Below are 251,728 nucleotides of genomic sequence, written 5' to 3'. Positions count from 1 at the left end.
ATTGTCGAGTAGCAGTACTGAGAGTTCCGCTACTCGATGCTAGATGTCGACTATGACAATAATAAGCGTTTTGGTACCAAAACTGATGTATGGAGTGAGCACTCTGTGTAATTCTTATTTCTCTATGCTAGAATACATGTCAACGTTAGAGTTTGTGAGGATAATAAAGAAATTTTGTATTTGTATTGTATTTGCTTTGGAAACTAATCAAATTTATAATTGTAAACGAAAACTTGAACACTTTTCAATGGTTAAATATAATAAATTACCGATTTCAAATTTTGTTTTTCAAGTGATATTGACATTGTGACACTTTTTACTATCAAGTTCTATTTTATTGTTAAGAAGTTATTTATTAACTTCAAATTATAGATTTAGGAATACGTATTACGTAAAAAACTAGAAAAATATGTCATTTAATTAACTTTTATATCCCTATACCAAACCGGATCCGGCCGGACTACGGCCAAAATCCGGTTTGCAATCCCTATATCGAGCTGAGGGAGGTGTTACTCATATGCGCAAAAGGACGAAAAGAAAAGAGGAAGGTATATTATATGAGTTATTCGACGTGTGCAAAATTGTGTATTTTCTTTTTACTGACAGAACATAAGTGCATAATTTTTCGATATAAATATCGACACACATGTACAACCCTAGTAATTAATTCAACTTGTGACATCCTACAAAACTGACCAAGAGCATGTCGGACCATGCTCAGAGTAGGGTTCCGTAGTTACTCTTCCGTCACAATAAGCTAAACTGGAGCTTAAAGTATGGTAGATTGTTAACCAAGGGATGAACTGTGGGTGTACGTCTTTTTACTATGAAGGGGAAACTTTTTGCGATAACTCAAAAACAGCTAAACTGATCATATCCGCTATACTTTTCATTTAATGTTTTTCTTAAGCTCTACTTCCAAGATCTTTTCCATATTTTTTGGACCTATGGTTCAAAAGTTAGAGGGGGGGGACATATTTTTTTCTTTCGGAGCAATTATCTCCGAATATATTCACATTATCAAGAAATGTTTGTTGAAGACCCCTATTAGTTTTGAAAGACCTTTCCAACGATATCCCACACTGTAGGGTGGAAACAAAAAAAAAATGTTCACCCCCACTTTACGTGTAGGGGAGGTACCCTAAAAAAAATTAAATTTTTAGATTTTATTGTACGACTTTGTCGGCTTTACTGATTTTGTGTGAATCTGATGGAATGATGTTTTTGGTTAATAAATGAATTACTGCTGTATAAATATATACGTTGCATTTCTATGACAAAATTATCGCACGACAAAAAATCGTAGTGCGCGCTTGGTCTAACGGTGGTTAGTATAGGACCTAAGAAATGTAATTGGATAATTTTTACTTAAAATTGCAATTAAAATTTTATCGATACAAAATAATTCGGCCCGCAATGTAATGCAGACACACTCGCGTTAAATGCTCGTTGACTGTTACTTTCAAAAGCTCATATCGCGTATGTAATGTCACTTTTTATCTGATAAACGTAATACCTAGCTTCAAAAATAAAGTTAGATACTCGTACACGTAAAAAAAAACCACAGACTAAAGGTACGACCAGACCGCAGCTTAAAAAACGGTCACGATACGGAATCGCAGTGACGCGTCGTATGCGTACCGTTTTTGACGCATGCTCCCCACACCGCTGCTTAAAAAACGGTGACGGTACGGAATCGCAGTGACGTGCTTCACGCGAATATCTTTGCGTAAAAAATGCTGCATTTACAAAACAGTTGCGTCTTTTACGTCACCGGTGTGGTGTCTGTCATAAGATCTCCGTGTAATATTTTTTGCGATTTTTACGCAGATCAATTTACGGTGCGTCAGCGTATTTTAAGCAGCGGTCAACGTACGATGCGATGACGACGATGCGTACCGTTTTTGACGCATGCTCCCCACATGCGTCAAAAACGGTACGCATACGACGCGTCACTGCGATTCCGTATCGTGACCGTTTTTTAAGCTGCGGTCTGGTCGCACCTTTAAAAAAGCAATTTATTTTAATACCTGCTGTAGCGTGTCGCTACATCTATCGTCGTTCTATAGAACTACTTCCGTGTCTAGTTAGCCAGTTCGAGTTTGTGCTTGAACAGTTCGCTTAGTTGTTTGGTAGTTTTTCGCTGTTGCTGATTCACGCGAGTACCCTTAGATGGCGCTTATATCAAAACCTGTCTTTTGTCTTACCGGGATATGTAACCTTTAACTTTTGAATATTTTTTATGGCTGGTAGCAATTGAATAAAGAGAGTATTTGCGCTAATTTTGAATTTAAGTTTTGGAGGATTCGATATTGTCAAGATGGAGAATTTTGTTTAGGGAAATAATAATAATAATGCACCTTGGTAAAAAAAACCCTATGCTCCACTACACGATAGGAAGCTCTCCAATTGCAGCGGTGACGTCTCGAAAGGATCTCGGTGTGACAGTTACAAATAACCTGAAGTGGGGTGAGCACATAAATAATATAGTCAAAAAGGTAAATTCGTTCTTGTATGTTATAAAACGCTCCTTCCAATGCATATCTGTTGAATTTTTTTATCAAAATTTATAAAACATATGTCCGCCCTTTGCTCGAATATGCTTTCCAAGTATGGAATCCCTATTTTGTCAAAGACATTGACCTTTTAGAGAGTGCGCAGCGAAGAGCCACCAAGATTCCATTTAAGCTCAAACGCCTACCTTATGAAGAAAGGCTAAAGGTACTGAAGCTGCCCACACTCAAAGCCAGGAGAGCCTCGGGTGTCTTGGCTGAAGGTCTATGCTGGGTGACGTTTGGGCTACCTCCCAGGAGGTGACCCTTATGACGCCCAGCATTGGAACTTCTACCGAGAAAACACGCTGTCTCCAAAGCGACCGAGCGGGTGGGCAGGTTGCGGATAGCCCCTTAGTCCTAATAAGGACCCGGACAATGGAGGTTGAACCCGACCAAATCCCAACTCGTGGTACAACTCCTCATGAACCATTCCCAAATCCTTAAAAATGGGTCTTAGCAAGGCACTCTTTAAGCCGCCGCCTCGCGTGGACACACTTCCGACGCATCGACCGGGGAACCAGACGTTACTCTCCTAAAATCCGGTAAGAGACTTGTTCTTAGACCGGATGAAGGGAGACAACGTCAAGGGGCCAAGGTCGATACAGCGGAAAGGTGTCCTGCACGGGGAGGCTCGGAGATTGAGGGCCATGAAAACGACCCATTTATCCCTTCCTATAAACCCCCAATTTACCCATAAAACCTTACCCAGACCAACCCTCCTGTCCCCCCTTCCCATCTTAATCCATTTATCCACATCCCCCCTTCCTGGAGGAGAAAACCTCGACTCCAAAAACCCTAATCCAAGGTGTAACTGATCGTGCCGATGGATGCGTGGCTGAGAGGGAGCTCAGTCGCGAACGATAGGCCTCGGGTACCGGGCGAAACCCGTTGTAATATAGCCTTGTCTACGCAAGCGGGGCTCTGCGTAGTACTGACCCTTTATATCCCTAACTACTCGTGGGAACCATATGTATAGCAATAAATCAAAAAAAATAATCAATAAAAACCAACAAAACCAAACGACCTCCTTAGATGAGACGGTACATGCTGAAGCACTAAGGGGGGCGAAACAAATAGAGAGCGGGAAGGCTAAGGAGGAGCCATCGAAGCTGGAGAGGCCGCTGAAAGCCGGGGTACCTATAGGAACCCCAGCCCAGGTGACTAAGCCAGAGACGATGGAGCTTTCAACAGCTGGACCCTCGACTGACAAAACGATGGCGGCTGAGAGTGGGACGACACCTGTTGAACCCTCGAAGCAGGTCATAGATCCCGGCTGGGAGATCAGGTGCAAACCAAGAGGGAAGCCTGCCCAGACCGAAGAAGACGCACCTATGCGGAAAAAACTTTCGCAGAGGAAGAGGCAGCGGCTCCAAAAGCGAAGAGAAGCAGAGAACAAATCTGCAGAGGACGCGCCTGAAAAGAACACCCCCTCTGCAATGGACACCGACTGCGCGGAACCACACACCTCAGACATCGAGGAAGGCATTTTGCTGGACTCTGAGGACGAGGATGGTCTACCAAAGGGGATCAGTCTCCTGGACCTAAAGGGAAAGGCAGCGGAAGGGATATCCCCAGATGGCGCCTTCTCACTGTAAGGTCCTCCAGGTTAACCTCCAGCACAGCGAATCTGCAACGGCACGAAGATGGCTGGAGGTTAACCCAACATCCATAGCCCTGATTCAAGAGCCGTGGATCAGGAACACACGCATAAACGGCCTTGGTAATACCGGAGGTAATTTATTTTACAATACACATTTCAAACCAAGATCTTGCATATACATATCTCGTAACATAATGGCACAACCACTAACTCAATTCTGTTCCAGAGACGTGTGTGCCATAAAACTCCTCAGAACACAAAACTCAAGTCTACCGGAGATAGTCCTGGCGTCCACCTACATGGCGGCGGAGGACGAACCACCTCCAGTGGAGATGAACAACCTCATACGCTACTGCGAACGAGAAAGGCTCGAGCTGGTCATATCTGCAGACTGCAACGGCCATCACAACCTATGGGGAATGGAAACCAACAAAAAAAGAGGTAACGATATTGTTGAATACCTTATGTCAACTAATCTAGATATATTAAACACAGGATCCAAACCAACTTTTGTCACTCGTAGGTGTAATACTATAATTGACATTACTCTAAGCACAGGACTGGCAGCTCAACACATATCCAACTGGCACGTGTCGGACGAGCTATCCTGCTCCGACCACAGATGGATTCGGTATGACCTGACAGCTGACATCCAAACACCCACACCTAGAAGAAACCCGAGACGCACGGACATAGCGGCGTACAAGGAACTTCTGGAAGGTAAACTACACAATAACACACACACTAACAGACCTAGCAACACAAAGGAATTGGAGGAACAGGTAAACTTAATTATTAAAAACATAACTGAAAGCTACGAAAACACATGTCCGCTATCGACTCCATCAGCTGGAGGAAAAGGCAATAACAATAACAATAACAGCTGGTGGGGACCGGAGTTGGAACGAATGAGAACAAAAATGAGAAGGTTACTTAACAGAGCAATGAACACAAGAGCTGAAGAGGACTGGGACAGGTACAAAACAGCTAAAACAGACTACAAGAAAAGACTAAGATACAGAAAATCAGCCACATGGAGAAACTTCTGCGACAACATATCCACAGTAACTCAAGCAAACAGAACAAGGAAAATCCTTGCAGACCAACCAAGACAACTACTGGGCACCCTGAGGAGACCAGATAATAGTACCACTAGCAGCCCAGCTGAGACAGAAAGGCTACTGGTGGAGACTCACTTCCCAGGATGCAAAGTAGTTGTTCGGTACTTTTGTATATGTACGCACAAATACTACGTATTTTCGTTTATTATTTTAAAATCAATTAATACTTCATGGACTAGCATATTCCAAACGGGATAAGCCTGAAACGGAACGCTTTTCTCAAAGCGCGCAACACCGAAGCTCGAGTGTTGCCATTCTCTCTTACCAACGATCTCCAAATCGAAACGCGCGATATCTGCTCGCTCCGTCGAAGCTTGAGTCGAAAAACCCAAAATCAAATTGACACAGTGTACAGCATAAATAGAAATCGTCTCCCGACGCCAGCCTGTGAGATTACGACATTTCACCATCGAAGGAACCAAACCAGGGGCCCCTGAGGAAGTTGCAGACCACGTCACAGGTGAGTCCCCACGGTTTATGCTAATCATTTATCCGACATAATTGTGTTCGAGCCGGATATTACTATCTGGTATCGGTTTATGCGTATTATTTGTGCTGTACAAAAGTAATTTCAAGTAAATTCCTTTCCCTTTGTTCGTAAGTTAGCGAGAACCTACCTCCGCTTACAATTAAAAATATCGAGTTTCCGACAACGTCGTGCAATATTTCTCAAAAATACTGATACGTACAGTTAGATCTCAACGAGATCATTCTAATTATATATAGTTTTATATGGTTTTGAGCACTTTTGGCGAAATTACATTCGTCTATAATTTCCGAGAACCGGGCGGTAGATATTACAGCGGCGCGCGTGGAGTAATTTGCCTAGTACTAATTAATACCTAGGTCTAAATATATTTTGTCGCAAATTATTTATTTATTTTGTACAACGTACATTACATTACATTTAGTATTTACGTACTTAAGTGTATTTTTTAAGGTTCTGGTATAACGTACCGAAAACCACAATATCGTTTAATGTCGCGATAACAGTATCGAGTAAACTGTCGCTCGTATTGCGTACGGCACAGAGTTCAAATTTCTTTAGCTCGGGTTCTACCGACGGGAAATATTATCTTTGTATTTAACATTGCATGTTAAATTACAACTTACTTTTAATTTGCGACAAATTATATAACTATTTTACAAACAAACTAACATTTTTGCTAGTACCTAGCCATTTTATAAATCTTATAGCTTAACATAACGTATATACCTACTATACAGATTCACAAGTTTAATCATCTCTTATCTCGTGATAACGTTATTATTTTCCACAGTATAATAACTCAATTTCTTACAAAATGACCGCGATGGAGATTGAACAATTGACATTCGAACGTGATTTAGCTATTAACAATATTCAAAAAATTGTAGATTGTTCGAATAATGCAGCCGAATTTCGAGTTCGCGTTAAAGAGTTAGCCTCAATTAAAAAATCATTTTTCCAAGTTCAAGCGAAAATTGAAAAATTATCGGCAAAGAATGAGTCATTCAACCGCGATGATAATTTAGCTGTGAGAAATCAATTCGACTCTTTGTACTTTAAGGTCCAAGTTGCCTTAGATACGCTTAAGGAGGAGCGTAAACAAAGCATTACGTCCGTCTGCGGCGGATTTAATGGGGTGTCACATGCGAGTTGCTGCGCTCAGCAATCAAATCAATCGCATATTCGTTTACCGCGCTTATCGCTTCAAACATTCACAGGTGTTCTAACTGAATGGAATGCTTTCTATGATTTATTTAAATCACTTGTACATGACAACGTCACTTTAACAAATGTCGAACGCTTCCGGTATTTGTTATTGTTTTTAAAAGATGAACCGTATAATCTTATTAAATCGATTCCTGTTACGGATTCTAATTACGAAAATGCCTTACAGGTATTAATTTCGCGTTATGAAAACAAACGAATTATTTCAACAAAACACTTTGACAACATTTTTGACTGTGAGTCAGTTAACGAGAAAAATGTTGAATCAAGTTTACGTAACTTGATGAATTGTTATCACGAGAATATTACTGCTTTGAAATCATTAGGTTTACCAGTTGACGACTGGAGTTTCGTACTTTTAAATATTTTGCTACGCAAAATCACACCTCATATTCGTAGACGTTTTGAATTATCATTAAAAACTTCATGTGAAATTCCTGACGTTACCGAACTACTCGATTTCCTCGATAAGGAACTAGCGGCATCCGAAGTGATGACCGCGTCCGCGCGTACTTCAAGTGCATCCGCGGGGCCTGCGCAGCGCGCGGCGCCCGCGCTCGCTGCTGCTGGCGGAGCGGCCGGCTCGGCCCGGTCAGCGGCGGTGACGTCATCGCGCCATGCTGCGGCGGGAAAGCGTGCGATGTCTCTTACTCGCGCGCACTCCGACGTGCAATATAATGCACCGCGCAATAATAACTCTTCGTTTGCGCGTAACTCGCGTACTATGAGTGTACATGCTACAACTGCGGTGGATTATTTAACTAAAATTAAATGCGCGTATTGTAAGGACAATTCACATCCTTTATATAAATGTGAGAAGTTTAATACGCTCACTTTAAAGGAACGAAAACATTTCGTGGAACAAAATAAACTTTGTACCAATTGTTTATTTATTGGCCATGATGCTAAAGACTGCAAGTCGCGCCATACTTGCCGCGTCTGCACTCAAAGGCATCACTCTTCATTACATGAAGATGCGCCCACTCCAAACGTCTTACTGACTACGGAGTCTTCGTCTTCCCCTGAGTTGCGCTCAGTAGCGGAAACCTACACGCCCACTCCATTACATGGAGCTACGGAGCACCTTTCGAGTAAGAACTGTACGGTCTTACTCACGACTGCGCTTGTAAATTTACGACCCCTGAACCAGGGGCCTTACTCGCCGCGGTCCGTCCGCGCCCTTGTTGACCAAGGAGCGCAGACCACGCTCATTTCTGAGTCGTGCGTCCAACGTCTCGGCCTGCCGCGGTACTCCGCGCAGACGAGTACCACTCTCACCGGCATTGGTGGCGAAGTCCAACCACGTGGTTACGTGTTGTGCGAGGTCACGCCTCACAACAAACCCGAGCCGAAGCTTCACATCGAAGCTCTTATCTTACCTAACCTTACAAGCTACACTGCTAATATTCCTAGATCAATTGGGGATATTCAGAAGTTCCCACACCTACAAAATCTTGATTTAGCGGACCCAGAACTGCGCTCGACGCGGCCCGTTGAACTGCTACTGGGATCTGACTATCTGGATAGCATACTACTACTGGATAATATCAAGGGTCCACCGGGCACACCCGTGGCCATCAACAGCATGTTTGGTTATATGTTAGGTGGTAGAATTTCATATGACAGTATGAAACGACTTAGTGTCAACTTGAGTACTTGCCAACTTGACATGAAACTTCAAAAGTTCTGGGAATTGGAATCCATACCAGAACATCCACATCTTACAAAAGAGGAATTGCGCTGTGAGTCGATCTTCGTCGATACTCACACACGAGATGCAAATGGGAAATATACAGTTTCCCTACCCTTCAAGGAGAACGCTCCGCCATTGGGCGATTCTCGTGCTATAGCTCTCTCACGTTTAACTAAACTAGAGGCACGCCTGTCTCGCGACCCTGCCTTACGTGAGAACTATAATAAATGTATCCAAGAATATTTAGACTTGGGACATATGGAGCCAGTCATTGACTCAGCGAGTCCTGGCACTCCCCCCTACTACCTACCCCACCACATTGTGGTGAAGGGTTCCGCATCCACTACGAAGTATCGCATTGTGTACGACGCTTCATGTAAAACTACATCAGGTCGTTCTCTTAACGATAATCTTGTCACTGGTCAGAAATTGCATCAGGACATTTCTGAAATTTTACTGAAGTATAGACTTCATAAAATCGTCTTTACGGCTGATCTCAAAATGATGTATCGCTACATTGGTCTTTGTAAGGAACACCGTGACTTTCATCGGATTCTTTGGAGATTCTCTCCCCATGATCCCGTCAAGGAATATCGTATGTGCTCTGTCACATTCGGCGTCGCTTCCGCGCCTTTTCTAGCCTTGCGCACACTTCGTCAATTAGCAATTGATGAAGCTGCTAACTTTCCACTTGCCTCGCACGTACTTCTTAACGAAGTATTCGTTGATGATGTCGTTACTGGAGTTGATACGGTTGAAGATGCTGTCACTCTTCAACATCAGCTACTTTCCATTTGTAAAGCAGGAACGTTCGAACTCCGCAAATGGACCAGTAATAGTGCTGAGTTCTTATCGCATTTAAATGATGAGGCTTCCAATCATGATGACGCTCTTGTTCTGTCAGCACTTGACACTGACACTTCTGTCAAGGTCTTAGGGCTTAAGTGGAACCCTAAATCTGATATTTTCACCTACCAAACGGATGGAGTGGCTAAGTCGCGCAAATGTACGAAACGTATAATGCTAGCAGAAATCGCTAAAATTTACGATCCCCTCGGATTCCTAAGTCCAGTGACGGTATTTGTAAAGCATTTAATCCAACTTTTATGGGTATCAGGCTCAGGTTGGGATTCTGCCCCTCCACAGGGTATCTGTGACTTGTGGTTTCGGTTCATCGACGAATTGCCGTTATTGCAAGACATCGCGTTACCTCGTCACGTGCTTCCGAGTACACATCAAGTGTCACTTCATGGCTTTTCAGACGCCTCTGAAAAGGCCTACGCCGCCTGTGTCTATATTCGTGTCGTTGACTCGAATGCTGCTATCAGCACCCACCTTCTCATAGGCAAAACAAAAATTGCGCCTTTGAAACGGCTTACTATCCCGAGATTGGAACTATGCGCTGCTCATCTACTGTCAAAATTGATAAAAAAGGTCCTCACTGCTTACAGCAGTAGATTGTCTTTCGACCAAGTTTACGCTTGGTCCGATTCCACTATAACTCTTGCCTGGTTACGTTCATCTCCAGACAAGTGGCGGACATACGTGTCTAACCGCATAGCGGAGACAACAAGCAACGTGCCTGCCTCACAGTGGCACCACGTTCAATCCGCAGACAACCCCGCAGACCCTGCGTCTCGTGGTGTTCTCCCATCTCAGTTGAACCATCAACTATGGTTCACGGGACCAGCTTGGCTCAGTAAAAATGAGTCTGAGTGGCCTAAGACTAACGTCGTATGTCACACCGACGAAGAACGTCGTAAGCATGTTCTTGTCACACAAACCAAAGAACCTAATAATTTAGAGTTCATTGAGCGATTTTCTTCGCTTCCAAGGATGCTACGCGTCATTTCGTATATGTTACGATTCATAAATAAATGTCGTAAGGCTAACAGTCCGACGACTAAACATATCACGGTTCCTGAGACAAAACAAGCTCTCAGTCGAATTATATCACTTGTTCAAAGTGACTATTTCTCCGAAGACATCTCGCGTCTCAAGGACGATGATAGATGTACAAAACGTCTTCAGAAACTGAAACCTTTCTTGGACGATGCCGGACTTCTCAGGGTCGGCGGCAGAATAAATCGGGCCAATGTTCCGTATGATGCCAAGCATCAGATTTTGTTACCCAAGAAACATCACTTCACGAATCTTCTCATTGATTACTATCATAAAACACATTTACATGTGGGACCTCAAACTTTGCAGTTTGCCCTCGCACAGACCTACTGGATCCTGTGTGCTCGCGATGCTGTACGTATGCGTACACGACGCTGCGTATCTTGTGTTCGTGCACGACCTGTTGCACCGCAGCCATCCATGGCTCAGTTACCTACTACTAGGGTTCGATCACTTCGTCCCTTCTTAAATACTTCCGTTGACTTTGCAGGACACTTCTTCCTTAAATCAAGTAAACTTCGTAACGCGAAACTTTATAAATCATACGTATGCGTGTTCGTTTGCCAATCAACGAAAGCAATCCATTTGGAATTAGTTCCCGATCTTTCAACCGAGTCTTTTCTAAATGCATTGCGTAGGTTCATATCCCGACGCGGGTATTGCCAAATAATCCGTTCTGACTGCGGACGGAATTTCATAGGTTGTGACAGGTATCTTTCCGAACTTTACACGTTTCTGCGAAACGAGTCAAATCAGACTGCCATAAACAACCAGCTGACAAACATGCAAATCACCTGGCAGTTTAATCCTCCATATGCTTCGCATTTTGCCGGTCTCGTCGAACGAGCCGTAGGTAGTCTGAAACGACACTTACATCGTGTCATAGGTACACTAAAACTAACTCAGGACGAATTTAACACTTTGATTTGTCAAATTGAAGCGGTATGTAATTCAAGACCTCTGTGTCTACTTAGTAATGATCCTACTGATCCATTACCCCTGACTCCTGGACATTTCCTCATCGGGGAACCATTAACGTCTTTACCTGAATTTGACTTGTCTAACGACAACCCAAACCGCCTCGCTAGATGGCAGGTTATTCAACAAGCTGTTCAACATTTTTGGAAACGCTGGAGCGTAGAATATTTACACCAGCTACAACCCAGAGGTAAATGGTTTCACGACAATACTAACACACCCCTTCGGGAGGGTTCTGTAGTAGTGTTGATAGACAACACACTGCCACCACTGCAATGGCGTCTCGCGCGCGTGCATCAACTGCATCCCGGCGCTGACGGTATTACCAGAGTCGTAACTGTACGCATCGGTAATACTCTTACCAAGCGACCTGTAGTTAAGGTCTGCCCCCTGCCTGTTGAATAGGCATCACTTAGGTATAGCATTACATGTTTTAGTCCTAAGTTAGCATAGTAGTTCTTAAATAAAATAAGTATTATTTTATGGTCGGCGGCATGTTCGGTACTTTTGTATATGTACGCACAAATACTACGTATTTTCGTTTATTATTTTAAAATCAATTAATACTTCATGGACTAGCATATTCCAAACGGGATAAGCCTGAAACGGAACGCTTTTCTCAAAGCGCGCAACACCGAAGCTCGAGTGTTGCCATTCTCTCTTACCAACGATCTCCAAATCGAAACGCGCGATATCTGCTCGCTCCGTCGAAGCTTGAGTCGAAAAACCCAAAATCAAATTGACACAGTGTACAGCATAAATAGAAATCGTCTCCCGACGCCAGCCTGTGAGATTACGACATTTCACCATCGAAGGAACCAAACCAGGGGCCCCTGAGGAAGTTGCAGACCACGTCACAGGTGAGTCCCCACGGTTTATGCTAATCATTTATCCGACAGTAGTAAATGAGCAAGACCCAGAACAGGATACAATGAACTATAATCCAACTGAAAGCGAATGGAGAACAGCAGAATGTATAACAGAATATAACAAAACGACCTGGGCGGTAAATAGTTTTGATAACTTTAAATCGCCGGGAACAGACGGAATTTACCCAGCCCTACTAAAATGGGGTGGACATACATTAATCAAACACCTATCCAATCTACTGTGCAGCTGTATAGCCTTTAGATATATACCACATAAATGGAGGGAAGTGAAAGTGATTTTCCTCCCAAAGCCAGGCAAAACCGATTACTCGGACCCCAAGTCTTTCAGACCAATCAGCCTTACATCCTTCATGCTAAAAACACTAGAAAGACTATGTGACAGAGAACTGAAGGACACGGCCCTAAAAAACATAGAAATCCATCCAAACCAACACGCCTACAGTCAAGGGAAATCAACTGACTCAGCTCTCCATGCTGTAGTAAGCAACATAGAGAATGCGCTAGCAAGGAAGAATTCATGCCTAGGCATCTTCATCGACATAGAAGGAGCCTTTGACAAGACAAACTTTAGCAGCATTCAGCAAGCATTACAAAGACATAGAACCAATCCACTCGTAACCGAATGGATAATGAATATGTTAAGACAGAGAATAATAAGACTATCCGAAAACCAAACTCATCAAGCACTAGTCATGAGAGGATGCCCCCAGGGAGGAGTACTCTCACCACTGCTATGGAACCTGGTGGTGAACGAATTGATAACAAAATTAAACAACGAACATTTTATGACTATAGGGTACGCAGATGACTTAGTAATACTAATCAGCGGCCTAGTAATAAACACACTGTGTGATCTCACACAGACAGCACTGAAAATAGTAGAGAAATGGTGCAAGGAGAATGACCTATCGGTAAACCCAAAAAAGACCGACACAATTCTCTTCACACACAAACGAAAACTGGGTACATACGAACTGCCAACCCTTTTTGGCACAAGATTGACACTTTCAAAGGATGTAAAATACCTAGGCATAATCCTGGATGATAGACAGAACTGGAACAAACACCTGGACAATAAACTAAACAAAGCAACAGTAGCCTTTTGGCAATGCCGGAGGATGGTGGGCAAGAGATGGGGACTTGCTCCTCACATCATACTGTGGCTATACAAAATGGTAATAATGCCAATGATCAGCTATGGCTCGGTCGTATGGTGGCCCCGCACCCAGCTAACCACGGTAATAGACAAACTAAATAAAACACAAAGACTAGCATGTGTGGCTGCGACGGGCTGTATGAGAACTACTCCGACTGCGGCGCTAGAAATAATGCTAGGACTCCTCTACCATTACACATATATATACAAAAAGAAGCGGCTGCCACGGCTCTTCGGTTGAAAAAGCTAAACCTATGGACATCCTTCAGCTCATCGCACAAGAAGATCTATGAAAATATGATCTCAAAACTACCCATGCTGGCGGCGCCCATCGACAAAACACCAAAAACTATGATCTTCTGGAAAGAATACGCCATATCATTAACAGAGGATCCTAAAGAAGGACTAGACCAAACAAACCTAAGAATATTCACAGACGGCTCAAAAACATTTGAAGGGACAGGATGTGGTGTCTTCTCGGAAGACCTGAACATACACATCTCAAAACCCCTGGGAGAACATAACACGGTATTCCAAGCTGAATGTGTGGGAATAATAGAAGCTTGCAATGCTATAACAAGACGACAGGTGAAACACGTAAATATACTAATACTGTCAGACAGTAAATCAATACTACAAGCGCTATGCAGCGACAAAATTAACTCAGAGCTCATACTCGAATGTCATCGAAGCCTCACGGAAGTGAGCAAAGAAGGCAACAAAGTAACAATTCAATGGATAAAGGGGCATAGTGGATCAAGAGGAAACGATGCAGCGGACGAACTGGCCAGGAAAGGCTCAGAAACGACGGCATATGGACCCGAGCCCATCATACCCCTACCAATATCCTATATACACAACCAGCTAGACCTACATCACAGACAACTGCACAATAAATACTGGAATGAAATGGACACATGCAGGCAGACCAAGGATTTTCTACCGGAACTGAACCACAAACTCACCAAAATACTACTGAAAACACCTCGACGCCAACTACGTAAAATAGTAGGATTAATTACAGGACATAACACACTTAACAAACACCTACACAATATGGGTAAAACAGACAGCCCCATGTGCAGAGCGTGCATGGAAGAAGAAGAAACAACAAAACATATTCTCCTAGACTGCAAACAGGTAGAAGTATACAGGAACAAATACCTAGGGAATCCGTGCACACTAGGAGAGGCAATTAGCAGCCTGAAAACTTTGCTAGGCTTCGTGGAGGAGCTGGGGTGGTTAGAGTAGCGCTACCTCGTTTCACGCAAAACAGGCACAATGGTTGTCGAGTTGCGGAAAATGCCCAGAAGCACTAACTAACTAACTAAGCCAGGAGAGCGAGAGGAGACCTTATCGAGTGTTTTAAGATTGTTACCCACTGTTACAACCTCCCCGACATTCACGCAGGGCCGGATTTAGGGGAGGGCAACCGGGGCTACTGCCCCGGGCCTCCACAAAAGAGGGGCCCCCCACAATAGAGAATTCGGTAAAAATACCATTTTATTTGGAAAAAAATTGGGGCCATGGGGGCCTCCACTCCTTTATTGCCCGAGGCCTCCACTCCTTTATTGCCCGAGGCCTCCATACCTCTAAATCCGGCATTGCATTCACGATATAATCAACAAGAGAACTATCAGCCGCGAGACCCTAGGTCACAGCCTAAGAATTGTTCGCACTCCCACTACTACTAATTCAATTCTTTGTCCAACCATGTCGTGGCGGCTTGGAACCGTTTACCGGATATTGTAACTGCTCCCTCGGTCAATGTTTTTAGGAACAGATTGGACAAGTGGCTTTTAAATAATAAGTTAGACTGATGTTACTTAGTGATGTGATACGACTTTACAAACTTTGAACTGTATAATACAGGACACTGTGTGACATAGGCTCATCAGCTAAATAGCTGCTCGCCTATAATTATATAATAATAAATAAAAGGCAGATCGATTGTGATTCTTGGATTAAGAAGTCCATTTTGTTCCTGGGTGTTTGACCGGATTGATTTTATTTCTTGTTTATGTTGTTTAAGTATACTTATAGTACAAAGTTTCCTATAACCCATTTCAATATTCTGACACCAGTGCGTTGTATTTTACCGAACTTGGAAGTGCGCGGCAGATCCAATCGGGCCGTGGTATTGGTGATCATGATCGCCAGTGTAGGGGAAAGCTATCAGGCCCTCTGTCGAGTGGACGATCCGATCGGGCCGTGGTATTTTTTATCGTGATCGCCAGTGCAAAAGGAAGCTTTTGAACCCTTCCGTTGAGGGGACTCCGGAATAGGGCTGCCATCTCGAATTTCGCCAAACCCGGACAAAGATTTAAAAAAACCCGGACATTTGGCGTAAATCACACTTTTTCCCCGGACGAGTCCGAAAATAATATTTTTAAAATACAAGACCTTTAATTTTACATGTAGTTTTAATGTGCTTCCTTACATGAAAAGTGTCCGTGTTTTCCCCGGACACTTCTTGACGGCCTCCAAACTAGGACAAATCCGGGAAAACCCGGACGGATGGCAGCCCTACTCCAGAAGGTGTTCCTGAATACCGATCCTTTTTAATATAGAATATATCCTTTTTAGAAATACGTGCCATATGTCACGTATTATTCAGTTTACTACTGTAGTAAAGTAAACCGAATTTACTTTGGCAGCTCATGGTAGTGGTACGGTTAATGTAAGACTTGGCAGGTGATTATGACTTCTGACTCGATCCATATACATATTTACAAAACCTTTCAGTCTATATATGACCGTTTTCTGTATCATTATATCGTCAGCTCGTGCAGGCTGTCTGGATGTTCAGAAACAGGAAATGCAGGATGATTTTGGACTCTTTTGCTTTAATATATTTGCTATAATATATTTCCATAGCCTTCTTGTAGGCAAAACCGAAATTTACACGCACTAGACTAGTGCGGAGCCCATACTAATGGCTCTTTCTCACTGAACATCCCGTTTTTGCGGGTACGGTTTTCTGCAGGATCCCGTTTTAGTAGTATAACCGCAGAAAACGGGATGTTTAGTGGAAAAGAGCCCTAACACTTCACGGTGGGGAACATTGCTCTTTCCTTTGAAGAAGATTGATAATACTCAGACTCCATTGGTTATGTTATGAACTGTACTAGAGAGGAGTATGTGGTTGAATGGGATTGTTTAAATGCCCACATTACTAGGCCTCGGCTTCAAGGTTTTGAAAACTCCGCTAGCTGCAAGAGCCCTGTTTCTACAATTTGTATGTGTGGCGACGAGCTGAGCGGACTTCCACAGGTATTATCAATGATATTAGAACCTGTTTCGGAGATGATTAGGATGGCTCCTGAAGGTCCACGAGGACCTGGCATTAAAGGGTATCGAATGCAGCCTCTCTCTCTCCCTTAATACCAAGACTTTTACTTCGTTAATCCTAACCCTAACATATTCGTGGTTAATTTTTGTGACAGCACTACAGCAGTGAAACGGCCAAGCTGAACTGTTTGACCAAGATGATGGCTTTATAGAGTTAGAACTTGCAAAGTTAGGATTTATAGAGTTAAAGGGTTAAGATTAACGGAGTAAAAGTCTTGGTAGGTATTAAGAGATCTGATGACTCTTTAGTGTGAAAACTATAGGTGATGTTAATCTTGGCAACACTTTACATGATTGACTTTACTTTTTTGGTGGGATTTTCTTTTTCCTTGTTCTTTTATTGATTTAAGAAAAAATCTGACATCACAGCAGAAACAGAACAAGGACAGACTGAAAATTTTATAAATCATGATGTGCATCTAAACAAAAGTGAACAGCAAAGATTTTGGAATATAACGTCCACACTTGTTTGTAGCACATTTTTATCATTAATCATAAAGTTTTTCTTCGTAGTTGGCACGCTCTCATAAAATGGAAAGGAATGTGATGTGTAAGCTCCACAGATATTAAGAAAGAAACATTAAAATATACAAAAAAAACAAAGAGGGCAAGGTTGCCATATGTTTGACTTTAATAAGTACCTGATTGAGAGTGTTTTGTTTTATTAAGAGGGAAGTATTCCTCGTACTCGTCCATACAAAAAGAGAAAATGTTTGTCCATTTCTAAATATTCTCCATTCTCCATGTTTTTGAGTATATTATGGACACAATGTAAGCTAGGTTTATAGGTGTTCCTTATTTTCATAATTTGCAATACAATTTTTTAAAGCCAAACCCATCAACCTAGAGTATATTATGCTGAGCGATCAAAATCAAAGTGATTTGTTAAGATTTAGTTAGTAGAAACCGTTTTCTCCTGAAATGGAAATGTCATAGAAGACGTACCGTTATTTCGTTAGCAGCTACGCAAAATTGCGTTACCCAACACGCAGGACACGTGCAAACGTGTCAGCTTCATCACAACTCGTCGTTTTCGTAAAACAGGGTGCGGTGCGCGAGATGAGGCCGTGTGGCAATCGGTCTGTTCCCAAGGTCGAGACTCTTTGGGTCTCCGGATCGCCACTCATACGACGCAGCAACATTGAGCTGAACGTACGCGATGAAGACTCTAGTGTGTTTTTTAAGCGTTTGCGCATTTGGTAAGTGCATTGCTTATTTTTATTCGTATAAAGAATTATACAGGCACTGAAGGTGCAGTTTTTTAAATAACTGTTTAAATATTAATGGTAATTACTTAGTTATTAATAGTAATACATCTGTATACACCGTGTTTTTTTATTTTATTTCGAGGGTGCATTACTGAGCTTAAATTAAGTAACTTTCTCAAAGACACCGATATTCTAATTAACTCCATTTCGGAGATAATCAATCATTAATTTTTATATTATAAGGCCCTTACGAGCGTGTACACGTGTGCTAAGGCAAGCTTAGGGCCTGTTTACTTATTGATTAGTGTTTACTGCGAGTTCATTCAAATTTATAATAAATTACCAAAACACATATTGGAAACTGAACCGAGGCTATTTAAAAATGCCCTCTGTAAATGGTTATTATTAAAGTGTTACTATTCAATTCAAGAATTCATGTCCGATGAAAATCAATAAATAAATTATTTTATTATTATGTTGACCTATTGAAATTTTGTAAATTTTTCCATGATTTTATTATTTAATTGCTTTATATTACATGCCTTACATAGGGTAGAACATAAGGACTTTTTATTCTAAGACCACCAATTGTATCAAAATACTATGTTCTTGCAATAAATATATTTCTATTTCTATTTCATACATTTGCTACTAAACGAACGTACTATCTCGGACGATCGATGTTAGAAATGACATTGATAGGTCACAGTTTTCAATTGTTTGGTTGAGTTAAATGTAATGCCCGTGTTACAACGTGAGAGTCAGAATGGCGGGTGTACCTAAATAAAATCAAATGAAAAGCATACCATATTTTTGTACCTAATTTGTACTATTTAGTACCTCGTTTAAAAAAAATTTTACCTCACGGTACGTAAAGTTATCATCAAAAAACAGGTCACCCGCCATCCTGACAGTCAGAATGGCGGGTGTACTTTATTACGCTATGTTCCCGTGGTTATTGATAAATTCTATAAAAGCCAAATATTTGTACCTTTTTTGTATCTTCATATTCAATTATAATATGCGTCATTTTATTTGTGATTTCCAAGTTTTACTCATTTTATATTTTGCTTGCTATTACAATTTTGCAGGCGTTATAATTTTTCAAGTTATCGATTTAATTTTTAAGAAAAAACGCTAAGGTACAAATATTTTTATTACGCCAGGATTTAGTACATTTAATGTTTAATCTGTTAAGTTCTAATAGCTCAGAAAATCATGTCTTAAAATGATTTTTCTTAGGAAGATTTCTTTGAATTGGCGCCTAGCCTTTTTTACAACGTTCTCACGTTACAACAACGCTATATGCAACATTTAGTTACTTAAAAAAAAAAAATAGTAAAAAAAAAAACATTTTTTTTTTAATTAACTATGTCATTTAGATTCCTTAAACGTACTTACCGAAACCCCGGAGTTAACGGAATTCAATAAAAACACGGTGTATCTCATCTAAAAAAATAAGTTTGGTGGGACTGATGGGTGTCTGATATCGCGCAAAATTTCGAATTTTTTGCATTTGCCTTGCTTTGCCTAAAAAATATGATTATTCTTATTTTTATACAATTTATAAGTATATGTATTAGGTATATTTTTAATTAAAGGAACGGAAAGCATAGTTTTATGACGAAACGTACGAACAAAATTAAAAACCACGCGCACATAATTCTGTACGAAAACGGACATATTTTGTAATGAAACCTTTTCTACAAATTATTGTTTAGCCTGCCAATCATAAGCAAGAGTAAATTTCTAATCAGATTTTATCTTCATGAATGGACAATTATTTTTTTAAGAGTCTGACCAAGATAATTTGGCTCTTTATTATTTGTCACCATGTCTGTCTCGTTCTAACAAGTATGTAAGCGCTAAAGTGACGGAAAATGGAACCATGAGGCCACCTCTGTTCTTAATGTGAGATAGCGTTACAAAGACAATGATTCATTAAAATTAATAAATTCACTGGATCTAATGAATCTCTGCCATTAACGAGTTTGTTAACAATGACCGTAATTAAAGATCTCTGAATGCCCCTTGGGATCCAACATCTTACACGTAGAATTGTGGCATGTAATTTAACACTTGGCGGTTTAACGCATAAACATTTATAAGAATAGGTAAACATTACGTTACGTATCATTATGTACAGGCCTAGCCTAGTGTGGGACCACTGAGCTAGTTATGTAATTTTATCTTCTTTTTAACGATTCGAATCGATAAACGATTTTTTTTATGTGTTCATGGTTGATGCACAATTATCGTGAAGTTTTTCTTTGTAACTTGTAGACGTGACGGGGTGTTGTAGTGTAGGTAGGGTATGAAACACATTGCATGCCATTGGTACAGAAGCCCCAGAAATTCAACTTTTAATTTTTAATCGCGATGAATTTATTCAGAGTTCTTTATACTGTTATATATTTGTTACAGCGCATGCTCAATTCGGCAGTTTTAACAGCGGACGGAGTTCAAATGCTTTCGGTAACTCGCGCTCCCAGACACAGTCAAGCGGTTTTGGAAACTTTGGGAACACACGCACTCAAACTCAGGCCAGCGCGTTTAGCAGTTTCGGAGGTCAAAGCCAGTCGACCTTTGGCCGCCAATCTGGGTTCCAACAGACCACCGCAAGCCCTCGGATCAGTCAATATCAGCAGCAACCAGCTAGGACTAGTGCTGGCTCCTGCAGAGAGTTGAATGAACGTTATCCTGTGTCTGGGAGCTGTGATCGATACATTGAGTGCGTAGTAAGTTGACTCATAAATCTCATAAAACAATACTATCTATTACCTATTAATAAAATGGCTGACCTAATAGTTATCGGCCTATATTATACCTAACGAGGGAACGGCCGCTTCTCCATACGAACGTAGTCTCCATTTTCCTCTTTGGATATTGACGTTATGGAAAATATTTTTACATTATTTGATGGATACTAATCATAGCTATGCCCCTACGACTTCTTACATTATTGTAAAAAAGAGGTGCGAAAGACAGATTTAATAAAAAATGCTACCTACTAACTCTTATCTTATACCTTTAAACAAGCAATTCTTGTATATATATATATGTATATATATTTCTGTGATCTCGGAAACGGCTCTAACGATTTCGCTGAAATTTGGTATATGGGGGTTTTTGGGGGTATACAATCGATCTAGATTAGTCTTATGTTTGGGAAAACGCGTGTTTTCGAGTTTTTATGCGTTTTTCTTTCGACGGAGAATATGGTCGCTAATTTCGTATTACCGGCCACTGTCCGTCTGGTCCAGCGGGTTAAGACGCGGACGGCTAAAACGAATGTTACGGGTTCGAATCTCGCCTGGTGATTAACTTTTGTTTTTTTTATATGTTTAAGTTTATATATAATTTTTTAATTTTTATTGTTTTAGACAAGTTTAATTTTGTAAAAAAATGTATTTAAGATTATCACCTATACACCACCATATTACAATAAATAGTTATAACCGAGCAAAGCTCGGTCGCCCAGGTACTAATAATTTAAAAAATGTGTCAAAATATTTTCAATAATATTAATATCCAGAGAGTAAAATGAGGACTACGTTTGTATGAAAAGGTGATTTCTGAAGTTGCTAAAATTGTGAAAGTGTGTAAATAATTTCGACAACGTACCATAATGGGATACAAAATTTCCCGTTTCTGTAATGGAGACATTTTTCATAGCTTGTTAAAACTTCCTGAAATTACAATTTTCAAAACTTTTCATTATGGGCATATTTTTAATACTGTTGAATGGCTTTATCATCGTAAAAACAACTTTCAGAATGGAACAGCTGAAGAAAAGAGCTGTCCAGACGGTTTGCTGTTCAACGCTAACGTGCTCTTCACAACGTATCCCTGTCAATACCCCAATGAGGTTCAATGCCTAGAACGTTCAGCTTTGCGTGAGTACAGACAGATTATTATTATAAGTATATGATAAATTCTCAGCGTGCGTATGTGTAAGACGTCTACTCAATATTAAATTAAGTTGCATGTGAGAGGAATAATAAATGCTGTTCGCGCGTCTTAAACTTTGGTTTCCTCGTCGCATGACTAATACTTTGCAGAAGTTTTGCAACCATTTTAACTTTGTTATATTGCCATGGCGTAATCGAGATTTTTTTTTTAATGTTATCATTATAACTGCTGTATGAGTGTTAAAATAATTACACTCGTCGAGTTGCATAATTCAATATGCCTTTTCAGCAATGCGATTGATAAAAGTAATATCATAGGTATGTACGTCTCAGTTACAAGTAGAAATTTTTATGTGTTTACAGAGCCTGCTCAACCGACGGAAGACTGTCCCCATCAGTTTGGATACTTCAAGTTGGGTGATGCGAGGAACTGCAGTGCTTTCAGGAACTGTGTGAATGGTGTGGGCTACGACTTCGCGTGCCCCGAGGGTCTGGCCTTCAGCTCGGAGAGCTACCGCTGCGAATGGCCTGACGAAGTCGCCGATTGTGACGCAGAAGGTAATTTACAACGTGAAAATTGTATCACAAATTACTTAAGAGCTTTAATCGTGACAATCGTCATCACCAACATCTGTCTCATTCATAAAATACAGCGAGTATTTTTGATACGAACACATAATCAAAGGGCAGTTAGTTTAGGCTGTAATGAACACACTTTCATAGGTTTAAAAAAAAAAACCGGGAAAAGCATGTCGGGCCACGCTCAGTGTAGGGTTCCGTAGTTACTCTTCCGTCACAATAAGCTAAACTGGAGCTTAAAGTATAGTAGATTGTTAACCAAGGGATGAAACGGTACCTTTCACGCGAGTTAAACAAATATGCAAATTTGCATAATCAGTACCTAATTAAAGTAAGTGTTTTTACTATGGGAGAAACTTTTTGCGATAACTCAAAAACAGCTAAACTGATCATGTCCGATCATGTGTTTCATTTAATGTCTTTCTTAAGCTCTACTTCCACGATTTTTTTCATATTTTTTGGACCTATGGTTCAAAAGTTAGGGGGGGGGACACATTTTTTTTCTCTTTCGGAGCGATAATCTCCGAATATATTCACTTTATCAAAAAATGTTTGTTGAAGACCCCTATTAGTTTTGAAAGACCTTTCCAACGATACCCCACACTGTAGGGTTGAAGCAAAAAAAAAAATTCACCCCCACTTTACGTGTAGGGGAGTTACCCTCAAAAAAATTAAATTTTTATATTTTATTGTGCGACTTTGTCGGTTTTATTATTTTATTTTATTTTATTTATTAGGAGAACAAACAGAGTAAAATGTACATAAGGTTCTATTAAAACTAACTTACACGTAAAACATGCATTTTCCTCCACGACAGTCCTCACCGAGATACACAGTCCAGTTCAGTTTACTTATTCTAATTATGATATGAATATCTATTTTCTATTGGCACAAAATATTGCATGTTAGTAAACAAAAACAAACAAATTATAGCATCTTATGTGTAAAGGCTATATATTCGGCATGGATATATTGATTTATATATCCATGCCGAATTTCAGCTTTCTAGCACTAACGACCACGGAGCAAAGCCTCGGACAGACAGACAGACAGACGGACATGGCGAAACTATAAGGGTTCCTAGTTGACTACGGAACCCTAAAAATGGACGATTTTTATTTTTCCATATTAAATAATTCAGCAAGGAATGTATCACTACATTGTTTTAACTCAAAACGTCGCACTTAATGACGCGACGTCAGAACTGTCACAAGTGACCATGATGTACGAGTTACATTGCCGCTCGAAAAAAATTTAAAAATAATTATGCTCTGATGGTTAAGACTAAATTAAAAACATCATTCAGAATTGTTTTATAGCACTAAAACCTACGTCTAGTTTAAGTTTGTGGTTATATCAGAAATACACACTGTGTATGGTAGTTACAGATATTTATTTATCATAGGTTTATATCGTTGCCTAACCTTGATTTAACATTAAAAAAACACTAAATAGCTGCAAATGTATTGTATAGACAATTGTCTGTAAACGACAAATGTGTTTAACATTGTTTTTACCAAAAACAAATAAGGACTTTCTGCTCATTTGAATTTAATTTATATATCTTTCGCTACAGAATGGAACCAATAATTGTACCGTAATCCGTCACAACATCCCTAAATGTGTACCCTACTTTCATAAATTCGTCTTATTATCATATTATCATGTACTACTATCTGCATTAACGCCTTCATATACCGGGTGTGATCTGTAACACGAGCAAATAAACTGTAGGCTGTACTCCTTAAACTAAACATTTATATGTTATATTGAGGAGTACAGCCTACATTTAATTTTTTTGCTCGTGTTACAGGCCACACCTGGTATAATACATGGAAATCATACCAAAAAAGAGGTGTTGCCTTACATCAAATGAGATAGTTTTTTTATACATATTGGTACTGATGAAATAGTAATGACAAATCCAAGTTTTCGACCTCGAAAGCCCTTCTCGTATCTTTTGTATATCTTTGATGAATCAGGCTAGTCCTCTGAATCCACAGCACTCCTTTTGGGGCCAGCGTTTGTGGTAGCATTGCTTCATCAACCTGATCAGGCCGGTCGAAATTGTCATTCGACGGTGGATTATCGGTCGGCACACATCTCCGGTCCTGTATATTCTCGCATGACTGACCATTGCTGTAGTTGCAAACAGCTGAGCATTTAAGTCCGGCTTTCCTGCAACCACAGCTGCTGGTACAACCTTTTTAGGGTTCCGTAGCCAAATGGCAAAAAACGGGACCCTTATAGATTCGTCATGTCCGTTTGTCTGTCCGATTATGTCACCGCCACTTTTTTCCGAAACTATAAGAGCTATACTGTTCAAACTTGGTAAGTAGATGTATTCTATGAACCGCATTAGGATGTTTACACAAAAATAGAAAAAAAACAATAAAATTTGGGGGTTCCCCATACTTAGAACTGAAACTCAAAAAATCTTTTTTCATCAAACCCATACGTGTGGGGTATCTATGGATAGGTCTTCAAAAATGATATTTAGGTTTCTAATATCATTTTTTTCTAAACTGAATAGTTTGCGCGAGAGACACTTCCAAAGTGAAAAAAATTGTGCCCCCCCCCCCCCCCTGTAACTTCTAAAATAACAGAATGAAAAATCTAAAAAAAATATATGATATACATTACCATGCAAACTTCCACCGAAAATTGGTTTGAACGAGATCTAGTGAGTAGTTTTTTAGTTTTTTTTAATACGTCATAAATGGTACGGAACCCTTCATGGGCGAGTCCGACTCGCACTTGGCCGCTTTTTTGAGTTACAGTTAGTTCAAAATTTTACAAACCTTTGAGAAGTCGTATCTTATGTACTATTTGGCTTACTAAGAAAAAATTGGCGTCAATTAATTGCAAATTTCTTCTTCTTAAAAGTGTGCATAGTGACTTTTGCCGTAACTCCAGATTTTGGTGGAAAAAAAATTCAACTGAAAAAAGTCCTAAAATTTAATCGATTTTCATGTACTTTTCAATGATCCCAAGGGCTTTTGATGTCGAAAACTTTGTATTTGTTAATACCTACTCATTTGATGTTAGGTAAAATGTACCAATTCCATGGGCGTTGATGTAGCGTCTCCAACTTAAGGACTGGCTTTGCAATTGTAACATATATGAATATTTTATTTCAGCTTTCCTTGGCTTCCGCTGCCCTGAGGTGCCAATATCTAAAGAACTTGGCCCACCCGCTGGCTACAGATACTACAGGTAACAGTTATAACGTTTTGAGGATAAAATAATTTTCATAAGATTGTAATCACTTAAGTACATATCCCTACTAATTATTATAAATTCGAAAGTAGCTCAATCCGACTGTCTGTCTGAACCGATTTAAATGAAATTGGTATGGAGATAGTTTGAGAGTAGTTTTTATCAATTATCATCATCATCACACACGTCTCGGGCATATTTTTAATTTGTTAAAGTTGCTTTTTCTGCTTGTCTGTTGGTTCCGTTGAACGCTTGCAGTATGCCTTTATACACGCCATGCCTGTATAATAGATATATATTAGGTACGAACTTAGTCGTAGAATGGCTTGCTGCAGACAAGATCGAGGTGGCAAGCTATATGTAGTAAAAAAATAAAAGTAGGTATGTATGATTTGTAGTTCATAAAACATCGTAACAGGTTGGCATTTGTTAATGTTAACCGGTCAGTCCGTGTCAGGTAGCCGCTAAATGTCAGCAGACGAGCGCGACCTTGGTGACGTAACTCTTCATTAGAAATACCAACCTTGCATAAGCTGGCATGTGTGAGCATTTTACGGATTGTCGTGTTTTCTCAACGCATTGCCAATAACTTTCAAAACAACATAGTTGTGACCTCCCGAAACCCTGAATTTGTCCCTGTTTATATTGCCCAGTTGTTAACGGACTTCAATTTCACGAAGGAGGAGGTAAGGCACTTACTGTACTGTATTAGGCAAATTTTTAGGGCTCTGTACCTTAAAAAAAGGAACTCTTACAGAATTATTCACTCGTATGTCTCTATCTAGTTAGTTGTCCATCCATTGCTCCGAAACTAGTGAAAAGGTCGGGTTGAAGGTACATATTTTTACATAAGTAAGTAACCCGAAAAACCTATTCGACGACACCGACATATATCATACATCAAATGAAAGATCTTGTTGTGGGAATATACATATATGCTTACATTTTTATTTAAGTATAATTTTAGGTAGATAATTTTTGAGAAAAAAGCTCAAGATTTACCAACTGTAGCCACAGAGTTATTGTATCTTACAAATCGAATTATAATATGTAGGAAGTCTTACAACCTGATAGCTACGGGACCCTAAAAGCCGTTTTACATTAAAGGAAATTAAGAGTAAACAAGTCAAAGTCAGCGTGTTAGACTCGTAAACGTCCATCTCGATGCGCTGACCCAAACGTTAATGGTGTTTATACCCTTGACATTCTGATTCTGACGTGTAGGAATATCTATTAATAAGTTCAAATAAAATATTCAGTCTTACAAAGATTATGCGCAATTAACAACTGAGGTACCTGTGTAATTATAATTTTGGCTTTTGTTAATCATATTTTATTATTATTACTACAACTACGTGTATTAGACCTTATTATATAATTTGTGGTAGTATTAGCCAATACCTATGGAAACAGTGGTTTCAAAATATGCAATAAGTGCATCATTCTTCTTGATGAACAAATATAAAAGCAATAAAGCCTTAGCTAGAGATGGGTAGTGAGACTAGTGAGTAAACTCAGTATTTACTCAATATACCCGTATTTACTCAAATTGGTGGGTATAAACTATTTATGCCTTAGATCTATTAGATGGCGTCCACTGGTCTGTGGCGCGCTTTGGCGAAACAGAAATTTTTTGGATAAATTAAATATTTTTGAAAAAAAAACGTTTTAAAAGGTCGAAATTATAATATCCCTCTAACTTACGAACCAAGTTCAAAAAAATATGAAAAAATATCGGTTGATTAGCCATAGAATAGAGTACTTACTAAAAAAACAATTGGTTTAATTGAAAATAAATGAAACATGATCTTTAGAGCCATTTTTAGGTTTTCTTAAAAAAAAAAACCTTAATAAAAGGTCGTAAGTGTCTTACCTGAGCGAATAACTCGCGAACGCGAAGCGGCGCGGCTAAGGCTTGCATTAAGATATTAGAATAACCGTTTTTCCGGATATCCGTTCACTTTTACTATCCGGATAATTATTAAGTTGATATCCGGATAAAACGAGTAATTCCAATACAATTTATGACAAAAAGTATCGTTCAATTTTTAATCGATTTAATACAATGTAAGTTTACAGTATAATATACTAACTTATTAAAACGCATAAAATACAAAAAAGAATATAACCAAGGTAAAGAAACGTTACGAAGTAAAAAGGCTCCGGGTCCCCAGGGTCCGAGGGTCTCCACCCCAAACGGCTCAAACATGCAACAAGAATCAATGGATGCATATTTGCGCCGTTTGAGGCGCTCGGCTGCTTCGGCGGCCGTTCCGGCCTTGGTCGAGGTCCCTGGAAGGTGGGACGGCGCAAAGGTATCCACACATGTGGCGTCCCAAACTAAAGGCCTTCCCAGCTTCCAAGGAACCAGAGTCATGCCGTCCGGCCGCTTGCCATCGTCCCTCTCTAAGCCTGTGGGCTCTAGGACGGCTGGTGCCCAGGCACTGGGCAAAGGCCCGGCGCAGAATGTCATTGATACTGGCATGGCGTGGGATGCGGTCTGCGCTCCTGCTGCAGGACAGACCATGAAGGCCCCTACCAGTAACATTGGCACCACAGTGACATTTGTGCGGGGCAACACAAAAGTATCGTTACATTTTTTAAGAAAACAATTTGAAAAACGACGACGTTGTCGGTTGAGTTTTTCTATTTGAATACTTACATTTTAAACTTATAAAAACTGTTTAATTAAATTTTACTCCTTTATTGTCGACTGCTCCCTAATTTTTTCAAATATTCGAGGATAATCTTATCATATCGCCTTACATTAGCTCCATAAAAGTAACTTTCATTATTGGTAGCGTACGATTTTTTTTTTTATAAAATGCGAACAAAACTAAAACTGTATGCAAAAACAGAATTCTTGTATGGATCCAGCGGAGGAGAACTTCGATAACTATTGAACTGCCGAACTAGATGAAGTAGTTTAGAAAAGCTGGTTGAGCCACCCAATACAATTGGCGAGATTAAAGCAACACAACCTCGCCTCGGTCAACTGGAGAAAATGGGAGGGGATCGAACTGTGAGAAGAGCATATGTAGGGCACCCGGGTGGAGAACGTCTATCTGGACCTCCCAGGTACTGCTGGAGTGACGAAGCCCGAATAGACCTGTTCGCTCTCGGATTGGTCACCTAGCGGAAAGTGGCACAGAACAGGGCTGAGTGGTGTTTGTCAGAGGCCAAGATCCTTTTTGGGTCACTGAACCAGTTAATTAGTATTGAATCATTTTGCTTTTGAATAAATCTGCGATGAAAAGCTTGATTGACCTTAAATGCAACGTAATATCTCAACAAGAAGAGACTGTTTTAACAGTTATAAGAGAATATTTGATTCTCTAAATATTATCAAAACCTTACGTCAATAAGACGTCAATTTATATAAGGTATTGACTTGCATTAAAATCCATAGCAGTCAAATCTACATGAAATAAAGGCAACAATAACTTTTTTATGAACAACTGTAATCATTTATTAAAAATAAATTCGCAGCGCAGATAACCAATATTAATAAACTGTTACAAATACAGTTTGTGTCATCAGTTCGGAAAACCATCTAATCAAGTAAAACCTGACCAGTAATATATGATCACGCGCCATATTGCGGAATTTCATTGGAACTAAAATGTTCCTAATAAACTGAACTGTCACCCTATACATGAGAATAACAGCGCCCTCTTTACAATGATCATATATTTCTGGTCGGGCTTTAATTAAAGCTTGTGTTATATCATTGCCATTTTTTTATTTAATTTAAACGTCGCATCTCAACACAATAATTCATAACAACATAACTCTAACCTAACCTAATGGTTACCAATTTTATGTTTGCACATAATCTTCCAAGGACATTTTACAACGTTTATTTTACGTGCGTCGTCGTTGCGCCTAAGGAGTCAAATGTAATGTAATAAGAATAACCTACGTAGACAAAATTTAATCCAAGTAAAACGTTGTCATAAAGATTAATTCTCGAAGGTTGATTTTCACAGTAAAGCATCGGCAAAAATTATTACCAAGTGAAATTTCGGAAAAAAAATCGGTGAAATGGTAGGACGCATAAAAATATCTTAACACTTGCTGTTACACAGACTTATATACGTTAAATTTGATTACATTACACTTTTCATAAATACCTATGGAAGTAATCTCCGAATGCCGTTGGGCCGCCGCGCCGCGCCGCGTCGCATTCGCGAGTCATCGCCCACGTAAGCCGCTGCGTAAGCACGAACTTTTGCGCGACATGCAGTTATCTAGACTAGAACATCGACGTACATTAAGTCCCATATTTTTAAAATAAATACCTTCTTATTTAAACCAAATTTGTTTTCTACACATTATTATCACAAATTGCCTCTCTTATTGTTATGTAAATATTGTTAATACAAGTTAACACTCTTCAATAATATAAAAACGATTTAGTTCTTAAATCTCACGTTTATATTAATTTATTAGATATCAATTTTACCCAACTAAATGAGTAAATACGGGTATTTATCGGGTACTGTGAGTAAACACTCAGTATTTACTAACCCCTACCCATGTCTAGGTATAGCTGTTTGCTACTTTTTGTGTTTCTGGATACATACGACCGGTTTTGACGATCGGTCTGGCCTAGTGGGTAGTGACAATGCCTGTGAAGCCGATGGTCCTGGGTTCGAATCCTGGTAAGGGCTTTTATTTATCTGATGAGCACAGGTATTTGTTCCTGATTGGATTGGTTCCTGTTTGGTTTGATTGTTTGATGGAAGTTTTCTATTTATGTATTTAAGTATTTGTATATTATATATATCGTTGTCTGAGTAACCACAATACAAGCCTTCTTGGCTTACCGTGGACTTAGTCAATTTGTGTAAGAATGTCCCTATAATATTTATTTATTTATTTACATAAGTAGCAGCCCTCGTACTATATAAATTATAAACCGAAATAAATGACAAGGTAAACAATTTGCAAAACTAAACGGGTTACTACTTTGATTTGAACGTTGAGTAGGTATACATATTTTATAAGCTAACTTGGCTTTCATTTCTTCATGAGCCATAAACTATCTACTCTTCAACTACCTACTTACTTTAAAAATTAGGCAAGCCCGTGGATTTAAGTTCTATGGACTCTCTGCAGATTTACAGCAATTTATACTTACGTTTCACGTTTAATGAGATTTTTCACTTTGGAACCTTCAGAATTTTAATAATAATAAACGACACCAAATCATACGCTTTTATGTACCTACCTCACGTTTGACAGGTCCGACACGAACTGCCAGAAATATTTCATTTGCATCGAAGGCCGTCCTCGCGCGCTGAGCTGCGGCGGCGAATCCGCCTTCGACGACCTGACCTCCACCTGTGTCTCGGCCGACGAGGTGGCGGCTTGTCCCCAGGACCTCCGCACCGCCGCCGCCAGGGCTAGGGAAGAGGAAAAACAGCGACTCGCCAAAGAAGTCTCTTTCAACGCACGCCCGCTACAACAAAAAAGACGATTCTAATACACAAACGAATATACAGTCAAGGTACAAGATATTAAATTTACGTATGTTAAGGCCTTAATTGGAACTACCGATTATTTTGTGTTGCAGTAATTAATCATATTTCTTATGGATATCTTCTTTACACACACACAGACACAGTAACACTAAAGTCCTTAATTAATGTACCTGTTTCTTAATTAATCCAAATATCTACCCGACGAATTTAGTGTAGGTACCTACCGAAATATATAATTACAACTTAAAGTCGTTTGTAGGTAGGTACATATTTTTGGCCAATGATAACATATCAATATCTTAGACCTTGATTGTAAGTACATATAATTTACTTTCAGCTAGTCCTTTTCAATCATTTGAGTTACCTATGTCAGTTTGTGCATATAAAACAATGTATATAATTGTACAGTAATTTTAATAAACACAGTGATATACCCACAGCCTGAGCACGGTATCCGAGGGATGGCTAGGCCTTAATAGCCTTCTGCCCTTTAGACAGGCAGAGTGACGCGGGCAGAGTAAATTTTGTAAACTATATGAAACGTTCTTGCTCCGCAGCGTGCGTAGCTAAAGGACATTCCATACTTTACAAAAACAAAATCTTCTCTGCCCTGCGCTCCGTGGAACTGGGTCTAAGCATACGCTTAGCTTTACCCAGATCGAAAATCTTCAGAACTAAGAAGTGTACAGACTGTTGTGTGATACTGATATTCACAAAAATATAAACAAGTATATTTTGCCTTTTATTTTTTTTACAATTTACACGGTTGTTTCAAAACCTCCTAAATCAGAGGATAGTACTAATCAACATACAGGGTTTTGGTAGCTAGATGAAAGCCGATTGATTGTATGTTTCAAACCACGTAGCAAGTCTCGGAACCGGTTTTAAAAAGAGCGGTAAATACCGGTATATTTCGGTTTGACTCCGAAACTTTTATAAGAACGCTAACGTTTAAAGAACTTTATTGTAACCTAAATAAACCGGTTTATTCGACTAGCGACGAGACGGCCGGGCCGGTCGGCGTTGTGGTGTTCCGCAAAAGTAAAGATGGGGACATAAGAAGAAACCGGTTTTTATGGTTCTAAACCAGTTAAGCTGACAAGAACTTTATGGAAATGTTCTCCTAAAAACCGGTTTTAAAAATAACGGTTTTACAACGAAACCGAAATAAAAAGGTTTTGCGCCAAGTACATGATAACGGTTTGGAAATGTATCAAATTTAACCGGTTTCCGAGCCTTCCCACGTAGATTAGCTATATTTGTCTCTTACTTCATGGTACATTGGCAAAATTAGTTATTCAAATTCTTACTGAATCCCTACTAATTTTAATATTATAAACGCGCAAAGTAAATAAAAGGCCCTTATTCATGTCCATACCATTTGACATTCGGGGACCTCGAGAAATCGGAGCCATCTTGGAAAATGTGTACCATCCTGGAGAAATTCGTGTTTTACTCAAAATCTACGTTATCCAGGAAAGCATGGTGTAAGTCAATATTAAAGCTTACGCAGCGGCTTACGTGAGCGATGACTCGCGAATGCGTCGCGACGCGGCGCGGCGCGGTGGCTAACGGCATTCGGAGATCGCCCACGTACGACACTTCCATAGGTATCAAAGGATTGAACTTACCGCGCCGCGTCGCTTCGCGTTCGCGAGTTATTCTCTCACGTAAGACACTGCATTATTAAATTCTACATAAAAAAAATCTAGATATCTCTGCGAAAAAAATACATCTTGTTATAGAAAATACTTGCTGAATCTAGGTTTAGCGCTTATACAATTCCAGGGGATATTATTTTAATAGGAAACTCGGAGGAATATTAAATCCACTTTTGTACATGATCTGACCCCAATATCAATATTTTACTTGACTGCGACTTCTCCAGAAAGTAGGGTTATGGGTTTAAGTACTGATGATTCAGTACATCCTGTAGCTTATGATACTGGCCGGATTTTTAAAAATTACATATCGGTAGATTCTTCTTGCCCTTCACAACCTGTTTACACTTGTATTATTAAAGAAAAATCAGTAGAGCCGCCTTGAGAGGACGCAGAATATTAAATCATATTTTTTAGGGTTCTTGTAGACAAATGGCAAAAAACGGAACCCTTATAGATTCGTCATGTTTTCTTCTAGCGCCTAAATTATTGAGCGAATTCCAATATAATAGACATCAGAAGATCCATAATTGGTACATGCAATACAAAATTACCAAAATGAACAGACGAAAAATGTTTAGGGCTAAAAGGGTTCAAACAATAGTGACAGTAATCAAAATTGACTCACAATCTTTGGGTGCGTAGACAAGATGCCAATCGTTCACGTTGTTCACGCTCCGTAGCGTAGCGTAGTTATCTCTCTCTATCACGCTTCCACATTACTGCGATAGAGACAGTTGCGTTCCGTTCGCCACGGAGCGGAGCGTTAACGATTGGCATCTTGTCTACGCGCCCTGGGATCCATGTTGACGTTCCTTCAAAATTCGAGCTTTGGGGCGGACCTAGGATCAGGCACCATCATGAGAAGTATACGTCTTTTTTGTTTTTTCTATTTTTCTCATGATCTATGAGTTTTATTATATTGTGTATGGCGAAACGGGGGCTTATTACTTTCCACACTTTGCTCTGAATTTCAACACACATAAGTAGGTATAAGTACTTTTTTTTTTACTTTAAAAAGCATTTGATCAATTTAACTGGAAAAAAAAGTAAAACCGACTCCAAAAAGTTTGTATGTAATAAAATATCATTCAGTTTTATATGCACTAACAACTGATACGTTTGAAGTCGATGCCAAGCCAAATCTTTAAAATGTCAACACGTGGTCAACCCGAATGTCAGAGTGTAGTTCGACAAGTAAGAAAGAACTATTGTAACCTGTATTGTAAGATTGTAACTATTTGGTTACATTAATATTATTTTTCAAATTTTAGTTTTTTTTTACTAGTGATGCGCGCATCATTCTGCAAGACTCTTTCCTGTCTGGCTAAATTGTCATGTCACAAAAAATGTTTGCGCTTAGGATTAGTTTAAAAAAATTAACCCGAATATGGACAATCAGGGAATATAATTTGTGTAGTTTTGAAAATTGGTATACTTATACCTTGTGGTCTCCAGATAAACATACTAAAAGTCCTCGACGGTGGGGGTTGTGCTGAGGGTGTAAGGGGGGGGGGGGGGGGGGGTTGAAGGTACCTTTAAGGTACTTCGGACAAAAGTTTTACCATAAAAGTTCCTACAAATTTGGTTATAATTATTTTTACTCTACGATCAATACTTTCGGAGCTGTAGGAGTGTTTAACTTAACAAAGAGACAAAAAATAGACAATTTAAGAAAACGTCGTTTTTTCCTAATTGTTCATTATAACTCATTTTTTTGTTTAGTATAAGCAAGCTTAGTCACCTGCTGACCAAATATAATAAAAAACCGGCCAAGAGCATGTCGGGCCATGCTCAGCGTATGATTCCGTAGTTACCCGTCCGTCAACATAGACTTTGCAAAAACTCAACAACGGCTAAACCGATCAGATTTGCTATAGTTTTCCTTGAAAGTCTTTACTAAGCTTTACTTTCACGATTTTTTTCTAATTTTTTTGAGCCACGGTTCAGAAGTAAGGGGAAGTAGAAGGGGAAACATATTCTTTTTTCTTTTAGAGCGATTATTTCCGAAAATATAACGTTTATCAAAAAATGGTAAATGGTTTTAAATAAAAGATCCGCATTTGTTTTGAAAGACCTAGGTACGAGTATCCAACGACACCCCACACTATAGGGTTGAACCCAAAAAAAATCATCCCCACTAAAACCTTCTAGTTTTTATTTACGTTTTAAGTTGCAAGTTCGAGACCTGGAGCCATCAAGATTTGAGGAGTTGAACCTCATGGAACCAGAGGCGGTGCTAGTCGTGGGCGACGTGGGAGACCTACGGCCTACTGCCTCGCGCCCGTGGTAACTAGGGATAATACAGGGGACATGTGCCGCAGGCGCCGTCCATAGGCTTGCCAAAGATTCCGAGAAAAACTTTTGTCAGTCGTTTTACCACCACTGTGAAATGCTGATCAAAAGAGGTGCTTTTTTGCCTCGTACTCGACCTTGAACGACGACCGCCCACCATCCCGCGGTGCGCATACTTTATGCCAAAAATCTCTATCACGCAGAGATATAGTCAGTGAATTGTATATACTCGTATCTTGAACGTTCATAAGTCGAGCGGGCCAGATGGTATACCAGCGGTTGTGCTCAAGCAGTGTGCTCCTGAGTTGTGTCCCGTGTTAGCGTTTCTTTTCACGCTCTCTAGCAACAAATTGCATACTCCATCTTCGTGCAAGACGGCCCTTGTGCACTCTGTGCCTAAAAAGAGCGATAGATCAGACCCAACGTATTATATCCCTTATTTGGAAGGGCATGGAGCGTATAAATGCTCCTGAGATACTTAGAAGAACACGATTTGATCATGGACCGCCAGTGTGGATTTCGCCATGGATGCTCAACTAGTGGTCTTCTAGACTCTGACCGCTAGACCTAACAATTTCATCTCAGCATTAAAGACCAGGGAAGGTGTATCGTGTATCCCTATATAGACATTATGGGTCAAAACACCTGGTAAACCTTTGTGCAGTGATAGGATTTTCCTGCAGGGGGCCTACCGAGAAAACCGAACTTCGCAAATTGCGGGGATGTTTCTCTTTTACTCTCAGTGAGACGTAATTAGAGTGGCAGAGAAAAATGCCCGCAATTGACGAACTTCGATTTTCGCGGTTATAGCCCAGTTATAATGAGGCATTGCGTGTCGAAAATTCTGCTATCCTTAGACAAGAATAGACCCAATAAAATGAAATGAGAGCATTTATGTAATTCGTTTGGGACAATGCGTAACTATGAACGTAAGTAAATAATAAATAATCATTAAGCCATGTATTTCCAATAGATTACATTCCACGCATCGATATATTAATTACATTAAAATCATATCATAATAGACTAGTATTTAGATTGCTAGTTTACAAGGTATACGTTACGTATGAACGTAAGTAACGACCTGCTAATAGGCTAGTGCATTTAAAAAATGATTCATCTCTAACAGCGCTCTGTTAATATCGGGGAAGGCCGGTAAAAGCTAATCGTAGATTACGCTATCGACAATGATCGGTACTGCTTTTGTAGGGACTTTGACAATGCCTTATTAAATTATTATCAAAATTGCTTCCTTGAGGTTAGATATGAGGATATCCCGTATCATTTACATTTACATACACAAAAAAAAAATCAGTCATATCGTATCTTGGGGAGTCCAAACTTGGTATGTTGTTAAAATTATTTTTGTTTAAATTTAAAATTAAATAGCTGAAATGTAATGATCTTGCATATTTTTAGAATCGCCTGAAAATCCCTTTCATATGATACCACTCCCGATAAATTAAAAAAAAAATAAACTAAGCACTCCCCTTCTAAGGCAATTTTTTGTAGAAACTGTAGGTCAAATATTTATTTTCACCTCTAGTATACGTGTGCCAAACTCCTAAACTGTACATCGATTTTCGGTTTCTTTATGCGTACACCTTACACTAGCAATTTCCTTACGATCGGCCATGGTGGCGGTCCGGTACACCTATTAGTAACAGCTTTTATAACGACTAAATTAAGAAAGATTTTGTGAAGCTTTTTACAGAATAGAAAAAAACTATTTTCATCCCTTTTCAGGGGCCATAATGCTAGCACAGCGAAAAGATTATCTTTATCTATGCACGAATAAGAAAAAGATCCTGGCCAAACTATATATTCCATGTTATCCTAATATTACACACACATATGACTTATGGTCACCCTAATTAGAAAGAGATGCAACGGCCCACTTTGACTTCTCATGTGGATACACTGGTCAATGTACACTATCCGGTTTGTTTTCTAGGTCCGTGCAAATAACCCGACCAAATTACGTAAGTTGTTTGTGGTATGTTGTCAGGAATGTTAAAACGTGTTTCCAATTTTGTCGCGTTGCGTATGTTCTGTCCCTCACGGGCGCACGCGGTATAACACTATAGGATCCAGTGTTGCCAGGCGTACGATAATTTGTGCTTCCGTACGGTGTACGTTCCAAAGAGCATTTTCGTACGCAAAAGTACGATAATTTCAGGCCTTGGACGATGCCACCCAAAAAGCCTAGTATTTGAAGCAAATTATGATACTTTCACTCAAAAATAAGCTATAATTAGCACCTTTTGGGTGATCGACTGCTTGGTTTAAGTCAAAAAGTCGAAATTTCCTGTAAACTGGATCTATCACAGAAGCTCAAAATTAATTTCTGCGCTAATTAAATTAAAATTGCGTTTTCTTTGATTAAACATTGGACATTTAAGCTTATATTGTAAGGAATTTTAGGGATAGTGCCTATTTAATAGGCGTACGATAATTTTGACACTGACGATAATTCTCTTTCGCTCACCTGGCAACACTACTAGGATCCTACCCATGAAGGTATATATTAAAGCGGAGAGCGCAATGACTTTTTTGCCATACCAGATTGAACCTTATCACCTAGTTAGAAAGGTGTTCGTACGAGCCTAGAGAAAACGGTCCACTTGAGATAGCAAAACCAGAGCCCTGTGTCTCACTTGCACATGTTGCCAATGTTAAAAAGATACCATGTGGTAGTAATAATAATAATAATATCAATATAATACTAAAAATAATTACCTTATTATACTATTTTTGGGCTATATTCAAATTATGGTTCTGAAATCTTTTAAGTAATTTGCAATTAATTATGATGTTAATATTAAGCATGTGCACAATAAAAAAAGCATTAAATGTAATATGGTAGAAATTTTAGTAACTTTGAATATTAATTGGTATCCCCAACTTGCTGACATATTTTCGTGTATTTTCAAAATACGTTAATAGTGCCGCTCAGCATTGACACGTATAATATTGCAATAAAAGGGTTAAAAATGTTGTGTAACGGGTTGCAAGGTGAAAGCTATGCTGATTGTGGAATATCTTTTCACAGGTAAGTGACAATTATTGAATTTTACGATAAAAATGCAATACTATATTGTCAAACTTATTAGGGTGATATTAATCGGTCTTACTTCTTATTACGTACTTAATTTAACACATTCACTGCCGAGAACCCACCTGGTTCAGATGCCGGACAACCCGCTGGGCGGGTTGTTTTGTACGCAGCTATAGACTACCGGTTTCTAGGGTAGTGCGCCGTTTTTTGTCTAGCAGTGAATGTGTTAAAGTAACTTTATCTAAATAGGTATGTCTTTATTTCGGGATGTTTAATGTGGTCGACGTAATGAGAGCTATTATATAATAAATAATTGACAAAATTTAAATCCAAAGTCCTTAAAACATTACAGACCCACATTTATACATAATATTTTATTACTGAAACGTTGCTTCAAAATATTTATGTATATGTAATCGATTCTACATAGGTTCAACACACATATCCGTCCGTAGGACTCGGCTGCAAATTTTCGGTAAAATTTAGCTGCAATCACAGATCTACGATGATGCTTACGCTTAAAGCTAACTGAAGTGTGCAAAAGGGAAGCCATCATGTATGTATATGAACATCCCATGAGTGCGAAAGAGGCAGACTACAAATGAAAAAACCTGACCATTTTGGAGTTCGACAGTAGTCGCCAACGGCCGATGTTTATGATTTATTCATTCACAAACACATGGAATCGTAACACCTTTATTTTTAAATTAAGTAGAAAATATAAATCAATCGGGGAGGAAACTATTAAAAACGTATTGCAGTCAAAATAGTGTCACGTTGTTTAACAGGTAATTATGATATTTCAGGCGCATAAGAAGCATGAATAAAAGTATAATAGCGTAAGAAGCCGGTTTACATAGTTAAGTAAAAGTTTTTATTTCGTTTTGTCCTAATATTTTATCATTTTATTCAAATACCAAGACTATTTTGTGTAAAAATCTTTATTGTTTCGCTACGCTAGGGCTTGACGGACCCACTTTCCGATTTCCAATTGAGCTGAAATTTTTCAGTCTACCGACCGGGATCAGTCTATAAACATTTTTATTTATTTTTTTATTTAAACTTTATTGCACAGTAAAAATATACAGTTACAAAAAGCGGACTTAATTCCCTAAGGCATTCTCTACCAGTCAACCTTTGGGCCAAACAGAGAAGCAAAGTTGGTGCGGGGTATGTAAATAACACTCGCTAACATCGCTAGCTCGAAGAAGTTTTTCTATGAAAAATGCATTATTGTTGTGTCAAATTGTGTGGCAAGAACAGTAAAAACTCTGGTGTACAAAAAAAAAATGGCATTTAAATTCACACATATGCCGACTTTTTAGATTTTGAAAAAATTATGAGTTAAATTAGCTCGCTCGCTCGCTCGAAACTCATTGGCGTCTTATAAGAAAGTCTCTTTTTATCACTGCATCTGCATGTGACATTCCTAAGTGCGAATATAAGATAATATGTATGTGCACCAAAGGGACAAGCGCACTAGTTAAAAACTGTATTGATTGGCGTACCGGTCCACGACCCTGGATATTTGTCTCGCTCTTACTTATAGCTGGGATTTTGAAGGACGTACGGCGGACCACCTTCCTTACAATCGACCATGATTGCGATTCCAATACACCGATCTCTACAATATACATATATATATAGTCCTTCTCATCGTTTTCGATGACGGTGACCTTAAATAAACATTATTGATGTAGTCTAGCGTGAGCCCTAATGTGCCTGGCCAGGCCGAACTTGCTCTTAAATACTCTATAGCACGCGTGACAATAAAGTTGACCAGCTGCGTGCGTGTGGAGTATGATTATCTCTTACTATGCACGAAAGAGAAAAAGATCGTGGCCTAACTATACGTTCCAAATTTCCAACTTATCCCACATAAATATGACTTATGGTCACCCTAATTAGAACGAGATGCGAGGCTCTGGTTTGACTTCTCACGTGGACACACTTTTTGGCCAGTGTACTCTATCCAGCGTATTATGTACGTCCGTGATCCTACCATTTATGTAACAGAAAGGCAGCCAGACAGATAACGATATTTCAATTTTCGCGGTAGGTCCTCTGTATGTGTTACATTGGATTGGTCCGTGTCTATAGAATCTTAATAGGTTTTTAACTCATTAATTCTCCTATGATGGAAACAATAACTTCATTATCATTGGCTAATATTGTGACGCAACACTTCAAAATGGCACATACGGCCAATAAAAATGTTGCCTGAAGTGTTGTGTATAAGTCAAACGTGTAACGAAAACTCATTTATAAGGAATTCATGTCATTTTTCTGCGAGAGTAGCGCGGTTTTCCACCTTCCTAGATTCAAATTTGAATTATTACTTGCTGAAAAAACTATTTCTTGAAGATTATTATTCGCGTCGTTATTTAATACTTGATAATAAGAACAAACTTAAGATACCAGTGACGGATATCATGCGGCGCTGCGAATATCGCGTGGAGGGTTAAAAGCGAGGCGCCGCTCGACATCCGCTGGCGCAGCCCTGACGGGCGGGCATCGCCCTAGTTGCCCCTTCGCATCGAACGGTTGCGTAGTAGCGATCGCGAGCCCTAGCCACAGAACCCTGTTATTATTTTAACTCTGTGTCTAAATTTGTTTCTAATCGATATTTTCTTTGTCTGGCTGTGATTCGTGCGAGTGATTGGTTTGGATTTAGATAGTGCAAAACAATATTCTACGGACTTGAAAATGGAAGATTCCTATATAATAGCTAATTTCCACACGCTGTGTCGCTTGTGTTTGAACAAGAGCTCTCTGATGGTGTCGATTTTCGGAGCCGCGCCTGATGATGAAACCAATTCGGCACTAACCTCGAAAATCGCTGAATTTGTCGAACTTCAGGTTGGTATACATCGAATAATTTGCCTATAAACTACTAGTCTGGGCAGAGGTTTATATATATGTCTATAAATATATTTCTCTTTGTTTATAGATGGACCCTAATGATGGCCTTCCTGGAAGAATTTGCTACAAATGCTTGTTCAAAGTAGACAAATGTTCCAAATTTCGCCTTCAATGTATCCAGAATGAGACAAGATTGAGACAGATCACAAATAGAGTTAATGAACAAGAGAATTCTAATTCCTCTGAGATGTCCAATTTCTACACCACCACTCAAGATATCAACAAACAAGATTACATTGTAGAAGACAGTGTTGTTATGGTGGTAGATCCAAGCCTAGACTATGATTCCTCAGAGGAGTCTGACAATGCAGATCAAACCAATGCAGATCCCACAGAGCGAAACAACACCCCTGATGGAGACCATATGCCAGATTCATTCTTCAAAAATGTTGCCATGTGCCAGTATTGTGATCAAGCTTTTATTTCTCAAGATAAGTGTAAAGAACATGAGGTTACTTGCCATGATCCTAATCTGCCATTTAAATGTATAGAATGCAGCTTAGTCTTTTCTGAGCGAAACCAATATGTCCAGCATATTAAGCAAGTACATGGCAATGACAAGCCTTATCACTGCCCGGAGTGTGACAAGTCCTTTGGCCGCAGATCAGATTTGAGGAAGCATTCAATAGTTCACACTGGCATCAGGCCATTTCAGTGTCAGTACTGTCTCAAAAGCTTTTCACGTAACACTAATCTAAGCAAACATCTCAGGATACATGCAGGCCACAAGCCACATGTATGCCCTTTATGTCCAAGAAGCTTTGTGTGCCGTAATGACTTAGAGCGCCATGTCCTAGTCCACTCTGGTATGAAACCATATGCATGCCGAAAATGCCCTTTGACATTTGGTAGAAGAGATAAACTAATCAAACATGAAGTCAGGCATGGTCCTCCGAGTCCCAACCAAGTGCATCAAATAGACAATGAGCAGGAGACACATGATATGGTAATCAATGTCAACCCTTACAGCAACTTACTGACTTCTCCCACCCATCCTGGTGCTGATTATGATCTCCCTCGAGTACCAGACCACATTTCCGGTGTTAGTAGTTTTATTAATCAAATACATAAAAACCCTTCCACTCCCGGAAAGCTAGCAACATCTCCACCTAAACCAAAACCAGTATCAAATAAAAACAAGCCTAAAAATATAAAATGTCATCAATGTCCAAAAAAGCTATCCTCGTTAGATGCATATAAGACTCATGTTTCAATAGCACACATTGGAAATAGAGGATTTCAATGCAAAATATGTTTTAAGAAATTTTCCCGCAAGAGAGAGCTGGACCGTCATGTGACCCTTCACTCTGGTATGAAGCCTTTCTCGTGCGGTCAATGTGATAAGAAATTCAACAGAAAAGACAATCTGAATAAACATGAGGAAACTCATGAATGCCTGGTTGTGAACATGCCTTGTATTGAATGTGGGCTCACTTTTGAGAAGAAAGCCGAGTTAGTGGCCCACATTAAATCTCACTTCACTGACAATTTTGATGACAAGCCTGAGATAAAGAAGGAGGATGAGCCGGAGTTCCCAATAGATGATAACTATTATGACTTGGAAACCTGAGACCAGGATTTTAACATTGATAACTTTTCATTGATTATTTAAACTGTGGCACATTCTATAAACACCTTTTAGATAAAAATATTTCAATCCATGTAATTCCGAAGCATATATTGGATAATTGACTGTAAGATGAACAATATAGATAGACCTATTGTTGTCACTGTTAAATTTTAAAGAGTTCTAAATGTGATTATTATAAATAGCATTCAATTTAATTAGGTCAATCTATTTTAACTTGTATGGAAGTACCACAATACAGAGCCAATACATAATGTGGATCTAGGATACTTCATCATCATCAACATATTAATACGAGTAGGTAGTAAAACTAAATGTGGTAACCACGGAATAAGGAGTGATTCAGAAAAAAGTAGCAGTACAGTCAGCGTCAAATACTTCGTAGCAGTCAAAGTAGCCAAATAGTTCGGTACACCATATATTGTGTATGGTGTACCGAACTATTTGGACATTTTACTGCTACGAAGTATTTGACGCTGACTGTACATGATGTGGATTTTAAATTTTATTTTGTTATATTTTTAAGCAGCGCATTTTTATAGTAATCTATGGATACTATTCCATAAAATTAAATACAATCGTATTTAAAATAAAAGGGCGAATTGAAGTTTTCGCCTTTTATATTACATCTCTCTTAACACTTTGGAGAGCTTCTTCTGGGAGAATTTATGAGATGTTTCTTATAAACATATTTTTTTTCTTTAAGTTTCATGAGCTACTTTATATCTTATAAAATTGTAAATTTTTTGAAATTGCACTTTTTTGATTTGACTTCTACTTCTCCGTTTAACTCCATTTTTACAGAAATTTGTCTCCCGTAGAAAAACCTCTGTCAGAGTTTCGATTGAAGAGACTTCCTGACTACCCAAGATAAACTCCAGTTTATTGGTATAACTTATTCGTAAGATGATATTCCTAAAAGCATAAAACAAGTTGTGAAAATTTAAATTCAATTGTGGCATAGTGGGAAATGGGAAGTGAAGATTGACAAATTGTGTTGTACAAAATGTTACGAAGTAAGTACATACATTGCAATAAAAATGAGGAAACTCAAACAATCTGATATTTCTCAATATGGTGTAATTTTTATTATTTAGTATTTTATCTACAGATTACTGAAAAAAAAATTGCTTCATAATTAACAAAAAAATACACCAGACAATTCACTGCCACTTTTTTACTGATCCACTCCTTATATTTATTGAGACTTCAGAACAATCTCCATTTTAAACAATCAGAAATAATGAATGTTGGTATTATATCTTTAAGAAATAAATTATTAACGTCGTATTAGTATTTAGATACATGTGTGGAGTTACTGCTCCCTAAAACTTATTCTGTTACTACATATACATGTTATTACAAATTCTATGCACCAATTACAATTATGCAAATAAAAATCAAGCCATTAATTTGATTTTAGTTGTGAATTAATGAAAATTACACTTTAATATTGTTAACAAGTACTTAACAAAATACACTAATGCGTTATGAGATGGAACGTAGGTAATGCATAACGTCATTAAATCATGCACATTTTTACAACACTAATATAAAAATCTACGATTACGTCATTATTCATCAAATCGTCACAAGAAAAGGTGTAGCAAGAGTACGGAACAAACAGTACATTATGATACAAACGCGAAACTCAACACTGGAAACAATATACTCCTTTTTTTGGGCAGACGTGTAAAAATAGGAAATTCGCAACAACTGGCTATAAATTCGATACGAGTTGCGAATTACCTATTCCCACATGTATAATACAACGTTTTACAGTGCATACGGCTCGTTAAATTTTCGACATAGTTACGTAATGTGCTTATTATCGCACTAGTGCGGTAAAGTAGCGCCACATGTACTGTAACATTACGATACAAGTGCGAAAAATAGGAAATTCGAAACGAGTGGCGATAAATTAAAACACGACCGAAGGGAGTGTTTTAAATCGACACGAGTTGTGAATTACCTATTCGCACATGTATCGTACAACGTTTTACAGTACATATGGCCCTTTAAATGGTCAACACAGTAACGTAATAAGCTAATTTTCGCACTAGTGCGGTAAAGTAGCACCATATGTACTGTAAAATATATTATGAACCCTACATTGCAACGTTATTAATAATAATAACCGTTCTATGCCTATTTACTTATTCTGAAAAGATGATTCATATTGGCAGATTACAGTCCAATATTGTTTGATTTTTTATTATTATTGTTCTATTTAAAACCAATGTATTGTTACCGTTAGTAAAAGATGAGATAAACCCATAATCTTGTTCAAACTGAGATTTCGTTCCTGGAACAGCAGGAAGCATTTTGTTATAACATTTTAGTTGTATTTTTTTAAATCTTATTTTTTGTTTTTCTAATTTGTAATCCTATTATTGTTAACTACCAGCTGAGAATAATTTTTCCCATTTTTTTCTCTGCGGTAACAAAGAAGTGAAAATTCACGCCGAAAAATGAAAAATTCTCTGTCACTCGAATATGCAAGAGGCAAATAACGATTTTTCAATATTGGCGGAAGGCCCTCAAGAGCTAAACGGCGGGTTATTCCCACTAGTTACCACCAAGTTGTTACCAGTGGTAACTACTGGGAATTTATTTCCCACCTTTTACCACTTCGTCACAATTATGCGATTGAACAAACAAATCAGTCAAAGACCGATTTTTTTATCACTTTTAAGGCAGTTTACTGAAACAGTACTTAATCGACTTATAATTAAACGAATAACGAATTAATTTATAATTAATTCGACTTTTAATTAATTATTGATTAAAGCACTCTATATTTATACTATTTTTATTAGTATTGAACGCTAACCAAATTTTGGTGGTAACTACTGGGAACAAAAATTCCCACCTTTTCCCAGTAGTTACCACTGGTAACAACTTGGTGGTAAATAGTGGGAATGACCCTAAATGACTAGGCCGCCTGATATAACCGATTGGCCTCTGCAATGCAGAAGATGCAGTTTTGTTTTTATTATCATTGTTTACATATTTCTTTTTGCGCAATAAATGCTGTCGCATAGTAATTTCATGTGTTTCCTATTTATGTGTATTTTTATACATAATCCCTACTAATATTATAAATGCGAAAATATCTCTTTCTATGTCTGTTGCTTGATGCTTCTCCACGCCTCTGTTACGTTTGCCGCCCGGGACCCAGGACATACAACGCAAAGTCGCGGGGAGAAGAAAAGTCTTAGGAGTAGAGGGCCTACCGCGAACCACGATCGTGTTGCCTCCCTGTCATACTTACGTACGAATTTACAAGTGCGACAGAGAGACAACACGTCGAACGTGGTTCGCTGTAGGCGCTCAGAAACTTGACTGAAACATTCTACGCCTTCGCCGTGGTTTATGACATGAATTATTAAATTTGAATAGGTCACTTTGTTTTTTTTCGATAGGTACTTTAAAATGATATTTGAATCAAACGAAGTTGATGCACCACAACTCACAAAAATGTTGACCTTAATTTTCAAAAACGCTCTCCTTAAGGCATCATAATTAAGAAATGCAATTTCGAACTAATATTAGCGGCGGGAAAATTCTGAATCGAAATTGGGTGTTTCGAGATCGAGATTTCCTGCCAACCAGATTAAATCTCGTGATATACTCGAGATCGTGATTGCATTCCCTAATCATAATATAACCTTTTGGCACCCGGGCTTTTTAACGTAATTTGACTTTACTGAATCCGAATTTGCCGGTTGCCAAGTCGAAATATTTAAAGGAAGTGTGATACTCAAGATAGGTATTGCCCTGCCCTACATAGCGACTTAAATTATTTGTATGGAGACCCATTTTTTAGGGTTCCGTAGCCAAATGGCAAAAAACGGAACCCTTATAGATTCGTCATGTCCGTCTGTCTGTCCGATTATGTCTACACTACGAAACTATAAGAGTTATACTGTTCAAACTTGGTAAGTAGATGTATTCTATGAACCGCATTAAGATTTTTACACAAAAATAGAAAAAAAAAACAATAAATTTTAGGGGTCCCCATACTTAGAACTAAAAATCAAAAATTCTTTTTTCATCAAACCCATACGTGTGGGGTATCTATGGATAGGTCTTTAAAAATGATATTGAGGTTTCTAATATCATTTTTTTCTAAACTGAATAGTTTGCGCAAGAGACACTTCCAAAGTGAAAAAAATATGTGTCCCCCCCCCTGTAACTTCTAAAATAACAGAATGAAAAAAAAAAAAAATATGATATACATTGCCGTGCAAACTTCCACCGAAAATTGGTTTGAACGAGAGCTAGTAAGTAGTTTTTTTAATACGTCATAAAATTAAAAAAAAAAATTCATTAAACCCATACGTGTGGGGTATCTATAGATAGGTCTTCAAAAATGATATTTAGGTTTCTAATATCATTTTTTTCTAAACTGAATAGTTTGCGCGAGAGACACTTCCAAAGTGAAAAAAATGTGTCCCCCCCCCCTGTAACTTCTAAAATAGCAGAATGAAAAATCTTAAAAAATATATATGATATACATTACCATGCAAACTTCCACCGAAAATTGGTTTGAACGAGATCTAGTAACTAGTTTTTTTTTATACGTCATAAATGGTACGGAACCCTTCATGGGCGAGTCCGACTCGCACTTGGCCGCTTTTTTAATATAACAATTGTACCTAATGCCACGTATTTTCTGAACGTTTGCAAGAAATCGTATCATTATCTGCCATGGTTCAAAATATAGTCCTTTGAATTGATTATCTCACTTCCGGTCAAGTTTTGAGTGGGTAACAGGCAGTTTTGGATTCAACAGGACCAAATTAGGTTAAAAAAACTTCAAGAGACGACTTAATGCTGAACACAAAATAGTTTCTAGTGTCTTTACATGTTGGATAAATGTAAAGAAAGAAATTATCATAATTATAATGTAGGTAATTGCTGAGTAGTACCTACATAATATATACTATGACAGTAAGTAACTATTTAATGTATTTTTATTACTTATTTATTTATTATATTTTAGAAACGTACAGTCGTTTACAAACAGTACTTATACAATATTGCTTAAGTTTAGACCTAGTTTAATTTTTTACATAAAATCAGTCTGTTTTTTTACCCAAAACTAAACATTTGAGAGCGTAAAGAAAAGAAAACATGCATAATTACATGTATTACCTAAAGAAAAGCACTTATAAATAATTGAATGTGCTAAAATTGCAAAAACATTTTACGTGTAAAAATAAACTGTCGTACGGAGGCACGAGGCACCTCCAAGGTACTAAAACTTTCATAACACGACGCGTAGGACGTTCAGGCGGCGTCCGATAGTTGCGGCTTCTGGCGTGTACCCACTGACATAAATGTATTATACCTCAATGGCGTGTACCTACTTTAGATCCAAAAATACACGCCGATCGAGATCATAAAATATAGTCAGCCAAGCCAAGCCATTTCCGTCTGTAGAAAAAACGTCAAATTTAGAAAAAGTAGGCTCAAAGGCTAAACGGCAAAAAAAAAAAATTGTCACGCCTTTTTCTACTGAAAAAGTTCTTTGACTGGCTATGTTTTTATATGACGTCAATCCATAAATTTCTAATCTGTTAAAAACAATTTTGGGTAGAATTAAAATTACTTAAATTAGTAAGTATTAATTTTAATGTAGAAAAAATTTAAATTACATGTCAATTCATATCGTTTAACCAGCCAAAGGATTTGCGTGTATTGTAACTGATGTGATTTTGGCATCGTTAAGTGGCTTGTATGTTTTCGGATTTACTGCCATCTTCTCTAAGTCATCAAGAGCTTCAAAACCATCTAAGACCCTGTAAATGAGAAAAGGATGTACAGTCAGCGTCAAATACTTTGTAGCAGTCAAAGTGGTCAAATAGTTCGGTACACCATACTAAATATATGGTGTACCGAACTATTTGGCTACTTTGTAGCAGTCAAAGTGGCCATACTAAATATATGGTGTACCGAACTATTTGGCCACTTTGGTTGCTACAAAGTATTTGACGCTGACTGTACCTACATATATGAAAATTACTTTTAACAAAAAAATAACCAACAACGCCCTCCTCAACGTCCTCTGGGGTTACAGGCGTACATAGGCTACGGAAACTGCTTACCATCAGGCGGGCCGTATGCTTGTTTGCCACCGACGTAGTATACCTATATAAAAAAACTTGAAAGCTGTGCTAAGGGTACCTTAAGACGAAAGTGGACGACCGTCCCGAAACCGCTTTTCCATACAAACGTATTCCCCATTTTCCTCACTGGATATTAAAATTATTGAAAATATTTTGACACAGTTTGATGAACGTCTATCAACCACATCTATTTCCATCATCCTCATTTTTTTTTTCAAATTTTTAATAAAGTATCATAAGAGTTAGGAGCATTTAAACATTTGTATGGAATTAGTTTTTCGCTCGATTTTTTGTAATAATAATAAAATCGAAAATTGTCAAACGACCCCTTAGTTACCTTTGACATATGTAGCTATGGTTAATATACATCATCTCATACTCTCATAGCAATATAGTAATTTCATAATAATATTTTCCGTTATGTTAATATTTAGGGAGGAAAATGGGAACTACGTTTGTATGGAGAGGCGGCCGACTCCTTTCCTCTCAAAATATTAATATATTTATGATAGGTGGTTTCATTCAAGTACTTCAAGTAAAATGTAAGTAGGTAATTGAGAATATACCTAAGTTGTATTATGTCCTATAATAATAAGGGCAGCTTGTGGCGAGCTGAATGGGAAGTGACGTCCCTTGGGTCCCATACCCCCGAGAGTCGGTCAGGCTCCTCTCTCCGGCTTGCCTTGATTGGCCGGCTGGAGTGAACACTGAGCAGGCGCCGCAGGACTCTCACCTCTGACTTGCCTTTACCTGCCATCCAGAGTGGGGTGTCAGAGCTATATGCTCGCAGGGTGGAAGTGTATAAATTTGCATAAGACGCGAGTTGGCACAGTGGCTGCTTACAGCCACTGGGTAGAAAGCGGCGCACATCTCTCCACACCCTGAGCCACTCACGGAATGTTGTCCCCTTGTCGACCCATATTGTGAGTAGACGAGTCACCACCTGCCCATTTTGTCGTGTTTTTAAAAACATATGATCAGGACAGGTGCCATAGTATCCTTCATAGTCCCGGTTGCCAGTCCACTTGCAACTCAACCCAATAGCCCGGGTCATTTTTGTACCCTTTTTTTACAATAGTCCTACCGGGGCTTGTCCTTGGGTGCACTGCTATAGTGTGAACAGGGATAATAATCGTCAGTTGGTGTCACGTGTTGGCTTCGGCTCCACGCACGCCTTCCAAATGTCCGGGACCCCATGGTCCCGAGAATTTGTAAAAGACAGACAATAATAATTCAGCCTATATACGTCCCACTGCTGGGCACAGGCCTCCTCTCATGTGCGAGAGGGTTCGGGCTATAGTCCCCACGCTAGCCCAATGCGGATTGGGGATGTCATATAGTCCACTCAAAATTTAGGCTTATTTTCATCCATTACAAAGTTATGCTTTTAGAGCATTGAACCAACCGGAGTCGCCTTTAAGAGCTTACCCCTCTGTCGAAAACCTCGGCCTTATGGACTGACGCTTATCTGATACGTACAAATAGCCATTTGACGTGCCCCTCCCCCACAAAAATAGGCAGACTGTTTTGCACAGAAAATTATAGGTAAGGCTTCTCCGGTTGGTTAAATTCTTTAAGAGGGAAGAATAGCTTTGCAATCCTAACCGACCATACGTACATCAAAAGATGAAATTTCCATTTAGGGAGAAAACGGTTTCCATTTCCACTAACTAAATCATAAACCACTTTGATTTTGATGTCGATCGCTTCGCATAGGTTTCGCATTTAAACTTTAGGGTTAAGTCATTGACATATATATTTAAGGACGGCCTTTACGGGCACTAAGGAATTGCGCTAATTCAGTGGTGTCAATCTCGAATTCGAGCCAATCGTGCAGTCTAACGGAACTAATTGCGACCAATCGAGCGCGTGGTGCGAACTCATCAACCAATCGCGTTGCGGCGTTAGACTGCACGATTGGCTCGACTTCGTGTGCGTGAATCCTCTGTACTGGCCCCATTCTTATTGTCCGTAAGATATATATGTCAATGGGTTAAAAGGTGGTATAAATCGTCTAATTTCTTATCAATAATAAATGTTGGTTGCCATAGAAGACAAGCGGCTACCTACACACCTACACAATATGGGTAAAACAGACAGCCCCATGTGCAGAGCGTGCATGGAAGAAGAAGAAACAACAAAACATATTCTCCTAGACTGCAAACAGGTAGAAGTATACAGGAACAAATACCTAGGGACTCCGTGCACACTAGGAGAAGCAATTAGCAACCTGAAAACTTTGCTAGGCTTCGTGGAGGAGCTGGGGTGGTTAGAGTAGCGCTACCTCGTTTCACGCAAAATAGACACAATCAATCAATTCTTTATTTCAAGATAACAGTGATCCCATTTTTTGTTAGTATTACATAAGATAAGACTTAAAAACTAATGTTAATACTTAAAAGTTATATTAGACAATGGTTGTCGATTTGCGGAAAATGCCCAGAAGCACTAACTAACTAACTAACTAAAGACAAGCGGCTTTGAGCTTTGATGGCCTCGTTAGGTCAATCTGTGTAAGATTGCCCGCTAAATATTTATTTTATAGGGGGTCGAGTGGGTCGACAATGCCCTGAATAGATTCCCAAAAAGGTACCAGCTGTGTGTTTGTTGTGCAACTTGTCTGGTTATTCCCACTAGTTAACACTAAGTTGTTACCAATAGTTACCACCGCCTCACTTTGGTGATAACTGGTGGGATTTTTTTTCTCAGTGGTAAAGGGTGAGAAAAAATACACAGTTGTTACCATTCAAAGCAACTTGGTGGTAACCAGTGGGAATAACCTAACTTGTCAGAAGCAATACAATGCCCCCAGAAACATGCATATAAAAGATATAATATTAATATCTACCTTCCAAACAATGTGTATTTCAAGTCCAAATGTGGTTGCTCCCCATAGGTAATGAAAAACTGACTGCCATTGGTGTTTGGACCATTGTTTGCCATGCTCACCATCCCTCTTGCATTGTGCTGAAAGCAAACATATCGATTTTTTGTACCTTCAATTGAGTTTAATTATTTATATTTTTATACCTTGGATTTTTATGCTAGTCATACAGGAGATATATAATCAATATAATCATATATCTGAATGAGCTCTAAGAATGATCTTCGTGGTTCAGGTAAAATCGGACATACTCATGTATAGATCGTGTCATTCGTGAAGATGCGGGCCTTGACTCGTATTGTCATTTTATTAAAGGTTAGATTTGACCAATCTTCGCGTCATCGTAGATGTCACGAATTATAATAGAATAATACGAATCATAATGTCTTTTCGATTTACTTGAAACTTGGGAGTTCAAAACGCAAAGAGAGCAGTCACCTTTTTAGCCTTGCATTATACCTACATATAGATTACAGAGCAGTTAACAACCCCAACACATAATTTATTTTTCATCACACTTGGTCGTAAACGGTGTTATTGTATTGCCTTATGTTACTGAGATGGGATGAGCTATATTATGCCCACGGGCAGTAATAGTTTTTTTTTATTTCATTATGCCCATGGGCATATTTTTTTATTATGTCACGAATTCATATGAACCGAATAGATTTATATGAGTTTTACTTTTTTTAATGACGAATTTAATATTTTTGTTTTTGTTTAAAAAACTTTAATTTTTACACAATTTTCAGTCGCGGCTGAATGCCGGATGGATTTGTGCCTTCGATATCTAACCTGACAAACGCGGCCAAGTGCGAGTCGGACTCGCCCATGAAGGGTTCCGTACCATTTATAAAGTATAAAAAAAACTACTTACATGGTAATGCATGGGTACATCATATAATTTTTTTGTTTTATCATTCTGTTATTTTAGAAGTTACAAGGGGGGGGGGGGGACGCACAATTTACCACTTTGGAAGTGTCTCTCGCGCAAACTATTCAGTTTAGAAAAAAATTATATTAGAAACCTCAACATCATTTTTGAAGACCTATCCATAGATACCCCACACGTATGGGTTTGATCAAAAAAGAATTTTTGATTTTCAGTTCTAAGTACCCCTAAAATTTATTGTTTTTTTTTTTCTATTTTTGTGTAAAAATCTTAATGCGGTTCATAGAATACATCTACTTACCAAGTTTCGTAGTGTAGACATAATCGGACAGACAGACGGACATGACGAATCTATAAGGGGCACATTTTACCTCCATAGATACCCCACACGTAAGGGTTTGATGAAAAAAATGTTTTTGAGTTTCATATCGTATGGGGAACCCCCAAAATTTATTGTTTTTTTTATCTATTTTTGTGTGAAAATCTTAATGCGGTTCACAGAATACATCTACTTACCAAGTTTCAACAGTATAGTTCTTATACTTTCGCTAAAAAGTGACTGTGATATACGGACGGACAGACAGACAGACATGACGAATCCATTTTTTGCCATTTGGCTACGGAACCCTAAAAATGACAAGATGGCGGACGAATGTTTGAAATGTCACCGTATTTAATAATAATTTGGCTTGAATTGTTTTTAACTAGTCTGATGAAATCATTGTGTGTGCCACGAGCGGTACAAGAATTACGAAATCGTGTTAATTAAGCCCTGGCCTTCGGCTTCGGGCTTAATTAACACTTGTTCGTCAATTCTTGTTTACCGCCCTTAATACGCAATGTGCAAATAAATATTATAGACAATTACAATTACCAATTTATAATGATTACAAATGACTCTGATGTTGCGACTTCGTACGCGTGGATTTTTATGGTGGTTGTTGATAACTCTATATTTATGAATATTGTGCCGCAAAAGATATTTGTATAGGAGCATCGTTGATAATGGCGTAAGCGCCTTTTAAATAAATAACGTCACAATTCTACGAACAAACAAACAAATCAGTCAAAGACAAACAATTTATGATCACTTAAGGCACATACTGAAACAGTGATAAGTTATAATAATTCTACTTTTAATTAATCATTGATTAAAGCACTCTATATTTATACTAATTTGATTAGTATTGAACTATAACCAATTTTGGTGGTAACTACTGGGAAAAAAATCCCAGTAGTTACCACCAAACCAAGTTGGTGTCGTTGGTGGTAACTAGTGGGATTTTTTTCCCCAGTAGTTACCAGACGTAAAATGTGGGAAAAAAATTCCCAGTTTACGACTGATAACAACTTGGGGGTAATTAGTGGGAATAACCCAATTTTTCCCAGTACAGCGGGAGTGGTGTCACGCACACAAATTCAAGCCAATCGTGCAGTCTAACGCCACAACGCGATTGGTTGATGAGTTCCCATGACGTGCGCGATTGGTCGCAACTAGTTGCGTTGGACTGCACGATGAGCGCGATTTCGTGAGTGACAACACTGAACTAACACCATTCTTAGTGGCCGTAACGCCCGTCCTTAAGATTTTAGAGTGACACTCGCTAAACAGTACTAGGTACATCTAAAATAATGCAAAAGTGAACCTTCATTTTACCTTTAAATCTTCTCTAAATTCATCTTCAAATTTTTTACCCCAGATAGAGGTCCCTCCTTTGCCTGTTCCTGAAGGATCACCTGTTTGAACTATAAATCCCTGTCAAGTAAAAGAAAAAAGAATCATTTATTAGTTGCCATTTTAGTGCCCTAATGTTAAGTCTGTGGGTCAAGGCAGCGGGCAACGCGCTGCGTATACAGTATAACAACGCATTTAGGGTACTACTACGGCTTCCACGATACTACAGCGTTTGCTGAGATACAGACAGATAGCTTCCACGCTATCTGGCGTAAGAAAACGACCTCGCTTCTAAGCAGGTTACGTGGGAGTAGTCCTTTGCTGTGGAAACTTTGGCAAATGACAAAATCTATTTTTATTATTAAGTACTAGGTACATAGGATGGGATCAACTAACACTGATTGGACCATTTGTTGTCTTTAAAGGTGCCGATAGACATGAACATTCACTTGTACTGAGCGAATAGAAGAATCTACCAGCGTTCGTCGAACAATTCGCCGAATCTCCTTAAAAACTGCGAATGCTCGATGCTCTGCTCAAGTGAATGCTCAAGTCTATCAGCATCTTAATAGATATATAAATAATCAGTAGTGTACCAGCATATGAAGCTTTGGTTTTGATACTACGAGTATGTATACTATATTTACAAGTTTAAATAACGTTCAGTAAATCATTGCATTGCCTGTATATTATCCATAGTACCACCAAAGTTGATCTTAATCAAAATCAAACTGGTTACCTAGCTGTTACAATTACTTTTTTGATAGAACCAGGTGAATATCTGTATGCTAATTTGGTTCAAAATAGTTTATTTACTAGAAATTCGATTATCGTATGCGTTAATCTCTTTTGGAACTCTGATGGGAAATAAAGGTATTTATAGTTAGGGTGAGTGTTCATTAACTATGTACAGTCACGTCAGAAAATATCGATACGAAAAATAAGCCAAAAATATGTATACACTACCTTAATATATGGGCAACAAAGTCGTGTATACATATTTTTGGCTTTTTTAGTGTCTGTAAGGCCCTCCTTAGATATATGTCAAAATCAGAATCATATTTTTGAATGCGTAATGTAGAGATATATTTGTAAAACTATTACAGATCTACAATTGGGACAAACACATGGATACTATCCCTACATGTATCCCACGCCGTTTGTATTAGGAATGGTCTCATATCAAAGCCTTGAAGTACGTAGGCAGCTCACAACGGTAAAATACTTTTTTAGGTTAATATGTGGACTAATATTTAATCCATTGCTACTGCAATATATGCATTTTAAGGTACCATCACCATTTGTTAGAGCTACTCTCCGGCCACGAATTACACCTCTGTTCGTAATTCCCAATACCAGCACAATGACATTAGTCACTAGTCCTCTATATGTTGCACTCAACCATATTAATAATATTGATTTCCATAATCCCACTCTTGACATATTCTCACAAACAGAACCGAAATTCTTCATACTATCCCTTTCGGCTATATAAAGTTTTCAAACAATTTAAAACTCTATATAGCCAAAAGGGATAGTACCATACATTAGAAAATACAAATAAATTGGTTTTGTAGGTAGTTTCCTAGTAAAACTTGTTTCAGTCCTAAAACTCGCCTGTATAATAAACCATTTCATTATGAAAGTTGTAAACTAGTTTTTTTTTTTTTTATTGGGAATGTTTATGTTATTTCTACTCTGAAACACTATCTCCATTTCCATTGACATATATCTAAGGACGGACCTTACGGGCAATAAGTATGGGGCCGGTACAGTGGTGTCACACACACGAATTTGAGCCAATCATGCAGTCTAATGCCACAATGCAATTGGTTGATGAGTTAGCATCATGCGCGCGATTGATCACAACTAGTTGCGTTGGACTGCATGATTGGCTCGAATTTGTGAGTGATACCACTGAACTAGTACCATTCAATGCCCGTAGAGCCCGTCCCGTCAATGACTATCTCAATCCGGACAGGAGAAAGTGTCCCAAGATATTTATTTATTTCCATTCCACAACCATTGTTTGGTAACTTGTATAGGAAACAAAATGTATGGAAATACTGGTACACTTATTTTATCCTGTTAGAAAGGGCTCATGATTCTAAGTAGACATAACATAATAATTTAACTTTATTAAAAATAAATTTATTTTTAAGGATATTAAATCTTGTACGACCTTATAGTAAAAAAAAATGTTTAAAAAAAACCCACTCACAACCTGTCAGACGTAACGCTTAACCTGTTTACACATATATCTGTAATGTAACTTACTTTTATGTTTCGATGAAATAAACAGCCGTTGTAATAATCGCTTGCACAAAGTGCCAGAAAATTTTCACATGTTCTTGGACACTGCTCGCAGAATAATTCGATTTTTATATCACCAACATCTGTATGCAACGTAACAGACATGCTTACCAATTAATACTAACATTTAAGTTATTGAAATTGGGTAAATGCAAATTTTGTTTGAACACAATCTTTGAGGTTAGAGGTTACTTTTCAATAATGTCAAAATTGACGTTCAGGTTCACTGGTAAAAATAGGATGCATCGCCAGGAGGATAAATATCAAATTATGCAAAGAGTAGTATAATATAGTCTATCAAGCCATTTCCGTCAGTAGAAAAAAGCAGTAAATTTAAAAAATATAGGTGAGAAGGGTTATCATCACATAGAAAATTTTAAATTCTAGCCTGGAGTTATTTGAGTCTTGCAACAAATAACCCAACCGACCAAATTACGTAGGTTGTTTTTGGTATGTTGTTAAGAATGTTAAAACGTGTTTTTAATTTTGTCGCATTGCGTATATTTAGGCTCCTACGTGCGCACGGGAATATAGCGCATCTATATAAAATACTTGGTTTATGATATTTTATTTGGATGTATTGTAGTGAGTATTATATTCTTTGATGTATTGTGACGCCACCTATTTAATGTTTATTGATGGACACTTTTCTAGGGTTCCGTACCCAAAGGGTAAAACGGGTCCTTATTACTAAGATTCCGCTGTCCGTCCGTCTGACTGTCTGTCGGTCTGTCACCAGGCTGTATCTCTTGAACCGCCATAGCAACAAATACTAAAAAGTACTACTGTGGGACGATATAAGATCGTGGTGATCAGGCCACGATTTTATGTCACGACACAGGCTGATACGAGGAATAAATTCGGATTATTCATTACAATACATAAATAACTACTAAAATATGTTTTACGCAAGAATTAAGTTAATTTGTTATATCATAAAATATTTATTATCCATTAGCATTTCTATGATGATTATTTTTGGTAAAGATATCCAAGCTTCAATCAATCACTATTCCGTGGCGCGGTGTAGCGCTTATCGATATATAACATGATTAAAATCGACCAGTCCACATCCCTAAAAAACAATTTACGCACACATAGGTAGGTATATACACAGCACTGTAACCACCAAAATGGCTACGACTTAAGAATTCAATTCTGTATTGAGAACATACAACAGCACATGCTGGGCCTGTATAATAATAAGTACCTGGGCGACCGAGCTATGCTCGGTTATAACTATTTATTGTAATATGGTGGTCTATAGGTGATAATCTTAACTACATTTTTTTACTAAATTAAACTTGTCTAAAACAATAAAAATTAAAAAATTATATATAAACTTGAACATGTAAAAAAAAACAAAAGGTAGTCACCGGGCGAGATTCGAACCCGTAACACTCGTTTAGCAGTCCGCGTGTTAACCCGCTGGACCAGACGGACAGTGGCCGGCTTTACAAAATTAGCAACCATATTCTGCGTAGAAAGAAAAACGCATGAAAACTCGAAAACACGCGTTTTCCCAAACATAAGACTAATCTAGATAGATTGTATACCCCCAAAAACCCCCATATACCAAATTTCAGCGAAATCGTTAGAGCCGTTTCCGAGAGCACAGAAATATATATACATATATATATACAAGAATTGCTCGTTTAAAGGTATAAGATTAATATTCAATTAAGTTATGATTAAATATAGGTCGTTAACAATGCTTAGCTACGTAGATATTTATTGCAATTTACTAATTAACATCGCACGTGCAGATAAAGATATGTAGGTAATAAACTAATAAAATAAGCGTGAAAAATTGTACTGATAATAGGTACCTATGTATTTAGCTTTGATACTGATTTTTCCTGGCATACTCGTACCTTTTTTTCGTGAAGCTTGTTTTTCGTTAAAAACGGTTAAACATGAAAAGATTTCGGGTGTGGAATTATCTCGTATGCTAGTTATGTGTTTGAGTCTAGTTGCTTAATTGTAAATAAATTATATTTGCCTTAATTGGTTCCAGATGGTACTTCCTAAGCGATGGTGCCGTTCCCGTCGCATCGCGGCTTTGGCGCTCTTTGCCGCGTCTCTGTTCGCCGTGTACTACATGTACTCAACGACTGATAATACTGAACAGAACCTGGATATTAGCAGAAGGTAACTGAAAAGTGTAATTTAGGAGTCGTATTGAGTTGAAAAAAGATTCCCATGGGACCGATATGCAAATCGGGGAAAATTATATCTACCCCTGCTGGGCCCATACATTTCATCTACGCCTACTTCGGGCCCTCAAGGTGTTCTTTTTAGCGATATTGTGGTTAGTCCCATGGGTTTACAGATTTAGACGACCGAGTGGGTAGTGACCCTGCCTATGAAGCCGATGGTCCTGGGGTAAGGCTAAGGGCATTTATCTGTGTGATGAGTACCATGTATGAGCACAGATATTTGTTCCTGTGCCATGGATGTTTTCTATGTATATAAGTATTTGTAGTAGTAGTAGTAAAACACTTTATTGTACAAAAAGAAACATAAAACAGGACAGAACATACATCATTTGTACAAAGGCGAACTTATCCCTTTCAGTGATCTCTTCCAGTTAACCCTTGAGCAATTGAGGAAGAATTGGAGAACGGTAGACATCAAAACTGTTCTAAACGGCATGTAAAAAAGGAATATTTAATTTCCTAAAATATAAGAAAACCTATAAATCCTATAACCTACGAGTACAATATAATGGGATATGAAATAAAACAAATATGTAAATAAATAGTCATATATAGTTATAATATATAATACATTCTATACTATGTAATACATATTATATACAAAAATACTTAATCGCACACATTTTTTTGATTTTTTTGAGTATTTGTATATTATATGTACAATATATATCGTTGTCTGCGTACCCACAACACAAGGCTTCTTGAGATAACCGTGGGACTTAGTCAATTAATGAAGAGTGTCCCTATAATATTTATTATTAAAAAGCGACCAAGTGCGAGTCGGACTCGCTCATGAAGGGTTCTGTTTATGACGTATTACCCAGTCTTCTTTGCACAAATTGTTCAGATGTTTTTTAAAACCAATGGGACCCGCACAAAAGTATTCGTGGAAGTGTGTTGAATGCAAAAGTTCCGAACCTTGGTTAGACAATACTAAACACCGGTGCGCGGCGACAGCCACAATGTTACTATGCACAGGGGGCCGTCCACCCTCGAGGAGCTGGGACCCGCGAGCTCGACAGCTCGGTCATGGAAGTATCCTATACTCACAGCCAAGGTTTAAACGATACCACCAGGTATGGAGCTTTGTTGGACACTACCAGTGGAAACGATATTCAGCAGTTAGTGATGGAATTTCGTCTTTTTCGCGAAGAAATGCGTGCAATGAGTTACGAAATTAAGGCTCTTCGTACGACTATGACAGACCTGACTTCAAAGATCAAGGAATGTGATGGGCGTATTGATAATTTATGTACTCGCGTAGAAAAGCTCGAAAACAACACCTCAAACAGTAATGAAGGTCATAACACGGACAAGTCACTTCTAGACACCATTGTCCAATTGAGGATGGACATAAATAATAGAGATCAGAATCTGTTGCTGAACGATCTAGAAATATCTATCGTACCTGAACAAAACGGAGAGAACACGGTGCACATAGTCACTACCCTGGGTCAGAAACTCGGGGTCACGCTCTCGGAGCACGACATCGTCGACGCGACTCGCGTGAGTCGTGCCACGCAGTTGTCCAGGGTCAGCCGTCCCGGCCGCGTCCGCTGGTGGTGCGGCTGGCGCGCCGCCCCGTGCGCGACCAGCTGCTGCACGCGGCACGGGTACGTCGCGGAGCCACCACGGAGGGCACCGGCCTGCCGGGTCATAACTGCCGCTTTTATGTCAACGAGCGGCTGACTCCCTTCAATCGAAAACTATTCCAGAAAGCAAGGCAGCTCAAGGAACACTACGGCTGGCGCTATGTATGGACTCGCGATGGAAGGATTTACGTGCGTCTACGTCCAGGTTCGGAATCTCCGCGACATCGCATACAAACAGAACTGGATTTGAGCCGTGTTTTTGGAACACTCGATATTTGATCTCATGTATAAAATATTTGATTTATCATTAGAATTTTTAGAACTTGATATAACACTTTTGCAGAATGGCAAAGGATAGAAATAAGTTCCGAGAGATGGCCGCACAACAAGAATAAGATAACACTTCATAGGCACTTATTCACTACTGCTTTTCTATTTGATACTCACTTTTTGTTATTTTTATTGAATGTACACAGACTTCATATTTTTGAAAGTTGTAAATGTTATATTAACTTGTATTACAGCTGTTCTGTTTTGAATTTGTTTTTTGAGTGCATTGCAGTAATATCAATTGCTAATGCAATGCAGCTGCATTGCAGTAGTAGCTATCTATCTATGGGTCACCAAATACGCTCCAACGGGTTGTTCACTATATTTTGCCGTTATACCAACACATGTAATGCACTACATAACACTTCTAAACACATATATCACCACAATAACTCGCTTACAAACACATTACTATCTATTCAGATTTATATTGAATCGGTATTTGAGGTTACACTATCGCGTTGTAAGCTATCGAATTACTTTTCTAGCCTAGCATATAAACTTTTATAGTATTTCTTGAGGGTAGGTTAGGTACTTTCAATTAACAATTCAGATAAAAGTATCGATTATGGAATGGGAAGTTAAATATTAGAATGAAAATTGTACAACAAATCCATTTATACTATTATTTATTAAAATAACAATATACATATATTTTAAGAAAAAATAAACCGACTTCAATGAGGGAGACTGGTGAAAGAACGATTATTGTTGATTTTGGATTTCATACAATGCAATTAAAAAGACAGCGTCCTACGCCTAATTATGTAGAAAAGGAGGTAACATGTTTTTTTTTTGTAACTACTGCACCCACCTTGACACATTTCAGATTTGCCCTATGGTTGACTGGTAAGATACTGTGAAGAAGTCCCTTGATTCCTCATGGATCCCATCATCAGAACTGAGTTTTAACAAAAACGGGACCGAATTGTTAAACTCCTCCTTTTGAAATCTTGAAGTCGTTTAAAAATGGATATACTTATACAGATGATTACTATAACTAGGTAGCTTATTATATCTAAAATAAAAATCCCTTTAATATCAAATTTTAATTGCTTATCGTAATACAAACGTAAAAAATGTACTGGGAAAGTAAAATACTCTTATTATATTCTTTTTAGAACAACAACTAACCACCTCTACCTTAAGAGCCCTTATATAATCCTTGGAGCGTTCTCCGATTTCACGAAATAACGCTCGATAGATGGCGTTGGCGCTCGGTACGCGAGCGCCGGCAACGCGACGCGCGTTTCAATGCAGACTAGAATAATCTTGATAGTTTTCAATATAATTTCAAGCAACATTAATTTTAGTGTCATATGATATCATATGGGCACTCTTTATTTTATTGTTTATGCACAGTAGTTTTTTTTTTATGTACACTACTACTAAGTGTACAGACTACAGAGTGTACTATAACCCTTGCTCTTTATTCTGTCTCTTTCACACCAATGGAAAATGAAGAAGTTACTAAATGACTGCAGGTATAAATAAAGTATATTAGTGCGATAGAGAGACAGATAGTGTTTCGTTGTCGTATCGTAAACGATTGGCATGTTGGCCACACACTTGCTTAGTGCCTAGCCAAAATACCAATCGTTTGCGTATATTAGTGCGATAGATAGAGAGTAGTGTTTCGTTGTCGTATCGTAAACGATTGGCATGTTGGCTACGCACCCATGATACCTAGCCAAGAAGCCAATCGATTGCGCATATTAGTGCGATAGAGAGACAGATAGTGTTTCCTTGTCGTATCGTAAACGTTTGGCATGTTGGCTACGCACCCATGCTGCCCAGCCAAGATGCCAATCGTTTGTGCATATTAGTACGAGAGAGAGACAGATAGTGTTTCGTTGTCGTATCGATTGGCATGGTGGCTACGCACCCATGCTGCGTAGTCAAGATGCCAATCGTTTGCGCACATTAGTGCCATAGAGTTTCAGAGTTATTTGAAATCACGTTAGGGTTTGTATTATTATTTTTGACCCGAATGAAGTCCATCCAGGTTCTTATGATGGAGTCAGGAGTTGGTCACCAGAACTCCTAATCTACTCATTATAATTCCATCGTGCTTGGGCTCAAAAGATTTGCCCTGACGAACACCATCGATCTAGATGAGGTCCAGGGTCTCATGACGGAGTCAGGAGTTGGTCACCAGAACTCCCCAGAACTCCTAATCTACTCATCATAACTCCATCGAGTTTGGGCTCAATAGATTTACCCTGATGAGCACCATCAATCTAGATGAAGTCCAGGGTCTCATGATGGAGTCAGGAGTAGGTCACTAGAACTCCTAATCTACTCATTATAATTCCATCGTATTCGAGCTCAATAGATTTGCCCTGACGAGTACCATCGATCTAAATGAAGTCCAGGGTCTCATGATGGAGTCAGGAGTTGGTCACCAGAACTCCTAATCTACTCATTATAATTCCATCGTGTTTGGGCTCAAAAGATTTGCCCTGACGAGTACCATCGATCTAGATGAAGTCCAGGGTCTCATGATGGAGTCAGGAGTTGGTCACCATAATTCCTAATCTACTCATCATAACTCCATCGTGTTTGGGCTCAATAGATTTGCCCTCACGAGCACCATCAATCTAGATGATGTTCAGGGTCTCATGATGGAGTCAGGAGTTGGTCACTAGAACTCCTAATCTACTCATTATAATTACATCGTGTTTGGGCTCAAAAGATTTGCCCTGACGAGTACCATCGATCTAGATGAAGTCCAGGGTCTCATGATGGAGTCAGGAGTTGGTCACCAGAACTCCTAATCTACTCATTATAATTCCATCGTGTTTGGGCTCAAAAGATTTGCCCTGACGAGTACCATCGATCTAGATGAAGTCCAGGGTCTCATGATGGAGTCAGGAGTTGGTCACCATAATTCCTAATCTACTCATCATAACTCCATCGTGTTTGGGCTCAATAGATTTGCCCTCACGAGCACCATCAATCTAGATGATGTTCAGGGTCTCATGATGGAGTCAGGAGTTGGTCACTAGAACTCCTAATCTACTCATTATAATTCCATCGTGTTTGGGCTCAAAAGATTTGCCCTGACGAGTACCATCGATCTAGATGAAGTACAGGGTCTCATGATGGAGTCAGGAGTTGGTCACCATAATTCCTAATCTACTCATCATAACTCCATCGTGTTTGGGCTCAATAGATTTGCCCTCACGAGCACCATCAATCTAGATGATGTTCAGGGTCTCATGATGGAGTCAGGAGTTGGTCACTAGAACTCCTAATCTACTCATTATAATTCCATCGTGTTTGGGCTCAATAGATTTGCCCTCACGAGCACCATCAATCTAGATGATGTTCAGGGTCTCATGATGGAGTCAGGAGTTGGTCACTAGAACTCCTAATCTACTCATTATAATTACATCGTGTTTGGGTTCAAAAGATTTGCCCTGACGAGTACCATCGATCTAGATGAAGTCCAGGGTCTCATGATGGAGTCAGGAGTTGGTCACCAGAACTCCTAATCTACTCATTATAATTCCATCGTGTTTGGGCTCAAAAGATTTACCCTGACGAGTACCATCGATCTAGATGAAGTCCAGGGTCTCATGATGGAGTCAGGAGTTGGTCACCATAATTCCTAATCTACTCATCATAACTCCATCGTGTTTGGGCTCAATAGATTTGCCCTCACGAGCACCATCAATCTAGATGATGTTCAGGGTCTCATGATGGAGTCAGGAGTTGGTCACTAGAACTCCTAATCTACTCATTATAATTCCATCGTGTTTGGGCTCAAAAGATTTGCCCTGACGAGTACCATCGATCTAGATGAAGTCCAGGGTCTCATGATGGAGTCAGGAGTTGGTCACCATAATTCCTAATCTACTCATCATAACTCCATCGTGTTTGGGCTCAATAGATTTGCCCTCACGAGCACCATCAATCTAGATGATGTTCAGGGTCTCATGATGGAGTCAGGAGTTGGTCACTAGAACTCCTAATCTACTCATTATAATTCCATCGTGTTTGGGCTCAAAAGATTTGCCCTGACGAGTACCATCGATCTAGATGTAGTCCAGGGTCTCATGATGGAGTCAGGAGTTGGTCACCAGAACTCGTAATCTATTTATCATAACTCCATCGTGTTTGGGCTCAATAGATTTACTCCGACAAGCACCATCAAATTACCATTATGATGAATAGATTAGGAGTTCTGGTGACCAACTACTGAGTCCATTATGAGACCCTCGACTTAATCTAGATCGATGGAACTCGTCAGGGCAAATCTTTTGAGCCCAAACACGATGGAGTTATGATGAATAGACTAGGAGTTCTGGTGATCAACTCCTGAGTCCATCATGAGACCCTGGACCTGATCTAGATTGATGGTGCTCGTCAGGGCAACTCTATTGAGCCCATACACGATGGAGTTATGATGAGTAGATTAGGAGTTCTGGTGATCAACTCCTGACTCCATCATGAGACGCTGTACCTCATCTAGATCGATGGTGCTCGTCAGGGCAAATCTATTGAGCCCAAACACGATGGAGTTATGATGAGTAGATTAGGAGTTCTGGTAACCAGCTCCTGACTCCATCATGAGACCCTGGACCTCATCTAAATTGATGGTGCTCGTCAGGGCAACTCTATTGAACCCAAACACGATGGAGTTATGATGAGTAGATTAGGAGTTCTGGTGACCAGCTCCTGACTCCATCATGAGACCCTGGACCTCATCTAGATCGATGGTGTTCATCAGGGCAAATCTATTGAGCCCAAACACGATGGAGTTATGATGAGTAGATTAGGAGTTCTGGTGACCAACTCCTGACTCCATCATGAGACCCTGGACCTCATCTAGATCGATGGTGCTCATCAGGGCAAATCTTTTGAGCCCAAACACGTTGCAATTATAATGAGTAGATTAGGCGTTCTAGTGACCAACTCCTGACTCCATCATGAGACCCTGGACTTTATCTAGATTGATGATGCTCGTCAGCGCAAATCTATTGAGCCCGAACACGATGGGGTTATGATGAGTAGTTTAGGAGTTCTGGTGACCAACTCCTGACTCCATCATGAGACCCTGGGCCTCATCTAGATCGATGGTGTTCATCAGGGCAAATCTATTGAGCCCAAACACGATGGAGTTATGATGAGTAGATTAGGAGTTCTGGTGACCAGCTCCTGACTCCATCATGAGACCCTGGACCTCATCTAGATTGAAGGTGCTCGTCAGGGCAAATCTATTGAGCCCAAACACGATGGAGTTATGATGAGTAGAGTAGGAGTTCTGGTGACCAACTCCTGACTCCATCATGAGACCCTGGACCTCATCTAGATCGATGGTGCTCATCAGGGCAAATCTTTTGAGCCCAAACACGTTGGAATTATAATGAGTAGATTAGGAGTTCTAGTGACCAACTCCTGACTCCATCATGAGACCCTGGACTTTATCTAGATTGATGATGCTCGTCAGGGCAAATCTATTGAGCCCGAACACGATGAGGTTATGATGAGTAGTTTAGGAGTTCTGGTGACCAACTCCTGACTCCATCATGAGACCCTGGGCCTCATCTAGATCGATGGTGTTCATCAGGGCAAATCTATTGAGCCCAAACACGATGGAGTTATGATGAGTAGATTAGGAGTTCTGGTGACCAGCTCCTGACTCCATCATGAGACCCTGGACCTCATCTAGATTGATGGTGCTCGTCAGGGCAACTCTATTGAACCCAAACACGATGGAGTTATGATGAGTAGATTAGGAGTTCTGGTGACCAGCTCCTGACTCCATCATGAGACCCTGGACCTCATTTAGATTGAAGGTGCTCATCAGGGCAACTCTGTTGAGCCCAAACACGATGGAATTATAATGAGTAGATTAGGAGTTCTAGTGACCAACTCCTGACTCCATCATGAGACCCTGGACCTCATCTAGATCGATGGTGTTCGTCAGGGCAAATCTTTTGAGCCCAAACACGATGGGATTATAATTAGTAGATTAGGAGTTCTGGTGACCAACTCCTGACTCCATCATGAGAACTTGGACTTCATCCGGGTCAAAAATAATAATGCAAACCCTAACGTAATTTCAAGTGAAAATGCGTTTTTCAGAAAATCGCAGCCAAATAACACTAGACCTTACTCATAGTGTTGTGTTCCTGCCGGTGAGTAAGGTTGCCAGAGCTCAACGAGGGGCGGGAGGGGGTTAGGGTCGGCAACGCGCATGTAACTCCTCTGGAGTTGCAGGCGTACATATGCGGGCCGTATGCTTGTTTGCCACCGACTTAGTATTAAAAATAAGTAACACTGAAAATCCATCAATAAGCGAGTAAGGCATACTGTAAAAAATGAACTTTTGTTAAGATTTTCTAATCGCAGTATATAGCACTTCTCGGAACTCCGTAGCTGATTACGATCGCAACGAATGCCTGACAATCGAGCACAGGTCCGTCCTCTAACCGCGCTCCGTGATTTATACGTGTTTTAAAAAAATATAAATTTACGGCAATGTAGGTCCCATAGTTACGATTTTTTTTTTATAGGTTAACATAAAGTTACAGTTTGCTATAATATTATTTTTAAAGCAAAATATGCGTACAATTTGCGGAAATAAAATATAATGAAACCCTGTTTTCACCAAAAAAATGAAGAAAACTCGGAAGGTATTTTATCAGTTTTTTCAAATGAATCTTCGATTGTTAATCATTCCAGCCCCTCGTACGAGATATGTTGAATCAAATTGTAGCCATTCATGTACCAAATGATTCTTGTTTATAGCAAAATTGAGAACCGAAACGCCACATCTCACTGCAAAATTTGGAAAAGACTCCCAAAAAACCTCATTAAAAAAGAGGTTTAAAAGAGAAAATGAAAATTTGAACTGTTGGAGCCCCTAGTTTAGGAAACGATTATTTAAGTACGTTATCAGTTTTTGAATAAATACTAATAGTTACGTCGTAATCTTGAATGAAAAAGGAAGCATTTTACAAAATACGCTCGTCTGTAGGAATAAGGACTCTACATGTTTTTACACTACATATAGTGCTACTTATATAAACCTAGTACGGTAACAGCGACATTTTAAAGGGCCATCATATCCTCTGTAAAACGTTGTACCTACAATACACGTGCGAAAAGGTAATTCGCAACTCTTGTCGATTTAAAGCACGTCCGTCGTGTTTTAATTGATCGCCACTCGTTGCGATTTTTTTTACTTTTCGCACTTGTATCGTAATGTACTATTTCGTATAAAGTGGTCACCTATTTGGATTGGACGACCTGATCCTTGTTTTATTTTGCGCGTAAAAAAAACTTTGCTACTTTTTTCAGTTCCTACTTATTTTTCCTAATATTTCGCTTGTTTTAATAATTTTTTCCTACTTAGTCGATTTTTTGTAGCATTAGAAAAAAGGTAAACAATCTGGACGTGTCATTTATTGAAAATTATTGAAAAACGCTTTATAAAAATAGTTATTACTAATTATAATTGTTGCATATTTGCTGTGAGCCTGTGACTCATTTTTCAAAAGTGATTTTTATTAAAAAGATACGTCAAGATTGTTTACTTTTTTTTTCTAATGCTATAAAAATGAACTATAAGTACACGATATCAATTATGCCCTTAATCAGTATTTTTGAAACAGTGAAGTAATTAATAGTTTTTTTTTGTCCTTTACAGGACCGCCATAATAAAGTAAGTATTTTTATTTATTTTGTGGAATCTGGGGGCACGGTAGTACCCTCGCCAAGACGATCAGCGGCGATCATCAAAATTCTCAGGGTATCCTTCCTGAAGTCCGAGAAAGCTGAAATTTGGTATTTGGTTGTTAGTAGACAAACAAGAAAAAATCTAAAACTTGGTACTTTTACCCCTCAACCCCTTAAACTAGCAAAGACTTCCGCAAATTTTGATGCTAATTGATATAGTGACTCTTTGTTATTAATAATAAAACAAGTACATATTTCAGGAATTTTAGTAAATCACTACCCACCCTTTAAAGTAGGGCATGGAAGTTGTCATAAGCAGCCTTTCAGCAGCTTAAAAAAGAAGTGAAATTCTAACAATGACATTTTCATGGATAATGTTCCCAAGACGAGACCATATGGCCTACACTATCAAAAAGTTATTAGAACTCATGTAGAGCTAGCTATAAGCTTCTAACTCTTCAAGCCCTAACTTCATAAACAATTCATCTAGTCAAAATAAGTGGCTTGGCCGTTTCGTCACGTTTCGTATCGTCACATGGGCGTAAGGGAGAAGGAGGAGGTATGGAGTATTTGAGCGCTTTGATTAGATTACTACTTATCTAGAAAATATTTCTTTTTCAAGATTCTTTCTATACTGTTTGGCGCAGCCGTGTAGTTTGTAACGGCACAGGCCGTGCGCGTTTGGAATTTGGATTACCTATTGCTGGGGGCCTTCCGCGAATCACGTGGTGCCTCTCTGTCGTACGTAAGTGTGACAGGGAGGCAACACGTCGAACGTGGCTCGCGGTAGGCCCTCAGAGACTTCGACCAAACACGTGCTTCGGAACGCTATGGCAGTTGTTCGAATTCATAATTATATACATTAATTTAATATTACAGTTGAGGTAGATGAGTAAAAAAAATATATTTGCCTTTTTACGAAAAATTCTTACCACATCTGTTTAATTCAATTTACTTCGTTTAAATTTTATTGCAAAATACAATAATGTACAATGGCGATCTGAATGCCTCAAGGTATTCTCTAACTGTCAACCATTGGGTCAAAAAAAACATATGTACTTCTTAAGTGAGACTCATTTATCGTTTTATATTTCCAGGTACATAGATAACAAGTTGCAAGAGGCCTTAAAATTGGATAAGGGGTCGGGGTGTGAGCTACCGGAGCTGGATCCTTTTTCCAAGGAGGTCACACAGTTTGACAAGACGTACCCGAAGATCACGTGCCAAGGGCAAGACTGGGTCAAATGCTACGTAAGATTCTTTCCGCTCTGTGAAATGCTCTATTGCAGAAACGTATCACTTTCTGTGCTCTTTTTAGAACAACAATTGACCCTCGTTCAGCGCATGAGATATGAAAAAAAAAATTTTTTTTTCAGCACTCAAAATGCCGAGTAATAGACGTCATAAAATACCACCATAAAGACATAGCATGCACATTCAGAGACATACTGTACCAAAGCGACCAGAAATATACCATTGGACCCCCTTCGCAAGTAGGGAGAGACGAGGTATATTATATGAGTTGAAGAAAAGCGACCACGTTAAAGTGTCATGTGTTGCGTGGAGTAAATCCGAGTGAGAATCTTTTGTAAACGTTTTATACACAATCGACTTCGTCAGTATTAATGCTCTTGTCCGAGACTCAAATTAATACCATACCAAAATTCATAAAAATCGATTTAGTGCCTTACGCCCTTTATGTCTACATTTGCCGACCAAAAACGAATCAATTTTAGTTTGTCTAGCATCGGCAGACAAAGTTAAAGTAGGGGTTGACAACCACGGCAATGAGCCTTTTGAAGGTACAGCTGTGGTTCTTGGATTGAAGCCAGTGGCAGCCACCTAAAAGACAAACACTTGAGTGGCCTTAGACCATTGAGTATTTGGAGCTCTTTCAGGTACTAAACACGGGTCATATTTCGATTAACGCTTCTCGGAAGTTTGCTGATTCTAGAGTTAAAGGATTGTTTGCTGTTTCAGTAACAAGAATATCCACTGGTCTGGCAACACACTAGGCTTCCGTCCCGTCCCACCCCTCCCCTCGCCCCCGGGCCGGGAGAATTCTATCAACGTCCTCATATTTGGCTACGACTCGACGGCCAGAAATGGCTTCATCAGACGGATGCCGAAAAGCTGGCAGATGCTGAAGGATATTGGAGCTACTGTTATGGAAGGGTAAGAACACGTCGATTCACAAGAGCTGGCACGAATTAGGGGTGTTCTTGGGTTTTCATAATTTAAGCTCTTTGTAAATACTTTGTATTCGTACTGCAATGAATGTGCGGTCTGTATAAGTAGTTGTATTGTATCCCTATCAATATGTAAGTTAATTAGGGCAGTTGATTTCAAATATGTTAGAGTAACCATGGCAAGGTAATACAACAAACGTTTATATTTACTGAAATTTCTGAGTATCTGGAGGCACGGTAGTGCCCCGACAAAACGAGCCAAGCTAAGCGCAGGAGCTACCTAGCTTTTCTAAATCGTTTGTTTTTTGAACCCACATAACTTGGGTTTGGATTATACCAGATAAACAAAATTCTCGGGATATTATAGTAGACTTATTAAATATAAAAGGTCTCAATTTCATAAAACCCGATTTCGTCACTTACTAACTCAAGTCATGCACAATGAGATGATCATCAAAATTCTTAGGTTACTCCCTGAATGAAGTCATAGAAAGCTGAAAGCAAGCTATGTAAGCTAGTACCTATTAGTCCAACAGAATATGTGGCTTGGCCGTTTCGCTACCGTTACATGTTTCACGTCAAATTTATTCAGTACTGTTCATTTATTTTCTTTTATACAATACAATACTTAGTTCTTGTAGTAATGAAACGGCTAAGCCACACATGTGTACTAAAGTGTAGAGTTTGTGAAGTTAGGGCTTGTTTTAGAGTTACGGCGTGTAGAAGAGTTGCATGCTTTAGAAGCTTGGCTCTACATGAGATCTTATAATTTTTTACAGTACATATGGTGCTACTTTACCGCACTAGTGCGAAAATTAGCATATTACGTTACTGTGTCGAACATTTAAAGGGCCATATGTACTGTAAAACGTTGTACGATACATGTGCGAATAGGTAATTCGCAACTCGTGTCGATTTAAAACACTCCCTTCGGTCGTGTTTTAATTTATCGCCACTCGTTTTGAATTTCCTATTTTTTGCACTTGTATCGTAATTTACTATAGACAGTGCGATACACATCAATTAAACCACCTGATAAGTAAATAAAAAACAAAGTATAAATACGGTATAAATATAATTTAGCATGTCGAGTTCATTCCAATGACAATACATAACCAACTATGATATGTTTGTATACATAATTATGATATTAGTAAAGAATTAACAATGTTTTTTTAGTTCATTATCCTATTGTTATGATTTATATTTCATTAAAACTTATTAATTAATGTACTAACATAGAGCTTTTGACATTTTGAAATGCTGCATAACAAAAGTCTTTATTGGATGCAAAAAACTTCCCCAGCATCATCGCATCGGTTCTAGGCAAATTGACTCTAAATATTGTGCCTTGATGAATCCTTGTTCCATGACTTACACTAAGGAGTAAAACTGTCCCAATAGTAGCACATTTGTAGAATGTGGAGAAGTTGATGTCGATCAAATCTCGCCTTGGCAACATTTTACAGGAAAATGTTTTTGGGGGATTACTTATTCTGTGCTAAGTTTTTTAACTAAGTATATTTCGTGATTTTCATTTTCTAGTTACAACATCGTAGGAGACGGAACACCTGCAGCTCTCTTCCCTATTCTCACGGGCCAGACAGAGCTTGAACTGCCCGATGTTAGAAGAAGCAAACACAACAATGCCAGCCTGGACTCCTTCCCTTTCATATTCTACAAGATGAAGCTGGACGGGTGAGTTCATGTCAAAACAAATCAAATGTCGATTAAATAACTAGGTACTTTTATTTACTTTTCCTACTCCTCTACTGTTATCTGTCATTTATACATTCATTATCACGAATTTATGAACATACATAAAAGGTTTCAAGAAAAGTCTATATTGTCTATTCCTAATAACAGCACTCGTGCTTTAAATCGCTATAACGTTACTGAGTTTAATGGCTACCAACCTAACAAAATCAAAACTAATACAGTTTTAAACTAAGTGAATTGCTGCCAACTTACAAAATATTCATTTGGTTGCATAGTAAAAACAATTACTTCATAAGTCAGAAGCACGCATGTGACACCCGTAATATAGCAACACCCATAGACTACGAAGACCGCTTAGCGTTGCTTATTAGTCTCCGTAGGCTACTGTGGCCAAAATCGAGAAAAAACTGTCCAAAAATTGAATTTAGTAACGAGCAAGTACCAAGGGCCTCATGAGTTACGACTACGAGAAGGTGACGCCGACTGGCCGGGCCGCGGCGGGCCGGGCGCGTAACAAGGGATGCTCGCGTATCTTAGTCATATACTTTTGCTTTGTTTACCTAAATTAAGATTTATTTTTGTTGACTCGTAGGAAAAGTATTGTATGCAACGTTATATAAGTAGTTCAAAAAATGCTCGTGGCGTATTCCCTTACAATGTCTATAATAGATATATACAGAGGTATTACTATTAATAACTAGCTTAAATCTAAAATAGGCCCTTGAGGTATTGTACCGAGGATTCATGGTGGAATTTCCGGGTTATTATGGTAACTACTGGGATTTTTTTCCCACCTTTTACCACTAGTAACTACTGGGAAATAGAAACCCCACTAGTTACCACAAACTTGGTTTGGTGGTAACTAGTGGGATTTTTTTCCCATTTGTTACCACTGGTAAAAGGTGGGATTTTATTTCCCAGTAGTTACCACCAAAATTTGGTTAGCGTTCAATACTAATAAAAATATTAATTTTGGGAAAAAAAATCCCAGTGGTTACGACTGGTAACAACTTGGTGGTAACTAGTGGGAATAACCCGAATTTCCTCATTATTTATGCATCGGACATTTACTTGCTATGTGTCATATTTTGCAAGTTATTTACAAAAAAACCAAAGAAAAGGAACCTTAAAATTGATTTTAATTAACTTTCCCTCCTTAATATCTTTTTAAATCTTAATCCTCGCAAGAAGTGTATTTAATATTTGTAGAAAATTTTTAATCAGACCTCTATTTTGGTAACTTTATTTTTATTAACAAAACACTGTTCCGAATTCAGTTTGCAATTTAACCAATTTACGTGTGTTTATTACACCTGAAATTTCTATGAGATTACATTTAATAGGTATACCTTTTTAGGGTTCCGTAGCCAAATGGCATAAAACGGAACCCTTATAGTTTCGCCATGTCCGTCTGTCTGTCTGTCTGTCTGTCTGTCTGTCTGTCTGTCTGTCTGTCCGAGGCTTTGCTCCGTGGTCGTTAGTGTTAGAAAGCTGAAATTTGGCATGGATATATAAATCAATAAAGCCGACAAAGTCGTACAATAAAATCTAACAATTTAATTTTTTTAGGGTACCTCCCCTACACGTAAAGTGGGGGTGTAATTTTTTTTTCGCTTCAACCCTAAAGTGTGGGGTATCGTTGGAAAGGTCTTTCAAAACTAATAGGGGTTTTCAAGAAACATTTTTTGATAAAGTGAATATATTCGGAGATAATCGCTCCGAAAGAAAAAAAAAAATGTGTGTCCCCCCCCTCTAACTTTTGAACCATAGGTCCAAAAAATATGAAAAAAATCGTGGAAGTAGAGCTTAAGAAAGAGATTAAATGAAAACTATAGCAGACATGATCAGTTTAGCTGTTTTTGAGTTATCGCAAAAAGTTTTCCCTTCATAGTCAAAAGACTTATTTTAATTAGGTACTGATTATGCAAATTTGCCTATTTGTTTAACTCAGGTGAAAGGTACCGTTTCATCCCTTGGTTAACAATTTACTATACTTTAAGCTCCAGTTTAGCTTATTGTGACGGAAGAGTAACTACGGAACCCTACACTGAGCGTGGCCCGACATGCTCTTGGCCGGTTATTTCAAATAAAAGATCAATTTCTGAAATCGGTACATATATAGAATTATCCTCGAAAAACCAACATACGTGCATAACATCGCGCAAATTAGTTAGACAATTTGCCGTTAGATGGCGTTGTACACAAATATACTTAGTATAGGTGCTTCTGTTCAAAAGTCTTTTGCAGGCTGACGCAACTAGGAACAAAAAAGTTTTGTATGCAGTTTGTTTCGCAAATCTTTGCCGACGAAGAAAAATAAAACGTCAGTGCTTCTGTCAAGTTTACATGAAGTCAATTGTCAGCCTAATTGTTTTGTTTGTTATGAAGGCTTCAATGTTTTATTTGGGTATTTCGTGCAATTTATTTTTTATTTAGTTCAATCGTGATCAGAGTAAAGAGCGAGTTTGTTACAATACCACCTAGAAAACGGTTTACTAAGTGTGAAATATGTGGCAAGCGAGCCACTCGAGAAAATCACGAATAAAGGGATTTTATGGCGAAATTTCCCTTAGATGAAGACCGGCAAGTATTGCTTTAGATACTTCTGACCTTATTTTGGTGCAGCAGGCTTTAAACACATCTAAAATTTGATATTTTATATTATTTTTAGTTGTGAACTAGGGACGTACTAAAACTATCGATAACTGTGTGTTTATGTGTATATCAGTATAAATAATTAAATATAATACCCGGTTTTTACCCGGGTGTGTCCCTAAACTACGTCCAAAAGAGAGGTATGGGCACAGTGAATGTCATCCCCTTTTGTGTGGTAGGGCACAGTCAGCGGATGTCATTTACATTTCAGAGCTGAGCCCGACTGGGGAGCACCTCCCCCTTACAGAAAACCACAGCCAAATAACACTAGACCCTACTCATAGTGTTGTGTTCCTGCCGGTGAGTAAGGCTGCCAGAGCTCAACGAGGATACGGTGTGTTGACGACGGGAGACCTACGGAGCTCCTAATACTGTTTCTGGTCTGTGTGGACGCGGAGTGCAGGTGCGGCTATCAGGGAGACCCGGTGAAACGGCTGTCCGCTGGCCGCCCGCAGGTCAGTAGGGTTCCCGAACCCAGGGATCACTTAATCTCCGCCCTGGGAGGCTGAACCACCAACCTCGCGAAAAATCCCTGTTGTAGTAGTCGTGCCGGAGAAGGAGACCGGAGTGGACCCGGCTACTGCACCGGGGGGGGGGGGGACCGGGGGCCCTTCCGTACGCCGCGCCTGTAAACCGCACTACCATTCAGCCCTTTAGCAGATCTGTTCTGTTTTATTTGTCCCTTCAGCCGTCAACACACTGAATCCTCTTCGTACACTCAAGAAATACATAGATGGCAATTAAAAAAGTAAGAAATAGTTTTTCGGCGGCATCCTCTTCCACGCAAGTGGACTTCTGCAATATCAGGGGACTGCATTCTAATTTGAGCGCAGTCCATTACCATCTTGAATCTGCTCAGCCGACCATACTATTTCTAACGGAGACGCAGATATCCTGTCCGGCAGACATTTCATACCTTTTATATCCCGGCTACAATCTTGAACAGAAGTTTATGAGACGCGCCGGTGTATGTATGTATGCCCGACAGGATGTCTGCTGTCGCCGCCTCCATGCCTATGAAGACAGGGACCTGTCAGTTTTGTGGGTGCGTGTAGACTACAGCGGCCACACTCGCGTCTATGCGTGCCTGTACAGGTCTCATAGCGGAAACACGGAGACGACCCGACTCTTTGAGCACCTTCAATCGACGGCTGACAGACTTCTGGAGCAGTACCCTTCCGCAGAGCTGGTGATTTTGGGGGATTTTAATGCTCACCACATTGAGTGGCTTGGTTCCCGGTCCACCGACTATGCAGGAAGGGCTGCTCACGAATTTACTTTGGCCTATGGTCTCTCACAACTGGTACTTTCTCCCACGAGAATACCAGACATCGAGGACCATACAAGCTCTCTACTGGACCTCCTGCTGACCACACGCCCGGATGGATATTCCGTAACAGTGAACGCGCCCCTCGGTTCATCCGATCACTTCCTCGTCCGGACACAGGTACCATGCGCGCGGCCCGATCCACCTCGGCCAACTAGCTCACGACGCGTGTGGCAGTATAAGTCAGCAGATTGGGACGGACTGCGTGAATTCTACGCAGCGTACCCGTGGAAGCAGCTCTGTTTCACATCAGAAGATCCTGACTCCTGCGCAGCTAAGGTCGCCGAGACAATATTGATGGGAATGGATTGTTTCATTCCCAACTCGGTAATAGCTGCGGGAGCAAAGAGGCGTCCTTGGTTTAATCGGCCCTGTAAAGAAGCTTCAGTACGCAGGCAGGCCGCTTACAGGGCTTGGATCAAGGCCGTCGCTAATAAGGATCCGAACGTTTCTGATGTGAAACGTAAACTAAACGCTGCCTCGAGGTCCAGTAAAAAAGCCATTGCCAGGGCTAAATACGAATTCGTCGGCAGAATTGGTGAGAAACTAGCGGGCTACCCTACTGGGAGTCACGCGTTCTGGTCTCTTGCCAAAGCTGCCGAGGGGAATTTCTGTCAGTCGTCTTTACCACCGCTGGGTAAAACTGATGGTGATCTGGCCCACAGTGCAAAAGAGAAAGCCGATCTTCTTGGTACTCTTTTTGCCTCGAACTCGACTATGAACGACGACGGTAGCGCCCGTGCCGCCCACCATCCCGCGGTGCGCATACTCTATGCCAGAAATCTCTATCACGCAGAGGGATATTCGGCGGGAGTTGCTATCCCTGAACGTCCATAAGTCGAGCGGGCCAGACGGTATACCTGCAGTTGTGCTAAAGCGGTGTGCTCCTGAGTTGTGTCCCGTGTTAGCGCGTCTTTTCACGCTCTCCAGCAACAAACGGCATGTTCCATCTTCGTGGAAGACGGCCCTTGTGCATCCCGTGCCAAAAAAGGGCGATAGATCGGACCCATCGAATTACAGGCCTATCGCTATCACCTCCCTTCTCTCTAAGGTCATGGAGCGTATAATTAACGCGAAGCTCCTGAGATACCTAGAGGAACACGATCTGATCAGCTACCGCCAATATGGCTTTCGCCATGGTCGCTCGACTGGTGATCTTCTAGTGTATCTCACACACCGCTGGGCCTCGGCCATTGAGAGTCAAGGTGAGGCATTGGCAGTTAGCCTGGATATAGCGAAGGCGTTCGATCGGGTCTGGCATCGGGGGTCTCTTGTCGAAGTTACCATCATATGGACTGCCGGAGGGTCTATGCGAGTGGATCGCTAGCTTTTTGTCCGGCAGACGCATACGAGCCGTAGTAGACGGAAGCTGCTCTGATAGCATGGACATTAACGCTGGCGTTCCGCAAGGTTCTGTGCTATCCCCAACGCTGTTTCTGCTGCACATCAATGACATGTTGTCTATCGGCGATATTCATTGCTATGCGGACGATAGCACTGGGGATGCCTTTTACACAGGCCGCGCTAACATCCCTCGTTCTGAGTTGCTGGAGAGCCGTGAAAACCTTGTGTCGGATATTGAGAGCACTCTATCCAGAGTTTCGGTGTGGGGTCGGGATAATTTAGTCCGGTTCAACCCCACAAAGACACAAGTTTGCGCGTTTACCGCTAAGAAAACCCCATTTACTGTGGTCCCACAGTTCCAAGGCACAGCCCTTACCATGTCAGGGAGCATTGGGATCCTCGGTGTCGACATCTCCAGTGACGTCCAATTCCGTAGTCATCTGGCAGGGAAGCCTGCGCTGGCATCTAAAAAACTCGGTGTGCTAAATAAAGCAAAGCGATACTTTACTCCAGGGCAAAGACTGCTACTTTATAAATCGCAAGTCAGACCCCATATGGAGTATTGCTGTCACCTTTGGGCAGGAGCACCTGGATGCCAGCTTGGGCCCTTCGACTCAGTTCAAAGACGTGCTGTACGAATCGTCAACGATCCCAAACTCACAAGCGGTATTGAACCTTTAAGTCTAAGGAGAGACTTTGCCTCCTTATGTGTGTTCTACCGCTTGTACAATGGGCTGTGCTCTGAAGAATTGTTTGACATGATGCCCACGGCTACTTTCTATCACCGCACCGCCCGCCGTCGGCAGGGTGTTCATCCTCACACCCTAGAACCTAAATGGTCACGCACTGTGCGGTTTAAGAGGAACTTCCTCCCGCGCACGCTCCGGTTGTGGAATGAGCTACCTGCCGAGGTTTTCCCGAGGATTTACAGTATGAGGTTCTTCAAAAAGGGAGTGTACAGATTTTTAAAGGGTCGGCAACGCGCATGTAACACCTCTGGAGTTGCAGGCGTCCATAGGCTACGGTGACTGCTTACCATCAGGCGGGCCGTATGCTTGCTTGCCACCGTCGTGGTATAAAAAAAAATGTGAAATTTCCTGAGAACTTGCATGCAATATGACACAATTAATTTGTCGAAGATTTTCAGTGGAAAATTATCTATCATCTATGCATTAATGGTAATTATTTAACTTTTTTTATCTAGTAATTATTTCATATATTAACCTGAAATGTAAGTAAATTAATCTCTGTTCTTACGATGAATAAAAAATATTATAGGACATTATTACACAAATTCACTTAGTCCCATAGTAAGCTCAATAAGACATGTGTTGTGTGTACTTAGATAACGATATATACATTTTATTTTATTTTATTTTATTTATTTAGGATTACCAACAGATAATACATCTTACATGCTCTTAAATCTATATGACAATCAGGACTGATGCTTATCTAATTATAGGTAACCACATCTTATATAAATACATAGAAAACACCCATGACTCAGGAACAAAATATTCATGATTATCACACAAATAAATGCCCGTACCAGGATTTGAACTTGGGACCATCGGCTTCATAGGCAGGATTACTGCCCACTAGGCCAGACCGGTTCTCATGATTAACAGACCTATAAATACATAAAAAGTTAGAGCATTGATAAAGGATTTTTGATAACGGGATGCCAGAAAACATGATTTATAGATGCATATTAGCGCTAAGTAAATAATCAGATGATCATCTCATTAAGTCATGCTTATCCAAGGCTGTATGTTTTCAGATGCAGGCAGTGGGTCTAATTTGTTGGGAACGAAGACCTAATACATCTTCCCATAGAAACGCCCCTTTCCAACAAGGTGTTGTAAAAATACGTCGTGTCGTATAAATAGGTCCACATTAAGCCCGACCACGTATTAATCCACTCATAGAACTATCCACTATATAACATACAACTTAAACGTGGACTCGATTCTAACCTGATTTCGAGTACAAAATTTGTAGACAGGAGTCTATGTTTCAACCCTCCCCATTTTATCGATATCGATAAGAAACGCAAGCGTGTAGCGTAATACACTATTTAAATTGGTTATGTTGGTACTATGGTTCTTTGACAGTTCTTTGTCGTTCATTTTGGTAATGATTTGCGAAACAAACTGATTCCACTCGCTAGTATGGGAGTCTCTTCTCTTAAAACGTAGTGATTATATGCTCTTTGGTCTTTCGCCTTTATAGTTACACCAGCTAATTCAAAGTTTGTACGGAACCCTCGGTGCGCGAGTAAAATGAGCTCCCACTTGACCGGTTTTTTTGCTATTGGCCACCGTTTACGAGTTATTTACGAAAATTTATAAAAATGGACCATGCAATTTATTTATTAATTAACTTTCCGCTTCAATATCTTTTTAAATGATGGTCCTAGCAAAAAAGTATAGAAACTTTCTTGTAGGCAATTTTATATAGATTATTCGCGTATTAGAACATTTTTTACTATGGGCCACCGTTTACGAGTTATTTACGAAAAACTAAAAAAAGGGACCTTAGTGGGATTCGAACCCACGACCATTGGCTTAATAGGCAGGGTCACTACACTACCGACTAGGTAACTGGGCTAGAACTGCGAAAATCGAAGTTCGTCAATTGCGGCGTTTTTTCTATCACTATAATTACGTCTCAGTGAGAGTAAAAGAGAAAGATCCCCGCAATATGTGAATTTCGATTTTCGCGGTAGGCTTGCTTGTGATGTTGATTTGGTTTACAGGTATCGCACAGCCTTCTTCGAAGACATGCCAAACATTGGCACCTTTCAATACCGCTTCAACGGCTTCCGCCATCAGCCAGCCGACCATTACCTCCGCTCCTTCTTTTTGGAGGACCTCACCGCAAGGAGGAAGAAGGGAATGCCCTACTACTGTCTCGGCGACACGCCGCAGTTTAAAGTCATGATGAATATTACTGAACAGGTACGCTTTATATCCCAGATGCTATATAAAGATAGTCGACACCAGTTGTGCCAGTTCACAGCACAATCGTCATCGTCACCATCGAACTTGAACGCTGGTCATTGACTGCTACAGACCACCTTAGGTACAGTCAGCGTCAAATACTTTGTAGCAATCAAAGTAGCCAAATAGTTCGGTACACCATATATTTAGTATGGTGTACCGAACTATTTGACCACTTTGACTGCTATAAAGTATTTGACGCTGACTGTACTATGTAGATGGAAAACAAGACAGTCGAGGTCACCACACATAAGCGATCCCGGATAAATGTTGTATGGGAGCGCGACCGCTAATTTCAGTTGCGCCCACAATAATGACCAGTAAAGTCTGTGCGGAAAGAGAAGAATCTTGGAATGTATAGATAGGGACCAATACATTCCACGACTCTTCTCTTTCCGAACAGCCGGCCTAGCCAAGGTGACAATCGCTATCGCTTCGACAACGAATCGCTTTGTATCTCTCTATCCGTCTTCCATATTAGTGCGACAGTGACAGTTGCGTTTCGATCGCTACAGAGCGTAAGCGATTTGCACGTTGGCTACGCGGCCAGACTCTACTCGTGTAAATTAAATAAATAAATATTTAGGGACAATATTACATCGACCTGGATCATGTTCACTTATAATTTTTATTTCATGAGAAGTTCATGAGCATTAAAATGTGATGATACGATTGTTGAAAAAATTGTGTACATAATGTATTCAAGGTTTTTTGGTAAACTGTACACAACTACACGCCAAAGAGGCTAAAACCTTTAGTATGTGTGTGGTGGTCAGAACTCGTGTTTACAAACCTCCAGAAATAAAGGATGTTTATTTAGTCACCTGCAATAATTTACAGGCTGGATTGGGAGCGTGCACGACTGTCACGCAACCTAGTGTCCGCAAGTCTAGGGGAAAACGTCAATTCACTACATCTTATAAAACGACTCCAAAACTAAAAACTACTGAACAGATTTTCATACGACTTTCATCTATCAATAGAGTGATTCTTGAGGAAGGCTTAAGTATATAACTTGTTAAGATTTTGTGTAAATTGTTTGAAATATAACGATGTTGTCGGAAAAAATCACGCTGGCTAGGAGCTTTAATCGAAAACGCTGCCTAATCCGTTTGAGCTATAATATAACAACACAATGTATGGTGGGGTTGTTTCTCATTCATAGGCCTACAAAAAAGTCCGCGATGTTAAATGTCTATCTTTTAAGGATAACTTACTACCTATACATATTCGTAACTTCTAGAAAAAGATCACGTAATATGTGGCATTTGCAAAGCTATTTACATGGATACATTATTAACAATTATCAAAATAAATACGTTAGTTATATTAAGCATTTCATACAGCTTACAATGGTCCCTTACACCATACAATTTAAATGAATATTTCAGGAGTAATCGTAAATCAAAGTTTCATTTCAAGCCATATAATTGTACGAAATGTTAAAGACGCTATCCGCAGTTAGTTCAAATTTTTACCACCTTATGCGCTGGAATCGCTTAACTTACCCCCACCATGCACTTCGCACAGTCCCACTTTTACTATGGAATCGACCCCGAACTTGCGAAAAAAAATTACTCTTCCATAGAAAATGTCAAGGTCAGACAGCTAAAATGTATAAAACAGACAATTTTATTTTCGCATTACGGGGTTGGTTCCATATTAAAAGTTGCTCATTATGGCCTATAAAATTCATCCCGTCAATTATTGCAGGTGATCAAAACCAAATAAGCACCCTGTATTCAAAAAATCGTTCGGTGTAGGGATTGCAATCCGGTCCGGCGCATCCGGTAATCCGGCCGGATCCGTCACTTTCCAGGAGCTACCAGATCGGGTAAAACAAAAAAAAAACGCCTAAATACAGCACGCGCTGTGCGTTTCAGATGAGCAAAAGGCGACGGATGCGAGGTATGAATTTGAACAGAACAAAAACCGAATGAAAAAGTTTAAATTTAGTAAGATCAAAATATATTTATTATGACGATGACTGGGAACAGAAGAGGATTTCTACTTCTTTCATATTGGTGGCACGATATGACGATTACATAAATACTGTAATAGAAGGAAAAACTTATGGATGGAGATGGCATGGAAGGCATTTGTAATTTATGCTAAAGAGAAGGTTAATTTAATGTCGTGTCATAATGTTGTGATAGGAGATTAAAAGTAAACAATTAAGCAGGATTAAGTCGGCGGTACTCAATCGACTACAATTGGGCTCATCAATATGTGTGAATGAATATATGATAATATGTATTGATAATATTTAGTTTTCTCCGATATATGTATATATATGATAAAATATAGATTCTTATCTATTCAAATTTAAGAGAGAATCTTTTGTCTTTACAATTTCACCCAATCTTATGCAATTTCCTTCATCTCCTAGTACATGCTACTCTACGTCTAGCCAATTCTTTATTCGATCTATGTAACTTTTCTTAGGGAGTCCCTTTCCGCAATGGTTTTCAATCCTACATTCTATTATTTATTCTTTTATTTTTCGCATGAGATGCCGTGTCGCGTGTTGTTCCCTATAATTTGACCAATGTACTTTTCTATGAATTAAGTACAATTTGTTTAAGTCATACAGTCTACTATTTTTTTTATACTACGTCGGTGGCATACAAGCATACGGCCCGCCTGATGGTAAGCAGTCTCCGTAGCCTATGTGCGCCTGCAACTCCAGAGGAGTTACATGCGCGTTGCCGACCCTTAACCCGCCCCCCCTAGTTGAGCTCTGGCAACCTTACTCACCGGCAGGAACACAACATTATGAGTAGGGTCTAGTGTTATTTGGCTGCTGTTTTTTGTAAGGTGGAGGTACTTCCCCAATTGGGCTCTGCTCTAGATCTGGAATGACATCCACTGGCTGTGCCCTACCACACAAAGCGAGATGAAATTCACAATGCCCATACCTCTCTTTTGGACGTAGTTTAAGGACGTACCCGGGTCTACTACTTTCTCGGACAAAAAAAATAGAGCAAGATAATACTAGAGCGCATTTAATATCATAATTGGTTAAAAGTAAAATATCTTCTTCTGTTACTAGAATCAAAGAGAATTACGAAGACCAAGCCCTACTCCATACAACGGTTTTGTTACCAATTATTTTCGTAGTCTACATCTAGCGTCAAGTAGCGGAACTCTCAGTACTGCTACTCACCAATAGCTGTCGACTACGAAAATAATAAGCGTTTTGGTACCAAAACTGATGTATGGAGTAAGCACTATACAGGGTGATTTCTGGGTCGTGATCTAGAACCACTTTTTCTGAATCTATAAATGATTTACATTATCATACGGCAGTATTTGATTGAAAGATAATTATTTTGATTTTTATTATTTTTCAAGTAAAATTAATCTTATACGAAGTAATCATGGTCACCCTATGACTTTTGACATACGCTGTATGGAAAGCGACAAGACGTCACATTGAGTAGGGTGACCAAACTGTATGCAAACATGTTTTTTTCTACTTGTCATCTGAAAAATAATCATAATTATTGGTGATGATAAATAATGAGCAACATCATTATACTCATCTTTGAATTCTGTGTGATGTCTTGTTCTCTTGCTCCACGACCCCGAAATCATCCTGTATGTACTTCTTATTTTTCTATGGTAGAATGGATGTCAACGTTAGAGTCTGTGTGGAAAGAGAAGAGTCGTGGAATTGGAATGTATGGGGCCCAATACATTCCACGACTCTTCTCTTTCCGAATAAACTCTACAAAGAATTCAATCAAAGAACAATTACGAAAACTTGTCCTTTCAAGAAACTCCGATTCCCACCCCACATCCCATCATCAGGCTTTGGAAACTAATCAAATTTATAATTTTAAACGAAAATTTGAGCATATGAGAATGGTTAAATATAATAAATTACCGATTTCAAGTTTTGTTTTTAAAGTGATATTGACATTGTGACACTTTTTACTACCAAGTTCTACTTTATTGTTAAGAAGTTATTTATTTATTAACATCAAATTATAGATTTAGGAATACGTATTACGCAAAAAACTAGAAAAATATGTCATTTAATTAACGTTAATTATCCCTATACCAAACCGGATCCGGTCCGGCCGGCCGGATTATGGCCAAAATCCGACCGGATCCGGCAGGATTGAAAATCAATCCGGTTTGCAATCCCTAGTTCGGTGGCAGCATGGGTTGCATTTTTATCGCATCTCACTATACCTCTCACTTTCGCACTTACATATGTACCTACTTGTTAGAACGTGACAGGCATGGTGATAGGCAATAAAAATGCGACCGTGCTACCCCTGCAGCATCCGCAGGAATCAGGATCCTTATCATACTCAAACAAGAGGTTAAGCTATCTTTTTAGGGTTCCGTAGCCAAATGGCATAAAGCGGAACCCTTATAGTTTCGCCATGTCCGTCTGTCTGTCTCTCTGTCTGTCTCTCTGTCTGTCTGTCTGTCTGTCTGTCCGAGGCTTTGCTCCGTGGTCGTTAGTGCTAGAAAGCTGAAATTTGGCATGGATATATAAATCAATAAAGCCGACAAAGTCGTACAAAAAAATCTAAAAATTAAATTTTTTTTAGGGTACCTGCCCTACCGTTAAGTGGGGGTGAAATTTTTTTTTCGCTTCAACCCTAGAGTGTGGGGTATCGTTGGAAAGGTCTTTCAAAACTAATAGGGGTTTTCAAGAAACATTTTTTGATAAAGTGAATATATTCGGAGATAATCGCTCCGAAAGAAAAGAAAATGTGTCCCCCCCCTCTAACTTTTGAACCATAGGTCCAAAAAATATGAAAAAAATCGTGGAAGTAGAGCTTAACAAAGACATTAAATGAAAACTATAGCAGACATGATCAGTTTAGCTGTTTTTGAGTTATCGCAAAAAGGTTTCCCTTCATAGTAAAAAGACTTACTTTAATTAGGTACTGATTATGCAAATTTGCCTATTTGTTTAACTCGGGTGAAAGGTACCGTTTCATCCCTTGGTTAACAATTTACTATACTTTAAGTTCCAGTTTAGCTTATTGTGACGGAAGAGTAACTACGGAACCCTACACTGAGCGTGGCCCGACATGCTCTTGGCCGGTTATTTACCTTTAGTTTGACATGTCTTGTCAGTGGAGCACAGGCAAGGAGCATCGTGCTGTATTTTTCTTATGCTATTATTATTAACATTTCTAACCACAAAAGGAGAGATGGAAAGTATAGTTTTTAACTTTATGTTGTTTAATACTTTTTTGCCGGACGGAAAATAATTTTAGGCGCTAACCTACACATTAAAATACATACGTTATTCCGTCTAGTTCTTGGACTTGGGCGGCAAGCGTTTCATATTCACTTTCGTCGTGGACATCACTCACGACGACTTCAACCATATTCCCAGCGCCGACGACGACACCGCTGCGTTGCTGCGTAGCCTTCTGTCTAGGCACGCTGAAGATACGCTTATAGTCGTTATGGGGGACCATGGACCTAGGTACGGATTATTTAAAAATTCCAGTATCGCTTTAACATACAATTGTTTCTTTCGGTACCTATTGATTAAGTTTATCAAGATAATCTACCTACAGGGGCCCATTTCTGGAACGGTATTAGACTAATATTATTAATCCACGAACTGTCAAGTCGTATGGGTTACCATTGCATCACACTAATTATACCTATAAGACTAATAATGTTGATTTTATAGCCAGGGGAGCGATTTTTTATTTTCGAGCGCTCGATTTCGTCACTCGAAAATCTGTGAGAAATGGCGAAATGCTATTTTTTAAATACGAGCGGTAGAAATTGGGAATCGAGTGGTATTGACCAATCGTTTTCAATTTCATTAGGAGAATTTAAATGCCTAGTAGTGGAGATATTATTGAACAAAATACACGAAACCGAGTGGTCGAAATTCAAAAATCGGCCCCCAGGGGCCCATTTCTCGAACGGTATTAGACTAATAGGTTTTTGGCAAAAATTTAATTTTTGGTACAAGCTTTTATCGCTGACTGTACTTTTCTTTCCACAGGCAATTAATACTCATCGAGCAAATTCTAAAAACCCCAAACACAATTAGGTTGCGTTTTATTATCACAGAGTTCCTATGTCCACCTCTTGTTTCCATCATCAGATCAGTTCGATGGTACCATAATATTGCATTGTCACCCGACTTACATATGTATGCAAATTTTCAGCTCAATCGGAAACCGGGATGTGGATCAAATTTAACTTGCAAGATTTAATTACAAACAGACAACGGTCAGGTGAAAATAAATAAAAGCTTGTAATATTATTAGTACACGAAATGTCAAGTCGTATGGGTTACCATGGCAACACACTAATAATATTAGACTAATATCTTTCGAGAAATGGGCCCCTGGTTAGATCTAACTAAATATAATAGTTTCGTAACAAATGTACACATTAAAATAAACTTAATAAGCTTACAGCCAAATTCTTTTAAATATATTTCTTTGCATTACATAATACATAGATGGCGCCCGAATATACGAAAACGAGTTTTTAATTCCCGACGCAATAAGAGGGGTTATATGTTGACGCCAATGTATGTCTGTCTGTGGCATCGTAGTTCTCCAACGGATGGACCTATTTCGATGCTGTTTTTTTTACGTGAAAGCGAGTTTCCTTGCAGTGGTTTTTAGCTATACACATATTTGATACAAATCGATCTAGCAGTTTGAAGAATATAAGCTCTTTTCTAAAATGAATGAAGTCATTTTGGCATAAAATGTTTTTTTGGAATATAGCGTAGGAGGTTTTTAATTATTACGAATAATATAAACAACTCAATCATTGTAGGCGTAATCTATCTTTCTAAAGCTATGTACTTATTAAGTTCGATGAAATTTAATGGTTTTAAATTGGAACAGAGTTGCATTGGCTCTGTTTCATAACATTTTCAAACAAAAAAATAACTCTGTTCCCTACGGTATAGGTTCGAATTTCACTATCAAATTTTGATTGTTTCTTGTATGGCAGGTCCTTAGGCTCCAGTGGCGGGGCAAGACCAAAATGTTATACGGGCGAGGTACATTTAGTGCGGCCTTTTTTAGTGGCGCAAGAAATAACGAACATTTTTACGTCGTGTCCAAGATATACTTATTTGAGGCGCGAGGCCCACGTCGCCCCCGCCTAACGCCGCCTCTGTTAGGCTCTATTTCGTGAAGTTATTTTTTTTATCTTACCCAGATTCGCGAACGTCCGCAACACCCTCCAAGGCAAACTCGAGGAGCGTCTCCCCCTCCTCGGAATTCGGCTGCCCGACCGCCTCACGCGCGCGAGGCCGCACGCCCAGCGCGCGCTCGAAGCTAACGCGCGCGCACTCACCACACCACACGACTTGCACGCTACCATACTGGACGTGTTGGATATGAGGCAACATTGGAACCCATATAAAGTGCGAGGGGCGGATTATACTAGAGCATTAACCATGCTGGAACCAGTAAGTCTACCTACTAATATTGAAGACCGTCAAAATAGTTCGTTGATTCGTCTTATTTGGTCGGACTTCGGCTTAGCATCGTCCGACAACATCGGTCATCTACGAAGTCTAAAATGTTCACAATTTTTTTTTGTATGAGATTTTTCATAGTTACTTTCCTTTCCGGTTTGTGCAACGGGCCCTAACTCTATGAATTCGCAAATACATTTATTTACTGTCTTTTCCTACTCCTCTACTGTTATCTGTCATTTATGCATTCATTAACACGAATATAAGAACATACATAAGTAAAAGGTTTCAAGAAAAGTCTATATTGTCTATTCCTCATAAAAGCTCTTGTGCTTTTAATCGCTATAACGTTACTGCGATTAATGGCTACCAACCTAACAAAACCAAAACGAATACAGTTTTAAACTAAGTGCATTGCTGCCAACTTACAAAATATTCATTTGGTTGCATAGTAAAAATAATTACTTCATAAGTCAGAAACACGCATGTGACACCCGTAATATAGCAACACCCATAGACTACGAAGACCGCTTAGCGTTGCTTGTTAGTCTCCGTAGGCTACGGTGGCCAAAATTGAGAAAAAACTCTCCAAAAATTAAATTTAGCAAGTAGCAAGTACCAGGGCCTCATGAGTTACGAGGTGTCGCCGACCGGCCGGCCGCGGCCCGGGGCGGGCCGGGCGCGTAACAAGGTATGCTCGCGCGTCTTGGCTATATACTTTTGCTGTAATTTGTTTACCTAAATTAAGATTTATTTTTGTTGACTCGTAGGAAAAATATTGTATGCAACGTTGTATAAGTAGGTCAAAAAATGCTCGTGGCGTATTCCTTTACAATGTTCGCCTACGCCTTCGGCTCCGGCTCACATTGTAACTCACGCCACTCGCCTTTTTTGACCCTTCTTATACAACTGTTGCATAAAATACTATTATGAAGACCTAATCTTATGCGAAATCAGCCTTAAGTATGACAGAATTTGTATAAAAGTACCAGGAGCATATAAGGTTGGAGATAAACGCCACCGTCGCCACCGCCGAATAAAAAGCGAGGGGCGGATTATAAGTACCTACTAGATTCTAGAGCATTAACTATGTTGGATGGAACCGGCAAGTCTAAGGCGGTCTTCACATTGGATACGAATTCGCACTTCGCTCCGGTGTGCGCGAGAGGCTATATAAGTATATATACGATAAGCACGTATACCACGCTCATACACCAGAGCTATGTGGGAATTCGCATCAGTGTGATAACCTCGTTATTATTTAGATACCTATACTTAGTTGTAGTTTATTGTTGAAGAGAGAGCGGCCCTCAAAGTACCTCGCCACTATTTGGCCTCTTAAAGACCCTTAAACGGCCTTCTAGCCTAGTAGGTTATGATATTGTCTACGAAGCTGGAGGTTCCCGGTCTGAATCCTGGTAAGGGCATTTGGATATAATTTACGAGTCGTCGCCTAACGCTATGGGGGTTGAAATTTAGGGAGGGTGCAATTTAACGACTCTTATACGCGAACGAAGATGCGGGCAGAGCAGTGAAAGTTATTGAATACTTATTTCTTTTAGATCCCGCGCAACCGCTCCTGTAGCGAGGCCGGCATCGAGCCGCATTGGTGCGCTTGCGTCGCGTGGCAAAACGTGTCCACCGACGATCCCTTCTACGAGAAGACTGCACACGCCCTCCTCAACTACATCAACTCGCTCGTTGCTGCTGTCGGGTAAGTGCGGCCATAGAATAGCCAATAGTAGGTACTTATAGAATTCCCGCTTTCTAACAAACGATTTGAGCGTTATCAATTTAGGCTTATATGTCTTAGATGAATCTTGTTATTTAATCGTATGTTTTTTAGAAACACATCAAATAAAATTTAAATATCTGTGAATACTTTAACAGTACACCAATAATTTTAATGTAACTTAATTTATTTATTTTATAATTTATGTACTTGACTAATATAATTTTTAAGTGCAATATGGGCCGACAGACCTGAAATAAAGACTTTCAATTTCAATAACTGTTATATTTTCCAAATCAATAACATTTTAAGTAGGAACTCATTTAGTGCATATTATCTTTATTTGTCGGGACGTTTGGTAATAGGGATCATTATGCGCTCTAACCATCTAACCTAACTTCAGGCTGTTTGAACAATATCTAATACCATAAATACTTCAAAGAATGCTAATTGAATTGCTCCAGTGAGCTCTGCAAACCCCGAACCCTGTCCTCGACGGCCTGGGTGCTCCGCCAGCGTGCCAACAGCCGGCTCCTGGCGTTCAAAAAGGCCCGTGATGCTGATGGCTATGTCGGACACTTCAACGCCAACACTAAAGTAGTCAACGAGAACTATCAAATTAAGGTATACAATCAGTTTCTTACACTGTCGAACTACGCAACTCAGCCAACACACGCTTATCAAACAAAAACCATAAGATCAAGTTATACCTAACACTATATTACACTGTTTTGATGGCACCAACGTTGTAAAAAATGTTTCATGATCATCAAAGATCAATATCGTCAAAGAATTGCAACTTTAAATAAAAATATAATTTATGATCTTGTTTTCTCAAATTATAAGTATACTTACATAACTTCCCTCTAAAGCCTAAGACTCTAACCTGTTTTGCAAATACTTGAGATGTTAAAAAGTGATGTATGGGTTTACAGATAGTAGTAGGCCCAGGACACGGTATCTACGAGGCGTCGATGACGTATCTAGTCAACGAGGACAAGTTTATGATCCATACGAGGGACATATCGAGGACAAACGCGTAAGTGAAACTATGATAAGGAAATAAGTCCGTCATTCATATAATAACAATTCATGCAAGCTACAATAATATTGTAAATAATTGAAAACAAAATGGTCGCAAAATAGGAAAGTTAAATCGGTCAGTAATTCCAACTTAATTTTATAAATGAAACTTTTTTATTCATTTATATCCTATCTTTACTCAAGATCGGACCACTGACCAGATTCTTGAATTTCGAGAGTTCGATTCCGTGTGGGGTCCTTCAATATTATCTCCACTACTAGGCATTTAAATTATACTTATAGAATTGAAAACGAAAATACCACTATATTCACAATTTCTATCGCTCGTATTTCAAGAATAGCATTTAGCTGCTTTCCTCAGATTTTCTAGTGATGAAATCGAGCTATCGAATTTATCGTGCCTCAGTATTAAGGATGACTAACGCTAAACCGGGCCAAGGCATCCGACGTCCGACGCGTCACTTTCTAATGGCGGCTGATCGGTGATCACGTGGTGCTTTCCATAGAAAACGAAGCGCCCATAGACATACAAAGCGCCGAAAGCTCCGGCCCGGTCTATTAATCTCACGTCAGTGTTCTTTATTTCTCATATTATTATCAGTTACTTACCAGCGAGTTCACTGACGTAGTCCTTTGCCAACAGGTACAGCACCGAGCCAGACTGCATCAGCAAACTGCATCCGCACTTAAATCCGTACTGCTACTGCCGCTGACATCCACCAATAATAGTATTACCCTACAGAAATAACACTTCCTACAAAACCGAAGTTTGATAGCGATTCAGGGACGAATATTGATGTCCCTTTCTAATGCAGGGATCTATCCCTTTCGGCTATTTAGGGTTGTCAAAATTCAAGTAATTATCTTATCTGTGGTCGTGCACGCAAAGGGACGTCAAGTTGTGCCAACCCTAATAATTACTCGGAGCAATACTGAACCGAATGGAGCCGAGAATACCCGAAAGAAGGAGTGTCGCCCCACTATCAATAGGGCGAAATTTACATGAGCGGCATAGCACACTGCGACCGAGCGGGATGTCGCTATAATGCGCGCATAGCGATGTCTCGCCCAAACTTCGGAGCGACGCGCGAATCGGACGCAGTGTGCTATGCCCCTTAGGCCCATTTCGTAACCTCTCCTAAGTTACGAATCGAGAACAATCCCAGTGATGGTGTTCAAAAGTACCGCGTAAACAGATACCTTCAAACATATCAATAGTTACAATAATTGACTTTTCCAAACCTTTCTAAATTTTTTTAAAACTTTCTGTGACTTGACTGTGATTTATAGATTTAAGCATTATTAATGTTAAAGTACCTAAAACGGATTGTTTTAACCAATGAATGAATCTTTGTTCTGTATAATAAATATTTAATATTTTTATCATTTTGAAGGTTTGTGTCCTATCAGTTCGCTTTATACTCAGACGGCTAAACCCTCGGTAAATACTAAATAATACCAAAGAGCATTTGAAATAGAGGTGGATTGTCATATAAAATTTTGTAACCACAGTAAATTTACTGCCATTTATTTACGCATGATTAAAACTTTTAGAACGCCATTTGACTTTGATCCTTATTCTTTCACTGATATGTGTTAAATTTGTTAAATATCAAAAAGTGACGCCATCTAATAGATCAAAGGCCAAAGGTATCATCGTTTCGAGCGATGGCGCCATAACCTTTAGGTAGTGCCCGGTAAGATGGCGCCACTTTTTGATATTTAACAAATTGAACACATATCAGTGAAAGTATAAGGATCAAAGTCAAATGGCGTTCTAAATGTTTTACTTATGTAGCCGAAACAGCGATAAACGAAAATATTCGGGCTAGTTTTGAAATATAAAGAGCTAGATTTAATTTTTTAATTATTATTGAAATTCCTGAGATTTAGGCTCACAATCAGAAGTACAATCAAAGGTACAATTTGTTGAAAGATATCTAGTCATAAAAAATAAGATAACAAACATCAAGTCTATAATCTTTTACTTTTTTAATGTATTATACCTAAATCATCACATGCCAAAAAGCAAAAAAGTCAACCACTGTATTAATTTTTATATACCTAACATTTATACTACTATAAAAATTAGAATTATTTGGACGTGAAAGGGATGGGTGTGTCATTCGTGCTTGCTCCGAATACCGGATGCGGATACGAATGGGAAAGATAATTTAAACTAAGTTTTTATATATTGTCTTGAAAATAACTCGCAATATGAATCTGTATTTGTTTGTAAATATCTATACCTATTAATAAATATATAGTAAAGAAAACGTTATTTTTTATCCACATGATTTAAATATATCAAAATAAATGATATAAATGAAATATATGATAGTCGTATAGTTGATATGGTGTATCAATCAGCATTCGATTCTGATTAATTTTACCATAATAGATATCATCGCCACTCATATTATAAATTGTAACGCTGTCTCTCTGTTACCTCTTCACGCTTAAACCACTGAATTATTTCGTATGGCCATAGTTTGAGTTCTGGGAAAGAACATAGGTTTTTTTTTTTGTATTTTACTGCGGAAGTATTATATAGGAGTACAAATTGGCCTATCACTTCACGCGAAAGCAAGTGCTATAGGTTATGCCATCTTGTGGGCTATATTGGAAGCATAAACTTCACATTTACACCTTCAGTTTATGCACGCTTCCTATACTTAAAAAAAAAGCAATCATGCCCATTTGCACATGATTGTAAAAAAATAAAACTACGACACTGAACTATGCTAAAAAGTTTATTGAGATCAGTTTATTCTACACCGCCAGCCTTTTCATTTTGCCCCGCATGAGGATCATGCGAATTCTCTTCCACGCATCCATAGTTGCCAAGGATCCTTTGACCAGAAGGGTCGAATGGAGACCTGGTGTGTAACGTGGCCTTGTATTTTTTGCCCAACACTTCGATTTCGTAATCACCGCTTTCAAGGTAGTCTTTAGTGAGTACGGATCCCTTGTTGTTGACGTAGCCGATGCCGATGGGTTTGTCGAGATAGTAACCATAGTCACCGCGCCGGAGGTAGCCTACCGGTTCGCCGTTTCTGAATATAGCTTCTTGGCCAAATAGCGCAACCTGCCGAGAAGATTTTCAAAATTATTGGACGTGTTATGAGGGCTACCATTTTTGTGCTCACCAGATGGCGCTACTTGACTGTAGATGGCGGTCCAAAAAAATCAATACGTTCTAATATAACGTTCTAACAAAATTATTATAACGTCAAAATTTGCCGTTTTTTTTTAACTGTTTAATTTTGCATATATTATAATTGGCACTTTTTTAAACCTCTAACATTTATTGAACTAAGTTTACCTAATGTTTACCATGAATAATCAAAAATAGAAAAAAGGTTTACCACAATTATGATCAAGGAGCGAAAATTCGCCATAAATAAGCTTGTAACGTTACTATTTCCGCGTGGAAGTCGCTAAAAATTTCAGTCCCATCTTAGTGGAACTGTACATTTGAAGAATTTTGCAAGGTCATCATCGCGAACCTTATCGTGATGCGCGAAGGCTGATATTGAGCTGTAGCCGAGCGCGTCAGTTGACGTCGTTGGCGACCAAAGGGTAAACGGTTTAGGCTGTACGCTGTTTGTCAGTATAGCAGAACTGTTATCTGTTATACTTATGAATAGATGAAAGGCTTTTTACGATATCGCCGAGGATAGTGCGCGCAACTAACAAAGCCTAAAGAGTTCGAAATTCAAACAATGTACTAAAGCACTGAAGGTAATTGGACCTTATTGCATTTGTTACCTACGCGGTATTGTACTATCCCCGACGATATGGAACATCAATTAATATTAAGTCGTCCGTTTAAAATTTATACTCAAGTCGGGAAATGTGTTCATTACCCACCTCGACTATAATGTATAGTAAGCATCAAAAGTAGAGTATGGAACAACGCACCAAAAGTATCTGACACCCTCAAATACTTTTCCAAAAAAAGATATATCTGGACAGTTTCCGATCAAAAGCAGGCTTTTATTTAACTTGACATGTTCATACATATATGACTAACTGTTTTTTCAAATCATGCAAAGCATTTTTCAACCACTTCCTGATATCCGATTGACTGAAAATTTGCATTCATTTGTAAGTTGGGTGACAATGCAATATTATGGTACCAACAAACAACGCAACCTAATTGTATTTGGGGTTTTTAGAATTGTCTCGATTAGTTGCCCGTGGTAAGAAAAGTACAATCAGCGACCAAAGCTTGTACCAAAAATGAAATTTTGGCCAAAAACATTATTATGCCTACAGAGAATCGACACTTTTAGCGCATAGTCTGAGACGCTATATCTGATGCTAACTGTACTATTATTAATATTATTTATATTATTTGATTGACCTTGTCGTCCAGTGTGAAGAAAGCGTATTTCTTAGTGACCCCCTGCTGCCTCGCGCGGGCGACGTGCTCGTTGCCGACGTAGTTGCCGTCCCTGCGGCACGCGAACCCGAGGTTGGCCTCCACCGGATTGTCATCCGACCTCACGTCAGCGTTCCACAGGTGGTAGCCTGCAGGACCAATGTCGTACTGATGCAAGGGCGTTCAATAGAGTTGACAACTGTCTAAGGTGGATAGATGGCGACAGCATAGGTTTTACCTGTCTCTAGTTTTGTTCTATCAAAGATTCATTCATTGAGTAAGATGCTTAAGATTCAAGAAAAAATCGTGCTTTGAATTAGACAGGTAAACGAGATGGCGCTGTAGAGCTCCATACATTTTGCGGTAACTCTGATTGTCAAAAGTTGACAATTCAGTGACCGCAAAACATATGGCGCAGTACAGCGCCATCTGTTATGGATGTCAAACTAAGGGGCACCTTTTTTTTTTGACTTTACAATTAATTCTCTTTGGTTCTATAGAAAACCATTACAGGCCATAAAATTAAACAAAAAAAAACAAGACTTCGTAGGATTGACAGGTAAAACCTATGCTGCCGCCATCTATAAAATACTACGACCCGCCAACCCCATTGTCTAACGCGTTAAATACTACAGGCAACATATATACCCAAAGAGCCTATACTTAAAGAAATTTTATATTTATTACTAAATTTATCACTTTAAAAATCTATCCCCATCTGAAGTTTCTAGAGAAAAATGATTTTACGGTGGTTGAAAACGTCGTTAATGTATGCCGAAACATTAAATTTGACAACGCCTTTACCTTTCTCAGCACTGAGCGAAGTCAAAGCCCTCCATCCAGCATTCTTCAAACCATGCGCACGGCTCAACGCCTTATAAACGGAGACAGCATTCGCGGAAGGTATGTGCAGCTCCCAGCCGAGCTCGCCCGACCACCCGATGCGCAGCGCTCGGCACGTGTACGTCTTGTTGTCCGGGGAGTGCGGCGCCTTCGAGAAGTGGATGCTGCGGTGGGTGCTCACGGGGAACGCGTCGTTGGAAAGACCTGCGTCGGTGAAGCGTTGAAGGATTCTCTGGCTGCAAATTAAAATCTAAAATTACGGCGCTTGCTTCGAAACGAAACCCGCGTTCATCTCAAAGCTGCGCGCGTAGTGGATTTGCTTTTGCGCTAGCTTATTCTATAAGGTCGTATACATCAAGACGGGTTCTACCGTTTAAAGTGAAAAATCAAGAATTAATCGAAAAAACACGACTACAGAATTGAAGTGTTTGTTTAGACTGATATACATGAAAACTTTAAACGCTTGAATCGGTCCCATTTGTCTGTACATAATAATAATAATAAATAAATATTATACGACATTATTACAAAAATTGACTAAGTCCCACAGTAAGCTCAATAAGGCTTGTGTTGAGGGTACTTAGACAACGATATATATAATATATAAATATTTATAAATACTTAAATACATAGAAAACACCCATGACTCAGGAACAAATATCCATGCTCATCACACGAATAAATGCCCTTACCAGGATTTGAACCCGGGACCATCAGCTTTGTAGGCAGGGCAGGGCTTCGTACCCACTAGGCCAAACCGGTCGTCAAACCATCTGAATATTGAAAATGTTTGTTTAAAAAAGGGTCATTTTGTTAAGATTTTCTCTGCTGTAAACGTGTAACGGCCACTACAGATATAAAGTCAATGACTGCGGTATTGGATCGGTCGGCTGATTTTTTTTTGTTATACCACGTCGGTGGCAAACAAGCATACGGCCCGCCTGATGGTAAGCAGTCACCGTAGCCTATGGACGCCTGCAACTCCAGAGGTGTTACATTGCCGACACTTTAAAAACCTGTACACTCCTTTTTTGAAGAACCCCATACTGTATACCCTCGGGAAAACCTCGGCAGGGCAGCCGGAGCGTCCGCGGGAGGAAATTCCTCTTAAACCGCACAGTGCGCGACCATTTAGGGTATAAGGGGGGGGGAACACCCTGCCGACGGCGAGCGGTGCGGTGATAGAAAGCGGCCGTTGGCATCATGTCAAACAATCCTTAAGAGCACAGCCCTTGAATTGGATGTAGCCTCAATAGTCCCTCTAAATGAGCCCTTAAGATGGTGGTACCTGTGTGGGCCTTGCACGCTGAGGATGCACAGCTGCTTGGTGACGTCGGTGATGGTGGCGCGCAGCTTGTGGGTGTTGATGATCCTTCGTAAATGCGCGAGGCTGTGGGACGCATTGAACCCGCTCGTCACCACGTAGTAGCCGCGACCCTAGGTCATTTACACTCTACAGTTTTGAGCTGAAAAGTGTGCGCTGCGCCATGCTCGGATAAAATAAGGTAAAGACTCAATAAAAATAATATTTAGGATTTATGACAGCCATATGCAACTCCATATTGTACGGCCAGTCAGTAGGTAATAGGTACAGTCAGCAATAAGATTAGCTAGTTAGGTAGGTAAGATATTCAAATTATTAGGAGGTAAAGCTCGCTTAGTCAGTCATGCTACCGAATGTACGCACCACAGAACAGTACCTAGTAGTTATAGGTAGAATTAGTAGAAACACGAAATCTGGCTCGAATTTTATATCAGAATTATGACAGTTCTTATACATGAACGTCACGTCACGTCAGTCCTTATAAATTAACTACAATATAGTTTTCTCATTTAAGTGCAGTTTTCTGTACGCACGGTTATTAATTAATGCATCTCCTTGTGTGTGTCGACTCGCTCAAGTGACACTAACAAAAATCTTTGAGACTAGCTGTTAAGTTATGGACGCACGATTTCAGCAATGATGCTTGGGACAGAAAAGGCTTGTTTGGGTTAATACCTTGAACACCGGTTCGTGCAGCTGCCCGCTGCCGCCGTCCAGGATGCTGACGGTCACATCGGCCTCCACGCCGCCCTTGTCGTTCAACATCAGCGTGTATACGACCCTGTCAACATTTAAGCGTTTGCTTAGTAAGGTTAGGTTAGTACTAGCTACGCACACAACACCACTTCGTTTATAGAAATTAAACTGTCGTCGACATTTTAAATTCTTTCTAGATACTGTTTTTTAATCATGTGTGTGATTGTTTGTGTCCTATATCTGCTTATTAGCAGAGTTAGCATCGTCAGCAGCAAATCTGCATGAGTTTGCCGCCCAATAGAAACACGTGTATTATACATGTTTGTTCTGTGAGATGAAAAGGATCGACAGTAGAAAAAACTTACATAAACATATAACCGCAAAGGAATAGTAAATATATATAATGCTGATGTACACATTTAGGTGTAATCTGGTAGGCGTTTGTTTAAAATTTGAAGTTCCTCCAAACATTACAAATACGACGACGCGTGCCTATTGCGCTATTGCTATTGCCTATGCGCGTACGTGTCGTATTGTCATGTTATTAACCTTTTGAACGCTTTATGTCATAAACACAAACATCACTCAAACGCCAAGCTCCCGGGCGCAAGCGAGCTAATGTAAACCTTACTCGAAAGTGTGAAGGTTACTTTGACAGCGCACGTCATGACACGTGCGTTATTCATTTTTGTGTTGTCTGTATTATTTACAGTGAATTTTAGTTTACCTAAAAGATACTAAAGTTACGTCTCTTACTTATCGTCTTTCTTAGACAAATCAGCCGTGAACGCGAGCTCGGCCGTCCTCTGCGCGTCGGGCCCGGTGATGTAGAACTTGCCGTAGTACGACATGTTGAACAGCGCGGCGCCGTTCCTACACGTCAGGGCTTCATCTTGGATCTGAAGATCAATTGTTTTATTACGTAATCTGTAGCATAAACAAGGTAGACGCTGGAGAAAAGGGCGGCAGTTTGACAACTGAATTACTGAATATCTTAACGTATGCCATTCAGTGAAATTTACTTTCGCTATCAAAACTGCGTCCGCAATCTTGCACAAGAAAAGTCAATTCAAGGGTGAGATTAAGTAAAATCGTGTGACAGTAAATACTCTTACCCAGAGCACCGAAGCTGTGCTCAACTGAGCATGCCACTGGTATAAATGCTAAGGTGAGAGAGACTGAGAGAGACAAAAATTCTTAGATCAAAAAAGGCCAATTTGAATTCCTTGTGGTCCCTTTTTTTATCTGACTATCATATTTTGTGAAGTGTTTATTGGATTGATAAAAGCCCATAAGGCCTATTGTAAAAGTAGAACAAACACCTACGCATATACTATATTGTATGGGAGAATAACTTACTATAGGGAAGTGCTTGGAGAAATCGAAGGAGTAATCCCCTTTGACTATCTCTTCGTATCGTGTGTCTGTGTTCTTCGGGTAGTTGTTGCTTCCATACCAATCGTACTGTTGCACGCGAATCTGCAAATATCATTCTTTTAAAATATTTTATACGGCTATAAGCGAAACAGGTGAGATATTAAATTGAAACCAAAATTATTAATAATGCCAAAATTCACAACATTTAACAACATTAACAGTTGACGTTTAAAAATCCAATTAAGGTTAGATAGGGTAACAGAAACACTGGGGCAATGGAAGCACTTGTAGCTTGTAGGGAATTCTAACAATATTCTCATCTTGCCCTGAGCAAAATAAACTATGTCTTTCTTACCCTGGACTGGAACTGGGGACTTTACATACAACTCTTTCAAGATCACTATATTATTGTATTAAAACTAAGCGTATAATCTATATCACGTAGGTATCCAGAAAGACTACAGCATGCCAAAAGCGCGTGCTTGTCTGACCACCAGCCCGCGGGCCTTAAATCATTATTAAATGGATCCGAGTTGCGTTTGTATTGTTCGATTTTAAAACGATACCAATTTAAGTCTTTTTTAGGGTTCCGTAGTCAACTAGGAACCCTTATAGTTTCGCCATGTCCGTCTGTCTGTCTGTCTGTCTGTCTGTCTGTCCGAGGCTTTGCTCCGTGGTCGTTAGTGCTAGAAAGCTGAAATTTGGCATGAATATATAAATCAATAAAGCCGACAAAGTCGTACAGTAAAATCTAAAAATTTAATTTTTTTTAGGGTACCTCCCCTACACGTAAAGTGGGGGTGAATTTTTTTTTCGCTTCAACCCTAGAGTGTGGGGTATCGTTAGAAAGGTCTTTCAAAACTAATAGGGGTTTTCAAGAAACATTTTTTGATAAAGGGAATATATTCGGAGATAATCGCTCCGAAAGAAAAAAAAATGTGTCCCCCCCCCCCCCTCTAACTTTTGAACCATAGGTCCAAAAAATATGAAAAAAATCGTGAAAATAGAGCTTAAGAAAGACATTAAATGAAAACTATAGCGAACATGATCAGTTTAGCTGTTTTTGAGTTATCGCAAAAAGTTTTCCCTTCATAGTAAAAAGACTTACTTTAATTAGGTACTGATTATACAAATTTGCCTATTTGTTTAACTCTGGTGAAAAGTACCGTTTCATCCCTTGGTTAACAATTTACTATACTTTAAGCTCCAGTTTAGCTTATTGTGACGGAAGAGTAACTACGGAACCCTACACTGAGCGTGGCCCGACATGCTCTTGGCCGGTTTTTTGAATACCATTTATTCAAATTTGACTACCAATTATTTTTGTATGGTGGGTCGCTAGAGGTGGAACCTATAACGTCAAAACGTGTTACAATTTGGGTGCCATAACGCTCAAAGTGCACCTGCGTGCGAATAGCTACTCATGAAGAAACGGCAGTTTACGATCTGTCCGGGCAGGAAGAACCCGGGGCGCTCCCAGCAGCCCCTGCTCGTGCTCCACCAGCTCCTGGTACAGCACGTCGTGGTTGGTGCCCTGCCTGCTAGCTACTCATGAACGGTAGTTACAATCTGTCCGGGCAGGAAGAACCCGGGGCGCTCCCAGCCGCCCCTGCTCTGCATGACAGCGCCATCCTCCACCAGCTCCTGGTGCAGCGCGTCGTGACTGGTATCCCTGCCTGCTAACTTCTCGTCGTTTGGGAACACTACGCTGTAGTTCTTGGCGTAGGCCTCGTGACTGCTCTCGCGGACCCAGTGCGAGCGCGACATCTGGGCGGGCGAGAAGCGGCGAATGTCGAATGTGAACATGTTGTATTGGGGCCTGGAAGTGAGGTGGGAAATTACACATTTGAGAGTTAAGAACAATAACTAAGCGTGTTCGAGTCCTTTGTATACAGGTATTTTAGTCTGAATATGATATGAAATCACAGGGCCATTAGAAACGCTACTCTTAAAAGAGAGCTTACTTCTGAAAATGCAGGAAAACACGTTGTTTCTGGAAAGTTTTTTTAAGAGTACCAAGCTAGCCTTGTGCAGCGATAACTACTCTGCTAAAATGTTGGGTATCACAGTTCATTATGTACAATTACATTTACCTAAATATAAATATTGTTGTTGAAGACATAATCATATTACTACTAATATACATAATAAATGTAAATAGATAATACTAATTTTATCGAATTTTTTTACGCCAAAAAATTTTCGAATTTAGGTTACAAGATATGAACCTAATTAAGATAATTTAAACACTAATAAGTAAATATCTACAATGACTATTACGTCAACGATGTGGTGATTGTTAGTGACCAAGGTCAAGTGGTCGTTATACCCGTTACAAGACGATATGCGTCAATGATCCAATTATAGTTGTCAGAGTAAACAAAACGATAAGAAAAATGCTTATTTAATAGATTTAAATGTTGTTTTGTGCGTTGTGAGGCAACCCTCCAAGGGGTCCTCTGCAGAGGTCCGTGGGAACAAATAAATTTATAATAAAATATCTATTGGTGTTGTAATATTAGAACATGTTTACAGTACCTACTAAGGGTAAAATCTCATAGTAGCGTAAAGTGGAGTTCAATAGAAATTACATAATACTGTAAACAAACCAATTTACCTTCATTTCGTCGTAATCTCGCACTTTTTGTGAACAACCATTCATGTTATCAACAGTTTATATACTTATATCTTACTTATATTTATTACTAGTTAAAATATACGTTAATACCAATATATCAATGACGCACAAAATCTGGCATATTTGTTTACATTATTTGCCTTTTCTATTGAACTCCACTTTAGGCGATCTACACCAAGGGTTACTAATACTTAGTATATTTAAAAAAGACGTTTCTACTAAATTCTCCCGATTGCAGAGTCTGCAGATGCATGAGTCATCAGTGAGTGAATTCGGACAGAAGTTCATAGATTGACTGCGTATTGATTTGTATTAGTATAAGTAAATAAAAACATAATTATCCAACTATATATAGTGCAAAAACTTCTAAAAGGCCAGGCATTATTACCTGCCAGTGAGAATCCACTCCGCCATCTGAATGCCGCATCCAGCCGAGAACATCATACCAGCGGAGTTGTAGCCGCAGTTGTGATACAGACCTGAAATGTCATACAAATTAGTTCCTGATCTACCATCTTATTGTACTTGTCTCTATTGCGCTGTTTATAAATGGAGTAGTATTGGTCTCTCTTAGGGTTGGTTGCATCAAACTGACTGTCACCTTTACCTGTATAATGTTGATCAGTCCGTCAATCATGGTTGGTGCAACTGACCCTTAATGGATTTCCCTTACTAGCAGCAATACGTGACCATTGTAGCACTGAAAGCGCGACGCCATATGAACGAGTATTAGTTAACATCTTTAAGGAATTCTCTACTCACCGAACACATCAGGGTCCACCCCGAGCAGCGCCTTGTAGTCGGGCGTGAAGGACTCCGGGCCGTACACCATGCTTTTAACGCCAACGCCGCCCTTTCTGAGGCACAGCGACGCCGCGCTCTCCATGTGTGCGCCGAACACGTCCCAGTCCAAGTCGTATATACACAACTATAACACTCACCGAACACATTAGGGTCCTCCCCGAGCAGCGGCTTGTGGTCGGGCGTGAAGGACTCCGGGCCGCATACCGTGCTCTTTACGCCGACGCCGGCCATTCTGGGGCACAGCGATGCCGCGCTCTCCATATGCACGCCGAACACGTCCCAGTCCAAGTCGTATAGATGGAATTGTTGGTGGTCCGAAAGCTAGTAGATGAAAAAATATTAAAAGTACTTTCTTGATCTTATTCACCTATCTTTAGTATTCTTCAATAATAAAATTACACAACACAAAAATCCCAATGCATGTTTGTAGAGGTAGAGGCTAATCTAAAGCTAGTCACACGAATGTCTTGTTTTTTACCTTTCCCTCCTTCCTAATTGTCTCACGAGGTCAAATTTGCCAACTTCTTAAAACTTTTCTTCTATTTCTAAGTATTGTATAGTTTGCAGGCGTGTTTAATGCAAAATTAAGTTGTCCTCTATAATTTCATAAATCTTATTTTTTATTTACAAATTGGCAATAAACATGCAGTGGCCAACTTTCAACTGTTCACCTATTAAGGTTCCTAATACAAGCCATCTTATAGACGGATACACGGACAGCAAAGCAAACGATTGTCACTCTTGGGGTAAAAGCCTAAATATAATCATAAATAAATAAACACAAACCTCGTCAAGCACAATCGGGTTATTCTCGTATCCACCAATATTACAACTCTCGCCCTGTATCTTGAAGTACAGATTGACATCATGGTCCCTGATGTTGGGGCAGTTGCGCACTTCCGGTAGGGCTTCGCTCACGACGTAAGCGTGCTTGAAGGGGATGAGCGGCAGCGCGGGCACGCCGGCGAAACGGGCCACTCGCGGACCCCAGGCGCCTGACCATAGAGGTCGAGTTGTTACATTATTTTTATTGTGGCATATCAGTACGAATATCGGTTGCCTGGCAACCTCATACTAAGATTATGCGACCGCATTAGGTGAACAGCTCACTGTGATTTCACCTTTACTTCTGATTGCGCGTTGTTGTTACGAATCTCGTGCACCTTAGGCTTACTCGGAACGAATAGTAATTTAAATCGAGACAGGATTATCATAGTCGAATATATGGGCTCATTAGTGCTGTTTCCAATGGAAACATGAGGTGATTAATCGAGCGAGTAAAAATCTTTCGTATGTCCGGCTGTAATCTATACGTGTCGCATTTCTACACCGCTTCTCGCGAAATATTATGAGCAGGTATAATAATAGGGGGTATTACTGTAATGTTCTGCCGCCAGAATGCAGCACTAGCACCAATCGTAAACCATAGAGTAACTTATACAAACTGCTGCTGCCTTAAACTGCTTTTTGACAAGTTTTCACAGATAATAGAATATGACATTGATACGTTAAGGCAGTTTGTTTACAAAGACGGCCTACCGGGAAACTCGAAAAATCGAATTTTTGTTATATAATATGCAAGAGTGATAGAGAGGTTAGATAACGCAGTTTCGATATTCTTGTTTCGTGTTAGACCCTCAGATTGTGATGGATTGAGGTAGTGGCGCCCCCTACGCAGAGTTTCCCGTAAAGTTCCCTATTATATGGCATTTTTAGCCAACTAAGTTTAGGATTTTTTTCTAAATTGGGGAACCTTGGGAATTCACTTGGTCTACAGCTTACAGAGTCACTAGTAGTAGATAGCCAGTACCTACTGGCAGAGACAATGAATGTATACCTCCGCAGTTGACGACGCACTTTGTCCTGATGAAGCCTTGATCCGTGTGCACCCCAGTAACTTCCTTGTTGCCGAGTATGTTGTGAGAGTAGTGTATGTCGTGCACCGGGCAGTTTTCATACACCTGCAAAGTTAAAACTGCTATTATGCTTTTTATGAACCACAGATACCTAGATGATTAACGTATACTTTCACACCTATCATATTTGCATTTGTAACTATTATGCCCGTCATTGACAGTCGCGCAAATGTCCGAACCCGCATGGTCGAATGCTGTATGACTTGAACTTCCGCGTAGTACCTAAACATCTGTGCACCCATCCATCTGACAACCCACTGGCGCTCTATATTCGCAAATGGATATCTGACAGCCTTTCACACGCGTGCAAACCTTCGCACAATTTACGAATCTTCGTAATCATATCAGTACCTTGAGTTATGCTTGCACACTGTGTGTTACGTTACCTTCCCACCATTCTGAGTTGCTACTTTGATCAGCGCTCGGCACGCCATGGCAGGGTCGATGGTCCCGTCCAGCGGGGAGTAGAGCGCCATCTTGAAGACCTTCGGATCCAAGAGGGGGAACAGCTTCTGTGCTTCATTAGGGTCCAACACGTCGCTAGGGATGCCCAGCGCCTTGCCCAGAGTGTGCAGTCTCATGTATTCTTGAGTTCGCACCTGCATTAGTAAACGGAATTAAAGGTCAATGTGATATAGTGACGATTAAGGAAGTCATCTATTTGCATACCTAAGGATTTGGTATGAGTAATATAGTAGGTCTACAGAAAAGATCTGTCATACTACCCTTTGCGGCTCAAGATACGCAAAGCTAACCACAGACGCTTTCTGTAACCGTTGCTCTCCGAAGAGATAGATAGATAAAAATCTTAATTCTTCTCATTATTACATGGCTCTAATGGCCGACATTATTAGTTTAAAACATCATTTTAAATTTAAAAGAAAATAGAAACATGTACGAATAACTGGAACAAACATGCATTGTTTTAAATTAGGAACGAACACAAAAATAACGAAGTATGAAAATGGGCGAGCCATGTGAAGAACAGGCGCTGGCTCAGCATAAAGCTGCGGAGAGCCACAGCGCTGGTATTCTGACAGAACCTCAAAGAGTAGTGACGCTAGAGATAGAATGAACTACATGCTGATTTAGACTGCTAGGTAGACAAAAGGCCGATATTGTCACTCAAATTTAAAACAATAGAGCAAATGAAATACGTACGATTATTAAATTTTATTTTATTTAGAGGGGTCAAATTGCGGTGGTTAGATCAAAGAAAATTTGAAAAGAATCTTACCGGGCATCGGCTAAAGGTTGTGGCGCCATCGCTCGAAACGATGCCGCCATACTTTTGGCCTTTGATCTTTTAGATGGCGCCAGTTTTTGATAATTAAAACATATCAGTGAAAGAATAAGTCATATCATTCATATCAGTAAAAGTTTTAATCATGTGTCGATAGATGGCAGTAAATTTACCGTGGCTACAAAGTGTTCTTTGACAATCCACCTCTATTTCAAATTCTCTTTGGTTATATATAGCTTTATATTATTCATTATGGACTTTATTTAGGTGGTTTTAATTGTTGTGTGAGGAATTTATGAAGAAAATAATTAAAAATGAATATATTTATTTCAGACACCAGCGGGGGCAGCATGGCTCCAATTTTATCACTTGTCACTATGCCCGTCACTTTCGCGCTTACATACTTGTTAGAACGTAACGGGTATGGTGACAAATGCCGACCATCTTAGCCCTACTGGTATCCATATTTTTGTGTACAAGAACTATATTATTTAATTTTTATTTAGAATGTTCAAATAGTGCGTCCCGAGAGCAACGGGAGAGAATTTTTCAAAGGAACTCGGGCTGTTGGAAGTCAATCTTTATTTTCGTATCGTCGGGTAACAAGCAAAACTCACTAATTACCACCACAAGCTCATAACCATAATGAACCATATTACTACTACAATAAGGTGGATTTTTGTTTAATTATTTTTTTAGTAATTAGTGCTTTTTGCTTGTCACCTAACGAATTATGATCCTTACAGCTAGCAGTCGCCAGTATCCCGCTACAGACTCACACGCAGCATGGGACTAACCTCGAGGTCACAAGAATGCAACGATCATATCAGAGTCAATTGAATTTTGTTATCAGCCTGCCAGAGGCAAATGACCTCGTGAACAACAACGTACAACTTTTCACCTCAGCAGCGAGAACACTTAAGCCCTATTTAGACGATTTAAGAACTTGCATGCAATACATTGCTTACTACAGAGGGTAGAGAATTCAGTCGATCGTTCAAATATCGGAATTTAAGAAATGAAAAAATACAGCCTTAAAGAAATTAAATCTTATCTTATATTATATCTTATATTTTCTTTGAAATGTACCTTGCTGCGCGAGATGAACATGCCGCCATTGTTAATCCAACCGGCGTAGTCGCCGCTTTCCTTTTCCAGACTCTCATATACTCGGCGAGAGTCCTGCAGCAACTTTACCTCGAGGTCGCAAGGGCGCAACGACCACACTAGGCCTGTGAACGAATGTCATTATATAATTTTCTCGACGAATGAGTACATAAGTCCTTTTGTGGAACATGACGTTTAGAGTCTATACTACTGGTAAATCAGTGTATTATATAAATATTCATGCAAAGCTAATTTACAATACAAGAAAGAAATCAAGACACAAATCAAATGTTTGATCTTCATCTTCGCGATAAGTAATTCAAATAGCCACCTGTGACACTCCTGATGTTTATCGGCCACCGTATGCGCTTATTATCAACCGGGTCGCATACGGTTTGAGCAATTTTGTACACAAAGTTAAATGAAAATCAAAGGGTCTCCAAACTATCCAAAGTTCATCTTTTACTTTTGGCCCGCGAAAAGGCAGCGGGAGAGCCGAAGGCCTGGCCGTGACCCGCGAATGAAAAGATTTAATGAAAGGAAACAATAATTACCTGCTGTGTGCCAGGTCGTCCCGCTGGTGATTTTGGCTCGCTCGAGAAGGACAGCATTCACGCCTCGCTTAGTAAGTTGGTACAGCGTATTGCATCCCGCGATGCCTCCACCTAAACACCACAAACTTCTTAAGTGTTTTTATTTTTATTTTTAATAAAGTTCCTTTCGTGCCACGACGGCGGTCCATTTCTAAATTTGTCAGTGGTTTCAGTTACCTACGTCGATTTCAAATAGGTAACTACTAGTAGTCGTCTTTGAGGAACAATACTAAGTAAAACATTTCACAAGATATAGGTATAATAAGTAGTTGGTTTCTTTTGAATTGACAATAATGCTATAAATAAAAATGTATGACTGTATATACCTAAGGAATTGAATTATATTCGAATACAACTCCATGAGCATATTACGATGACGTTCGTCTGATAATATTATCATAAGTTATAATGTTTACAGTAAGATACTGTACTAATTTTATAAGCTTCTAAGTTCGAGCGGTGAACAACTAGAATATTGACATAGATATTTACGAACTACGTGAGCACTTGATATATTTATACTTATTTTTTTCCAGATGTACATTATATAAATTCGATTTGTACTCAAGGGCTGTATACATATGTAAGTTCAGCGTAATTATTAACTACTTCGGGTTCATTAAAAGTGGGTAGGTATTCAAATTCGCAAATAGCGCTTAATTAGTACGAGATTAATTTAGAAATGGCAGTAATCGTGGTCGGCATTTATAAAAAAAATTAATGGTGTAACGAGTAAACAAACTTACCAATGATCACAACATCCGCCGAGGAAACAACATCTTGACTCGGATTCGTCGCCAATTGCCTCTCATTGCTTAAACGTTTCAAATAATTAGCAGTATAACGCGATACACCTCCTTTTTTAAACAATTTATACATATTGAATACTTAACTAATACGGGGGTAGCGTCAGTTTCCTACAAAGCTGAACGCGTGAATAAACAAGCCGGCCTATCGACTTGTTTTTAAGTAACGGCCAAGAAAACGGTGATAATGACAGACGTTTGCAGTTAACAATCTTCTCGCCTATCAGTCAAAGTTCAATTTTTATCGAGTATAATAGATGTTTGTTTTATTTCTGCTGTTTCACGAGAACCTATCTATCCCGACAAAATTGGCATATCGGCCTGCAAATATATTCAAATATATTTGCATGTATTTTTTTTTTTCATAAATATCTATGTATTATTTCTCCAAAAAAGCCTTTAGCAGAACGCTCCTTTACATTTTACCTAAGTGTATGTGATCGTTAAAAAAACAGATAAAAGTAGGACTGCTATAATCAAGTCCTTACATTCTATCAAATATTGCCAAACTCGAGTTAGGCAATGTTTTGCTGACGAGAAGTTTCGGGAAAAGTACATGTCCCGTATTTTACGAAAATTTTGTGGAGATAAAATTTTAAACGGATGTTTGATATACAAGGACTTTAATGGTCGATAGCACATCAAACTAAACTGTTTTTAAATTTGGGGTAAATACTAAAAATAAGACTTATGTTTATTGACAACAATTCAATAAAACCGTGAAAAAATTAATAATTAAACAGGCGGAGAATGAAACTACAATTTATACAATAACTTGGGTACAAGTTTAATATTTATTTACTTAAACGAAATTTATTTACAATATTTTTTTTTGCGTCAATTAACAGATAACATTTACACAGTTAAGAATTATCTGTAAGCGACGATTCTTAATGAAGAGATATAACGCCACATGAAAATTACGATTAATGCATAAATTAAGGTAAACGGGCTGTTATTGAATGAATATACATCAATGAACGAAAGAAAGACATTGTACTTATTCAACGTAATACTTAGTAATTATAATAGTCGTTTACTATGAAATGTTATGCCTACCAGGTACTGTGATTTCCTCCCTACAATGTTTGGAAACCCATACACGTTGCGATTTTAAAATATACGCCATATCAAAAGTACTGTCAACACGGCCACTGAGCAGTGTTTGTAGCACTAGCTGTAGTCAATGACTTTAAATATATAATTATAATATAATTCTTAGTGTAAGATCTGAGTGGACGCTCGAAGCGGAGTGTTCGGCCCGGGCGTGTAGCGTGGCGTCGAGCTCCCGTCGTCGTCGAGCGAGTGATTTGAGCAGCGTGCACTAAGGCCGCACCTATACATTTGCGTTTGTTTAATTTGCACGCCATGACGCCACACGCCGCGCCCCGCTGCACGCCCAAGTCGCCCAACTCGAGCGTCCACTCAGGCCTTACACTGAGTCCGCAACTCAACTCTGTAGAGATTTTGACAGAACAAAGTGCACAAGTGTCATTACAAACTTCAATAGAAATTTGACGTTTATGATGACATTTCCACACTCTGCCAAAGCCCGTGCAGCTTTATATCCCATACTATTTGTTCATTCGTTCCATTCGCCAAAAATGCGAGCATTTATAAATAATTTGAAGAAAACTGCAGATAATATATTCAACAAATGCTTCAGCATATCCATCGGGAATATAACGATATGTTTGGCACTACACGAGTAACCTATGTTTCTACTCATAATCAATTAAAACAATACAATAAATGTTTACAGGTACCATAATACATATAATAATAACACAGTGTAAAAATAAATTACATATATGAGGTTTTACAACAGTATGTACCACGAAGAGTCAAGAAAATTAAACAAACATGGCCGACATAACTATTATCATTTTAACAAAGTCTTATATTTTTCTCTGATTACGTTTCTATGGCCAAGCAAAATAAACTCTCTTTTTCAAATGTGTGACTAAGCCAAAATTCACATACTGATCATCTCCTTTGTATTCGAAAATGAATGCCTACAAAAGTATGCAAAAATCAACAACAATATTCAATCACATCACATCAATAGTATTAATCCAGTGACCGGTACCAGAAGAAAAACTAGTTTACCATAATGAGACATTTAGACATATAAAATAAATAAAATAAATAAATAAAAATGTTATTTATTCAGGTATTAACCCATTAAATTACAATAAAGCAACAATACAATAAAATAAAATATACAATTAAAATATACAATTAAAATTAAGACTAATTATATAGGTGCAGCGGGGAAACCTTGCTCATACAGTAGCAGGTTGTATACACTACTTTAACAATACTGTTCGCCGTTTCGCTCACTCTCCCGACAAACGACCAGTGCCTTTTACGCATTATAGCGTAAAAGTCATCTACTCTGTTCTCGGCGAACATACCAGACGCACTACACCGCCACGGTAGCCGTAACATTGCACGAAACGCGTTGTTGTACTGTACTCGAAGTCTATTGAACGATCGTTTCGTGAAATGGTACCACAGCTGGCTAGTGTAGAACGCCTGACAGTACGCCTTGAACAAAGTTATTTTGGCATATACACACACAGTACAGAAAATGAATGATTTGGCAGTGAAAAGCCTCGTGACGACTTGTGGTACAATAGGTTTGATGAAAAGGCGGATAAAGTTACAGGGAGGGTGTGCGAAAGTTTCAACCCACATCACGGTCGTATGTACATGTAAACTTTTTACCTAACCGTGGGTCAAAGGAGTTTTGGCCACGATGGGACACTCTGACAACACCGATTGTCGCATGTCTGGCGAAGACGAAGATACAGTAAAACACATAATGTGTGAATGTCACGCCCTCGCCAGACAAAGAATGAAGGACTTTGGAGCAGGCTACCTGGAACCAAAGGAATTCAAAACTGTGGCCCTTATCCAGTACATGGAGATGGTCAAAAACGCTCTTGAGTAGTTGACGAATTATTTTTAAGGGCGTAATTGCGCAAAGGATCCCTATGGGGCGAAGTGCATTCGCTAGGCCCCCGAAATTATATGATAAGATAATTGTGGGGTAGCTAAACAATATCGTAAGGTGACAACCGAAAATCACTAATTACAAAAATAAGTAAACAAAAATCAATCTTGTTTTGTTAGAAGTTCACTATGGTTCTGAACTTGTGGTAGTAATTAGTGAGTTTTGGCTATTTTTTATAGTTCATTTTCTTAGCATTAGAAAGAAGGTAAGTGATTTAGACGTGTCTTTTTATTGATTAACACTTTTGAAAAATAAGTCACGGCAAATATGTAACAATTGTAAATCATACACGATCATTTACATTCTTTTACTTCATAAGTACTGTTTACTGTTTTTTTAAGCGTTTTTGAATAAAATGATGTGTCCAGATTGTTTACCTTTTTTCTAATGCTAAAAAAATCGAATTGTAATGATCGTCCCTCTCAACAGTAATTGTAGAATTTGAAATAGAGGTGGACTGTCAAAAAAACTTTGTAGCCATAGTAAATTTACTGCCATCTTTCGATACATGACTAAAACTTTTAGAACGCTATTTGACTTTGATCCTTATCCTTTCACTGATAAAATAATAAGGATCAAACACAAATGGCGTTCTAAAAGTTTTAAACATGTGTTTAAACATGGCAGTAAATTTACAGTGGCTACAAAATTTTCCTTGATAATCCACCTCTATTTCGAATTCTCTTTGATCCCAATCCCAATGTTCAGATGAAAATCACGTTGCGTTTCGGATCCAGTAAAACATATGCACTCCGTGAGACGAACGAGACGAACCGAGAGAAGGTGCAGAGTGGATTTTATACTGGGCTGATTAACAAATAGGAAGGCAAATTATAACTAGAGCTAAGAGAACATATGCATAAGTACATTATTAACTACACTATAACTTCAGTCCGTTTCACAATGTGCCGTTTTCAAGAAAAAGTAACCTTAGGTAACATATTGACGGTTCGAAATAAGATGCTACTGTTATACAGATGCTTATAGAATAATAATTAAAGCAAACTATGTGGTTTCTTTAGCCTGAAAATGTCACATTTAAAAAGTACCGTAAACTCAAACAACTTTACTGCAACAGTTCACCTACGATGCCAGAGTTGTAGTTTTTTTTATTTATTAAATATAACCTTCTTAAATTATAAGACTTAATGTTATTTATGTAAATGTACGCTCGTGTTACAAGCGTTAGACATATAAATTTAGACCACAGTTGCCCGAGTTTTCGGTAAAATTTCGGTACAACTAAAGTTTAACTCATATACACTAAGTAAGCCTTTTATGTAAGTAGAGATATAGTGCATAATTATTTTCCATCTTATTTTCACAGAAACGTACAAACGTGTCTTGCTATTTCAGACAGTTTCGATACAAAAAGTACTGAGGTTGACTGAAATACAAATACGAACGTTACCGAGAAAATAAGATGGAAAACAATTATGTTCTACATCTGTAAAGGGGCCCACTGATTAACAGTCCGCCGGACGGTTTCGGTCTGTCAGTTGTTCGGAACTGTCACATTTTGTTCTGACAGGCCGATACCGTCACTACCGTCAATGAGCAACTTAATAGTGAATATAACGGGTAAATGCATTAATATAAAATACAGACATCTTTTAATTATTTTTGGTTGAGTCTAAATATAATGTTAGAGTACAAATATTTAATCACATAATATACTAGCGAAAAATAACATTTGATTTGCCATTGCCAAGCATCTTGTAACTATGTGTCTCTCGACTGTAAATATAAAACTTCGGTCAAAATTCTGAAACTAGAAAGGAAAATATATGTTTTAATAAAATATTTAAATATAACAGGAATATTGCATAATATACGAGCCAGTTACAAATAGAACGTCCCTCACTGAAGTAGGTCCCTCACTAACCTCGATATCGGTCATAGATCTCAAGGAAAATCTCAAAAAGTTTGTGTTTCTGTCTTATGGAGGGTACCATTATGTACCAAAATGTGGATAATTTCACCACCAACATGGTATACACGTAACGAGATCTGAAGATTTTGAGGCGAGGGGCAGCGAGGTATTGCAAAGCCTCAGTAAGTTACTGAAGGGGCTATATCATGATGAACGTTGAAAAACTGCTCTAAAATGATAGTCGAAGAGCGTCTAGATAGATTTCAAAGGCTTTGATCTCTTACACAGCAGTTATATTCTAAAGCGCAGTGAATCACGCGACCCGACGATACAATGCTCAACAAAATTGCATGTACATATAATGAATCCACTTATTAAAGCTTTCGCGATTTAAACTCATTATTATTTAACAAAAGTAATAAGTTTATAAATTTACCTCCGAAACACTGATTATACACGATTAAGTACCGTTTTGTTAAATAATAATACAACGTGTTACATCAGCCACTGAAAGTTGGATGGGTACACGTTGTATAGTGAATTCATTCATAAAATGGATATTTTGCTGCTGGGTGTACATAATGACATGATTGACCGACTCGCTTCTGACGTAGCCGTTATTAAATGTTAAGTAAGACCTCATGCAGGTTAGACGTGGTGTGTGTTATCCTACGTGGCGGCGTGAGCTGGGCTCGGCTTGGTTAATACAAAGTTTGATCAGTCTCTGGCAGCAATAATTGTACACACAACAACCATTATGATATAATGACGTGGCAGTCTGACGTAGCCGTTCTCGAATACATACGACCCGACGTGGCATGTTAGACGTGGTGCGGGCTGGCGACGCGCGGCGGCGTGAGCGCGAGGCGGTGCTGGCGCGCCGCGTGGTCGCCCGCGGCCGCCGCCACCGCGGCCTCCAGCTGCGCTCGGAGCGCTACCAGCTCGCGGCTCCGTTGGAATACTGGGTCCTGTTGCAAAAAGATCTTATTTCATGCAGGTGTACTGAAGGACAAAGGGCTATATTGTTCCCACGGGAGTTATGGATTGTGAAAAAAAGCTATAGCTCCCTAGGGAGCCATGTAAGTTTACTTTTAAAATAATGTAGTTTATTATTTAATTTTTCTTATATTTAAAATTATTTAATTCGATTAATTTAACAGCCTTTTAAAATATTTCTACATAATTTCCAGTGGCTGACATAGTGGCTGAATGCCGAAATGGTCAATGCCTTCGATACCTAACCTGTCAAGAAAATACAAAATGGCGGACGAATGTTTTATATGTCACCGTATTTAAGAATTATTTCGCTTAAAATCTAGTTTTTTCTTCAGAAATGTGATGAAAAACATTTTTATGTAACTCCGGAGGTAAGAATATTGCAAACTCGGGTCTTTAATTCCCTCCAGCCTGCAGCTGACGGGAATTACCAAAATTTCACTTACCCCCATCGTTGCATAATGTACTATAAATTATACGCTTTTAATGACAGTTTTGAATGATTCACGGTTAGTTTCACTACACTTAACACGCACGAATGAGGGTAGACCGAGCGCGGTCTACACAACTTTGACACCCACCCGCTATCTCCAGTTACCCGTGAACAAGATGCATGTAACTGCGTCGAAATATCGGGAGCTCAAAAAAAACAATATAAAAGGTTATCACGGTTTATATCCCGGTCGATTTAAGTCTAGTTATACGCTTTTAAGTTATCATCAGGGCCCGTACATGTCATGCCGTTGACGGAAAAATTACGGCACGCTGAATATAGTATGATTCCAATTAGTATTTTCGTAATAATTAATTAGTTGACAACATCTTTAGTCAACTGATACAGATAGTTGACAGTCAGTAGAGAAACGTCTAACTGACTTTCATAATTATTGCCAATCAAATCAACTAAATAATAGATTATTAGTTTATGAAATAATACATATTTTTGAGTTTTAACAGTTTATTTTACGTTACAAATATTTATACGCTACGCGTCAATATGTTAGTTATCTAAATTGTGTAATGTTATAAATAAAACTCCCTGTATGTTAAATTACGTCATTTTTGCGTCAACGGCATGAAATGTACGGGCTCTGGTTATCATTATGGAGAATAATCGGACAAGCACCCGTACACAAGCCGCGCAAAAGGCATTGGATTGGGCATATCCCCAGAAAGCCTGACACCCACCAGGAAGATGCCTGGAAAACGGTAACATGGTCGCCCTAAATCTACTTGACGCCGTTCCGTGGAGCGAGAGTTGGGTGTATTGGGGATGGGGTGGGAGGAGGTTACCCAAGCTGCTCAGGACCGGAGTCATTGGAAGAAAATGGTTCAAGCCCTACACCCCAGCAGGAGGTAACAGGAGGAAAAGAAGAAAGTTATAATTTCACCCATTCAAAAATATTGTACATGTGTAATGCAAAGGTACTAGAGTCTATGCGGAAAGAGAAGAGTCGTGGAATGTATGGGGCCTAATACATTTCACGACTCTTCTCTTTCCGAGCAGACTCTAGAACTGACTGCAACATACTATTGTATTTCAGTTTTTCGACAGCAACAATTAGATAAGAATATTGAAAGAGAAATATACGAGTAAATGAAACAATAAAATCCTTATCGAAGCATGGTATCTGGATTAAATCGGTTATAAGTCAAACTTGATATAGGTACCAATAATAACACTATGATAACTATTTCAACATTTGTATCTTTGACTACAGTTATAAACGTGAAATAGTTATATAATAATTAATAAATATCACACAAACCTGCTGTCTCATTGTAGGGTTCCATCGGCAATATAACGCCTTCCACGGCTTGATGACCCTAAGCGATGCCACCGGCACAAGTACCACCTGAATAAAATACATGTGTATCAAATCTTACACACAATTACACATCGTGTCATTCACGAAGACGCGTGTCTTGACACGTAATGTCATGTTATTAAAGGCTAGATTTGACAAATTTGCGCGTCATCGTGGATGACATGAACTATACATATAATGCTATGAAAAATTGCACTCGGTATGAGCCAATATTTGTAAGCAAACCCAGATGCTTTCAACGTCACTTTAGGAGAAATGTGTGTAACACAAATACAGTTTCCCGTTTATGTAGTGATTACGGAGCTCCAAATTACCTGAATATGTCAAGCATAATGGCTCTCAGTAACGTTTGAGCGCCAGTGACCTATCCTGAAGGCGTGCGGCTTCCTCACTAGTGACCGCTATTACGGAACTTATGTACGTAATATCATTTTCCATTTACAAGCTGCCTCTTGGAAAAAGGTAAACATCGTGAAAAATCCGGTAAGGAGGAACCACAATAAATCCTATTTTCCACTCTGGCCAAAGGCTTGCCACTTGCCAGCCTTGGTTTGATAACCCTGGAGCGAAGAAGACAGCGTGGTGACCTCATTGAAACTTTCAAGATCATACATAATTATTACGACTAATCTGAACTTAAGGACCTGTTTGTAATGAGCAAGAATCATCGTCTAAGAGGCCACCGCTTAAAGATTACTCGCGTTCCCAGCACAAGCAATCCCGCGTCGTGCGCGAGGGGAATAAATTACCAGAAGCAGTGAGAAATGCTCCTTCAGTGAACAGTTTTAAAAACAGACTTGACAAACATTAAAAATTACCAAAATGAATATTAATCGTATAAAAAACCAAGTGCAGTTCACGCATTAGCTTTCAACTGTTGTATTAAACAATATCCCAGTCCAGTGTAACAATAGCCCAGTCTTGCCGCTCTTCTCAAACAGAGACGCTTGGGGTGGCTGGGTCATGTGCACCGGATGGAAACCTCTAGAATACCTCGACGTGTCTTGCTTGGTGCAGTTGCGTATGCTAAAAGGAACTTTGGAAGACCGATGCTGCGCTTTAAAGACTGTTTTATGCGAGACATGTCAGCATTTGAAATCGACCACCATGCCTGGGAAACCTTAACTGAAGACCGTGATGGATGAGGCAAGCGAGTTGTGGAGGGGAGAAGGCTACCAAGCCTGGTTTAATGAGATAGAGCAAACCGGGACTGGAACCTCAGGTGGTATAAGCTTTCTCTGCCACAGTCACCAAACCCTGTAATGATGATGATTGATGATAATAATATAATATATACCTGCGGCCGCGAGTAGGGTCCGGGCGGGGACGCGGGCGCTGAAGACGCCGGGCCCCAGTACAGCGGGTTCAGGTACAAGTCCTGCCGGCTGTTGATGTACGACCACAGGGACACCGTCTTGGTTCTCACCTCTATAACAGACGAATACAGTTATATTATTGATACATTTTGGCTAAAAATCAAAGTCAATAAATGTAAACTCTCGTCATGAACCTAATATAACAAGATCTCTATCCCTTCACTATGAACAGAACAATTCATACTTGCAAAGTAAATAGGAATGTTATCTGGCTGCGGGTTTTTGCGGTACATAACGTAATTTGGGTGCCATTTGTTCCCAGTTGTTTCCAGAATTGAGCGACACAGATCTTCCGTTACGTCTTTACTTGTAGTATTTGTTGTAAACTGACCGATTTCCTAAACATGTGTTAATTTAGTAACAGCGTCCGAGTGAACAGAAACGTGCCGAATCTACACAAGTAGAGATGGCCCAGTATGGTAATACGGAGTCGCTTGCTGAACTGTTACTGTAGCTGCCACACGCAGTCAGCCCACTGCACAATTGTTATTGTGGCATATTTGCTGGAAGTTTATCAACCTGTGAATGAGACAGCTAACTTTCTTTGACTCGTTCCCTCTCGGTGTTGAACTGGAACGTGCCGAATCTGCACGAGTAGAGGTGATCCAGTATGGTGATGAGCAGTCGCTCGCTGAACTCGAACGCTGTAGGGAACTGCTACTGTAGCTGCCACACAAAGTCCACCCAGTGCACAATTTTTATTGTGGCATATTAGCTGGAAGCTTAACAACCTGTGAAGGAGACAGCTAACCTTCTTTGACTCGTTCCCTCTCAGTGTTGAACAGGAACGTGCCGAATCTGCACGAGTAGAGGTGATCCAGTATGGTGATGAGCAGTCGCTCGCTAAACTCGAACGCTGTAGGGAACTGCTGCTGTAGCTGCCACACGCAGTCCACCCACTGCACGAATACTGGAGAGCGGTCGGCGTCAGAGTGGCGTTCGTCGCCGTGTCCTATACGCTGTGGGCAACATTTATATTATACTTCTTTGTTTTTATCACAAAGGCTAATATATTCATCCAGACTTCTACATATAAATCGAATTAATAAAATAAATGTAAAAAAAAAAAAAAGATTTTCATATGATGGAAAATGGAAAAATCATTCTTATCAGTTTCACTAGGTTGATAGATCGTGTCATTTACGAAGACGCGTGCACGGACTCGTATTGTCATGTTATTAAAGGATAGATTTAGATTTAGATCGGCACTCTGGCGGCAGAAGAATGCAGTAATGCCCCCTATTGTGTTTGGGGTTTTAAAACTAATGAGTATTAGTTGACTGTGGGAATAAAAGCACAGTCAGCCATAAAAGCTCACACCAAAGATGATATATATATTTTATTGATAGAAAGCGCTGGTGGCCTAGCAGTAAGTTAGAGCCTGCGACTTGCAATCCGGAGGTCGCGGAATCAAACCCCGGCTCGTAGCGCCTACTTACTTATGTGCCTAATTTTCTGTAAAGAAATTGTTTTATGTACCAACCTAATTTTGACATGTAAAATACTATGTTTTATGAATAAAAATCTGAAATCTGTACCAATGAGTTTTTCGGAAATTATGTACGAAATATCATTTGACATTTACCAGTCGCTTTTCGGGGAAGGAAAACATCGTGAGGAAACTGGACTAATCTCAACCAGGCCTAGTTTACCCTCTGGGTTAGAAGGTCAGATGGCAGCCGCTTTCGTAAAAACTAGTGCCTATGCCAAATCTTGGGATAAGTTGTCAAGCGGACCCCAGGCTCCCATGAGCCGTGGCAATATGCCGGGACAACGCGAGGAAGAAGGAAAGATAGAAAACGTTCGGATACAACGAAATAACTCAAAAGGAATTTTTTAACATCGGACTTGCAACCTTACCAGCTGAAACTTGTGTCCAAACGAGAGCCACTCCTTCTCTATGAGGACCTCGAAGCCCCGGAGCGTGCGGTAGTAAGGGTCCAGCATGAGCATCGCGAGGGCCGTGAGCTGCGCCGTGCGGTCCCAGCCGTCCGAGCAGTGGACCAACACTGACGTCTTGTGGTTCTCAACCTATCAACAGATGTTGTTGGTGTTAAAATTGTTTAAAAAAACATAAGGGGTATAATATTTGTGTCCGCGGCCGACAAAACATCCCACTTTGTCGCTTGCCATAAGCAAAGAGAATTTGTAATAGAGGTGTATTGTCAAAGAAAACTTTGTAGCGACGTAAATTTACTGCCATTTTTCGATACATATTAAAGCTTTTAGAACGCCATTTGACTTCGATCCTTATTCTTTTACTGATATGAGTTAAATTTGTTAAATATCAAAAAGTGGCGCCATCTAATAGATCAAAGATCAAAGGCAGCATTGTTTCAAGCGATAGCGCCATAACCATTAGGTAGTGCCCGGTAAGATGTCGCCACTTTTTGATATTTAACAAATTGAACGCATATCAGTGAACGAATAAGGATCGAAGTCAAATGGCGTTCTAAAAGTTTTAATTATGCGTCGAAAGAGGGCAGTAAATTTACTTAGCAACAAAGTTTTCTTTGTCAATAAACCTCTATTTCAAATTCTCTTTGTCATAAGGACGCCTTGACAGGTTACCAGCAAATCTGTCATCATTGTTATGGTAAGCGACAAAGACCTTTAACTAGACTTCGACACATATGCTGATTTAAAACATAAAACGACAGTAGGTAAATAAAATTATCACAATCTTATTTTTAAATGTTTATTTATAATTACTCGTACTAGTATTAAGTATACCTTGTCAACAATCCGCACAGCGCCGGCCAAGATGCATTTGATGTGTTTCAGCCAACAACTAGCCTCTATACCGCTGAACCATCTGAAATGAGAATTTTACATACAAGTGAAGGATACTCTAGAGAGAATTAAAGGGTCTAGCCGCAATCCTATAGTGAAACTGCCCCTGGCTGAAATGTATACCTTTCTTAGAAGCGTTAATTGGCCTTATTATAAGATATCATTTTACAATATTTCAAGCCTGGAATCCCCTTGGTTTGGATAAAAAAACAAAAATATATAAAATCTTTTTTTATTTTTCTAAGCTAAAGTAATGGTTAGATTTTTTTGAAATTCGGATTATACATGGCACTAATAGCAATACATTTTCAAAAAAAAAATCAAGGTTCTAACTTATTTACAAAGGCCTAAAAAAATATTTTTTTTTGTTAAAATTTTTTTTTTAATTATTTACAAGAGGGCGACAACCTCAATTTTTAGGTATTTAATGCGCAATACAATATTGTATGAAATATTTTTTTTTCATAAAAATCCATTTGTGGCAACAAGGTAAAAATGCCCCTCTTTTCGCCATCATACTTTATGAAGCATCTATATACCTTCTTAGACATATGTCGAGAATGTATCTATATTTTATGATTAATGGTCGTAAGACGAATGGCCTGCATTAGTAAGACATTTTTATCTTGTTGCCACAGATGGATTTTTATGAAAAAAATATATTACAGTACATATGGGGCTACTTTATAGCACTAGTGCGAGAAGTAGCATATTACGTTACTGTGTCGAACATTTAAAGGGCCATATGTACTGTAAAACGTTGTACGATACACGTGCGAATAGGTAATTCGCAACTCGTGTCGATTTAAAACACTCCCTTCGGTCGTGTTTTAATTTATCGCCACTCGTTTCGAATTTCCTATTTTTCGCACTTGTATCGTAATGTACTATTTCATACAATATTGTATTGTGCATTAAATACCTAAAAATTGGGGTTGTCGCCCTCTTGTAAATAATTAAAAAAAAATTAAACAAAAAAAAAATATTTTTTTAGGCCTTTGTAAATAAGTTAGAACCTTGATTTATTTTTAGGGTTCCGTAGCCAAATGGCAAAAAACGGAACCCTTATAGATTCGTCATGTCCGTCTGTCTGTCCGATTATGTCACAGCCACTTTTTTCCGAAACTTTAAGAGCTATACTGTTCAAACTTGGTAAGTAGATGTATTCTATGAACCGCATTAAGATTTTCACACAATAGAAAAAAAAAACAATAAATTTTGGGGGTTCCCCATACTTAGAACTGAAACTCAAAAAATATTTTTTCATCAAACCCATACGTGTGGGGTATCTATGGATAGGTCTTCAAAAATGATATTTAGGTTTCTAATATAATTTTTTTCTAAACTGAATAGTTTGCCCGAGAGACACTTCCAAAGTGAAAAAAAATGTGTGTCCCCCCCCCCCTGTAACTTCTAAAATAACAGAATGAAAAACCTAAAAAAATATATGATATACATTACCATGCAAACTTCCACCGAAAATTGGTTTGAACGAGATCTAGTAAGTAGTTTTTTTCATACGTCATAAAATAAAAATATTATCTATGGATAGGTCTTCAAAAATGATATTGAGGTTTCTAATATCATTTTTTTCTAAACTGAATAGTTTGTGCGAGAGACACTTCCAAAGTGGTAAAATGTGTGTCCAAAGTGGTAAAATGTTGAACGAGATCTAGTAAGTAGTTTTTTTTAATACGTCATAAATGGTAGGGAACCCTTCATGGGCGAGTCCGATGTGTTCTGAGACATTTCTTATTTTATTGGCCTCGGTATGTAATCTACCATTGCTGTACGTAACTACGTAAACATTCCTATTATGAAATACGCAATACTGCATTAAAAAATATATACTTAGTGTAAACAATTTTTCTGCTCGACTAGCTGCTGCTCGTTAATACCTACTAAATGGTTGTAAAGGCGGAAGTACACAATGAGCCAAGTACGTTGGCCCAATGTGTAACCTACAGACGCCTTAAGTCGAATGGCCTGCATTAGTAAGACATTTTTACCTTGTTGCCACAAATGGATTTTTATGAAAAAAATATATTTCATACAATATTGTATTGTGCAGTAAATACCTAAAAATTGAGGTTGTCGCCCTCTTGTAAATAATAAAAAAAAAAATTAAACAAAAAAAAATATTTTTTTAGGCTTTTGTAAATAAGTTAGAACCTTGATTTTTTTTTTGAAAATGTATTGCTATTAGTGCCATGTATAATCCGAATTTCAAAGAAATCTAACCATTAGTTAAGCTTAGAAAAATTAAAAAAGATTTTATATATTTTCGTTTTTTTATCCAAACCAAGGGAATTCCAGGCTTGAAATATTGTAAAATGATATCTTATAATAAGACCAATTAACGCTTCTAAGAAAGGTATACATTTCAGCCAGGGGCAGTTTCACTATAGGATTGCGGCTAGACCCTTTAACCTCATAATGTAAAAATGCCACGAAAAGTGCTTCTTCTTTGTCGTTGTACTCTTTGCAGAGCGTCGTGGTCAACTGCTGACATCAGGCGCCGATGTTGCTTGCCGTACGATTTTTCGCCATTTTTCATGGTTGGGATTCATAGTAGATTTGATTTGGTCAGTCCATCGCATAGGTGCTTGATGAATAGTACTTAGGAGCTTAAGAAACCTTTTTTCACCAATAGCTGTTTAGTTTAAATTATGAGTTTTGGTCATCTGCTCCGTGTAAAGGGATCAAGATCTTAAAACTAAATGTTTGTCTGCCGATGCTTTGCCACTGATTTTAGTCTAAGAGTAGGAGATACGTTATAAGGAATATCTACCCTCATTTGTTATTTATTTGTGATAAGAAATAAATGATAGATAATATTCACATTGTCACATTGAAAATAGGTTGCTTAGTAAAATTGCGTAGGGACAGACAAAAAAAAAAATGTTTACTTTTTTATTGTTATTTAATCGTTTATTATATCCTATGAAGGCTTATTTTATATATAATCTAACTGTAATAGGTTTCCTTATTAAAAAGTTGGGCCAGTCCATGGTTGCCTACATTAACCGATTTTTGTCTAAAATTTAGGCAACCATGGACTGGACGACAACCGTACGCAAATATCAAATATTTATTCAGCAAATAGGACACAGGGGCACTTTTACATGTCCATTTTTACAAACAATATAAAAATACAATTACAAATATGGAATCTATGAAATAAATGTATAATGTCTCTAAATGTCAAATTACACAAAAAAAAAACTATGATAAAAAAATAAAACCAACAAATACTAAAATTCTTTAGAGATGTTTAAGTCTCTAAGAGTCAGAGTTTAAAAAAAAAACATTAAATTATTCTTAGAGGGTCTACAAGACTTGAATTCTTATATAAATAATTAAAAGACAAGAAATTAAATCAGACAAGAACCGAAACCTATTTGCAATGTTTCAATGTGAAAATTATCTATCATTTATTTCTTATCACAAATAGATAACAGATGAGGATAGATATTCCTTAAAACGTATCTTAGACCATAAAAACGAAATCGTGAGGCCTTGGCTAAGCTTAAGCATTCTTGACAAACTTGATCCCAATAAGGACAAGTTCTATTATTTATTCTCGAAGTTGGAATCTGAATTCACGAAGTCATTTGGGTCCGACTCTATTGCAGTTAAGTTGCGTTCAGCTTTGCGTGTTTAACCTCAACCTGTGATGAGTTTGCCATGCGAACCCCGTTTCTAATTCAGGATGCAACTAGAAATTGACTGGTGAGGACGAGTGTGACAATGGTCCCGCACTTACCTCGTCTGATCGATCTGTGGGAAGCATAATTCCTTTAGTTTCCTCAAGCTTTCCCTCATCACGTGAATGTTGTGTATGTCCAGAAACACCAACTCCGCGTTCTGATACGCGTCCTCAGATTCGTACCTGTTTACGAACAGTACATATTAATACTTTGAACTCAATAACGACAATAATGAAGAAATAAAATTGGATATCGTTTTATATATTTGGCAGCCGTCCGGTTTTTTATCCCATAGTCCAGTATTCAGGCCATTGCTTTCACCCAATAGCCCAGTTCATTTCAGATTCCATCAACTCTCAAATAGTCCTTACACCCTGGCGGGTGCTGCCTCTGCGTGCGTCCCATGACAGGGCAAGGGCAGCATCCGCTCGGCGCACCCCTTACATGAGGGTAGATGAAAACATTACGTGATCAAATAATGTAGGTTAAAGTCAGGTCGCTCAGCAACACATCCAAGCGGTTTTAAAAGTATTTGGTTGGTTAACCAGTCAATGTTATAGGGAGCGTGCATGAACTGTAGGAGGCAGCACAGGAGCTGTCAGATTTATGGCGCGAAGCGTAATTGTGAGGTTTATTGTTCCGATGTAGCCCACAAGATGGCAGAACCTACTATGCACAAGAAAACACTTGACGTGTAAATGTGCCTGTTTATGGTTCCGATGCAGACCACACGATGGCAGACCCTCCAACGCGCACGGTCCCTATATAATAATTCAGCCTATATAAGTACCACTGCTGGGCACAGGCCTCCTCTCATGTGCGAGAGGACTCGGGCTATAGTCCCCACGCTAGCCCAATGCGGATTGGGGACTTCACATACACCTTTGAATTTCTTCGCAGATGTATGCAGGTTTCTTCACGATGTTTCCCTTCACCGAAAAGCTAGTGGTAAATATCAAATGATATTTCGTACATAAGTTCCGAAAAACTCATTGGTACGAGGCAGGATTTGAACACGCGACCTCCGGATTGAAAGTCGAACGTCATATTCACTCGGCCACCACCTCTTAAATGCAGTAAATGTTATATCTAACCGAAAATTTACGAATTGTTTGTTTACCTTTATTTAATTACCTAAAGAAACAGTTTACGTATTGACCGATCTGATTGGATGAAACCTTCCTTCGGATCGGCAGTTGGCACTTACCCGCCGCCCTTGGCCTTGTTAGCGATGGCGTTGGCGCTCGGCCGCGCGTCCATGATGAACAGCTTGTGCGCCTGAGCGTTCGCGTCCATGATCGTCTGGATGTACCGCTCGTCGTCACGGCTGCGCTTGCCGCTGACCTGTGGAAAGGTTAAAAATGTTGAGAAAAGACAATTAACTTCACTTATGATGGTATTATAAAATTATCAATAGTAGATCAGTCTGTAGCGTGTTGCACAGAGAGAAGATGTATCCGGCATTCGACAGCGAAATTGCTCGCACCTATTCGCAAGTGTGGTCAGTGTTAAAAGCGTTGCGTATAGAGATTTGAGCAGCGTGCACTGAGGTAGTGGCCTCATGTGTTTGCATTTATTTAATATGAACTCTTATCCGCTACGTAACGGATTCCGAGGTTGCCATGCTAACGGTATGAAATATCAAATGTAAAGTAAACCCTAAATGGCTCAACAATTAAAGTCCGTGACTGTACAGTCAAGGTATTAAATATATGATACGGACCAAGTGCCAAAAATATTTATGCCTATACATATATTAAGGTACTGTGTACAGTCAGCGTCAAATACTCTGTAGCAGTCAAAGTGGCCAAATAGTTCGGTACACCATACTAAATATATGGTGTACCGAACTATTTGACTACTTTGGTTGCTACAAAGTATTTGACGCTGACTGTACAGTCACGTCTGAAAATATCGATACGAAAAAGTGCCATTAATATGTATACACTACCTTAATATATGGGCAATAAAGTCGTGTATACATATTTTTGGCACTTTTTTGTATCGATATTTTCAGACGTGACCGTACATGTTTTTGTCAGTTTGTCCGTATCGATATTTAATACCCTGACTGTACTAGCCAACCAAGTGGTCTGTCTGCAGTACTCACCCCGACCAGGGGCTGGCTGCACCTCGTGATGGTGGCCTGAGAGCTCGGGTGTATCCAGGCGAGCACCGGGATCCGGCCGCGCGACCGGAACGCCGCGACGGAGCGAAGCTGCTCGTCGTTGGCCGCCGCCGGCACCGCCCATACTGCGGGATAGCTGTCGCACACTTCGTACTTGTCGTTTATGCGAGTTATACGCCACATGTCGTTGTTAACGCCCTAGAAAATAAAAAGGGCAAAAGTTTGTTATGAAAATAATGTTGGCTGCAACTCAAAAACGGACAGATTTACAGAATCTGCACAAAAACATAGGTTACTATAATACCTATATCCAGCTCTTACAAGCAGGCAGCTGATTCTTTCTCCGTCCGTTTCTTCTTCTGGGACACTTTTTTTCCAGAAATTATAATCAAAAGGGCTCATGATTATGAGTAAAATCTGAAAAGATTTTTAGAACGCTTCTTCGGGTAAATTTTAATAGGTCACTTAACATAGAAGTGTCCGTTGAAGATTTTTAGAACGCTTTATCGGGTAAATTTGAAAAGGTCACTTAACATAGAAGTGGCCGTTGAAGATTTTTAGAAAGCTTCATCGGGTAAATTTCAGTAGGTCACTTAACATAGAAGTGGCCGTTGACTTAGAGCCCCGATTTCAAAAGACCGTGAAATTGTTAATAATCCCTTTACGTATTTCAAAAATAGTATAGTAATAGTATAGGAGCACCTGCATGCCAGCTTGGACCATTCGACTCAGTCCAAAGGCGCGCTGTACGAATCGTCGACGATCCCAAACTCACAAGCAGTATTGAACCTTTAAGTCTAAGGAGAGACTTTGCCTCCTTGTGTGTGTTCTACCGCTTGTATAATGGACTGTGCTCTGAAGAATTGTTTGACATGATGCCAACGACCGCTTTCTATCACCGCACCGCTCGCCGTCGTTCATCCTCACACCCTAGAATCTAAATGATCGCGTACTGTGCGGTTTAAAAGGAATTTCCTCCCGCGAACGCTTCGGCTGTGGAATGAGCTTCCTGCCGAGGTTTTCCCGAGGGGCTACAGTATGGGGTTCTTCAAAAAAGGAGTGTACAGGTTTTTAAAGGGTCGGCAACGCGCATGTAATACCTCTGGTGTTGCAGGCGTCTATAGGCTACGGTGACTGCTTACCATCAGGCGGGCCGTATACTAGTTTGCCACCGTCGTGGTATTAAAAAAAAATAGTATACGCACCATCCTCCTCAACTCGGCGATAGGCTCGTACACGTGCCAGCCGTCCTCCGAGAAGCTCTCCGTGTAGCTGAACGCGAACAGCGGCTGCCGGTGCGACAGCGGGAACGCGAGCTGCTGCAACTTCTCGAAAATGCCGCGCCGCGAGTGATTCTCTTGCTTGTGCGCGAAACGCAGGTTCCGCATGTCCTGAGAACATTTTTTTGTATATTTGGCTAATTGTGATCGTGAGGTCTGATATGGGTCTTGAGCACTTGGTAGCATATAATGCAGTGAAGTATCCAAAATTTATTGTAGGTGTAAATGTAGTGTCAAAATTGAAATATGTGCCGCCTAAATTCAGGGTAGATTTCAATTTGAAGCTCACTATTAGATGTATATCGAAAGTTATCTTTTCATTAAGATTTATTTTCTTTACAGAATGGTATCTATTTCTTAACGCTCAAGGCCTACTTTAATTCTTATACTTGTATTACTGTTTTCTTTTTTTTCATCTAGTGCAGATGTTCCTCTGCCCATATTAATAAAACATAGTAAGTAAAAACAAAACAAATATATTCAAAGTTTTAATGAAGTTCAATATGAAACGAAGATACTTAACTCCTAAACACATAATACACAAACAATATATTATTATTATTATAATAATAACAAATAAACAAATGGTAAATTGAGTCAAATAAACAATCAAATCAACCAATGAATCGAAGTTAATAGTAATTAATGACATTCTCTGGTAAATAGTGTTTTCCTTAAAAAAAAAATACTTTTTCCCATATTAGTTACAAGTTCAGTTATGGACATTGTTTTATCATGCCGATTCATGCCTCAACACACTTATGAAGTTTTTTCCTTATACAGTTATCCTGCATATTTCCTTTAGTATTACCCAAGGGAAAAGATAAGCAATGCATGTATGTTTAATATTATTTTTATTTTACATTATGAACCATATGTAATTACAAATTTCTATTTTATAATTATTGCAATGAATTTATCCGGATTATCATGTTACTATTTGAATTTATTTATGATGATAACAATATAAATTCTTACGAATTGACATGAATGTATTTGCACTGCATTTGTATGTTGTGTAATAAATAAATCTCAATCTTAAAAATAACTTTACCTTGCAAAATACTTCAATTCCATAAGAATTTTCGCCTTTAGAAGAAGCTCCACCCACTTTTTCAATTCGGGATACCTATAAAATTAAGTTATTTTAATGTGTTCCATACAACAAATCAAAGAGTAAAGTAAGTATATAACAAACACATTCAGTCATCCATCATCCCTACTCAGTGGCGGGACAAGACCAATATGTGGGCAAGGTGTATTTAGTGAGGTCCTCTGGTGGCGCAAGTTATACTTATTTGAGGCGCGAGGCCTCTTGGACCGCGAGGCCGTAGGCGGTGGCCCATGTCTACTACTAATACTATAAATGCGAAAGTAACTGTCTGCCTGTTACATATTTAATGAAATTTGGAAGGGGAAGGACATGACAGTTTAACCACTGAAATTATTATTCTACGCAAACAAAGCCAAGACATTTGCTCAAAACATATAGGCGTCATAGGTCCTAAATGAACCTCCAGGGTGCCCTAAGACCAACAACAAATGAAGTCATAGGCAAATACGTTGTAGGCTTGTCTGTACTAGTGAAGGGTTTAGATAGATGCTCCATATTTGAAGTTTACTCCGTTAAGAAAATTTAATGATACCCCCCACTTAATTGTCATAAAAATTGAGTATAAATAATTTCAGTATCAATTAGTTAATGCATTATATGCCGCTTGTCACACACATGCAAGAGAATGTGGCTTATAAATAAATGAAAACTCATAAGAGCTTAAAGACAGAAATGTGGGTAGAGGTATAATGCTTCACTATTTATTTGAAACTGTGACACACTTTTTAGTTATTACTTCAGGCAAACCCTGTGTCTCTTCTATGCGTAATCCTTCCACACTATGAAATGTAACTGACACAACAAATGTCATAGTTTAAACAATAGTTAACAATACAATAATATAAGTTCAATAGAAACATTAGAACTAAGCCAATTAAAAATCCTAGTGCATGGCCTTGTAAAAATTATAAAAAAATCGCAATGCTTATATGATTCATATTGGCAGTGTTTTTTTTAGCAAATAGGGCTCAAGGGCACTTTAGTGGTCAAATTTATACAGTCTCTAAAAGTACAAATACTAAAATTCTGCAGAGATGTAATAGTCTCTTAGTGGCAAAGATACATTGATTGAGTAAGATGTGTAAAATCCAAGACAATTTTATGCTTCGAATTTGACAGGTAAACAAGATTAGCACTGAACAGCTCCATACATTTCGTGGTAACTCTTGACTGTTAGAAGTTGACATTTGACAATTCAGTGACTGCAAAATCCACCATTTGTATTGGATGTCAAACTAAGGGTCTCAGAGACTGTACCTATATTACAATCAATTCTCTTTGCTTAGTGGTAAACCTAAAATATATGAATGTATAATAAACAACAATCATCAAAATAATGCTTAGAGATGTAAAGGGTCTCCAAGACTTGAATTATTATATAAGTAATAAAAAGACAAGACCTGAAATCAGACAAGAATTGAATGAAGTGTCTAAGGTTAATGCCACACAAAAGTAAAGTTACATACTTATACTGTAACATGTTTAGTTCCAATATCCTCTGTACAAATCATAGATTTAGTATATCAAAGATGAAACACAAGTATAGTTGTACTTTCTCGAGAATGTTCTCCGTTTTGTATGGGGTAGTAAACAGAGAATGTTCCAAGCAACTAGATAATAACACACTTTTGGACCAATTACAAGCAAGATGTTGCTATATGATAATAAGATGAGTAAGCTTTATTGAGTTTTACAAGATGGAGCCTTGAGGAGATGAAATGCAATAAAATATTAGACTGACTTTCATGATGTCATTGAAAGAGAAAAGAAGTATTACTTTGGTAATGCTACTACCAACACTATGATTCACAATTTTTTTACCATACACTAATTTTTCATATAAATCTTTTGTATAAAAAATTAAAAGACAGTGTATTTAAATGTTACTTACAACACCCAGCGGCACATTTAATGTACTGTGAATAGCTGCAGCATCCATAGGTCTGAAGTGTAGCTGATAGTTTGTAACTTTTAGGACCCCTCTTGAAGGCCCGTTGTATGGACACAAGTATGCCACATCTCGAGCCACTCCCATCACCTTCTCACCTTCCAGTAACTGAATGTCACCCAGTACATGAGGCTGTAAAAACAAATGCTGTTAGCAAAGTTGATTCATGTGGAGATTGCAATGAATTTAGTACTGAATAGCTGTTAGCAAAGTTGATTCATGTGGAGATTGCAATGAATATAGTATTGAATAAAGTATAATAGTGTTTTATACAGGCCTGGAACAATTTGCTGTGCTGTTTCTGACTGTGAATTCGATTAACAAACAAACAAACATGCATCGTTTTTGCTTTGCTCATGGTTACTTATATTTTATTTATTTCCAACACAACGTAAAGCACCCACAACAGCTGACAGTAAACTAATCACAGGTAAGCCGGGTTAAAGCCAGAGGAAGCGAACTGTTATAATATACATTGAATAAGAATAAATTAATCCTTTTAGGAAACTTACGGAGTCCTGTCCGTGTTTAGAATTCAATGAACTTGATTTTGAATCCGAATCCAAGGAATCAGAACTAGCGTTTTTGGACAACGAAAAGTCCGAATTGATTAGTTCTGTACTATTATGTTTATCCATTGCTAATATTCGACACGATTAGTGGATAAGTAAGTAGGAGTAAAGTGAATATCCTGATTACAACATTAACAAGACTACAATGTGAAAATCACTTTATGTAAGCAAAACGCGCCCATGTTGATGACAAAATATATTTCAGCACAATTAAAAATATACTTTAACATATCTTCATACAGCTTATAATTGAAAAATGCCAATTCGATTAGTGCGCATAGACAGTATAACTAAGTATAACCATCATAACCAGATTTTATATGCTATGACAGTTGACAGTAGCTAAAAGGAGTATTGTGAGATACAGATAGAGGCAATAATTTCCAAATTAAAATTATAGTTCAAATGAATATAACTTATATAAATAATTTGAAATCTTTGTAACCCTTTTTATTTATAGCATGTTACGGCCTTTCTTACTAACTACTCATATTCTCTCAGAAAATACTTTTGGGTGTGTTACCAGCGCGCATTTGTTTTACCCCAACTCATAAATAAAATGTACAGTAGTCCAATATAAATAAACGCTTGAACAAAGTTGAAACTGTATTTAAAACCTGGTATATGAATAAGACAATGTAAATAACATACAACATATACACTACTTTATATAAACAAACATAAACACTGTAGTAGGTAATGATAATAACCCTTAGTAACCAAACTAAAGATACAGTACATGTAAGCTTCACTCGCGTCGTATTGTTGTTTGATCATTACAACGTTAACGAATATAATTTCTGTTAATTATTATGAAGTTGCAAGAAAGTATTAATTTTAATACTTATTTGGCATACAAACCACCAAAAAATATTGAACCAGATAGAAAATTAATATCGGAATCTTTCGATTGGGACGTTAATCACCCGAAATCACTTGCAGTAATCTGTATTGAAAAATTAAGTGAAAACTGGATGGGTATGTAACTAAGGTTTTTTTGCAACAGACTGCACAGTATTAATATTGTAACTTTGTGGCTAATTTTCAGGATATCCAAAATTAGAGCATTTTACTGCGAAAGATAAGGACTCATTCTTACAAATATTGGATACGCAGGTACCTCTGCAAATCCTAGTGGATAACATTAAAAACGATATATTTTGGAAAAGATGTTATAAATCTCGATGGACTGATTCACCACTAATTACAAATGAAAAAAGATGGATAAATGTTTTTATGGAAAAACATTATGCAGATATTTTAGAAAATATGAACCCCCGTCAGTACGATCCAGAAAAGGTACAGTCGTTTCCACTTTTCCAGTACGACTAAAATGACTTAACATTACACTATAACGATTTTATTTTTACAGGTTACTCTTCTGGTAAAGCTGTGTGGGCCGTTTATCCAGTCGTTAAGCATTCGTAGTTTGGTTCCGACGGATATTCCAGTACAGAGAACGGTTTCACCTGAAATGGCCGATCTAATTACTAGCCAACAGCAGTCTGACACCAAGCCCCCGAAAAAGAACGAAATTATTACCAGAGGTAACTTTTGACCTACCGGAGCAAAGGTCTTCGTTTTTGGGCAAAAATATACCAACGTTTTTTGTTGATTCCATTTTGAATTTGTTTCAACTTGTCATAGTTTGTCAGATGCCACTGTGATCGCCCACCACTACTTTACTATTCAATCTATTCATAATATATATATAATGGTGAATTAAGCAGGTAAAAGCCCACATATTTTAATGGTTCCCAACACCTTAGAACTAAATAAAGATCTTATGTATTATTGGTTATGTACTTATGTCTTTAGAGTCAGACCAAGATGCATGTGTCAAGTACTCGTCATAATTTTATAGAAGTTTGGCGTTTAAAATAAACCGCGCACTGTCGAGGATATCAAAATCGCTGCCAACTTATCTTGGTTTGACTCTATTTTTCTTTAATGGTAACAGTGCCATCTGCGTAAAACTTTATAGATTTGTAGTCATTAATGTATTAATTAATTATTAGGCAGTAAAGAGCATTAATTTTATATTTGTTTATCAACTTTTAGACCACATATCTCTACACGCTGCTTTAGGAAGTTTATCAAATTTGGTCGAGTTGCATGTTACATATCAACTTCGACATATAGACACAGAATATCGCAAAGATCAATTCCAATTTACAAACAACGATGCAAAGAATTTAGCTCGTGGATTAGAGAAGTGTTCTCAACTTAAAATAGTAAGGTAAGTAAAGCTTACTTTATTCAGCTAAGAATTATGTTTTGTTTCATTACGTACGAAACGTACATATTTTGCATAAATTAAACCAATTTTGTGTTATTACCTTATCTATATGTATTCTCATGTTACAGGATTACTAGAAGTGATATGAATTGTCAAAGGGTTAAGTATATTTTACGAGGACTTTCTGATAGTCAATATTTGGAAACATTGGATTTTAGCCATTGCAAAATAGCAGACGAAGGGGCTGCTTCAGTAGCTAAGTTTATATTACGACATGAAAATTTACGAAGCCTTATTTTAGCAGATAATGTATTTGGTAAGTTATAAATACTGAACTTGTAAACTCAATGAATGTGAAGTCTAGGTACTTATAACTCATTCGTGTATTGTCACTTACACTTACTGCCAAGCTTGCCAAACAAATGATATTCTAATACGTCTAGTCATACGAGCCCAAGATTAAAACAATTACTGGTGTTATTACTTAGTATTCCGGGTTAACTATGTTAAGTTCCATATAACAGAATGAGTCTTAGAGCTGGTAAAAACATCTTAGGCATCTCAGCTTAGGATATTTCTACTGTAGGTATACTTAAGCTACGTTTATTTATTTCTAAAACTTGTTTTGCTTTAGGTCCTCCAGGGATTGAAAGTATAGCACATGCGCTGAACCATGTTAACTGTTGTATTCGCAATTTGGATTTGAGATTAAACAGCAGACTTGGATCGGAGGGCATAGCTCACATCGCAGTAACAATAGCCAGAGGGTGTAATTTGACATCGTAAATTATTTTCACTATGTTATACCTATTCCTTAAAAATATCTAAACCTTAAAATAAAGATAGGCAATTACAGTAATATTAATGTGAACACTTTTTTTTCAAGCTTGAATATATCGGGATGTGGCATTAACGCCATGCCCCTAACCAAAGCACCAGCAGGTGTATGGTCAACAACGAGTGCTGATAGTCCTCCGACTTGCGGCGACCTTTTAGCTAGAGCTATTGGCTTAGCTAAAACACCTTTACGAGCTTTGGATATAAGTGTGAACGATATTGGATCTGTAAGACTGAGTTACAAATATGTACATCCATGTATACATTGTGGCTATTGTTGTAACTTAATTTGTGGTTTATATTTTCAGCCAAGTGATAACAGTTTGTCGAATGCCATTTGTCTTAGTTACTTGATAGATGTCAACCTCAAAAGATCTGGAATGTCGTCAATGGCAATGGCTATAGGTGAATCTGCTGCTGCAGCACAAAGGTTACGAAGAGAAGCAGAAAAGGGTATTCGATTTAGGAGAAGTGCTGGGAGAGTATTGCAAGCCCGAAGAGTTGCTAAAGGAATGAATATAGGTATTAAATCACTTTCTTTGAAATATTCCATTTGTGAAGGAATTGTAAGGAGAAATATTTTTATAAACTATTAAATTACAGATGCAGATCCAGTATTGTTAGCACAGCAACTCTCAGCTCGTGCTTCTATAGTATCGGTTACGTCAGAAGATGGCATTTACTGTATGCAAACGCAGCCACTACCAGGAGAATTTAGCTTTGTTCCTATGATGAAGGTAAATAAAGTCTGTTAAATGTTGTCGGCTGAGATTAAACTCCAATCTGTAAATTATCAGAACTAACAGTAAAATCACTCTTTCTCTCTCTCTCAAAGTGTCATTAGTTTTTTGACAACATGTAATCAATTACTTATTTGTTGCAGAGTCCATTACCATCGTCAAGAACTTCGTCCATTACTGGTCCTCCGACGTCAAGACGATCCAGTCATCATATGATTATAGAACCAGTAAAAGTATTTTTTTTCGATAAATACAACGTTATCATAATAATAGTTCGTGAAAATACACAGCGAGATAACTTAATATTTATTTTTTAGGAAATACGACGTAGTGCATTAGTTCGTCGAGGTTCAGATGGATCATTGTTGCAATCACGCGGTGAAAGTGGCCCACGACACATAAAAATATTTGTTTCCAATGAGCTTGTTAGATCTGAACATTACTAGTCTTTAAGTCTTTAAGCTTATCTATCGTTTTTATGAAACAAATAAACCACTAAAAATGTATATCTTATTTATTACCCTATAGTGTCCGTAATATTATTTAACTGGCAACACTATCCATAGACAAGTTGGTCCTCTTTCGTTTTGTTTGATTTGCTTTTCACTTCACGGTAGTCAGCGGCGCAGCCAGTTTCTGTGTCACATTCGTCAGCCATGTTTTTCTTTGGAATGTGTTGAAATGGTGGTAGTGATAAAATTAAATTAATACCGTGAACTTACTTGAAATACTGGAACCTGTGAGTGTAGTTTCAATGTGTTATTTGTTTGAGTGAGTTGATATCACTGCTGTGAAAATGAATTGGGGCACGGAGCTTTGGGTAAGTTAAAATGTTCGCCAGTTCAGTTGGCTACTGTATTTGAATTTACATTGTTTTACCTAATGTTTACTGCCTTCTAAATATGAGTTTCCATTTGTATTATAGCTTATAAATCAAACAAATAATTTAAATAAAAAATGCAGGCTCTGTTATGTGAATAATCAAGTTTTTATTGTGAGAATCCAGAATGCGGCTGCTTATAGAAAGTAATATTTAGGAGACTGTCAGTACATTTGCCCTAACATGGTATTTTCGTGGGAAGTTGTAGGTGGTACTTATTCGTCAATCCTTTTCGTAAATTAATTTACTTGCTCGTTATTTATGTGGTTTTATATATTTAAATAAAATAATACATTACTGTGCATACAAGTCACGTTATGGAAATAAATGACCGTAGAATTAGGTTCATGTTAATGGATTGTCACAATGCACCTAATTGCTTAAGTTATTTAGCTAATTATTATGGTCTTTGTGATATACCATTAATCTATGTTAACAAAAACATGCATTAAGTCTTTGCAAGACAGTTGCACATAATACTTTATACCATTTTTGGGTTTAATGAACAGAGTCTACCTTAAAAATTCGTTATCTGGCTCTCTATTGCTAGAATATGCAAGAGTGATAGGTATGTTACAACATTTCATGGTAGACCTTATAATTTTTAGATTATTTCAAGATGTAACAAGACTTGAAAACCAAATACAAGGTCACTAACTTTGGTGCATAAGCAACACCACCTTCAATAAATATATATTAAAGATTAGAGTGTGTTTCTTAATTGCAGGCACTACAGATCACTCTTCCTCACTTTCTACAATAACTTGTGGAAGAGGGACAGTCACTGTGTGCATGTGTTTGTAATGTTAATGTACTAGTACCTCATGTTACAATGGTGTTTTGTTGCATGTATTTAGCTGTTATATGTATGTCATATATCTTTGTTTCTATACATATATTGTAACTATTCAGTATTGACTATGTGAAAATCTAGTGCTTGCATGGGCAACATTAGTTATATCACATGTGAAATATTTCATGCAGTAATTTGAGTGTTCAGTCATGGGGTTTTAGTTTTCAAATTTAACCCTTTAAAGTGCATAACTAGCTGGGGTAGTGGGTTCAAGCCTTGTTGAACCATGATTGTCCTAATCCTTCTGTTTAGGGTAGTAAAACAGGGTCAAAAATTAAACTATGTATTGATAATTAAAGTGTTAAAGAATATGAATGACATTGTATTATAAGTGGCAATATGTCTATAGTTGCCATTTTTTTTTCTATTATAATGTGTTGTGGTAATATTGTTCAAATATGACTGTTAGTGACTTAGCAGTAAAGTATGGCATCCAAACCTGAGGTTTTGGTGACTTGGGTATAAAATATGCTTTTCTGTAAAGGAAAACTTTGTGAGGAAACCAGACTAATCCGAATAAGGTTTCCCTTTGCCAATAAAATGTTAATAAAAGGCTAAGATGAATTGATGAGTTTGTTTGCCATTAGGCGGGTCCACACAGAGCGAGCATGTATGTGCAAGGCAATTTCCTCATGCACAAACCGGTCAGTGTAGACGGGCCTCGGCTGAGGCGGCACGTGCGTTTATCTCGCCTGAGCGTGCTGCCTGGGCTGAGGCTTGTCTGCACTGGCCGGTTTGTGCGTGAGGAAATGCCTCGCGCGTATGCTCGTTCTGTGTGGACCCGGCTATTAATGGATAAACTAATATCCACCCTTTTCAAAATACTTTATTTGTTGGTGTTCTTTAATACTTTCACAGTGGCAATTAGTCACATGTTATATTGGACCAAATAGACCCGACAATGCAATGTTACAAATTACCCTACTAAAAAATCCTTGGTGGCATTTGCACCAAAAAAATACTATATACAGTAACAAATTCAGGTATCATCTTTGATAAGAAAACCAATGCTCTGTTGAAGTAGTAAGGTGGTTTTTTTTTTTAATTGGGGGTTTGTAAGCATATTTTAAATGTCCAGGAACAAAGATTAATGAAATTATGCATTGAGGATGAAAAAACGAAGAACAAAATCTATAAATTAGCTATTCCATTAAAAAGCTTTGATATGATTCATTTGAGTGGTAGCATAGAGAAGTAAGAAGTAAGCAGCAGAGTGCTTACTCCGGACATTAATTTTGGTACCAAAACGCTTATTATTTTTGTGGTCGACATCTAGCATTGAGTAGTGGAGTTTTCAGTACTGCCACTTGACAATAGATGTTGTGACAAATGGAAAGTCTAATGATCAATGTTTTTCACTTAATATTATAACCTTATTATCAGAAACTCTTATTTTCAACTCCTGCTTGTAATATTATTTGTAAATTGATGTGAAATGAAATTTTCGTCAGTTGCAACACCTGAGACATATAGTACCAATTAGTGGTACTGATAATGCCACTAATCAATGCTAAATGTCGACTACGACAATAATAAGTGTTTTGGTACCAAAACTGATGTATGAAGTGAGCACTCTATGCTTACTTCTTATTTCTCTATGGTTCTACATGGGGCGGTGCAGACTCTGTATGGAGGCAGAGGAGACGCCTTTGCACATCCTCGCAGAGTGCCTATGCCAAATGCGCACTTGTGACTCAATCCTGGGCATATTACGTCTGGAGGAGTTAAAGTCCCTCGAGATCAAGAAGATCCTGCAGCTGTTTGAAGTTGCAGGTTTGGATCGAGAGTTGTAGTAGGCGGCAATCACAATAGATGAGGAATGGTCACAGTGATATTTAAGGAGATGGTTGTAAGCTGTGTCATCAAAAGATGTTATTATGATGAATCCACCTTCATTATAGATATGGTCTAGGGAATTTAAATTCAGTACTATTTTATACCTTGGTATTGGTACAAAATGGCACTGAGATTAAATGTTTTAACTGTATGTGTTTTCATTTACCAAAACTAACTTCATTGAATTTACTGAAACTAGCTTACCTTAATTTCCCAATGAATTTCAATGAATATGATTTTTTTTTATGTTACATAACAACAGACAAGAACTTTGTTTACAATTATTCTAATTTTAACTAAGAAGTTGTTTCTTTTTACATTGGCAGCAATACAATAGAGAGGTAAAAATTACACTTCTTTTTATTACCTACCAAATGCAATATTAATATCTTTGTACACTAAAATAGTTCGTGTCATCCACGATGACGCGCAGATTTGTCAAATAACAACATGATGATGATGATATGAACTTTAATAACATGATATTACGAGTCAAGGCACCCGAGAGTGCTGTAAAATTATCAGTTGCATGCAAAGTAACTTTTCTCAATGCATTAATCAGCAACATGCGGATTGGGTTCACTGTTTGCTGGCAGCAATATTTATGTGTGATTGAATTTGTGAGGTAAATTTCGGGGTTCCGTAGTCAACTAGAAACCTTTATAGTTTCGCCATGTCTGCCTGTCTGGACGTCCGCGAGAGAAAGCTGAATTTGGCATGGATACGGATTACAAAAAAAATTTTTAGGTTATCTCCCATACAAAAAAAAAAGTTTTTCGCGTAATCCTATGATGTGGGGTGTCATTAGATAGGTATTTCAAAAAGAATAGGGGTCTTCAAAAACCATTTTTTGATAAAGATATAGTTTCGGAAATGTGTCCCCCCCACTAAGTTTTGAACTATGGTTCCAAAAATTATGGAAAAAATCAAGCAAGAAAAGCTTAGTAAATAATTTCAATGAAAACTGTAGCGAACATGATCGGTTGAGCCGTTTTAGAGTTTTTACCAAAAAAAAATCCTTTCCAAGTAAAAGTTCTGCAAAAAGGTACTCCCTTTTGCTTGTTATACACAGGATACCACCTAATAGCCCCCGTTCAAGGTAGCCTATTTTGACAAGCGGGTAACTATGGAACCCTACACTGAGCATGGCCCAACATGCTCTTGGCCGGTTTTTCTTTTACGTATTGTTTGGCTTCGATCCTCCTGCAGTTATTCTTCCGAATAGGCGCTCTGTTCCCAGATCATGATCGCGTGTTCGTGACTGGGCCGCAGCGTGACAGCACCATAGTGTCATGTTTCGAATTGAATAATACGTTGATTCTCCAAGGATTTGCGCCATATCTTTGATTTTCAAGTTTGTTTAGCTTTGAATTTAACTATCAACTGGTTGATGAAATCTTCATAAAAGTTAATGTCTTCAGCATTTCCGTATTAGTTTCACGTAAAAATTTAAACTCAGCGTTAACTTACATTTACGGACACTCCAATTTTCGGTCCGACTAAAAAAAATCTCTATTTTCTATTTTTTGGTTTAGGATAGTTACTACTCCGAATTACAAGATCGTTCGATCCTTGTGGCTTTTTTCTTATTACATTTCAGTATCTATAAATCTTGGCGGCACAAAAACTGTCTGGTAGGTACTAGATAATGTAAGCTAGGTTCTGTTAAAGGCCTGTGCACACCAGATGCGTGTGCGTAGACGTGCACGTGCGCGTTGTGTTATACAGATCCTTATAAGAGACGGCACACCGCTTGCGTGGCGTGTGCATGGCTCAAACATTTAAATAATATGGTTATTTCATATGACAATAGGAAACAGTTTATCGATAGTGAATATTTTATACATCGTAAGGAGTATCATACAAATTACAGTACGATTTCTTAACAACAATTATATAGTTCGATTGTCGATAAGTTTTATAAGAACCTTCGTAATTAGGTAATTCCAACACAGTAAGTTTGTCTAGTCATTGGTATCATCATCTTACAGGTTAATTAGTTGGTTCAACATGACTACATTATGTATCATCAACAAAACGAGGTCTCGCATACCAGGTTAACTATTCAGAAATAATGTTTTTTTCCTTCCAAAGTTCAGAGTAATTTTCTAGTCTGAGAATTAGTTAGGTACTTGTGATTTGACGTCAGAGAATTGCCATCAGCTCAACGTGTTCTAAACTGCTTTTTTGTCTTTTTGGGTTACTACGGCTGAGCAAAAATGACAGTTTTGATTAATAAGGCTTCTAAGGAAGAGGTTTTATTCGAAAGAGAAAATCTTGTTTTATAATGTGATATTGCAATTTTTTGTGCTACTAGTTTTGAATTCATACAGACTAGACAAGTCTACTCGTCAGTCTATTTATCTTTTCAGTCTTATGGTTCATATTTATCTATCTCTATTAGAAAAATATTATTTCTGTTTCAATTGTAATTTTTTCCTATTCGTATTTAAATGAAGTGGCTACACGTATGTAATTATAGACTACGTATGTATAATGAATTAATTATATCAACTCTGATTCATGACGGTTCCGAACAGAGTTAACAATGGTTCGTGGTTTGAATAATATCTGTTGTATATTGTGTGCTAATACACGTACCGACTGCTTTCAATTAGGTATTGTAATAAATTCTTACCTATTATCTGTAAATTACAGTAAGAGGAGTTAAAAAAGCTTGGTATGTTACATATTTCTAGCAATGGCTTATTCTGATTTTTTACTCGTACGTTACATGTATAGGTGGGTTCCTAAGAACGGGCGTGAAATTTGTATGTAAAATCTGCCCCAGCTTTCGTGTATAATAATTAAGTAGCTTTGCTCGGTTATAACTATAAAAAATAAAAAATAAACTTGAACATATAAAAAAAAAAACAAAAGTTAGTCACCGGGCGAGATTCGAAACCGTAACACTCGTTTAGCAGTCCGCGTTATAACCCGCTGGACCAGACGGACAGTGGCCGGCAGCACGAAATTAGCGACCATATTCTGCGTCGAAAGAAAAACGCATGAAAACTCGAAAACACGCGTTTTCCCAAACATAAGACTAATCTAGATAGATTGTATACCCCCAAAAACCCCCATATACCAAATTTCAACGAAATCGTTAGACCCGTTTCCGAGATCACAGAAAATATATATATATATATATATATATATATATATATATATATATATATATATATACAAGAATTGCTCGTTTAAAGGTATAAGATATATATAAATTATATTTATGTGAGCACTAACAACCTACCTTTTGACTCAGTTGTTTGAATCTTATTTTAATTCATTCACTTGTCAATATTATTGAGACTCATTCAAGTCAACTAAAAATATACTTTTAATAAGACAAAGCAGTAAACAATAATGTTAACCATGCATGGTACACATATATTATGTGTTGCAAAATAGACGGGACGTCCTTGGCGGAGGAGCGGAACGGAAAAGTTACGACCGTAGAGGATCCTCTACGTCGATTGTATAGAGATATAGGTACTCTCATATTGCTTGCCAGAGATACGGCCCGCAGATACGTGCATGACCGGAACCTTAAGCGATGCGTTTTGTATACACAATGCTGATTTAAGATCACGAGGACTCGACAGACAGATACCCTTTGTCAAATAATCCTGCAACACACTGATGTTGGGGTTATATATGTTACTGTAAAAGCCCGAAGTACGGTAAAACCTAGGATATACCGGTAAGACCTAGGTTTTACCGATGCCTATCGGTAAAAGCCCGAAATGTGAAATAATTATTGTTCACTTCGGGCTTTTACCGACATGGATTTGGTAAATCCTAGGTCTTACCACGGCGACCGGTAAAGGTTGTATCATGCACTGGTTCTCGACATTATTAGATGAAAATCTTGTATCAGTGTAAGGGGCGTTATATGTAGCGCCATTTAGAGTGATGCTTTGTATTGTTTCGGCTATTTTACTAGTCCTATAGATCTAGGTCTTTCGGTTTTGCTGAAGGTGAGAGTGAACTCTACTCACTGCAAATTCGAACGCCGTGAGTAGGGATGAAGAAGTCCTGAGAGCAGAGTAATGTACAGTGTGTCACATACCCTCTGTAAGCAATATGCCCAGTTGGTGGGAATTTTCGGACTGTAGCTAGCCGCTGTAATGGGTAACAAACGCGTTCCGTATGTGCTTCGCTTTCCAGATGACTACGGTGCACTGCAGAATGCACAGATTATCGTATTGCGAACGATTGCCATCTTAACTAGGTACCAAGGTTTAGGTATAGTTTACAGTAAAAACAAATTAGGTATCTATTAATAGTTCTCGCTAGTTGAAGCGATCAAATGACACCCAGACGCTTTCAATTAATCAATCTTGAGGATGCTGTTGCGGCTGCCGAAGCACTGCAGCGCGTCCGGCATGTTCGCTGAGGCGTGAGTTGGTTTTTTTTGACGCAGGGGTAAATGCATTTACGCATCTCACCCCGGGCTGGGGAAGCCCATTGTGGGACTCGCTCCCCCCGTTACTCCCTCTGATAGCCAGAGGAAGGGGAGGAGAATACCCACTAACATCCCCTGCGGTGTCATCCTCTTTGCCGTTAGGGAGCGTCATGGGATCGCTTGCGGCATTCTATCCGCGACGCCCCTCGGCAGCCCGACCAACCTGTGTTGCACACCCGCGTCACTGAGGAAGAGCACCAGGACGCTTGGCTCTCGTCCCACACGTGCAGAGCCGTTCCGTGTGGGCCCCCAATCCACTGGCTCTACGAGGGGGAACAACTAGCTGCTTCGCGCAACCGCTCCGCTGCTTCCTTTTGGGAAATCACGGTTTCGCAAAAGGCTTTAACTTCCTTCCATGCCCTCTTGCTGCGCAACGTGGCCGACACGACGTCGTGCAGCGAGAGGTCCCCTCGTGATTTCCGCTGCCACCACCATGTTTTGGCGTACCTTAATTTCATGCAGGTAATGACCGAAGCAACCGTGTCCGGTTGTTTCCTGTGTCAATCTGTAGCTGGGCACCCCGTGTTCTCTATCGAGCCACTGGTTGAATGACGGGGGGAGAGCCCCTATACTGCGGGCTCCATAGGAGGAATCCTCCAGGTCGCTCTTCCAGCGGTCCCTCAGTCTCTTGACAGCCTGTCGTTGCTCTCTCTTCGCCTCCTCTGGGTCGAGGCGTTCTCCACGCGCTCTGGCCTCTGCTCTCATACGGTAATTTCCAGCTATCATATTAGCTTCCAGCTCCCAGGGTGGAGTGCCTGCCAGGGCTCATGCCACCGCGAAATACACCGTATGGTATGCCTTTATTATGCGCAAGGCCACCACCCTCAGCGGACGCCTTAGGAGAGGCTTGGCTTTAGCCAAGAGCCTGTCTGCCCAAATTCATGCCCCGTATAAGGCCATGCTCCGAACAACGCCCACGTACAGGCGCCGACAAGGGGCTTTCGGCTTACTCACGTTTGGTAATAGCCAGCTAAGAGCTGAGGCAGCACCCACGATTCGGGGCGCTAACCTGAGGAAATACTGTTCAAAATTCCACCTCCGGTCAAGAATAAGACCCAGGTACTTCATGTGTGAATTGACCGGAACCCTCTCACCTGCAACAGCTATAGTTAAGTTCTCAGGTAGCGCCCTTCCAGGTCCCCCGAAGACAATTGCTTCAGTCTTCAGGAGGGACACATTCAATCCTAGGCGTTCGATGCGACCCACTGACATCTCTGCCGCTACCGCCGCTCTGAAAAAGTTATCTTCCATGTGCCTTCCCCACACAGCCACCATGGTGTCGCCACACTAAGATGTGTCGTCAGCATAGCAGATGGTGATCATGCAGGGAAGCTGGGCCCCCCCTTATGGCCCAGTCATACCATATATTCCACAGCCGGGGGGTGTTCTCCCCGTTGCTTGTTGTTGAAAAATTGTAATTAAACCTACAGCAAAACCAGAACATTAACAGTCAGCACTATGACTATTTTTATGAAATACGAGTGTTAAATATATTATCAGTGGGAGCGGGACAGCAATATACAGTGTAACGATGCACGTTATTCTAATCAAAGTAAGATTAGGTTGTACTAGGCGCGACTGTACAATCGCGAGAGTAGTCTCAGCGTAGTGTGGGCGTAAGCCGAATGTTTTATGTATTTCTTAATGATTTTATGTTTATACTCTTTTATATACATTTAGCAATTTTATGTTTTTACAATTTTACAGTCAAATTAATTTTCCAAATTATTTATATCAGATCATTCTAATGTTGTATCCAATGAATTTATTAATTAGCCTAATTAAGTCAGATACTTAATTGCTATCTATAGTCATTTTAATTGTTAATTATTATATCACGCATTTTACCTTTTAACCTATTTACATAAACTGATTTAACTTATTACAATTAATTAATTTATATAAACGATGAACTATGTACAATTAAATCAAAGATCAAATGTTAATGTTACATATTTTGTATGTTGAAGCGGACAAACAAATCCCTTCTTATTAGTAGATAATCTTAACAGCGAGCGCGCGCAACGACTGCATAACTGGGCTCACGGCCGACCGGTTCTCAGCCGGCCGCCCCTGCGCCCGCGCAGTGCCCCGCGAGCCACGCTCGACAGTCCATCAGCCGCCTTGACGCGAAGTGCATGTCGCTGCGTCGCGCAATTGCACTGCAATCGCGTTTCCGTGCATTTAGCTCGCGCTTTATAGTTTTAAGTGCCTATCGCTTGCTATTTCTCCTTCTGTATACTACGTAGTCGGATCTATTGCTTACGCATGTGTGTGCTCAAGATTAAAGCTGCAAAACTCATCTAGCTTGTTTGCTTTCTACACCCAGAGCTAGTACCTATCTCAAGTAAGTGAATAAAGTGGTGAAGTACTGCATTACTACGCATCCCACATTGGTGACACCCTGTTAAACACCTCAAAATGGCAGGCGGTAGTGGCACTGAGCCGGACAAAGAGGTACCGTTACAAAATGGCGCCGAGCAGTTAACGGCCGAATCATTTCGGGTTGGCGTCAAGGTGCCACCGTTTTATCCTGACAAACCTGCGCTATGGTTTGCGCAGCTGGAAGGGCAATTTCGTTTATCTCGAGTAACGACCGACGAGACAAAATTTTATTATGCCATGGCGCAGCTTGAACCTCAATATGCGGCGGAGGTCGAAGATATCATTACATCGCCGCCGGAGGAGGACAAATATGGAAAGCTGAAGACTGAGCTGATTAAGCGGCTTTCTGCGTCGCGCGAGAGGAAGGTTCAGCAGGTCCTGAATCTTGAAGAGCTAGGAGACAGGAAACCTTCACAGTTTCTTCGACACCTTCAGCACCTGGCAGGACCTGGACTTCCTGAGGACTTCCTACGTTCCATCTGGGTCAACCGGCTACCACAACGGACGCAGGATATTGTCGCGTCGCAACTAAAATCATCCCTGGAGGACTTGGCGGAGCTCGCCGATCGCCTTCATGACGTTGTCGCGCCCGCCCCGCAGGTGGCAGCAGCAGCGCTACCCTCCACGTCGTCGGAACCCCTGATGCTGCAGATTGCGGAACTGAGCAGGCGGATGCAGGCGCTGGATGCTAAGGTCGGTCGAATGTCCCGGCCCAGAGGAAGGTCATCGAGTCACACCAGGCAGCGTTCAGCGTCCAAGAGGTCCAACTCCAACTACCGGAAGTTCCCTACCTGCTGGTACCATCACAAGTTTGGGGAGCAGGCTAAGAAATGCATCAAGCCTTGTGATTACCAGTCGGGAAATGCATCGGGCAGTCGGTGATGGCGGCGAGCGGCTGCCCTAGCAAAGGTCGCTTATTCATCGTGGACTCTAGGTCAAAGATCACATTCCTCGTGGACACAGGTAGTGATTTGTGTGTTTTTCCGCGTAATTTATTAAAAGAACGCAGACAGCCGACGAACTACAATTTGTGCGCCGCTAACGGCACAGTGATAAACACGTACGGTTACGTGCATCTAGTGCTTAGTATAGGTTTGCGCCGCGACTTTGTCTGGCGATTTGTTGTTGCGGATGTAACAAGGGCGATAATAGGTGTTGACTTTTTAATTCATTACAATCTTATTGTCAATTGCAGGGAACATCGGCTCATGGATGGCAATACACTACTTTCGACCGCGGGTTTGCCTGCCCGGCCGTCTGACGACATTGCCTCAATCAAAGTTGTAACTGGTGAGTCTGTTTACCACACTATACTACGTGAATTTCCCGACATCACACGCCCATCTGGCATACACCGCATAATTAAACACAGTACACTACACCATATCCGGACTACACCTGGACCCCCAGTTTTCAGTGCACCTCGTAGGTTGGCTCCTGACAAACTGAAAATCGCCAAGGAGGAGTTCTCTTCTATGCTCGCTAGTGGCATAGCCAGACCCTCCGAGTCCCCTTGGGCTTCTCCACTACACTTGGCCCCTAAAAAGGACAATGGTTGGAGACCCTGCGGCGATTATAGGATGCTGAATGCGCGAACTGTACCTGATAGGTATCCTATTCGCCATATCCAGGATTTTACACAAAGCATCACAGGCTGCCGCGTGTTTTCAACCATTGACCTTGTTAAGGCCTATAACCAGATTCCCGTCAACCCTGAAGACATCCCGAAGACCGCCATAACAACGCCGTTCGGTCTTTTCGAATTTCCGTTCATGACGTTCGGGCTTCGAAATGCCGGGCAGACGTTCCAGCGCTTCGTTGATGAGATGTTGCGGGGACTTGACTTTTGTTACAGCTATCTGGACGACTTCTTAGTCTTCTCGAAGGATGAGAAGACCCATGAAGCCCATCTTCGTCAGCTGTTCACCCGGTTGCAGGAGTATGGCATGGTCATTAACACTGCCAAGTGCGTCTTCGGTGCTGCAGAGGTAACATTCTTAGGGTACCGTATCTCTGCTGAGGGCACCAAGCCCCTCCCTGCCAAGGTCGACGCAATCAAGGACTTCCCTGCACCCAAGAACGTGCGAGAGCTTAGGCGTTTTCTGGGTATGTTGAACTTTTATCGCAGGTTCGTACCCAGTGCTGCTCAGAGTCAGGCTCCTCTGAACGCTCTTTTAGCGGGTTCGGTAAAGGCTTCGCACCCGGTTCACTTTACATCAGCAGAGCACGAGGCGTTCGATCGCTGTAAGCAGGACTTGAGCCAGGCTGCTCTTTTGGCTCATCCAGATGCACAGGCGAAGCTCTGCATAGTTACAGATGCATCAGATGTGGCTATGGGCGCGGTTTTACAACAGTTCAACGAGGAGAAGGGCTGGGAGCCGCTAGCATTCTTCTCGCGTAAGCTGAGTCCTGCCCAGCAGAAATACTCGCCGTATGATCGCGAACTCCTTGCAATTTATGAGGCGATCAAGTATTTCCGGCACATGGTCGAAGTCCGCGACTTCACCATCTACACAGACCATAAGCCGTTATGTTTTGCGTTCCATTCTCGTAAGGAGAATTGCTCGCCCAGGCAATTCCGTCACCTGGACTTCATATCGCAGTTCAGCACAGACATCAGGCACATCTCGGGTAAGGACAATGTCGTGGCTGACACTCTCTCTAGGGTCGAGGAGATCACGCCACCGGTAGACGTGAGCAGGCTGGCTGCAGCCCAAGGCAACGACCCGGAGTTGGAGCAGCTGCTGAGCGGTGATAACTCGTTACGCCTCGCTAAGGTCCAAGTACCTGGGACAAGTGCTGAGCTGTACTGCGATGAAAGTGGGAGTCCCTCAACTGCTAGACCGTACGTTCCAGCAGAATTAAGGCGTCAGGTCTTCGAAAGCCTCCATTCGTTTAGCCATCCAGGTGCGAATGCATCTGCGAAGCTCGTGGCTGACAGGTATGTTTGGCCTGGGGTCAGGAGAGATTGTCGAGAATGGACTCGGAACTGTTTGGCTTGCCAGCGTTCGAAGGTCACTCGACACGTCTCCACACCACTGTCATCATTTGACGTTCCCAAAGGCAGGTTTCTGAACATTCATATCGACCTGATCGGACCGCTTCCACTTTGTCAGGGTTTCAAGTACTGCCTCACCGCCATTGACCGATTTACGCGGTGGCCTGAAGCAATCCCAATACAGGACATGACCGCCGATACCGTTGCACATGCTCTGCTGCATGGCTGGATAGCTCGCTTCGGATGCCCGGTGGATATTGTGACTGACAGAGGTCGACAATTCGAGTCTGCACTTTTTAAGAAGCTGTCCGAGCTGGCAGGGTTTGTACATAAGCGTACCACTGCTTACCACGCTAAGTGTAATGGTATGGTGGAACGGTTCCATCGCCAGCTCAAGGCCGCCATTACGTGTCACGCCGGCACCACCTGGGTTGAATCACTCCCACTGGTGTTATTAGGCGTAAGGAACGCCTTCAAGGAAGACCTCCAAGCCTCTTCTGCGGAGCTCGTCTACGGACAGCCCTTACGTATGCCTGGTGAATTTTTCAACCCAGGGGCTGACCCATTTCCTGATGTGACGGACTACTTGTCTCGGCTTCGCACGTTTACGAAGAACTTGCACCCGACACCAGCTTCCCGTCACGTAAGTCAGCGTCGTACATTCATTTTCAACGACCTAGCAACGTCTTCGCATGTATTTCTGAGAGACGATACTCTTTGCAAGTCGTTGAAGCCAGCTTACACGGGTCCCTATAAGGTCCTTCAGAGAGGTCCAAAAGTGTTCACTCTACTCATTAATGGTAAGTCTGTGACAGTATCTGTAGACCGGATAAAGCCAGCCTACATACTTCACGACACACATACCAATCATACAACACATAAAACACAAACACATAACAACTCCCACAATACAACCACCACTGGTTCAACTTTGAATGGGGAAAATGTCGTCAAACGTACACGTTCAGGACGTGTAGTTCATTTTCCTGACTATTATCGCCCTTAGCCGGTCTCTGGAGGGGGGTGATGTGGGCGTAAGCCGAATGTTTTATGTATTTCTTAATGATTTTATGTTTATACTCTTTTATATACATTTAGCAATTTTATGTTTTTACAATTTTACAGTCAAATTAATTTTCCAAATTATTTATATCAGATCATTCTAATGTTGTATCCAATGAATTTATTAATTAGCCTAATTAAGTCAGATACTTAATTGCTATCTATAGTCATTTTAATTGTTAATTATTATATCACGCATTTTACCTTTTAACCTATTTACATAAACTGATTTAACTTATTACAATTAATTAATTTATATAAACGATGAACTATGTACAATTAAATCAAAGATCAAATGTTAATGTTACATATTTTGTATGTTGAAGCGGACAAACAAATCCCTTCTTATTAGTAGATAATCTTAACAGCGAGCGCGCGCAACGACTGCATAACTGGGCTCACGGCCGACCGGTTCTCAGCCGGCCGCCCCTGCGCCCGCGCAGTGCCCCGCGAGCCACGCTCGACAGTCCATCAGCCGCCTTGACGCGAAGTGCATGTCGCTGCGTCGCGCAATTGCACTGCAATCGCGTTTCCGTGCATTTAGCTCGCGCTTTATAGTTTTAAGTGCCTATCGCTTGCTATTTCTCCTTCTGTATACTACGTAGTCGGATCTATTGCTTACGCATGTGTGTGCTCAAGATTAAAGCTGCAAAACTCATCTAGCTTGTTTGCTTTCTACACCCAGAGCTAGTACCTATCTCAAGTAAGTGAATAAAGTGGTGAAGTACTGCATTACTACGCATCCCACAGTAGCAACAACGTTAGCAGTTTTGACCGCGCGGTACGTTCAGAGTACTCTGGCGCTAATGCACTGCTGCCTTTAGGGTCCAGTACTGTGCGGTCGCGTTCATGAGCTTCGCGCCGTGGCATCACACGCGACGCGTCGGACAGGTCAAGTGTCTCCTTTTCTTACAGAATAAAATGTTAGGTATAAAAGTAAATATTTTAGCACAACCTTTAATATGTAAAAAAGGACGTATTTAAGTTTCGTCTCGTACCCTAGGTATAAATTATAAAAAAATAAAAAAAACCGTTTATTTCAGATCACTGATCCATAACGACTATTAGTATAAACTTAAAACTTTGCTAATTAGGTTCTAAGAGAAAAATAAAAACAAGAACTTATAACCAAACACTAAGATGTGTGGAAAATAGGGGCGCAGGTTGCCATACTCTATTTCGCTCTCCCAATTGCCACCTCCACCCAAAACTTTATAACGGGGCAGTCGAGGTGCTCGGCCAACACCTTGAGTAGACTGTTGCTGCTGCCGCGCATCCGTCTCAGCATGGAGGCGATTCTTTTCCGCCTGATGGCAAAAAAATCATCTACTCGCGCCTCAGCGAACATGCCGGACGCGCTGCAGTGCTTCGGCAGTCGCAACAGAATACTCAAGATGTTATTATATTGAACGCACAATGCGATATAGGCTCGTTGTGTAAATTTCACCCACAAGCTGCACGTGTAGAAAGTCTGACAGTAAGCTCTAAAGAGCGTCAATTTAACTGATGTATTACACCGTGCGAACCTGCGGGCAAGCATATTGCTTCTCACTGCCGTCGCTCTTTTCTCCCTATCCAGATCCAGATCGTCATTCAATTCAGTTGTAAGCATATGCCCCAGATACTTAAAGCGATCTACAACTTTTAGAGGTACGCCACACAACATGATCCTCGGCTCCGTAGACGGGTTATACTTACGAGCTTTGAATATGACAAGCTGGCAAACCGACATGGGCCCTGCTGAGTGCCTCGATCAACTCGTTTACGTAGACGTTGAAAAGGAGAAGGGATGTTAGCCCTCCCTGTCTCGGTCCACATTGTAGTTTGTACTCGTCAGACTCCTCTCCCGCCCATCTCACTCGGTTGACCTGGCTGTTGTACCAATGTTTAAGCAACGCGACATATTCAATCGAATCTCCCGTTTTTGTAAGCTTGTACTATAGCTTGTCGTACACAACCAGGTCAAACGCCTTTGACAAGTCCAGAAAGCACGTACTTATAGATCGGCGTGTTCCTGTCCTTGTAGTACCTGACAGCTTGCTTAAGACACAAAATCGCACTTTCGGTCGACAGCATTCTCACAGAATAGAGCTGTAAGATTCCGGTTCAAATAACCCTTTAGCGGCGCGGTTAGGTTCCTAGGGACGCAGAGGCCTCCTTTCGCATCCACATCAGCTGTCCACGGCGCTTAAAACCGCGACCGCGACCAACTAGCATGACAGGGGAGTACCAACATACAACGGAACCAGACAGGCTTATTTCTCTCCCTTACGAACCACTACCATGACTCACGCTTGGCAAAAGGTTTTTTTACTTAAAATAAAATGATTTAATTGAAAGCATCTAGGTGTCATTTGATTACCCAGCCATAGTCGCTTCAACAGGCGAGAACTATAAATAGATACCTAATTTGTTTTTACTGTAAACTATACCTAAACCTTGGTACCTAGTCAAGATGCCAATCGTTCGCGATATGATAATCTCTGCATTATGCAGTGCACCCTAGTCATCTGAAAAACGAAGCACACACGGAATGCGTTTCTGTTACCCATTACAGCGGCTAGCTACAGCCCGAAAATTCCCACCAACTGGGCATATTGCTTACAAAGGGTATGTGACACACTGTACATTACTCTGCTCTCAGGACTTCTACATCCCTACTCACGGCGTTCGAATTTGCAGTGAGTAGAGTTCACTCTCACCTTCAGCAAAACCGAAAGACCGTCTATATGACTAGTAAAATTGCCGAAACAATACGAAGCATCACTCTAAATGGCGCTACATGTAACGCCCCTTACACTGATACAAGATTTTCATCTAATAATGTCAAGAACCAGTGGATGATTCAATCTTTACCGGTCGACGTGGTAAGACCTAGGATTTACCAAATCCATGTCGGTAAAAGCCCGAAGTGAACAATAATTATTTCACATTTCGGGCTTTTACCGATCGGCATCGGTAAAACCTAGGTCTTACCGGTATATCCTAGGTTTTACCGTACTTCGGGCTTTTACAGTAACATATACGTGGTTCAAATTTTATCTACTCAAAGATCAGTCTTATGTACAGACTCGAGCGAGTTCTTCCTAGAGATTACTTAATTTTTGTTAACTACAAATTTAGTCAGGTAACAGACCTTTCAGGGCGCGTTGCTTTTTCATAGATGTCATCATGCTTTAGAGATTATAACCTACGCAAAATCTTAAAGCATCGATTTTCTCTAGCGTTTGTTTAATATATAATTTTGGAAATGAATGACGGAGGCGGTGTCGTATTATAGGACTTAGGTCTTTTTATGTCAAAACTACAGTTTCAAGTTTTTAAAATTCGAATCGTGAAACTGTACTAATTCCAAACTATATAAACTCCCTGTGCGTATTCATAAATTGGATTAATGCCTTGATATGTAAGAGAATACTCGTACTCTCTCGCTCTTACGTGTCCAAACCTCAGTGGTAACGCTGTTTCGAATTACACTTGTGCGTGGAAATGGCTGGAAAGTTTCACCTTAAAAGGCCTTGGATGCGCCTGCTCGTGCGCGAATATAGTTTCAAAGAAATAAAAGGCCATTATTGTTTCAAAATTCGAGTAATTTTACACCTTCATTAAGTTATTACGTTTGCTCAATGAAATGTAAAACTGATCGCGTTTCGATATAAAAGGGGAATAACTTTACGTGGAGGTGCTGGAGGTCATAATATTTATACGTCTTAGGGATTGAGTAGGTTATACAAAGGTCATTGATCTTTCTACGCACATAACCGGCCAGTATTGATATTGCAGTATCCGTTTTGTAATGTATGCGAGAGTGGTCAACGCCGGCGAGGCTGGCCGCTACAAGCCGCTGCTGGTTGGCGACCCGCATTCCACTCAGACTAAAGTACTTACCAGTTGACTAGTTGTGAAATTTAGAACATTTGTAACTTACCACCTCCTCTGTACTCATAGATAATTCATGATGAGTTCTCGCTTAAACTAGCAATGATTTTAACAGTTTTTAGTGTGCTTAAAAATTACTAATCAGTCTTATCTTTGTGCCGCGAATTACTATGATTAAGACTTTAATAGCGTCGTATTTGATAGTACATCTAAAATAAGATAACGTCAAAGATAAGACTGACATTGCGAAGTAGGTATTATCACTATCCGGCAAAATGGGTTTTGTTTGTAAACATTCGTTAGCCGCAAATTCTCTTCAATATTTTCGCTACCTATGTTTTTTATAAATTGAGTATTAAGATCAGGTGTTACACAATCGAATTGGGTGCGATGTCCCTGAACCAGTTCGCTTATGTTTCGTAACGCGACCTGGATACTGGCTGCAGTGGCTACAGTCTGATAGACGTTGTATATGATCAGCTTTTTTCAAACTAGATGCTCTGCGGTCTTAATATCGATATTTATTACAGAAACCCGGCTGTAAATCTATCCGAAATATTTCAAATAAGGTGTTTTTAGGGTTCTGTACCTAGAAAGTAAAAAGAAACCCTCAGGGTGCGACTCTGTCTGTATGCCACATCGCTAAATATCCCGGGAACTAGTTACGCTATCGGTTTGGAACTTGGAACAATTACAATCAATTATCCACAGTTGAAAGTGTTTCTTTTTATCACTGTGGAAAATCCCCATAATGGGGGAGCAAAATTTCAAAGTCTACTTACGAGGTCAAGTGGGGTATCATATGAAAGAGCTGGCATTGCATATTCTAAAACATTCTTGTTACATTTTTTACTGTGAAAGAGATGTGATGAATTTATGAAAAATGACAAAACATACTATTTATAAAAAAAAATACAAAACCTGCTTGTGGTGTATATTTCAACAGCTCACTTTATTGAAGTTTTTCGAAGTTCGTGCTTCTAGTGAATTTAAACTCTTGAAACGAATTAGTAGGTAACACCTAGTACTATTAAAGCGTGTCCATAATAGTACATTGTGCAACGAGGGGGGTAAGTGAAATTTTGGACACGAGGGTGGTAATTCCCGGCAGCCGCAGGCTGGAGGGAATTTAAAGACCCGAGTTTGCAATATTCTTACCCCCGTAGTTACACACAATGTTTTTCATCACACATCACACACATGCGAAGAAAAAACTAAATTGTAAGCGAAATAATTCTTAAATACGGTGACATCAGTGACATGTCAAACGCTTCGCTTGACAGACAGATGAAGTGTGCGAAAGGGAAGCCATTACGTATATATACAAGCCATGAGTGCGAAAGAGGCAGACTACATATGAGAAAACGTAACCATTTTTTGAGTTCGAAGTCGGCCGAAGCGGCCAAGATCATATTGCCGTATTTTTTGACGTGAAAAATATAAGAGAATCAAAAAGAAATATATATATTAAGTAATTTAGTGAAAATGGTATCATGTTGTGCGCCGGGTTGTAGTGTTTCAGGGCCAAAAAACCCAGGAAAATACTCATTTCACAGGTAATTATGATATTCCTAGCGAAATTTTCGTAACGATATTTTATCAAATTAACAGCATAAAAAGTGTAAAAAACCAATTTATACAGTTCATTATAAGTTTTTCTTCAATTGTGTGTTAATATTTCATCATATTAGTCAATAATTTAGAATATTTTGTGTAAAAACTACTTGTACTTACTAATTATTAAAGATTTAACTAATCTATCAAATAAGTCTGCATGCTTGCTTACTGCTAATATATTATATGTATAGTTAATTGTTGTCTTATAAGTGAAATTTTGTAATTTCTTCAGACAATAAATACTCTTTAAACCGAAAAACCTAAACTGTTACTTTACGCTAGGGCTTGACAAATTGTTCATATGACTGTATCGATAACTTGTCGGTATATATTAGTAGGTATGGAATTAGTTGTTCACAAGACATCATTAAGATATTACCTTTATAACCGACTTAAAATAATAACGATTGTTATAATACCTTTTTTGAAGGTGCACATGTTTAGCGATAAATTTAAACTTCACTTTCCAACACAGTACTTACATTTTAACCACTTTGCCGCCAACACAAGACAGCGTATACACACCCAACCCAACTTGTCAGTAGGAAAAGACGCGAAATTCAATTTTTTTTGGTAAGTCAACTCTTTGCGAACACATTTTCAAACAACTTCAACTTTTTCAAACACATTTGAAAAAGTAGTCGATAAAGCAGTTAAACATCGATAGATTATTAATATGTTGTAACAAGTCATCACTATTTTTGTTCGCACATAGACAATTTACGCACACACTTGCATTTCATTTTTGGTCACACTTTCGAAGTTTAACAGTCGTTCTATACTATCCTATTTCTATGGGTGACATATCAAACTTTTGTCCGCCATTTTGTAATTTCTCGATAGGTTAGGCATCGAAGGCACAGACCTATTTGGCATTCAGCCATGATTGAAAATTATGTAAAAATATTTTAAACTGTTGTTAAATTAATAAAATTAAATAATTTTAAACATAAACAAAAATATTAAATTACAAACGTCAGTATTTTAAAAGTAAAACTCGTTTATGCTACTTGGTTTGTATGAATAAGTGACATAATTTAAGAAAAACAATCACAATCCATAACTCCCGCGGGAACAAAATAGGCCTTTGTCCTTCAGTATACCTGCAATGAAATAAATTCTTTTTCGAGCAAGTGTGATGAAAAATATATTTAAAAATGCAACGTCAACGTCATAATAACAGCTTCAATATGCTGCAATATCAAGGCTGATATTTAAGAGGAGAAATAAAGCTAAAGGTATTTCCACACAGCAGTTCTTTATTATTAAATAGGTTTATTATTTATTAAAGTGGTATGTTTATTAAACACTATTTCATTTACTTAGCAATAGCAATTTAATAGTAAATGAAATGAAAAGCTTTAATATAATTGAATGGTATATCGAATTAAACAGTAATAAACTGCCTGTGGGTTCTCTATCAGTATCACTATACCTTTTTTAATACTAACTAGAGGTGTGTAAGTAAATTGATTTACCGTACCAGCAACGCCCAATTCTTACATACCTTGCGTTTTTCTCATCTAACATCTTAATTTTACCTCCGATGTTATTAAAACGGAATCCCAAAACATCACAAAACATGCCCTTGTCTACAATTAACTTCATTTTTAAAATATTGTACAGTTAGGTACGTTGATTACTTTTTCAATCTCGGCTGTGGCACCGCCTTTTATTACCGATGATTAGGCGAATTCACATATCTGCGGCGAGTACTGTTATTCTAACAAAAAGTATTTATTGCCTGTTATTTTTTTGTGGTTTTAATCGTCAAGATGTCTGACATGTCTGTGTTCAATACATATGATTTGTATCCTAATATCGTCAGGTGACAAGCAAAACTCACTAATTACCATCATGAGTTCATACCATTTTACTACTGAAATAAGGTTGATTTTTGTTTAATTAATTTTAGTAATTCACTAATTACTAAAAAATAAATTTTGCTTGTCACCTGACGATACGCAAGTACGAAAACACGGGACAGTAAAAGTTATTGTTACCTACATATCTCTTATGTAAACATTAATCATTTATTGAGTCACTCTACTAATTCATAAATTTTAGAATTGTTACTAAAGGAAGCTCTTTGCAGTGCTCTATTCTAATATATACTATACTATACTATACTATACTATACTACACACTACCACACTACACTACTACTATAGTAGACTGATTATGTGTATTGTATTGAGATCCGATCATAAACATTAACGCTGCAGTTGTCGATAGTAAAGTTGTTGTTTTCATAACAACGTGATGTACGTACAACTGGTGGTGATTCCTATCGTGGCAAAATATGTGAGTGTAGTGGTATAGTTTTCCACCTTAAAATTTCTGTTGCTTACGTCTACATTAAAACTTGTGTTATGGAATTGCTCTATATAATCATACTTTAAAAAACATGACAGAAGCCATAACAGATCGTTTGAATCAATTCTGCAAGTACCGCACTGACTAAGAGGAAGAATAAACGTCGCCATAATGTGTGCCACTAGTATGTGGATTTCGTTGTGGATGACATATTAGTAATTGAGTACTGTGTGTACAGCCAGCATTAAATATATAGTGGCCAAATGTCTCATAACATATCTTTGTTACCACATAAATAAGGAATACCGATGTGTTCCCATATATTTGGGTCACTTGTTGGCATCAATTATGTATTTAAATTAAAATTGTTACGTAATAAACAATTTTAATTGCTTGGACGGACATGATCTAAACAATTAAATCAATTTAAGAAAAACGTCATGATAATGACCTGTAAAAAGTTGGTATGTATATCAAATATCATAGGCTACCAAAATAATCGTGTGTACACCTACATTCACTCCTATAGCTTATAAAATCGATTCTGACAAACTATTCTACGAAAAGCCCCCGCGTCTCGCCTTCTTTGGACAAATGACATTATTTAGTAGAAAACTACTCTCAGTTAAGCCATTCTGTGTACGGAATTCAGCAATGTGGATCGCTTGTGGGCCGCCAGAAAAAAGGTCTCTGCCTATTATGGGTACTTGGCGAGCGGATGATCTCATCATCAAAACGCGCTCTTAATGTATTTTATACCAATTGTCATATTCGCCAAAAATATGCAAAACGAAAAGAGATTTCTTATCTTACATTCAATACTTGTATAATTTTATTATTTACCTATGTTTTTGTTCCTATATCCTACTGTTTTTTGTAAATAGGTCGACGTTCAATTCCGCCAAACAAAGAGCTATTTACAGTAAACGGGCGGGGCCCCCGAGTGTTCCCTACTTAATTGGACTAGTATCGGATTACCAACACAGACGTGACCTTTGCGCTACCCTGAAAAATATCTAGATGGGTGCCACACCTGCCTGCTTCGTAATTTATACTCGCATAGTGACTGCGCAGGGTTGTCTTCCTGACTCTACTAACAACATACGCAATGATAGTTTGAAATTTATGTTGGTTTCATTTATCGTGTGGCAGAAAACGAGTCCTCCTTTAGATACTATCTGGTAGAAAGAGGAGATTGCTATATCATGTCACTATCATGCAATCGTGGTATGCGTTCCGGTTAGCTGCCTCGGAATTTATGCATGCATTATTTTAGCTGGTAACGTTTAAAAAATGCTTGATAAAGATTTAGGTAGGCTGGCGTACGTCCAGCATCAACTGTTGTTAGTTGCAATGCAGGCGCGCGCCTCATTTGGCGAGTGGTAGCGGCAGGTCCAGTCGGACTCAGGCACAAAACCGGTTCGACAAGAATACGCAAGGCTGGTCTCAAGATATCGCGCACTTGGTAGAACAACGTCGCATGTGGATAAAGACGTTATAGTCAGTTCCTGCCTATTCGACTAAACCTGCGATATTAAGCCGAGTGAGCAATATTCAGTTCTATAGCGCATATCTTAAAGGTTTGGCTAATTCCAAGGTTGGCTTATGGTCCAGTTGGGCGATATTTTTGCATGCTAATCACTGTATTTTCAGCCTGCGTTCTGCCACCATACTACACCATCACCTTAACTGGCCCGAGACTGGCTTTGTTAAACATGCAGGGTTTTAATCAATGTCAGTAGATATTTTCGCTCTTTTTATTACAAATATAATGTCTCAGACAAGCCAGTCTATTTTAATGGTTAAACAGCTTTGTGTTAATTTTATTAATCAATTGTGTTGTTTCGAATCTGTAGCGGCTCATAAAATTAATTGATGTTTATTAACTGAAACTTTCGTCTAATAAGAACATCGACTCTTTGGCACACAAACTGCTTCCAGAAATTCTATGATGCACTCGAAAGTTTAGTTATTTTTTTTCCGTTTAGGCGAAATTTTTTGAAAATATTATGTTTATCAAAAAATGGTTCGTGAAGACACATATATGTTTTGAAAGGCCTATCTAACGACACCCCACACTATAGGATTGAAGCGAAGAAAAAAATTGAGTTAAAAAAGTCTTTTTATTTAGTCTTATTTTACGACTTACTCAGCTTAACTGATTTATATATCCATGCCAAATTTCAGCTTTATAGCACTAACGATCACGGAGCAAACCCGCGGGCGGATAGACGGACAGACAGATAAACGGACATGATGAAACTATAAGTTGACTACGGAACCCTAAAAACAAAACAAATAATGTCATAATTTCTCATCAACAAACAGTTCCACTTCACTGTATGTCGCTTGCTAGAATATTTTTTAAGAAAAAAAAAACCGACTTCATTGAGGGACACCGGTGAAAGAACGATTATTGTTGATTTTAGATTTCATACAATGAAATGAAAAAGACAGCGTCCTACGCCTAATTATGCAGAAAACGAGGTAAAGGAGGTTTTTTTTTGCCACTGCACCCACCTTGACACATTTCAGATTTGCCCTATGGTTGACTGGTAAGATACCCGCAATAGGGTATTCGACTGTATTTAAGATAAATTATTTCACACCATGCATGAAATAAACCACCGGATAATTATTAAAAAAACTAAATAGGATAGAAATATAAAAATGTGCCTTGAAAACCTAACTGTTTGCCAAAGAGAACAAATTGCCAAACGTGAACTATGCATCATCGAAGAGTTCCGTTCTGTTCATCATCAGCAGTTCCACTTCATCAAATGTCACTTCTACAAATGTAAATACTTGACTTGTTAATGAAAATACTAAGATCACTATATATATGCCTTTAACATTTGAGAAGTTCCCTCGAGTCCTCATGGATCCCATCGTCGGAACTCGAACTTGAAAAAAAATTTGTCTTGAAAATATAATTTGCTTAACAAACACAGCGAAGAGGACAAATCGCCAAACGTGTACTATGCGTCGTTGAAGAGTACCATTCTGATCATCATCAGCAGTTCCACTTCATCAAATGTCACTTTTTAAAATGTAAATGCTTGATTTGTTAAAGAAAATACAAAAATCACTATATGCATGCCTTTTCTTCATGGACCTCATCGGCAGAACTCGAACTTGACAAAAGTTTATCTTGAAAATCTAATTTACTTAACAAACACAGCGAAGAGGAGAAATCGCTAAACGTGTACTATGCGTCGTTGAAGAGCTCCATTCTGATCATCATCAGCAGTTCCACTTCATCAAATGTCACTTATTTAAAAGTAAATGCTTGATTTGTCAAAGAAAATACAAAAATCACTATATGTATGCCTTTCATATTTGAAGAGTTCCTTCGATTCCTCATGGACCCCATCGTCAGAACTCGAACTTGACAAAAAATTGTTTTGAAAATGTAATTTACTTAACAAACACAGCGAAGAGGAGAAATCGCCAAATGTGTACTATGCGTCGTTGAAGAGTTCCATTCTGATCATCATCAGCAGTTCCACTTCATCAAATGTCACTTTTTTAAATGTAAATGCTTGATTTGTTACAGAATATACAAAAATCATTATATGTATGCCTTTCACATTTCAAGAGTTCCCTCGATTCCTCATGGATCCCATCATTAGAACTGAGTTTTGACAAAAACGGGACCAATCTGTATATATATATAAATTCAAACAAAAAAAAATAATTCAAAATTTGTTCAGAAATGACGGGAGATATGGAGTAACATTAAATAAATAAAAAAACATACAACCGAATTGATAACCTCTACTTATGAAATCTTGAAGTCGGTTAAAAAAGGACCCAATCATTAGGGATGTTGTGTTAGTTGAAGAGTTTCCTAGATTTCTTTAGGATTCCATCATCTCCGTTGTCATAAAGTCACGCTTTATGACAACGGAGACTCGTAAAAAATATTTTATGAGTCCGTCTTACATGCATCGGAGAATATGCATAAATATCCCTATGAATGTTTTAAGTTGTTAAAATCAAGCTAATATTGAGTGGCTAATTAATGGCTTGCTACCACAAAGAAGATTTGTGTTACAATAGTTATAGTACTTATAGTTGAATATTTCCGACCAACTTGGCCGCGATATTTTCCTTTTGGGTCGCAGATATGTCTAGCTAATACAAAAGTTACACAAAATAACAAAAAATAATTTACACCAATAAATCCCTATTATTTTCAGTGTCACTCACTACATATCTAGCAGATATGTATAAATCGTGTCATTCACGAAGACGCGTCCCTGACTCGTATTGTTATGTTATTAATGGTTAGATTTGACTAAACTGCGCGTCATCGTGGTTGACACTAACTATTCTATTTATTACGACCGGTTTATGACGACCGGTCTGGCCTAGTGGGTAGTGACGCTGCCTATGAAGCCGATGGTCCTGGGTTCGAATCCCGGTAAGGGCATTTATTTGTGTAATGAGCACAGATCCAGATTGTTCCTGAGTCATGTATGTTTTCTATGTATTTAAGTATATGTATATTATGTCTGAGTACCCACAACACAAGCCTTCTCGGCTTGCCGTGGGACTTAGTCAATTTGTGTTTGGCATTCGCCCCAATATTTATTATTTATTTATTTATTACATGTTTTGTGCTTGTGGGATAATTCTAGCCCTACGTGTAAGGCTTACACAGTAAGCAGAAGGCAGCGATACACTTTACGCTGTAGACAATAACACTTCAGTATAGTTCTCGAGCCTATTACCTGGTTGGCGAGACCCTGAGAAAAAATGCGCATGAGCTCGATGGAGGTGAGGCGCGCAGGCAATTAGAAGGCAATGGTGCAATTAGTTGATCCGGTGTACGCTTGCTACATTCTGTTCCGAAACTTGCCTACATATACACGCAACGCAACATTGCGGTAAAACAACATAACTTAATACTAAAAATCTTTGCAATTTAGGGTAGATATTATTAGAGGTAGCATATAACGTTCTTTGATGTAGTGTAAGTCTTGTCGGTGAGTACTGACGAGTTTTTCAGGCACGCCGGTAAACAAAGGTTATTGAACTACTTCTAAAATGAACTTATTTTTAGGGTTCCATAGCCAAATGGCAAAAAACGGAACCCTTATAGATTCGTCATGTCCGTCTGTCTGTCCGATTATGTCACAGCCACTTTTTTCCGAAACTATAAGAGCTATACTGTTCAAACTTGGTAAGTAGATGTATTCTATGAACCGCATTAAGGTGTTTACACAAAAATAGAAAAAAAAACTATAAATTTTGGGGGTTCCCCATACTTAGAACTGAAACTCAAAAAATCTTTTTTCATCAAACCCATACGTGTGGGGTATCTATGGATAGGTCTTTAAAAATGATATTGAGGTTTCTAATATCATTTTTTTCTAAACTGAATAGTTTGCGCGAGAGACACTTCCAAAGTGGAAAAATGTGTGTCCCCCCCCCCCCCCCCCGTAACTTCTAAAATAACAGAATGAAAAATCTGAAAAAAATATATGATATACATTGCCATGCAAACTTCCACCGAAAATTGGTTTGAACGAGATCTAGTAAGTAGTTTTTTTTTAATACGTCATAAAAATTAAAAAAAAAATTTTTTTTTCATCAGATCCATTCGTGTGGGGTATCTATGGATAGGTCTTCAAAAATGATATTTAAGTTTCTAATATCATTTTTTTCTAAACTGAATAGTTTGCGCGAGAGACACTTCCAAAGTGAAAAAAAGTGTGTCCCCCCCCCTGTAACTTCTAAAATAACGGAATGAAAAATCTAAAAAAAATATATGATATACATTACTATGCAAACTTCCAACGAAAATTGGTTTGAACCAGATCTAGTAAGTAGTTTTTTTAATACGTCATAAATGGTACGGAACCCTTCATGGGCGAGTCCGACTCGCACTTGGCCGCTTTTTAATAAGGGTACAAAGAAAGAACGACAATTAGTCGTATTATGTAAGCCCATTGTATTTGCTCCTTCGAGTAATAAAGTCCAGTACGTGTAACTTTCTCAAGTACATAGATATGTAGTGATGGCTATCTTACAACGAGGACTTGAGAACGTTGCGACATATATTTGTGCTGTTGAAGTTTTTAGTTAAACTGAATATTGTGAAGTTTTTAGCTAGCTCAAAACTTCAATTTTCAAATACAGCGAATACTACTCGTTTAACTGAGGTACCTACTGATTTGAAAAGGGCTGTTTTTGCGGTAACGGAGCGTCCATATAATTCGATACCAACTGGTATGGATCATGGAGAAAACTAATGGTCCTTTATTGTAATTATTATAAAAAGTAAACCTAGTTCAATCCGGCTTACCTTAGGATAGGTGAGACCCTTTCTGTTTCGATTTGACTTCTGGAGGAAAGAATCAACAAGCTTTTAGTTTATATATATTATTGACCGCTGTTTTTTTAGTTAGAGTAGGTAGTATAGTTAAAGTTGATAAACACATTATATTTACAATTGTACCAACACATTTTCGACAGTGTTATATCAGTTAAGAGTACGAGTGTCTTCGTTATTATTCGGAGGAGGATTTCGCATTATTACGTAATCAATGAATGTATACGCGACTTTTAAGTGTCATGTGAAAGTTCCACGTTTTCACCGCTGCATGGTTATGTTATGATGACAGATATATATATATATATATAACAGTATAATTAATAGAGAGTAAAAATACCTCTACAATAGTTCTATATAACTATGTGCCGAAATACATAGCCTTCTTTATACTATTATCTTAAATCTGGTAAAACTTTACTTGAAAATTAGTATATATACTTATATAAATAAGCATTAGGAGCAACGCTATCGTGTTTCTTATTAAATCCTAACATTATTAACATACATCGGGGTTTTTGGTGCGGGAATATTTTACACTAGCCAAAAAATGGGTAAAAACTGTAGAAACCGAGACTATGTTAACATTTCTAAATACATTTGGAGCTGCCTATTTTTAATTCATAGTTTGGTGTTTTTTTAAAATACCACGATGGTGGCAAACAAGCATACGGCCCGCCTGATGGTAAGCAGTCACCGTAGCCTATGGATGCCTGCAACACCAGAGGCACTACATGCGCGTTGCCGACCCTTTAAAAACCTGTACACTCCTTTTTTGAAGAACCCCATACTGTAGCCCCTCGGGAAAACCTCGGCAGGAAGCTCATTCCACAGCTGAAGCGTTCGCGGGAGGAAATTCCTCTTAAACCGCACAGTACGCGACCATTTAGGTTCTAGGGTGTGAGGATGAACACCCTGCCGACGGCGAGCGGTGCGGTGATAGAAAGCGGCCGTTGGCATCATGTCAAACAATTCTTCAGAGCACAACCCATTGTACAAGCGGTAGAACACACACAAGGAGGCAAAGTCTCTCCTTAGACTTAAAGGTTCAATACCGCTTGTGAGTTTGCTTTTACAATAAGCAAAGTTATAAATACACGAAAACATTCTCGCACCAAAAACCCCGATGTATAATTATTAATGCAAGGTAATAGAAAATAAAGTAATGTTATGAAAAATAACACTCTCTCACAGGAATTCTTAACGACAAATCGAAGGTCAATGTCTGTTACTCAATCAAACCAGTCACCGGAATTTATTCAAACGAATTAAAAGCGAAACTACCTACTGCTCAGTATTTTCGGAACTAGATTTCGCGCACTCTCGCTTATGATAATTATGTCATCGACCAATAAAATGCAAATTAACCTTTCGAAAGCGGATATACGAATATTTAATCCATATTAAAGAAATTTTGTCATAATAATATTACGGGTATATTATGCAATTAAACTTACCATTTCTTCCTTAACGCGTAAAAGATGCGTAATGAAAGAAATTAATGACAAACTTATATTCTTTCGATAACATTGATACACGATACGATATATTTGATAGTCATTCAAATTGGTTATAAGTTATGTCGTTGCGCGATTAAGTAGGTATTTTTACTTATAGATCTTCACGAGTATAAAAGTAATTCAAATGAAGATTCCAGTATTATTATGACTCGCTGGTTTACCATGCCTTGCAATAATTATGAAAATGGTTAAACTTAACTCGAAAAGGCTAACAAAAAAAAAAAAAAACTGCATTTTGTACATAGACATACAATATAACCCTACGTATAGCCGTCGGTCTCCGCCTTGGAATCGAGGTATGCACAGACCACGCCTGTGCTTCTTGTGGGGCCCAAGTGGACCGGCTTGGCCACCACGGCCTTTCCTGCTTCTCGGGCGCCGGCCGCCTGTCTCGCCACGCCTCCCTCAACGACATCCTTAGAAGGGCTCTCGTCAGTGCCAACGTCCCCGCAGCTCTGGAGCCCCAGATCGTGCGGGACGATGGCAAGCGCCCGGACGGGATGTCGTTGATCCCCTGGAGAATGGGCCGCGCGCTGGTGTGGGATGCTACCTGCGCCGATACGTTGGCAGCATCCTACATTCAAGCGACCAGCAGAAATGCCGGGGCAGCGGCTGACGCCCGAGAGCGGTTTAAGGCCTACAAATACAGCTGTCTCGGCGCCAACTACGAGTTCGTAGCATTTGGCGTCGAGACACTTGGGCCGTGGGGTAGGGGAGCGCGTGGGCTCCTTAAGGAGCTTGGGAAGCGGTTGAGGGAGGCAACAGGGGATTCTCGCGCCGGCAGCTTTCTCGCGCAGAGGATTGCTATCGCAATACAGCGCGGGAACGCTGCCTGCGTGATGGGCACCTTGCCGAGGGGCCTAGGTTTAGAAGGTAGTTTTTAGGGGTTTTTTTTTTAGTTAGGTTTAGTTTTAGTTGTGTTATCATAATTTTATATTTATAATATATTGTTTCCTTGTACAAAAGGCTAACTGGTTTTGTTCATACTTTGAAAGAACGAACAAAAGTCAGACGGTACTGGACGGTCTCATGAGTCATACATAACATAAGGCTACCTAGCCTAATCGAACTACGGACCTTAACGGCTCACATTAAATATGTGGTAACTCGGCCAACGTACAGTAAAGCCGTTTACTTGCCGACCGTTACTATCGTAAGACTTCAGTCGTTTGACTCGGGAAGCTGCAAGTATATGACACGTGAACTTGTTGCCAATGCGTGCCGTACACTGGCGATCGTTCGTTACAAGCGCACCAATATAAATTTATTTTATGTGAAATAATTGTGTTGTGGTCCTTGCGGTTTCACTAACATTGGTTCCCCTGAGATATTCGATGGGCACGGATACGAGTATAGGGGCCTGACGAAGCTGTGCGGCTCGCTTACATCGCACAGCGCTCATCTTGATTGCCAGATACACACACAGTTGCTCAAGACTTGTTTGTCAGATGGTATCACTGCACGATACCGATCATTTCACGTCGAGTAGTGTTTGTCCTAGTAACACTTGGCATTGCTAATAGGTACGCTAATGCTTTGACTCACGTAGTAAATATTTTTTAACTAATCGCCGTACCTCCATAACAATGCGCATATAACAACGCTTTCGATTGATTCCAACCATATTATAATTCGAATTTATTTGTAGAGAAACAATAACGTGTTACTTAGATAATTTTTGTCTGCCTTGACGTGTTAGATAAGTTTAATTAGTGCACGGATTATTTCATATTTTTCCTACTCCTCTACTGTTATCTGTCATTTATGCATTCATTAACACGAATATAAGAACATACATAAAAGATTTCAAGAAAAGTCTATATTGTCTATTCCTCATAAAAGCTCTTGTGCTTTTATAAGCTATAACGTTACCGCGATTAATGGCTACCAACCTAACAAAACCAAAACGAATACAGTTTTAAACTAAGTGCATTGCTGTCAACTTACAAAATATTCATTTGGTTGCATAGTAAAAATAATTACTTCATAAGTCTGAAACACGCATGTGACACCCGTAATATAGCAACACCCATAGACTACGAAGACCGCTTAGCGTTGCTTGTTAGTCTCCGTAGGCTACGGTGACCAAAATTGAGAAAAAACTGTCCAAAAAATTAATTTTGCAAGTAGCAAGTACCAGGGCCTCATGAGTTACAAGGAGGTGTCGCCGACCGGCCGGCCGCGGCCCGGGGCGGGCTGGGCGCGTAACAAGGTATGCTCGCGCGTCTTGGCTATATACTTTTGCTGTAATTTGTTTACCTAAATTAAGATTTATTTTTGTTGACTCGTAGGAAAAATATTGTATGCAACGTTGTATAAGTAGGTCAAAAAATTCTCGTGGCGTATTCCTTTACAATGTTCGCCTACGCCTTCGGCTCCGGCTCACATTGTAACTCACGCCACTCGCCTTTTTTGACCCTTCTTATACAACTGTTGCATAAAATACTATTGCGTGACCTAGTGAGTAATTGAGTATCAACATAAACAACTAAATACTTAACTGTTAATTAATTATTTATGTATGGATAAACCTTTCCGGTTAAAAAAAAACTGTCACGATTTGATACGTCCTATAATAAAATGTAAGATTACACGGCAAAATTTTTCCACTGCAGTCTGAGTGTAATGTAAAGAAGGACCTGCGCCTAAGTTGGGTACTAAAAGTCATTAGTGATAATCTGTTCGGGGGGGGGGGGGGGGGGGGATCAAATTATGGAATATTTATGATATTATCATTTTATTTTATATTAAATAACTGTCCATAATGTGGCCCATAGACGCATACAAACGCCGTCACAGTCGTGCCAATTGGGTAATTATATACCCGATTAAAAGAATTTAGTTAGACAGAGTAGTCGAGTATGAGTACGTTGCGTCGGTGTTATTATATTGCCGTACGGTGCGGCCAGATTTCTCCGGCCGGCACGTGTGCTCCACGCTCCATGCGGAAGCGCGCCTTTCCTCGATAGGAATTTCATTTACCAGAGCGCTTCTGTTTACACATTACACACGCTAGTTATCTGCACTGCTCAAGTTCGAGGTCATTCACTTGCGATACACTTTACGTTAAATATACATTTATAAACCTCCTACGCGACGTCTACACATGGCGATGATTAATGTTTTTATTGTGTACCCTTCATTCGTCAGTAGAAAAAATGCCAATTAAACTTGCAAAATATACGCTAACATGTACATGTTTGTTTTTGTTTCAGGTGAGTAACGTAGTCACGTGTAGTGACTGTCCGGTGTCCGAGTAAGCCGCCGGGTAATGTTCCACTTATTACATCATTTTTCATTTGCATGCTTTATCACCGAAAGAGGTTTGTAAGTTTCCTTTCCTGCACGATTTTCTATTGCCCCTCCGCTGTAAATTTTAAAGCTACCCGGTTTCATATACCATAACTTCTTTCGTGTCACACGGATCGGATAGTTTAATCTTCCTTGAGATGGCCTATTAAGGATCTGCTCATACCAGACGATTATGCGATAAAATGGAACGTACAGTCGTGTGATAGTAATCGAGATAGTAGAATCGGGAAGTTATCTATCCTGAACTAACAGACGCATCATCGATATAATCGTTAAACGCAAAGTTTAAGATGCATGCTCTCTGTTCGTTCATTTAAATGTTTACACAGCGATAGATAAGTCGGGAATATATTTAATGCATTCATCGCCTGGTTGCTCTCATTGTGGCTGCGCCTTCATGAAACTTTATAAATGTGGACGTATAAAAGTTCTTCTAAATATATCAATTGCTTTATCGCATCTGTTTTATTATTGAACATCATCTATCATTTATAAGTAATCTGTGATGATACAATAGGTATAAGATAAAATAAACAGTCGATGTCACACGTCTCGTTGAAATAATCGTTCTTGTTGCGAAGGACTACTTTAAATTTAATGAAATATTTCGGCTGACTATACTTGGAAAACGGTAACATAATATAATCCATGTGTATTCAATTGTTCGGTGGTCTCGATGACGTCGCGATTAGACCGGTTACATGCGTGCAGTTCCCATGGCATTATATTTTGCGGTTTCTTCACATGTGATGTCGCAACCTATTACATTAAGATGGCCTGCCGGGCCGGGGCCCGGTTATACTCCTGTGCCTCTAAGTTAGGCAACGCGATGCGCTTGGATATCGATCGGACTTTGTAGATTATCTCGATATACATATTGTTTTTTTTTCTATTATGCCTCTGTTTAATATACACTATATTCTAATCATCGACCTATCACAAATATGGATATAACAATGTCATCAACATATTTTCATATGAAGTATGAATATTGCAGTTAATTTGAGATAGCTGTGAACATACAACAGATGCCTGCGAGTGCATTGATCTTATCCGAGAGTCTTATTGCGTAGGCTTCTACAACTGGCTTTCTGCGATACGATGGCGCTCGTTACACGCGTGATTTCTATTGTCGGTTGACACACTTAACTACTTTATTCTATCTTTGGATCATGCTCCTAATTTAAGACATTTAGGGATCATAAAACAGTTGGTATAGTTTCGTTAAAATAATGTGCGAAAATCGTAAAGGAACTTATTGCGTACAAAAAAAAAAACTCTAATTCAATTGTTAAATTCAAATTGTTAAATGAGTAGAATAGCACAACGCTGGTATTTCTGCTACGGGCGTTCCGGTGCCTTGGCGTCATAGTTATTCGCGACATTCCTATGTTTGTTTCCTGTCGAACGGTTTGCCGCATTGTTCCCGTTTGGCCAGTGGCCGGTGACGAACAGCGAAAGTGTTGGAGTATGCCGTGGTGTTGCGCGGCAGCCAGCGAGACGTCGCCGCTTGCGCCGCGCTGCTCCTTGATTCGATCCCCAAGTGGGTGATCCGCTTCAGTCGTTCTTACCTCACTAACGATACCTATAGTAACGCTTTCTTCCAATCAGTCAATGGTGCTAGTTTACTACGCTTTGTTAGTTTTAATAATATATCAAAATTTATAGTCTGTTCATTACGTCACACGTGATGGCAGAGTGAAAGGTTCCGGCTAAAGATGTTTTCACGACTGGTAAAGACGGTTATATTAATAAAGCGCATCGCTTCGCCCATCGCATTAGTCGTCAAATTTAATTTAATAATCGTATTAGATTTGAAATATTATGCACCATACCAATTGGCAATTACCTACATAATTCCAAAGCATATTTCAGGAGAAGATAGGCTATTTACCGTTGCTTGCACATGCTTGAATAATGACGTGTTTAAAGGTAAAAATATGCGAAACTTTTTAGATTTAGGGTTTAACGTTAGTGTAACTGACAAGGACAGGCAATGCCAATAATGCTAGTGGTATCTTTGGATTTGTACATAATTGTAAATCTTTATGCAATAAAGTTAAAATAAATATATGCAAAGGTTTAATAATTATACCTGCGTTCATTGCCAATTAGGTTTTATTTATTTTTAATTAAAGTATTTAAAATTGAATATGTGCATCGCTGGAGTAATGATTCATTCGTTTTCGTAAACAATGCGCGTATGTTGTTGTACGAGCGAGTGGGAATTCCTTCATAAGATTTTGATTGTGCGCATTCCGTGAGAATTTGCCTCGGACGATGTTCGATGGACGATTCATGTGAGCTGCGCAGCTGCTTAACGTGATTAAACTTCAAGGTTCTTTGCTAACGTGAAAGGAACGCAGAGCAAATCCAATCGACGCCGCTGTCGACTAAATATGCTGTGTTACAAACAGTCTATAAAGCTACCCATAGTCAAGAAGGTACTAACGTTGCCTGATCGTTCGTTCTGTGTCATATTTTGTCTGATACTAGATCTATCACACGTAGTTAATAATATAAATCGTAATGTATCTTACACTTATAAGATTGACCTAATAATAATAACCCGGTAAGTATATAACAAAACATATATGGAATCAATAAAAATTGTCAACAAATGGTCTTTGTTTAGCCTTTTTGCCGTTTCTACTGTACGCCAGTATATTTATAGGATTTATATAGAGGACTATACCTAATAATACTTATGCACATTATTTTGAAAATACATATTGTACAAACGTATCTTATGGAAACGTTTAGAAAAAAACACAATGTATTTAACGCAAGTTTCGTTTTTTTTAAATAGGTAACTGAGGACCTATTATGTATACAACAGCCAGCAGCGAGCGCACACGGGTGCAGCCAGTGAATGCGTCACCTGTTGTTGCATTGGGGCAATGAGCTTCGTTTTGTGATTCAACGAGTGATTAGAGGTTGAAGCATTGAATTGGCTCCTTTTTTGAAAAGTTATGCATACCTTCATTCGCAAATGTCTGCGTACACAGTATAAGCTTGAAACACCATTTATGGCGTGTTCGGCCAATTTAGAATTTATAAATGCGTTGCGGCCAAGGGCTTATTAGATTGACCTGAAATTCTAGATTATGCAAATTTTATAATTCACGTATTTCTTCAAAACAAACCGATGTGATTTAAAAACGGGACTAAATACGGCGGCAGAAATACGTTAGTTTTGTTGACACGCTCGTACGTAGTCGCGTGCTCATATTAAAACATGTACCGTGTTTGTCCCCCTGTCATACCACATGTCGTCGACGACCTCAGGTTATGTCGAGGGTGAAAATGCGACATCATTCAAGAAATAAACATCGAATTAAAGTAGTGACTGTGAATGGTCACAGTCACTACTTTAATTCGATGTTTATTTCCGTCTACCTATCAAATACCATGATGATGTTTTTTTTTTGAGTAGTTTGGAATATGTGACTTTGTACTATTTTCCGTTTTGTACACACGCGCGAGAGTGCGTAGATACTTTTAACGTGTTTAAATTAGTTTGTTTACTCGCGTTCTTTCAATGGCAGGCAATTCGGGAACCTGCGCGCACATTTAGGCAGTCTAATTGTGAGCAACGTCCGCTACTGGGTTAATGCACTCGTGCTCATACGATTCTCTCATATTCCTCCCGGTTGTTTCGCTTTCATTCGTATTGATGCGCGACCGTATTTTATTAATTTACACCTAAATGACTAATCTTCCACTTTCTTTAATGTTATACAGTCGAATTTATTTTGTTTTTCAAGTTTACATATACATAAGTACGTATAGTATAAAAGGCAATTCGTAGTTTTTAATATATTCGTTTTCTTGGCCCATATTATATGGATATGCTCCAACTTTGGCTGGACAAAGAGCATCTTGTTGTAAGCAATCACTGTTAATGTGTTTGCTTTTAGTTGCATCTACTCAGTCAACCCTGGACTGATGTCTCGTGAGAACTCTTGAGTCCCAGATTTGACAGACTTGAGCAAAGCGCATAATAATGACAAACATTCAGTTGGTTCTTAGTCTAATCTAAAGGAATCTTATGATTGGTAACTCATTCCAGACCACTTGAAAATTCCAAACATGCCAGCCCACTCATCGTGTTATGGACGCTGCTGGAAACCAAAATAGCTTGTGAGCGAGATTTCGGCAAATGCTGACGTCAACCCAGGGCCATTTGGATAATGTTAATGTATTGAATGAATACCACTAGCGTCTAATTGATGATGCCGTCCGCATTTGTGTTAATAATCAACCATATTGGTACTGTAGTTTGTACTTATTAAGTGATTTATCATTGTTTTTTATCGTTGTGTCAACGGAGAGCCGGCAGGCGTTCCTGTGCGAATCCCAAGGCAAGACAGTTTAATCTGCACAAAAAACGAGTATGGGAGCTTAGTACGTTGCCCTCGTTAGCGGCGTGAAACCGCGTCGCCTCCTACCGAGACTACACTCGTCGTATGCTGGAGGCGGCTCCTTCAATCCGTATAACTTGTATTAGTGCTCGAACTTTTTCGCTTACTGGTTTTGGGATTAAACTATATAACAAATGAATATTAAAGAAGCTTACTAAATAGGTTTCTATTACTCATTGGTATTGGTACTTGTTTATTTTTTGTCATGAAACACGACAAAATATTCGAAACGGTTCGTTAGTTTTGCGATATATGTATATTAGGTATCTTAATATGGGATTTGGTGAGTTTAACTATTCTAGTTTTAATTATTGCGCGTAAGTAAAACCCTTCGCAAACAACTTAATAACATACAACAATATCTTAGGCCATGACAATAACTTCTCACGAGTTTGAGTTAAGCGGTGGGGTTATACATTTACAGGATGACTGATTGCAGGATGTTTAATAAGAAAACAATTTTTTCATTTGTTTATTAACAATGTGTACGTATAGTGGACATATGATAGTTTATTGTTTTCAAGTTATTGTTAATATTAATGCGTTGCGAATGTTTATGTTTTACTCAGCGAACGTATTGGTATGTAATTATAATTAGCTATTAAGTTACACATCATTTATTCGTCGACTGGGACACTCTTCCAATAAGTCGCTGTCAATATTATATCAGCAACATAGTGCTTCAGAATGGTAAAGTATTTCAAGTACTTGATCAACTTTGAATGTTAATAAAGTTTTAACACTGTCAACTTTAAATTGAATGCAATTATTGCGAATTTTGATTTAAGTAGAAGCATGATTTGACCATGTGACAAAAAACTTACACGGTCTTACTAAGGTTTAACTGAATATTTATAAAATCTTGATTATATATAGACACTATAGAACAAAGATGGATCACTGTTGAAATTATTTGAGATGATTGAATAAAAAAAAATACAAATAAGGACAATTCGATTATTTGACCGTGTCTGGTACTGTAACTAAACTATAATACTGATTGTAGTCTATGTACCGCTACTTAGACTAAAAAGTATACAATACGAAAAAAACTGATCATCTCAGATATTTTTCAACACAGAGGACAAATCATAGTTTTGGTTTGACTATGCAATGCGCAGCAAGCGATTTAAATTTACGATCATTGTGATTCACAATTATTGGGTGTAAGCTTACTTTATTGTTATTTACTAAATCATGTACGGCTAGATTATAATAATTATGTCATCTATTTAATTTTGTGTCATGGCTGACCCATTCATATTTATAACTTATATTCAGTAAGAATGTTAGATAGACATTTTATATGATAAAGTAATTACTACGATATCTCAGAAGAAAACAAAACAAAACATTTATATTATGTTTTATTTTGTAGCTAGTTTAGTGCAAATCATTAAATAAAATATTTGCGTATTTGTAGGTGGTCATAAGACAATGAAAGCTGGGTAGGTTGGACTGAACCATCTAACTAATCGTAATCATCATCAGTTGTTAACATTTTTTTGTACCGAATGTTTGACAGTCCTTCATCGGATAGCAGTTGCTGAAATCAGTTCGGATATTAAATAATACGGATTTTATTGGCCAGACTAGGTCGTTGTATTGTTCTAAAAGTATGTTGAAGTGGTCTTGTGAGCGTCGCGCCGGCGGCGGTGCCCGCGACTACACCTGCTGCGGTCAGACCCCTCTGACCGGTCCCGCGTCCACTCAACTGTGAAATTATGCACTTCTACCGTTCACAAACTTACCTTCTATCATTCCTATTATTTCCCTTATAAAAATAAGTAACCCAAACGATCTCTTGTGATCGCGATGTGTCCAGTGACTTCCAACACGCCACACCACAGATAAAAAAGGCTTAAAAGAATAAAAGATCGAGTTCGTTTCGTGTAAGTGAGCATTTGTGGGTACTTTATTACCTATTGTTATAATTATTACTATTCATCAAAGTCACTTACTCGTAAGTGATATTGAACCAAAATTATACGAAGTTGACTCCTCATATGTGCATACCCTACTCTTTTTTAGTTTGCTATGTATCCCCTTCCAAATGATTGCCTTATTTTAATTGTCGCAGTACTTTGAGTTATAATGGCTGATATAAGCTCGCATCAGTGTTGCTAGCTGTATAAAGCGATACACGTAGAAAGTTAAAAATGTCCATACTTCGTGCTTTCGTGTCGTATGGCTCGTCATGAGCAGGACTACATACTCGTAGATAGACAGAGGAGGCGTCAACGAATAAAATACTACTAAGATACTCTAGTCTAATTACATCGCGACCAGGAAATGCGATTCCATCGCAAAATCATCCCGTTGAGTTGCGTGCTGCTTGCTGCTCGGTTAGGCTAATTACTCAAGCCGGTAAATTATATCTTGTATCGTTTAATTAGTAAAATGTCGTCCTCACACCTCTTCTGGAGGCCAGTAGCCAAAGAACAGAGGGTGGTGTCATTCGAGTAAATATGTTTGTGTACATTTCTTTCTAAGTTCGTGTCAGCTGTTAGATTGGTCTCGGGTGTGATAGTGTAAGAACAATATTTTTAGATCAGTTCCGGTTTTTAGAAAATATTGTTGCTTACTATTAGAATTAATTAATTGTATGATTAAAATCAGGTGACATAGTGGTACCTATAAAGTGTCATTAATTTCATTGTCATCATCTTTACGTCCAACCGTATCATAACGTGGGCATTTAGCATTTGGGTCAAAATTATTATTTTATAAGAATTCTTCTAAGTGTTACCTACAAATAGTCATGTGCTCGTAAAACGAGAAACTAATAAAGATATTAGTCTTACGCAATTGTATCTAGTTCTAGATATTTTTTTGTAACGTTGTCGTTTCTTCTCCACTGTGGCCATCTAGGGAAAGTGCTCTGGCAAAACATACTAACTTATGTTTCAATTCCAATGCATTCACGCCAGCTTCCGTGAATCGACTCGTACTAAGATTAAATAAACGCTGCGGACACCTGATATAAAATAAATAAGTAGCAGGGGACATCTTACACAGATAAACCTAGCCCCAAACTAAGCAAAGCTTGTACTATGGGTATTAGGCGTCGATAAACAAATACTTATATTAAAAGAAAACGCCCATGTCACAGGAACAAGTATCTGTCACGCAAATAAATGCCCTTACCGGGATTCCATCGGCTTAAGTTTAAATCTATTCATATAAAAATGCTCATGTCCTGACTGACTGACTGACTGACTCATCAACGCAGAGCCGAAACTACAAAAGTTAGACAGTTGAAATGTATTCATCCATATTGTATACAAGAAATAAGAAGCGATTTTGATAAATGTAACACCTAAGGGGTTAAAAGGGGATTTGTATGGGGATCAAGTTTTATTTTAAACTATTTCTAGAAACTTCGTAAAACACATTAAAATAAAATACAAGAAAAGTGATTTTAGCGTTTTTGAAAAGGGGTTGAAAGTTTGTATCCGGAATGCATTTTTTGTCAGGGAGGAACCTGAACTTCGTAGGAAGGTACATTAATACAACAGAAGAAAAGTAACTTTTCGTTAAAAGGGGGTTGAAAGAGTGTAAGAAGGACAAGAGGAACTATTTGAGTAAGTAAAGCTTGTGCCAAAAAGAACATAAATTTCAAACGGCCGTTATTTTGTTTCTAAGCAAGATGACTACCGCGACACATCGCGATGAAAAGTCTTATTATTATGTTATATATTCCAATATAAATAAAATAATTCTGGTTTTACGCTGTGAGACTTTACACCGGTAAATAGAAAAAAAAAAAAACACTGAAAATTGGTCTTTTCCAAATAGCAAGAAAATGTGCAACATCCTACATGCTTGATTTCGAAACACTTAAACTACCTCGCTTTGTGAATTTCAACTCCGTAAAAAGCTGCCCCTGAATGTGCTAGGAAGAAGCTGCCTATCACTCCTACAGTAAAAATAATGATTAAACTAAAATTCTAAATTAAAGGAAGCTTTTATTGTAGATATTCTAAAAACATAGTTTCTTATCAATTGCATATTTAATTCTTTCATTTGGAATTTCCTTTTTTTTTTCTCGGTACACCGCTTAGGTAAGGGACATGAAATGCGTAAGAGAACAAAATTCTGTGCTTTTGAAAATAGAGTTAAAAAGGGGTGGAAAGCTTAAATCGAGAATGAAAATATCTGAGTGAGCTTTAAAAAAATCTTCCTGTAAGGGGGTTGAGAGGAGATTGACCGTTTGTTTCGCGGCCAAACATTTTTTGCGATTGAGGGAGAAGACATTGTGACACAAATGTCACGTATTTTAAACTGCTTAGCACAACCAATTAGGCACAATGCCTCAAGGGTCTATTTTAGATATAAGCTAGTTATACATAATGGATATATACAGATGATTACTATCTGTATATATCCATTATGTATATTGTTATAGGCACAGTAAGTTCGTGTTCTTCTCTCACTATCCCTGAGCGTAAGCGTGAGCGAGATGGATGTTTGTGTCCGGGGGAGCGCGGATATCATGTTTTTGAACAATTTGAAATTTCTTGTACGTTTAACTAAATAAAATATAAATCGATAAGTTCCTTCAAATATGATATGATATTGCCGATTTTTAGAAGCAATTTTCATATTTTTAACTTTTGTGCAAAATATGTATGTTACAAATATTTATAGTGTTTTAGACCTATTTTCGTGATATTGTTGTATAGAACGAAAGTCAAAAACTCAGGATTCGAACCCATACAGTCCCTGGAGAAAGGCCTCAAGATTGCTAATTCAATATATGGCAGTCGTATTGTGATCCAAAAAGCGGTACGACTTTTTAATAACTTCGTATTCTGAACCTACTGCACCTTAAAAATCCATGCGAACGAAGTTGTGGGCAACAGCTAACTATAACATACGTGTTTAATACATAGTAGTAATTAGGTACCTTACCTACTGCGCAAAAAAACACACTCCGCTTGCACAGCATGGTTGCCTAGTACATACTGACCATGTAAATAGTCTTTCGCTTGAGACGCATTCAGTATATTTGACTCCGATTGCGGATATTTGTTACGTATTTAGAGGTCAAGGCTGTACCTACTAGCTGTCAGAGTCCAATGATTGGTATATATGATGCTCATAAAACTAACTTACGCCCTCTGGATGGACGCTCTACGTAAGTAATTGCGCTGTTCACAACGAGACGTCCTGAACAGGGGGCTCTTGTTACAGCACCCCGCAGTTGGCGCCTGTCTGCCGATCAGCTCCGTTAGGACAAGTACTTGTTTGTTTATACCTATGATGCAGAATCGTAACAAAAAGTGTCTCTCATTACTAGTGGGTAGTGACCCTGCCTATGAAGCCGTTGGTCCCGGATTCGAATATCTGTCAGGGCCTTTGTGTAATGAGCACGGATATTTGTTTCTGTTTGTATTTATCAACTTAAGTATGTATATCGTCACCTAGTTATAGTTACGTACAAGCTTTGCTTAGTTAGGGGCTAGGTCGATGTAATATTGTCCCCAATTAATTATTCATTTTATTTATTACAGTAAACCTATAATCGAAAAAAAAAAAAAAAAACGGGTGGACAGGGCTGTTTATACATATATATATTTTAGGTGAAACGATTTGGGAAGGATAGGTAGGCTGTGATATTCTTTGAAATATGTCTTTATAAGGTCAAGCCTAGACAATATGTACAAGGCATTTAGCTTAATATTAGACAACTTTAAACGTTAGGTTAACTCAAATAAAATACAACTTTTCCGCCACAAGCCACAGCCCAACTGAACTCATTTAACATACCGGTTCCATTTTTAACTTTTACTTAAGCGAGTGTTCACTGTTCATATTTGCGTTCATAAAATTTGCTTACACATTTACTTTCCAACAACGCGTGCATTTTTCCTCGAGAAAGCGGAAACGCGCGTTTCAACAATGCAATGGCTCGAGGCTCGTGCTGAGCCACATTATGCGCAGCCATTGTATTTTATTCAAGGAATCGCCAATAGGTTCCTAGGACGAATGTCCTCAAATAACGAATGTACCTCTTAGTACAGAAGACCTGCATACAGGAAAATATATTTTTCACCACACCAGCTGGCTCTCTTGATTGTTCAAAAACTGATGAGAACATTGCATTTTATCTACATGTGGGGCAAAATAATCAGATACAAATTATGAGTTATTTCATTATGTTAGCTGGTAGAATTGACTTTTAAGTGATTATTTTGAATGATAAATATTTCATGACGGTCATTTGGAATTGATTTGGTTTTATTTTGTTTGATATCTTACATTTACTATTTCCTTCGGGTTGGTGTGGTGAAAATTTTTGTGTTTCACGGGGGCAAAAAAAATTCTCGCCTTTAAGTTTGTGCCTTGTGCTTTGAAACCCTCGTAACGCTTAAGATTCCACTTTTCGAGCCACTCGCTACGCTTGTAGTTCAATTTTGGAAACTTTCGCTTGCTCGGGTATCAATATTAGCATGAGTAGTGGCCAAACAACAACATTGCCCCCTTGTAACTACGCTGTTTGTAGTATTGTTTGATATTTGAGGATATGTTTATTTTTACAACAATTATGAATCACTGTGGTTTAGTATTTCAAGGCTCGTTTAACGTAAACTGACTTGATAGTACGCGGCTGGCCTATTTTTTCGCATCTCAACCGCTACCCCCTGCTCGGCAGTTTGTCTTGGGGCCTACTAATCCAATCACGAATCCCTTCAGAAGGGTGAGGGACGTATTGACTTTCCTACTCTTATACGATATTCATCTGATACTAAGGCCTTTTAAAGTCCTTAATGACCGCTTTTCCGTGTGATATCTGATAGGGGATGTTTACTAGGTCCTTGATCTTTAATGGAACTTGCCAATGTGCTCATTTAAAACTGGCGTCATTCTTTCTTTGTAATGCATAATTAATAAAGAAGAGTACATATCCGCCAGTGTTTATTATATCCGAATGATCGCACGGTGCGCGAGTCCGACTCACTTAGTCGAATTAATATAAAATATTTGACTAATTGTGTCGGACTCGCGCACCGAGCGATCATTCGGATCGGTACTATTGTACTGTTTTATAATAAGTTGATATATTTTCTTAACAAACTCACGATAAGGAAACAACAACATTACAAAAAGATAACAGGTACCTTCTTGTATGGGCATCTGTCTTATTATCCGCCATAACGATGTCTTATGTTATGTCATAACCGCTTATATGACGCATATGTAGATTAATCAGTATACGTAGAAGTACAGTCTAATTGACATCCTTTGGCTTCTCCACCCTATATTAAAACTTTGATAAAATTTAAAACATGTCAGGGTCAACGCACCCGTTAGCGCAATTGAAAAATATTTTTACGAGGAAAGTTCCTGCTCAGACGGGATACGCGGCCAGTGGTGGCGACTCGTTAGGCCCCCGCCGCTGTGTAACTTTAACGAGTCTGCTTTTAAATCCTGCGGAGCCTTTGTCTGTGGAGGCCTGCGGACTCGACCGCGAAGCTGAAACTTGTAGACCGATGAGGGAACATAGTTCATATTCGTAAGTTGTTCATTAGTATATTAGGATCCTTCTCCCTCTCCAGCGGTTTGTTACAGTTATCAGGTAATCTCTTGTTTATATAAAACTCTGGTTAATTTATCGACGGGACACAAAAAATCTAAACCTTTCTTTTATAAAAACATTTTATAAATGTATGAGTACCTATTCAACTTTCGTGTCTATCGAATGACGTTAGTCACCGTGTCGAGAATACGTCTCACAGGGTCTATTTGACGAGCTGGCCATTAGGAATCGTAGATAAGATAATATGTCTACAGAAACTGACTCACAACGCCACACGTGTCAGGTCTCCAAAATCGTTTCTTAGATGTTACTTATGAGAGTCATGACATTGACAGAGATTGTGACATATTGAGAGATACGCCGTCGCCGCGCTTATGAAGAGCGCGTTTCAAGAACAGTCAAAAGGTTTAATTTGTGACCCATTTCGTACCTTTGTCACAGGGACAAACAACATGAAAGTCGCTAGAGACCTCACACTATTGACACTGTGACAAGGTACGAAATGGGTCACAAATTAAACCTTTTGACTGTACATACATAAATTAAATTATTTTATGATAACACATATTGTACGCATTTCCAAAGTCAATATGTCTTATATTTAATACTATTTTCATGACACGTTTTACAGAGAACTAGTTATTCGTCAATTCATTCATTCAAAAGAGATGAGGGACAGACGGAATAATGTGTTTATGGATATCAACACTTTATATTAAATTTTACAAAAAAGCAATGGAGACCACTTTGACAACACGCAATAAAGAAAGTATTGAATTGTTTTGTTGTTTTTAGTTCAATATTCTAAAATGTAATAAGTAACCCTATACCTAATTACTTGAATATTATAGTTGTACTGTAATTTATACAGGTAGTAACGACGCATACCAGTATTTCACATTGGTACCGCAACAGTTCTCAAGTTGCTGACATTGCGATCATGCTTTCTGATGAAATTGGTCAGGAATTAAAGAGACGCTCTTTGCTGTCGATCCACTTCTCCTTTATATTTCTGTGCTATTTATCATCTTCATACCTACTCGTGGAATTTGGATATTGGCAAATGCAGGTAGCCCAGGCAGGTATTTATGTGATTACGCGGAATGTACGTAGTCCGTCCACTTTGAATGGTATTTACATTGTCGAGTCCCGCATTCAAGCAAGGGCAATTTACCTAGTTGATTATCGTGCCGAGCAAAATAAATTATATGCAATCGGTGCAATGATAGCCGACAGCATACTTACACTGATTTAAAAGCCACGGGCAGTAGAATTTTTACTGTTATTGGAATACCGACCTTTATCAAACGATGATTTGTCGGTAATACTCACACACTCCCGCCACAAACTCGACGAGTGGCATGGGAGGTAGTGTGGCCGCGCTACTCGTCGTGAAGCTCGTTATGCTCCTCGTCATGCCCACCGCTCCCTATTTTGTTGGTTTTTTGGCGCGAGTCTAAAGACCGAAATAAAGAAGTATGGAGCGTGTGGCCGGAGCGGCCAACATCGCGGTAGCGCGAGGAGCAGAGCCAGCAGCAAAGTATATATACATATACATGGGGCGGTTATCACACTAGAGTCGATTAGCACGTCGCTCCGATGTATGAGCGAGACAACGGTATGTGCGTATAACATCGGAGCGACGTGCGAATCGCATCCAATTCTGTTAACATGGTTATAGTGTCCTCACACAGCTTTCGTTAAATGCTAAAAGTGACTTTCCTCATTTAATTAGTGTAAAAGAGTAAAAACAAAAGGATAATAATTAAACGACTTAATATCAATCAATTCGTCGAGACCTTTCAAATGACCCCAAACTCGATTTGATTGTTTTTTTCGTCGAGAACCTCCTTTGGCCACCTTTAGACTGCATCATCAGAGATTTTCAGCTCTTTGTTATTAGCATATTATTGTATTGTCGTTAAAATAGTACTTAAATAGTTTAAATTTAACTTACAAGATTTTATTTTATTAGGCAAATAGAGTCTGACCAAGCTGACTTTGCATGGCATTTGCAATGACAAAGTGTGGAATGTCATCATAAAAGTCAAATTTCAATAAAATGGGGCGTTTACTATGACACTGACACACTTTGTTCTTTTAAAGTCGGTTCCGAGTTATCTTATTTATCTTAGACGGACTCTAGGCACGATGGAGTAGTAAAACTGTTGTTTCATTTGTTATTGTTAGATCGGTAGATGATAATGATAATTACAAAACACGGCTTAGCAATTTTTCTGTCACGAAAAAAACACTTGATAACAGCATTTTAAATTTTATTGTTTAAACGTGAGGCATACAAAGACAACAGTCTATAGAAAGTGCCAAAAGTTATAAAAGTTTGTACGTGACTGATGAATTTGAATTGCTTGCCGGATATGCCGTCAAATTATCGATGCAGAAGGCAGATTCGAACTTCCAACTTAATCCGTTAATCCCATGTTTATATCTGTACATCTCGCTTGTACCAATATACGCGCGAGGGTGAGATGAGATGCGTAGATGTCAATAACAAATTAAGATGTTAAACCTAATACACCTAATTAACATTTTTAAAACAGCTTGGACCTAAAAATGTTACGTTACAATGTAATGGCTTGCTAAAATTAGTCCATTTTATGCAAAGTTGTTGTTAATCGCTCGCAGTAAAACCATAAATAGTGAACCATTTAAGTAAGATATTCGCCTATACGAACGTGTAAATGTCCCTATTAAAATCTTCACGAGTAAACTTCATAAACGTTTTGGGAGTTTAAAACAGAATAACGATGCCTACCACCTATTGATTATGCATTAAAAACAAAACAAGAAAGTTGATCAGTTACGTGTTGTTAAAGACGCGCGCTGCATTGATTGTTGAAAGTTTGCATAATAATAAAAAGGAAAGTGTAAGCATGTTTGCGATCTGAATAAATTTGTTTTTTTTTTTCGATATGTTTTATTGTATTGAAAACGTAAATCCCTAAATATTTGTATTAGACAAAATATTTATCCGGGTTCAAATAAAAACAGATACCCAAGTTGCCTAAGGTACAGGTATAAGTATACAAAAAACGCTACAAAAAATATGTGTTGAGATTATAAACCCGCGTGCTGTAATCAAAGAACTTCAACCAAGTTCCTTTAGTGCCAAAAACACGATTAGTGACGAAACAGGCATGCATCCTAAATGCTGTTTCATAAGTATTATATTTTATTATATGTTTTTTTACTTTATTTAATGTTCACTTTAATGTCACGGAATGGTGTGTGTGTGTAAAATTAAGTCAAAATTCATAAAGGTTTTAGAATTACTAGGGCCTAACGTCGAAGTGTCATCTATAAAATTCATTTACAGTACATATGGTGCTACTTTATAGCACTAGTGCGTAAATTAGCATATTACGTTACTGTGTCGAACATTTAAAGGGCCATATGTACTGTAAAACGTTGTACTATACATGTGCGAATAGGTAATTCGCAACTCGTGTCGATTTAAAACACTCCCTTCGGTCGTGTTTTAATTTATCGCCACTCGTTTCGAATTTCCTATTTTTCGCACTTGTATCGTAATGTACTATAGCGTTGGTCATTTTTGCTGTTAATAAGGCGCTATTGTCATAACCACAACAATTAGAAGTCAGCCTTATGTACAATCGATACATTAGTCAACACAGCATTACATTTAGTTTAGCTGCAACCTAAATATTCCAAATGTGTTCGTTTTGGACTTTTTTAAAGCAGATTACACCGAAGGTCAATTGCATTTATTGTAAGTTGCGCTCGAATGCAAACCCCACCCATCTGGAACGTATTTTGCAAAACGATGACTTTTTATTACTTACGATTCAAATTAGCATTTAGCTAAACGTAAAAAATTAAATTGTGACACGAAGTAAGTTAATGACCTAGTTGCATTAAGTGCATACAATTTATACTGGTACATTTTATTTTTTATATTCATTGGTTAAGTAAATAATGCAAAATAGCAGCTGCAGCTAAAGAGTTAAGGTATACCAAGCCGCTAAATTGCATGTCCGCTTTATGAATGAATCCATTCAAAATGTGTCCATGCAATTTTGCAGCTCACTGTACATCGAATATAAATTACGTGACACGTTTTATCGAACTATAACAAACTAACGCCTTGTGAGTATCAGTATACATTTCTATTTATTTTAGTCGAAATGAGCCGTCTCGGCGGAGGTGGGCGATGACTCACCGGTCGAGTCGGGGCGACGCTGACGCAGGGGTGCGTATCACCCCGGCACCCCGTGACGTCACTACCCCTGACTCACGCCTACCGATTTAGAAATCTGTTTAAGAGCGTCTGATGCACTTCTCAACGAAAATATTTGGCTAAAAAGAGACATGTTCTTTTTACAATCAGTGACATTCTGGAGACGTTCTGAAGTATGACGAAAATATAATCATTGAGGTCGGTTGTGTATAGGGTCCAGTAGCTTTACTATAACTAAGGTAGTATCAAATTGACATATTTTCTAACATCTGCGTAACAAACATCAAACATTTATTCAGCAAATAGGCCGGCAACAGGGGCACTTTTACATGTAATTTTTTTACAAACAATAAATATTGCAAAATACAATTACAAATATGGAATCGATGAATAACTTACTTTCTATACATCTCGGTCGCACTAATATGCGAGTACGAGCGAGATGCATACAAAGTAAGTAAAGCACACGCTAGCGAATATGTCAGTGTCCATCTGGTGGTAGGACTGTACAATAAATATTATAGGACATTATTACCCAAATTGGCTAAGTCTCACAGTAAGCTCAATAAGGCCCGTGCCGTGAGCACTCGGACAACGACATTTACGATATCTAAATACATAGTAAAAAGTAGTATGTATTGTAAAAAGGTTTGAAACATGGAAATGTGGACATTTACACATTCGATATTATCTTATATAACAGTTTTATTTAAATAAAATACTAATCAGGACTACCAAAAAACTCTGTGCCTAAATATAGTTATGTTTATTTTCCTTGTAACATATATCAACAGTCGCCAGATGAAACACACATTACTTTGCATATCGTTAAGTATTAAGAGATTATTAGTAAGCATGTATAAATTTGTAAAACTTACAACAAAATGAACTATAGTCCAAATATACATAATTTTGAAAATCACATTACAGTTACTTTATGAGTATGAATATATTCATTAGTTATCAATCTCAGTATCAGTAAACATAATCCAAATTTGAAATCCAGTACCATTTATAGGTCTGACACTATTGAATATGCTGTAAGATAACATTAAATTTAGTGTGTATTTACGCGATGTTTTTGTGCTCGTAGTTATCTACGTCCAATTTGTAGTTACACGTTGCATATATATCGTTCGTGTTCGGTATAAGGTAGGTAGGTAGGTAGGTTCTTCAACATTTTAATCTTGCTAATGTCATACCGGCGATTGGCATTAAAAGAATTTCAGCAGTTTTGTAAGCTTCGTGTAGCTTAAATCAATACTTGGCCACGCAGACATACTAACTAGCCGTACTAGATGTACATGTATTCGCTTTGACCTTATTTTCGTCTGTAGGACGTATCAATTCCTAAAGCTAGCTGTAGTCGAGTGCATGTTGTTGTCATTGTCAATTATTTGTAAAATAATAGGCTTTCACGAAATATCATTTGTAGTCAGATACTTTGTATGATCTAAATGTATTGTGAAACGTGTTTATACATACAAACTAATAATACGTATTCAAAAGGATATTATTTAAGACCTCTACTTTCTCTTATTTGAAATTTCAGTTTCTACCTTGGTTGTCGAGTACGGTCAAGGAATTTAATTTCAGTACCATTTGGTACCTTGTCACAGTGACAATAGTATGAGGTCTCTAGCGACTCATATTGATGTGACAAGGTACGAAGTGGTACGAAAATTAAATTCTTTGACTGTACAAGCCATAGATTAGTCTGTCTCACAAAAACGAAACCAGTACTTAGCAAGCAAAGACAGATTGTCTACAAACAAACTCATAGACGTCACACTTCAAGGTTCTATTTAGCTTTATTTAGCGAACATTCATGTCATGATGCAAGTTGTAAGCATCGCCCAATATGGATATTTTTCTAATGCATTACATTACATCTGAAAATCTAAATTCTGAATAAAAATTGGAAGAAATTACTGTCCTTGATGAGACTTAACTGACTAACTTTGGTGGGTTTTGGTAGCTCAAATGGCAGAGCACTAAACTAGCGTACCAATGGTCGTGAGTTCAAGTCTCATACAAGACAGTATTTCTTCCACTTTTAATTTATTTGTAAGCTATTAAGCCAGAATTTAATTAATTTTGTACCAATCATAAACTATTAATTTCGCAGACATTTCTGCTTGATACAAAATTTAATTCTGGCTCAAATCAGATGATTATATTATTTACTTCATTAATATATGAAAGTAACGTGGCCACTGCACTTTGGGTGTCGTTACTTATACGTAAACTATGTCACATGGTGTGTTGTGCAAGCAATTACATAAAGTGAGAGCAAAACTTGTCCGTCCTCCCTTGCCGGTGTTGGCTGGTCGTGCTGCGAAACGTCAAAGTGACACTCAAACGTAAGAGCGAACGGTTGTGCAAGTAGAGTTCGCCAAGTACCCACGCACTTCATTATTAAATGTACTTTTGAATGCGCCACTGCACGCACGCAACGCATGAGGAGGCATGAGCGTAGCACGTAGAAACAAGTAATTCAAAATGGCCTTTTAAAACTGCGAGGTCGTTTCTAGAAATAATTTCTCGCGCTCAAAGTTTTTAATGTGCAGTTGTGTGCGTGTTCCCTCGGCGTTAAGGGCCGCACCCATTTCGTCTAGTTTTGAGAAAGCATCGTTCTATTCCTGTGTCGTGTCTTTTGCGTTAATTTCAGTATATTTTGTTTTTAAAAATTATTTCTTAATCTTTCATTATATGAGTACTGTTTTCTCCCTATAAATCACTGCATTGTTATATTATTTGTTATTGAGTAATTATTAGTATCATTAATCATGAAAGAAAAACATATTATGGTTATGATTTAGCCTATTTCATAAACTTCATTAATATAAATATTATTCAACAATCATACACAAATCTACCTAGAGGTTTTATTGAGGCTTGTGTTGTGGGCACTAGACGACGAAATGTATAATAGACCAATGGAGATAAATACTTAAATACGTAGAAAATAGAAATTACAGAAACTTTTTAATTGTGATAGATACCTCGAGGCCCTACTTGAAGAAAATATAAACCATTTTCATTTAATTTAATTGTATTATGTAGTAGTTAATTAACAACACAAGCTACATCAGTCTGCTTTACAACATGACGTTAAACGGACTGACAATAATTTGTAGTTACTATTAATTATTAAAACAGCTGTCAACACTATCGATTCTATCAACGTAATCTTATCGTGGCGGGATGGGTATTGTTGTCTGATTAACTAACGATGAGTACCGAGTACTAATCAGCTAAGGCCGCCAGGGCGTTCCTCCACCGTGAGTCACTGTCCGATCAAATCGATTGCAAAGTCGCGACCGAGTTCCGCCATGACTCGCATTGATACCGGACCGGAGACAACGGATATGATGCATCCATCAGTGTGTGGAACACATCTGCCACCTAATTACGTACTTACTTACTTACTATTGCGTACTTACCTATTAATTAACTAGGCAATAAGCTAACCCATCTGTATTTAAGGGAGTTCCCTCTGCCAATAAACTGTCTTACAGTTTGGCAGAAAAAAACAAAATTGTAAAATCAGGGTTTTTTTTTACCAGAATAAATATATATTTTTTTTTTATTCACTTCGTGTCGAGACTTTAAGCTTCTCTCTAATATAACTTGAGGTTCTTAGTATCTCGGACACCTGAAGCGATGCGCTCGTTAAGACTTGAATAACAACTTTGCACATCTTTAAGATGCGACAACTACTCTTTTAGTTCCTATACCTAGTTGGTTACTAAATTCTGTTACTGCAACGCAAAAATTCTACGAACGAAAGTAGAATAAACTATATATTAAAATGAAGTACACAAAATCAGGGATTACACAGGCCAGGCATAGCGGCACGCACGATTGTCACGTCTAATTCCGTCACTGTCTTAACTATGGCCCGCTTGAGGGAGTCAAGATTTGAGTGGGGTTTAGCACAGGCTTTCTCCTTGATAACCTGCCATATGGCATAATCCAGGGGGTTAAGGTCCGGGCTGAAGGACGGCCAGTCTTCCTGGGCAATAAAGGCAATTTTGTTCCTTCGAAACCAGGCTTGAGTTGTTTTTGCCTTATGTGCAGGAGCTGAGTGTGGCTTAAGCGCTTTGACTATTGGTTCGAGAACGGTTTCCTGGTAAACTTTGGCCCCAGTTTTCACACCCTTTTCACAGAAATTAACCTGTGTTAGCCCTGAGTATGACACACCCAGCCAAATCATCACATAAGAGGGATGATGGCCTCGTTGCACTCTCGGAACAGTCACAATCGCCTCTTGACTGCTTTTTTGTATACACTCTGTCAATCTGGCGGTTACAGCATTCTTCAATGGTAATTTTTTTTCATCTGTAAATAGTATTTTCGGTGGCTATTTTGTGCGTACCGCTTCAATAGTACGCGACTTCTCTCTAGCCTCATAGTCTAATCGTCCATTAAGCAAATTTCTTTTTTGTCTGCGGTAAGCGTGTAGTCCAAGGTCTTCATTGATAACTTTTTTTAGGGAGCTTCTCTTCACAGACATCTGTATTGCCAACAACTTGCTTCCGGACGGGCTTTCTTGCAATCCTCGCCTTCACTGCCTTTATTAGAGCTGGGGTCCGAACGGTGCGTGGTCTTCCAGACCTCTTGCGGTCATTGAAGCTCTGAGTACTATTGTATCTATTAATTGTGCGATAAACAAATTGTTTGTTGATTTTTAGGTTTTCAAGCAACTTCCAAATCATGTTTGGCGGGTGCCCACATTTGTGCAACGCAATTACTGCGATATGATTCTCTTTTAGGCCCCAATTCATTATAGATACAACGAGTTAAGCGTTATGTGTGGTACATAATTATAGCTCACAAATCCACCACATTGTCATTTTTTATTTTTTCGGTAGCATTTGTTTTAACGGAAATAAAGAGGTTGCAAATCGAGTAACAGAACTTAGTAACCAACTAGGTACATGTTTCTATTTTCATCGAGTCCTATAACATGGTAAAAGGACAATAGCTGTAAGTAACATAACATTATTTACGTAGCTTCCTATACTTACTTGCTATCATCACTTGTTTTATCCAAACGGTTCCCTTTTGTTTGTGATGGTCTACTCTTATAAATAAATTTACTCTGATTGTGGTCTTGACGTACTTTAACAACCCGGCAGTTGCATTCAAGTGAGACGTGTAGATACCGAGATTACAAGGTCGTCGGCGATAGAATATATTACTATATACGGCGATACAGTACAATAACAGCACGAACTATATTGGTACCTAGGAGATTAGTGTGATGCTGTCGTAACACTAAAAACTTAAGTAAAAGTTTGATGATCCTCAAATGTGTACGGTTGTTGCATTATTATATTCCCACCTTGAAATAAAACTATTTTTTTTTGTAATATTTATTTATTGAAACAATCAATCGACAATATAATCACCATCATTATCTAGAATATATATGCTAGGCAAAATTCCAGAATGAAAGTGGCTGAGAGGCAAAGAAGTTAGCAAGGTAATGTTTCGCCAGAATTTTCGATCTTTTTTTACGAAGATGCTGTTTCAAAGCCCGAAAAAGATGATAGTCGGAAGTTGCTAGATCAGGGCCATAAGGTGGGTGAGGTATTGTTCAACCGAGCTCCTCTAGAAATTTACAGGTTATTTTCGCCATATGTGGTCGTGCATTATCATGAAGTAATGATACTTCAAGACGTTTTGGCCTTTTTTCCCTAACAGCGTTCGCCAACTTTTGTAGTTGATTCATGTAGGCTTCGACATTGATAGTCTGATGGTCCTCCAGTAACTCCCACAGCAACATTCCTTGCGAATCCCAGAAAACTGACAGGAGAAATTTCTGGCCATGCAGACTGGTTTTCGGCTGTGCTAGTGGCCGTTTATCGGAAGGCATCCAAAAGGCTTTTCGTGTAACGTTCTAGTACAAGACCCAGGACTCATCTCCAGTGATGATTGACTCCAGGAAGCTCTTTCTTTGGGGGCGCAGCAGCAGACTTTCACAAATGTTGACACGCAATGCACGTTGAGCATCGGTCAAAGCATGAGGCGTCCACCTTGACAAAACTTTACGGTAACCCATCGACTGCAGATGGCGATCTATGATACTGTAGTGATAGTTCAGAGTTTTCTCTAAATCCCTGGTGGTGGAATCCGGCTGCAACTTAAGCTCGCGCCGCAATGCTTCTTCGTCAAAAGTGACGAGGCGACAAGTATGAGGAATGTCTTTTAAACTTGTGTCTCCTTCATTAAAGCGCTGGAACCAATTTCATACTGTGCGATCGGTAGTAGTGTTTGGGCCAAAAGCAGTGTTAATCTTATTTGCAGTTTCCCTCGAACTGGTTCCCAATTTGTGTTCATTTAAGTAAATAGCTCGAAGATGTTGTTGGTCCATTTTTTCTAATTTAACTAAATCTCTGTAATAAGCCCGCTGTTATATACCCCCTACGTGAAAGATTCGAGAACATTCTACTACATCTATATTATTCTAGAATATTCTCGAGACTACTAAAAATATCAATTAAAAATGTTTGGGAGAGGACACTGACTTCTGTAACACAGGTTCTTACCTAGCTCAGAAGTCAGGGACATGACAAGGGAAAATGTAGTTCCCTTAATGCCAATAAAAAAATTATTTTTATTTATTTTTTTATTTTTATTGCCAACACTACTACGAGTCTGATCAAAATAACCTAACCATTAAGAATCGTCCTCTAGTTTTTGGGCAATCCGAGAAAATGTATATGCCATGGGATTAAACTCTTATGTATACTTATTTGATGATCATGAATTTACGGTAAAGTTAACTGTAGGTATGTGGGATTTTATGGATTATATTATATGTATACATTTGAAATGCTTATCATGATAATCAATATACTATTCTTATAACAATGTTGATATTGCATACAGTTATTTAGCGAATAATTATTTAGGTTAACTTGAGTGAAAAGTCTTTGATTTATCGAATTTGATGATAATGATGAGTTGATGACACATTAGGTACATTATTATGTTTTTATCTGTTAGTTAAAGACGGAATTTGGGTTGCTATGCTATGTCACATCACAGTTTTTAATAAGGTGTTTCTTCTGTACAATATAACGATTATTTGAACTAATCCTCGACTTTAGGTAACAGGAAAGTCAAATAACTTCCTATATTTGTGTATAATCTCGATTCGGACCAAACTAACTCAGCACCGACTTTACAGTCACACAGAGTGTGTAAGTGGCACCAAAAACGACAATATACTTCGAAAACATCACCTTTACAATGGCACACACTTTGTCACTTCAAAGTCTGTGTAAAGCTAAATAAAACTGTTGTATTTTTGGTTGTGTGACGGAATTGCCCCGGAAGAATGAAATCGGAGTGACCCAGCCATTCTAAATCATGGAGACTTGGTCGCGGATGATTCCTCTAAACTCCACTATCGCACTGTTGCCGACCGGTCGCTGTAAAGCTCTACAGGCGCAAACCCTTAATTAACGCCTAGCCTACCCTAACCAAAATCGATAGCACTTTGGCTGATAAACAAGCGATAAAGAACTATCACTATCTCCTCAAAATTGCCGTTGGACATATCGGCACATATCACTAGCACTAATGTTTGGTTATCGCGTGCCGCGACATGTAGCAATTACCGCTGACGGCCTTCCATCGTCGTCGATGCTTTGACAGGTTCAACGACACACGTGACGCGTGTGCCAAATATGAACGGATTGCGAGCTGTCGTAGTCGCATACACTTTTGTTTAAACACGAACTTGTTATAAGGAGTGGTTCAGTAAGAAAGTGGCAGTGAATTAGCTAGTATATTTTTTTTTTTTACTAATTATGAAGTAGTTTATTTTTTTCAGTTATCCATAGATAAAATACTATATAATAACAATAAAATCATATTGAGAAATATCATATTGTTTGAGTTTTCTCATTTTTATTGCAATGTACTTCGTAACTTTTTGTACAACACAATTTGACAATCTTCACCTGCCGTTTTCCACAATGCCACACTTGAATTTTAATTTTCACAACTAGTTGTATGCTTTGTAACCTGTAAATCTATGAAATGTACCCGGCTGGTTACATAATACCTAGGGATGTACTAAAGGAAAGAAAAACAAGAGAGTTCACTTGATATATGTTTTATTTCTTCTTTCAAAACTCCTACATACCCTAAAAATTCAACTTCTAGCTCAGTCTGCTAACGGTAGAGCTGTTGGTTCATTAATATCTGTATTCTTACACTATAGGATAAATCACCAACAAACTAGTTGTTTAATTAAATTTTATTCTGGTAAATATTATATGAAAAGTTACACCTAAGCATTAAATTTGGCGAGCAACACTGTCCATCAGACCTTAGTAAACCTTGATTATGATATTAAAATTATTCATTATAAATGTGACAAAAGCAAAAGGTTACCGATCTATGACAATGACAAAACTTGTTCTACAAGTAAACTATGTGCTTCTTAAGAACTTCCTAAGGGATTTCTAAGGGTTTCCAAAGGATTTCCTAAGGTTTTCAAAGGACCAACACATACCTGCTGCCACAGACGATGTTTATTCCTCCGAATTAACTCCTCTGCATTCCGCCTGACGAACAAGACAGACGACAGAAAAAGTCTGCTGCAGTCAAAATTAGCATTTGGGTTGGAACTCGTAACAATGGCCGTGAAGACGTCCCGAACTGGACGAAGAGAAGACCCGTCTCTTACATCAGCCTGCCACGCTCAAGGGCACGCTCCTCTTTCCTCAGCAACTTGACAAAGGAAAGCAACATTTGCCTCCACCTATTAAAATCTGGAAAGAATAAATTACTTAGTCTTCCGAATTTGGATTAAGCTGTTTTGCAATGAAAACACTTTGTGGGAATTGCTTACCCAGAAACCAAAATCTGAATCTCCGGAACTATATACTCGTATGGCGACAGTAAATTTCCACGCTGAGTTTTATAAATATCTATTTTAATTTTTGTAACAATCAGTATTCTGACACAAACCAATGCCGTCTTTTCTTCTCCTTCTTTTTTTCCCTACATTTCAAATTTAGTGCTCTTTTCAGCCAGAACTGAGTGTTGTCAGTCAAATTGTGCTACCTTTTAAAACATGTAGGTTTCATTACCTAACGACACAATATCCAGAAAGAAATGCTGAAATACAACTATTTATATTTGTAACTAAACTAATTAAATTAAATCATGTTTCATATTTCTAAAAAAATATAACACTAAGAGAAATAAAAAGAAACAACGAAGTTATTACGCTAACACCACTAGATGGCGCTATGTGACAATACCCCCCTTCCAACAAGAAGGTTCACTAGTTTCAAACACCATATAATAGTGAACTTGCCTGTCCTCAGGCACGATTAACCTTAAAACTAACAATAAATCTACCAAACTAACCATGTATATTCACAAATGACTACCTTGAAATAAATTCAAAACTTGCAACGACAAAATCAAGCAAAACCATCAACCAACAAAGTCAACAAAATCAACCCTACTTGATCACAAAACAACCTGCCGCGCGAAACTCTTCATCAAAGTAAATATGAAATAAACGACTTACCAAACTGTACAACTTGACAGTTGTTAATGCATACCTAACCATTAACAAAACTACTACCAACTACCAAATGAAATTTTATATAAACCTAAACTTAAATGCAACCAACGGTTGACGATAACCAAATCTCTGTCTCTTACCCAAAGTAAGATAAACAATTGACATAAAAGTACATTGTTGTAAAACTTGGCAGTTTTATCAATTCTCCAATCAGAACAAAATATCTAACCAACAACCTGATAAAAAAAAATGTTAGATTAACCCCAAACCAGACTGTCTCAACACAACTTCTATATAAATTCCGCCAATACATAAATCCTTTCATACAATACCCACTTCATACAATCATCATACTTACTACCAGTAATATTTCCTTTTAAATATTACTGTTGCAACTTTCACTTTTGTGTTTGCATATTAAAACTATGAAAACGCAACGAGAGAATTAAATTGTTTGTGACAGTTCAAGCTTTAAAATCTTTGACATGCCAAGAGCCAAGTGGATGACCATCCATGGCCTCCAGCTCGTAAACCAATGGTGATAAAACTTTGGTGATCTTACACTGCACAAACTTTGGAGCTAACTTCGCCATTTTAAACTTTTGTGCGTCACTTTGTGTATAATTCGTTTTCCAAACAATATCACCCACCTTAAAACTAGCATGTCTACGTCTTAAGTTATAATGTGAAGCATTCTTTGCATGAGCATTTAATAAATGCTTTCTAACCTCCTCAAATATATCTTTTAAACACCCAAATTCACCAGCATACTCCTCTCTTGGTATATCAAGAGAATAATTGGCTTGAGTATCCTTGTAAAAATTACCGTTAATGACAGGTTCTCTAGCGTGGACCAGAAAAAATGGTGAAAATCCAGTTGACTCATTCACTGCACTGTTTATGGCAAATTGTATTTCAAACAAGTGCTTATCCCAAGACCGATGATTATCTTGAACATAAGAAGCCACTGCTGTCATTATCGTTTTATTGTATCTCTCAACTAGGTTAACTTGTGGTGTATACCTAGGAGTATAATGATGTTTTGGAATATTGTAACGTTCTAGCAGCTTCCGGAACTCAGTTCCCGTAAATTGTGTACCATTATCAACAATTACGGTCTCTGGGACTCCATGTGCCAAAATAACGAAATTTTCAAAGTTCTTAGCGACAATTGCACTCGTAGCACGTCTCAAAGGAAACAAGAGTGTGAACTTTGAAAAACAACAAGTTACTACCAGTAAAAACGTAAATCCAGATTGAGACCGTGGCAAAGGTCCAACTAAATCAACCGAAACCGCCTGAAAAGGTCTACCACAAACTTTAGGTTTTCCCATTAACCCCAAAGTTCGCTTGGTGGAGTGTTTATAAGCAGAACAAGTATTACAGTCCTTGATGTAATTTTTAATCTCATCGAACATTCCTGGCCAATAAAACCGTAAACATATTCTCCTATGCGTTTTAAATACGCCTAAGTGTCCTGCAGTTGGCATCGAATGATATTCCTCGACTATTTTCCGTCTGTGTTCTTTCCTTACCACTTCCTTCCAATCAAACTCTGATGTTAAACTATATTTACCTTTACTGTAGCGGTACAGTTTTTGGTCTATGATTTGAAAATTTGGTACATTCGCAGGATGTTCTTGACATGTTTTGAAAATTTTATCATACCATACATCTTCTACTGTATCTTGTTGAGTCGTGTTAATAACATTTACCGTCAAGAGTCTTGACAATGCATCAGGAACCACATTGTCAGTGCCCTTCCTATGTTCTATCTCGAAGTTAAACTGAGACAATCTACACCCCCAACGTGCTAACCTGCCTGACGGATTTTCTAATTTTAAAAACCACTTTAATGATGCATGATCCGTGATAACCTTAAATTTGCTTGTGCCTAAATAAGCCTGAAATTTTTCCACTGCAAATATCACTGCTAACGCCTCTCTTTCTGTAGCGCTATAGTTCATCTCAGCTTTGTTTAGCGACCTGCTGACATAAGCTATAGGGTGATCTTTACCCTCTATTTCTTGTGATAGCATACCACCAAGGCCATAAGCAGATGCGTCACAGTGAACAGCAAAAGGCTTCTCAAAGTCCGGCACAGCTAATATTGGTGCTGACACAAGTGCTTCCTTCAACTTAATGAACGATTGCTCCGCTTCATCTGACCAACTAAATTTAAGCTCATGTTTTCCCCTTTTAACTGTTAATCTGTTCAATGGGGCAGCAATTGTCGAAAAATTACGAATAAACCGTCTGTACCACGAGCAAGTGCCGAGAAATACTTTAACATCACGAGCTGATGACGGAGTACGAAAGTTCAAGATAGAAGACACCTTATCAGGATCGGTCCGCAACCCATTTTCGTCGACCACATAACCTAAATACTTCAATGAGCTTCGGAAAAAATTACATTTTTTACGATTTATAGTTAAATTTGCTAACTTTAATTTTTCAAGAACTCGATTCAAAAGTAACAAATGTGTATCGAAATCTGATGAACAAATAACAATATCATCAATATAACAAAATACCTTACCATTCTCTACATCTGAACAAAAATTTTGATGAAAAAGCATATCCATTAACCGTTGTTGCCTCGCAGGTGCCCCGCAAATGCCAAAAGGCATAACCTTAAATTTAAAGGCCCCCCTGCCAACAACATTGAAGGTGGTTTTATCTTGAGAATCTTTATTCAATGGTATTTGCCAAAAACTTGATGATAAATCCAAAGATGATAAAAATCTTGCCTCCTTAAGGCTATCTAAAATTTGTGGTATATATGGAATAGCATATGAATCAGCCTTAGTAACAGAGTTTAATCTCCGACAATCCAAACAAAACCGCCAGTCACCGTTTGATTTCTTAACTAAAATGACCGGATTATTCCAAGGACTTTCAGTAGCAGTTACCACATCAAGCTCAAGCATTCTATCCAATTCTTTATTTAAAGCAACTCTTTTTTCTGGCGAAAGAGGATACTGCTTAGCCTTGATTGGTAAGGCATCGCCTGTGTCTATCACGTGTTCAATTAAAGTCGTCCTACCCAAACCTTTGTTTTCCGCTGAAATGTCTTCAAATCTCTTAATTACTGACAATGCTAATTCCCTTTCAAACGGCATTAAATTATCAAATGATGTTAGCGTGTGAATTTGTTTTTCATCAATTTGATAACTATAAAATGTTTTTGGAGCTTTCCTGTAATCAATATTACTAAAAATTTCAGGCGCTAGCCTATACGCTTTCCAAAAATCACAACCGAAAATTACATCTGAAACTATTGATGGTACGACATGAAACTTAATTATATGAGTTACATTATTAAAAGTGACCGGTAAATAAATTACCCCTAACGAATCTACTTTAAATCCGTCAGCAACTGTGCAAGAAACTTGATTTTTCTTAACCAAATTAAATCCGAGCTTTTCAAAGTAAGTGTGAGATGAATTTCCTAACAAAGAAACACAAGCTCCAGAATCTAACAATCCTATAACCTGTTGTTTCCCTACACTTACTTGAAGATAAGGCCTAATATCGTCCTCATTAGTAGCAAATAAGACTGTGGCAATTGATCCGTAGCTGTAATATTTTTCAATCGCCGCCAAAACCTGCATGTTTTGCGTGCTATTGTCACAGTCGTCCACTAGTTTTTTTGGTCCTTGTTCTTCATTTGAGGACAATCCGCTTTAAAATGATCGTCTTTACCGCACTTAAAACAACCACGTTGAATGCATTTTTTAAAATTATGATTTGATTTCCCGCACTTAAAACAAACCTTCCTAGTATTCGAACGTACCTCGCCTCCGTTTGACTTTGACATATCTGACGTAGACGTCTGTGAACTCTGTGGTAAATCATTGGATGCGTTATTTGACATTTGTTTTCCTTCAAATTTGTACTTATTATTACTGAAAGAATGACTAATGCAATTAGATGGATCTGATTGATTAAAAGAAGAAACAGCCGAAACTCCTGGCTGTGTTTTCTTTTGTGGTTTATACAAGAATTCAGGTGAGATAACTGCATAATTATTCTTCTGTGGTTCTTTAAAGTTTAAACAACGCTGCCTAGTAACTTCAATAATCCTACATTTTTCCTGCAATTCCTTTATTGAACTGATATCCACCAAGGCTAACTGTTGAGTGTAAAACGGACGTATATTCCTTTGTAAAATATCCAATTTTTCTTTTTCAGATAAAGGCGTACTCAGTCTATTAAACATTCCTAACATTAATGCAAAATAAAGATGAAGTGGCTCATCTTCTCCTTGCGTACGAACACGAATTTCATTTGCTAACTTATAATCATACTCTGGATCCTGAAAATCACTTAACAACAATACTGCAAGTTCTTGCCAAGATGACACCTTATTCCTGTTTGCACGGAACCATATAAGAGCCTGATCCGAGAACAACCTGGCTGCAGAGTACAAAAGTTTGGAATCTGTAACTCCATCAGCCTGCTGAAGATCTTGAACATTTTCCAAAAAAGTCTTCGGATCTGTGTGTCCATTGAACTTGAGATTCCATTTCAAAATACTTTTATGACCACGATCCAACTCTGACACAACTTGTTCTTCCACAAAATTACCAGAAGAACCTTCACCTGTCGTTAACAAAGAAGTCACCTTACCGACGTTATCAAACTTATTCAAAAAACCGTCAAGTGTTTGTTTACTTGCCTTTATTTGTGTTTGTGTACCTGTGTCCTCTGGTCGAACCCTAGAAATTCTGTGAAATAAGTGATAAGCCAATGCTTTTGCCTTAATAAAAGTGTAATTTTCTCTTGATTGTTCATACTTTTTCCATAAATTATCCAAATCTAATAATTTAGCCGCTATTATTTTAGATTCAGTGGCCGGGTCAAGTTCTGTTTCCACTATAGAATCAGATGGACAGTCTTTTAATAAACTTTTAAGTTGTTTTTTAAGCAAGTCTACTGTAGAAGCCGGAGATTCTGACCTAATTTCAACTTCATAAATAAGATCCTCCTTGCACAATGGATTAACTGAAATCTCTCTCTTCTCCATTATAAAAAGTTAACCAACAAGCTGTACACTGCTAAATGTGTATATTATCAAATGCTAAAAAAACAATAATTCCAAATGTCAATATTTACCTACTGAATTATTTTGCTTCAAACAACCCTACTATTTTCAACGGAGAAAATTATCAATTTGAATTATTTGTAAAATTAGTGGTTTAAACTTCACAAAATATGTTAATTGAATGTATCACTTAATTTCAATTAAATTTCACAGTATTTTTTTTTTACACACAGATTAAATTCATATTTTGCACATACACACAAATTATGTTTAGTATTTTATATTGCCTACCATACAAGGTGAACCGTTTTACTGATCAGAATATTATAGAATCACTTCAACAATTACACATAAAGAAATAAAAACATTGATTGGCAACAATTGGTTCTATTTATAAATATACTCAAATACTACTGTGTTGGCCCTGTCTACAACTATAGAATATAGTAGATACTTTGAAAAATGTCTTGTTTGCCACTTTAATACTCAAAATTGATGGTTTATCCTTATAAATTGAATTTTAAAATACAGATTCCTTGTGGGCGCCAATTATGTAACCTGTAAATCTATGAAATGTACCCGGCTGGTTACATAATACCTAGGGATGTACTAAAGGAAAGAAAAACAAGAGAGTTCACTTGATATATGTTTTATTTCTTCTTTCAAAACTCCTACATACCCTAAAAATTCAACTTCTAGCTCAGTCTGCTAACGGTAGAGCTGTTGGTTCATTAATATCTGTATTCTTACACTATAGGATAAATCACCAACAAACTAGTTGTTTAATTAAATTTTATTCTGGTAAATATTATATGAAAAGTTACACCTAAGCATTAAATTTGGCGAGCAACACTGTCCATCAGACCTTAGTAAACCTTGATTATGATATTAAAATTATTCATTATAAATGTGACAAAAGCAAAAGGTTACCGATCTATGACAATGACAAAACTTGTTCTACAAGTAAACTATGTGCTTCTTAAGAACTTCCTAAGGGATTTCTAAGGGTTTCCAAAGGATTTCCTAAGGTTTTCAAAGGACCAACACATACCTGCTGCCACAGACGATGTTTATTCCTCCGAATTAACTCCTCTGCATTCCGCCTGACGAACAAGACAGACGACAGAAAAAGTCTGCTGCAGTCAAAATTAGCATTTGGGTTGGAACTCGTAACAATGGCCGTGAAGACGTCCCGAACTGGACGAAGAGAAGACCCGTCTCTTACATCAGCCTGCCACGCTCAAGGGCACGCTCCTCTTTCCTCAGCAACTTGACAAAGGAAAGCAACATTTGCCTCCACCTATTAAAATCTGGAAAGAATAAATTACTTAGTCTTCCGAATTTGGATTAAGCTGTTTTGCAATGAAAACACTTTGTGGGAATTGCTTACCCAGAAACCAAAATCTGAGTCTCCGGAACTATATACTCGTATGGCGACAGTAAATTTCCACGCTGAGTTTTATAAATATCTATTTTAATTTTTGTAACAATCAGTATTCTGACACAAACCAATGCCGTCTTTTCTTCTCCTTCTTTTTTTCCCTACATTTCAAATTTAGTGCTCTTTTCAGCCAGAACTGAGTGTTGTCAGTCAAATTGTGCTACCTTTTAAAACATGTAGGTTTCATTACCTAACGACACAATATCCAGAAAGAAATGCTGAAATACAACTATTTATATTTGTAACTAAACTAATTAAATTAAATCATGTTTCATATTTCTAAAAAAATATAACACTAAGAGAAATAAAAAGAAACAACGAAGTTATTACGCTAACACCACTAGATGGCGCTATGTGACAGCTTTTAGGAATATCACCTTATGAGTAAATTATATCAATAAACTGGAGTTCATCTTCGGTAGTCAGGAAGTCTCTCCAATCTAACCTTTGACAGAGGTTTTTTCTATGAGAGACAAATTTCTGTAAAAATCGCAAATACACAAAAACGAAAATTCCATGTAACTACTTCAAAGTGAAGTCAAATCAAAAATGTGCAATATCGAACATAAGACAATTTAATAGTGTATTAAAGAGCTTATCAAATTTAAGGAAACAGCTATATTTATGAGAAACACCTCATAAATTCTCTCAGAAGACGCTGTTCAAAAAGTCTTAGGAGACATGTAATATAAAAGGCGAACAATTCAATTCACCCTTTAACCTTTTATTTTAAATACGATTTTATTTAATTGTATAGAATAGTATGTACTGATTACTACAAAAATGCGCCACTTAATAATTATCACTAAATAAAATGAAAAATCCACATAATGTGCTGCTACTTTTTTCTGAACCACTCCTTATATATACAGTACTAACGAACCTTTATGAATTTGTGACTAAAAGATCTCAAATTTCTGTGATAATTAGGCTACATCTTCTTGTTGGTGTAACAATAATATAAACAGGCTCTACAAATGAGCTAATTAATTGCAAAAGTTTTGTACATAGAGTGCCCCTTAAATTTTCAGCTTTACTACGCTAATTATTTACTTACAATTGTATGTTCTTATAATATGTGGAATATAATTAAGAAAAAAAAAAACACTTTACTGTTATTCATTAGTACATTACGATACAAGTGCGAAAAATAGGAAATTCGAAACGAGTGGTGATAAATTAAAACACGACCGAAGGGAGTGTTTTATATCGACACGAGTTGCGAATTACCTATTCGCACATGTATCGTACAACGTTTTACAGTACATATGGCCCTTTAAATGTTCGGCACAGTAACGTAATATGCTAATTTTCGCACTAGTGCGATAAAGTAGCACCATATGTACTGTAAAATAAATATTAGTATTACTATGTGTACGTATACACAATAAACATGCATATTTTCTGCTGTATTTATATTAAAAAAAGATTAGATTTTTTAATTAGCGTACACTAGTAATTTACTGACTCTTTTGAGTTAATAATGTTACATAATTAGACAAAATAACACTACAATTATTTTATCGTCGAATACAGGCTCTGAGGCAAAGTAAACAAAAAGTGCCCCTTTATGTTTCAGCTTTACTCTAACTTCTTACTTACAATTACATATACATATATGCGATGACATGTGCTTAGTAACATGCGCGTTCAGGTTTGCTCCATTCGTAAAAATTCCCAACACTTCAAAAGAATATTCGCTTAGGCAATTTGGGCAATAGCACTGTCAATGCTGTGCCATTTGTAGCCTACCTAACGTTCGAGGTCGTAAGTATTTTTGAAGTTTTTTGACCACTCGCTTACTACCGTAATACTCGTAGAAGGGCAACTTGCAAAAACTTTGATCAAACTATGCTCCGCATCCGTACCGACTTTCGTTTATTGTTTCTTTTGCTTGAGGACATTGAATTGACAGGTAACTTAACACAGTCGAGGCTGCTCTTTTACATTTAGCGTGTATATCGTCTTGCCAAAACCGACGATGATTACATACGCACGGACATTTCTAAGTACATATTGTCACGTAATTGAAATAATTAGCCAAGGTAACTGGTAAACGTACACGTGTCGGCAACCAGGCGAACTGTGCTCTGCATTCTGATGGGTCCCGCAAAGCGAGTGCGCATTCCAGCGGCGCTGCTCGCCCACCAACCGCCTCTAACCGACGTCGCAGATTACATGCGACTATGGCGTTTATTATTGTTATGATAACTAATTATTTTAGTTATTTATATCCTGCCTGGTCATTGCTAACATTTAAAAAATAAGGCCTAAATTACAAAAGCGCAGCAGCAGGACTATAGCGCTTTTTATTTAGTATATTTTTTACATAAATGGCATGGCAGTATTGGCTGCACATACTATTTACATTTAAAAAAAAAATACTCATATGCCGTAATGGCATTGCTGACGCGCGTAGGAAAAAAATCGTTTTTAAAACAGGGCATTAGATCGTGGACGAGGCGGGACGTGGGGCGTGGGAGTAATAAAGTGTAATAGCAATACAGGGATCATGGAGAGTGACGTATCTACTGCAGTGTTTTGCAATCTGTGCCGACGGTGACGTGACGGCGCACACTTAACACTAGCACCGAGCGTATTTTATTTAATTTATGCCACGTTTCTCAATGCTGCTGTATTTGGCTTTGTTCCCCACAACATCACACACCTTAACAACGCAATGACCAGCCATGTATCTTTCGTCATGTGAGAAATATCACTCACTTGGACGCAACCTGAGTATAGTGTCAATATAATGTGTTAAATTTGTAACAGAACCACTACCGTTTCATAGCGAAGTGAAGTAAATAATATTGGCGTGCATTTTATTGCATAAACCAAAGAGGCGTCCTGGTGAAATTATTTAGTGTCATTCGATTAATTTTCGTTTATCGTTCATATCACTTGAGACCTAAAATGGAAATTGTGACTGTTGCGAGTGAAATTATACATATGTTTGGGACCGACTACAATCATATTTATTCCATTCTTAATAGTGCCAATTAAAACATATTCTGAAAAATTTAATCATGTAGTGTTAAAAAAAGTCCCCCGCCGCGTCTGGTTGTATGTATGTTCGTGATAAATTCGAAAACTACTGAACGGTTTCATGTAGTTTTCACCTATCGATAGAGTGATTCTTGAGGAAGGTTTTGTGTAACGCGTGCGAAGCCAGGGCGGTTCGCTATTAATGAATAAATTTACTGAAGCAATAAGATCAAATTATTGTTAGAACTCTTTTGTACAGGTCTGCTGTTTATTTTTATGCATATACAAAACTAGGTTTCAACTAAAAGCTGCGGTCACACCAGTCTCCCCTAGTAAGGCGAGCTCTCTCCTCATACGAGTTGAACTTAATGGCTCCAGAAATAGCTGCAATTTTAATAATGCGCGAAGTTAATGCATACGAAGTGGGCCTGTTCGCTGTACGGTAGGGGCGCTTTATCGACATGTTTAGTTGTCACTCCAGTTCTCCCACGTCCACTCTCACAATCGCACCGCACCGCCCTGCTTCAGCAGGTTAACGAACCAGCAATTTTCCACATGTCGACGCCTTATCGCTTGCAGTTTCATAAAATCAAATTAACAACCGCTCACACGAACAGAACAAGCATAAATTAAGTGCATTCCCGTCTGTTGTACTATAGCAATTATATTTCTCATTAGCCAACTATACACTATTATACAGGGTTGAAAGTTACACTTAACATTATGACCTTTGTAATAAATATCATCATAATGGCATGGGTCAATACGTGCGAGTATTTAGACATCGAGCACATGAACGGTACAATTGTGATCAAACTGTTACTTTTGATATAGGTATATTAAAATAAGCTGTCTGATGAACCTATAGAGAGCTGCTCGCTACCAACACGAGGATTATGTTCTGGCTATATTACGTTGAGCACAATTGAACTCATATACGTATGTATGTACTTATATCTATCCTGTTCATCCATTCGAATTGTGACAATGTTCCCGACCGTTATTGCCTTATTGACCTATTCAGCATTGATTTTATTCAGTCATCGTCTATTCAAAATTGGTTATTACGTTGTTAATAGAATGTCTTTTTATTGATAGACTACACAGGCTATTACACCCACACAGTCGTCCCAATCTAAAATAACGCTCTTTCATTGGCACATCAACACAAGTGTGAGGCCACATATTCGGTTAATTTTATTAATTGTTGACTACATCAGTTTATTACCATGTGGTATAACTATTAATGAGCGCTCGTATTCACGTGTTAAAATAAAATTCATGTGTTAGTTTTGCGCGTGTCTACTCCATGGCCCGGCGAAACAGTAAATATTCCGCGTAGTGAAAAACTATAGAAGCGTGAAACGCATCGCTTCACATCCTTACTAACAGAGTGATTGGCAGTAGCTGGTGTCGTTGCACCCGGCGCACCTCGAGAGGAGTCAAGGGCGATGCGTCTGCCTTCACGACCTGCGCCCGCGCTGATGGTTGCATCGCGTGCACCTCCGCACGCAATGCAGGCCCCATCTCCCCGTTCCGACTGATCGATCACCGGTGGGAACCACGCTGGGATATCATTTGTTTTTTGTTTCTTTTCTTGGGTTCTTAATTCAAAAACAGTAATGACAATGCTACTACTATTCCTATTCAGATGATATCCGTAGTATGAACACATACCTACATTTTGCATAGTGAAGAGAAATCTTTAAAGTAAATATGCATTATGATGACGCGTGCCTATTATCAGCAGTCACTTCCCGGCTTGCCGACCTCGTATCACTTCCAGTTCCCTTTTCATTTTTATGATGATCAAATAAATATTTTTCTATTGTCCTACTTATTTTTGTCTTATCATTGTTTTGTCATTAACATATTTGTTATCTTTGTTCACAGGATCAATATGATAACTTGTCCGCCCACACACAGAAAGGAATTGAATTTCTAGACAAATACGGAAACTTCGTAAAGGAGAGATGCGCGATCGAATTAGAATACGCAGGAAAACTTAGGTGAGCGCGCACTAAACAACACTGTATAGTATGATGTGTATTTGTTCAGTTGTGATACAACTTAATTATTTTATGTTGTCAATAATTACTCACACGTAGTTTCGGATTTTTGAACATTTTGTAACTTAATTTTCGAATCATTTGTATGGTTCTGCTACTGGCAACGTGACCCAGGTTTATTACCAAGCCTCCGTTTTCCGTACGTCTGTCTGTCAGCAGTATGTACCTATTGAATCGTCATAAGTAGGCAGTGTTTTTCGACAGCGTGTGATTTTCTATTGGCGTTATAACAACAAATTAGTAATTGACCCCCAAAAGTGATTTTTATTTTTTGCGAGTCAAACTCCAATGTATAACTCCAGCAGTTGACAGTTCATGTTCTCTTTACAGGAGGCTCGTCAAAAATTATCAACCAAAAAGGAAAGAAGAAGACGAATACCAGTGAGTATTTTATTCCGCTGAATTATTTTTGGCTGCCGTCCAGTTGATGCCCGCCGTTAATACAAAATTCTCTGTCTAATTCGATGATTGTTTTTGTGATCAAGCGCAAGCGAACGTTTTTCTGGCTTATCATTTCGAAACAGTTAATAAAAACTAGGAAACTATTCGTTGGAATTATAAGGATGAAACACGAATTGTGTTATTATTGCCATTAAAAAAAGGTAAGGATAGATTAAATAAAAACATTAACTTTCTAACTCTATTATTTAATTGACTTCATTGTGTAACGTATATATATGTATATTCTTCTCGTTATAACATGGAATCAATATAATTTTACATGAATTAGGGCCCCATTAAGTAAATATTATTAAATATGTATGAACATTTGGAAATTTTCTTATAAATCAATTTAAATAATATATACTTAATGGCCTGTTGGAATAAAATTATGAATCCTATTTAAGAGTTGATTTAATGATACTAGGTAAATGACCATAAATCTTAGTTATGGAACCGCAGTTATGGCACTGCGCCTTAACTACGTTACATTTTCTAGGAAAAATATTATATTTGTTAGCCCTCTATAAACTATCAGCTGCCGTCCATTAATTACGTGAGGGCTTCAAGGGGGCAGATGGTCAAGCCGAATCATACTAAAGCATCACGTATTTTTTATTTCGGGAAAATAGTGCTGTAAAAATTGAGAAGGGTCAAAATCCCCAAAAACCTTCACGGAATTAATGGACGCCCCCTGACGTGTTGCATTAATATATATCATGTCACCAAGTGAAATATAGTTCTTTGACCATATCTTTTACATACCGAAGATTAGAAATAACTGTACACTGCGATATACATACAGATTAATTCAACATTTTAAGAATTCAACATTATTAGAATTCAACATTTTGAGATTCAACATTATGAGAATCCAACATTTTAAGAATTCAATATTATGAGAATTCAACATTATGAGAGTCCAACATTTTGAGAACCAACATTTTGAGAATCCAACATTTCGAGAATTCAACATTATGAGAAAAAACGAATACGACATATAAAGAAGATTAATGACAAAGAGCGAACAAGACAAGTAAAGAACGAGTGAAGAATACAGAATGCGGAGTAAGAAATAAACGAACAACGAATGAGACGAGCGATGATGATACTGCAATGACACAGCTAGATATGAGTATTCCATTTCCACAGTTATAATTGTATAATCTGTGTTACAGGTACACATCATGTAAAGCGTTTAGACAATTGTTACAAGAGCTGGGCGACTTCGCGGGTCAGCGCGAGGTAGTCGCTGAGAACCTACAGTCCAATGTTGTCCGGGAACTGCATTTGCTGGCCAAGGAACTCAGAGAAGAACGGAAGGTAGGCTGGTGACTCTGTTTTGACAACTGAAGAACCTAAAAAATCGAATCTCAAGTCAACTGAATTGTATTACAAAAATCTAAATATAAAAACGAATAGTAGGGTGAGATAGTCAATGTATGACACTGAAATGTACCAAGAAACAAACAACGTGTTGTTTATTTATATAGTATTGTGATGACTAACCCTATAGTGAACTTAACAGTGATAGGTTATCTTTTAAGTTACAAGGACAATCTACTTACTTGTCATGACCTAGTTCACTTCTGTGGTTCTGTGCTTACGGAGACCGCGGCTCAGTACTGTGAATGTCTACTCTTGTCAGTAAAAACAGGCAACACGTTTGAAACAGAATTCTCCTACATAATTTCGCTTTTTATTGACATAATGGTTTGCCGGACTATAGTTAAATGTTATTAATGCATTTGCAAGTGCCATGTATAAATCGTTTGACGCACGTACAGCGAGTCTTATCGAACGGGAACTCGGTCACGTACAACATTCGTTCTAAGTATTCCTATTCGACAATGTAAAGTATTAAGCTCATTTTTGTTGTGGAACTGTTAGTTCCAAGAACCATTTTGCCCTACCATAATTAACATGAATTCCCAAACAAGCTGCATTGTTCCGGATCGCGGCGGAGCTTCGTCACCAATTTGTAATTACGCTGATTGCTTGTGTGACCATTCGAAAGACTGATAAAATAATGTTGGATTTAATATTGATTTAACAACATATAAGGCATTATTCATTCGTATATAACGTACGAATAAGTCTGAAATATGAAACAGTAAATAACAAAAAGTCGTGTATTTGTACCTGTATCCCTACGCACCCTTATCAAATGACTGGGATGTACCTATAGACCCCCGCGAGTTTAAAACGGACAAACAAAATAAATAAATACAATAATAAGTGTTTTTTTTAATAAGTTATGTTTATAATAATTGTAAATACTGTAAACGATAGAAACCAGAGGGTATTCTAATAAAGTAACGCGACGCGAGTCCTCCCGGCTCTCTTCTACCATAGATTACGACTGTATCCTTTCAACTTGATGACATGTGTATTGCCACAAAATAAATAATAGTCAGCTGCAAAAATATGTATCGAGAGAATCGTCTCATAAATATGGTACTACGCTCTTATTACACTGGAATAAGATGCTATGGGACATATTTTTAAGTAAGATGTGTACACCCATATTGTTACACTTGACTGTACTACCGTACAGAAGGAAACTTCTTACAAAGTCAAAGTTTGACAGCGCTCAGGGCTGAATCATGTTGTCCCTTTCTAATGTATGGAATTATCCCTTTAGGCTATTAAGGGTTGTCATAATGCATGAAATTATCTTATTTGTGGTTGTGCACGCAAAGGGACACAAGTTGTGCCAACCCTAATAATTGCTCGGAGCATTGCCGAGTTGAACGGAGCCGAGAAAGCCCGAACGCACTAGTTTCCTTAGCCTGGTATTGCTGTTAAAGCATTAACGAAATAGCTAATATTTTTATTGCATTGGAATGCAGTATTCGCCGTTGATATCCGTCACGAACATAATAAATATTAATGACTTATTTTTTGCATAAGCTTGTGTTATATCGTATAATACCTATTTCAGCAACATTTAAACGAAGGAGCGAAACAGATGGCCGTCCTGAACTCTGCCATAGGTTCTTTAGACCGAGCGAGGAGAGCGTACGAGCGCGCAGCGAGAGAATCCGAACGGGCGCTGGAAGCGTTCCAAAGGGCAGATGCAGATCTCAATTTGAGGTAAACATCGTTTTAATTTTAAGCCGACTCCGCCGGAGGGTTATCTGAGCATGTATGTATTTATGTACGAGGGCTGATCCGAAAGTTGTTAGTTGCTTCGGCTCTACTCATGCGATAAAAAAATGATTTATACTATTGTGAGGGATATTTCAATGCTACTTATGGCCAGCAATTTTTTTTTAATTAATGCAAATAGTTTTTTTATTATATATTTTTAACTGAAAGCTGTTTTGTATGGAGTTACGAATTGCTTAGAAAAAACGGCGCTATTACTGATTTTCATGACTGATGGTTAGGCTTCGACGCGTCGAAGTAGAAATAAACATAAGTAAAAATAAGCGTTTTCGAAAAATGTATTTACACCACTTTAATAAGTACTGAAAAATCCCTCACAATAGTATAAATAAAATTTTAATCGCATGAGTAGAGCCGAAGCAAGTAACAACTTTCGGATCAGCCCTCGTATAATTCTTTGGCTCGACATGTAGCCTACACCGTTTGATGGATTGCAATGCATTTGCTGTGCCATTCGATTAGTCTGTCGCGGCAGTGACATCGGGATTTTTCCAAATGCTTGCGAAGCCTTACCGCAGTCGGTTTTTTTATTTCCTTAATTCGAGTTGTTTTTATACCAGGAAACAGTGTAATTCTTTGAACTGGACGAAATTCATGTTGAGATTTGTTCTATTGTTAAAATTATGTATAAACTTCATGATGGCTGCCTGCGTCAAGTCCTGCCCTAATCCAAAAAAGTCTTTTCTAGTGTTCCCGTTCTAATCAAACGTAATTATATTTATATTTTAGACGACCGGTCTGGCCTAGTGGGTAGTGACCCTGCCTACAAAGCTGATGGTCCCGGGTTCAAATCCTGGTAAGGGCATTTATTCGTGTGATGAGCATGGATATTTGTTCCTGAGTCATGGGTGTTTTCTATGTATTTAAGTATTTGTAAATATTTATATATTAAGTATATATATCGTTGTCTAAGTACCCTCAACACAAGCCATATTGAGCTTACTGTGGGACTTAGTCAATTTGTGTAATAATGTCCTATAATTTATTTATTATATTTAATTAATAAGTAGTCTAATATATTAAGCAAATCGCAAGCGAATCAAAACGACCTTAATGTAGTAACTTTTAATTGTTTACGTCCACACCAAGGTTCTACGGTGACGAAACAATCCACTAAAATTTAAGTTACGTGAATGACGTGATCGTGGCCATTAGGTATCGGTAATTTTATCGATCTAAAAGAATAGTGCTATTATATTATTATGACATTTATGACTAACGAATGTTATTGTAGTTTAGCCTACCTTTTCCCACTAAGAATACGATATATACCGATAATGGCCATCGGTAGCTTTGGAACCCTTTTGTATACCTAGTTGTTATCGCTAATTTTGCAGTTGTTTGACCTCGGAACTTTTTATACACATGCTTCAACTGCTTTTCCTCGTTCATTCTCGTTTGTGTTACCGTACCAGTACTTGATAATACAATTTAGCTATTCGATTTGTGGTATAAATTATTGTGATTATTTAATTTTACGCCTTGTTCTAAGTTTTACTCTATTCGAACTCCAAATTTCACTGTCTGCAAACTGCACAGAAAATTTACGATACATCGAGTGCGGCGCAACATTATCTCTCACGCAAGATAGATTACCGTCTTTTTCTAACTGTATACATCAGAAAGAGACGGGTAGTCTGTCTCACAGACAAGATACTATCGCGTCGCAGTCTTGCTAAACGCGGAGAGTTGACAAGAAGTGGTTCATAATCTAGTACGAAAATACCGAACACCGTCAGTCAGTGGTAGATGTCATTCGTGTCAATAAATCGGTCTAACTGTTTAAAAGTACATTACTGAGGCCGGGAAAGAAGGGCTTGCGTATGACTTATGAGGCTGGCAAGCCCTTTTCACAAAAAGAAGCATGTATGTATAATGCTTATCTGAATTGTTTTTTTTTTTAATATGACGCACCATGATTTTTCAAAATGTTTTTAAATGGATACGTAGTTAACAAATGTGGCTTATCACGTAATTTTTTTGATAGTTGTGTCTCCGCGAAAATTGGCAAAAAAATGGAGCAGAAAAAAATTACATGTTTTTTTTCATCCAAGTTCAAGGAAATGAATGTCTGTAAAAATATGCATTATGATTATGTTTAGCTGCAATAACAGTTTAAAAATTACCTTGATTTTTTGACATTTTCGTGGATAAGTCTGAAACAAAAGAAGATCGAAGGCTGATATTACGCATACAGTGTTCTTAGGACCTGCCACTACTGCACCTCAAATTACAACCAAATCCCTCGCGGAGGCCAATCTTCTTAGCTTAGCTTGCTAGACCCTTTCCCCACCAAAATGTTATGCGGACTTGTTTTTTTTTTTGCGGACGTATTGTCTATGTTTTGGATATCACGCTTTAGGGCTACACTAGCTAAAATTAAGAAGGAATCAGAATTTCTATGGTGACTCAATGAATTCAGATGATTATGAATATTGAGTATTGTCTATTATCCGCCTAAGGCTCAAGGTCCGACCGATAGGACTTATTAAGTTCGATGTAATTTAAATCGTTTAAATTGTGCATTAAAACAAAAGGTCTTCAAATTTGTACGAAAGTTCCATTACAGTCCGCTCGAGTTACTACGCATAAGGAAAATAACGACAATCTTTTATTGCGTGTTTGAGAAAATACTTTAGAATAATAATCGTTTATTTTAATTCCTTAGTCGGGCTGAAGTCGAGAAACAAAAAGCAAATATGAAACTCAGAAGTCAAGCCTGTGAAGATGCCAAGCACGAGTATGCTGACCAGCTCCGCAAGACTAATGAGGCCCAGCGGCAACACTACGAGCAGCGGCTACCTCATGTCTTCAAACAGTTACAGGTAAGATCACAAGCACAGAATAATTAATAGTACTACCGTACAGAAAGGAAACTTCCTACGAAGCCTAAGTTTGACAGCGATTCAGGGACGAATCATCTTGTCTCTTTCAATGTATGGCACTATCCCTTACGGATATTTAGGGTTGTCAAAATTCAAGTGGTTATCTTATTTGTGGTGTGCACGCAAAGGAATGTCAAGTTCTGCCAACCCTAATATTTGCTCATAGCAATACTGCGCCGAACGGAGCCAAGAACGCCCGAACGCAGCAGTTTCCCCCCACTATCAAGCCAATATAGCTCTTGATGTTTACTTAGGGCTTTAGGACACATTGCATTCGGTTTCCAACATATCTGTATAGGGAGCGTGCATGAACTGTAGAAGGCAGCACAGGAGCCGACAGATTATTGGCGCGAGGCGTAAATGTGATGTTTTTTGTTCCGATGTAGCCCACAAGATGGCAGAACCTACTATGCACAAGAAAACACGTGACGTGTACATGTGCATGTTTATGGTTCCGATTTAGGTCACAAGATGGCAGACCCTCCAACGCGCACGGTCCCTATAGAACGAATGATTGAATTAAAATATTTGTGTATGACGTTAACCAATAAAATGGCGGCTCTGACTGTATTTCTCATACAAGTTTCGTTCATTCCATTCTTGCCAGCTTTCTTGAAACGTTCTGGGGCCCATTTCTCGAACGATATTAGACTAATATTATTAGTCCACGAACTGTCAAATCGTATGGGTTGCCATAACTACGCACTAATAATATTGGACTAATATCTATCAAGATATAGGCCCCTGTACATCTATTGTCAAATTAGACTAAGCTCTTCGATGTAATATCAATAGTGTAGGTAGAGCTCTGCTTCGAACATTATTGGTCGCTTTCAACCTAATATGAAGGCTCCTAAACTTTACGTATAAACTTAACTGTACCATTCGACTTACTTGTTAATGTTCAATAATAATTCATATTCACCGTTATTGACCGAAATAAGTATGTATTTTGTGGTAAATAACTAATCCAAAATAGTTGATATGAGATAACTTGACAAGTTGTTCGGATCATCATCATTACTTAAGAGCTGTTCTTGTTAGCAGAGTAGTCATTGAGGTTATGGGTTGTGTATATATTATAATCTATTTCTAAAATAGAAAAAAGTTACTTAATTTCCATATACGACTAAGCCAAAACCGGTCGTAAGAGCCTATAGAAATACGATTATGGGATTAATTTCCTTCAAAGTGATTATGTTCCAAGTGGTATTACTGTAATTAACTTACGGAAAAACAAGTCGGCTTGCGATTCGCTACCAAGCCTCAATCGTCCAACCGTGACTCGAGGATTTATAAAACCAGTACTCGGTGCGGAAGTAAACATGGGTGTGTTTTTGACTTATCGATATATAACAACTTTCACTGATAGCGTGTCCATGAGTCACGTGAACTTTGAAATAATTCGGGAAATGCCGCTTTCGAGAGCTGCTTTATGCGCTCTGGCACTACGCCAACTAGGTCACATGGAAACACTTTACAACGGAAAAATCACTTCTATTTTAGTAAACCACTTTAATACAACTTAAGTACAAAATTATTATTTTTTATTATTATTTAACGACGCTGTATATTTTTCAGGACCTGGACGAGAAACGAATCAAAAACATAAAGAATTTCATGTTGAGTTCGGTCGAGGTCGAAAGAAAAGTGTTTCCTATCATAAAGCAGTGCTTAGATGGAATGGAACACGCCGCCAATAGTATTAATGAAAAAGAGGTAACGTACTTTTTATGAAATTTAAAGGTGTTTATAATGCGTCGTTAAAAATGTGTTTATTTTAAAATACTCGTATGATTAGCTTAGTTAGAGTGTTTATGTTGTAGGCTGCGCTATACTTTGTATGTTAATTGTTAACTAAATCAATTTTCAAAATTTCTGTGGTAATTATGATGGAATGCTAGGGCAATACACGTATTGACCTCGCTCGTAATTTGGCCCCTATTAACCATAGGCATTTGAGCAATCCGTTACGAAACCTGTTCACTAGATTCTGGGATATTGTTTGAGAATTACTTTATGAAGTTATAGTTCTCGACTCGGTGGAAACATTAGACGCATATAGGTCAAGGCCTTTAAGGCAAAAACTAAGACTAAGTAAAAAACTAGATTGACCAACCAACCGCTAATTAGTCTGACCACTTGAAGAAACAATTTCGAGGGACTCTGTTTTTACAATTGACTAACGGCAGCGCGTAGGTGGAAACAGATTTATCTAAACTATCAGATCACGGATAAAATTTGCAATTGTTTGAATTTTGCACTTAAGCGGTTCTGTTAAGATTCATTTTGTAATGTTTTTGATGATGGTTACGCAGGACACACAACTAGTTATAGACAGATACAAGTCGGGCTTCGTGCCGCCCGAGGACTTCCCGTTCGAGGAGCAGCGCGCGGGCGCGGACACGACGGACGCGGCGGCGGCGCACAACCACCACGCGCAGCTCACCGTGCGGGGCACCGTCTCCGGCAACCGGATAAAGAAGCGCGGGGGCCTGCTCTCCATATTCAGCTCCAACAAGGTGAGGCGCTGCCCGCCGCTCCTCTTTACATAACGACACCTATTATTGTAAAATTATATAACCATCCGAAAGAGAATGTACTTACTTGGGGGTCGGCTTTCACGCTTTGGTTATACCCAAGGTTATTAAAGGGATCATACTAACTTTTAAATAAAAATTCTGTTACATAGAAAATGTATCGGTATGAATCAACCAACATACTTTGATCAGAGTTCGGGGTTAGAACCATAGTAAAAAGTCGCTCCGTGACCGACAAATTTAGCTAACATTACAATAAAATAAGAATAAAAAAACTGTCAGCATGTATAAGTCGCGTGTCGCTCCATAAGTTTGACAAGATGCTATAAAATATTTGTGATATACTTAATGAAAAACTTAGGGATCGTTGCTTAGAGTAACTGTAAGATTGATTTCGTCTATTATTTAATCATAATAATTGGGAAGAAATTAAATTCTAAAGTAATCGACATAAGCGTCACAAGGCACCATAGAGACCTAAGGTACCGTAGATATTTTTTAATGTAGTCAGATTATTATTATTTCGATTTAATACGTTAATTTGGTATGCTTATCTATGGTTAAAGGAACTATGCTTATTATTATTCTACATGCTTGATCCATGTATGTGATATCTATTTTGTAAAAGTAGGAGCAAAGGCATGAAGTATGTTATATGTACCATTTACGTAATTGAACGTACATTATCGAATATCGTTTTAATTTTATTATTTGGTCATGGTAATACAGCTGGTGTCTAGTTATGTAATCCGTGTTATTGTACTGGCAATAATGAATGAAGTGTTTGTGTTGTTCGGACACTTTTGACTATACGCCGGCTTACACCTTTATTATTTATGATATATTATTTATAATTTGGAGGTACTAATTATTTTTGTCTGTTACTCCCTCGATCCCCACCTAAAACGGGTTCACATAACAACCGATTGATATTAATTGGGCGTCTGCGGCTGGTGGCTTGTCACGAACGGAAAATGTAAGTTGGCCGCTGATGGTTGGGGACGTAAGAGAAGCATGATAAATATCACTATATTATTTTATTTAACACATCCTGTTTTGCTATAAAACTTGAGTTTCGTTTTGATTGATCATTGACCTATCTGAATCATAATCACTGTAGGACATATCGCTTTTTCGATCACACCCTTTGCGGCAGGATGACGCCCGTTGCCTGTGGCTTGTGTCACCCGTGTGGCTGTCGAGCGGTGTTGTCCTGGTCTCTCATTTTTTTGTTTAATGTTGTTTGTTTGCCTTCCCCGCGACTCCGCGCCGTATCGTTTTGGCCACAGAAGATTGTCGAGGCGTGCAATTCGTTCAAGGTCAGTGCAGCGTGACTCATTCGGCCCCTCGCTGTTTATGACAACATGCTACTTGTCGCGGTGTTATGGCTTGCTTTTACTGGTCAAGTGGTCACTTATCGAAGTGTCAATAATCCATAACGATAAGATGAATGATTAAGTGATTGAGATGGGTATATGAAACTGTTCTATACTATTAATATACGGCACCATATACGTAGTATTGAGAGTGATTCACTATTTCATTACACGCCGGATAATGTAATGAGTCATATCATAACTGTAACAATTGTGAAAGAAATATATGTATGTATGTTATAATGTAAATACTGCGTGTATGTACTAAAGTCAAGATTTGAAGTAAATAGTTACACTATAATACGCAATAAATATACCAAGCCAAATTGAGTACACGTCTGTCATAAACAATGGGCCGTAAGTTTGCCTTCGTCTCGCTTGTCTAACTTTCATGCTTGCACGGCTTTCAGTATTTTCGGCACAGGGCTGTCAGTTTTATTAAGTGTTAGTATATGTATAGAGTTTATGTACATAATAAATGTAGTTTTTTCTTGTTTTATGTGTATCGTAGTATAGTTCCACGTACTGTAAAAGGACTACTGATCCGCACTCACGCTCGGTATAATTTTATTGTGTATTTCTGAATTATTCGAAAAACACTTGCCAAATACACTTTGTACAATACAAGGCACCAAATATGCAATATATGTATACAATGATTAACCATAAAAAATAAGTACAGTGACGATCAGATATATCGAAGCGGCTGAAGTGGTAAAAATATCTGAACACGCACTCTAACGCCTTGACAATAGAGGCGTGTTCAGATATTTGTGAGCACCTTAGCCGCTCCGATATATCTAATGGCGACTGTACAAATATGTTTGTTTTTAGTGTAATAGAATAGACGTTGAGAAAGGAACATGCAAACATGGAAATGCTTAATTATTAAATTAGAGTGATTTTGGGGTGATATGAAATTTAAACATGTGTAATTTTTTTTTAATGTCGATGGTTTTAAAGTGAATATTGTATTTTGAAATTGGTAGGTAGTTGTGTGCGAAGTTCGTGTGGTGCGTTTTTCGCGTTATAATGTGTTCACGTGGTGTTGGAACGCTTACAGAACAACATGTCTACGGATGGGAAGGAGGACTACTCAGACTTGCCACCGAATCAGAAGAAAAAGAAACTGCAAGCAAAGGTTCACGAACTCAACAAACAGGCAAGTGTTTGGTTTATACCAGTAAACTACTAATATTGGGCCCATTTATATAATTGACTCCTGATCTTTTTTTTAATACCACGTCGGTGGCAAACAAGCATACGTCTAATGGTAAGCAGTCACCGTAGCCTATGGACGCCTGCGACTGCAGAGTGGGTACGTGCCCGTTGTCGACCCTTTAAAAACCTGTACACTCATTTTTTGATGAAACCCCATTTAAGGCAGCTGTGGTGATTTTTCTATAAAAATGGGGGCAATGTCTGTATTTGAGAATGCTCATCATTAGATATATTCTTAGTCAATTTTACCAGACCAGTCAGAAACAAAGACAGAATATTATTTCGATTGTTTATTAATTATCTTGAGATATTCCTAAGTCGGCGTCCATCAATTCCGTGAGATGTTTATAAGGATTTTTAACCATAAAAAAACCGTATTATTTGCCGAGACTTCATCTCCCCCACGTGATGTTTGGTGATATTCGACGTGACCGCCTCCGTTCCTCAACACCTCACGTAAGTAGTGGACCCCTCTAACCAGGAATATACAGACAATTGATAGTTTTAGAAGTTTTCTATCGTTACAACGTTGATCGAAAATTCGATCGATCACTATGTTACTCAAAAACCAAACTTGATTACAACGGTACTGTATTAAAGTACAGTAAAGTAATGTATAGCCTGATCGAGATTGATTTAAATCAACATAGATATTTACGTGAATCTTATATTGGTAAACATATTTATTACAGGTGGCCCAGGAACAAGCCGCCATGGAGGGACTGATGAAGATGAAAGGAGTTTACGAAACGAATCCCACGCTAGGAGATCCAATGACCGTGGAAGGTGAGAATTTTTATTTATTCGTCTGGCATTACAGTGTCGCTTAATTATAAATTATAATACAATATCTAAATTCTTCACTCATTGGGCAGCGTTTGCATTAGGTGAGTGAAGATCTAGGGCTTCTCCAACATATTTCCGTATCGGGTAATTCACAACTTCTGCGTTCAATTTTTGCAACAATACAGCCTAATTAAAGCCGTCTATTGTTTTATATAATTATATTTCTGTATATAATCATCATGACTAACCATTTGGCTATCCCAAAAGACAGTGACCATCACATTTTCTGTCGAATTTATGCAGGGTTTCGCTAACTTTGGGGCCCGTTCACTAGCAGAAGTTTACTATTTTGACTCATTTTTCGTTTCTGGCCTATGATTTATGATGTTTAAATTTGGGTGAGCATAGCTCGAAAGTTGTAACGCGATATCGGTTTTCAACGGCTGTGTGCAAACGCGCCAGCCATCTTGCGATATGATTTTTCATACTTCAAATATTTTGCAAGATATGCAAAACTCATTCAGATGGAATGTGTTCAGTCTTATCTATTCACTCAATGGTTATACAAAAAAATATCGTGGACTTTATTCACGATATTATCAGTAGTCCCTTATATCGGCCTTCCAGAGCGTTATTTGCCATTGGTGGATACGGGTACGTCCACACCGAAATTCTGTAATCCACTGGTATACAATTCCATGGGAAGAAGTGGATACCTCATACTTTATTTTAAGCCGAACTTCAGTCTCTTTGATAGTTTTACCACGAAACAAGTAATGTTTAATTAGCACACGAAAGTCACTATTCACAATTTTCCCATGTTTTCCCGACCTCATCTGACATATCATATGACCCGATTTCATGTTAATTTTCCACTATTAAAAACAAAATCAGCTAGCAAAGCAAGAAGCTAAGAATTACAAAGACACCAAACAGGTTATAACATTTTAGTCAAAGCCAACTTATCAAACAATGTTTGTAACTCCAAGCCACGAAACGTCATCAGTTCATCATGACGTAGACATAGTGACATGTTTTGCTGGAGATTCCCCAACTATTTGTGTTTTTATTGCTGTTAATTCATCATAGGTTTATTTTATGTGGTTAGGGAAATATACGCTTTTAAGGAAAAATATATTGAAAAATGAATAAAATGTGTTAATAGCTTAAGTTTACAATTTTATATTTATTATTAAATATAATTAGACATTAACTATATTTGACCTAGAAATAATAATGTAGCTTGTTCATTAAGGGTTTCGTACTTCAACAGGAAAAAAACAGAACTCTTATAGGATCACTTAGGAGTTAAAATTAAAACGATATACTCAGTTCTACAGTCGCTTGATACTGAAAAAAATCAAACGTCTTAGTTAAGGTGACATAAACGGCTGTTGATGGCACAAATTACACTCGAGGGAATCACAATTTGTAGGGTACTTTTGCAGGTCGAAATATAAAACCTATAAATTAAAAAGATAAGTTAATTTGTACGGAACCCTCGGTGGGTGAGTCCGATTCGCACTTGTTGCTTGTTTCTTCCGTTCTTATTTAACGGACTAGCGTAACCTTAATCAGATTGTTGCCTTACTTACTTTTGATAACCAAATGTCAAACCAATCAAATCAAGTAACCTGCATTTAGTCAAAGAGAATTTGAAATAAAGGTGTATTGTCAAATGTAACTTTGTAACGACGTAAATTTACTGCCATCTTTCGACACATAATTAAAACTTTACCTAAAGTTTATGGCGCCATCGCTCGAAACGATGCTGCTATATCTTTGGCCTTTGATCTATTAGATGGCGCCCCTTTTTGATATTTAACAAATTTAACACATGTCAGTGAAAGAATAAGGATCAAAGTCAAATGGCTTTCTAAAAGTTTTAATTATGTGTCGAAAGATGGCAGTAAATTTACGTCGCTACAAAATCTTCTTTGACAATACACCTCTATTTCAAATTTTCTTTGATTTAGTGTACCTACTCAACTGTCGCGTTCGTCACAAAAAGAGGCGTTAGTCACATATGCGTTGTTGAATGTGCACATTGCGTGTCGTCACTGTATCTTTCTAGTATCTAAGCTATTGTTCCACACATTGTGACCGGAGTAATCGGCAGGGCAACTGAACGAGTGCTGCGACAAGCTGAAGAAGCTGCGCGCGCAGCTGCGCAAGTTCGAGGAGCTGCTGGCCGAGGCCAACAGCCAGGTCTGCGCCGCGCCGCTCAACCCCACCGCGAGGACCAACGGCGCCGCGCCCGCGCCCCAGCATCCCACCAGGTAACAGCCCGCATACACTTTACCGCCACATTCTGCCTTTCTAATCTATGTACAAACAGGCGTTAAACGAAAGCACGTCGTGCCTTTAAGGCTTATTTACACATTGATTATAGTTCGTTCACGTTAAGAATGCAGTAAAATCATCAGTGTCTATCGGTCTAGCCACGCCCGTATACAACCATATCGTTCCTGATTAGAAAATCAAGTTCACAGTGACCAGTTGAAGGCATACTTTCTAATTAGGAACGATTTGATCTGTTACAAGCATCGCTACGTCGGGGGCAATGATGATTTTACTGCAATTGTTGCACACTCTTTGCAGCATCAGGCTTATTTTTCTTATTTGTCTATTATAAATTCAAATTAAAAATTGACTTAAAAAAGATGTTGTCATTCTGATTACTTCAGGTTACATATTTATACTGATTGGTAGTGTCGTTGATTTGATTTTCTGTATTTATTAAAATAATATCGAAGGTATATTCCTCCCTTTTATTAATTACAGTCCACCATTCCATACCATCTTTTTTAGCAATCATAACGCGAACGAACTACAGTAGTTAGACATTGACACTGAACACTATCAATGTGTCAATCAGGGCCTAACTCGCGCGAATTTACACACGCGAGACTTATCATTTACTTGCCACTTGGTATTTGCCTTATTTAAACTAAAAAGAGCTTTGATATATCAGTAATGGTTATTAATCATTGATTTCCTGAGAGGCACAAATTATACTTAGTGGGACGAATAAAATCTTAGGCCGTCACTTCTTAGATGTGTCTCTGGCGTTATCAAAACAAATCCCGTTTCCAATTTATATTTGTCTAAATTTTAGCTGATAGACGGAGAGCAAATCGCTAGTTTTAACGTATTTTATAAAATGTTACAAAAGAAACACATAATTTATAAGCGATATTAGTATTAGTCGGTCTAAAAGTTGATTCGCCCATTTATTGTGTATTGTTTGAATCCATGGGTCGTTATCGTACGAGACCTATACTAAACTATCAACATTTTCATAAACATTCAGTACTAGCTCTTGTGAATCATTATGTTATATCGCCAATTTGCTTTATTATCAATGTCATCAGACATACATCCATTGTATTTGCATCTCTGTCAAAATCACATTCTTGACATTAACTTTTTATATCGGACAAAAAACCGATCGCGTAACTAGTGAGGCCATTTGACATTTAGACTACAACCAATACGAGTATGACGCCTACGAATTACTCGTGTTCATGTGGCTACCCAGACAATTCCCTATGTTTTGCTATTTATTAGATGTTTTGTTTTATTCTTTGTAGCTAAAGAAAAAGGTTATATTTGTCTAAAATATCTGTGTTGATCTGCTGATTAGATGTTAGGCAATATGTTTGTTATTAATTAAGCTACGCACTGCGAGGTTGCTAAATGATTGGGTTTCTACTGCTAATTAGTTATGTATGATTTTTTGCTGTGTGTGTGTGTTAACGAGCATATACTTTGTTTCCGGCGAGCAATCAGTTCAAGCGCTTAGCAAAGTGTTATTATTGATATATATTATGATGTTGTTTAGCGAGCATTTTACTTATTTAATATTTTGTTGCATTGATTTACTGTACTGACGCGAATGTATTATAAGTTATAAGTGGCGAATAAACTAATAGACTATTATTAAATGCTGAAGCGAATTAGGTTAATTAACGAATAAAATACCATACGAAGGTATTCATTAATAAAATATATGTACGGTACTTATTTAAATTAACCGAACATGTATTTTTGTACTTGGTACTTATTTATAATTTCACTTGGCTGACAGAAAATAAAAACATCAAGAAATAGTTGATGAACGAGGCAGAGCTTTGCATTTTACAAGCTTTTATTTACTTTCACCTGACCATTGTCTGTTTGTAATCAAATCTTGCAAGTTAAATTTGATCCACTTCCCGGTTTCCGATTGAGCTGAAAATTTGCATACCTATGTAAGTCGGGTGACAATGCAATATTATGGTACTTACCATCGAGCTGATCTGATGATGGAGACAAGAGGTGGACATAGGAACTCTGTGATGAAACAACGCAGCCTTATTGTGTTTGGGGTTTTTAAAATTGGCTCGATAAGTATTAGTTGCTCGTGGAAAGAAAAGTACAGTCAGCGATAAAATCTTGTACCAAAAATGAAATTTTTGCCTAAAACTTATTTTATATTGTACAGTCAAATAATTTAATTTCAGTACGATTTCGTACCTTGGTACAGTGACAATTGATATGGAAGTCGCTAGGGACCTTATACTATTGTCACCGTGACAAGTTACGAGATGGTACTGAAATTAAATTCCTTATAACAATTGCTTTAATACTACAATCTATGCTAGTTTGGATAAACGATCCATAATATTTGTACTTGTAGTTCAAAGTTTTGAGATCTTTGTTTTGTGAAATGACTCTCATATGAATGCCAAGCGAATCTACATAATATGGATGGCCGTAAGCTTTGTAATAATATCTAATCTAGAACTAGATATTTAATGATGTGGTTGAGAGTACAAAAGCCAATCAAGTTAAAGAAGGAATGTAATTTCCAGTATCGGTTCAAACAGCGGTTCCTTGTCGCGCTCCGCGTCCGAGTCGTCGGTGTCGACGGGCACGGGCGCCGGCGCGGGCGGCGGGTCGGTGTGCGGCGCGGGCGGCCGCGCGGCCGGCGGCTCGCCCGAGTCGGGGCTGGGCGGCGAGCTGGCCGCCGCGCACGCCGAGGCTAACGGCGACCACGACAACGACCACGAGTCCGACTTCGACTACTACTACGAACCGGACCTACAGCCGCTGGGATACTGCAAGGCACTCTATCCGTTTGAAGGTCAGTTGGTATAAATGTTTCATTTTTGAGTATGGACGGTGGACGGCGCTGCAGTCGTCTAATAGCAATCAGTCAGCTTGTGATCATATTCTTTAACAAGCATTACACTTTTTTTTTCTGGGCAGTCCATAGGGTACGATTGCCTACCATCAGGCGAGCTGCATTGCTTGTTTGCCACCGACGTCGTATAATAAAATAAAATCTTAATAATATGATATTTCACCAGTGGGTAAATTAGGCTTAATAGGGGATATTACGCAAAACTCTGCGTAGAGGGCGCCACTACCATATTCTAAGGGCTTACCACGAAACACGAAAATCTAAATTTCGTTATCTACCCTCTCTATCACTCTTGCGTATTCGAACGATGAAGAGGCAGATAATTAAATATCGATTTTCGCGTTTCCCGGTAGGCCCTTTGTAAACAGACTACCTTGATCCATCAATGTCATATTTTATTATTTATGAAAACTTATCAATAAACAGTTTAAGGCACAGTATGTATAAGTTAGAGTTTGACCAGCGAGTCGCTGCACAAGCGTTTTTAGAGAATTCTATATATGGCAATAATTTTAGCTGTCAAAAGTGTCAAAAATATTGTCAAACGAGTTTACACATAACCTAGATTCTCATGTTAGTTCCTTCGTAACGGAAGTTTATATCGTATTATAATGGCTAAACCGATTAGAAGCAGTGTGAGGAGCATGTTATTTACGATAATCAGTAACTATAATCAAGTTCGACACGACGAAAATGAGAGATTACTAGAAAAGAAGCGAATATTGGACGAAATCATTCAGGCGACCGGTAAGTCATTATCAAACAATGTTGATGCTTGTAGCAAATTTTAATTTACGAGATAGGAACATTTGTTTGTATTACTAAACTTATGATTTATTTATATTACAGCGGGCGTAGATGACGAAAATGTTAGAGAAACTATTGAAAAGCTAGCAAGAGAACTGAAGAATGTTATTGATAATAACGCATCAGAGTCAAGTTATTTAGAGAAAGTGTCTACTATGACAGGTAATATAAATAATCTATATTTTCACATCTAGGTTTATTAATATTTTAGTGTTCTTTTGTTAAAATTCCTATTGTTAAAACTGTTTTTTTTTTCAGGTGTAAGCATTCGTACACTACGCACAATTAAAAAAGAAGGCTCTATTAACCAAGGCCAATGGAATACGCCAGGGAAAAAACGACCCCGGCCACCAACTGTGTCAAATTTAGACAATTTTGATGTGTCAGCCATTCGTAATAAAATTAACGAGTTTTATTGCGTCAAAAAGCAGGTACCTACTCTAAGAGCCGGATTTGAAAGAATCTATAGGATTCTCAGGATGTTGTGAAACACTGAGGAAAATACTACACGAGAACGGATTTGAGTTTAAAAAAAATAAAGAAGAGCGCTCCATCCTCATGGAAAAGTTTGAAATATCTGGGTGGAGCCAAAGGTTTCTTAGAGCTATACATAAAAAACGGCAAGAAGGAAAAAAAATTGTGTATCTTGATGAGACATATATCCATCAAAATTATTAGACCAAAGAAGTCATGGCAAGGGCCTTCAACTTCCGGTTTAGTTGAAAAAATTTCCTCGGGTAAGCGGCATATTATAGTGCATGCTGGATCAGAGCAAGGCTTTGTGCCAAATGCTTTGCTTGTTTTTAGCACAAAATCCAAAGCAGCTGACTATCATGATGACATGAACAGTTCAAATTTTTTAAAGTGGCTACGAGAAATGTTAATCCCAAATTTGTCTGAGCCCAGTGTAATTGTTATGGACAATGCCAGTTACCATGTAACACAAATAAATAAGCCTCCAACCATGCACAGCTTAAAGGCTGACATTCAAAAATGGCTAAGGGAAAATAATATCCCATATGAAGAGTGTTTCAAAAAGGAAGAATTGATGTGCCTTGTCGAGGAAAATAAAATTGGTCCCATATATGCAGCAGAGGAGTTATTGAAGCAGCATGGGCATGAGGTCCTTAAATTGCCTCCATACCATTGCGATCTAAACGCTATTGAGTTGATATGGAGCCTCACAAAGCGAAAAATAGCCAGCAGAAATGTGGGGCTACCGGGTTCAGATACGGAAAACTTGATCCGGGAATGTTTTGCAATGATTACCCCGGAAGATTGGAAAAAATGTACAGACCATGTAATAAATGTGGAACGAAAATACAAGTCTAAGGACAATATTACAGACACTGAACTAGCTCCATTCATAATAGAAGTTCGGGAAAGTGACAATGACAGTGACAGTTCTCTGTCAGGCATTGAATTTCTTGAATCCGATTTTGATTATGAATCTTAAATAAATAGGCACCTTCTTTATAAACTAACAATATTAAAACTAGATTGAAACTAGATTGTGTTTTCTTTCACCTTACTACCTTCAGTTCAGCTCCATTATACAATATGTCACTTTTTTATTATTACTAACGGGAAGCATAAATATTTCCCTTGTGAAGGTTTACTTTAATAGCACAAGGGAAATATTTATGCTTAATAAATAATCGCCTGTAATTAACCCGAGTTCAAAACTTCAAAATAAAACACAAATGAAGTAATTTTTAATCCTATCAAAAATATAAATGTCATATGAGAACCAAGTTATATTAAGTTAAGTTATATTATGACATATGCCTTGGTTGTTGACTTCAACGACCAAAGAAATGAGATCTAAAGGGTGCCGTTTAATGGTCAGGCCTGAAATTTATTTGTAACAACAAAGTATCATTTTCTATAACTTATCGTTTTTTAGTATCTCTGATAATAATGATAACTATTCAATCATATTTTTAATTTTTAAGTGGGCTAAATTAGAGGCCAGGGTTTTAATTGCATTGCAACGATATCCTCAGTCTGTTTACTGTATTAAATTTACAGTCTGCTACGTTGCAGACTTCAGTCTGTCACTAATCAAAACAAAAATTAATTACGTATGAATTACCAAGTATCAAATTACTTTTTTTGCACTATGCTTCGTGTTACCAGTTAAAGATTTTTTGAATTTGCCGCTTTTTTTTTGTGCAGCCACTCGCTGGGCAAACTCTACTCTATGGTTTACGAAAGGTGCTAGTGCTGCACTCTGGCGGCAGTTATATTCCCTGTTCAATTAAATTATTTATTTCGAATCTAGGGAGATCCATATAGTGTTAGTAGAGTACAATAAATTTTAAAATTAATTAAAGTTAATGACATACAATTTACTAACAATTTAATACACACATGACATATTAAGATAGATATTATTTATTATACTAACTGTTTGTGTTGTCTAAGTAGTCTAGATGCACTATTTCTCAACATTTTATTTTAAATTGACAAATTTATTTTTTTGTATTCTTTGCCATCATGGTTATGGTTCCTTATAAAATCCAGATTTTACTACTACTAACTAGGGTTTTTGTGGAATACATTTTTATAATGGGTAAGGATGTTTGTAGAACATGTTTTTTTTTTTCTTACAAACTGTGCTATTGCTTTCCCTTAGCTAATGGGACAGAATCAGTGTTCTCCGAACGTTGATAAGAATTGACCTTTAAATTACAAATTGAACCGTAAAGCGTAACGGACGGTTACAGTTCAATTTGTAATGGTTAATGTTCAATTCTAATTAACATTCGACCAAAACTGGACAGAAATTCAACTTAATTCACCCGAATTCATTATAAGTACGTTTATATTGTTTTATTTGGTACAGGAAATAATTACAATAATTTTAATTTGGTGCAGCAAACGGCACTGGGTCGACGATGCGCATGGAGTGCGGCGAGCGGCTGCTGGTGCTGGAGACGGACGCGGGCGACGGCTGGACGCGCGTGCGGCGCCAGCTCACGCGCGAGGAGGGCTTCGTGCCCACCACCTACATCGCCACCACGCTCTACGCTGACGCGGCGCACTAGCACGCCGTCCACACCGGACGAGGTTGGTGACCGTGCCTAGTGCCAAGTCTTATCCTGCACAAAATGTTCAAAAGAATAACGCTCTTGTTCATAAAACCAATCAAACTGCTGTTAGATTTTGTCGCTTTCTAAAAAATGATGTCACGAAAGAAACTAACGATTATAAAGAGCTGTTTAGATTTGTTAAACGTTTATGAACAATGGCAACTTATTACTGTGTTGTTAGATTTTTACACACACATTTTAGTTAATTTACTTGAACATAAACTAAATTGTAGTAAATCTACGGTCGAGGAAATTGTTTTTTTTGGCAGTTCATGGTTCACTTTACATTGGACATGTGTTAGCATGAGCATGTACAACCAAATTTAATTGAACCGCAAATTGCTAAAAAATCAATTTCCTCGACCGCACATTAAATTATACTTATTAAACTTTAATTGCCACTGGTTTTACGATTTACTTACATTTACTCCCTCTTCAGTAACACTTATTGACTAACCGTAAACCAATTATTTACATTTTGCCATAGCCTCGGTACTGCTATACAGTCCGCAAGTTCAAGGAAACTAGCAATGGGGGTAAGCGGGTCAGTGGGCATATCTATCTGACGCTCACGAGAGCATCGAGCTGAGACATCAGACGAATGAAACAAGATTTATGACTGTGTTGATCGAGACTCAATATATGTAACTAAAATGAACGTATTCGATTCCAGATGTAACGTAAGGCGACACGGAAGGCCCAGAAGCGCGGCGGCGCGCACGACGCAGGTGGCGCCACAGTAGCGTATCCACTTACATTGTTTTCTGGCCTATAATATAGTAAACAAGTATTTTTGCTATAATTTATCGTAATGGAGAATTTTAGCATTATTTTTGTATCGTGTCCTTTCTATTCCGATTGTTGTTATGGCGTTTGCCATGTATGAACAAAAAGAGGAAATCATAATAACATTCCATGATTTTATTTATTATGTATAGCGTTGTTTATATGACATACATATTTTCATGTGTGCCGTATGGCAGTAATAGTGTAATGTTAATGTTAATGATTGTGTAACTCATCTAGCTCTTTATTGTGCCAGCTTTTATGAATTAAGGTTCTTTCGTACTTATTATAATGCCTAGTGGTTATTTCTTGCTTTCATGTGATTCAGCCATTAAGTATATGAAATTATAGCAAAAATAGATTAATGAATTATGTTTATGTGTAAAATACGTATTGTATACTGAATCTTTTATCTCATAGAGCCGTACAGTTTACGATTAAGGAGTAACTGATTATTGTATTGTGTATTCAATATGTGACAATGTATTATAAAGCTAATGTAATTCAATTCTGCATAGTTATAATGCTAGCTAAATATCGTAATTTAGGCAATGCTATTTTCTGAATATTTGCTGTATGCAAGGAGCTGATAGTTTCATGTATTTATAGTGAGAGGAGGAATGAACGAGCGCATTTGATTTTTATATATAAAAATATAAAATTATATGAGAACATTACAACTATGCATTTAATTTGTACCTTTACCCGATCCTTTTGTGGCCATCTATTGCTACAGCTTATTACATTATCCAAAATAATTGATTGTAATAGAGAGGTGTCTAAGAAAAATATCTGCTTCTTAGTTTGTCATCTAAAACACATGTTTTTCGGTCACTGAATTATCAAACGTCGACTTTTGACAATCAGAATTACCGCAAAATGCATGACAAGCACGAGATTGGCTGTGAATCAACTCGGGATCACAAAACACTACGAGAGCATATACAGGCGGGCTTTTACGTGTTAAATACGATGCCGTGTTACTTCCATTTTTGCATTGTACTCCGTGTTACAGACGTACAGTACAGTCAAAGTAGCCAAATAGTTCGGTACACCATATATTTAGTATGGTGTACCGAACTATTTGGCCACTTTGACTGCTAGAAAATATTTGACGCTGACTGTACAATAGGCTAGATGACAAATCTTTGTTAATGGTATCAATCGATCAGATTTATAGGATGTCTATATGGGACCCATTACAGCAATCATATATGACAGTCAAAGTCCGACTGGCGTACTTCACTCGTGAAACGAAACGATAATTAACCCTTTTCCAGGCCGCACCAATCTACAAAGTTTTCCCAAATAATTCAAATAAATCCCGCTTTGATGATTCATTTGAAGACAAGTCACATTTTCCGAAAGTGCAATCTAATTTGAACTTTAAATGGGATGGCTAAGGTTAAAATTCTATTGGCGCGTATGTGGTCGATAAATCGTACTATGCCTGGAAAAGGGTTAAACGTGACGTCACGGTCACTGAGAGCATGTAAATTCTTGTTACTAGTATACTTATTAGACGACGATATATATAATTGCCAGCCACCATGCGGGTGGGCATTATTTTTGGAGATACGAGAAAATTCATACCATACTATATATTATGGAGTTACCAAATGCGTGCGCGCGTGCCAGAATAATATTATATGCATTGCGGCGAAATTAAAAACTCGTTTTAACATTCCTGAAGACATACTTTAAAAACTTACTACAAACTGACAGCCTCATTTGAGTGACACTGACAATATTCTGTTCATTTCTGGGTCGATAAGTAACGATGGTACCCAGCGTCAATATTTTACTTATTGGACCAGCAATGTACGGCGAACTGTAACCATTGTTACCGTGGTAAAACAGGGGTTAGTATGCTAGTAAATTGCTTGGTCACGTCAAATTTTCCCTAGAATTGCCGTGATAAACTTGCTATAAGAGACATCTCGTAACACGTTCAACTAACTAACGCATCTACTGCAAGTTATGAAGAAAGAGGTAGCTCTGACAGATCTACAGTCGTTGTCCAGCAGATGGCGCTATTTTTTCCGCCAGTTTAGAGTGAAATTGCAATTTTAATGGAATTATTCTATGAACTCCCAAATAGGATCATTCATAACGTAATTTGTTGTTTTCCGTCGTCGTTGTAATGGATGTTTAATGAACCTTCTATAAACTTATAATATACTAAGTAAGTATATAATAGGTACCCCCAACCCTATTTTGGGCTAGTCTTCATGAGCTTACTTTAGCATTAAGTAAAGATAGACCCATAACTGACATAACATTTATTTGGCGCTCAAAGTATTTATAGAGAAATACGAGTATAGCTAGAGTGCTCGCTCCATATCCATACATGATTTTTCTTACCAATACGCTTATTTGTTTCGTAGTCGACATCTATCTAGCGTCAAGCAAGTGGCAACTTGAGATGAGAGTAGATGTCACTAGTATCGTGTCGCGACTGACGAAAAGTGTATTGCTGAACTATTTACTACTAATGTTACAAGCAGGAGTTGAAAGCAGTACTGATAAATCCGTTACTTGACGGTAGAAGTCGAATACGAAAATAATAAGCGTTTTGGTGTAAAAACCGATGTATGGAGTAAACGCTCTACGCTTACTTAAGTATTTCTCTATGAAGTGGTGCAAGTATTTAAGTGCTACTTTTTATATGTACGAACCATTTCTTTTGTCAATATAATTAGCCGGTTGAAGATTCTTACAGATAGAAAAAAAATCCGAAAATTTCTTGGTTTTTAAGTATTTGTCAATGGCGGGGTGGGCTTCTGAGCACAGAAACTTCAATTTAACGATATAATTTAGTCACTATTATCGTATCAAAGTACCAGCGGACCCTTATTTAATGCAATGAGGAATGTAGCCATTAAATGGGCTGTACATACAGGTTAAAATTAGTCTCTACATCCAAACTTATTTTAGCAAGTGAAAAGTTTTAAATATTTAGGCAGCATAATTACCAGGGATTGTAGGTGCACACCGAACATCGTTGCAAGGATTGCTATGGCAAAAAAAGCTTTCAACCTGAAGAGACAATTGTTGAAATCCCGTCTGTCATGCAGAAACAAGAAACTGCTGATTAAGGTGTCCGTCTGGAGCATAGCCCTCTATGGAAGTTAAACGTGGACGGTTTAACTTCCATAGAGGGCATGTCCCTAAGAGATAGGAAGAGAATGGAAGCATTTGAAATGTGGTGCTGGAGACGAATGGAAGGCATTAGTTGAACAGAGAAGATAAAGAATGAAGAGGTGCTACGAAGAGTGAGTGAAAGAAGAGCTATTCTACACACTATAGAAAACAGACGCGGAAAAATGATTGGACATTTAATACGAAACGATCACTTCCTTAAAACTATCCTGGAGGGGCGGATACCACGCAAGCGAGGTAGAGGAAAAACCAGACGCAGTTACTTAGAGCAAGCGAAAGAAAAGGTAGGGGTCGTGTCGTATCAAAAAGTCAAAGAGTTGGCGCAAGATAGGAAAAGCTGGAAGATACTCCACCGACAAGAGAATAACTCCTAAGTTCATGATGATGATGAACGTAAGTACAAACAGTCATAGTTTGCAGAAATCGTGTTTCCTACTTAATCTGACGAGGCGCATCATTTCTCATTACCGCCTGCTTCCAGAACGAAGGCAGATCATTACTCATTAATGCTTGTATCTCATTGACCTCATATTTGCTTTTAACGGCGACGTCCCCTTGATCTTGTTGACGTACTAATAATTCTTGTACTTCTTATTTCAGGCTCTGAGGCATGATCATCTTGATGATGCGATTTTTGGCAAGAGTTCGTGTGGAAATTCAATTTTTGTTACACGAAAGGTGAGTTTACTCTTACAAACAGCTAATGTATTATCCGTGAACTAATTAAATTATAATAATTTGTTCTCTTATGCTAACCAAAAAGACTAAGTATGGACTATTAATAGAAGAATAGAACTACTGTGTTAGATATAGGTATCTGAATTATCTCTTCTATTGACAAGTATATCAACAACTAAAAACGACTATATAAGGAGCGTGATGTAGGGGCCATTCTATGTTTGTACTGGAATTAAAATAATTAAGTAAAATGAATGCCTTGGCACAGCCCTGCTTCCGAGATTTTGAATTTCGAACGAGAATTATAAAATGTACGAAGTTGGACTACTGGGTCTAAAAAGACACCTTCCTTATGCTTACTGTGGTAGGGGGCAACTCAGGAAATCATTGTTGACGCGCGAACTGTTAACTGTTACCTATGATGACGAATTAAATAAAATTGAAATTGAAGTGTCAAGTTTATGTTAACGATTCAGGCACCGTATGAGTTCAGGATCTTCTCCTAACGCAGTTCGCTGAGCACTGAGCGGATGGCCGTGCGTGGAATTGCGCATTCCATAGTTTTTAAGTTGTTATTTTTAGTAAGGTAGTTTTACAAATGTTAATATTTCGATCTTAAATAAATTATGATTTTTAAGCATTTTTCATGTTAATAGCTTTTGAGCAATAATAGTTACACATAGTGCGTTTTAGGCCTATGTTCGAGATTTTTTTTAACTATCTAGTGAAAGTTGTTTAGTCAGGTTTCGAATAAATTAAGTTACTAGAGACAGGCCTCAAGCTTGCTATTCCATATTTATTGGCAATCGTACTATTATCGGCCAAGAGCATGTCAGGCCATGCTCAGTGTAGGGTTTCGGCCGTAGTTACCATTCTGTCAGAATAAGCTAAACAGGAGCTATTATTAAGTATATTATGTACATTACTTGACAAGCATAAGTACCTTTGCAGCGCGTTGTACGTCTCTTTACTAAGAAGAGAAGACTTATGTCTGTATGGGGTACCAACTGCTAATTGGCGTGAAATTAATTCGTTCAATTATTTATTAGCCGTAAAGTGTAAACATTTCCATAAGGTGGTACAGCACAACTGTAACGTTCATTACAGTCTTTAATTTATTTAATTTATTCACTTTACAGATAGAATACTTCCGTCGAATATATCGATACTCTTTGCGTTATCCGTGACAAGTGCCAAATTGAATGTTCTCAGAGTTTGGTTAAGGAGTCATAAACCTTTGCCGCAACATGCCTATGACATCTCAAAAACGTTGCTGTTTCACCTACAGGGACTTGAACTTCATGACAAATATTTTATTGAGCCTATAAGTCCTATAACTATTAAAATAGTTTTTTCTACTCGTCGAGTGTAATGGTTGAATTAAGAAGTTTACTTTTCATGTATGGGCTAATTATAAGATTCATTTCGATACGTAGTAGTCAATTATAAAAAAAGTGACCAATCACGTGTCGCCGCGCTCCCATAGAAAACTACTAAACGGGCGCGGGCGCGGGGTCGCGTGGCGGCTTTTGTACTACATTTTTGTTTACTGAGATACTTACCAATTTTCATTAATTATTTTGGTTTTATAGTAAAAAAAACTATTATTTTAGATGACTCGTAGAAAAAGTATTGTATACAATAGTGATATAATAAAGCTTTGCAATCTCGTCTGAAAAGCTGTCTTTTATCACGATTGTATAAAATACTATTTTACCGGAGCGCTGACCGAGTGGTAAACCTAATTGCTTAAAGGATTCTTTGCACTACTCACGGCCAGATCGACTTGACTTACTTACTTACTTACTCCGTTGGCTCAGCGACCCAAAATGAGACTTGGCCTCCGACACAAGACAGCGCCACTTTTCTCGGTCCTGTGCGACCTCTCGCCAATTGTCGACTCGAAGCTCGCGCAGATCCGCCTCCACCATGTCGCTCCAGCGATATCTAGGGCGTCCGATAGGACGTCCTCCTGCTAGGCGACCCAGGTACGCTCTTTTTACGTTCCGATCTTCGTCCATTCTCTCAAGGTGGCCTAACCATCGGAGTCTGTGGGCTTTACTTTCTCCCATGATGTTAGGTTCAGCCACTAGGTCTTCAATCTCACGGTTCTTAAGGACTGTCCAACTTCCATCCGGTCTTCGTTTGGGGCCCAATATTTTACGGAGGATTTTCCTCTCGGCAACTAGCAGCATATTTTCTTCCTTGAGTGTTAGTGTCCATGCTTCGCATCCGTAGGTTAGGATTGGGCGAATCACGGTCTTATAGATTCGGATCTTGGTGCGTCTGCTTAGAAGCTTGGACACTAACACCTTGTGAAGGGCTGCACTGCATCGCAATGTATTCTGGATCCTAATCTTTATGTCCTCGTCACGATTGTTGGTATCAGTAACGGTGCAGCCTAAGTATTTAAATTTGGACACGCCTTTGTACACTATATCTCCTACATTTAGGTTTTGGGGTGGAACACGGGTATTTTTATAGCGTCGCATGTGGAGATACTCAGTCTTTTCGTGTGATATACTTAGGCCGACCTTTTTAGCTTCCGTTGTCAGAACACTGACGCACTGCCGCACCTCGTCTACAGAGGCACCAAGTAGGGCTATGTCATCCGCGTAGCCTATCACCTTATGGCTTCCATTTAGCTCTAGTCCCCCTTTCGACTTGACTGCATTAAAAATATTATAGTTATTAAGTTTTCGATTTAGGCACAGCAAGGGGGCAGATCCTTTTACGCGGACGATCCGTATTCTACGTCAAGCTGTGTCTACCTGTGGTGTCTACTGATTATTTTAAAAATCTCGCTCATAAAAATAAATATATAAACTGTGATTAATTATGGTATCCTGCAAATTACAGATAGCGCACGGGACAGCTAAAATCTGTTGTTCGTGTTCAACACGGTGATGTCAAAACAGCTTATCAATGGCATAATGATATTTTGTGCTCGCATGAAATAGGATCGCTGATCTGATCCATTAAACTTTAATGGGGGAAAAAATATAAAAATCAAGTGGAAATTTAAATTATGAAAAAGTATATATACTTACTAAAACATAATTTATTCGTTACATTTAAATGTGTGATCTTGTTTGGAATAGAAGTTTGTGAAAAGCGACAAGTCAAACCGTCTATAACCATGAAAATGTACCTATTCGCTAAATTACAATATATTGTATGGGAAGTTCACTGCTGAGTCGCATTGATCAGTCCGTCAACTGTGGTTGGCGCAAGCGGCCCTAACCCTCCTCGATTTAAAAATTCGGTTAAACGAATCGATTGACAACTCATTCTATGAAGTCGGCAAAGTAGTTCTGACTAGTAGAATCCGTAGAATCCACGACACCATGTACCGTCGCAACAGCTCAACATGTTTCAAGAGCTCAAAATTGCCTGGCTTAAAGAAACGGTGATTCTTGACAAAGCAGTTGCGGGTTGTCAAATGGTCGCGATCCTCCCATTATTAGTAAAATAAATTAGACATAGACAACTGTTTTGTAAGGAATCACCGGTTTTATAAGCCAGGGAATGTGGGCATGGAAGACAATGTTGAGCAAGTTTACCTAATAAGCCTGCTTAAGGGGCTCCCCGCGGTTTTCATAGATTTTTGACTAGTTTTGAGGCTTTACTCCTTCTTTGCACTATACATAGAATTATAAGACAAACAATAATGGATTGATTTAAACCAATACGATTTTCGTTTACGGGACTCGCACGGGACTTACGTTTACGCGATTATGTCCCGTATTCGTTTTAAAACTATAAACAATAATGGGTTCTTCAATCTTTTATCTCCATTCTGGTCTACCGGATTTTGAAAGAAATGTACACTTATTTTTTAAACATTGTTTAAAAAAAACACTTTTTTCGTTACTAGATTGCTGTGAAGTATTTTACATGTATGAAATCTACACATTTGGGTTCATCTTTGACATCTCTAAAAACTGGTCGGAGATTTTAATTTTAAACTAATTAACACAAAAGAAATGGCCAGTTAACCAGTTTTTTTTGGCCTAAATTTTTTCAACCTTGATGCCAAATATCTCGAAGACAGTGAACTTTGAAGGAAATATGGTATACTATATTGCTTACAACCGTTGCTGTTAATATGATAAGCTTAAAAAAACATTAGAAAACCAAGGGATTCAGATCGAAGGTCATTGGCATTACGCTCTTGAACCCCACTTAATAGAATGGTCTGAAATTTGAAGACCGGTCTTTCCTAGTGAATAGTGACCCTGCCTGTGAAGCCGATGATCCTGGGTTCGAATCCCGGCAAGGGCATTTATTTGTGTGATGAGATATTTGTTCCTGAGTCATGGATGTTTTCTATGTATTTATATCGTTGTCTTGCCATGACAGAAGCCTTCTTGGCTAACCGTGGGACTTAGTAAATTTGTGTAAGAATGTCCCTATAATATTATTTTAGTATTTATACATTTTATTTCCGGCAGTCAGTGATTATTATTAGCCCTCGCTACGTAATTTGATTTGAACTATACCTACCGACCCCACGCCCTTTTAATACTTACCTACATACTAACTTTTAGCCAAAAAGAAATACAATATTATCATTAATTATAAATTATCTGTGTGACAATTTCCAATCAACTTCGTTATGCGTATCTTGTGTGAATGAGCAACAACAGCAAACATACAAACATGCGAACTTTCCCATTTATAATATTAGTGGGATTATTCTATTGAACAGGAGTAGATGTACTCTAGTTAGTTAAGTGACGCAACCCTGTGGAGACAACCACTATGAAACCTTAATAGGGAAGTATACCACGTGATCGTCCATATAAAATAGAGAAAACGTTTTTCCACTTCTAAATATTTTCCATTACCCATGATTTTTTTCGTATTTACAAATATACTGGTAAACTAGGTTTATAGGTTAGGTTTTCCTTTTTTTTCAAAATTTGCAATATTTTTTTTTCTTTTATCAAAGCGAACCATATAAACCTAGAATGCTGAAGCGATCGAAATCAAAATCAAAGTGATTTGTTAAGATTTACTTGGTGGAAACCGTTTTCTCCCGAAATTGAATTTATTTCGTTAGATTCTAAAAACTATTCTTCCCTCTTAACAAGGCTTAAACAGTACTTTCGTCACGTGCCAACAACTTGTTTAGTACCTAGTATTGGATGTCCCGTATTTTGCGATTTTTGGAAGTTGATAGCGCGTGCCCTCTAGATGGGTTTCTATTGCCCCAAAACACTATGAGAATGATTTTGGGGTCATTCCTGTGTCTGTTATCCGTACCGACTTTCGTGCGGTTCTCCCATACAATGTATGAAAATGACAAACATTTCTTTTCTTTCTTTTTTTTATATCAATACTTCGGCTGTATATATCCTACCTACATTATTTTACAAATAAAATCTCGACATGAACAGAAACCAGTAAAAAACTATCAATTTATTGTCTGACCAAATTTGTTCATAAGTACCTATGTCATTTGTATAAGAATTTCAGAGTCACGGACGAGTTCCTGTTGCAGGAGTGATCTGGATATTTTTTCGGAGTGTTTTGGGATGGTATCAATATATTTCAGGGGTGTGCGTTGTTAATTTTGGATTCGCAAAATAAAGAACATCGTGGGAAGACCCTAACCTAGTAAGTAGTAAGTAGACCTATCTAATAAACCTCTACAAGCTTCTGTTGACTGTAACATATAGTCGTACTTGTAGCTCATGAATTACGGCGTTTCGTGAACAAGATTTCCTTTGGCAAGATTTTTGATGTTATTTTTTAGGGAATTGCTCTCAACTTTATCTTGATATCTATATTATTTAAGGCACTAGGCCAAGTTTGATATCGTTTTCGTATAAATTGTTGATGCTAAATTCATTTATGGTATTATATTATCACCATTCCGAAGTAAAAACATATGAAATATGAAAAAAATACAATAACCGCTGCACCGATTTAGGTGACATTTGGTATACAGATAGTCTGAATCCAGGGAAAGAACATGGGAAAGTTTCTATCTCAAAAAAATTCCATTGAAAGTGAAAAGGGAGGTGGAAGTTTGTATGAGGAATCAATAACCGCTGCACCGATTAAGGTGAAATTTAGTATAAAGATACTTAGTCTGAGGCCAGGGACAGAAAAAGGAAAGTTTTTATTTCATAAATTTTCTTTAGCAGTCTCTGTAGCCTATGGACGCCTGCAACTCCAGATGAGTTACATGCGCATTGCCGACCCTAACACTCCGCACCCTCGTTGAGCTCTGGCAACCTTACTCACCGGCAGGAACAAACACTATGAGTAGGGTCTAGTGTTATTAGGCTGCTGTTTTCTGTAAGCTGGAGGTACTTCCCCAGTTGGGCTCTGCTCTAGATCTGAAATGGCATCCGTTGTGCTGTGCCCTACCACACAACGCGAGATGACAATCACAGTGCCATACCTTTGCCAAAGGAAATCTTTTGAGAACAGAGAACGCCGTATTTAACCTTTATATGTTGTGTGCAAGACCCATTAATACTATATATATATATGTGTACTACTTGTGTATGTATATATGTCACCGTAAAATTGTAAATACTCGTCAGTTTATAATCTCGCTAGTTACATTATAAACTGACGGTAGTTAGATTACAAAATAACCTATCCTAACCTACGTTAGATTATAAACTCACGGGTTTACAATCTTACGGTGTCATATACAAACAGAAAACTTTTGCACGTTTACAAAAAGGCGAAAACTGAATAGGTACAATATCTTTAACGTGTAATAATAGTTGTCTCGCTATCAATGCGCAACGGCCGGTCTCGCTATAAAGGCAAATGTCAGTCAGAAGTATGCGATCGTGCCGGACCAGTGACATGGCCAGTGAGATAACCGATCAACTGGAAACCGTGCAAACACGAGATCAGTCGATCCCGTTAAATAATGAAACTAGCTTTGCGACTCGACTGGACCAATATGTTAACAGGGGATGTTACTTTTTACTTCGGGTAAGTTCGGTTTAAGGAAGCTCCTAGCAGATAACCCTTCGTAATAAATTTAAAATGGAAAGTAAGGATATTGAAAAAGAAAATTATGAGTCGTTAGCGAGAAGTTTTCAAATGTACATGTGCCAAATTTCAAAGAACTAACGATAAGGTGTATTCGGGTAATTCCAACTACTAAATGTCGGCTGATTCCGGTAATCACCCATCATTCCATCATATTAATGGACTCTCCATTTTTGGAATTACCCGACATTCTGAACTTTTTGGAATTAGTCGAATATAGCTAATTGCCTGTTCTTTAAAATTTGGTACAGCTAGCTACAATCGGAAAGAAGCAAAACAAAAAGAAAAACAACACATTATTAAGTATGTACAATATGTACATATGTTATTATTCATATCATTTATCAAAGTGGTTGCTATTATAAGTTAATCATAAAATGTGCTATTAATTGTTTTCTGTTTAATGTCAATGACCTCTGTGCCTATGGTAATATACAAGCGGCACTAGTTGTGCACCTGAGGTTTCTAGAACATAATTACATACTTATATGTTTCCGTAGTTTGAGCACTTGTCGCCTAAGCTTGCACAAGATCCGGACCTGGCTTCCTTTCTAGCGCTGCCCAAGGCCCTCCCTCTCGACGACCTTAATCGCCTAGGCTAGAGGACAAATCCATCTCATCCAAATGAATCTGATGATGATGACTATCTGTATCTCAGATAGGATTGAATGGAAACAAGTTTTTGGTGTTTATATATTTAGGTTGCTTATAGTCTGGCAGTGGCAAACACAACTCGTCAGTCAGTAAGAAACACGAAAATTATATTCATCCCTTTATTTTGGGTGCTACTGCTAGTACTGGAGTAAAGCAAAGACAGTATGCTTCTCTCTGTCTATGTTTGAAACGAGACATTTCTGGGCCAAACTGTATAAGTATATACAACGGTTTTGCGACAGATTTAATATATTTTCAAACATGAAGTAGAAATGTTTGTTTTTTAAATGTGTGACATTCTAAAAAACAATAAAAGTGGTTATTTTTCATTTATTAAAAGTGTGTAACATAAAAGAAATATCTAATCCGTAGGTTGCAAGCTAAAGGGGTCCAGGGTCTGTATTTATTAGGCAATCTAAATAATTAATAACGAGAGCTTTTACGAAACTACGTCTTTTTGGGATTAGTCCGATGTCCTCACTATGTTTTGAAAGGCTAAGGCCAGGTGGTAATGTAACATAATATTTCATACACAAGTTCCAGAACCTTCTTTTACAGTCTATCGCGAAATTTCTATCTATGATTTTCGCGGTAGACCTGTTTCGCAGCTGCGCGCTTTACTTTCCGGAGGTTAGATATATTTGCCAATTATAATGTTACTGGACGGTTCCATGATATTAAAAAGTGTGATGTAGCAAATCGTTTGAGGGAATATTATGATAGAGATGGGCCGAATATAGATTTTGCGGAATACGATTATTCGGCGGAATGTTCGGTACAGATTTTACCGAACCAAATATTCGGCCGAATATTTGGTTCAACTATATCATTTTAACAAAATATTTGAAACGCTTCAATTACATTAGCTGTTAAAGATGAATACCTAAGCAATTCAAACAGGCCAAAAGGCAAGGGAATCACAAACAAATCGTCACTATCCAAATAATCAAACTATCCTATGGATTGAACATGTCTCATCATATAAACACATGATGTCATTAAAATTAAAGATAACGGGAACACGTAACCCAATGGAAGTTATTTAATTTGAAAAGTTCTGAATGAGCTTACATTTTGCAGTGTTCCAACTAGACAAACATAATAAAAAACATATTCCGAATATTCGGTATGTTTAGCGAATAATACGGCCGACTACGAACATTGAAAACTTGCCGAATACCGAATAGTTACCGAATATTCGGCTCATTCTTATTTTATATTAAATAATATCAATTAACTATGCCCAAAATTCCTCCGACTTAGAATTTTCTGATTATTATAAATTAGAAGCGAAAAACAACAATACCAACATATTTTTTTAAACTCATTACACTTGTAATAATTAAAAAATCAAAAGGCATAGCTGTGGGTTACGTAAAACGATAAAAATATGTTCTATCTCCGTTTGTTCATTAAATAGTTGAAGAATAAATAGTAGGTAATTTATAAATCTTAACCCCAAACACAGAGGATAAGTTTATAGTTAGTGAATAATATTTCTGTTATTAAAACCTAAAACATTCTAAATTGCTTCTAGTTCTCCGCAATTGTTATAGATTCCGTTTATGACATATGTCAAGAAGTTTGAGTATGGTGCAACTTTACATTAATTAAAATGATACATTAAACATTATACGCTCAGAATTTAATAAAGATCTACGAAGCTGAAATTGGTTTATTAAGGTTGGGTTTACTGTATACTCATACCTACGTATAAATAAACAGTTAGGTACTATATTAATAACGCTGGGAGCCGGCAAAGTTGCAAACAACGTTACAAGGTTACATTAAAGGAGCGACTGCGGACACTTCTGACCATTCTTATTGCTATGTCGACCAAGATTTTTATGGCCAATATTCAATTACTAAAATTAGATTTACCAGTTTGCTCATTTTATTTAAGCTTTTGAATGCTGTATCTACTAAAAAAAATTAAGGCCTGATTGAAATCACATTACCTGCAGTGTTTATATTTCATTGAACTGAATAAGTCCTATAGGTAGGATCTTGGGCCTTAGGAGAATATAAATTGAGAACGACCCACCTAAACCTAATCGGCCGCATAAAACGAATCTTTCACATTGGATTATTTTATCTATTCATTTGTGTACCTTACATCTTCAATTCCACGATGATACATGGCTGAGGGTTCTAATCTGCTCGGGGTTCGTCCAAAGAATGCATTCAAATTACACGGTGACAGTGGCGCGTGAAAGAGGATCCTCCTCAGCCGACCTCCTGTTTGATCTCTCCTTAAGGAAGGGTCGCAAGATACCACGGAAATTACATCATTTATAAGGGATGATTAAAATAAATAATTTAGGCTGCTTGATTAAAAGACGGACTGTCTTGAAGAGAAAATGTATTTTACCATTTCTATTTTTAATAAGCTTCAAATGGGGAAGAGAAGAAATGGGACTGTATTTTTAATGTTGTTTACGAGTAGGAAATTAGATTACAAAAGTGACAAAATCTTAACTTTTAAATTAACCTAGTTACTCGATGAGTAATAGAGAGAGAGGGAGAGAGAGAGAGCGCTAAATATCAAGTCAGCATGTTTGTTAAGCCTAACCCTACTCTGACGAGTGAATAATGAATATGTAGGTTAATACAGATCAACTGACTATGGGCCATCCCCGAAATAGCGAAAAAAAGGTATTGCTCAGAAATTATTCGTCGAAATATATAAACATTAACTACTTCATAAATCTTAAATACAAAAGAGAAACTGTTTTATAGTCATACTACTTTACTTAATAAATAAGTAAACAAAAACTTCCCATTTGCTCTAAGTAGTAAAGAAGAAGATTTATTTGTTGCTACAAGACAAGCCCTAAAGATATCAAAGTACGGGAAAGTAATCATTGTTTTTCAACCAATATAACTCGAATACTCATATCTTGCTACGCCTTATCATAAAATATAAACTTTATAGTCTATTCAAACAGTTCCACCACAAAAACTTCATGCCTATTTTGTTGAATTAGCTGCTCTTTTAGTGAACAAAAAAATAGTTATTTGTTTTACAAGGGAGCAAAGTCTTTGTTTTACCGCTCGCTATCAAAGTCTTTGATACCTAAGCAAGGAAAAGATTCCAAAATCGAACCACGAGCGTAGCGAATTTTTCCACCGATTGAAACACAACATTTTTCACCACACCAACGCTAGGAAAATTGTAACATGGAAAATATAAAACAAAATCAAATCCAAATGAACGTTATTAAGTATTTATCATTCAAATTCATCATTTAAAAATCAATTCTACCAGCTAACTAACATAAGGAAACAACTCCCAATTTGCATCAGATTACTTTGCCATACATGTCGATAAAATGGAACATTCTCATCCGTTTTTGAACAATCAAGAGAGCCTTTACAGCCATTTTTCAGCCAGGCTAGAATACAGATAGATTTTTTACATTTCCGTTATAATGCTCCCGTTTTTTTAAAGTAGGCAGATGCAGAAGGGGCCTATTTTGAATGGAAGGATGTTACCGGCCACCATAAATCTGCCACGTCATACCCTTTCCAACCGGTTACACTGAAATTGCACTACACTGGAATTAAAAAGAATAAACTGAAAGTTCTTTTTGGGCGATTGACGCTTTATTAACTATAAATCATGCCATTCACGACGACACGTACTTTGACTTGTATTGTCATGACATTAAAGGTTAGATTTGACAAATGTGTGCGTCCTCGTGGATGACACGAACTATATAAATATAAATCTTATATTTTTAGGGTTCCGTACCTCAAAAGGAAAACACCGAATTTCTTTTGTCTGCCTCTGTTCGTCGGTTATAGGCGTCATAGCTAATTTGATACTAACTATAGGACCGATTAAGTTCGGTACACATATATCATGTAAGTCGGCGATCAAAAGGCGGATGTATAAATTACAGAAATACATAGAAAAAACCCATGACAGGATCACATATCTGTGCTCATCACCATACATCACTCGAAGGAGACATTTTGCGGGCACGTCAGTTAGTAACGTTTGCAAATAGGTAAATCAATAACATTTCGAGTTGTCAGAATAAGGTATTTGAACTCAAGACCATCGCCTTTATAGGCAGGGGCCTCGCATATATTTACATCGCACAGTCATAGTCATAGGGACCATCATTCAATAACTAGGCCAGACAGGTCGTCAAAATAATTAATTAAAAAAGGAGACCGAAGATTTTCTGTATTCAAAAAATCACTGCGTATCAAATATAAACTATTATATATTATATTATGCAGATGTATACATACCCGTTTTATTACGGAAAGGGACATTATTTTGAGGTGTAAATATAACGGGAATTAGCATTATATTATAAAAAGACATTTAACTGTTCTTTTCCGCGATAAAGCAACAAAAGCTTTGCCGTTGACAACGTCCTTAAGAGGGAAGTGTGATCGTCCATACAAACATAGAAAACGTTTTTCCGCTTCTTAATATTTTCCATTCTCCATGAGTTTTTTATATGTTATTGACACAATGAAAAAAGGTTTTCTATTTTTTACAAAACTTGCAGAACAACAATTTTTTTTAAAAGGTAAACCTAGAATTTATCTAATTATGTTGAAGCGACCGACATCAACACCAAAGTGATTTTTACGATTTACGAGTAGTTAGTGGAAAACGTTTTCTCCTGAAATGGAATTTCATAGAAAAAGTACCGTTATTTCGCTAGGATCGCACAGCTATTCTTCCCTCTTAAAGTATTGATACAAGACTTCTCCTGAACCGTGAGGTTTTATCACTAAGAAGTTATATTCTCGCACTAAACTTGTTTATGGCGGCTAGATAAGTCTGTGCCAGGGTGCCTAGCCAAGATGCCAATCGTTCGCTTCGTAGCTAACATACGCTAATGTCTCCCTGTCGTACTAATATGGAAGAGTGATTGAAAGAGATTACCGTTTCGTTCGCTACGGAGCGAAAGATTGGCATCTTGTTTAGGCACCCTGGTTTGACACTAACTACTTTTAACTTACAAAACTACTACAAAATGCAAAAAAAGTAAGTAAATGAGTACTTGACTTTGCATTTTGGTTTAAAGTTTGGAGATTACATTTACTCAGAATAGGCCAACTACGTGTTCCTTTTATACAAGGAAACATATTCATCTTATTTCTCAGGCTGTGAAATATAAGTATTCACGCAGCGCGCTTCGGGTAACTAAAATCTATTGTAACTAACCCTTATTGAAACAAGTGTTACTAATAAGTTAATGTTCAGTTATCAACCCTCCTTAAAAAATATAATCGACACGATCAAAATATAACTATAATTATATGTATGTGAACCATGATTCCAGTATCATTTTCATGTCATGTCAGATTTTGAATATTTTATTTTAAAAAGCCGCACTAATTTTACGGGTGAGTATGATTAGTATGCGCTTCAGTACCCCTAGTGTAAATTTTATCGACATCATAACGTGACGAACGCGTTTGCGTTAAGTCTCATTTTGTATAGGATTTTGAGTTTCCAAAACGTCCCGCTTGGCGCGCTCTTTCTAAATCCAATACAAAATGAGACTCAACGCAAACGCGTACGTCACGTTTCAAAATCGAATTTATTTACACTAGGGGTACAGTACCCCTATACAAAATGAGACTTAACGCAAACGCGTTCGTCACGTTATGATGTCGATAAAATTTACACTAGGGGTACTGTTTTCAAAAGTTTTTCTTGTCAGGTTCAAGTTTTCATAGCAGGATTTCTCAATATTATCATTTTATTTCGTGATTCTTTTTTCCCCAGCATAATCTAAAAGTTATAGCGGTTAATAAGAGGTTTGTCTCAATTGTATATGCTCCAGTATGTTCTGGGCCCAAATGTTTAAGAAAATCGACGAACTTCTTTTTAGTTTTTATTATTAGAATATTTTATGGTGGTGCTCTTACCTACCTTGCAGTAGTTTTACTATACGTTACCGTTAGCATATTATAATTAGAGCATGTCGAAATAAAAATCATAGGTACCTACGTTATATCAGTACTTATGTACATATTTATCTATACAGGATGTAACAAAAATATTGTGGATCCGTTTAAGGGCATATTAGATATCGTGTTCTGATAAGGATAAAGTACAAAAAAACTTTTTTGACGCGAATAAACCTTTTTTTCTAGTTGGCAAGTCGTCCAAGTCAGCCAACCTTCCATACAAAGGTCAAATAATACCGCATCAAAAAAAAATCTTCTACTTTTTCCTAATCAAAACACCATACCTAATATGCCTTTAAAAAGATTCCCACTATTTTTGTTACAACTGTAGGGCTAAGATGGTCGGCTCTTTATCATTTGTCACCATGCCTGTCACGTTTTAACAGGTATGTAAGTGCGAAAGTGATGCATGACATGACAGGTGATAAAAATACGACCATGATACCGATGCTGTATAAATACATCGTCGCCTAGTACCCATAGTACAAGCTTTGATAAGTTTGGGGTTGGTCTCTGTGTAAGAGAATTTATAAATATGTATTTATTTTATTGTCAACCATTCCCACGTATACCAATTGTTTACCGAATTAAGAACGGTTAAAAATAATAAAACATAAATTATTATTTTTGATGTATTTATACGATACAAAAAAGGTAAACTTACGACTTAATACCTACCGCTAACGTCGGGGTCACTTGAGAGTTCTCCAGACTCCTGTACTCCGAAACGTAAGTACCTACCCCGTGAAAAACTTATTTTGTGTCCCTATTACCTACCTGGACAACAATAGCTGTCACAGCCGTCACGGGTCATTGCACGAAAGGTGGCGTGAATGGAATGACCGAAGCCCACTACACATTGTACCTACTATTGCTGCTTGAATGCTGTATAATTCAAGCGCGTCCTCGTATTGTATGAAAAAAAACTGAATTTTATGTCATTAAATTAATAGGCTTGAAGCATAAACGTTATTATTTAAACAATGTAGGTATATATTTTTTTAAACATTATTAATTGTACAATATAAAAATTTCCAACTGGCGGACTTAATGCCTTCCTAAGTGTAAGTACCATGTGGATCATTTAGACATTTGAGTAGTCTAAAAATAGGCAGTGTCCAAGTATCCAGCGGCGGCGGGTGGCTAGCCGGCGGGCGCGGCGTTATTAGTGCAACGCGTTACGCAACCCGTGGCTACACGGAAGGCGGTGCAGTGGGCCATTGAAGCAGCAGCACTGCATAATGTAGCAACATATATCTACGAGTATGCATGCAAGCCCTATTACGCATTAAAGTGAATTTTTGTTATTACCTAACGATGATGTATAAACTAACGTTGCAAATTGTCGCATGCATTACCCAGGCCGCCTGCGATCTCAAAACGATTTCCATTTTGTACAGTCAGCGGACGTAATCACGTGCCAAAAGTATATGTTACAGTCTACTTGTTCTACAACATACATATCTCTTTTTGTTAAGCGTTAGAGAAGCTTTTGATGCTTATTGTACCTACCGAATACAGAATGCAAAAGGGATTACTCATTCTGAAATTATAACTAATGGCTCTGTGAGTTGTAGACCTGGCGTTAAGGTTAGAAAATGTAAAAGTGAAAAATACTTTCTTCGTTGAGTCGTTATCACAGTTAACTCACACAGGTCTTAAGCGCAATAGACGCTATTGGTGTCGTTGGACAGGTCTATCAAAATGAATAGGGGGTTTTAAAAATATTTTCCGGTATAGCAAATATTTTGGATATAACCGGTCCAAAATAATTGGATCAAGGGTTCAAAATATGAAAATAATCATGAAAACAAGGTAATTTACGAGTAACTAAGAATTTCATTTAATTTCAAACCTAAGGGAGGAACCCTTATAGTTTCGCCATGTCCGTCTGTCTGTCTGTCTGTCTGTCTGTCCGAGGCTTTGCTCCGTGGTCGTTAGTGCTAGAAAGCTGAAATTCGGCATGGATATATAAATCAATAAAGCCGACAAAGTCGTGCAATAAAATCTAAAAATTTTTTTTTTTTGAGGGTGTACACGTAAAGTGGGGGTGAATTTTTTTTTGCTTCAACCCTACAGTGTCGGGTATCGTTGGAAAGGTCTTTCAAAACTAATAGGGGTCTTCAACAAACATTTTTTGATAAAGTGAATATATTCGGAGATAATCGTTCCGAAAGAAAAAGAAAATGTGTCCCCCCCCCCCTCTAACTTTTGAACCATAGGTCCAAAAAATATGAAAAAAATCATGGTAGTAGAGCTTAAGAAAGACATTAAATAAAAACTATAGCGGACATTATCAGTTTAGCTGTTTTTGAGTTATCGCAAAAAGTTTCCCCTTCATAGTAAAAAGACTTACTTTAATTAGGTACTGATTATGCAGCCTATTAGTTTAATTTGCGTGAAAGGTACCGTTTCATCCCTTGGTTGACAATTTACTATACTTTAAGCTCCAGTTTAGCTTATTGTGACGGAAGAGTAACTACGGAACCCTACACTGAGCGTGGCCCGACATGCTCTTGGCCGGCTTTTATTAAATTTCGATTGCTCTATTTAGTGTTTTCCCTTGAACACTATCTCTACTACTTGGCATTTAAATTCGTAACACCAAGTTCAGTTTAAAGTTGATCACCACTTTTTTATTTTATTTCAAGAGGTACATTAAAAATTAAAAACATATTATTGGTTAAATCGATAGAGGAGTAAATCCGATATTGTCATTTTTTTATATTTTTTTAGATTCCATATTCGGGGAGCTAAATAAATACATATTAATTTTCAAATTGATCAAAGTAACAAGGTACTGGTAGTTCCTATAGAAACCCTTATTTTGTCACATGCCGTCTAAATATTGAGATAATTAACTGTATTTACTTACTAGTTATGTAATTTTAGTTTCATACCAAGGTTGTAATATATATATTAGATTTGTAATGAAAATAAAACTACGAGTATATCCTATTATTTTTAAGCATATTACCGATGTCACGATCACGTAACCCTCGGTAATAGAATGTAGGCGAATCTATTATCGACCCATTTAATACCTATATTCATCCATACAAATTTCTCGAAATTACAAAATGCCCTTAGTATATTGACGGATCTAACGCGACAATATGGAGCCCCAATAAACTTCAGTACACCCTTATGATAGAGAGGGTGCAAAAGGCATTCGTACGCTCCCTTTTCCGTAAAATCTATGCGTACTATCCACATCTTTACTCTTTATGTACTAGAAATGGTGAACTATAATACACTAGAGTGCAAAAGGAATATGTCCTTCATAAAGTTCTTCTTTCGTTTAATACGCCGCCAAACTACTAACCCTTCCTTGTTGTCCCTCATTTCACTCAAAGTTTGTCCTATCATATGCCAGTGATAGGACGCACTTTGAGTAAAATGAGAACTCCGTCCCCGTCGACAAACTCTATTTGCTATCCCGGGGGCACGAACTCGTGCTCTATTTCATTTCACTCTCCACTATACCATAACTTGATATATTTGCACCGAATCGCAATTTCTTTCGGTTAGCACCTGTTACTTGGAGTCTCTCACGACATCTATCATTCACTCGTGATATTATGTTACCACTGCTCTAGATATAAGAACCTTATGTTTATACCCTCCTGTACAATCAATATGTATAGCATGTCTGTTAGTGTTAAGGGATAAATAAATAAATATTTCTTTGGGTCGGTGATAGCTTCTTAAAGAAATATCTATTACCGAGTGATATTTTAGTTTTTTCTTAAAATAAATCACATGTAGGGTACCGTAATTACAGTTATTATTAAATTGAGACTTTTATTTATTAGAATGAAGCCTTCCGCGCATTTGTAAGGGTTAACAGCATTGTCGTAAGTTATACACAATGAAACATACTATTATTTAGATTTACTTCTTGTGTTCATATGAATAGTAAAAGGAGATAAATATGTATTACAGCAAAATCTGTTATTTAAATTCAGATTTATAACATTTGGTTGGAACCTATAACCGACACATAATACAGGGTATTACGATATTAATGGGGTTGGACATAGTAACTACTGATGAATGCAAAAATACGGATTAAAGCTCACGCGAAAATAATCGTAAAAATTTGTCGTACCTATGTGATTAATTTCGACCACTTGCCTTCGAATTAATAATTCTGACCTGTCAGATAAACGTTTATTAGAACGAGGCGGTTGTTTTAATAAATACGACTAACGACATTTATTAGCCGTTCCAAGTTTGGTAGCCTACCTTAGGTAGTTTCGTAACGGATTTAAGTAATAATGTTCTTAGAAATCCACTGCAATTTTAGGTCACAAAACAAATTGGAATAGTCCCTACATCTAAAAACGACACAAGTTAGCGTAGTTCTGCATTTACCTAATTCTCAGAGAGGAACTAGTTCTGTGGGAGTATACGACATCCCGAGGTCGAGGCTTGCGCAAATATTTAAATGGTTTTCCTGCTTCGGCTGGGTACTGGGCATTGCATAATGCGTGTAATCTGCGGTGCCAACGCCGGAGAAAAATTGCCGGTTCACGGGACTCCTATCTACAACTATCGACCGAGTCGTACTTATCGTAAGTAATCCTAACACCAGATGACTACTTACTTAATTACCTTACCAATTAATAAGTATTTACCTATAAGTAGAAATAAAATACTTCATTTATAGCCAGTTATACATGTTTGATGGATAACTTAAAATGAATATTCGACTTGAGTCGGAATACGGAATGACAGCCATAATACGAGTAGTGTAATAAGCTTTTCATGTGAAATTTTTTTGAGAATTGGTCATAAAACGCAAATAATATTTTACAGTACATATGGGGCTACTTTATAGCACTAGTGCGAGAAGTAGCATATTATGTTACTGTGTCGAACATTTAAAGGGCCATATGTACTGTAAAACGTTGCACGATACATGTGCGTATAGGTAATTCGCAACTCGTGTCGATTTAAAACACTCCCTTCGGTCGTGTTTTAATTTATCGCCACTCGTTTCGAATTTCCTATTTTTCGCACTTGTATCGTAATGCACTAATATATCGGAGCCAAAATCAAAAATCTTGATTTTATAAGGATCTCATGCGTGCACTTACAGCTTATATTGCATAATTTTATTGAACGAATATTGAATGACACTGAATGGCATAAGTAAAGTAAGTTGTGCCTTTAACTTTTTTTAAATAATTACGGAGGGAAATTGTTTTCGACATTTATGATGTGAAGGTTCGATTTGAGTGACGTTTGATGCTTAAATTAAGATTATTTTATCTTATTGCCTCGTATGTTTGGAGAAAAGCACTGCATATGCCTCGCCAGGAATAGTAATTCGTAGATTCGTCTTCTTTGTCGGACGTCGTGCGATTTCATCGAACGACGCGAAGCGGAGCTCATCCACGAATTGCCCTTTCTCGGTCTCTGCAATAATGTCCTATTACTCATATATAATAGCTAAATAATCCAGTACGCTACGTATTATCGGTTGAAATGCACTGTAATATAGTTGTTGCAGGGAATCTACCTAAGAAAGGGACGAAGAGAAATACGAAATGAATTCCATTGGTGTATCGCAGTTCATTCTTTAATTTTAGAAAACCATGCTAATGTGCTCAGTAACGCAGTGTGAACCTACTTACCAACACCCGTACAAGTAGATCTACAATCAATTAAACTCCACCGATATAAGAACCTTTATTTAATTAATTAATGTGTTGTAAATATTCGATGTTATTATCTAACGTTTGTTATATGAAGTATGTGGACAGATTGGTGATTTAATTGTATATTTAGCCTTTCTTACAGTACACTGAGAGCGTTATGCAAGACAATTGCCACATTTCGTTGTACTGAGCCGCAGAAACGAGTTAGTGTAGTTAGTTACCTATCCTAGTTGTAGCAAGCGAATTACTGACATACTGGTATCTACGAGCTGTGAACACAAG

General features: G+C 38.3%; 8 protein-coding genes, 1 long non-coding RNA gene and 1 pseudogene across 14 annotated transcripts; 7 read left to right on the top strand and 3 right to left on the bottom strand.

Moving 5' to 3' along the window:
• The first annotated feature begins 18,001 nt into the window (after positions 1-18,001).
• Positions 18,002-32,101, top strand: LOC133523189 (protein obstructor-E-like). The gene is made up of 6 exons (XM_061858668.1): positions 18,002-18,159; positions 20,593-20,906; positions 21,944-22,064; positions 22,443-22,637; positions 25,799-25,874; positions 31,125-32,101. Exons 1-6 carry the CDS (start codon positions 18,120-18,122, stop codon positions 31,363-31,365), a joined length of 987 nt encoding a protein of 328 aa, XP_061714652.1. The 5' UTR covers positions 18,002-18,119; the 3' UTR covers positions 31,366-32,101.
• An 8,288-nt stretch (positions 32,102-40,389) lies between these two features.
• Positions 40,390-45,934, top strand: LOC133523130 (zinc finger protein 497-like). The gene is made up of 2 exons (XM_061858644.1): positions 40,390-41,236; positions 41,328-45,934. Exons 1-2 carry the CDS (start codon positions 41,084-41,086, stop codon positions 42,867-42,869), a joined length of 1,695 nt encoding a protein of 564 aa, XP_061714628.1. The 5' UTR covers positions 40,390-41,083; the 3' UTR covers positions 42,870-45,934.
• Positions 45,935-48,509: 2,575 nt separating this feature from the next.
• Positions 48,510-56,997, bottom strand: LOC133523235 (peptidyl-prolyl cis-trans isomerase-like 3). Its single transcript, XM_061858720.1, has 4 exons — positions 56,750-56,997; positions 54,455-54,553; positions 51,870-51,988; positions 48,510-48,694 (listed from the first exon to the last, which is right to left on the bottom strand). Exons 1-4 carry the CDS (start codon positions 56,888-56,890, stop codon positions 48,568-48,570), a joined length of 486 nt encoding a protein of 161 aa, XP_061714704.1. The 5' UTR covers positions 56,891-56,997; the 3' UTR covers positions 48,510-48,567.
• Positions 56,998-58,235: 1,238 nt separating this feature from the next.
• On the top strand, positions 58,236-92,457 carry LOC133523106 (uncharacterized). Its single transcript, XM_061858617.1, is given in 14 exon segments — positions 58,236-58,936; positions 68,587-68,601; positions 69,713-69,866; positions 69,992-70,129; positions 70,132-70,190; positions 70,596-70,790; positions 72,350-72,502; positions 80,611-80,812; positions 86,143-86,315; positions 88,034-88,286; positions 89,858-90,009; positions 90,492-90,651; positions 90,963-91,066; positions 91,715-92,457. Coding segments are annotated over 14 exon segments (1,962 nt in total). The 5' UTR covers positions 58,236-58,802; the 3' UTR covers positions 91,785-92,457.
• On the top strand, positions 58,903-60,939 carry LOC133523216 (uncharacterized; annotated as a pseudogene).
• A 1,349-nt stretch (positions 92,458-93,806) lies between the features above and the next one.
• Positions 93,807-109,244, bottom strand: LOC133523083 (sarcosine dehydrogenase, mitochondrial). The gene is made up of 16 exons (XM_061858592.1): positions 108,746-109,244; positions 107,961-108,071; positions 107,389-107,531; positions 105,443-105,655; positions 104,978-105,101; positions 103,927-104,135; positions 103,278-103,461; positions 102,725-102,815; positions 101,265-101,517; positions 99,681-99,800; positions 99,078-99,220; positions 98,301-98,406; positions 97,590-97,738; positions 96,263-96,537; positions 95,441-95,607; positions 93,807-94,159 (listed from the first exon to the last, which is right to left on the bottom strand). Exons 1-16 carry the CDS (start codon positions 108,876-108,878, stop codon positions 93,839-93,841), a joined length of 2,742 nt encoding a protein of 913 aa, XP_061714576.1. The 5' UTR covers positions 108,879-109,244; the 3' UTR covers positions 93,807-93,838.
• A 323-nt stretch (positions 109,245-109,567) lies between these two features.
• LOC133523110 (myotubularin-related protein 2) lies at positions 109,568-131,753 on the bottom strand. The gene is made up of 13 exons (XM_061858623.1): positions 131,384-131,753; positions 130,815-131,003; positions 128,864-128,938; positions 127,735-127,920; positions 126,512-126,727; positions 125,609-125,745; positions 124,458-124,583; positions 120,632-120,713; positions 119,759-119,929; positions 118,650-118,857; positions 117,820-117,950; positions 116,463-116,549; positions 109,568-114,665 (listed from the first exon to the last, which is right to left on the bottom strand). Exons 1-13 carry the CDS (start codon positions 131,507-131,509, stop codon positions 114,519-114,521), a joined length of 1,881 nt encoding a protein of 626 aa, XP_061714607.1. The 5' UTR covers positions 131,510-131,753; the 3' UTR covers positions 109,568-114,518.
• A 292-nt stretch (positions 131,754-132,045) lies between these two features.
• Positions 132,046-135,753, top strand: LOC133523139 (dynein regulatory complex subunit 5). Of its 3 annotated transcripts, XM_061858653.1 has the most exons (10): positions 132,121-132,742; positions 132,816-132,990; positions 133,505-133,682; positions 133,811-133,998; positions 134,317-134,464; positions 134,569-134,746; positions 134,828-135,041; positions 135,123-135,256; positions 135,403-135,492; positions 135,577-135,753. In XM_061858653.1, exons 1-10 carry the CDS (start codon positions 132,680-132,682, stop codon positions 135,703-135,705), a joined length of 1,497 nt encoding a protein of 498 aa, XP_061714637.1. In that variant the 5' UTR covers positions 132,121-132,679; the 3' UTR covers positions 135,706-135,753. The 3 variants fall into 3 exon arrangements, with proteins under 3 accessions (XP_061714636.1, XP_061714635.1, XP_061714637.1); XM_061858652.1 differs by having other exon boundaries at positions 132,046-132,742; positions 134,569-135,041; positions 135,403-135,486; XM_061858651.1 differs by having other exon boundaries at positions 132,048-132,742; positions 134,569-135,041.
• A 142-nt stretch (positions 135,754-135,895) lies between these two features.
• LOC133523116 (formin-binding protein 1-like) lies at positions 135,896-228,994 on the top strand. Of its 4 annotated transcripts, none has more exons than XM_061858630.1 (15): positions 135,896-136,079; positions 205,843-205,958; positions 206,349-206,399; positions 207,638-207,782; positions 209,404-209,555; positions 212,299-212,455; positions 214,097-214,234; positions 214,834-215,037; positions 216,345-216,374; positions 217,495-217,593; positions 218,345-218,438; positions 220,558-220,717; positions 223,310-223,566; positions 227,314-227,505; positions 228,202-228,994. In XM_061858630.1, the coding sequence occupies exons 1-14, from the start codon at positions 136,056-136,058 to the stop codon at positions 227,481-227,483; spliced, it is 1,797 nt and encodes a 598-aa protein (XP_061714614.1). In that variant the 5' UTR covers positions 135,896-136,055; the 3' UTR covers positions 227,484-227,505; positions 228,202-228,994. The 4 variants fall into 4 exon arrangements, with proteins under 4 accessions (XP_061714614.1, XP_061714611.1, XP_061714624.1 ...); XM_061858627.1 differs by having other exon boundaries at positions 223,295-223,566; XM_061858640.1 differs by lacking the exon at positions 216,345-216,374 and having other exon boundaries at positions 135,897-136,079; positions 217,519-217,593; positions 223,295-223,566.
• Positions 197,593-199,256, top strand: LOC133522989 (uncharacterized). Its single transcript, XR_009800174.1, has 2 exons — positions 197,593-198,484; positions 198,668-199,256. It is a non-coding gene; the product is annotated as an uncharacterized LOC133522989 (long non-coding RNA).
• Positions 228,995-251,728: the final 22,734 nt, after the last annotated feature.

The sequence above is a fragment of the Cydia pomonella genome, chromosome 1 (assembly GCF_033807575.1).
Source record: "Cydia pomonella isolate Wapato2018A chromosome 1, ilCydPomo1, whole genome shotgun sequence".
In the NCBI taxonomy this organism is placed as follows: Eukaryota; Metazoa; Arthropoda; class Insecta; order Lepidoptera; family Tortricidae; genus Cydia; species Cydia pomonella.
This window is presented reverse-complemented; position numbering and strand designations above follow the sequence as displayed.

Coding starts and splice junctions, on each gene's coding strand:
- LOC133523083 (XM_061858592.1), bottom strand. CDS start 108,878: ATGTATAAATTGTTTAAAAAAGGAGGTGTATCGCGTTATACTGCTAAT. Junction 97,739..98,300: donor TGCACGAACCGGTGTTCAAG/GTATTAACCCAA, acceptor TAAATGACCTAG/GGTCGCGGCTACTACGTGGT. Junction 95,608..96,262: donor TTCGCTCAGTGCTGAGAAAG/GTAAAGGCGTTG, acceptor TTGGTCCTGCAG/GCTACCACCTGTGGAACGCT.
- LOC133523130 (XM_061858644.1), top strand. CDS start 41,084: ATGGAAGATTCCTATATAATAGCTAATTTCCACACGCTGTGTCGCTTG. Junction 41,237..41,327: donor CTGAATTTGTCGAACTTCAG/GTTGGTATACAT, acceptor CTTTGTTTATAG/ATGGACCCTAATGATGGCCT.
- LOC133523110 (XM_061858623.1), bottom strand. CDS start 131,509: ATGGATAAACATAATAGTACAGAACTAATCAATTCGGACTTTTCGTTG. Junction 119,930..120,631: donor CTGTGCGGATTGTTGACAAG/GTATACTTAATA, acceptor ATCTGTTGATAG/GTTGAGAACCACAAGACGTC. Junction 116,550..117,819: donor GACCCTACTCGCGGCCGCAG/GTATATATTATA, acceptor TATTTTATTCAG/GTGGTACTTGTGCCGGTGGC.
- LOC133523189 (XM_061858668.1), top strand. CDS start 18,120: ATGAAGACTCTAGTGTGTTTTTTAAGCGTTTGCGCATTTG. Junction 18,160..20,592: donor TTTAAGCGTTTGCGCATTTG/GTAAGTGCATTG, acceptor TATTTGTTACAG/CGCATGCTCAATTCGGCAGT. Junction 22,065..22,442: donor CCTAGAACGTTCAGCTTTGC/GTGAGTACAGAC, acceptor ATGTGTTTACAG/AGCCTGCTCAACCGACGGAA.
- LOC133523116 (XM_061858627.1), top strand. CDS start 136,056: ATGAATTGGGGCACGGAGCTTTGG. Junction 214,235..214,833: donor ATAGTATTAATGAAAAAGAG/GTAACGTACTTT, acceptor ATGGTTACGCAG/GACACACAACTAGTTATAGA. Junction 216,375..217,494: donor AGGCGTGCAATTCGTTCAAG/GTCAGTGCAGCG, acceptor GAACGCTTACAG/AACAACATGTCTACGGATGG.
- LOC133523235 (XM_061858720.1), bottom strand. CDS start 56,890: ATGTCTGTTACGTTGCATACAGATGTTGGTGATATAAAAATCGAATTA. Junction 54,554..56,749: donor TATTTCATCGAAACATAAAA/GTAAGTTACATT, acceptor TTTACTTGACAG/GGATTTATAGTTCAAACAGG. Junction 48,695..51,869: donor AAATACACATTGTTTGGAAG/GTAGATATTAAT, acceptor TCTCATTTACAG/GGTCTTAGATGGTTTTGAAG.
- LOC133523139 (XM_061858651.1), top strand. CDS start 132,680: ATGGAAAAACATTATGCAGATATTTTAGAAAATATGAACCCCCGTCAG. Junction 132,991..133,504: donor GAACGAAATTATTACCAGAG/GTAACTTTTGAC, acceptor ATCAACTTTTAG/ACCACATATCTCTACACGCT. Junction 134,465..134,568: donor AGAGGGTGTAATTTGACATC/GTAAATTATTTT, acceptor TTTTTTTTCAAG/CTTGAATATATCGGGATGTG.